The sequence below is a fragment of the Astatotilapia calliptera genome, chromosome 18 (genome assembly GCF_964374335.1).
Source record: "Astatotilapia calliptera chromosome 18, fAstCal68.1, whole genome shotgun sequence".
NCBI lineage: Eukaryota > Metazoa > Chordata > Actinopteri > Cichliformes > Cichlidae > Astatotilapia > Astatotilapia calliptera.
Genome location: NC_137439.1, coordinates 24,841,494 through 25,085,286, shown reverse-complemented (window position 1 = coordinate 25,085,286; position 243,793 = coordinate 24,841,494). Strand labels below are relative to the sequence as shown.

General features: G+C 41.3%; 15 protein-coding genes and 2 long non-coding RNA genes across 31 annotated transcripts in view; 11 read left to right on the top strand and 6 right to left on the bottom strand.

The window, feature by feature from the left end:
- The first annotated feature begins 356 nt into the window (after positions 1-356).
- On the top strand, positions 357-23,925 carry pkn2a (protein kinase N2a). Of its 2 annotated transcripts, none has more exons than XM_026148719.2 (23): positions 357-724; positions 8,164-8,328; positions 8,505-8,640; positions 12,419-12,573; positions 15,434-15,563; positions 15,692-15,837; positions 15,996-16,203; positions 16,643-16,828; positions 17,047-17,156; positions 17,251-17,394; positions 18,511-18,586; positions 18,821-18,977; positions 19,280-19,406; positions 19,835-19,971; positions 20,233-20,308; positions 20,486-20,577; positions 20,666-20,842; positions 20,935-20,997; positions 21,081-21,157; positions 21,344-21,486; positions 21,605-21,712; positions 21,793-21,873; positions 21,962-23,925. In XM_026148719.2, exons 1-23 carry the CDS (start codon positions 704-706, stop codon positions 22,163-22,165), a joined length of 2,919 nt encoding a protein of 972 aa, XP_026004504.1. In that variant the 5' UTR covers positions 357-703; the 3' UTR covers positions 22,166-23,925. The 2 variants fall into 2 exon arrangements, with proteins under 2 accessions (XP_026004504.1, XP_026004503.1); XM_026148718.2 differs by lacking the exon at positions 357-724 and adding an exon at positions 5,525-5,751.
- An 84-nt stretch (positions 23,926-24,009) lies between these two features.
- Positions 24,010-32,305, bottom strand: gtf2b (general transcription factor IIB). Its single transcript, XM_026148720.2, has 7 exons — positions 31,940-32,305; positions 28,664-28,776; positions 27,287-27,420; positions 26,306-26,452; positions 25,579-25,708; positions 24,999-25,280; positions 24,010-24,540 (listed from the first exon to the last, which is right to left on the bottom strand). Exons 1-7 carry the CDS (start codon positions 31,954-31,956, stop codon positions 24,407-24,409), a joined length of 957 nt encoding a protein of 318 aa, XP_026004505.1. The 5' UTR covers positions 31,957-32,305; the 3' UTR covers positions 24,010-24,406.
- A 6,667-nt stretch (positions 32,306-38,972) lies between these two features.
- lrrc8da (leucine rich repeat containing 8 VRAC subunit Da) lies at positions 38,973-57,295 on the top strand. Of its 2 annotated transcripts, XM_026148542.2 has the most exons (13): positions 38,973-39,375; positions 43,764-44,569; positions 50,412-50,467; positions 50,785-50,870; positions 51,590-51,677; positions 51,881-52,340; positions 52,438-52,501; positions 52,630-52,696; positions 53,901-54,048; positions 54,178-54,238; positions 54,331-54,461; positions 54,552-54,641; positions 56,908-57,295. In XM_026148542.2, the coding sequence occupies exons 2-13, from the start codon at positions 43,766-43,768 to the stop codon at positions 56,926-56,928; spliced, it is 2,076 nt and encodes a 691-aa protein (XP_026004327.2). In that variant the 5' UTR covers positions 38,973-39,375; positions 43,764-43,765; the 3' UTR covers positions 56,929-57,295. The 2 variants fall into 2 exon arrangements, with proteins under 2 accessions (XP_026004327.2, XP_026004324.1); XM_026148539.2 differs by lacking the exons at positions 50,412-50,467; positions 50,785-50,870; positions 51,590-51,677; ... (6 more) ...; positions 54,552-54,641; positions 56,908-57,295 and having other exon boundaries at positions 39,023-39,375; positions 43,764-47,163.
- A 2-nt stretch (positions 57,296-57,297) lies between these two features.
- On the bottom strand, positions 57,298-73,647 carry znf644a (zinc finger protein 644a). Its single transcript, XM_026148536.2, has 6 exons — positions 73,328-73,647; positions 67,888-70,330; positions 62,708-63,301; positions 60,491-60,616; positions 58,383-58,485; positions 57,298-58,271 (listed from the first exon to the last, which is right to left on the bottom strand). The coding sequence occupies exons 2-6, from the start codon at positions 70,325-70,327 to the stop codon at positions 58,076-58,078; spliced, it is 3,459 nt and encodes a 1,152-aa protein (XP_026004321.1). The 5' UTR covers positions 70,328-70,330; positions 73,328-73,647; the 3' UTR covers positions 57,298-58,075.
- Positions 73,648-77,392: 3,745 nt separating this feature from the next.
- hfm1 (helicase for meiosis 1) lies at positions 77,393-94,078 on the top strand. Of its 4 annotated transcripts, none has more exons than XM_026148534.2 (36): positions 77,393-77,767; positions 78,182-78,223; positions 78,313-78,383; positions 78,522-78,654; positions 78,878-79,029; positions 79,181-79,258; positions 79,621-79,776; positions 79,862-80,062; positions 80,178-80,266; positions 80,366-80,409; positions 81,895-81,996; positions 83,079-83,224; positions 83,321-83,415; positions 83,543-83,676; positions 83,780-83,827; positions 84,016-84,096; positions 84,189-84,280; positions 84,478-84,584; positions 84,715-84,762; positions 84,870-84,967; positions 85,054-85,188; positions 86,440-86,525; positions 87,434-87,517; positions 88,057-88,214; positions 88,302-88,405; positions 88,592-88,783; positions 88,930-88,995; positions 89,083-89,207; positions 91,142-91,224; positions 91,388-91,494; positions 91,638-91,724; positions 92,105-92,410; positions 92,586-92,667; positions 93,147-93,258; positions 93,528-93,673; positions 93,827-94,078. In XM_026148534.2, the coding sequence occupies exons 1-36, from the start codon at positions 77,539-77,541 to the stop codon at positions 93,873-93,875; spliced, it is 4,068 nt and encodes a 1,355-aa protein (XP_026004319.2). In that variant the 5' UTR covers positions 77,393-77,538; the 3' UTR covers positions 93,876-94,078. The 4 variants fall into 4 exon arrangements, with proteins under 4 accessions (XP_026004319.2, XP_080148936.1, XP_080148935.1 ...); XM_080292810.1 differs by having other exon boundaries at positions 88,302-88,498; positions 93,830-94,078; XM_080292809.1 differs by having other exon boundaries at positions 88,302-88,498.
- A 1,266-nt stretch (positions 94,079-95,344) lies between these two features.
- Positions 95,345-106,612, top strand: cdc7 (cell division cycle 7 homolog (S. cerevisiae)). Of its 2 annotated transcripts, none has more exons than XM_026148981.2 (12): positions 95,345-95,567; positions 95,802-95,889; positions 96,593-96,679; positions 96,785-96,920; positions 97,728-97,821; positions 97,996-98,138; positions 100,739-100,802; positions 101,256-101,363; positions 103,913-104,070; positions 104,335-104,417; positions 104,738-104,887; positions 105,688-106,612. In XM_026148981.2, exons 2-12 carry the CDS (start codon positions 95,802-95,804, stop codon positions 106,140-106,142), a joined length of 1,566 nt encoding a protein of 521 aa, XP_026004766.2. In that variant the 5' UTR covers positions 95,345-95,567; the 3' UTR covers positions 106,143-106,612. The 2 variants fall into 2 exon arrangements, with proteins under 2 accessions (XP_026004766.2, XP_026004765.2); XM_026148980.2 differs by having other exon boundaries at positions 100,739-101,072.
- Positions 106,613-107,418: 806 nt separating this feature from the next.
- glmna (glomulin, FKBP associated protein a) lies at positions 107,419-115,039 on the bottom strand. Of its 4 annotated transcripts, none has more exons than XM_026148982.2 (19): positions 114,909-115,039; positions 114,612-114,708; positions 114,057-114,182; positions 113,860-113,973; positions 113,656-113,764; positions 111,172-111,460; positions 110,940-111,039; positions 110,648-110,829; positions 110,432-110,485; positions 110,238-110,268; positions 109,710-109,799; positions 109,575-109,616; positions 109,345-109,418; positions 109,174-109,258; positions 108,971-109,080; positions 108,358-108,421; positions 108,101-108,236; positions 107,806-107,876; positions 107,419-107,707 (listed from the first exon to the last, which is right to left on the bottom strand). In XM_026148982.2, exons 2-19 carry the CDS (start codon positions 114,663-114,665, stop codon positions 107,618-107,620), a joined length of 1,821 nt encoding a protein of 606 aa, XP_026004767.2. In that variant the 5' UTR covers positions 114,666-114,708; positions 114,909-115,039; the 3' UTR covers positions 107,419-107,617. The 4 variants fall into 4 exon arrangements, with proteins under 4 accessions (XP_026004767.2, XP_080148941.1, XP_080148942.1 ...); XM_080292815.1 differs by having other exon boundaries at positions 114,057-114,179; XM_080292816.1 differs by lacking the exon at positions 114,909-115,039 and having other exon boundaries at positions 114,612-114,752.
- On the top strand, positions 114,122-124,678 carry rpap2 (RNA polymerase II associated protein 2). Of its 3 annotated transcripts, none has more exons than XM_026148979.2 (12): positions 114,122-114,205; positions 115,303-115,348; positions 115,475-115,589; positions 116,806-116,904; positions 116,999-117,064; positions 117,165-117,253; positions 117,360-117,395; positions 117,480-118,518; positions 118,613-118,716; positions 118,913-118,993; positions 120,858-120,926; positions 124,484-124,678. In XM_026148979.2, the coding sequence occupies exons 1-12, from the start codon at positions 114,187-114,189 to the stop codon at positions 124,626-124,628; spliced, it is 1,908 nt and encodes a 635-aa protein (XP_026004764.2). In that variant the 5' UTR covers positions 114,122-114,186; the 3' UTR covers positions 124,629-124,678. The 3 variants fall into 3 exon arrangements, with proteins under 3 accessions (XP_026004764.2, XP_026004763.2, XP_080148939.1); XM_026148978.2 differs by lacking the exon at positions 114,122-114,205 and adding an exon at positions 115,022-115,108; XM_080292813.1 differs by lacking the exon at positions 114,122-114,205 and adding an exon at positions 115,203-115,221.
- A 414-nt stretch (positions 124,679-125,092) lies between these two features.
- Positions 125,093-126,849, top strand: LOC145421880 (uncharacterized). Of its 2 annotated transcripts, XR_013903255.1 has the most exons (4): positions 125,093-125,258; positions 125,604-125,770; positions 125,891-125,931; positions 126,711-126,849. It is a non-coding gene; the product is annotated as an uncharacterized LOC145421880 (long non-coding RNA). The 2 variants fall into 2 exon arrangements; XR_013903256.1 differs by lacking the exon at positions 125,891-125,931 and having other exon boundaries at positions 126,711-126,846.
- On the bottom strand, positions 125,357-127,872 carry gfi1aa (growth factor independent 1A transcription repressor a). Its single transcript, XM_026148975.2, has 6 exons — positions 127,740-127,872; positions 127,408-127,608; positions 126,479-126,876; positions 126,197-126,334; positions 125,832-125,997; positions 125,357-125,743 (listed from the first exon to the last, which is right to left on the bottom strand). The coding sequence occupies exons 1-6, from the start codon at positions 127,849-127,851 to the stop codon at positions 125,565-125,567; spliced, it is 1,194 nt and encodes a 397-aa protein (XP_026004760.1). The 5' UTR covers positions 127,852-127,872; the 3' UTR covers positions 125,357-125,564.
- Positions 127,873-138,576: 10,704 nt separating this feature from the next.
- On the top strand, positions 138,577-142,219 carry rpl5a (ribosomal protein L5a). Its single transcript, XM_026148830.2, has 8 exons — positions 138,577-138,704; positions 139,021-139,090; positions 139,183-139,298; positions 139,380-139,514; positions 139,616-139,818; positions 141,088-141,265; positions 141,836-141,924; positions 142,059-142,219. Exons 1-8 carry the CDS (start codon positions 138,702-138,704, stop codon positions 142,159-142,161), a joined length of 897 nt encoding a protein of 298 aa, XP_026004615.1. The 5' UTR covers positions 138,577-138,701; the 3' UTR covers positions 142,162-142,219.
- A 142-nt stretch (positions 142,220-142,361) lies between these two features.
- dipk1aa (divergent protein kinase domain 1Aa) lies at positions 142,362-153,131 on the bottom strand. 2 transcript variants are annotated; one of them, XM_026148829.2, is made up of 8 exons: positions 153,017-153,131; positions 152,831-152,945; positions 152,419-152,506; positions 147,034-147,168; positions 146,794-146,901; positions 145,182-145,358; positions 144,964-145,095; positions 142,362-144,874 (listed from the first exon to the last, which is right to left on the bottom strand). In XM_026148829.2, exons 3-8 carry the CDS (start codon positions 152,470-152,472, stop codon positions 144,194-144,196), a joined length of 1,287 nt encoding a protein of 428 aa, XP_026004614.1. In that variant the 5' UTR covers positions 152,473-152,506; positions 152,831-152,945; positions 153,017-153,131; the 3' UTR covers positions 142,362-144,193. The 2 variants fall into 2 exon arrangements, with proteins under 2 accessions (XP_026004614.1, XP_026004613.1); XM_026148828.2 differs by lacking the exon at positions 153,017-153,131 and having other exon boundaries at positions 152,419-152,713; positions 152,831-152,927.
- A 197-nt stretch (positions 153,132-153,328) lies between these two features.
- mtf2 (metal response element binding transcription factor 2) lies at positions 153,329-165,802 on the top strand. The gene is made up of 15 exons (XM_026148826.2): positions 153,329-153,543; positions 154,413-154,629; positions 154,787-154,868; positions 155,990-156,100; positions 156,257-156,357; positions 156,773-156,951; positions 157,050-157,145; positions 157,483-157,551; positions 157,807-157,930; positions 158,283-158,350; positions 158,472-158,642; positions 164,446-164,572; positions 164,746-164,804; positions 164,995-165,096; positions 165,284-165,802. The coding sequence occupies exons 1-15, from the start codon at positions 153,539-153,541 to the stop codon at positions 165,657-165,659; spliced, it is 1,887 nt and encodes a 628-aa protein (XP_026004611.1). The 5' UTR covers positions 153,329-153,538; the 3' UTR covers positions 165,660-165,802.
- A 6,294-nt stretch (positions 165,803-172,096) lies between these two features.
- ccdc18 (coiled-coil domain containing 18) lies at positions 172,097-185,373 on the top strand (the record flags this gene model as incomplete). Its single annotated transcript, XM_080292742.1, has 25 exons — positions 172,097-172,146; positions 172,273-172,391; positions 172,766-172,902; positions 173,121-173,227; positions 174,347-174,475; positions 174,673-174,769; positions 174,866-174,987; positions 175,143-175,422; positions 175,588-175,675; positions 176,085-176,302; positions 176,575-176,685; positions 176,775-176,906; positions 177,062-177,196; positions 177,348-177,425; positions 177,539-177,655; positions 177,750-177,917; positions 178,303-178,445; positions 178,838-179,001; positions 179,110-179,323; positions 179,451-179,550; positions 179,663-179,800; positions 181,812-181,940; positions 182,476-182,613; positions 183,438-183,881; positions 183,976-185,373. Coding segments are annotated over 25 exons (4,311 nt in total), but the record flags the coding sequence as incomplete, so codon positions are not given.
- A 10,495-nt stretch (positions 185,374-195,868) lies between these two features.
- On the top strand, positions 195,869-208,779 carry scinlb (scinderin like b). The gene is made up of 17 exons (XM_026149636.2): positions 195,869-196,023; positions 198,067-198,253; positions 199,267-199,421; positions 201,584-201,745; positions 201,883-202,032; positions 202,431-202,520; positions 202,641-202,773; positions 203,105-203,193; positions 203,295-203,510; positions 203,601-203,734; positions 203,914-204,004; positions 205,028-205,198; positions 205,292-205,466; positions 205,928-206,043; positions 207,400-207,477; positions 207,576-207,636; positions 207,880-208,779. Exons 2-17 carry the CDS (start codon positions 198,073-198,075, stop codon positions 208,038-208,040), a joined length of 2,163 nt encoding a protein of 720 aa, XP_026005421.1. The 5' UTR covers positions 195,869-196,023; positions 198,067-198,072; the 3' UTR covers positions 208,041-208,779.
- Positions 196,149-202,515, bottom strand: LOC145421879 (uncharacterized). The gene is made up of 3 exons (XR_013903253.1): positions 202,398-202,515; positions 198,842-198,937; positions 196,149-196,281 (listed from the first exon to the last, which is right to left on the bottom strand). It is a non-coding gene; the product is annotated as an uncharacterized LOC145421879 (long non-coding RNA).
- A 15,192-nt stretch (positions 208,780-223,971) lies between the features above and the next one.
- The window catches only part of wls (Wnt ligand secretion mediator), a 29,710-nt gene continuing 9,888 nt past the window's right edge, over positions 223,972-243,793 (top strand). Inside the window, exons 1-7 of one of the 2 annotated variants that reach the window (XM_026149439.2) lie at positions 223,972-224,251; positions 228,049-228,321; positions 231,470-231,594; positions 233,697-233,858; positions 234,447-234,583; positions 237,203-237,371; positions 238,129-238,248. In XM_026149439.2, coding sequence (XP_026005224.1) covers positions 224,146-224,251; positions 228,049-228,321; positions 231,470-231,594; positions 233,697-233,858; positions 234,447-234,583; positions 237,203-237,371; positions 238,129-238,248 — 1,092 coding nt within the window. In that variant the 5' untranslated portion in view covers positions 223,972-224,145. The remainder of the gene's footprint in view (positions 224,252-228,048; positions 228,322-231,469; positions 231,595-233,696; positions 233,859-234,446; positions 234,584-237,202; positions 237,372-238,128; positions 238,249-243,793) is intronic. The other variant, XM_026149440.2, reaches the window with a different exon arrangement.

The window sequence follows — 243,793 nt, the reverse complement described above, 5'->3', positions numbered from 1 at the left end:
AGGCTGTGATGACTTCATCTACATGCCTAAATATGATTATCTGATTAGATTAAAAGCAGTTGAACAGTTGTACCTATAAGAGTGGCCAGTGAGGTTAGGGTTAAATTTTAAATGTTATCTTTTTTTAAATTGTACTTTCACTTACCTTCTCAACTTTGAATAAATATAAATAGTTGCAAGACTTTTACTTGTAAAAGCATTTTATTTAAATTGGCCGGTGTTACTCCTCCACCTTTAATGTCTAATACGGCTGCTTCACATATGTAAGCCTTGATTTAATTTCTTTATTTGTGTTTGGGGAAGATTTGGGGATGTTAGCCTGAGGTGAGGCCAGCCTTTACGAAGTTTCTGATCACATGTGTGTAGTAGCTGTCCCGGCAGTGTTGCAGCTCCTCTGGGCGGACTCTTCTATTATAACCACCGCCTCTTTCTCCAGCTGCACTGGGACAGATTTATGCTTCAGCTTTTTATTTATGAGCGCCAGTCCACCCTCCTGGACTCCGCTAGGACGGTGCGAGCGCGTCAGAGAAGTGTGAAGACGGCATGGGAAACTCCGTGTACCCGAGATGACCGATGGTTTGGTCAAAATAGTGAAGTTTTTTTGTCGCCAGAGAGGGAAACTTAAAACAAGGTTTGCTTTTGGAGTCCCACCACCCCTCCCTCCGCTCTCCCTGTAGGATTTGATTCAAAGGCGAAAACCAAGATGGCCGCCGACTCCGTGCAGGTAGGAAAAGTTGACAACTGTTGCGAAAAGTGCGCAAACTTGCTCCAGAGGTGCAGTTAGAAGTTAGCTAACAATTAAAACGCTTTAAAACGAGGCTTGCTGTGAGTTAGTCGTGTGTTAGAGGACTGCAGGGCCTCTGCTAGGTCCCAGAAGGCTGCCTGGGAATTATCCATGGATTGAGGCCTGGCACACAATTGTCCAAACTAACTTTCAAACCGGGAATTTTGTGCGAAAACCGCCGTGTTATTTAATGTAAAGGATCCTGTTGTAGTAAACGAGGTTTAGCGTTTGCGTAACCGTAAAAGCTCTTAAATAGTGGCTGTTTAAAGTAAACGTACAGGTCTTAGTTAACCTGCGTTACTTTTTTGGGAAAATAAAAGTTGCCGCCGTGTGTTTAGATACTGGCAGTGTGCAGAAAATGTGGTAAAACTAGACAAAAAAGAAAAAATGTCGTCTTTGTAAAGAAAATGCTTTGAGTTTTCTTTTCCAAGCTCGTTATAAACTGGTTGAACGTATAACCAGCGACACCACAGCAGCCAGCTTAGTGCCAACTGCAACAGTAATGCTAGTTTCTGTTTTTAAAAGAGAGGCTGGAAGTCAGTGTTACGCTCTCCTTTTTTTGTTCGGTGTGAACAGTTATGACTCACTGATTAATACAGTTTCACTCGAGTGACGTCACTCCCCCCTCCTCCTCCAAGTGCATCTTTATATCAGAAACACTGTTGAGTTGTGCGACAGCTCATCCATACAGCTCGTTGTCCGATGGCACTACTTTATGCGTGACCTCCAAAACTCGTGTTCAACTTGAAAGCTGCCTCACCTCCACGGGTGCGGGAACCTAATGCTGTATTTGTCATGTATGGATGACTCAGACCGATGAGGTGTTTAATTTGTGCATCTTAAATAATACATGCCACATGATCTAGGTAGATTATACAACACAGAATCTATACTTGTTTATACTTATTATATTTAAACATTATATTGCCTGGGAGCAGCCATGTTTGAATTAGAGATGGCACGATACCACTTTTTTATGTCCGATACCGATACCGATATCATAAATTTGGATATCTGCCGATACCGATATGAATCCGATATAGTGTTTTTTAATCAACAAAACTGTTTTTTAAAATATCTTGCTGCATTTTGCAAGTCTGCAAGTTCATACTCAAGTTTAAAACAACAACTACACTAAAGCTATTCTGTTATACCTGTATACAAAAAAAATATTTCATAGTTCAGCAATACTGATCAATCTAATAAACTTAGACCTACACCATCCTCCCTATTCTGGTATTTTAAAGAGTACTTAGCGTAAATATTAAGCAACCTAACTAATAGGGTTCCAACTCCCAGCAACAACAAAAATAAATAAATAAAAAATAGGGAACCACCCCTCACGCTCCACCTCATGATGCTTAATCGACGTAATCAACCTTAATTTGATGCAGTGTGAAAAAAAATGCACAGAAATCAATTATTTTTCAAGAAATATTAAATAGATTCAACATCTTTCTTCAACAGAATTGCAGACTGCACAGATGGTACCTTCCCAAAGGAAAAAGTACTATAGCTTACTAGGGTATATATATTAGACTTAATAGTCACTATATACAGTAATTGACTTCTATTCATTTTACATCAAATTAAAACTTTGTGTGTCAGATAATTATTTATTAAAAGCTCGACATTTTAAATGAGAATAAGAAAGAAAAGTATGTCTTTGTGCCCCCTTTTCCCTGTTCATGCCCTATCGGCCCCCCTGGCTAAACTTTGCTAGATCCGCCCCTGCACAGTTACCAGCCGTCAGCTACGTAGAAAAAGATCCTGGTGTAGAAAGTAATATTAAATAAATTCTAACAACAGCTGATCAAGCTTAAACGTGCTGCTGTTGTTCAGCTGCTGGTTTCCTCTTTCTGGTGCAAAGTGGGCCAAAAACAAAGATGGACTCAGGACAGAAAAGCCGATCAGCTGATCATTTAAGCAGTTTCACGATTGAAGTAGCAGCCGGAGAGCAAGAGGCAGTCGCTCGTTAAGCTTAACGCAGGAATGCTTTACAAACATTCAGAGATGGACTTACACACTTGCTTTACTTCTCTCGGGGATAACTTTGTCGGAGATGAAATGCCGGGTTGCTAGCGAAGCTCCACATGCTATCCAGATCACCGAGGTGAGTTACGGCGTGTTGCAAGTTTGTGAGGTGCTTTCGTGATATTTAATGGATCGGATTACATTTTTTATTTTTCTCCGATATCCGATCCAGTCATTTAGGTCAGTATCGGACCGATACCGATACGTAATATCGGATCGGTCCATCTCTAGTTTGAATGCTGTACATGTGTAAGGACAGACATGTATGTAAGTTAGATTAGGCTCACAGACTAATCTTACTTTGAGGACTGGTTGATTTGTGTAATTAAAAGAGTGTAACCGTAATTTGGTTTGTACCTTTTGTTTTTCTTTAGAGCTAACGAATAACAAAAAGCAAAACCTTCACCGTAATAACTAAAACTAGATGATGTATTAATACTTCAACCAGACTTTTAACAACTCCATCACAGTAAGAGAATCGTGGACATTTGGATAATAATTTCGGTCTCTGTTTCAGAACCGTTACACCGGTTAAATTATAAGAAGATTTACTTTTACTTTCTCAAAGGTTAGCAATATAATCTGGAGTGAAATCTGACACTGCACATTTATGGTCGTGTGTGGGTGATGATGAATGATAAAAACAACAGTCGGCATAATGTAACAGGAAGGCAGTGTCAAATTTGTGTGCATGAATAAATAACAGTAGGACATGTTGGTTTCTCCGGTGCTGGGGTCTTTATCCTGTTAAAAGCCACACGTAGCTTTTAATTTTATCTTTGGCATTCTGCTAAATTTAAACACCTGCTTCTGGAAATTGGAGTCGAACTCAGCAGGGTGACAGGTGCAGGAAAGTGGTTTACCTCTCATTCAGGTTTTTTGGACACCTACTGCCTGAGGAGCTCAGAAATGACCTTTAGCTGCTGTGACGTGACATGTGAGGCGTTCCCTGCTGTTTGACTTGCTGTGGGATATGTAGACTGCTTGCGAGAAGGTTGCACTTGTAAGAGCTATCTTTATTAGCTTGTGTTGCTATTTTTGGCGGCAGCACAGAGTACAGGGCTGTGGCCAGTGCTCTGCAGCCAGCTGTGGGGGTAAGATAGACCGGGTGTCGGGTTGTAGGCTGCGATTAGGCCTCGCACAGAAATGGCAAGGGCTTGGCTTTTTTAGCACAGACTTCGATAGCGGGCTCAAACTTTGCATTGTCCTTTTGTGTGAGTGGAGCTCTTGTTGTTAGACTTCTACTTCTACCTGAGGTTCAGACCAAATGTTTGCTTTTACCTCAGTTGCCTTTCATGTCCCGGAGCTCTAAAGGAGCTCATTAACAAAGGTCAACATTTGTAGGTAACCCTTGCCCTACTCATTTAAGAATATGGCACCTTTTTTGTGTGCTTTTCCTTAGACGCGCATTAAGTGGTTCCCAGCAGGACTGTTTTTGTAACATCAACTAAAATATGTATCCACAAGGTTTTCGGTACTGTTTACATTTGTTGTGAAGCCTTGGATGTTTCACAGTGCAGCCAGCAGAGCCACACTGGCAAGTTCCCTCCATTCATCATGAACTGTATGTATTGTAGCGTGAGTGGAGACATTTGCTTACAATTTCTGCTCTGCTCGTCTTTGAACTTAGTAAGTCTCGAGTTCCCGGTATGATGTCACTCCCCCTTACGGGGTGATACGTTCTAGCGTCAAAAGATGATAAGAGCAGTTAGAGGTAAAGGAGCAAGTCAGTGAGGTATTGCAGTGAGAGGAGAGCTTGGTCTTTTTCTTTTATTTGATCTCAAAATTAAAACACAGGCCCCGCGGGGTCTTCTAGCTGATTAATTTCTGCCTTATCTGATTGGCCTTTCATGGATTTCCTTGCATTGTTGAACAGTAAAATAGGCCTCTTCTGGTGTCCTCCTGCTATCGTCATTCCACTGGGCAGATGCAGCTACAGTGCAAACAAGTTTTGCAGAGCAGCCAACTTAAGAAGAGGACTCCCCCACCCCCCTCCCAGCTGTGACCTCCATTTTACCTACGAGTCGACCAGGATATGTGCAAACTATAGTTTCCTTTAAAGACTACTTATAGAAGAGAGGCCAGGATGGGGGAAGGGAAGGAATAAGCTGATGGAAAGCCCTCATCTTACCAAGCGTGATGCGTTTTCCTTAATATTAATCTGTCAGTCATATGCCATTGACTCGATTCAGGGTTTGGTCCAGGTACATGTGGTTAGCTCCTGATGTACCTTGTGTAATGATCAATTCAGGTACATGGTGATGGTCCTAGAAATAGCTTTTAATGTGAAACAGGGGTTCAATCCTTGGAAAGGAAGTAACTGTGAAGAGAGGTGGAAAACCAGAAATGCAGCTTGGATAAAGGACAATATACCACAGTCTTGTTTGAGAATTTCTTTCTCCACCATCACTGACACACACACACACACACACACACACACACACACACACACACACACACACTGGCTGTCTATGGCAGGCACACTGCTTTCTGGTCTGCCATAGACAGCCAGCGTTGTTTTTTAACATGGGTTAATTTTAGCCACAGCCCTCTGCATGGAGTCAGATTAAGTCCCATTCTGGGCTGCTCTGACCTCACAGAGTGAGAAGCTAAGAGGGATTTGGCCATCGCTGCTCAGACGGTTTATCTTCCCTGCTGATGTCAATAGTCTGTAGGAGAAAGAAAGTGTGAAGAAGGGAAGGAAAAAAGCTGGAGAAAATCGGATCATAGTGGAGTGAATGATTGTGGCTTTGGGCAGAGCCTAGGTTGGTTACGCTCGTCTCACCTCCGTGGGAGAGGATACTATTAGCTTTATTAGACAACAGAAATCCACTGGAGTTGATGGGATGATCGTGGCTGGTCAGCAGAACGTGCGTGGACCGGTTTGTTCAATGGATCTAGAGATGGAATTGGCTGAAACCGATGAAGTTGTGGTAAGACAGAATGATCCTTTCAGCATCCTCTCATTAGCAAGTTTAAAGAGTAGTAAACCTTGAAACTGAAGATTTCTGATTAAACCTAACTACAGTTATGAGGGTGCAAATTTCGTACTGATGGGTTGAAAGCAACAAAGATTTTAACAAATCATTCTTTGTTTTCTTGAATAGAGTAAGTTAATGTCCTTCTGCTTACAGCCCAGGGGCTTTCAGGACGAGGCAGTGAGTTTCTCTCATGTTGAATCTGTTGTTTATTATTATTATTATTATTATTATTTTTTTTTTTTTTTTCCCAAAAAATCATTCTTGGAATAATAAAGCAAAGGCCTGGCTAATATTTTGTTTATTACAATTTGGCTGCTTTAATTAATGGTTAAAATGAAATGCCGGTCGTTCATTGTTGCCATGGAGCACAATTAAAAGGTCATGCTGACAACTTCATATTTAAAATCAGGAGATATTTTTCAAGCCAAATAACTTTTGCTTGAATGACTTTATAATAAAATGTAATATGCTGATAATCAGACCTTAGATGCTCACATACTAGTGGATCATTATGCTGTACTAGGACCTTCTAGAGCAGAAGTGTTCAGGAAGCGACTTCTAATCCCTCTTTAGTTAAGGTGATGGTTTTAAGGATGCAGGTCATTGGTGACTGACAGCAGCAGGGAAAACAACACGCACAGCGGCTAGCTCAAGTTCAAAACACACCACTATGCTGGGGTGATGCCAGAACACCGTGAATGGGCTGCCTGCGCCGAATTTCTGAACCCCGTGTTTTGTTAATGGATATTTTCAGTGTAGTTGATGTGACACGTTCATTTCGCATAGTAATTTTATAATGTAGAGGTGAAGGGGGGGGGACCCTTTAGTGTTTGGGGGATCAGTATTGTGGTTTCTGTATTACACAAGCAAAAGATCCCCAGCTCCATCCTGGGAAAACACCCACATCCCTATGGAGTTGCTTCAGGAAAGGCATCTGGTATAAAAACTTGTCAAATCAAACATGCGGGGCTACTCGATGCGGCGGCCTCTTGTGAGTAAGAGAGCAGTTGAGAGTAGGTCTAATATAGAAAAGACTGGCAATCTCTTGGTGATGAGATCATATAAATTTATGTGTCCAGGAAAACGCCTCTTTGGGCTCCAGAGCTTTGATGGTAATCAATAAATATTAAAAGCTTCAGCAAACAGGAGGATTGCATAATTGTAATATTGTCTACGCCTGTGCTGTGATGTCTGACTGAAATAGTCAGTTAAAGAAAAAGAAACTGGCTCGTGTGCTTTCTCGCTGAACAGAGGTGAAGGGTGAAATATGCTTCACTCTGCAAGTGGACTTCTTCCAGTTCTTTTCAAGGATCTTTATTTGTTGACGTGTGCATTAAAGGCTATGAATGATTGCTATATCTAGCTACAAAATCATGAAGTTGACAAAAAAAATGAAAAATCGTAAAATTAAAAGAAGAAAACATTTGAAGTTGGGTATCAAGCATAAGATGTACTATCTTGCATCAAAAAGCCAAAAATAACAGGAAAAACACGCGGGACCTCTGACTGTACGTAGCTGTGTCATGTGACCTGCTGGCTTTACCTGGTGCATTTCCTACTGGACCTGATTTTCATTTATTATTAAAAAGAATTCCAAGAGCTTTTGAAAGATTCTCTCTGGCTGTGCGTGTTTCTCTTGTTTGTACAGTACCTTCTAATCTCAGCACGTCTCAAACATTTCATCACTCTGAGGGGGACAGTTCTTCTGCTTTTGCTGTTAAATGCTGTTTGATGACCAACATTAAGGTGCATTACCATGATCTTCCTATGCATTAAATCTACCAGGTGTTTGTTGGCTACTTCTTATTTAAAATAAAATACAAATCCCTTCTGTCTGCTCATCAGTCATGCTTACATGTGTAGTCACCACACAAAGACCAGGAACAATTTGGATTTGGTGAATATTTGCATTCAGGGCTTCAGATTTCACATGAACTTTGCTTGTGATTGTGAGAAACTCTAACTGCTGGGCCGAAATTGTTTTTAACTCCTCCTTTGTGTTTCCATCTCGTCATGAGCGCTCATGACGAGATGGAAATCCATGCATGTTATGAAGCAACAGCTTCAGCTGTTTTGCAATTCTGCACTTTAATGCAGTGCAGATTTGTTCTCTCCTTCATAGTTTAACGTTGATAAGACCTGTTGATTAAATGCTAGTTTAAAATGCCAGTGTGCACAGTACGTGACTGACCTCTGCTTGTCCTTTCCTCCTCTTTTTTTTTTTTTTTTTTTTTTTTTTTTTTCCCTACCATCCCTTTACTCTTCTTCTTCTCCTCCCTTGCTGAACTACTCTTAATTACATTCCACATCTTCACCCTATCTGCTCTTTTGTTCCTCCTCCTCTTCCTCCTTCTCCTCCTCCAGGGGGATGCCCGGGGCCAACAGGTGGCAGAGCGTCTCGGTCTGGGACACAACCTGGACCTGTCGGACACCATGGTCCAACAAAAGCTGGATGAGATCAAGGAGCAGATCCGCCGTGAGATCCGTAAGGAACTAAAGATCAAAGAGGGTGCAGAGAACCTGCGAAAGGTAATGTCACAGATATAGTATAGTATCCGCTGTTTCCCTCAAAATGTCTAAATCTAAATATATTATGCAGTTTTTTCTATCTCTCCCTTGTCTAATAACATCACATTTATGATTAAGTTAATGGAGATGCTTTTCAAGGCTTTAAGGTGGTCTCCTCTCATTTTTCCGCCTCTCAGGTCACCACAGATAAGAAGAGCCTGGCTTACGTTGACAACATGCTGAAAAAATCTAACAAGAAGGTCGAGGAGCTTCATCAGGAGCTACAAGAACTTAACGCCCACATTGTGGTAAAAGACCCCGAAGAAGTGCTAGGTAATTACACAAGCACTAAAGGAGGGCAGGGTCAGATTCAATAGATGGTACCAAAGTAGGAAGGGGTTAATATAAGTAGTCAAATAATTAATCATCAGAAAAATAATGTTCCCACCTAAGTTTTTGTACAGCCACTTAAGTAAATGTAATAATGCCATGCAAAGATTAGCCTTCATACAATGAATATTTTCCATGTTAAACGTCCAGGAAGTCTGTCATAACTTAATAATTACAAAAGCTGCCTACATCAGGTTTACAGGGCCGAAACTCTCATTTAAGCTTTGGTAAAAACTGTAACCAAATCAATACACCCATGTGTCACCGCCATCAGATGGACAGCGTCTTTTTAAAATCAAATACCTGACGTTAAGTTTACTTTAAGCTTCACATGCAGTTTTTCATATACACACAGTGTTTGTTTAATTGTCTTATATGACCGAAAACTCGCTGAATAATTAACAGATGAAGCACTGATGAAAATAAACTGTAGCTCCAGTCCTAATTGGCTTGTTGCAAATGACAGCACAGTCCAGGAGTCATGGTCTTGGACATTTTTTTTTTTTTTAAGTCTTATTATGAAGCTCTGTTTCTTTATATCTTAAAGTGTTCACATTTATTGTCGTCTTGTTTGCAGTCGTAATCGTACGCTGGCATTCTTGTTTGCAGCCAGTGTTTTTTAAAGCTAAATTCATTCTCAGCTATGAGTTTATCCAGGTCACATAAGGCAACAGGCCACTCTTCCAGTTAATGTATGTGTAGCAGTCTTATGGTTTAGCTGTAAATGCACAGCACCAAATAATTTTGTCTCTGTTGTGTCAGACGAGCACCTATGTAAACACACACAGAGCACATTCAGTGTTTGGAGGTGACTCACTCTCCAGAGGCTGACATTGTTGCATTCCACATTCCCGTGGCAGTTACAATGAGCTGTCGATTGTTCCTCTCCGAGGCTGTTGAAAGCCTGCTCCTTTGCATTTGTTGACAACAGTGGAATTTGGAGAGAGTGGACCACAGCAGCATCTGTGCATTCAGTGTGCTTTTTGTCACAGTAGCTGCCTTTTAGGGTAGCTGTTGGTGGCAAATGTCTGCGCAAATTCAGGAAGAGAAGGAATGGTATTTGTCTGCCTGTCGCCGTCACGTTGTCCCGGCTCATTTGACAATAGGAAGTTGATGAGGAGGGATTTGTGAGTGTGTGTGTGTGTGTATTTGTTTGCTGGAGGAGGGAAGGGAAGTTGTCTTAGTAAATGGTTATCTTAAGTGAAAATAAATTTAGCCTGACTCTGCGACCTATCTGGTGAATAAGGGCTTTCTTTTTAAGTGACGCGAGGCCAGTGGAATGTCGCTGGCCATCGCAAAAACGGCCAAGAGGGACTGAGCGCAGTTCAGCTCCTTAGACACAAGACAGCTTCTTGAAATATGTTCAGCTCTTGTTTCCTGAATTAGCAGGAAGGAGTTGCTCTGTCTCTCCGAGCAGCCCAGAATGTGTTTCTGTTCCAGGAGAAAGTTGAGGGGGCTCTGGTTATTCTCCGCCACTCAGCTGAGGAGGCCAGAAATGGACTGACTCGCACTCAGGCGCTTTGTGTGAGCAGCAGGGGACACCAGTCAGGTCCCTCTGTCACATATGATCTCATTCATAAAGAAAGCTAACCCCGACATCGTCTGTTATTAAGTCTCAATCTGTTTGCCTACCGCTCATCACACACAGGTTTAAGGTTCCCACTCACGATGTACTAGTTTAGACGGTGTAAGCATGTCTCATTGCCTTCTCATCAGATGCAGATGGGGTTAATCTGAGGGAGGGTTCCCCTTGTCGATTGTCCAGCAGTGACATCAGCCCTGCAGCTATCTTGTCCTACGGCCCAGCAGGGACTGGATCACTCTTGGAAGAGGCGGGGGTTGTAGTCCTTAAATTCTTGGCTCAATGCGACCTCAGCCAAACCGCACCCCCAGGCGAAGAGGAAAGCCCCAGACATGTACTAGATGACACAAGCAGCACTTCTGCATGTGTCTTTTTAAATAGATGTCCTGTGACAGTTTTGCCCCGAGCACCTCTAAAATTCTCACCTTGCTCCACAGGCTTTTCTGCAAATACTCTGCTTTTCTTGTCTAGCCCTACCTCTTCAAGTGTGTCACCATATCAAAGCGTTACCCTGGAAGGACTAGCATCCTCCCCTCCTCCACATTAACAGAAAACTCAGCAGTGAAGCGCTCTCTCAGCTTATTAAGTCTCATTAGATGAATCATTTAGACTTTTAGTTCAAAGAATAAGTTACTTCCTTTTTGCCCGTATCCCGCAGGTGCTCAAAGGAATCGTTAGAGGGTGTTTTGATGAAGCATTCGGACTGAATGAATCACAGACCTGCCTGCTGGTTATTGTTATCTGCATCTGGCTTTGTCTCAGAGTACAACGCCGTTTCTTTGCCAGTGTTATTTTGGGTCTTGACACCTTCAGTGAACTGTTGGTCTTTGGTTATGTCATGTGACATGTTTTGTGTCTTTGGATTTGGAAAACTCACTAAAAAACAGAGCTGAGCTTAAAGGCTAGAAGTTAAATACATAATGAAGAGTACCATGTTAAAGGACCTTGCAACAGATTGGAAGGGTTCATGCTTCAGATGTGGGCTCACTTAAAGAATGCTCTGACTCTTTTCTAAGACTACTAGCTTTATGAAAACATAGCTTCTGAAACTCAACTTGCAAGTCAAGTCAGGAGAAGTCGGGCAGGTTTTTTTGCCCACCTCACCCGTGTGTGTGTGAGTGTGAGAGTGAATGTTCTGCTCTGCTTTCAGCTGCAATGATCAGCTTGGAGAGGGTTTTTTATTTTTATTTTATTTATTTATTTTTTACCTGCACCTTTCAAGTTCAGACTTGACCAAAAAACACAACAAAACAGTGAACCTATCCACCAGGTCTGTGGTCCATCTCTGAGAGTAGACGACAGTGGGTTTAAGTATCTCTGTGTGTTTGCCTGTGTGCATTTATGTGTAAAAGGAAAAACAATTAAATGTCTACAGATCTATGGACAGATTATTGTTTAGTCTTTGCAGCCTGTGGGATCTGGACATGGATCATTTTTAAGAGTTGATATTCTGTTGCATGTATCTTTTTTGGGTTTACTTTGTCTTTGCATAAACAGTATAGGCACTAGTACTGGCAATCATCTGCATGTTCACACTTGTGTGTTGTTCCTTTTTTTTTTTTTTTTTAAATGCGTACAATAGAGACGGCCGCAGGGGTTTCCCTGTGCTGTTGGAACAGCGCAGACTTCAGGAGAGAGTCAATGAGCTGAGATCAGAAATGACAGCCTTTCATATTACAACTCCTGAATACCAAAGCATTAAAGCCAAACTCAGACTGAATAGTTGTGGCTTCACATTTGAAGGATTTCCGTTCTGAGCAAAAACTTGTTTGAAAAATCCACGAAGCTTAGCTGACAATAGATTTCTTAATCCTAATGTTGTTGACTTCTGTAGTAGTTTTTGTGCTGAGTCAAGCATTGTGCTAACAAACCTCATCAAGTCATAAACAGCACACCCTTCTGAGCATGTAAAGTGTCCACTGAAGTTGCAACAGGACACGCTTTATAAGCAGTTTATCAATCCTTTTGCAGAGCTGCAGGATTGTTTAGCTTAATAAAAAATGGCGCACACATGCTCCGTTAATATTTGTAGCCTCTGCATATTTGTGCCAAATGTAACATGCTTTATGTAATGTCTACAATTGTTTCCAGATGGCCATAAGATGCTAACTTTTTTTTCTTTCCTCTTCCTTTACCCAGAATGCCCTTTAACACCAGGTACCCCTAACAGCGAAGCAAGAATGTGCACCAGCAGCAACCGACTGGCGGCCTTAAAACGGCAGGTTGACATTGAGCTAAAAGTCAAACAGGGCGCCGAGAACATGATTCAGATGTACTCCAACGGGTCCTCCAAGGTAGGCGAAGGGTTACCCGGAGATTCAGGCTTGCTCTGGTTCACGTCGGACACATTCTGATGATACTTTATTTAATGAATAGATTCACTTCTACATAGCTGACTGCTTCTTCTGTTTTAGTCTTTGTTCAGTAAAAATAACAATGCTGAGATCTGGAAGCACAATATTAGCCACAGTTATGTACAAACGATGATGTTGCTGGGTGGTAACATTATTACCTCAAACTAAACATATTATGTGTTTATACAGTCAACAGACACACTTCAAACCAGTTGGCATAGTGCCGTTTTGAGCTGTGTGGGTTCAGCCTGAACCTCATTTAAATTCAACAACTTAAAAACAAAATGTTCTGCTCCTGGCACCTTAAAGAAAGCAAGTAAGCAAAAACACCACCTGTAACTGCAGTAGGAGTGTTTTTGTCATCTCAATCCGGGTGATTTGGATGGCAAATGATTGTGATTCTTTACGGTTTAAAAAAGATGACATATCTTTACTACTTTGGAAAACGAATAAAATGCAGCGGTACAGATTCAGCGTTATAGCCGTCTTCTTGTGAGCTGTCAGCATTTCAGTAGATTGCTTTCCCACCACCACCAAGTGGCTCACTGCCATGATAACAATAGGACCAATTTTCCTGTGAAATTTGTGATTATCACTGATCTGTTAGTTTTCACATATTTGCATGTAATTGTGTATTTACTCAGAAAATGACAGCGCGAAGTGTGTCTGCCTTACCTGGACTTGAGCATGCTTCATCACAGTGATGAATGAATTTACTTAAGGGGCTCACTACTATTAATTAAGCTAGATTTGTACTTGCAGAACCAAGGATTTTTTTTAAAAGTCATTATGAACAAATGATGAGGCTTGCTGGTTAATCTGAGTATCTGATTTGACCTTTTCCAAAACACTACTTAGTGTAATTTTTGTACCGCAGGTTGTCAGTTTCCAGACTCATAATCACAAGTGCTTAGACTACTTAAGGTAAAGTCTTTGCAGAGAGGTGCTGTGAGCATAATCGCATGTTAACTGGAGCCGGCTGGCCTGTTGCCATTATGAATACCAGGCTGCTGCATGGCAGGTTTGCTTTTATAGCTTCACTGTAGGGGAGGAGGAAACGGGAGAAGGCGCTGACACATACTGTGTGTCATATGCACTGCTGTTTGTTCACAAAGCTCTGTTGGTCCTTGTGTGTCCTCGAGTCCTCAGAGTCAGGGAGGACTATAATTTAGTTGGGAGGTGTGCGTTAAGTCACGAAGACCGGTAATAACAGCCGAGAGCCTCTCGTGTTAAGCTCGGCCCTTGTATCCGTCAGTAGTAATTCAAGCCGGTGTGTAGTAGATGGTTTGGTGTAGTCTGGGGTTTCTGGATTGAATTGGAATCATTGGCAAACCCCAAAGAGGTTTTAAGCCGAGTCGAAGGAACTGTAATAACATTATTTCTAACATTTATTTTTTGTTTTTTTTGGGTTTTATTTCCTTAACAAAAACAGACATGGAGCCTTTGGTTTCATGAAACATGCACACGACTCATTTTGTGTGTGTGTGTGTGTGTGTGTGTGTCTCTCAAAATCATCCTAACCTGACAGAGTGTGCGCTGCGCTAGCGTACTGCCACTCCCTGGTTTCTCTAAGGAGACACGTTTGCCTAGAGGTGTACCATGCAAAGAGTGGTGGAACTGCTGTCAGAGTGACGCTTAGACTCGAATTCACAGCTGAAGAAAGTGACACAAAAGTGTGAGTTTGAAGCTTGAAAGAGCCGAGTTCTCAGGAGTGACAGTGTGTTAGAAATATAAAGGTTGTAGTGTCCGGTAGCAGGTGGAGACCAAGGACCACCTGATCTGTCCATCCAAGATGAGTGGCCCACTGCAATCGTAACTGGGAATAACTGCAAAAATGCTGGAATGTAGTGTGATGATAGGTTATTGCCTTTTTAACCAGTGTGTGGCTCTATTAATGTAATTTAGGTAAACTATGTGACTACTTTTATTTATATTTTTTATTTGATGAGAGCTGCGTCTTTGTTCATAAACTCTGCTTGAGGCAGTTTTACATTTGTAATGAAGCAAACTGAGGTTAAGGATATTTTGAGGAATCTCAGATTTGTGTGTGAATCATGTGGTTTAACTTTGAGTTTGTGAGTACCAACTGTTTGTGAATGAGGCCCCTTGCTTTTACTGTACATAGACAATGTCATGTAATCACCACCCACCAAAAACCGAAAACTCTTCTGCTTTGAAATGATATAATTTAGCTTTTTATTGCAGGATATTGTTAATAAAACTGTTTTGGTGGAGGACACTTGAATTTCTGGTGAGTGTAGTTTGAAAACTGTAATGCAATAAGCATTAAGGGAGCTGTAAATTGATTTGCATTGTCTGGCTTGCTGGGGCGGGTGTAAGCGACCTTTCCCTGTCAGACCGACGGAGGCACCTTCCAGTTGGAACTATTCCTCTCCTGATGTCAGAGAGGAAGTGCCTGTTGAACGGAGGCCTTTCCTGCAAGCGCAGATATCAACAACCAGGATTTAAACTTAACAGGAATTTGGGGTGGAGTTTGCTTACTCCAATGTGTGTTTGCACGTAGGAAAGGTTCAGCAAACACAGCAGTGCACACATTTTTTTTTTTTTCTTTGGTGAATAAGATTTTCCATGTTGTCATTTAGACTTCAAGTCCAATTAACGGCACGAACGGGTGTCTGGGCTTTTTGTGTTACATGCAACAAAACAGAACACGTGCAGAGGGATTAGGTGCATTTAGACAAAATGTTATTGAATCCTCTGATTTGGTCATCAATGGTCTGTAGAGATAAAATACCTCCCTAATGAGCGGTGATGGTTTAGTTTCCAATTTTACTCACAGGATCGTAAGTTGCTAGCAGCCGCTCAGCAGATGCTTCAGGACAGCAAGACGAAGATTGAGTTCATCAGGATGCAGATCCTCAAGGCCAGCCAGGCCAGCGAGCTGAGCTTTGAGAACAATGATGTGATGGGTGAGCCTTCCCTTCCTTCAGAGCTTTTTTTTTTTTTTTCTGAGGAGATTAAAACAGAAAGACAGAAACAGTGGTTATAAATCCGATGTCATCAGAGTGAATGATTTAAGTGTGACCTTGTACTCCAGAAAAGCCCATCATCAGCCCTTTAGATCTGCGGGTGGAGGAGCTGTGTCACCATGCCAAGATAGAGGCTGCGGTAGCCGAGGGAGCCAAGAATGTCATGAAACTTCTGGGCTCTGGAAAAGTCACAGAAAAGAGGGCACATTCAGAGGTAGGCTGTGTAAAACTGGACAACAAGTCAAAATCTGTCACTTTTGAGATCATGCAATCTTAGACTTGAGATGAAATGGATCTCTGGACTGCTGTAGTAAAATAATTTCCTTTCAATCTGTCTTAATTCGCTGCCTTATCCTCTTCCTTTCCTTTCAGGCCCAGGCTCGTTTCAATGAGTCCAGTCAAAAGCTTGACCTTTTGCGATATTCTTTGGAGCAACGCCTCGCTGAGTTGCCTAAAAACCATCCTCGCAGCAACAGCATCATAGAAGAGCTGTCCCTGCTGTCGTCACCAGCCCTCAGTCCCAGATCCAGTATCATCTTCCCACAGTACAGCACCGTGACCAAGCCTGCAGCACTCACAGGTAACTGGACTATTGAGCTGTTCCTAATCACTAACAGTGCAAATATGACTCTGTTTCTAAAGGTGGTCTATTGGTTTTTTGTTTGTTTCTTTACCCTTTAATTTAAAGTTGTATCCACTTTTAAGTATACTGAGCTGATCTGTGTGGACTGGTTTTTATTTTTGGTTGTAATACAGTGTGTACTTTTTGCTGTTGAATCAAAAAAAGAAGATGGATTATTAGACAATCAGATCTGGTTGGTTGGTTGGTTGATTAGTTGTTTTTTTTCCCCCCTAGTTATTTGGAGGTGTACAAATTATAGTCCAGTTTAGGAGCAGACAGTAAACTGGGCTAGCTCATTATACCAGTACATGGTGTCACTTGAAGTAACCTGAAGTGGGAACAAATTTGTGCAGGAGCAATTGTATAACACGTGTGTCCTGTCCTCGCTCACCTCCAGGCACATTAGATGTCAGGCTAATGGGCTGTCAGGATCTACTGGAAAATGTCCCAGGTCGTTCCAAAGCTGCATCTGTCCCGCTGCCTGGCTGGAGCCCCAGCGAGACCCGCTCGTCCTTCATCAGCCGAGCAAACCGAAACCGCGGCGTGAGCTCAAGGAACTTAACCAAGAGCGAGGAACTCTCCAGTAAGTACATCTGATCTCGTACACAAAATAATTACCGAAAGATGAACTGTGATATTGTGCTGATTCACAAACAAATGATCTGTTTACTTAAAGTGTGGGCATGACCCAGAGCAAGTCACACCTGAAACTATAATATGGGTGAAGTGAAGCAACTGCCTGTTTAATACCAACGGGGATAGAATTGGGGTTTTGTTAATAGCTCAGTGCTTTTTCCTCAGATGAGATCAGTGCAGTGTTGAAGCTGGACAACACAGTGGTAGGACAGACGAGCTGGAAACCAGTCAGCAATCAGGCATGGGACCAGAAGTTTACATTGGAGCTGGACCGGGTAACACACACATTTCCACCCTTGAACTACACCTGCGCTGTTGACTCTGTGTTTATACAGCACGGACGCTGAGTTTCACATCTTTGCGTTGCAGTCCCGGGAGCTGGAGATCGCTGTGTACTGGCGGGACTGGCGTTCACTCTGTGCTGTCAAGTTTCTGCGGCTGGAGGACTTCCTGGACAACCAACGTCATGGAATGTGTCTGTACCTGGAGCCACAGGGAATGCTGTTTGCTGAGGTATACAAACACCATTTCAGTTTAATTCCATAAAAGGGGGATAAGTAGTTGTAACTGTCGGCATATTTTAGTAATCTAAAAATTGAAAAAAGTAATTTAAGTAGTAAATTAGCTTTGAATGGTCACAATTAAACATTATCTGGTAGGACATGTATGGATAGACATACTTACTTGTACTTATAGGAAATAAAATTGGAAACATGGTGAAGTGTGTCAGTTGGTGATCTTTTTGCTTATAAAAGCTCACTTTTAAACTTGAAAAAAAATTGTAAATTATAAGAAATAAATACTCTGAGAAGACCTAGACTGGAATCTTGGTAAAGTCTGTCCACAGAAGAATATTTCAAACGTATTGTGGAGATGTCCAACTCCATGTTTTTTTTGTTTTTGTTTTTTCATCGTCTTTATTAGAGCAGTTTCATCACTGGGTTCATCCACTGTCTGAAACAAGCTCCAAAACAACAAGTTTTTAGCTTCTCTGCCTTTAAGCCAGCTTTCTTCTGATTGGTTGCCCGTTGTAAAGAGAAGGTTTAAGCAGCAGGTGGGTGGGGCTTCTGCACTCGCACTCAGTCAGCTGTTATTGAGGGTATCTCCTCGATATCAAACAGATCCAGGAGTACAAAAAACTTGCCAATAAAATGATATCTGGAGCAGCCTGAAGGTTGAGTTCTGAAATAACAACGTGCCGTAAACTAAGTGTGATTGTTAAGCTTTTGTTGCAAGACGGGGTTTAAATAATCGCTCACAGATAAAAACAAACTAATGACAGTCACTTGCCTCAAACAGTGTCTGCATCAGAAGTGTAGTTTAATAGATGTTGTGTGTAAAATTACTCATGCATTAAACTTAAAATAAAATCAGAAGGTTTTACTGTTGGATGTAAGATTGTAAGATTAGATGTGGAGCTTTTTCAGTGTGATCTAATCCTGACAGAAATCTGTAAAGTGTTACGGGTGTGCATGATTTGGCACACGTTTGTGTTAGTTTCTAGTCTTGCGACAGCGTGTCCTATGCTTGTGCATAACTACAGACATGTGTATTTGCACAGGAGTAAAGAATGCACAGGAAACAGATGTTTTGTTTTGTGAAATTACTTTTTTATTTCTCTGTTTTCAGGTAACATTTTTCAACCCTGTCATAGAGAGACGACCAAAGTTGCAAAGACAAAAGAAGATTTTCTCCAAACAGCAAGGTGAGTCGCTGCTGTGAAGCCATCATGTTCTTATTTCTAAGGCAGCAGTGATGGATTCTTGGTTGACTTGCGTGTTTAAATATATTCAGTGATTCTCCAGTGTTCATACATTTACTAAGTACTGTATGTAATTTCCTCGGATCCCTTACTTATTTGGTTGCATATTCCTGATTCTCTTCTTCCATTATTCATTTTTTCCTTACAGTCTTTTTCCTGTCTTTTACTCTTTGTCAGGTAAAACTTTTCTGCGAGCCCCTCAGATGAACATCAACATCGCCACCTGGGGCCGTCTGGTTAGAAGAGCCATACCAACCGTCAGCACAAACTCCTTCAGCCCACAGGCGGCTGAGACTGGATCCAGCAGCCTGCCTGGTTCACCCACACCCAGCAGGTACACAGCCATACAGCAACCACAGACTGTATAGAAAAGATGTGTATAGCCACTGTGACATCTGCAATTTTAATTTTGATCTCTGCCTTCTTGTAGGGTGCTAAGTAATTAACTAATGCTAGAAAACTTGTTTAGCATCTGCATAGCTCCATAAAGTGTATGGCTGCATTGCAAAGATTTTTACTCGCATGTAAACATGCATTTTAATGCTGTAGTGTTTGCCATTTTACATGAGTGTCTATGGGCACAGCTGCTCGGTAAGAAGAACTTTCACCACTGCTGTACTTCTGTCCCTTACACAGCGACCCGCTGGTGACCAAGCTGGACTTCGACAAAGAGCCCACTCCAGGGCCCAAACGTTACTCCATACCCGATGACATCCGAGAACCACAAGTGCATCACAGCGTTTCTGACAAGGGGGAAGTACAGGTATGGTTTTGTTTAAGGAATTACAAGAAGTGGTGATAAGACGCATGCGAGCTGATACAATCACAGATGCAGTCATGCTGAGCTCTCTGAGAATCTCCTGTGCGTAAAAGTCCACCATGCTGGGCCTCATTCCTGTCAGCTGGAAGGAAGTGTGTTGTTGCCAAACAAGTGAAATTTAATTTAAAAAATTTAAAAAAAGGAAGGAAATATTAGATTGTTACGCACTGAGAGAAATGATTTTTGAATTATGTTTTGTTAGTTAGATTCTTTAATAGAAAACCTTTATTTCTCCAACGTTAGTTTTCATCTACAGAGAAACACTAAAGACTAAATTTAAAGTCACAACAAATAGGTGACCAGCACTGTTTTCATATTTACCCTGTGTGTCTCTTTCTGTCCTTCTGTTCTCCTGTGTTTCCTCTCCGCAGGATGCACTCGCCTCATTTGACTTCCTCAACAAGAGAATCAGCACGGTGATGAAGCCAGATATGGATGGAGTGGTGCACCATGAGTTCCAGCATCCAGACCTGGAGCTTACAGCCATTCAGAAAGACACAGAGATAAGGTAAGGAGGGTCACTGCTTGCCATGTATATGCTACTTTAAAGCTTTGAATTGGTTTCCTTCAAATAAAAACGACTTACTACTCAAAACAAATTACACTGGGTTAAACACTGCCCCCTGGCTTTGGCTCCAAGTCACTGAATTTTCATGGTGGTGTCTCTTTCCTTGTTTTGTTTTGTTTTGTTTTGCTGTAACTTTAAAGTTTAATGCAGGTTGGTTTGGAGTGAGTGAGTACACTGATGTATGCACTGGTCTCCTTCTAGGGAAGAAGAGCCGTTCCAATTCAGTCTCCAAGACTTTAAATGCGTGGCAGTCCTTGGACGGGGTCACTTTGGAAAGGTACTTTGAATAAAAAAGCTGCTGATGATTATCTTCTTGACATTTCTACTATATTAAGAATGTTTAGTCAATTTTAAAAAAAAAAAAAAAATGTTTGCCATAAATTTTCTGTGGACTGAATAACTTTTAGTAGACAAATCAAGCAGGAAAAAACTGAAGTGTTCATCTCCTCCACAGGTGCTTTTAGCAGAATACAAAAGCACTGGAGAGATGTTTGCCATCAAAGCTCTAAAGAAAGGAGACATTGTGGCTCGCGATGAGGTCGACAGGTACTCACTTAAAGCTCTTTCACAAACCCCCCACTGTCAGGTCACTTCGGTGTAATGTGGTGACTCAGCTTCCTCCTCTCTTTGCCAGTCTGATGTGCGAGAAGAGGATCTTTGAAACGGTCAACAGCGTCCGTCACCCGTTCCTGGTCAACCTGTTTGCGTGTTTCCAGACGCAGGAGCACGTTTGCTTTGTGATGGAGTACGCGGCTGGAGGCGACCTGATGATGCACATCCACGCTGATGTTTTCTCTGAGCCCAGGGCTGTGTGAGTGTCTTGTTAACGTGTGGGCAGGACCACAAACTCTCACAGCGGCACGTCGTCTAAATCTCCTGTGTTTTTTTTGTACCTTTTTGCAGGTTTTATGCAGCCTGCGTTGTTTTGGGATTACAGTTTTTACATGACCATAAGATTGTGTACAGGTAAGGCCTGAGAAATTTAAAGTAATACTTCAATTCAAAGTCAGGGTCCCGAAAGTTATTTTTGCTCTCATTGCAATTTTCAGAGATTTGAAGCTAGATAACCTGCTCCTGGATACAGAGGGCTATGTAAAGATTGCTGACTTTGGGCTTTGCAAAGAAGGTAAATGGATGATGATGTCAAATTGAAACTTTGAGAGTTATTGAAAGCATAACCCTGTGGTAGATTGTTCACTCCTGTGCTGTAAGATCTTCAGAGAAGCAGAGTTATGAACTTGCTCCATCAGTTGTTGGAGGTACACATGTAGATTTGTTTTGGAGTGATGGACGTGCTCTGTGCTGCCTTCAGGAATGGGTTTCAGGGATCGCACCAGCACGTTTTGTGGCACACCAGAGTTTTTAGCTCCGGAGGTGTTAACTGAAACGTCGTACACCCGCGCCGTGGACTGGTGGGGCCTGGGCGTCCTCATCTTTGAGATGCTGGTTGGAGAGGTGAGCATGTGTTTCGTCAAGATGTCAAGAATCCATCATTTATTTCTTGAATATGTTCCTTACATCAGGGGTTTTTTTTTTTGTTTTTTTTTTCCTCCTTGGCACGTCTCTCTTTCAGTCACCCTTCCCCGGTGATGATGAAGAGGAGGTATTTGACAGTATTGTCAACGATGAAGTCCGCTATCCACGGTTCCTCTCAACTGAGGCCATCTCCATCATGAGGAGGGTGTGTAGACAGACAAGAAACGGTCTCTTTGTGCTCCTGGGTGTAAACTTTAACATTATATTTTTTGTCTTTGTGCTCAGCTTTTGAGGAGGAGCCCAGAAAGACGGCTGGGAGCAGGAGAAAAGGATGCAGAGGAGGTTAAGAAACATCTCTTCTTCAGGGTAAGAGGCGCAAAGAGAAAGTTATCACTGTGGTAATCAAAGAAAAGAACGCTGTTGTTACCCACTTGCTCTCTGTCTTTATTGATAGACCATCGATTGGACCGGGCTTTTGGCCAAGAAGGTGAAGCCGCCGTTCGTCCCGACCATCCTGGGCTCCAGTGACGTCAGCAACTTCGACGATGAATTTACCTCAGAGGCTCCGATCTTAACCCCGCCCAGGGAACCCCGAGTGCTGAACTCCGAGGAGCAGAACCTGTTCTCTGACTTTGATTACATCGCTGACTGGTGTTAGCTCCGCCTGAATCACACACACACACACACATACACATACACATACACACACACACACACACACTGTGAACCAAGCACAGCAATGACTGTAGATCCCATTTTTTTGTTTGTTTGTTTTTTAAATCTTTAAACAAGAACAGACAAACTCTTCCCTGCCCCTCATGTTTGGGGAGGAGCTTTCGGGCAGAACTATGTGCCATTGAGAAGAAAGTCCAGATGCCTCCTGAGGACACACACTTACTACTTCTTTTTTTTTATATCCACATGAAGAACTTTTCTTTTCTTTTTTTTTTAAAGGAGAGGGGAAAAAGAATGAATTCTGTTGTTGGAGAGTGAAGCAGGCGGGATGTCCTCCTGTACAGACTGCCATCGTGTCCGTTGTCTGACCACTGAGAATGTTTTCCACATGAACTCTGAGAAAACGGCAACATCACAGTCATGCTATTTAGAGTCACTGTTTTCAATTTTTTTGATCTGTACAGATAATATTCAGTCGTATATTTTATTGTTTTGTTTTGTTTTGGTTTTTTCGTTAGTCTCGAAGCCCTCGCCGTACCTTATCTCACTGTAAAGTTCTGCAGCAATCGCATCTGAAAGTGGCGCTCATTGAATTTGAAGTGCTTAAAGCATCGTCACTGAATAGTCAACAACAACAAAACATCTTGACGACTACTACTACTACTGCTTCTTGACTTGAAAACAAGTAAGAGTATTCACTACATATTCTTTTGGGTCTAGCGGTCCAGTTTACCTCCTTTTCCTCCCAGCGTGTCCACCTGAAGCTTCCATGTCTTACACACCGCCCAAACTGGTAAATGAATTACTGTTTATTTTGAGCTGAGTTCATTAAAATGCCCTTTGGCTGGGGAAAAAAATGATGAAAAACACTAAAATTATCTTGTCTGGTGCCCTCTAGTGGCCTCGCTGCTTTTAGTGACCAGCTGTGGAGTTGATACAGTATCCAGTCGAGCATCACGATCAAACCATAACATTATATGACCGCTGGTTTTGCGCTTTGATTCCTTCATGTCCTTACAGAACAACCATGTGTTGGACTTGACTTCTTCTTTCTTTTACCTCAGTAAAGACACTAAAGCGTCTCGCCCAGTTACAGCTACCGAAACCAAACTCATCCTGTCCTCCTCGGGAGTAGCAGAGGAGCGGCTCTCTGTAGTTTAAACAATCTGACACACTGAAAGTTTACATAAAGGCAAATTTAATGAGGTGGTTTTGTGCAGAAGTCGGTGTCCTCAGCTGTTGCTTTGGAAATGAGGCTACAAAGCTCATAGTAACTTCAGGTCTCCATCCAGAAGCCATTTGAAAGCTTCCTGTTGTTCAGGTTACATGTTGTAGCTGACATAGGGGGCACGGCACTCTGTTAGTGTGGCTGTTCTGTATAAACTGACTCAAATGTTGCAGACCTGTTTATGAATCACTACAGGGGGAGGGCAGGGTATATTTTATATAAATATATATACATACTGTATGTATACAATTAAGCTGAAAGCACTAATTTTATCAATAGTTTTTAATTATCAATGTTTCTTAATGAAAATAGATTGTACAAAGTGTTTGTTTTTTTATTCTTTTGCTTGTGCATGTTGTTGCCAGAACAGATTAACTTTATGGATGGTACACCAAGTACTCACAGCAGTTGCTCTTCATCCTCCGGTGTAAAAAAACAAAGAAAATCAAAGGCATTGTTGCAGTCATTGTTTGTTGCCCATCACGAATGCACAAATTAAACATTTGTAACAGTGACTTTGTTTCTGGTTTTCCATCACCTCTGGAAGTTTGAGGTCATCTCCACATACACAGAAAGTTTAGTTTGATCCAAACACTGACCTGGTTTAAAGAGAAATTTTATTTTTAGTTAAATTACCCAGAACAATTCAAACACTAACAAAATAGAAACTGGTAATTTTCTACCAAAAAAAGTTTGTGTACAGTAGGAAATCAGCCTAAAATTGCAAGTATCAGTTACACTTCCCACTTGGACATATATACATTGTACAGTATATACACTCAAATGAAATACTGCAAGTACAGTCTGCAAGCTGTTTATTTAAGTACTGGAATGTGTGTCCGTTGCACCTGTCAGACTTTGGTGTCGTCTAAGGCAGGACGAGAGAAATCTTCCAAAACCAACACTCATCATTTAAAAAAGAAAAAACAGCAATAATAATGGTGATGATCTTGTAGGTACAGCAGAAATTGTTGTGCTGTACGAGAGGAGTGTTCTTCACAGTTGGGGCAGTTTATCAACAGGTGTATCAAATTTGAAGTCTGGGGGGAAAAGCTCTGCAGCCCGTGGGTAGATGAGTCGATACGACTGTCTGATCGTCACATCTGCAACACCAGCGATGTCTCCAATTTCTGTGGAAGAGCATGACAGACAATTCAGCCATTACTAGAAGTATATGCGGAATGACGCCAGTGCATTTTTCTTAACAGCTTTCTTGACAGTAAATAGAGCTTTAACACTCCTGACGTTTTTAAAGCGGTTAAAAGTTCTAACTTTGAACAGAAACGAGCATTGCATATATGATGAAAAAAAGAGGGGCTTTTGTGACAGACTGCTAGGAAAGAAACAACTTAAAACTATTTCTTTCTCCAAAATGGTACAAGGTCTGGACTGAAGAGAAGTAAAAAAGCAGCCAATGCCCAAAAAACCTTTGAAAGGCCTTCAGAAAGTCTGGAGACCTATTGCTCAAGACCTCACAAAAAAGTCTTTCTCCTTGGAAGCAAAATATAAGGAAACGAGGCGTGGATCAAGACTTAAAAATGGCGTGAAAAGTCTACCTGTTGTCTAACTCCAGTCCATAACCTCTTACCTTTCTGGGTCTTCTTCTCTGCTGAAGCTTGGGAAGCCATGTAGATGGCAGCTGCAGCTACAGAGATGGGGCTCCTGCCAGGCACCAAGTCGAGCTCCACGGCCTTCCTGGCGATGAAGGTGGCTGCCATTTGCACCTGTTTGGGTAAGCCGAGGTTGGAGCAGAAGCGGGACATGAAGTCCCCGGTGGTGATGAGGTCTACGCTGGTCTCCAGTGCCTTCAGGATCAGCTTGAAGCACCTACCGATCTCTTTCTTTGAGATCCGGGACACAGCGCAGATCTCTGCAGAGGAAAGGAGATTTTTAGGGGTGGTTGGATGGACTGCAATTACTTTTTTTTTTTAAGGTTTTATCCTTAAGCACATCCTACACTTCTGCCTCCTGACTACTCCTGTAAATAACATTTACTAATGGCACCACATGAATAACAAACAGTCCTATGTTGGCTTATTCCATGAAAATGTGAGTGAATAAGTTCTTTATGTGAATACATTTTGTCCTGAACACAACAGAGTTATATATAATCATTTAAACAACGATAGTAAATTACTCAAAATCACACAAGACAAATTTATTCTGACCTTTAAAGGTTCGCGGCACACCCTCCTGTCTGCAGGCGATGTAGAGACAGGCTGACGCGATGGCATCATTGGCTCGGCCCTTCAGGCTCTTCTGTTCATAAACCTGCTTAAATAAGTTGTTTGTTCTGTCCTGAGGGGAAAAAACATTATTTACACTTTAATTTCAGTGTCATGGATTTTATGCTTCTGTTGGAATTTAACTGCATGTTAACAGTGTGATGTTTGTCTTTACATGACCTTAAAACAGGGAAGTCATTTCGTTTCAGTTTAACAAAGTTGCTGAGCCCTATGTTTGTGGCTCTTTTATGACACCATTTTGCTTAATTTTGAATGAAAATGATATGATCGTGTCTGAATTAATGTTTAGGAACACGACCATAGCCCACGACCCTTTTGTTCCTCAAAATGAGAACATCCTCACAAGGAAAACTGCGTGACAGCTTCAGCTGAGACTTCAGTGTGAAAAACAACAAGAACTTTGATAAAAAGAACAAAGGAAACAAAAACAAAAGCAGTTTTTTGCACACAGCAGGATTTTTGTTTCTTGCTCCTCTCCATTAGCAGTCTGTTAACTTTTAACATCTCATTAGATTCACTTTCTATCTCACAGGCTGTCACCTGTTCACAACAATGACAAAAAGCAGATGGGCAACTTTCTCTGCTCTCAGTGAGACTGTTAGGCCACAGCAGAAAATATTTTTACAGGTCCTTATTTTTTGTTACTTACTACGATGTTCCTCGGCAGGTTGATGCGATCCGCCATGGTGCTGATCTCTTTGAAGGCGTTGAGCATGGCCCGGTCAGAGCTGCTCATGGTTCTCCTGTTCTGGTACTTCGAGTTCCCAAATTCATCAAAGCTGGCAGCTCCTGTTCCCTGTGGAGGTAAACGGTGCACGTTTACCAGTGAAATTATTTCATGTGAAACCACAGTAACGTCAAATAAATTACAGCTAAAAATTAAATTCACTCAATATTTTTGTACCCAAATTGAGCCAGTACACTTGACTTCTTCATTCAGCCACTAAAAGTAATTTTTCTGTTCAGCAATGTCAGTAAATAAGTAATTTGCAATCTAACAATAATGTGCTTTGCTATTTTTTTCTGCATTTGTTAAGTACTGTACATTCTGTTACAATGCTCTAATTCAATTTATGATGTCAAAATTAGGGGACATCCCCTAATATGGTCATTCAGGCTCACAGGACAGCTAATCAGAAGAGATTTTGTGTAAAGGGGAAGAGCTAATGACATCCCGTGACATCATTTGTATGCGACACAAACGCCACAATACAGGTGGACGTCGAGGTGATGGTGTACCTGCTGCTCGGTCTGTGGCTTTTCCTCAGACTCGGGGACCACGGTACAGTTTCTGTGTAGCCGGGTTTAGCAGGGTTTCAAAAATATTGGTTTTGATTTTCCTGATGGAGATTCTTTCATGTCTCATCGAGTAATGCCGCTGACTAGCTATTCGTTGCCATACAGTCTGCTGACATCACATTTTTGGATCGCCTTGGATTGTCCCAGTCAAATAGGAACTAAAAAAGTACCTCCTACCAGGTACAATTATTTAGTCTCAGGAAAACCTTAAAAACCGTGTCTAGCTGTGCCAAGGCAACCCGAGCACATACTAATAGAAGAGCTACTCTGGCAGCCATCTTTAATAGGGTGAAAACAAAAGGTTGGCTTTTTATTTCAAACAGTGTCTCACCTTGCTGATCATGGTGGTTAAGTCTCCTCCATTGAGTAATGGGTTCTGGGCGTCTCCCACTCTGGATGGGTCCTTGAGGGCTTTCTCATTAGAAAACGTTCTCCACTCTGAGCCCACGTCGATTACACGATCACCTGAACATATGATTTGGATAACTGAATAAAGATTCATTTAATACAACATTTACTATTCAAACTACCAATAGATCAAGATCAAGTTCTTGAGCTGCAACATTTCACTGTATTACAGCTTGGACTGAACGAGGCATTTCTGATGAAGCTCCAGCTTTTAAATTGTTGCTGATTATATAATTTTCTTTAAATGCTTAAGATTTAAAGTTTACTTTCAACTCGATTACCTAACACTCGCAACTTAATCTTCAGCTGCTTGTTTATCTGTTTTGAAGTCACATCCACTGCTCTGAAAAGGGTTACTCTCTGACAGATATAACTGACACTACAGAAGGTTTTCAGGGATTCACCAACACTCAAAAAGCTTTGATGGCTGCTGGTGTTCCTTGTGCCTGGTAATATTTCATCCCTCTGAAATAAGTCACCAGAAGATGGTGCAATAATATAAGCAAATTCACTCAAAGACATGCTCAGAATTTAAGTTTCAAACACGGCTGCTACTATGTCAGTCCTCCTCTATTGTCTTTCTTTGGCTCTTCCTCTACATGTTCTCCTACTACGCTCCATTACTACTACTGCGGTTTTGAATATGGCTCAATTATTTTACACCAAAAAGGAAAAGATAGGGGTGTGACATCAGCAATGAGGCAAACTGTCTGAACAAGGCCATTGCATTCTTCAAGTTATTATGACTGTCTCTTCCAGGAACTGTGTACTGGGGTTGAAGATTAGATTTGATATTTTAATCCTGTTTTTCTTGCCATCCATCAGTACTCCTAATATCTCGAGGCAAAGTGACATTCATCTCCTTAGAGGCTAACCAAAGCTATGGAAACGGGAACAGAGGGCACTTAAGCTTGCATTAAAGGGCGGCGGGCGTCTCTATTCTCTCGGCTAACCTGCTCTGTCCTGAAGGGGCTCATTAGAGGAGAGCTTGTTGCTCCCTAAAGCTTTGTCTAATAGCAAGCATCAAGCTTTTTGCCTCTTTAACTCTATCCACAAGACAAAACCTGTCATGTCACCTGACATCTATGGATAATTTTAAACAATATATTTAATTTACCTATACACTTTTGGAAAATGTGGCCTTGCATAGCTTGGAATTGAACTATGATGACAAAGCAAATGAGTTCAGGAAGATGTGTGCTGAAAAAAAAATTGTTCCGTTTAGTTGAGATAACAAGTACAGGAAACCAAATGCAGGATGTGTTCAGTGGAAGCTTGATCTAAAACCATGTATACTTGCCTACTACAAGGCCACATTCAGGGCAGATCATGTCCCCTGCTCTGTAGTCCTCCACCAGACAGGCATCAGGGTGGTTGGGACACTGAACTCTGGGAAGGGCCATAACACCTGGGCTGCAGAAACAAACAGATAAGAGGTCAAAAGCAAGAAAAGTTTAAAAACAAAGGCAAAGATGGGGAGGGGCAGAGAGAGAATTTGTGTTCAATTCATGACAGTAAACATAATTTTTACCCACAAAGTCAAATCTAAATGAAAAATAAAGATTCAAACGGCCAATTCACAAAAGACTACTCAGAGTAAAACATGGGAAAATAACACCAACTGTTCTGAGAGGGCAAATTTACATACATACAGACTATGTTACAGTCTAAATATACTTCACCTTTTCAGTTTCCTTTCCCTTTTTGTGTTTCAGAAGAAGTGCCTAACTGAATGTTCACCAACAACACATCTCCCAAGCAAGTAACAGCATCAAAAACACAAAGATAGTAGCTAGCAACAGTACTTTAAACACAAGGCTGTTTTGGTGACAGGTTCATCTCACTGTTCTGATAATCTTTAAGACACACTAGTGTTCAAAGGTTTGAATTCAGTCATAAACCTAGTGTTTTTTGTTTTTTTTAACTGTGTAACAAAACACAGGGCATGGAACAAGACATGGGAACAATACACACACAAAGTAATATACTGGTATAAACATTAATATGAGATTGTGTGTGCCGCATGGATGTTTACAGCTCTACTTGGTCTAAAAGCTGGGATTTACAAACATGATAAGAAATAGGGGGCCGGAGATGGCAGCGTAGAGGTCTGGCACGATCAAACTGACTTGTACACAAAATAACTTCAACCAGGACTCTGTGTGCTCCCCCAAAAAAGCTTGAACTGGTGATAAAGGACTATAAAAGAAAAAAACGAATGGCTCACAACAAGCATTAATCTGCTGGATGTTAGCAGAAATGCGGTGTAATGAAGAACAGGAAAAAAGATCTAGCAAAATTCAAACTACTCTTGACCAAAAGTTGAGCAATTTAGGTGATGCAGCAGAAATGCTGGTCAACAAGAACCACACAATGCGACAGAGTTAAAATAAACTGAAGATAAAAAGCCACCCACACTAAAATCCTCAACTTCCTACATCAAGAAATTAGTGACTGCTGTGGATGCTCACTCTTTGATCACTGAAGAAATAGTGTCCTGTTGAGTTCCACTGTGTCACTCTTCATCCCTTTATCACGTATGGATTACTACAACTGTCCACATACCTAAGCAAAGCCTCCCAGAAACATCTGCAGGTTGTTTAAAACGCCTGTTCTGACTGAGTCTTTCAGCTATTCACATTTCACACTATTGTTAATTCGGTTGCACCGACTCCCCATTAACATCCACGTTAAGATCCTGAGTTTGACTTTTAGGGTTATGCATGAACAGGCACAATTGTACATCAGTGAACTTTTACATCCCTAGCAGGTTCCCTGAAATCATGTGATCAGGGCCTGTCGGCTGTGCATCATACAAGGCTGAGAACTAAATGAGAAACAATTCAGACTCTGGAACTCTCTCTCCCACTGAGCCTGAGATTGTTGAACTCTTTTAAAAAAAAAAAAAAACAAAACAGCAGCTTAAAAGATTTTTAGGGCATTTCACACAATTATTTTACCCTGGTCTGACTCAGCTGATAAGTTTGCAAACTTGTAGCTCATCCCCGTGGTTTGGTTTGTTTTCACACAGAAAAATTCAAGTGAATGTCAAGCGAATAAAAAATGCGTCACAACAAATCATATGAGAATGTTCAGTCCGCTCACTGGCCAGATGTGTCTGGGGTGGATTCAACAAAAGTAAATACAGGAATAAGGTGCTGTGTGAGAAACCCGAGAATTTATGTTCATTTCAAGGTTAGTTGAAAGGAGATATCCTTGAGTTATATATATAGTTATACATTCTTACTTAGTTTGGGCAATCTGTGAGAGTAGTGGGTGTTGTTCCTCGCCGCAATGACGAAAAGTAACAGAACAGTCAAGGAGTGGGAGGTTTCTGATTAAGGGTGGATGAAACAAATAAGGTATCCTTTTTATCCGTTTAATCAAGAGAAATCCACATCTCTTTGACAGATGCTTGTCAATACATGACCGCTGGTGGGTCAGTAACCACACAAGGTGTTATACACAAATGTACATTTCTGTCATTGGCAAATTAAACTGCAAGCCACTTTTTTAGATCATGGATGGTAGTCTCGTCATTGTTGGTGGATTTCTGATTTATATCACATTAGGGGTGGGTTTTGATTATCGATTTTCTGTGTTTTAACCTAAGTTACTTTGATACAAAGGCATCTGCTGTGATGCTTACACCTTTGATAAAGTCTCACAAGTGTCAGCTTTCTTTTTATAGGTATAAAAATATGGCTATGTACTGATAAATGATAAGAATTATAATATTTCTGACTGTGAGGCAAAATTTCACTGATTCAAATCGAATCCATTCGGGACCTTGTGAATCGGAATCGAATCGATTCTAGAAATCTGTGATGACACCCAACCCTATAATACATACGTCCAATATTGAATTTGAAAAAAAAAAACATTCATCGGTTCTTTACATTTTGCTAGGAAAACAGGAAATACTAAACAATATCAATCATTAAAAGAGTGGATGTGAAACTGTCAGTCAAATTAGCTCAATCAACTGCATTTTACTCCTTCATACGCACACCCTTACTGTGCCACTGATAGGAAAATCAATAACGTAAGAAACTTTAAATGCAAAAATTATTTGCTAAACTACAGTAATTGATTATACGTGCTTAAAGGAGGGTACGTCAAACCACTGTTGTGTAAAGGTAGACGGACTCCACGGGAAACTGCGTGTGTTTACAAATGATTCACAACTGCTCACTGAGTGGTAACGTCAACAACACATTAGCTTCAGTTTCAGCTACACACCATTGTAATACACGAAAAAATTTGAAATGGTGGACAAACAAGTCTACAATGCAAAGACGATAACGTGGCAAAAAGCAGGAGCATCAGCACCACATCGCTGTGCAACAAAAACACCGACTTCTGGTGACATCTAATGATTAGCTGCTAGCCAGCTAACTAGCTGTGCTAACAATTAGCACAATGAAACGAACAGCAATCGGTAAGCACAGCGACGTATATTGTTTTAGCTTTAGTAACCACGACGCACACCAGTATTTGTTCTTATGAATTAACATTCTTAGAACCATATGCAAAGAAAGTATAGGTATTACATTTACTCGGCTCTACCACTTACTGGCTTGTAGACGCCATGTCACTCCTCGTCTCAAATTCAAAGAAACAAACGAGTGCGGCACCTCTATTTATAACTTCTTCTGATCACGTGTCCATATGAGTACGGGAAGAGAAAAAGACCAAATTAAATACAGGTAGCCTTCGGTTTCTTTTACGTTGGGCTGTAAAAATTCGTTACATAAATACGCAATATTTGTTTTGTTTTTAGGAGATTTTCATTTATTGTCAAGAATGACGTACCATTGTAACACCATTAAGGTGTTGTCATTACAACACCTTAATGGTTTAGCGAGCTAAGCGAGCCTAACGTTAGAGTTTTCTGTGACATGAACGTGTCTATTTATTTGGCTAATGACCAAACCGTACTAAAACCACTAAATGAAGTGCAAAGTGGCTTTCACAGGAATGTGGATGCATTATAAACACCTATAAAAACGTAAATAAATGTTGTTATGTTGATTCTAATCTGTTTCTGACTCCAGCTGTAAAAACAGAGAACACCACGAATTTCGTCAATAAAATTTATTTCAGTTTGAACTACTGACAAACTACAGTGACTTTCAAGCATCCTTCATTACACCGTGGGACGGTATCAATCAATCAATCAATCAATCAATCAATCAATCAATCAATCAATCAATCAATCAATCAATCAATCAATCAATCAATCAATCAATCAGTCTTTATTGACAGACTTTATGGCCATAGTTAAACAAAACAAAAACAAAAACACAACACAACACAACATATAATCCTTAATGAAAAAAATATTTTTAAAGATATAAAACCATGATATACATAAAATACACAATTACTTAAAAGATAAGATAAGACTTTTTTGATGAAATTTTTGTGTTACCTCAGCTCAGGTTCATATATCAGAAGGAAATACAAAAATACAAATAAGTACAATCAATGAAAAAAAGTAAGATAATACACTATACACAATGGTAGCATACACAGTATGTGATTATGGATATGGTTGGAAATATGCAAGACATAAACTATATAGCTTGACATAACTATTGTACCACTATTATTCCTAAAGAAATATTCCTAAAAGAAATCAATAAACACACAAACTCTTCACACTCAGACTGAATGAGTAACAGGAACCACTCACTGTCAGCTTTGTCACTGCTAAAATTATACTGTAATAGTATTTGCCTGAACAAAGAGTTTCCACATTGTCCATATATGTCATCATCATTCATTCATTCATTTGATCAGTAATAAAGTGACCAAGGTATTTCACCTTTTATGAACCTCAAGAGTATTGTCGGACAGTTTAAACACAAAGAAATTCAGCTGTTTATCTTGCTTGGTTCTACATGTCAAGATAGCACTTTTAACAGCATAGTACATTATATCATATAGCACACCATATTCAGTACGTGTATTAAGAAGCTACTCTAATCCAGCACTACTTGGACTAAAAACAACCAGTTCATCTGCATACGTATGATGATTCATCAATGTTTTACCTAATATACATACAGTGTTACAGGTTCTCAGCTGTATGGACAATCATTATCAACATATAAATTAAATAAAATTGGAGACAAAATCCCACCCTTTCTGACACCATTGCTAACACAAAAGGAGGCAGAAATCCTGCTTCCCCATTTAACCAGCATCTTCTTATGAGCGTACCAGTAAGACAGAATCCAATGTATCCAGGAACTCCCTGTCGCTTCAATTTATCAAAAAGTTTTTCAGGGTTCACTTGATCAAAAGCTTTAGAGGCATCAATGAAACCCATAAGGGCAGATGAAGTTTAGGCCCTATTCAAACTGAATGTTCCCTTGAGTGCATATATGCACATGTCCGTGCCATGCTTTCATTTGAAGGCAAACTGATTATCCAGGGAAGAGATGAACACACTAATGCTATCAAACATGATTTTTTCTAGCACCTTAGATAACATACTGGCTAGTGCTACTCAATTTAATAATAATAATAATAATAGATTGGATTTATATAGCGCTTTTCAAGGCACCCAAAGCACTTTACAATGCCACTATTCATTCACACACTGGTGGAGGCAAGCTACGATTGTACCTACAGCTGCCCTGGGGCAGACTGACAGAAGCGAGGCTGCCATATCGTGCCATCGGCCCCTCTGGCCAACACCAGTAGGCAGTAGGGTAAAGTGTCTTGCCCAAGGACACAACGACCAGGACAGAGAGCCCGGGGATCGAACCAGCAACCTTCCGGTTACAGATACGCTTCCCAACCCCCTGAGCCATGGTCGCTCCAATTTAACAGCTGTGTCCTTTGTAACTGCTACAAATAAAATACATAGCATTGAGTCTGGTAGTTTGCCATGAATCATAAACCTTTAATATCTAATTGTATGCAGGTTAAAGTTTCACTGTCATGTTTTTAATGTTTGTTTGTCTTTTATCTCTGACTGGAGGCACTCATATGGATCGTTTTGTGAGAAAGAAGAGTCATGGGCCCACCTTTCTTTACCAGACATGTTGGAGACAAGTGGTGATAATTGGCACTGTGCCTTTTCGTACTTGGAAGTGTTGGTGACTATGTGGTGATCTCCTTTGAATTTTTTCCTGTAAGAGAATACAGAGAGTAGGCCTACTCGAACCTTAGGGCTAATGGATCCACACGGCAGAAAAGCCCAGCAATATCAACAGTCTCCTCCTATCCCGTTATCTCTGGTTTGTGTTGAGCCAGCTAACACAAAGAAATCGTGGCTATGTTGAACTTCACTATACCCCTCACATTGTCAGATAGACCACTAAGGCAAACATTTAACTACCGGCCAAACCAGCCTATGCAACAGACACATGGTACTGCATAACCTAATAAATACAAACCTCACATTGCACCAGACTGTGACACAAATTGTGACTGTGGTTAGCCTGTGTTGTAACACAAACCCATCGGTGGCTCAATGTTTGAGAAAAGTTAACTGAATCTTTCACACTTCTTTATTTAAAACAAATCTTTAAACTGCACAGTTTTTTTTTCATAAGAGGCAACAAAGGTCTGCCAGATTGCTGTCAGTTTGTCTGTGTGACTCAGTACCAGTCTGTGTAATAATTCTTTGGCATATGCAGGAAACCACAGTCGCAAAGACTCAGGTTTTGTGGTAGCAAAATAAGATAGACATCAGGATCTGAAGCAACTAAACCTGAGTGAGATAAATACAAATATAATTGTGTTTGCAACTTATATTAATGTCTGTTGCTTAAAGAAAATGCTTTCAGATGCAGTCTGCAGCGACTGCATTTTCATTACATCAGCGCATAAGCCAGGACAGTCAGCGTGCATCAGGACAACACCAGATGGAGCTAAAAAATAAAAGCAGTGACTGAGGTGTGGAATATGCACGTGCTACGAGAGCTCGGCAATGCTTAGCATGATTACAGTTATTGATCATCATTCAGCATGATTTGGTTCAGATTTGCTTGAACAGTACCACGACTCTGAGACTGTAACTCTTTGATGAGTGTATACATCTTATATCTGCAAAGCATGGCTGATTCTGGCTCATTGAAAAAAAGCTTTTGCATGGTTATCCTACCAGTATGACTTAAAAAAGAAAAAAACAAAAGAACACTCCAATGTGTTTCAGCTGTTCAGGAAATGATACAGAGGACAGGTGTGCACTGCGAGATAATCTCATTTTTTGCTGCACAAATGATATTTGCCTGAAACATGGCCTCGTGTGATGCGTTTATAAATCTTTTAATATACAATAGCTTTATGAATATTCGAAAAATGTTATTAGTAATGATCAAAACAGAGGCAACGCAGAAACATAAAAGAAGACCAACAGGAAAATGTCTCTCTTAATGGTAATTTAGTAACAATGACAAATATAACATACATACATGTGCAGAATTCAGCAGTCTGTGAGGTTTGTGACTGTGCTGGGGTTACAAAATGCCTTTCTTACTCAAGATCCCTTTAACCTTTGAAAATATATTTCACTTTACACCTTCAAAACAGTCCAAATTGTCAGGCTTAATGTGTGGCTTTAAGTGCTCCTTCAGCCTTTTCTCCCTGTTTCACTTCCCTAAGAATGGCTTCTTGACAGCTACACTTCCACTGGGACCATTTCTGATGAGGCTTCAGAGAACATTAGATGGATCAACTGAAAACCCAGATGCAGCTCTCATGTCCTGTGTTAGATTTGTATTGTTGATTGTCATTTATGCTTAGAAATATCTACTCATATATGCTTAGAGTTTTATAATCAATGTCATGTTGGTAGAGGTTTGATCCTTAGTAGTCTGTGGAGACTCTGTGTGCCTCCCAGAGCACTCTGGCATGCACACACAACTTAAGGTCAGGAGAGAGGTTATATCTGCTCTTACTGATTTATGGTATAGAAGGACACCTACTCTGTATCTGGTTATAAGAGCCTTTTGTTTAGATGGACCGCTAGACTCCTGGCACCAGCTTTGGGGAGTCTTCACGGGGTCACATCTTGACCCCACACACTCACACTTACACGACACACACAGACAAGGTATTCTTTGTCCACATGTATACCTATATGAAACGTCATATGTTAATGAACCTATGCATATTCATGTGACCGCAATAAAAGGAGTGCTACAGGGAACCTGGCTGAGAGTCTGACGGAGGTCAAGTGGGTGGAATGACACTTGGCTCCAGGCAGGTCTCCCTCATGCACGAGTAACACAAAGAACTTTGCCTACTTGTGTCTTGCTTTTGCTGTGTAGTAAATTGTCTTGAACATTCCAGCGAATAGGTTTATGCTACAAACTTATCATACTTCACTGTGCAATACCTTTTGTGCAATACTTTTGTTAATAGTCAATGGTGCAATAGACCTCAATACTTGAAATGTGCAATTCACTTGTATTTTTATTTTTATTCCTATTTATTCTATTTATCCCCTTCGTATATTTTATTTATATATGTCTCTGTATTTATATATGTGTGTGTGTGTGTGTGTATATATATATATATAATATTCTGTAACTGTAACTTCTGTCGGTGCTGTGCTTTTGGAAACCGAATTTCCCAGAGGAACCCACCCGAGGGATTAATAAAGTTTTATCTTATCTTATCTTATCTCCTGTGTGTTTTGAAGATTCAGCTAAAGAAATTAGAACAGATTGTAGGATTCTTGTGATGTGCCGCTAGTAACAAAGTGCCGAGAAATTGAACTTAAAATTGACACTTTGCTAAGCTGTCTGTTGTGTGTGGACACAACTCATTTCATCTCTTGAGTCATTCAGGGTCATTCTGTATGCTTTAATGATTCATAACTAAAAAAAAAACAAGAAACGTCTGGCTCAATATTCAGTGTCTCAAGATAAAATACTGTTTCACCAAATTACTGGAATCACTGATCTTCTGTTATATTCAAATCTTTTACAATGGACCAAAAGTGCCCCCAAGCCTTTCAAGTATTTTTTGTTTGTCTTTCAGTATAATCTTTGTCTTTCTAGTGAAATGTTTGCCTGACTCATGCTTTTTAATATCACTGATAGCGAAAACCCTTGAATGGGCCAGCTGTTTCTGTGCAGATTCCACTTGGAGAAATTGTTACAAATCACAGCATAATGACATAAAAATGGTAATGTGCTCAGTCTGCTTCTTTGTCTCAAACACATGCAGATGCACACAGAGTAACAACTACCTCAGGGCCTCAGAGGTTGTTATCCATCATTTTCCCGCTGCATCACCACATTATCATTCTTTATGACTGTCATATTACTACATTTTCTTCTCTAAGTATACCCAACAAATCTTTATTGATTGCATTCATCCACCAATCCCAAGCCCTCCCCCAGCACATAGCAAGCATTAGATTAGTTAGTCTAACTAACCAAAGGCTGAATTTCCCTCTCCACTTTGTGCGTGTGTGTGTTTGTGTGTGGGTGAGAGCTGTGTGTTTACAGTGCATGTGGGGGAAATTAACTGCCATAGAAACAGGTCTGTTTGTTTGTCTTTGTTGGTGCTTTGTGGCTTGAAAAGAAGCTGAATGTATGTTTATTTTTCCTACTTCTACACAGGGACCTCACCTGTATACATGCGCAGTTATTTCATATTTATTATTAATGCAAAGGCTGATGCAAGAGTGTGATGTTGTGCAGCGCATTCTTTAGAAGGAGATCCATGCTGAATAATTTATGCCACTTGTAAGCCTCACCACAGTCACCTAAACGAAAAGAGGTTTGACATGAGGGCAGTGGCCAAATTTAAACCTTATGAATGGTTATAAAGGTGGTCATGGAGTGACTGGGAGTTGTGTAACAGCACTTTGTGAGATCAGAAGGTTAAGTGAGTCCACTTTCTTTTTTCATTCACTTCTCTTTGTGCAAACACAGCCATCACAAGATGGTGTTACTTACTCTGAGTAAACATTTGGCCCCACAGTAGAAATAATACATTTGATATACTCCACTGTATGGATTCTACCTGCTTTCTACAGAGACAAAAATATGCATCACTGTAATTCTTCTACACGTGTTTAAGTCAGGAACCACTTCCTCTTTTGCGCTTCTTCTTCTTCTTTTTTTTTCTTTTACACACATCATGTACTCTGAGTCGTCTTTCTTTCATGTCTTTCTTCTCCTGCCTCCTCCTGCCCCCCCCCTCTCAGAGTACAGAAGTAGCGTGAGCACAGCTGCCAGCAGCCTTCGACCGGTTGAAACCTGTATGCATTGCTACTGAAAAGACACTTCCTCCACCCATCACCAGCCAGATCCAGAAAGAGCTGGAAATCAGGAATGAATCTGATACACAGTCACAGTAACACAGTGTACCCCTGCCTTGTGTGTGTGTGTTTAAATTATCTTTTTACTGTAACTTAAGTGAAAGTGTACACTATTTGTAGAAAATACCACTTTTATGTTTCTCCTACCGAGTTGACGTTTAATTAAGACCAGCTATAAAAACATTCCACCCGACCCCTGTCGTGGTACTACTTGCACGGCCGTAACGCGGACTCGTACGGGCAGTGCTGCGGCCGGCCGTTGACCGTCTGTGACTTTTCCGGTTTTCCCCACCGCCACAGTGAACGCAGCACCAGGAGACGAACTGGTGGGTGGAGCATTCGGGAAGTTGCCGTGAACGCTATCCTCCAATCAGAAGCGCCCATCGCACGCGCAACAGCGGTTCGCGCAGCTCCATGTTGGATCAGTCGTTTTTTCTTAGAAATGTAGTGACCCGGAGGTGAGGCTGCGCTTACTGTCTAGTAACAAACGGACGGCCCCGGGCAGTCAGGCGGGTTCAGGTATGAGGGCTACCCGCCGACAGACCGCAGGGCTGCAAACGAATGTTTTCTGGAGGTTTGCGTGAGCGAGCAGCGTCATCCCTTTGCTTTGAAACGGGGCCGAGAAATTAGGTTAAAGACGCACCTGGAGAGGGGAGCGAAAAGTGGCATGCGGGGTGAAGAAGAAGTAATTGGATTGAGATAACGCCTCGCTGGCAGTAAGTATATTTTCTTCTCGTTATCTTTTCAACACATTACTAAAGGGATAAAAATAAATCGCTTTAATAACCCGCAACCTGTTGTTTATTGACTAACGGAGATAAGAGGCTGATGAATGTTTAACGCGGGGACACGTGCTGCTTCTCTTTTCTCACGCGTCTGGGTGAATCACCTGATCCCGCACAGCGGGCAAAAAAAGAAAGAAATGGAAAGAACCATCGCGTGCGCCAAAAAAAATCAGCAGTTTCGTCAGACTGTGGCAGAGATGACTGGTGTCCCATGTGGGTGCGCAGGTCTCCACGAGTTAAATACATCGTGGTGCCTGGAGCTGGTGTTGTAACTTCAGGTATGACCTAAAGTTCAGTCTGGCCATCTTTAAACTTCTGCTCAGTCCTCAATGAACTTGACTTGGAGCAAAGCGGCTGCTGTCACGTGGTGAAAGTCGTAATTCACCCTGAACCGAGTAGCGTTATTCCTCTACGAGTTTAATCAGGAAACTATCGCCAACGCTAGCCCGTCCTTGATGCCAGGGCCGCCTATAATAACCGAGGGCCCCACCCTTTCCTGGGGGCCCCACATTCTCTCACGCAACGCCTCCCCCCTCTCTAATCTGTTTGGATCTGTTACTTCGCCCATGTGTGAATGTGTGTGTGCATGGGTGGATGACTGGTTGTGTAAAGGGCTTTGGGATCCTTAGGGACTAGTAAAGCGCTATACAAATACAGGCCATTTATCATATGCAAAAGACTGGGGGAGGGCTGATAATGCAAGCTCCTTCTAGCTTTGCCACAGTTTGATAAAGATTACTCGCTCCGCTTTGCAAGGATATAGAATAGAATAGCCCTTTATTGCCACTGTACATGTACAATGAAATTATGGGTGCTCCATGCCAACTGTACAGGACTAAAACATAAATAGTAAAACAGCAGGAACAAATGACACACAGAAGAAATGTATACAATCAAGAGGAATGTATACAAAACAAAAGAGACATATAATAGAAATAAATATAACTATATATTATCTATAGGCTATCACAGTTGCCACTAACAACAATTAATGGTGATTCCTGATGACTTCACAGTGGTGTACTAAGAAGCAACATTTCGCATCATATGCTGAGTTTAAAGTCAGAGATTTCTGAATACCTGTTCAATCAATACAAGTAATTTCACGAATTCCACGTGTACTTTTTTAGGCTGATGTAAGTAACCTGTAATGGTCCAGTTAAAGTTTGAAAGCTCTAAAGTGCATCCGGCATGTTGGAATTAAACATCAGCCCTAAGGGTGTACTCAGTTAAAATAATAAGCTTCAATTAAAAGTTTTATTTTACGGCTCTGTGACACAAAGCTCAAGATTTTTCTGCAGTGTAAATGTCTTTGTTTGCAACAGCTTTGCATTTTACTGCTGTTTTTTATACTATTTGCAGATTTTTAATCACCATTTTTGCTCATTACACGTTAATGTCTCTGATTGGAGTAGGTTGCACTCACAGGGATCATTTTGTGCGGAAGAAGAGTCATATGATAAAAAAAATGCCCACTTTTTGTGAGTGTGCAAAGAGCCTGAAGCAGAAAGCCCGGCTCTCAGAAAAAACGGAGATAACCATCATCATGATACCCTTTCTTTCTGACTGGGATTTGCATTTTAGATTTTGTCCAGCAAACTAACACAAAGAAAGCCTAGTTGTGTTGAACTTCTTTTATAGTACACTGCTGTTTTATTTAAAGCCACAGATTTCCCAAACATATTTCTTAGGTAAAATATATGGTTAATAATGTGGCACTATGACACAACGCCATTCTAATAATGACTAGACAGCCAAGCTATTAGTGTGACCGCATCTAATAGTGCTAAGTCATAGTGGTAGCTGTAACAAAATGCGACCTCTCATTCAGTATTTCTTTCTATGTTCATTCATTTCTATGTTAAATCCATGCAGTATGTTAAAACAATTGGATATCATAGTTAAAAAAAAATTAAACAGCATTTTCTTTATGGGCACACAGTAAAACGTAGAACCAGCAATCCGGTGTGATCAATGGATGCATTAGGCCACACCAAAACTACATGCACAATCCTTCGTGCAAACATTTGACTGTCAATTTTGTGTTCTTACTGTGGAAACTGAGGGAAAAACACGTTAACAGTAATGACGTCTGAGATGGTCATTCATGTATGTGACTGTACCAAATGCTGTATATGCTGAATAGAACTAAAAGCTGAGTGAGTAATGGTCAAGGGATTACCTCGTGGCCGATACACAGACAAGCTGTTAGCCTTAGTTAAAACATCCTGTAACATGTAAGGCTGTCACGCTAAGTGAATTTTTAAATTGCAAATGACTATTCGTACCTCTAAGGAAAGACTTGTATATATCTGAAGGATGTTGAAACATTCAAAGCAGATTAACTGCTGATTTGAATGCAGATCATATTATGATGTTTTAGTGTGTTTTCCAAACTATGTAAAAAGTGCAACATTCACTAAGTAAGAGAACAATTTTCAATGCATCACCAAAGGAAATGCACATCTGCCAAAGGTCTTAGTGAGTAAGAACACTGGTGGAGTTGGGGCTTCATCAAAGGACTCTGTTCCAAAAACAGCATGTTGTAATATGTCTGGATTTAGCACAGTTTTGGCCTGGTGCTTAAACACTATGAAAAGGAAGTGAGAGTTCAATGTAGTTCACACCATGATAAAATGATAGGGCACTTTAATACTTGTAGTCACTGATTCATGGCTCATGTAGCGGGAGGATAAATGTGTTACTCCAGCAGACTTAGCTGAATGCATGAAATCAGTCTCCAGTTTGGTAACTTGCTATGGATTTAGATTTGTTTTATATGGAGGAGGCCATGATGGAAACAAATTAAATGCTGGGACTTTATCTCCCTTCCGGTCTTTTTTTTTTTTTTTTTAATATATACCTGTTGTTTATTTTTCTCCTTATAGGGGCAAACATATGTTGCTCAAGCTTTTCTACAACTTTGTGCATTCCCTCAGGAATTTTCTGACATTTGAGAATCCTTATATTTATGCTAATATTATTATTTCTTATATTGAGACAGTGATTGTTATCATCTCACTGATAAATTCAAAAACTGGAGTGAAAAAGTAGCTGAGCATGTATAGGAGGAATCAACAGTATTGAACAGGCCAATCACAATAGTTACGGCGTAGGTTTTAGATTTCCTGTTGAAGCATAAATCCACATCAACTTTGTCCTCTAAACAAAATGTGTCAAGTTATTTTGGAAGGGTTTTTTTTTTTGTTTTGTTTTCTTACTCGGGCTGCTCATGACAAGAACTGAAAGAGGACTTAAAATATCTCCAAGATGTCCAGCTGGCCCTGTGCAGTTGTTATGTCCATGAGTTCCCAGCAAAATGTCAGATTTTACAAGCATGGGATATCATACCAACATACCGTTTGAAATACTAATATTAAAGTAGTTGGACAGAGTCATCTGTTCTTGCAAAAGGACACAGGGCATAAGTACCACAATATCCTGCACTCGTGTCATAATTTCCTGTTGCATGTTTAACCCTTTTTCTATTAGTATCTGATCGCCACGGTTCGCTAGTTTTCAGGGTTTTCTAGTTGGCCATAGTACCTGGTACCAAGTGCTAAAATAGTACCTACTTGGCCACCGGTTCTAAGCGATCCAAGTAGGTACTAAAATGTGACATCGTCAGACTGCATGTTAGCGACTGGCTGGTCAGTGGTGTCACTCAATGAGTCATGAGAGTTTCTTTCTCATGAAAATCAAAACTGCCACACGAAAAGCCACAAACTGAGCAGTAGCTATATCATCGCTTCGACGGTCATCTTTGTTGTAGCCTTCGTGTCACATGCTTATGTCAAGGGATGCACGGATGGGTTGCTGTAACAATGACCACGCACATTATGTGGTACTCGATTGTAATAGAAAACCAGTTGAGTTTTGGCGAGCTGATCTGAGTAGGTTTTAATGGAAAAGGTCCTTTTGTTGGACCACAGTGTTTACAAAGGCTATAGTTAAATGCATCTCATAGCACTGCTGCACCTCAGTGATCATATCAAAATGTGTCTTTGTGGTGGTATAAACTTTGTGTTGGTTTAAGCTAAAAGTCCCGAGACATGTCTGGTTTAAATAGGGTTACAGGTCTGTAGGTTTTATAAATATTCAAATATCATGTATTATGCGACAGGCATGGTGCACACCCCAAATACAATCAGCTTTCATTAACGATCATGATCATGATGAGGATGAACTAGAAAAGTAACTGACCAATTTATAAATAATCAGAATTAATCAGTTAATTGTTTTGTTCAAGTTTAGTGCCAAAAAAACCATAAAATAAATAGTATAAGTAAAATTAATTGAGTTTTGTCTCTTTGTTCCAGCGATGTTCACTCTCACTGAGATTGCATCCCTGAACGACATCCAGCCAACATACCGCATCTTAAAGCCATGGTGGGACGTCTTCATGGACTACCTGGGTCTGATCATGCTCATGCTGGCCGTATTTGCAATGACCATGCAGATCACCAAGGACCAAGTAGCTTGCCTTCCATGTATAGATAATGCAGAGGAAGCCTCAGGAACAAGCTCGTTGCCCCAGCAGAGACCTGAGGATGTAACCTCATCCACCAGAGCCCCTGTAGGAACAACCATCCCACCGGTCACTAAGGACCTAACGGATGAAGCGGTCAGTAAGATTACTGCATTACAAGCCCCTCCAACAGGGGTCAAAACAAACCTGGACTTTCAACAGTATGTCTTTATCAACCAAAAGTGTTACCATGATGCCTTGCCCTGGTATTCCAAATACTTTCCATACCTCACCCTCATCCACACCCTCATTCTCATGGTCAGTAGCAACTTCTGGTTCAAGTACCCCAAAACAAGTTCGAAGATTGAGCATTTTGTTTCTATTCTGGGACGGTGTTTTGAATCTCCTTGGACAACAAAGGCTTTGTCTGAAACTGCTTGCGAGGACTCGGAGGAAAACAAACAGAGGCTGACCGGCACCTCTTCTGCACCAAAGCAGGTGTCTATAGAGGGGAACGATGACAGCACAAATGTGAGCCCATCCACACCCATGCTTGGGGTGAAATTTTCTGCAGATAAGCCTATTGCGGAGGTCCCAAGTAGCATGACGATCTTGGATAAAAAAGATGGGGAGCAGGCCAAAGCTCTTTTTGAGAAGGTGAGAAAATTCAGAGCCCATGTGGAGGACAGCGATTTTATCTACAAGCTTTATGTAGCACAGACCATTGTCAAATCTGTGAAGTTTATTTTGATATTGTGCTACACTTCAACCTTTTTAGCCGAAATAAAATTCACACATGAATGTAAGCCTGATATAAAACATTTAACAGGATATACAAAGTTCTTTTGTACACACAACATGGCTTTCATGCTGAGCAAACTGCTCGTCACCTATGTGGCATTGATAATGATCTATGGGATGACATGCTTGTACTCTCTCTTCTGGGTGTTCCGGCGACCCCTGAAAGAGTATTCGTTTGAGAAGGTCAGGGAAGAGAGCAGCTTTAGTGACATTCCTGATGTCAAAAATGACTTTGCATTCCTTTTACACATGATTGACCAGTATGACCAACTTTACTCCAAGCGCTTTGGCGTTTTTCTGTCTGAGGTCAGTGAAAATAAGCTAAGGGAGATCAGCCTCAACCACGAGTGGACTTTTGAAAAATTAAAGCAGCTTGTCACACGTAATGCACAGGACAAGCAGGAGCTGCACCTCTTCATGCTCTCTGGACTCCCAAATGCAGTGTTTGACCTCACAGATTTGGAAGTGCTCAGACTGGAGCTGATTCCTGACGTGAGGTTCACTGCAAAGGTCTCCCAGATGACCAGCTTGCAAGAGCTGCATCTTTGCAACTCTCCGGCCAAAGTTGAGCAGACGGGCTTTGCTTTCCTCCGTGACCATCTCCGCTGCCTTCATGTCAAGTTCACCGACGTTGCCGAGATCCCGGCTTGGGTTTATTTGCTTAGGAACTTGAGGGAGCTTAACCTAATTGGCAACCTGAGCTCAGAGAACAACAAAATGATTTGCCTGGAGTCCATGCGAGATTTGAGGCATTTAAAGACGCTATGCCTGAAGAGCAACCTCACAAAAATCCCCACAAACATAACAGAACTTTCTCCGCATCTGATTCGGTTAATGGTTCACAATGATGGTACAAAATTGCTGGTCCTAAACAGTTTGAAAAAGATGACAAATCTGATTGAAGTGGAGCTGCACAACTGTGAACTTGATAGGATTCCCCATGCCATTTTCAGCTTAACCAATTTACAAGAACTTGACCTGAAATCCAACAATATTCGAACCATAGAGGAGATCATCAGCTTCCAGCACCTCAAGAGGCTGACGTGCCTTAAACTGTGGCACAACAAAATAATCACCATTCCAGCCACCATCGGCCACATCAAGTCTCTGGAGGCTCTCTACCTCTCTCACAATAAACTGGAGACCCTCCCTGCTGCCCTGTTCACTCTGCCCAAACTGCGACACTTGGAGGTGGGCCACAACTCCATCTCGGTGCTTCCTCCAGATGTGGGTCTCCTCCACAACCTCCAGCACTTGGCCATCAACTCCAACAAGCTGGAGGGGCTGCCCAAGCCTCTGTTCAGATGCACCAAGCTTAAGGTGCTGTGTCTGGGGCACAATGCGCTCACGATGCTGCCAGAGGCTGTGGGTCAGCTAGTCCAGCTCACTCAGCTGGAGCTCAAAGGAAACTGTCTGGACAGACTGCCTGCCCAGTTAGGAAATTGCCGCCTGCTGCGCAGAAACTGCCTAATCGTGGAGGACCATCTTTTTGACACACTGCCCGTGGACGCTAAAGAAAGTATCAGCCGAGAAACCTTTTAGCACAAAAGCCACCTAAAAAGACGGATGGCTTCAACCATTATTTTTGTATTGTATTATCCATGCATTTCTTGATTAGTATTTTTAGGCTGTCTTAGTTGCTTCTGTTTAAATACAGCATAAGAAAACAGAGCTTTTGTTATTGCGAAGTATGTATCTAATGCAACATTGTTATTATGCTTTTTTGATAGCTTTGAGATATTAAAAATCCAGCTTCTTTGTATATTATTCTATAGACCAAAACCATTTCAGTGGCACATTATATACATTTGTCATTATTGTTTTAGGTACTCAGGTATAAATGTAACCATTGGGAACAATCTTTTTGCCTTAACTGCTGCTATTTGTTTGTTTTGTTTTTTTACAGTGAGGGCTTTCACAAACAACAGGACAAAAATTAATAATTTATGATTTCTTGTCAGATTTCTTTCTTTTTGTGTTGAAACTATCAAGGTACTTTTTAACTTGTTGAAATCAAGTAACCAGTGTATTTTTTTTTTCTTCATACCTATGTAGCCGAAAGAATTTGAGTTGTAAACTCAGGTGGAGACCAGAAATGAACTTTTACCCCACTGTAGTAAAGATTGTATATGGAAGCCTCCAGTAATTCATTTGCACATTGAAACCCTAATGATGTAAAGATTGGTGAATGTCCTGCTGAGAGAACTAATAAAAGGGAAATCGGTTGACTAGCTTTTGAAACCATGTTTTGAAGTGTGATTTGAATCTGTTGTGTTGAGCTACTGGTCCCACATGTCACAATCATGTAAAGATGATGACATCTGCCTTCATTCTTGTCAATGTACTTCTGTGTAGGCCTGATATACGTGTTCTTCAGAGCTGCTGTACCACCTTGATGAGCCTCTGCTCAAAGTTCACATTTTTATTGTACAATAAAACAACAGTCCAGATTAACGTCTAATGATTATCGATCGCCTTCAGGTTCATGACACTTGCTGCTGTCCTGCAGTGAAATCTGTAAGTTTGGAGATTATTCTTTTAAATATGTAAGGTGGATTAACAACATTTTAAAACTGTATCATTGGAAAATGAACAGATTTTCTTTCAAAATTGACTTTTTTCCCCCCCACTTGTTTCCACTTTCATTGTTCTATTCTTGGACTTGAGTCACAGTTCAAAATGATCCTTACACTGGGCCTTGGTACAACCCCCTGACTTCAGCCTATAAAACCATCGTCAAACTTTGTTCTAACTGGTTTTAAATAGAAGCTTCAATCAGCAGTCAGTCTGGGAGTGTTTTCTTAGCCGACCATGAATTGTGTAGCAGAAATCAAGACTCGTCAGAACAGGAAATGTTTTTCCAATTTTCTTTTGTGTGTAAATTGTGTGTAGACTCTGTTTTCTGTTCTTAGGTAAAAGGAGTGGCACTTAGTGTTAAGTTCTGCTGGTGTAACCCATCTCTTTCACAGATGTGCCTTGAAGGTTGCTCTACTGCATGCCTCGGTTGTAACGCTTGACTTCATGTCAGCTCATTCTCCTCCATCCTCTGGCACCAATAACCGTGCCACGATCAAAGTCCCCTATCTTCCCCATTCGGTTTGCTTAACCATGTCTACATGAATATACCACAGATGTACCTATTTAAAAACAGTATATACTTATAATTTTAAAAATAAATAGAATTTTAATACACTTCAAGTTTGTCACTGGCTTAAGTGTTATATTGACACTAAACATGCTTCTTATTGAATATGGTGTTGTTTGATCATCCCTGTTTTTTTTTTTAACCCCCTGGCATAAGTTTTTCACACTAACAAAGCTCCAAAAAAAACTTCCCAAAAAATACAAGCTAATGGCAAACTCAAGTGTTTGTGTTTAATCCAACAAACCAGTAGGGAGATAAACCTTTTAAGAACAGTCTATGATTTATTTGAAGTTAATTTGGATTTTCTTTCTGACCTGGCTCACACTTGTTTCTGTTTCTCGTTGGATTCGCAGCAAAAAAGATCATGGCTGCAAACCTCCTGATTCTAATGGAGCTGTCCTGTATGAAGTACATCAGTTTCCTCTCACAGTTATTTCAGGTTAATTAGTGATTCTAAAATGGTACTCGTAGATGTGAGTGGTTGTCTGCCTCTCTGTGTTAGCCTTGTGAAGATGGACAGTCTGCCCACTGTTTACCCATCTCTCACCCTGTGACAGTCCCCACAGCCCTGAAAGCAGTTAAGAAAATGAGCACAGGGACAGCAGAAAATATACAGGAAGAACCAAAAATATTAAGGGTGGCTCGTTCTCAGTAAGTACTTCATTCCAGCATTTTATTATACCCTTGTTTGTTTCACTCTACATTTTTCCTCCTGGAAAAACAGTTTTTTCCCCCTCCACCCTTTTCTGCTTCCTGTCTGCAGCAGAAACTCAAGAAAGATTTAAAACGTCCCTTAAGGGCTTGAGTACAAAGGTCCCAGAGTCACAGCTCTTTTGTTAATGTTGCCAAGAGACAACTGACAATGTTACATTGACCTCAGCAGTTCCCAAGTAATGGTATGATCCCAGTGTACTCTCCAGTGAAGTTAACTGAGTTCAAATAATGTGTTTTTAGTCATCCGATGTCTAAAAGTTAATGACTGATAAAGTAAATGTCTTGAGTTCCTCCATATCGTCATGCACGAGATATTTTCTGAAATGTGAATCCTATCAGACCGTTGAGAAGCAGGGGCTAGATTTGGTGCTGCACTGCAGACAAGTAACAATGTGTTTGATTCCTCCAAAGGAAGAACAATAACAGCACTGTTTCTAGGTAGGTCTTGACCAGATTTTTCTGAGAATTATGAGAACACACCTGTCCTTGAGATATCCTCCTCTGGAACTAAACATGCCCGCATGTAGTGTCATGTTTCTGTCTGCCTGTGCTGACACACATTCATTCTTAAACAAATTCTTTCAGATTTCACACTGCTGTCTGTTTAATCCCCTGTTCTTATCTGTAAGTTTTTCTTAACTTATAAACACTCAAAGAATTCAACATTGTGCATTCATCTATATATAATTAGATGAGCAAGCAGTCTACAAGACCCTACTGAGGTCCTGTTGGTTTTAATAGACTTAAACACAGTTAATACTGGAACATTTTTAAACTAATCAAAAAAGGAGATTTTTTTTTAAAGCTGTGTTTGACAAATGACAAAAAATTAATATGCACAGAGAACGTGTTATCTTCAGTAGGCTATCTGTTCAGTATAAGATGTGCGACACTGAAACATCTGAATGTAGTTGTACTTCTTTATAGAGTTAAAAATAAATTGAATTCAAATTGATATCTTCTTTGGGGAGCATTTTGAATTTCTGGTGACTGTAAAGACAATTTCAGTACAGTAAAATCATTGTCTCGCTGGAAGCAGTTGTCAGACAATGGGTACACTGTGTTCATAAAGGGACAGAGATGAATTAGCAACAATACCCAGGTGGATTGTAGCATTTAAATAGTCCTTAGTTGGTAATACGGGGTCCAAAGTGTGCCAAGAAGATTTCCCCACATTTTCTTTTTACATTTGTTAGCCGCTTGGCTGTGATAGTAAACAGTAGACACTGATGTAGCTTACTGAATCTTTTGGACTGTGTTCAGCACAATATTAATTAGTCATTGTCAGTTGCTGATTTGTCCTATTTGCATACTATGCATACTCTCGCTCTCTCTTCATATATATATTTGTGTGTGTGTGTGTGTGTTTATCTTGTTAAATTCAGTATGGTTCCAATAACATTTTTTACAGTAAAATATGTTAATGTACAATCCTTAATATAAGGAGGCGGGGTGGGGGGGTGCCAGAGGGGGTGTTCGCCCAGGGCACCAAACAGGCTAGGACCGCCACTGATGGCTACATTGACTTTCTGGTATGTGATTGACTGATTACACATTTTTGCCCATGAGCAGTTGATTAGAAATGCTTATTCGGGTATCAGGTGAATGTAAGTTATTATGAAAAGGTTTTTACCTCTCGAACCCACCTAAGGTCGGATCAGAATGAATGTGATCCATGAATCGATCCATTCTCTGCTGCACTTTGCTACCATCTGTCGGCTGCTCTAAGTATCATCTAAACAACCTTTTAATAGGCGAACCAGCTTTAGCTTTACCAACAAAGCATATCCTCTATTTTAAAAAAAAATAATGAACCGTCACAATGTGGAAACGTTTCAGGCCCAGGCAAGAAGCAAAGGAGCTACTTCAGGATTTAATAAAATGCCGACTACACGGTATGTGGAGGCTGCACTCTTTAAACGGGGCTAAAATTGTTATTTGGGAAAGTTTCTGATTTACAACCTACATTAAGGTGCCTGTTAATTCAATTTCTGACTCAGTTTTTCTTTTGTCGAGTGGGTGTTAACGGTGCAAGCATTTAATTCTACCAGCTAACGGTGCATAAAGCTTTGTTGTCAACAAATTGTTGTGAGTCTAGCTGTGCAGCTAAAGCTAATAGCAGGAATGGCTAGCCGGTGATACATTCAGTGTTAAATGTTGCGTTTACGTGCGTTGACATTTTATGCTTATTTTTGTTTCATTCGATGAACAGAGTACCCCAAGACTTTATAGATGCTATGAAACGCATATCGGGAGGACAACCAGACATGGCTGCTAACACTCAAGCAGCACAGAAAGGTACAGGTAACCTCTATGCATGCAAGAACGAACACGCACACGCGTCCTCACAGAGGTGCTTTATTACTCTTTAGCTCAACGCTTCCTTTGTCTTTGCGTCGCAGATAACCACTCTGCAAATACAACTGCTGTTTTTGTTTACCTTTTGCCTGATTTGATTAATTTCTGAGTCTAATACGTGTCTTTGAATTATAATGAAAAAGATTTCAGGAACTAGGGCAGTGCAGACGTCACCTCGTGTCTTTTTTTTAAAATAAGTTACACACAGCAGAATCACAAGTTCATTAGTAATCAATTACACCTAGAAAACCCGAAATGTAATGTCCCCATATGAGAACGCAGAGGCTCTGAAAGTTACCGCTCACTGGACATTTTATCAGGTACACCTTAAAAGCACTTTTGCCTTCAGAGCTGCGTCAATCCTTCATTGCACAGTTTCAATTAGGAGTTGGAAACATTTCTCCAAGATTTTTCTCCGCATTGACAATGTAGTGTCAAATAGTTGCTTCGTACTTGTCGGCTGCACATCTATGATGTGAATCTCCCGTTCTGCCACATTGCAAGGCTGCTCTGCTGGATAGAGATCTGGTGACTCCGGAGGCTATTTGAGTACAACGAACTCATTGACTTCATCAGTAATCAGACTAACTAGATTACATATCTGGAGGCGTGTATTCTCTGAACATACGTTGCCTTCATTTTTCATTTTTATACTGCAGCTTCATCCTCAGTTGACAAATGGAAGTCTTCATTCAAACCAATCGGTGGTGAAGATGAAGACTCTCAGGACAAAAGCAGCACAGAAAAGTGAGTTGTGTCTCCTGTAGCCTCGGTCAAGGCTGGCCCACATTTGAGGCTTCATATTTTCATGTAGTGAATTAAATTGTAGAAATAGTGTCTGTCTGCCCAATGAAAGCCAAAACATTTTGTTTAATGTGTGAACGTTCAGTCATTGTTCCAAAAAAAAAAAAGAAGAAAAAATTAATTAATCCTTCTTACCCTCATCTTAGGACTGGGCTTTATGACCCTTACAACCCTTTGTCGTCAGACTCTGAACCTGAGATGCCACCGGACCAAGACCACAAACTCTCCCCACCCACTGAGGATAACAGTGTGGAGCGTCAGTGTTTAACTTCAGCGAGAGACTGTCCCGAAGGCCGACACTGGGGCTCAACCTACTCCAAACCAGGAAGCGGACCCCTAGACAGAGGAGAATTTGGCACTGGAACCAGACCTATAGAAATCCCAGGTCTCAGTGCAGGAATTAGAAAGCATGAACAACAGATTTATAGCCCAGAAGCTGAATCACTTAATTGTTCAAGCTTTGGCTCCTTGAGTGAAGTATTGGGCCAGAGAGGTGGCACCCCTGACAGGTGTATTCACAGCTCCTCCACCCAACAGTTTCCTGTGCCTTATGGACAGAGAACCAATGGGGAGGAGACGATAACAGTACCAGGATATAAGATGGAGGTATAGATTTTGAGAATAAAGAATCATTTTTATGCAGTTTGGCTACTGTGGTTCAACTGAATCCAGTGTGATAACCGATCCTTTCTGTTCTCTTTAGACTATTAGATTATCCCCACCGAGGTCACAGGACTATCAGCATCAGGTGGGCTATATGAAAAAAGGTAATGGTAGCTGGGTTACCTTGTTTGTCTCACTATTTCAAATTAACAGCAAGAAATGGCTGAAAGGACTAGATGCTTTAATCACGTCACATTGTCTGAGTAATTCTCTGTATTATATTGTTCTACAGGACGGGACCAAGACCTACCTTCTACAAAGGTGACAAGGAACATGCGCCAAACTGTGACTTTGGAAAAGTAAGCACTGTTCCTTCTGATGTCAAGTTGACAAAGTGAAATCACATGTCCTCTCACCATGTACTCTAATACAGTTTAGTTAAGATGTTGCAGGTCAGTCTGTAACTTTGCCAGTGTTAATAATCTGTCAGACGCACTGAGTCCAGCTGAGTTTGCAGAATTAGTTTTTGCTGCAGCTGAAGTTTGTAATGCTGGAAGTATTCATAGTGATGTCAGCATTTTGGCCGCTTCCATGTTGGTTTTATAGAACCAGAAGTAACCATATTTGTACAAGTGCACAGAAGCAAATTCAGTTAGTAAGCTGACGAAACGTTTCTCCCACTGAACACGCTAATTATACTTTGTACCTCATCCAGCTGAAGGACCAATAAGCTCAAGTCACGTCATCGCGAGGGATCCATCCCTTCACAAACAAAAGCTTCTCTACTCCCTGAGTGTTCAGAATTTATTCAATTTTTCATATAAAGCTCATCAAATAGGTCCTCGCCCGAAATGTGCTCAAGGTCTAACCACATTCGGCGTTGACCTTTTAATTCGCATTATCTTGTGTAATACAGCCAACTAATAATAGACCTTTCTCTCTTTTTCTGTACTTTACACACATCACAATAACCTGTGACTTGTGAGTCACGGGTTTTTGCAGTAAGCTCGATGAGCTGCGTCATTGAAATTCTGGTTTCGGTACCACGCTGTAAACATGTTCATTTTCTTGCTAAAGCTGGAACTACAGTTTGGCACTTCCACCTTGGCTTCCTCTTTCACCCCTGAAAGTTACCACAAGACGTTAATACGTTAAACCTGATTGACTAAACTCTACAGCTCTACTGACTAAAGCCCTGCTAAGTCCTGATGAATATGAGCTGTAACGTAAAAACAAATTAACTTTCCTTATTACACAGACCTGTTCCTATTTTGTTATGTACATTTCCATCACAGCAGTTTTGTCGCTCTTTTGTATATGTTAGGAGGCAAGAGACTCTGAGTTACCTCAGGCAGTGCATGTGTTGTAAAGACATATTTAAAATAAGCAATATGTAGCAGATCAGTTGAAGAGTGGGACTGAAGCACTACGCTGATATGGTTGTTTCAGATGCTGCTTTATATCATAATATTTTCCAGGTTTGACCTTTTACCTCCTACTGGGGCAGTCTGGATTAGTTAATGCCCAAATATTTTTAAATTGCCCAAATCATTTTTCTTCTAGAACGCCCATCACTTGTGACCTTTGTGAGGTTGAGCTTGCCAATGGGCAGGAGCTGCAGGATCATTTGGACAGCAAATGTCACTGGGACACCCTGGAGCACATTCAGCAGAATAATAAATACGATGACGTAATGATAGCGTTCCTTCAGGTACGATCACTGACAGAAACGGTAAAACGAATTTCCCAGTCATGTATTCTGGCTTCTGTATCATAAGTTTGCACTCTGCATGTACTATAGATCCATAGATAGATGTCCAACAGATCTTTTCTTTTTTAGGAAGTGATGCTGTATAAGAGCCATTATTGTAGCCAAGCGGTAGAGGACAACGCTCTTCAAAGTAAATACATGTTTTGAAATGAAAAGTCATGATGTTCATGACAGACTAAAAAAGAAATACTTTCATCCTACTCACCCCTATCGTGTTGTCAGCTCTACAGGAAAATAACCACATGACAAAGGTGGAAATGTTTCATTGTGCTGCTTGCAAAGTTTACATATCCACATCTGTTGCTGAAGTGCAGGCTCACATCACCTCTGAGGAACACCTCTCTCGCACAAAGGTAATGCTGCTGTCCTACAAGTGCAACAACACAGATGTGTTTTCATTAAATATCCTTTTTGTTTACTGTGATTGTTTGACTTTCCCGAAGGAGTTTGAAGTGCATAGAAGACATGCTTGCCTCAGCAAAGCAGAAGCCATGATGAAGGAGCTCAAACCACAGTTTGAACACTTCCTGAAGGTATTTTGCAAGAGATTTCCAAACTATCTAGAGTGTACACAGTGTGCTGGCAGAGCTGCTTAACATTAATCTACCAAGCCAAAAAAAGCAGCTGGGGCCTTAGACTTTTTTAATATTTAAACAGTCGTTTTTACAAAGTGGTTATTTTGACCTAATATTTTCTTAAGTTGTCCAATTGTGGACTAAGTGTACTCAAAATTCAATCTTCTACATGATGCTTCTAAAACGAGTACCTGAAGCTATCCAGTGTTTGGACAATAATAGGATTTTGGTAATTTTGCCTCTGTTTAAGATGGCAGTGGAGTTTGAGTGAAACTATGAAGATCTGCGGTTTCAAAGGTTTTAACGAAAGTATTGTGTCCGCTTTTTAGAAATTGCAGACATTTTCAAGAGGCTCAAAAGTAACTCGACAATTGATTGACTAGGAGTTTCATGGCCAGTTTTGAGGCCTGTTTACTCCATGACAAATTAACCAGGTAAAAGATCTGGAGTTGGTTTCAATTGTTGCCTTTTGTAGGCTGGAATTCTAAATATGAGGTCCAAAGAGTTATCAGTGTTAGAGACGGAGGGCATCTCTTAGGGTGCCAAACAGAAATAAACCTTTCAGAGAGATAACATAACAAAAGGAAAAAAGAGAGAGTGGCTAAATCAACAGTCTCTTTCCTTGGTTTAAAAAAAACAAAAACCCTCTCATGTAGTCAAAGCTAGTCAGGCAATGAAGTGAAGAAAGTCTGATATCAAAATTCATCTTGTAAATACAGAGGATTTGCAACAAGGTGCACACCACTGGTTACGGTTAAGAACAGACAGGTTAGAATAAACTTTGCCAGAAGGAGTCTGCACAGTACTGTAGAAGGTTAAATTTGCGGGTTTGTTAATACTTATTTGTAGCTTCCACACCAAAATTTGATACATAAAAACCCCCCGACTTGAATACAGAAGTAATTTGAAAAACATTAGCTTGCTTCTTTGTCTTTTATTTAGTACAACTGGAAATAAATCTTTTGACAGATTAAACCAACATGAACTTAAAGAACAATAATGGGAAGAGAAATATACGGGCAAGGAGAGAAACAGCTCATCCAAATCAAATGTGGTTGTTGTAGTGTTAAGATATGGGGATGTATGGCTGCCTGTAGTTTTTATTGATGAAATACCTACTGATAGAAGTATCAGGATGAACTGTGAAGTGCACACGGCTATACTCTCTGCTCTAATTTAGACAAATGCTGCCAAACTGCTTAGACAGCATTAGACAAAAGCAACCCAAGAGTATTAGTCACCTGATCTCAAAACAACAAAGCATGTTTTACAGGTAAAACTGACAACAAACAGGTAAAGACCCACAAATAAGCAGGATCTGAAGGCAGCTGCTGTAAAGGCCTTGTACAGGATCTCAAGGGAGGAAACAAAGTATTTGAGGACGTCCATGGGTTTCTAGACTTCAGGCAGTCATTGAGTACAAAGGATTTTTATCCATGTATTGAAAACAATCCTTATATTTAGAGTTTGTCCAGTTACCTTTGAGGCTCTGTAGATGGAAGTCTGTGTATGAAACTGGTTCTATTTCCTAAACACTTGAGGCATAATTTTTGTTAAACCTAAGCTGAAAGTCTTCACTTTATATTTGGGCCTGGTATTATCACTTTCCTTATGTTTCTATACATTTATCCAGGATCTCTGGGCTACTTGGATCTTAATCAGTTATACAGATGTCATCTACTGCATGATGTATTTTGATATTTTTAAGTAATATGAGACTATTGGGTAGATGCGAATGATTTTTTTTTTTACTTACCAAATTTAATGAGTTCAAACTTAATACTAAAATGAATTGGCTATTTTTTAAATAAAGATAAAAATCAGTTCTTAATGGGGGACAGTTCATATGCAGAAGATATTCATGATTGATATGAGTTCAAATAAGGAAAATATGTCTTATTAGTGTGTAGGTAAGTGCAGGGAATGTAATCTTCTGTCTTGCAGAGTTAACTTTAATGCACTTTTGTGTGAAGTGAGACATCAAAGCCAAATTGAAACGCAACATTGTACATAAAAGCATAACTTTATCTTTATGTATCAAGTGAAACGTAACTGAAGCCATAAATCTTATTAATGCATTTGTTTTCACTCTCCGTACACTAGCTCGATTAGTAGAAGCAAATGATAGCCTGCAGAGCTAGGAGTAATTACTAGTAATTAAAGTGTGTGCACTCAGCATGTCTGGAGCTCTACAGATGTAACTAAACTAATTCTTTTCTTTCAGGGTGGCAGCCCATTCGAATGACAGAACTTACGTGATGTTGTCATGAGACTGTTTACACTGAGATGCTGCGGATGAAGAGCAGTCGACTTTACTCTTCATTACCACACAAAACTGCTGTCCCAGTACTCGTGTCTAATGCTGACAGACATGCTGTTGTGGGCCTGTGAACACAATGCAGCTTTTCTTTGTTTATATACGGATTCCCATTTCTCATCTGCCTTGCGTTGCACTGACTACAGCTGCTCCCAGACGATCTCCATCTGGGTGCTTGTAGAAGGTTAAACTTGCAGTTTTGTTAACACTAATTCTTTGTACCGTCCACATCAAAATATGCTACGTTAAAAAACAAAAACAAAACATGAATGCATAAATAATTTGAAAAATGTCAGATTGTTTCTTTGTCTTTTATTTAGAACAACACAAATGTTTTAAGCATTGTATCTGTGTGATATAGTACATTTAAAATTAAATTATTTCAAAACAGTATATTTAAACATTAAATATAGGTGACATGTATGAAGGGCTTGGTCAGCACGGGTTGTGCGTGTTAGGTCTCTCTCTCTTTTTTACCTCTTTTCTTCCTCAACCACCTTCAGTTTAAATCTTGTGTTAGAAACAATGCAGTTACTGAAATACTATAAAACACTCTTTCTATGCATGACAAGTTTTCAGACATTTTTTTTCTTTTTCATTTTTTCCTCTTTTTTTTTTTTTTTGTTGTTTTGCACTTTCATTCAAAATATTTCTCTCAGTAACTCTGGCCTGAAAAGAGACTGTGGGTTTTGATTTGACCATGTTGCAATACAAAGGAAACATGACTTGATGTGAATATTGATACAGAAGAGAAGTGCTCCCAGAAACTGACTCAAACCATGAGAAATCTGAGGTAAAGGTTGTCTTCATTAGAAATGGATTCCACACTACATTACTGCATAAAACAAAACAGTCTGTCCACTTGGAATTGTATTCCAAAAAAATGGACCATGTAAAAACAGACAGGGTAACAATATCCAAAATAATTGATTTTTTCATCTGTCCAAATGTGTACAATATCTCAGGCAATATTGTACTTTTGGCCGGTAATTTGTTGACTAAAAAAACCCAAAAGTGAACATCGAATATACATACACATACAGTCTAGTGAAATCTAAAAAGGTCCCCACTGGCCTCATGAGACAGCATGTGTGACTGTCAAGGAGCCATCTTGGTCAGTCTTGAAGGTTGGGGTGTCTGTGGGCAACGAGGTGACCTCTACCATGCCTAGCCCAGTGTGAGGGACGCTAGTGTTCATTATGTGTCTTTGTAAATGTTTTATCCAGTCCTCCTGAACTGACAAGGGACCTTGGAAGACCAGGTCACAGAACCTGGAAACACAAAGAAATGCAAAACCAGGCAACCAGGTTATCTGGCAGCTTGAGACTGGGGAAAAATGAATTGGGGATTAAAAAAACAACAAAAAAAAGCAAACACATTACCTGCAGGTGAGCCTGTACATTTCCTCTGGTGTTTGAGTTAAGGGCAGTGTCTTCTTTTTTGAGCCAGGCCTTGAGCGTGTCCTAACTGCTTTACAGTCAATCGCTGAAAGACAGAATTTCATTTACAGCCCAACATTAACACTACAGTATATTTAACATTATAATGGATGAAAATATTTGATGAACACTGGAAAATTGTCTAATGACATTTCAGCAAGAGTTCTTTGAATGGGCTTTGAATGTGTGGACGTTTTTGACTTTTGCTGTATTATGCATGGTCGAGTGTGGCTAAGAAAGGGCCCAAGATCAAAGTGTGATGATGTGCGCCTGCAGGAAAACTGGGTCCTGACAACTTGAAGCCACCAAGAGGTCGCTCTGCAATTAAAATCTCTGCTAAAGCTCCAAAAAGCTGATGCCCTCCTACATTCTTACCTTGGGGAGCACACAAATAACCACTGGTGGACTAAATATAACTAAGATTTGGACATCGCAGCTCCTTTTGGTTTCCAGCTACACAGTTTTATCAGGCTGAGATTTCTGCTGCTGTTGGTGCCTGAAAGTTTGTGAACCCTTTGCATAAATATGACCTGCTGCCAGAATAAGAGATCCCAGTTAAACAAGATAAAAAATATTACATCATTCCTTTTATTCAATAATCCAACGTTACATAAGAGAGGTAAAACTATGTGCTTTTTGCTTTTGCTCTAACATTCTTGCTAGGTTAGGGGTTAGGATTCTGACTTGGCCGCATAGTCTTTATTCTTCTTTAACCTTTAAGTACAAATATTAGCGATGAAGGTCATTGTATTGCTGCACGACCTACTTTCTCTCTCGAGATTTACATCGCAGACAGATGTCCTGGTTTTCCTTTAGAATTTGCTGGAATAATTCAGAAGTCATTGTTCCATCAGTGATGAAGAGGCATCTTGGCCTAGATGCAGCAAGCAAGGCCCAAACCATGATACAACCATCTGCTCCTCTCCCTGCCACGCACAGCTTTGCTGTTTGGTGTTCTCCTTTTAACAATTTAATGAACCTGAACATTTGCCAGCATGGAAGTGGTGTTACCCTGGGGTCCTTTATGATCATATGAACTACACACCTTGCTCTTGGGTGATCTTTGTGGGTCGACCACTCCTGGGGAGTGTAACAGTGGTCTTGAATATCCTCCATTTGTACACAATTTGTCTGACTGTGGAACGGTGGAGTCCAAACTCTTTTGAGATGATTTTGTAACCCTTTCCAGCTTCATGAGCATCAACAATCCTCTTCCTGAGTTCCTCAGAGAGCTCCTTTGTTCTTGGCATGATGCCGTTCCACAAACACAGTTAGGTTCTTTTTTTTTTCTTTTTCTTTTTTAAACAGAACAGGCGGTGCACTCACACCTGATTGTAATCTGGCTGATTGAAAACATCTGACTCCAATTTCAGATTAACTGATAATCCACGAGGTTCACATACTTAATGCTAAAATAATACATTTTAGGACTTGAAAATCTGAAGTTGTTTTTGGTCACATTTATGCAGAAATCTATTAAATTCTAAAAGGTACTTTTCTTTGGAGGTTTTAACCAACAGTAGAGCATTTTTTATAAGTAGATGCTCACTTTCTTTGCATTGGCTACACTTGAAAACAAATATTTTGAAGGTAATGCGATCTGATGTGATGCTAGTGTAAAAAGAAAGCAGAAGGAGACTTCTTTGTGGTAAATGCTCCAAGACCAAAGATTTTTTTTACATTTTTTTAATTTGAAGTGGAACTGCTACTAAAACTGTGGTCAACACTGCAGAAAACAGATTGGCTTTTGCAACTATTCCCAATCTTCCAAAAAGGGTAAAAGGAGATTATTCAGTACCAGGAGAAGCCAAAGAGTATGCACAGAGGAAGAATAAAATCACTTGTTTTGTGAGCCCAGCTGTTTTGAGTTTTGATGTTTTTGTTACTGATAAGACCTAGTCAGGAAGAAGGCTAAGACAAAATTCTGGCGTGAAACTGGATTAACAGTTTATGGGGACCTAGTAGTGTGAATGGTAAGTGTAATTGTAAAGGTTTTAAGAAGAAAGCATACAGGGCGTAGTCTGACTAAAGATTTTACTAGTTGCACTTACTGGTTCCCTCGAGTAAGGCGATCCTTTTTCTTTTTGCATATGCCCGGAGGTGATTTGACAATGCAACACCACTGTGGAACGTTGCGTTGCAATGGATGCACACCTTCCTGTTGAATTCACCCTTCTCTGCGAAAAGACAAAATCAATAAGAAGAAAGTAAATACAGAGGTTTAGTGAGGTTTACTTATTCGTCAGAGGTGTTGATGAATTGTAGAAACAGACACTGGTAAGTTTATCATGTCTAAAATCAAGCTTTCAACAGTTTTCATCACATTTCAGCAAATAAGCTGTCTGTGACAAAAAAGAAATGTACTTGGAAATGCCTAAGTGTCAATACTTTATTTAATATTATACTATTAACTGCAAGGCAATAAAACAAGAATAAAGCTAATCTGTATTTCGTGTAACAGGCACTTCCGTTTCATCCACAATACAAGGTACAGTGGGGCAAAAAAGTATTTAGTCAGCCACCGATTGTGCAAGTTCTCCCACCTAAAATGATGACAGAGGTCAGTAATTTGCACCAGAGGTACACTTCAACTGTGAGAGACAGAATGTGAAAAAAAAATCCATGAATCCACATGGTAGGATTTGTAAAGAATTTATTCGTAAATCAGGGTGGAAAATAAGTATTTGGTCAATAACAAAAATACAACTCAATACTTTGTAACATAACCTTTGTTGGCAAAAACAGAGGTCAAACGTTTACTATAGGTCTTTACCAGGTTTGCACACACAGTAGCTGGTATTTTGGCCCATTCCTCCATGCAGATCTTCTCGAGAGCAGTGATGTTTTGGGGCTGTCGCCGAGCAACACGGACTTTCAACTCCCGCCACAGATTTTCTATGGGGTTGAGGTCTGGAGACTGGCTAGGCCACTCCAGGACTTTCAAATGCTTCTTACGGAGCCACTCCTTTGTTGCCCGGGCGGTGTGTTTTGGATCATTGTCATGTTGGAAGACCCAGCCTCATTTCATCTTCAAAGTTCTCACTGATGGAAGGAGGTTTTGGCTCAAAATCTCACGATACATGGCCCCATTCATTCTGTCCTTAACACGGATCAGTCGTCCTGTCCCCTTGGCAGAAAAACAGCCCCATAGCATGATGTTTCCACCCCCATGCTTCACAGTAGGTATGGTGTTCTTGGGATGCAACTCAGTATTCTTCTTCCTCCAAACACGACGAGTTGAGTTTATACCAAAAAGTTCTACTTTGGTTTCATCTGACCACATGACATTCTCCCAATCCTCTGCTGTATCATCCATGTGCTCTCTGGCAAACTTCAGACGGGCCTGGACATGCACTGGCTTCAGCAGCGGAACACGTCTGGCACTGCGGGATTTGATTCCCTGCCGTTGTAGTGTGTTACTGATGGTGACCTTTGTTACTTTGGTCCCAGCTCTCTGCAGGTCATTCACCAGGTCCCCCCGTGTGGTTCTGGGATCTTTGCTCACCGTTCTCATGATCATTTTGACCCCACGGGATGAGATCTTGCGTGGAGCCCCAGATCGAGGGAGATTATCAGTGGTCTTGTATGTCTTCCATTTTCTGATGATTGCTCCCACAGTTGATTTTTTCACACCAAGCTGCTTGCCTATTGTAGATTCACTCTTCCCAGTCTGGTGCAGGTCTACAATACTTTTCCTGGTGTCCTTCGAAAGCTCTTTGGTCTTGGCCATGGCGGAGTTTGGAGTCTGACTGTTTGAGGCTGTGGACAGGTGTCTTTTATACAGATGATGAGTTCAAACAGGTGCCATTCATACAGGTAACGAGTGGGGGACAGAAAAGCTTCTTACAGAAGACGTTACAGGTCTGTGAGAGCCAGAGATTTTCCATGTTTGAGGTGACCAAATACTTATTTTCCACCCTGATTTACGAATAAATTCTTTACAAATCCTACCATGTGAATTCATGGATTTTCTTTTCACATTCTGTCTCTCACAGTTGAAGTGTACCTCTGGTGCAAATTACTGACCTCTGTCATCATTTTAGGTGGGGGAACTTACACAATCGGTGGCTGACTAAATACTTTTTTGCCCCACTGTATACTCTTATTCTCTACATTTATGCTGATGAAACCTTAATTTCAACACACATGCACACTCACAAACACACAAAAAAATCCTGACAAAAAACAGCTGCTGCAAATCTGAGTTTTAGAACATGCACAAGCTTAGACAATTAAATTTAATGGTAGTCCAAAGCATTGTTACTTACCAGATATTTGGTTTGGCAGTGAAGATACAACTTTTGCTCCTGAATTGTGTTCACTGTTTGAAGAAACTGTTATCATGTTTCTGGATATCTGAGAGGATCCCTTTAGTCTGGCATCTTCCTGACACTTCCTTTTCTTTAGAATTCCTATCAAGGCAGTTGTGCCTGAGAACGAATTTTTAACATCCAAATTCGTCTCCTGTTGCCTTTGTTCAGATTCAATTTCTGCTAAAGAAAAGGTGGGTATCAGTGGTTTGGCTTCAGTGCAAACGCTTGAATCGGAATTACTTTTTATGATTCCAGTATGGGGCGATGTGAAACGATCAGCACTGGACAGCTTAGAAGAAGCACCATAGTGGAAATGGTTCCGTCTCTTTCCCACAATCTGAAGGGCCCTCTGGAACTCCTTCTTGTCCCTCATCAGCTCTCGTAGTAAAAGTAATGGGGATTTGTTTTTTGATGCAAAGCTTTTACCAAGCTTTTTGAGGTGGCCTCGTATGTGGTTTGACTGCCCAGTCCTGTTGTCAAACGAGTCCCCACATAAGGGACAAGAATGAATGCTCTTCACGGTCTCAGAGTTTGACTCTAGCTGTAATGCTGAGAGAAATAAAATAAAATTAGGCACAAAAACATTGCACCGTATAATATCAGACATTTGAACTTTGTAACACTGAACGACTTTTAATCTATAATTTAAATCCAGTTTGCAAGTTGGGTTTTATGTTTTATGCTCACAGTTCCTTCCACTGGTTTTATACAGGTATCTCAAAAGAATGACTGTCAAGATTTCGGATGCAGCTAGCTACTGTTGGCTAGCGCTTTGTCACATGGAATTACACAGCGGGTAGCTCTGCATGCTTTATTTGGCAGAGTTTTTACCCCAGAAGGCCTTCCAACTATTCCCATCAGGAAAGGCCAGATAACCAAAGGGGATTTGTGTATCTGGCTGGAATCAACACAGTAATCTTCCACTTGCCCAGCAGATGTGTTAACCACTACACTATGGAGATGGACGCAGCCAGGCGGCTAACCACCCCCCACCAAAACAAGATGGAGAATTTGGAAGAAGGTAGCCCCACTAATTTTCACAAAGCAGTTCTTGAGAGTTTGTCAGTGTTGATTGTTACAGATACAACCTACTGACCTTTGACACTATAATGTTTACATATAAATTACCGTATTTCAAAATGCTTAAATTCTGCTGCACTGTTGGCTGCAGAAATCACCAAGACCAGAAAGAGAATCTTTAATTTTCTCTTGTTGCTGCTGATGTGGACAGAAGATGACACTGGATTGCAGTGACAGATCACAAACAATGGAAGCCTACAGTAGATTGTGGAGCGAACATTTCATTTGATCTAACCATCTTGCAGAAAACCCTATTTATAGATAGTGTACATTAGTGCTGGGCGATATGACCATATATATCGTGTGGACGATAGAAAAATGTCTATCGTGCCATTTGTCTTCTATTGTTTCTATCGTTTCTAACCTAGTTTTATAAATTATTATATAAAATATATCATTAAATAGCCTGTGGCAAATATATTAGTGTTGTCTTGTCACTATACATACTCTAACTTTATGCAAGAGAAAATAAAGTATAAAAAATCTGATATTTTTCGTAGGGGTGCAACAATACTTGTATCGGTATTGAACCGTTTGATATAGTGCTTTCAGTTTGGTACGCATATGTATCGAACGATACAAAATTTTAAATTTATTTTATCAACTTTTCTTCTGACGATGCTGTCTGTGTTGAGAGCTCAGTGGATCTGCGTTTGACTACTCCGCCTAGGCTGCACTGTCGAGCGCAGATCCACTGAGCGCAGCGCAAGCTAGCAAGACAGAAGCTAAGCTCGTTGCAACATGGCAACTGCCTCAACGCTACCCGAAACTGAACCTCCACCACCCTCATTCAGATCTGGAGTTTGGAACTGTCTTTGTTTTCATGTGAAGCATGACCCTGATGGTAAGCGCGTCATGGACGAAAGTAAACCAGTATGTCGGATGTGCCACGCAATGCTCAATTACATTGGTGGGAACTACTGCGTTAGCGCAGTTAGCTCGTTAGCGTGTTGACGCCGTCCAGAGATTTGCCGCGTTGTGGCGTTAATGTCATTTTAACTAGATTAACGCTGACAGCACTAGTGGGAACACAACGAATATGACTGCACACTTACGCCGACATCATCCTAGTGCAAAGACAAGTGGAAGCAGACAAAAACAAGAAGCACGCATGCTACAAACTTTACCCGAGTCATTTAGACAGCCGTTAGCACATGATTCTCCTTATGGGGACCTGATATGTTTAATATGCTGCCGAGAATATAGCCCAGAAGAAGCGTATAGTATAGCTTTTATTTTGGAAAGAGCCATTTCTCTGTAATAAACTCTCTTTTCCAAAGATGAGTGATTTCTCGATCAGATAGATTTATTTATATTTTATTATTTTGTTGTTTCAGCAACATTAAATTTAAAAACTGTACTTTTGAGTTAAAATATATATTTATAATTTTAATAAATGACAAATTAAAAAGGCATGAACATTTTTTTGTATCGAAAATATATCGAACTGTGACACCCAAGTATCGAACCGAACCGAACCGTGAATTTTGTGTATTGTTGCACCCCTAATTTTTCGCAAAGAAACTCCGTCTTGTGGTTTTGCGACATGCTTTATGGTAACTCAAAACGATGGACGCGCGACAGGTTGCAGTTTCATGCCCGGACATGCAACAGGCAGAGACAGCTACAAAGGCAGCCCAAGAAGAAGCACTTTCACCGAAAAGAGGGGATACGTCTGTGATTTGGTTACATTTTGGGTTCAACAGCACCGACACAGAGCAGAAGACGCCCATTTGCAAGCTATGCTATAAAACTAATCCCGCACCCGAAGGCAACACAACAAATCTCTTCTATCACCTACAGAAGGTACACAAAGGAAAACTCAAGAACCCAGAAAATCCAACCTAAACCAAGTTATGGAACAACGGAAGCAAGTTTGGAAAAGAAAAACTATAGCCAGCCGAAGATAAAGCAGTCTTTCGCACAAGGTACGCCGTTTGAGAAAACATCCCAGTGCCATAAACAAATCACAGGAGCCATCTCGCGTTACATTTGTAAAGGCATGGCCCCTGTTCATGTAATTGAGAAGGACAGCTTTCGTGACCTTGTCACCCTCTGCGCTCGCTGTTTACAGACTGCGTACTTTCCACATGACCACACTGGAGTCATGTTAGCCCAAGGTATGAGTCTGCCATTGATACATATTTAATGTGCATAAAGTACATTATGTACATATATACATGCATGTAGTACTCATGTATATATATATATATATATATATATATATATATATATATATATATATATATATATATATATATATATATATATATATATATATATATATATACACATATTAGTTTTACCAACATATAGAGATTGACAGACCACGTGACTTTCGCGCATTGCATGCCGGGAACTCGTGGCAAAACAATCCAAGTACTGCATCAAATGCAAGCATTTGCAGCACCGCAAAACGTTCATTCTCCGGTTCCAATACCTTCTTGCTTTTCCTTTGTCCCCCAAAAAAGTTATGTACAAAACGAAGGCGAACAATGCCGGTCCGTACAAAGACAGACTTGATGAAAAGTCAAAGAAAAGATATGAGGAAAAAAATCAAACGACTGAAAGGGTCAGACCCTTACGAGCACACAGAGTGGACAAAATACATTAGCGTGCTGCCCAACTTTCACCACGCTCATATTTATAATTATACGGTTCTTGGAGTGAGTGCATACACTCATGAAGTTTAGTAACTTCAGGTCACTGCAACAAGCCCAGGTACAGTTTACCGATGGATGGGTACAGGACCTTGAAATGCACCATGTAGAACGAAAGACCATCGTATGAACAAACGTAAGTTTACCAGTCTCACAAATCGTCTTCATAAATACACATTCGTTAACCGTTTATTAATAGGACCTTTGAGCTCAACGGTAATTAATTAGTAATGGAAATAATTTCTGGTACGCATTACAGAAATGTAGCAGTGACAATAATATTGTATGCTGTAATCGTACTGGGCAATTAGTGATACAAAAAAACCTGTTTTACCCTGTGAATAAAAGTATATGTTTTTGCCAATGTACCATGGTAATAACAGAAGTGAAACGCAATATTGTGTCAGGACAATTCACTATTTATGCACAATAAACAAAGGAGCATAGCACGACAATTTCTGTTCAGCGCCAGACTTGCTTGTAACCTATATCACCAATTATGTTATGAAAAGTATTAACTACTACAAAACACTGACCTTTTTGGAAATGCTTTGGAGCAGACTAACATGTGAGCTGGAGTGCTCTGGGATGTTATATTTGGTCTTTGAATGGCTGCAATCCAGGCCATCCGTCGGCTCTTTGTTACTTCGGAAACATGGCTCGAACAATTTCTCTTCAACAACGTAATCCAATAACAACTGATCTCTTTACCCGTCGGCTTCCCGTGGCTGTCATGCGACCGGCTATTGCAGTTAATAATACAACAGCTTCTTGCCATTTTTTGTGTTTCTTTTTAATCGCTGTGTAATGTAATTTCAATTGAAAGCCTGCGTCCGCTAGTACCTCTTGCCACGAGTTCCCAGAATCCTTTGCGGTTTTACCCCTGAATGACGTCACATTTTCAATCTCTATATGATATGCATGTTAGTAAAACAAATATTTTCATCTACTGTTCTGGCTGTAGTAATTCCGAGTGACCCCTAATTAAGAATTAATGTGTCTAGGTCTTTGTCAAACTTTTCAGAGAATAACTGGAAACATTGTGGTAATATTGCGGTATATTGTGATATATATCGTCATTGTGATATAAAATAATTCATATCGTGATAAATATTTTTTACATATCGCCCCGCACTAGTGTACATAACTAATTATTGCAGTTAATAACTGGTCAGTAACAACCAGTCACTAGAGAAAAACTCCAACCAATTGGCGAGTGGTACCTTCAAATTAATTTGATTAATCTGTTGATGGTTTCGTTTTTGGAACCACATTTTGAGATCTCCTGCAGTATCTGTTACAACTCGGCAAGAGCACATTTTAACAGTAGTAATAAGGAAAGCTGTAATGTACAAGAGTTTTTCTTTTAAAGAAGAACATGCAATAAGCAAGTACCTTTTTTCAATCGGCGTAATGCTGACATCTTCCGTCGAATTCGCGGCCTTCTGTCTTGACAAGCCACCTGCTCAGGAGGCACAACATGGCGCGCATTGTAGCTGAGCCCTACCCTATGAAGATGCCCTCGGACGTGATTTGACAATCCAACACCTGACTCAAATACTGCAGGACAATAAGGACAGTTCTTGCGGTCCGATTCCAACTCTGACAAATCATCTCCGAAGGACTCTCCCAATGGTATTTGGTGGGCTTCAAAGGTTTCTTGAAACACTTCTGTTTCTATGCATTCTTCTTTGATTTCAGGGTCAGTCTGCTCTTGCTCTTCAGTCTTTATCTTCTCAAAAAGCCTTTTAGATGCTTGAAGGGCACCCCTCATAGACATTCTTCTGCTATATGTGTAAATGATGTTTTGTTTTTCTTTTTTGATGCCATTGTCAGAAAGGTTACTGTTTGCATCTGTATCTTTAAACTGGAAAATATCCCTTTCATCATAGTTGGCCACTTCTTCAGGATTGACTTTTTTCGGACTTGGCAAAGGTTTTGGTAAGATAAAGCATGAGTCTTGGTCGGAGGTGTTGCGATATGGGGTGGACATCTTTCTTTTAGATGGTGTCTTTTTGACTGTCGAGGGATCTATAGTCACACTGGAGCCATTTGGGGATAAAGTTGATTCTTCATCCTTGACTGTCAATGTTTCAAGCAACTCATCACAACCATCTTTGTCACTGTGCTGAACAGGTTTACTACAATTATTGCGTTCCTTCTTCTGCTCTAAACTCTTTTTTCCATGTCTTTGTCGAGACAGGAGAACATTAATAGATTTGTCCAGTTTTGACTCTGTTACTTGAGACCTGGGGCCTCTCTTAAGCTTGCTATTTCTGAATAAGTCTGAAATGTCACTGGACCCATTAGGTGAACAAGCTCTTTTAGAGGCAATCTGATTTTTGATAGAGATTTTAGATGTAAACTCTGCATCTTCGACAGGAGTTTTACAAGTAGGCACTTGCTGCTCCTTACCTAGTTGTGCGTTTTTCTCTCTATGCTGTGCGGCTTCATATTCTTCAAAACTTTGTTGATGGCGTCTGAGAAGGTGATTCTTAAAAACAGTTTTGCTAAAAGCTCTATAAGAACAAATATCACATGAGAATATTCCATGATCATCCTCCTGCACTTGCTTTCTAACCGTAATAACAGTGTGCTGCATAATGTCATGTCTCCTAAGGTCATTTTCACTAAGAGTCCTGAAGCTACATTTGTCACATCTAAACTTTCTCTTGTCCTTCTCATGTGTCTTTGCATGTTGAACAAATGTGTTTGGGCAATTTGTTCCAAATGGACACTGAGGACAGAAAAACTTAGCGTTTTTATCATCTTTTTTCCGATCATTCACACCTTTGATCTCTTCAGTAAGTCTTGTTCTCTTGTCCTTATGGATGGACATGTGGTCAATAAGCAAACCACTTTGTCTGAAAGACTGGCCACACTCTCGGCATATGAAGGGCTTTGGTGAAATATTGGGAGGTTCAACATGAGACTTCATATGACGATGCAAATGATGTTCTTTCTTAAATATAAGTTTACATTTTGAGCATGGGTAACAGGACGGCTTCCCCTCTGAATGAGAATTTATTGTGAGTCTTCCCTTCAATGGAGAAAGTCCGTGTTTCATGTTGTTCTCATGTGAATTCCTTGAAGGTCCATTGTAAAGAATTTCCTTGATGGCCTTTACTGTTCCATTTGGATACTTTGAAACTTTTCCTGTTGGTGATGACTGTGACTTAGAGAATTTCCTTGACTTTCTGACTTTTCTGACAGGAATGGAATCTTCTTGGCCTTCAGCCTCAGACAGTTCCTCAGATGACTTGGGGCTCAATTCAGGGTAAAGGTCTTCTGAAGGATCTACCATCACAACCATGTCCATTTTCCGTTTCCTTCTCCTTTGGCTATTAGCAGGAGAGACTTCCTCTTTAGTCTCCTCACCAGGGGAATCACTATGGTTTTCCCAAAGAAACTGCATAAACTCTTTGTGTGGGTCCCAATTTAGGTCACTGGTGCTACTGAAATTATCCAATGAGTTCTCAGGTGACTCATCAAATCCCCAAATTCCTGCAGTGTCGATTTCATGTACAGTTTTTAGAGGCGTGATACTCTTTTCCTCCTCTTTTTCAGAGGAAATGCTATTTAGTTCATGGGCTTGTGTAGCCTGATGGGAAGAAGGTCCATTTCCCAAGCCAACCGGAGACAACATATCTTCATTCGACAGAACATCAAGGACATTGTTTTGTTTTGGGGAAGGCTTGCCAAAGGAATCAGTGCAAGCAGCGGATTCTTGCGCCATTCTCACTGGTTCCTGTAGGAGTGTGAGGGCATTGATCTCAGGATCTGCATCTTTGTCATCTTCATCAACACCTGTCAGACATGACATTTCTGCTGCCATGACCTAAAAAAGAAAAGACATTCTTAAATATACTCACTAACAAACAACTAAATAGTATAGTATTATTCAGTTCAAACCTCTGCCCTGAAAATAGACCATTGGTCTGGAAATTATGTAGCTTTTTTGACTTCCTCTTCATAGTACACACATATTTGTAAATAAAAGAAAACTTCTGTGTTAAAAAATTGTATGGTAATTTTTTTAACATCATACGTGAGCTATTGAGGTCACATGAGGCAAGGTGTGCATGGGGGATTAAATCAAGGATCACGTTAGAATAGTAAACTATAAGTTAATGCTCTCATACAGGTATTTTCTAACCAACTATTTTCTAACCATTCATTCATCGATCCATTTGCTACCACTTATCCAGCCAACAAAGAAACCTAGATCTCCCTCTCCTCAGCCACTTCCTTAAAGTGTTCCTATGACAGTCAAGACATATAAACTCTCCAAGGACATGTCGTTCTTCCAGGACATGTCCTTTTTCCAGGACATGCCCTTCTTCCAGGGTATGTCCTGGAAAAAGGACATGTCCTGGAAGAACGACATGTCCTTGGAGAGGTTATATGTCTTCTTCCAGGACATGCCTGGAACACCCAGGAGACACTATAATCAGATGCCCAAACAAGCCCCTTAGTGGTTCTACTCTGAGTCAGTGAATGACCCAGCTTGTCCCTGACCTGGAGTGGGTATTCTATCCTTTTCTGACTGAGAACCATGGCCTCAGACTTGTGTTAAGTGTTAATTCTCATTTCTTCCAATTAACACTGGGCTGCAAACTGCTTCAATGTGAGCTGGAGGCAACCACTTGATGAAGCCAATAGAACCACACTGTTTACAAAAAGCAGAAGCCACCAAGGTGAAAGCCTTCCGGCACCTGTTGTTTCCACCTGAAGATTCTGTCCGTAAAAATTAGAATAGAAACTGTGACAAGCCCCGGTGAAGTCCAACACCCACTGGAAACGAGTCCGGCTTATTCCCAGCAATGCAAACCAAGCATTTTGTTTTTCTTTTGGTACGATAACAAGGAGCAAAATGACTATGTTTTTCCATCACATTCATGGGTGAAGGGAGCAATGCTGTCATCCATAGGCCCTTTCCACTGGGCATATGGAGAGCCAATGGAAAGGGGTTTTCCATTGGCTCTCCATAGGCAAATACCTCAGCAAATGGACACAACTACAAAACCATGTTAAGCATAAATCTATTAACAGTTGCTTACTACAGTACTAGTCACAAACATGCCAGGGATGGTTACTAGCTAGCTATAACTTAGATATTCATCATGTAACTTATTATACTAATAGTCAAGTATAAAATATATATATATACACCGGTTAAAACCGGATGTTTTTATCAGCATGTCAATATTATTGGCCAAAATTTGCCATTTGGAAACCTATCAGTATCAGTATTCATAATGGTCGATAATTTAAAAACTCGAGAGATGGGAGAAACACCCTTCTTGCTATGAATATTGACATCACATAATTTTTCTGCCTCTCCAACCTCTCTAAACACAAAGTAGGGCAGGGCATAAACAATTAAGTAAATACCCTAACAGTTGTTGTCTGTGGTTAACTGTTTAAGGAAAAAACAATATGGCAACATATTGGAACATCGATTTTTTAACTCACCAAACAAAACATTTTTGCAATCTTGAAGTAACACTTAAATTGCACATTACCGTTAGCTAATATTTTTGAACTTTTTCATACCTCGCTGCACAGGAATAAATGTTTATTTTGAACCTCAAGGGCGTAGGTAGGAAAAATGGTGCAGTAAGCATAGAATCCGCAAGAAGCTGCTGCCAAACAGCAAACAGAGCTGGGGTCATCAATCAACCGGAAGAACATTATTCATTTAATTCAAAAGCTTCTTTCAGATTGGAAACCATTCCTGACACAACCCTGTGTCTCCACCCATTTTTTTGCATGTTAGGCAAATGTGTTAACCACTACACTGCTGAGCCACTAATTGTTGTTTTACTGAGTATTTTGACTATTCATGTCATTTTTCAAAGTAAAACACAATTACATTCTTATAAATAGTACTTCTTTATCTTACACATTAGGTGAATGAATGGGTTAGGTTTTGGACTAAAGCCAAAATTCATCTTAAATTTGCCAAAAAAATTGTTTTTTGACACTAGCCAAGAGAACCAAGAGAACAAACATTTAATGGTAAAAATCATTAACAGGAGCCCAGAAATGCAAATATAGATCAGTGGTAGTTAGCATTGTCTGTACATGCAGCTTGTAGCATGCTTTAGCAGATAGTATAAACTTGACAAAACAGGAAACTGTTCAAAATAACATTGAATATTTATATTTTTAAATGTGCAATTTGTAGTTCTTGGTTATTTAGATGTATAAAGTAAAGCGTTTGGCTATGCTACCAGAGTTGACTTCATGGCTCAATCAGCATTTACTGTCTACAAAATAAATAAAACTAAATACAAAATACACTCGATCCTTAGCTTAGATAATTAATTCTGGTCATTGTTAACACCACAAGGTCGAAGGAGCGAGAGGTGTTGTTTTTGAAGGGCAATAAAAGTGTCATACCAAGTGAATGCTTCTGTGGCACACAAAGGTGATCCTAACATGTACGTAGCAGCACCAAATCTGCACAGGGATGGACCTTATAAATGGCTTTTGGTGAGCGGTGTTGGATTTTGTATAGAGCTGAAACTTTCAGCACAGTTGTTCAGGTACATGCCAGCCCACGACAGTTGGTGTCAGTTTCAAATATGCCTTTTTTTCAGAGCAAATATGATCATCTAGACAAATGTTCCGTTGAAGGATCATTACATTTCTTTGACGTTTATATCACGATGTGTTGCTGGATGCTGCTTGCAGGAGCTGCAGACCATTCCATTAAGGCTGTTCCACACCAAAACCTATTCCTCAGGCTAAAATCCAGCTAATGACAATCGTTACTCGCTACTCATAATACAAACACCATTCCAAATGATGAAAAACAAACAAACGTTACCTCTGAGCGGTGTGGATGAAAACAGGGCGCAATTTATACGCTGCATTGAATAATTTCTTACTTTCGTCTTCCATCTATTTCACAGTCGCCATTTTCCTGTGGTGGTCTGGTGTGGGACAGATCATTTCTTTCGTACGGGTAATCGTACACGTAATTTACTCTAGTGTAAGAGGACAAACTTTTATCCAAATAATTACGTTTAATCCTGTGACTGTTTTATATTACAGCTATAGCAATAGCTCATGTTTTCGTCAAGTATTATTTCGTCGCGTATTGTTTCGAGTCGGCCTCATGCTCCCCCGAGAGATTTGTAATGGTTCAGTCCAGATAGGAGGCATAAAAGCAGAGTTAATGACCATCTCTTTTGGGTAGCAGATTTTTGGGGGGGCTTGATGTCGTATAATCACAGTTTTAATTGATAAGATAAATTGATAGGTTTGGTTTGGATTATTTTAAGCACACATCTGGTTTTGCTTTTTAAAGTTGCTACTGACGCACAGACAGGAATTGTATGCCAACACAGGAGAAATGTTAGCACTACCCCCCCCCCCCATGGTTGTCTTCTCTTGGGTCTTTGTTGCGTTTGTAGCCGGTTATTAGCTTAGTTCTGTAACTCTCTACCTCGTAGTTTAAAGACTTGAGACACATTTTTTAAACATACGCGACAAAATATAAAAATTAATCCTGTAACCACTCTTATACCTGCCCCTGATTGTTTATAAGGGCATTTTTCTACAGCTGAGTTCAGCACTGTCAAAAGGAAAACGTATTAATAAAACTATTGTCAGTCACTGTGGAGTGAGGTCAGGGGGTTAAACTCAGGCCTGACTAAACAATGTCTTCGTATCTGCAGAGTAATGTCTGTTATCACAGGTGGGTATACAGTCATCATTTTAAGAAAGACATTGTTTTTAACTTACCTAAGCGGTGAACCGTCAAAATGTCTGCATAATTTATTGTGATTAGCTGGTTCTTACATGTTAGCTAAACTAAAGCTGCCGACACTTCTTTTGTCCTTAACATAACAGCCTAGAAAAGTAATAATGTAAGCATTTTGCTCTTAAACACCTTCATTTAAATGCAAATGAAATGCAAACAGATTGTATGTTGCTTTGTTCAGGAGGTGAGCTGTCATGCTGTAAACATTTTCAAGAAATCTGTTAATAACTTGTATTAGCTTAAATGCTAAAGCGATATCAACTGGATTATGACTAACACGAGGGCTGTGCAAAAGGCCTTTGCTAGGAAAGTGGGCAGTAGGTGCAGTGATTTATTGAAACATGTTCAAACGTACATGGAAATGCAGTATATAAGGCAAAAACAAAAAAACAGAGTTCATATAATTCTAACGTGCTTGAAAGTTGATATTTGACCACCTTTATTCTTCATCACAGCCTGAACTCACTTAATCAGAATCAGAATACTTTATTAATCCCTGGGGAAATTACGTAGCATTAGGCAGGTAGAATTAGGCACCTTTCCTGTAATTTCTCTAAGTAGTCTTGCTAGTGCTCCAAGCTTCTCGAAGGACATTCAGAGGTCGTCTTTGGATGTTAGCTGCCTTCTGTTCTCTGTCAAGATGATCCCACACTGCTTCAAAAATGTTGAGGTCCAGGCTCTGGGGAGGAGAATCCATAGTGTGATAGTGTGCCATTGTGTGTGTGTGTGTGTGTGTGTGTGTGTGTGTTTATATACAGGTATGCTTTTACTTCATCTGCAGTGTGTTTGGGATCATTGTCATGTTCAAAAAATGAAGGTGTTGTCAATCAGACGCTTTCCAGATGATATTGCTTGGCGAATCGAAATTAGGTCATGACTTTCAGATACTGTTCATGTGCTATAGATAGTTTTGTTGGCCTTATACTTCTTCTTTTGTCCTCTGCTTGCCCAGTTTACTATTTTCCTTAGGAAAATACTGCACACAGTACTGAGATCTGATGCATTTTCAGCTAACAGCTCGTTGGGAAGCACCTTGTTGATGCAATAATTTTATTTTAATGCCTGCCAAACTTTGTGATCTTTGGTATTTTTTGTACTACAGAAATGTAAAGAAATTATTTGCTGACCAGCTGCTAGTAACAAAGTGCCTAAAGATAGAATTTAAAATAGGTTCTTTTGTAAATTGTCTGTTATTTGTAGACACAACACTGGTACCCTTTCATGCTTCAGTGAGTCATAGGTTATTTTTAACTGGCTTAACAAACAACAACAAAAAATTCGTAAAATGGTCAGGTACAAGGACTGGACTGAAAAAGCACCCAATGTCCAAAGGAAAACTTTGAAACACCTTCAGATGTTTGTTTTTTTTAATACCAAGAAAATCTGGAATCAAAATATTTTTAATAATGAGGGATGGCTCAAGATTATAGCACAGAACTGTATATTAAAGCTAAATCATTCCCATGTTATCTGCCCAATGCTATGATACTGTGGGGATTGAAAACTTTAAGGCCATAAGGGCATAAACATGGTATAACTACATCATTAAGAGGCTTGATTGAGTCATGAAACAAAAATGAAGATAAACCTGTTAGCTCTGTGTTAATCTTTACCACAAACCAAAGTCCTTTGGTTGGCAGCAACAATGGCAGTTTCCCCACATTCTCTAATCTAGGTTTTATAGCGAACAGGTCAGTTGTGCATATGCATTTGTCAAATCTCTATTTTCTTTCCTCTTAATCATTTACCCCTAAACCGGTTTGTATTCAAATTCAGTGAGTACATAGCTGTATTATCTGATGAGATGTTGGACTCTGATGACTGCACCTTGGCCTTGGATGGTCTGTTTTTTGACAAACCCGCTGTCCATGAAGTGTAAGTACAAAAAGGTGTCCCACTTATTCCCTTTTGTCTTTACTCCTGTAATCTGAATTATTCTTTTTGACAGAAAACCACTGCACCAGGAGGTCAGTCAATGGCAGCTGGAAGAGCCTCCATCTCTTACTCATATTCCAGCCACTCAGGATATACAAGAGGAAGCTGAATCGCTCTCTACACGATACAGTATGTTGTGCTCAGGATTAGGTTGAATTCCTTTTCACTTGACTTGAGTAAACTGCTCAGTATCAGGCCAATTGAAGCCCTACTAAATTTAACTCTGTGACTCACTGACTCAGTGGCTTGAATAGGCTTGAAAGCATTCCCAGTTTTCTTTGACTTTGCATAAACAAATCTGAATCTGGGTCTTATGATATATTCAGGTATAGATGGAAAGGTTAATTCCCCGATGTTAACTTTGTTTAATCTAATCAAAGCACTGAAGGCGGCTTTATTAAATTTTTTAGAGGGAAACGCATCACAGCTACCAGCAACTTGGATTCAACTCTTTCTCATTCTTCAATGTGACTTGCAGGTTTCTCAGAGGCAACCCATAAGTTTCAGCCTCTTTTTAAAGGATCTGCTGGCCTTAAGGTGCTACCTTCAGCAATCAGCAGTTCCTGCAGTTTTAACAGTGATAAGAAAGAGACTGAGAAGACTAACGGAGGTAGCAGCAGCAGCACCAGCCAATGCGATGGCCTCCAGGGAGGTGAAGGGTTCAGGGATTACTCTCAGGGTGGTTGTCAGAGTGGCAGAGGTGGCGATGAAACCCTGCAGGACTCTGGTCATGTGGGCCTCAGCAGATGGTTGTCTCAGGACTGCAGCAAAAGCCTGCCTCTACGGACAAGGAAAGTCTTAGTTATGTGCACATTGTTTTCAGATATTTACTGTGTTGCATGTGTTTAATGATGAGTAGAAACGTAACAGTTCCTTGTTTTCAAGGCGTTTTAACTGCAGACCCATCACTGTGACCCATGTGATGCCATAAAAAGCAAGTCAACTCTTTGCTGATCTGCGTTATATGGCCCGTGGGATGTTTAAACTAACAGGATTACTATCATTCACTCTATAAAACACACATTTCCATTTTTTTATACATGTGTACCGTAGTGCTGATTTACTCTTTAATCTCTGGACTCATAATAACACAAGAAGATGCTAAGCTATCCTCCATGTTAGCCTTGTTACCTGATTGTGCAGCCCCCTAACAGTCTAATCTGCTTCCACCTCTCTTCTCTTTCATTTCTTTATTTCCTCCTCCTTCCCACAACAGCTTGTTCAATATTCAGGTGTATACCAGTGGAGGTGACTCTTTAAACACAGGTGACCTCAGTAGCAGTGGCGGCAGCAATCAGACAACATCCAGACCTCAAACTTTTCTCAGTCAGGTTACCATGGCGACAGCGCCTCCTCCTCCTCCTCTTCCTCTTCAGCCGCCACGGGCGACAGTTGGCTGCGCAGCTCCTCCTTTCCCCTCCAAGCCCACCCTCTCACCCCCTCCCATGGGTTCATCTGCAGCGAGCGGCCGACCCCCGCAGCAGGCGGCACATGCAGAGACGCAGGACAAGGGCACAAAGAAAGGTTTCGTTCCGCCCATGACGCCTCGGCCGCTCCTAATCCAAGGTGTTACACTGCACTGATATACTGGCAGGTTGACGCTGCGCTCACTGTGTAGGAGCTCTTTAAATACAGCTCATATAGCTTCTGTAAAGTGTTGCAGCTCATCAACATGCCAATGTCTGGCCATGGTAGCAGCTGCCATGGTGTATTTGGGTGTGATGAGGTGAGCTCTGCCCATTGATTGCTCCAGTGTAATGAAACATACTGGTCACTAGGTGGTGAATAGTAGACGCAGTGGACAGGAACAATAGAGGCCATTTTAACCCATTGTAGTCTGCAAAGAATCAGCAGATTCTCTTTCGTCACAAATGTACAACACTACCAAATGCTGCATATTCAATTCAATGTGTAATTGTTTCAATGAAAATCTTGCATTAATGAAAATTTATAATGTCTTAAATAATATTGTCATTTCAGGATCTTCTGGATCTGGAGTTTTGCGCCCAGTTTCAGAAATACGTATCCTTTTTCTTGTTCAAATTGACACAATTTGAAGCTGTTAGGTAGTGTCTGAATCAAAGTGATGTTTCCTAAAACCTGTTACACAGCATTTAAGTTCAGATCTGTCTTCAGTGAGTTTCCCTTTTTCAATTACGTTCAGTCCAAAGCTCTGGATGATGTAAGCATTTGTTTGTAAATCTGCATACACAGAAATCATGAAAAACACATCTGGTTAAATGTAAATTTACACCTGTGTAAATGTAAACTACCCCTGGCACTGTGTCCTCCAGTGTATGTGTGTTTGGTCTGTCTGCAGGTTCTTTATACAAATAAAAACTTTGTGGCCTGTGCTCCGACTGGATCTGGTAAAACAGTGCTGTTTGAGCTGGCAATCATTCGCCTGCTAATGGAGACACCAGAGCCCTGGAGAGATGTCAAAGCTGTATATAGTGAGCATGCAGTATTATTGGCTATAAGCTGCTAAATCCCACTGCTCATTCACATTTATTCAGTGCTTTGAAATGGCACACCTAGCTATAATCACACACAGGGGCTTTGAATATGTGTGTTACTTTCACCATGTTCTGATTTTTTTACTCCAATAATTTTTGGGGGGAGGATTTTTGACTTATGAAGCTCTCGTATAAAGAATCCATTGTTTGTTTTCACCAGTGGCCCCTATCAAAGCTCTCTGCAGTCAGTGCTTTGAGAGCTGGAAAAAGAAGTTTAGTCCTCTGGGGCTGACCTGCAAGGAGCTGACTGGTGACACAGAGATCGATGACTTCTTTGAGATTCAGGACTCCCACATCATCCTGACCACACCTGTATGTGACAATATGAAGCAGCATAATTATGCAAATGCAAAATAAAGGGTAGAAAAGGAGGGGAAATGTAAAATAAGATGTTATGTCTTAGTTAAATATTGTTATATTTCTATGCATCATAGATTGATACATGATCATTTATATTTTTAAGGAAAAGTGGGACAGCATGACCCGAAAGTGGAAGGATAACTGTTTGCTGCAGCTAGTTAGGCTCTTCCTTATCGACGAGGTCAGTGTGTTTGTCACATATTTTGCTCACAGAACCGTTTTTGGATGTTACTTCTTGCCTCTTTATTTTCCTGCACAGTGGGGGATGCACTGGCTACTTTGTGTCTTAGGATGGAACATTGCACGATAGCACATAATTAGCCTCTGCCCTCAGCACTTTATTTTACTTGAGGTTATCCATTAAAAATGATGGAACATCTTGTTCCTGGAGTCTCTATTATGGGAGTACACAGACACTGGCCTAGTTCCTTTAGACTTGCACTCATTTATGTTAATAATAAAACATAAAGATTGATTTTGTATTTTACGTGCATACAAATATCCCTGAGCCGTTTCCACACATGAAAAATATTTTTGTACCAGGTGCATGTCGTGAAGGATGCAACCCGTGGTGCCACGTTGGAAGTGGTGGTGAGCAGGATGAAGGCAGTACACACCTTCAGGACTTCACAGTATCCAGAGGCCAGCCTCTCTATGAGAGTTGTGGCTGTGTCTGCTACCATACCCAATGTATCTGATGTAAGCACCCGCTGTACCTGTTTGCATTGTCTCTCATTTGTAGATCAGTAACTTGTGGATTCTCAAACTTCCTGCTTGTTTTTAGATAGCAGACTGGCTGTCAAATGAGAACGGCCCGGCCATATATCTGGATATGGATGAGAGCCACCGTCCGGTGAAGCTAAGGAAGGTGGTGCTGGGATTCCCCTGTGGTCCAAATCAAACTGAGTTCAAGTTTGATTTGGCACTTAACTACAAGATAGCCAACATCATACAGACGTACGCTGAGCAGAAGCCTGCACTTGTGGTGGGTTGTAAAATGTATCCAAACTGCATGTTGTTTATGCTTTCTTTCTGAACATGACAGAAGATGCAGGTTTTTGGGGTTTTTTGCCTCATTATCTGAAAATTGTGTCTTGTAGTTTTGCTCTACAAGGAAAGGAACTCAGCAGTCAGCCGCAGTTCTGGCTAAGGATGCTCGATTCATCATGAGCATCGAGCACAAGCAAAGGTTTGATGTTCAATCATCCGCAGTGAAACATCCGCGCACGTGCAAGTTTACAGAGCAGGCTGTTCTGATTGAACTTGTGTGATCTGCTTGACTCTGCAGGTTGATGAAATATGCAAACTCCATTCTCGATTCTAAACTGAGAGGTAAGGTATCTGAAACATGTTATCAGTGGTACTTTTTAAAAGAAAAATGACCTTGGGGCCTCCTTTAGTGGTTTGCAATGTGCTCAGTGATGCTTTGTAGTTTCAGTTTCAACATCCTCTCGACACAAAATAAAGTCTAAAGAAATGAGCTTGAAGAACTTGAATGGCCTGCACAGAACTCACAGATCTCGTTTGTATCTAACTTATGTACGATGAATTGGAGAAAACACATTCAATAATGCATTTGGTCATATTTATGTGAGTTTTGACATTGTCGACTGATGATTATGTGACACATTGGTGTATGGCCGAAAAGTAACAAGATGACAAAGACACTTGTAGTGCAGACACAGTGTATATAGAGTGTAATCAAAGGAGCTTGAAAAGAAAAGCGTCTGGACTTCTTTAAGTTGCTTGAAGACGTTTCACCTCTCATCCGAGAAGCTTCTTCAGTTCTAAGGTCAAATGGTGGAGAGTCCCAGATATAAACCTAGTGGGAGTGACCCCCCACAGAGGGACAAAAGGACCCCCTGATGATCCTCTAATCGCCTGAGCCAAGGTGTGAAACTGGGTGTGGGTCCCAATCAGCCAGAGTTTCGGGTGTGTTCATTGTGAAACCTGGCCCCACCTTATCATGCGAATTCCTGAGGTCAGCTGGCCCAGGATGTGAGTGGGTGTTAAGGCGTCTGGGAAGGGATCTCAAAACTGGATTATAGATGGCAGAGAGTTGGTGTTGTAAACCCCGCCTCTGTTCAAAGATGGTCGCTCACAGTGGACATAGATGGCTTCTTTCACTCCTCTTTCAAACCATCTGTCCTCTCTGTCCAAAATGTGAACATTGGCATCCTCGAAAGAGTGTCCTTTATCCTTAAGATGCAGATGGACTGCTGAGTCTTGTCCTGTGGAGGTGGCTCTTCTGTGTTGTGCCATGCGCTTGTGAAGTGGCTGTTTGGTCTCTCCAATATAGAGGTCTGAGCATTCCTCGCTGCACTGTACAGCATACACCACATTGTTAAGTCTGTGTTTTGGCGTTTTGTCTTTCGGGTGAACCAGTTTCTGTCTGAGCGTGTTGCTGGGTCTGAAATACACTGGGATGTCATGCTTGGAGAAAACTCTCCTGAGTTTCTCTGATACACCGGCTACATAGGGGATGACAATGTTGTTGCGTCTGTCCTTCTTATCCTCCCTCGCTGGTGTCTGGTCTTCTTTTCTGTGCCTCTTTGCTGACTTTAAGAACCCCCATTTAGGATAGCCGCACGTTTTGAGTGCTTCCTTTACATGTGTAAAGGAAGCACTCAAAACGTGCCCCCCCGAAGAAAATACAGTTTCAGCTAAATAAGCTGACACAACACACTCACTTTCACTGCACACAGACAAATCGTGCTTAACTTGTGTGTAACCCCGTTTATTGAAAACTTTGTGTTTTTAATATGCAATATGTCAAATGTCTAACATAACTTTGTGGTAACTTTGTTTGCGGCCCAGATTTGGTGGCATTAGGAGTCGGCTACCATCACGCAGGAGTTGACTTGTCTGATCGGAAGTTGATAGAAGAAGCCTTCACTATGGGAGACCTGCCTGTCCTCTGTGAGGCACAGTTTTATCCTGCGCTGTGAAGTAATATGTTACCACACAAGTGTGCAACATGATACTTTTTTTTCCCTGTCACACTGCTGACACAAACAGGAAGGACAAGTACCACAGTAATTGTTTTTGCACATCAGCTCCTTGTACCAATCACAGGGTTGTGTCAAAAATAACTTAGGTTTCTGTACAACAATAAGAAATATTGTTATTTTGATGGTAATAGTATATATATTTAAGATGATATACTTCATTTGTCTTAAAAGTGCTGAAATTGTGTGACAACAGCCAAAATATGAAACGTATCCTGTACAAATAGCAGCTAATTAATTTGAACAAAATGCAACAAAACAAAAATGAAATAATTAAAAAAAAACTAGAAACAGAAGCAACAGTGAGAGCTCAGTGAATAAACATTTAAGCAAAAGATAAAATATATTTTTTGGGCAGCACGGTGGCATGGTGGTTAGCACTGTTGCGGCACAGCAAGAAGGTCCTGAGTTCAATTCCAACAATAGGGGGGTGAGATAGACGCAAACTTTCTGTGTGGAGTTTGCATGTTCTCCCCGTGTTTGCGTGGGTTCCCCCCGGATACTCTGGCTTCCTCCCACCGTCCAAAGACATGCAGCTTGTGGGGATAGGTTGATTGGAAAATCCAAATTGCCATTAGGTGTGAATGTGCGAGTGAATGTGAGTGCGAATGGTTGTCTGCATAGGTGAAGACAATAAGGGAGTCACACAGGAAATAACAAGAAGACTAAACACAAAGAGCAGAAAACTCACCGAACGTGAGACGAAAGCAAGACTAGCGGAATAAACCAGAAATACAGGAAATAAACACAACAACAAAGATAACAAAAACTCCATGAATGAATACAAAACTAGACAAATACAAACATTAAGAAAAATATGGAAAACTCAACCCAACGATGCTAGTAATGATAACTCTGGAATAACAGTGAAAAACCAAAAACTCCAACGTCAGGCAGATCCTTAGATCATAACAAACTGAGCACTAGTAGAATAACTTAACCAGTCTTCTGTTTTATTTTATGGTGTCTCAATTTGTGTTTGCTCTCTCCTAGTTACCACCAGGACTTTATCCATGGGGGTAAACCTACCAGCTCACCTGGTGGTGATCAAATCCACCATGCAGTATGTTGCAGGCTCCTGTCAGGAGTACAGCGAGGCAGATCTGCTCCAGATGATAGGCCGTGCTGGAAGACCACAGGCAATGACATGTTTATGACAGAATATAACAGCAATGAATGCATTATTATATTTAGGTTTTATGATGTACTTTCATTTTCATCCTTTCTGCCTCCAGTTTGACACATCTGCTACTGCTGTGATCATGACCAAGATTCAAACCAGAGAGAAGTACCTGAAGCTTATGAATGGGATAGAAGTCATTGAGAGCAGGTAGGACCAGTAGTAATGCTCTCTTTAAAATCCCTTCTGTCTTTTTCTTCTTTTTCTTCATATCGCTCTCTCAAGAGGACACACAGGTGGAGCGATCATGGGGTAACACTAGACTCTGTTTCCACAGCTTACACAGCCACCTGGTGGAACACTTGAATGCTGAGATTGTTCTGCAGACTATCAGTGATGTCAAAATGGCTTTGGACTGGATTCGCTCCACCTTCCTTTACATCAGAGCCCTCAAGAACCCCACACACTATGGTTAGAGCCTTCTCCTGTCTTCTGCTTGTTGTTAATCAGCTGTGAGGTCCGTTAATTTTTAAAAAAACCAGTGAGTGTCAGTTTGTCCGCATTTTCATTTCAGGATTCTCTGCCGACCTAGACAGATGTGGAATTGAAGCAAAATTGCAAGGTGGGCCATAGCTGTACTTTTATGAAACTGAAGGTTACTTTTAGAAAAATACAAAAAAATTCAAGCCACAGTAACCCGGCTGCTTAAAGAGGTTTTGTGTTTGCTTGTTTTTTTTGCTCAAATGTAAGTGTCGGATCTGTTCCCTTATTGAAATTTAAGCTATGTACCGTTTCTGTCATCTTCATTAGAACTGTGTCTGAAGAATCTCAACTCTCTGTCCTCTGTTGGGCTGATCTCTATGGATGAGGATATCACCATCAAACCGACAGGTAGATGTTCAGGCTGTTTTCATGTCTTTTTTTGCAGCCAAGTCTAATACTAAAAACTTGAAACTGTTAAGCAATTTATTTCTCTCTTACAGAGGCTGGCAGGTTGATGGCTAGGTACTGCATTGCCTTTGACACCATGAAACAGTTCAGTAAAGTGTCTGGGACTGAAAACCTGTCTGATCTGGTAGGTTTTCTGTACTACGTATTTGATGTAAATGCATTTATTCAAGATTGACTCTATACAGTGTTATCCTTGACATTTTGCAGGAACAGCATGCCTGACCTTGTTCTTTCTCTTGCTGCCTCTCACAACTAAACTAAACTCAGCTAGAGAAAAAATAACCATTATGAGTATTCACCGTCCTTGTATTGTGTGTACAGATTGAGCTGCTGTCAAAGAGCAGAGAGTTCAGTGACATCCAGCTGAGAGTGAATGAGAAAAGGTCCTTGAATGCTTTGAACAGGGACAAAAACAGAGTCACCATCAGGTCAGACACATTTATAGGATGCACAAATGTATGCACAGCATCAAAAACTTTGTTTTATATGGGAAATGCATAATAGGGGGGTGAGATAGACACAAGCCAGTGAAAACTAAATCTTTATGCGTTTTTCCAGGTATCCCATTAACGGAAAGATCAAAACCAGTGAGATGAAAGTAAACTGGTAGGTTTAAAAGAAAGTGTAGTTTTTGATTTTATATTTTTCAGAATTTGCAGTGTTAAAGAATTGTATTACTGATTGTCCATGTACATAAATATTGTGCTTTGTAGTTTGATTCAGGCTCAGTTAAGCTCCATCCCAGTTCAAGATTTTGGACTTACACAGGACACAGCAAAGATCTTCAGGATTGGCATGCGCATCAGCAGATGTACGTTCAGGGAATAAGAAACGTACAAAAGACGAGTTGCCTGTATTCATGTTTTTAAGTTTTGATTTTATTATGATCCCATTCAGGTCTGTCTGAGTTTCTGAGTCAGAGGGTCAAGGCTGTTTTTTCTGCTGTGGTCAACTCCCTGATCCTGGCTAAGTGCTTCAGAGCAAAGCTTTGGGAAAACTCACCCTATGTTTCCAAACAGCTGGAAAAGATAGGTGGATGCCTCTCTATGTTCTTTTTACATTATAAATTGATACAGCATACTGCATTGTAGGTCAACTGCTCATGCAGTAATACTAGAAGAAATATTATTATGCCACAACTGCTGCATAATGGAAATATTAATAAACCAAATATTCTTTCTGTTAGACGTACACTCACTGGACACTTCATTAGGTACACTTTGCTAGTACTGGGTTGAACCACCTTTTGCCTTCATTTCTGTCTTTTATTCTTTATGGCACAGATTCAACAGGGTGCCGTAAACTTTCCTCAGAGATTTTGGTCCATATTGACATAATCACATCACACAGTTGCTGCAGATTTGTCAGCTGACTCTTCTTTTGCGTCACATCCCTAAGGTGCTCTATTGGATTAAGATCTGGTGACCCCCGGGGCCATTTGAGTCCAACAAACTCATGTCATGTTCAAAAAAACAGTTTTAGATGATCTGAGCTTTGTGACATGGTGTGTTATCCAGCTGGAAGCAGCCATCAGAGGATGGGTACACTGTGGTCATAAAGGGATTGACATGATCAGCAACAATACTCAGGGAGGCTGTCGTGTTTTAAAGAACTTCAGCCGGTACTGAGGAGCACAAAGAGTGCCAATAAAATGCCACCTCATTACAACCCCCCACCCCCACCCTACCGTTGATGTCATGTTGCTAATGCCAAATTCTGACCCTGCTTTTTTGAATGTTGCAGTAGAAATTGAGACTCATCAGACCAGATAAAATGTTTCCAGTGCTCTGCATTTTTGTGAGTCCCTCCAGTTTCCTGTTATTCGCTAACAGGAGTGACACCCAGTGTGGTTTTTCAAGGTTCCAGAGATACTCTTCTGCATTCCTTGTTTGTAAAAAGTAGTTATTTGAGTTACAGTTGCCTTCTTATCAGCTCAAAGCAGTCTGCTTATTATTCTTATTCTCCCACTTGCAGCGTCGACCATTTTCTCCCAGAGAACTGGCACTCACTCGCTGGCTCGCTAACTCACGCCCTCTTTTCAGGTCATTCTTTGTAAATCCTAGAGATGGTTATGTGGGAAAATCACAGTACATCAGCAGTTTCTAAAATACTCAGACCAGCCCATCTGCAATCAGCAACCACAGCATGTTCAAAGTCATCATGTTAAATAATGTTGCGGCTAACAAGCAGTTGAACAGGTGTACCTAATAAAGTGACACAATAGGTTATTGTATATTGTCGTTACCGTTTATAGTAATTAAGTAATAACATGGGTTGTTTCAGGCCAAACTCTGTCAACTGCCATGGTGCATGCTGGACTCACCACATTCAGCAAAATAGAGCAAACCAACGCCAGAGAGCTTGAGCTGGTAAGTCTGTGTAATACTTAAAAGTAAAATGCTTTATAATCTGAAGATAATCTAATAATTAATCTAATCTAAATTATCTAAAGCTTTTAATTTGTGTGCTCAGTTTGTTGTTCAGTGGGTGTGTGGTTGACGTGGTACGTTTTGGTTCACATGCGTGTGACTACAAACTTTGGCCAGGTCATGAGGAAGTTGCACCACCCTACACCCACCTACTTTTACCTTCACATGATGCCACTATTTCTTTCACACTTTAGGTTAATGTGAAAAAAAACAACTAAAAAAACAAGAGTAGACAACAATACCTAGTTTCTTAACCAAGTATCCTCACAAAACGTGTCCATTTCACGTTTGCCTCTCCAAACCTGAAATGGACACTTGTTCATGCCTGTCCATTTCACGTGGAGAGGCAAAGCGTGAAATGGACACACATGAAGAAGTTGCATTAGTGCATGCTGACATTGCATTATTAGCAGGAGGTAATATATTTAAAGCCAGAAAGTTGGTATTGAGCTAAAAACATAAGTGCATTCCAGTGTCCTTAATCATCTGACTCTATTAAACTAATATGTACGTACACTTAAATGTGTCTGTTTAAACGCTTTCCCATGATTATTTTCATGTTGGCTTTAAAAAAAAAAATCTCCCTCCACTGTTACTGCAGATTACTGCAACTTCTGCATGCTCGTACGTTTCACATTTTGGAGCGACAAAATGTGAAATGGACACGGTGAACTGGTGTGTCTGTTACACACTTGTAGTGATATCAGGTTGATGTTAAATACCAACAACTAAAGGTGAAAGTGTAATTCTGTTTTTTCAAAATCACTCAGTTAATGTTAAGCATCTCCTCAAGCACTTAATGTCTGCTGAAAGTGTTTGGGTGTAACTTTTGCAAACTTTATGTTCAGATTCTCAATAGGCATCCGCCATTTGGAAACCAAATCAGAGAGTCTGTCATACACCTCCCAAAGTATGACGTAATGGTGGAGCAGGTAAATGGCATTGCAAACTATTGTTATCACGGCACAAGCACTTCATATTTGTTGATCTTAAAAAATCTGAAATCATAAATATTTGATCATAAATGTAGTGAAAAATAGAAAAATACACTAAAATTTGATATATTTTTTTTTGTGCTGGATGTTTAAACCACATTTACATATTTAATTCTTCATTCTTCATTCTTGGCCTTTGCTCACACGAGAGCTTCAAGAGGGCAGTTAATGTGAATGTGATTTCTTCTGGGCATGGCTACAAAAAATCAAAGGAGATTATTTTGAGCTTTCAGTTAGCCACAGTTCCCTCTTTAATGCGTTTTAGCCAACATAATCTCTTACTTGTTAATATGTAAAATGGCACAGTATACTGTTAGCTTGCTGAAGGTCCAGCATTTAAATTATTTATATTTTCTTGGCTTTTATTTGAAAGCTATTTCAAAATTGTACCTGTTTTCACCCATATCAACACATTTAAGTGTTTATTTCCATGTCTGTTCTGTATCATGTTCCTCTAAAGCTGTTGTGATTTATAGCTTCCAAGGTACAGCAGCACCACAGCAGAGATTGTGCTTAAAGTGAGCCTCAAAAACCAAGCACAGCTGCTGACCAGGAGAGCAGCTCAAGACCACCATTATGCCTCCGTCGTCATCGGAGACGCTGATAACAATGTCGTCTTTCTGCAGAAACTCACGTGAGGATAAAACACCATGTCTTGACTTTCACCTTTTGTAAAAGAAGCCAAAATATGGAACGCCAACATATGCTGTTTGTTTTCCAGGGACGTAATGCTGCTGAAGGGTGGTAGCTGGTCAAAGAAGATTGAGGTGGCGAAGGCTATGAAAGGAGATGAGATCAGTGTGCATCTTATCAGTTCAGAATATGGTAAACCATGGAAGCACATTTACATTGTAACCAAAAAGAGGAAAACAGCAACATCTCATTTGGTTCCAATTTTTTGTATTTTTTTAAATGAAGGTAACAGCTCACTGTGTCCTTTGGTGTATAGACTCTTATACTGGACTGAATATATGTAAGGAGAGGATTTACCATGCGTTTCTTCTGCTGTAGTGGGTCTGGACATCCAGCAGAAGTTCACAGTGTACTACTCTGCAGCTCGAAGATTTGGGACTGAAAATCCACACAACATAACGCAGGATGCCAGGAGACCGCAATCGGTGCTGAAACCACTATCAACAAATCAGGCTGCAACTCACAGGGAGAACGGCACATCTGTGGGAGAAGAGAGCAGTTGTAGCTTTGGTACAGATTACTTTTTCATGCTTTATCATGATATGGTTTATAAATATTGTATTTCTTCTGAGGCAAATGCATATTTTGTTTGTTGATACATTTTTTTCAGACTTCAAATGTTATATTTTTTAAACTTTTTAAATGTTCTTTTGCAGATATGGGCAATAAAAGACATTGCAACCACTTCTGCAAAAACAAGGCTTTCTGTGCCCATGACTGTTGTGAGTATGATGCATTTTATGAATCTGTCTGTGCAGAGGTCCTTCCTGCCACAGCGTGCCAACAGTGTTCATGCATGTCCTCCCAAGGTAAAGTAGGTGTTACTGTGACAAGAAAGAGGTCAGCAAACCAAGAAACCAGTTTCACTTCATATTTGAAAGACCTGAGGAGCCGATGTGACACATTTGCGCCGACCCCTGTTAAGCGACTCAAAGTGAGCAAAATACCATATCTGAACCCACATCTCATACTTTCAGTAGCTTTATCTAGACTTTTAAATGTGTTGTGTGTCTGAGGGTGTGCTATATCCAAGCAATCTCAATAGGTCATAAACAGTACAGCAGAATAACATTGTATTATGTTCTTACTCCTAAAAAACTGCAGAAGCTGACCAGTCACCAGTAGTTACAATAAAACAATTAAAAGAAATTTCAGTCAAGTATGGAAGTTGCAAATAAAAAAAGATATGCACTATCCACATGGCAGACTTACATATATGTCCTATTATAAGAATAGGACGTATATGCAATGTAAACAATCCTTATTGTGGATTTATAAGTGGAAATTGTTTAGTAGCAATAAGGGACACTGAAACATATATAATGCACATAGTATGTGCATTAAAGTTGTATTTGGCATACAGAAAATACAATTATACAAAAAAGAAAGTCTTTACAGCTATTTACAAAACTGAGGTACTAACGCCAGACACACACACAAGGTTATACTTGCAAATTACTGGGCACAGACACTCTATCAAAATAACGAATCAAAAACACATGCTCTTTGTTGGATGGCGGAGGCTAGTAGAGAGGGGGGCCAGGTGGCTGTCATCTGGTAGTTAAGTACTGGAGGTGATCAACCAATTATCCAATCCCAAGACAGGAAGAGACTCCACCCAGCTACTCAGCAGGCACGCCCAGGTGTCCACCTCCTAAGAGAGAAAGGGGAAAAAACCCACAGCCATCCTCTGGTGGGAGGAGTCGCACATAACACAAACACTGACAACCTTGGATCATAACACTAGTGTATTTAGAAAAAATCAGAATGTTAGATTTTTAAATCACCAAATATCAGTATCGATCTTAAAAATCCAATAAGTCGAGCTCTAAAACTTCTACTTTACAGCGTTGTTTCATTTCTCCTGCCACAGTCTTTCGATCAGCTTGAGGCCTGGACTTTGACTGGGCCATTACTACGCCTTGGCATAGATTTGCTGCTGTGGTTCTGTTTTGTTTTGATCGCGCATGACCCAATTTCAGCCAGGCTTCAGCTGGAGACAGATGGCTTCACATATGAGTTTAGAACAAGTTTGGTATACAGAGGAGTTCATGGTGGACTCAATGACTGCAAGGTGCCCAAGTCTTGTGGCTATAAGACAAACCCAAATCATCACTTCTCCACCAACATGCTTGACAGTTGGTTTACAGTGTTTATGCTGATATGCTTGATGATTGTGTTGCTGTGCACTATGGAAAACTTTGATCTTGTCTGTCCAGAGGACATTGTTCTAGAAGTCTTGTAGTTTGTTCAGGGACAATTTTGCATACCTAAGCTGTGCTGCCATGTTCTTTTTATAGAGAAGAGGCTTCCTCCTGGAAATCCTTCCAAGCACACTGCACTTGTTCAGTCTTTTTTTGTAATTGTACTCCCATGATCTTCAATGTTTAACATGCTAACTGAGGCCTGTTTTTGTTCTTTCTCTGAACACTGCATGATCTAATCTTGGGGTGAATTTGAGAATATTGTGGCATTGTGTTAACACACACATAAATGCTCCATGCCAGTAAACTGCCAAAAAGTTTGCTTTTATAGAGGCGCTCACACTTGCTGATGATCAGTTAATTAACTGTATTGGATTAGCAGCTGCTAATTACCCTTTATGATGGTTTTATTAAGTATAAAATATAAAATATTTCGAAGCTCATTCAGTCCAAAGTTCCCTAGGCAGATATACTCTGTGTATAACTATGAGGGCATAAGCATTGTTTTGGGTTTCTGTAATATTTTGCACCAAAATAACTAATTATAGAAAATGGCATATATATATTTTTTGTAAAGAAAACCGTCTTCTGCACACGGCGGGCACGTTGTCTGTATTCCTGAGCTAATTAATAATATGGGTGATGTTCTGTTTTATTTCTTTAGATGAAAATGGCTGAGGAGCCTGTGTCGCTCAGCATGCAAAGGTTTGCTTACAAACCCAAAGAGATGCTTCCACCCCCTTCATGGTACACACAGCCACACTGAAATTACAGATTTATCTTGATTCTTATGTGCAAACATGTTAATAGTTTCCTTAAAAGAAAAGCTGAACATTAGATTCTCAACAATCATGAGCAAAGACGCACTTGGCTCACATTACTTTCAAGCTTGGTTTTTTTCCATCTGAAGGAATAAAGAAAATCTCTGTAAAGCTTCAGTGAGACCTCAGTCTGGGACTGACTTGGCAAGTGAAGCTCAACTACCTGACGTAGAAAGCCTGAATGACCTTGACGGAGGTAAACGAGTGACATGACTAAGCTCCACATATTCCTTAACATTTGAATGTCACTTCTATCATATCTTCTTTGTGTCACGTGTTATATCATATATCATTGATATGTTATATCATCAGCTGTTTTCTTTCTTTTTATTTTTTGAGATTATGATGACTATTATGTGGAGGACATGTACACAACGATGGGAGGGCCTTCCCAAAACGCTGCTGCAGCTCATCCTCACCATCAAAGTATTGTTAAATAACTTCAAACTCAGTAGCAGACGGACCATCCTGTTGGTTCACATGTTTTTGTTCTGCTCAGCTTTAAGTTCTGCTCAGAGGAGGTCCAAGTGCAGACAATTGTTATATGGACTGTAGTAACAAAATAAAACATATTAATTAAGTCAGACATACTCAGGAACAGGTTTATTCAGCATACACAAGATTAAATGGTAGACTTAACGAGTATCACCCAACCACGGTCAGCTTTGAAATCAATAGCTGCGTGGGAGATGGAAGAATCTAAAAAGATATTAGATAGATATTATTTTTCAAGTTGAATTTATAAATGCACACAGTTGAGAAGGATTTGATGATGTGACCATGCTTTTATCTTCCTCTGTGTTGAGGTTCCTCGTTGTGGATGACCACAGATATGAGTGTTGGGAGTCAGGACTCTCAACAGGATCTAAACCAGGTCAATATAACCAGCACGGGTCACTCAAAGAGCTCCACCGCACTGCCAGAACAGGCTGCTCTCTGCAAAAATACTTCATCCCTCCAGATACCGACTGTCAACTTTGACCTTGGAAACGAGTGGGATGACTGGGGCGATTTTGATGATGATAATCTGATCCATGCCAGCGAGCCAGCACTGACTTCATACACAACTGCACAACCTCAAATTCAGCAGTGTGGTGAAAACCGCACACCAGGTAGAGTGAACTGAAAATCAGCTTTTCACACATTTCAGTCATTAGGACTTCACTGTGACATGAACACAGTGATGTTTTAATATCACTGGATACCCTTAAGCACACATGCCCATGTGGGATTATACGTCAGATGTTCTTATGGTTTAATTAACACTATACATATGTCTTTATGTAGGCTATGTTACAGCTTCAGCACCAGTATTACTCAGCCACTCACACATCAAACCTTCCATAACCGCTGTGACTACACCACTGAGGTAAGACCACAACCTTATGCACCATTAACCAACAAGTAAGGTATAACCAGGAAGCCAGGAACCAGAAACTGTGTGACATACTGTATGTGTAGTGAGATAGTACCAGTAACCGTTAGAAAATTTGTCATATTTGCAGACTCCAGTTGTTGATCCTGGATTTTCTAAAAGTAAAAGCTTTCATGTTCCCTTCCGTTGGAAACAGCTCCCAGTTTGGATTCAGGAGACAGCCGCCCTCTCTTTTCTATTCTTTTAGTTTTAGTCGATTAAAAATCGTAATAGTGTAGATTAAATCTAAAGTAAAATACAAGTGTCAAAGTTTATAGTTTTTACACAATTTACAATGACAACTTGATATCACATGCAAAAAGTGTCTATTCTTCTCTTTTGTCGCATTGTCATGAGAAACAAGGAGCATGGAAGATGGTTGGACTGTTTAATAACAATACATGTGTAATAAATGTTTTTCATGATTATTTCAGGTTGACTTCAACAAATGTCAGTCCTGAAATCAAAAAAGCGGGACCCTCACCAGTCAGCCGGACATTCACACCACAGAAGAGAATCACACCCAAGTGGAATCCAAAAGTGCATGTATGTGCACACGCGGGAATGTGCACATGTCTATTTGTGCAGTTAGTTGTTATATGTAAAAACACTGAGAACACCATTTTCTGTCTGTTGACATCTTTTAGTTATCTATTATCTATTTAACTGTCTATTTATTCAGTTAGTACAGTAAAGCTCATACTTGTGCTATTTTTCAGTTAATGGTTCTAACCTCACCTTTCTCAAATGTAACAGCCAGCAGTCAAGCTAATGTGCAGACATGAATCATGGCTCTGTTTCTTTTTGTTGTGCAGAGGCCAAATATTTTCAGTGAGGAAACCACTATAAAAACATCATTAGAACTTCTAAAACAGCCCGAGGAGGCAAAAGTGACTAGGAGATTGGATTTCTTTTCAGCATTGAGTGCCCCACCCAACGCCAGCTCATCTCTCAATAGAAGGTAAAAAAGTGGCCTTGATTCACACCTATTGCATGTTTTCTCAGCAAATAAAAAAAGTGATCCTATATGCAGGGGATATGGGATAAGCATACTTCCTTACAGGATTAATAAATACCCTTTTTCCTTTTTTCCCCCTTTTGCATATAACACCAGCAGCAAAGAGGAAGATGCTTTTGTTGGCATTTTTGATGGAATATTTTAGAAGTACTGGTGGACACACTCTGATATAAACATGTCCCTAATGTAAGGTTCTTTCTGTTTCTTGTGAGATTTTCACCTGGAGTTATATATTGTTGCATTGTTCATTCTTATTTTGTATTGTAAATGAAACAAGTTCAAAAGGGTTTTTTGATGTGATTGTATTTATGTGCGCTGTTTACTTAATAAAGCCTGCGTTCACCGGAGGATTCAGTGGAGTCTTTGGGTAATTTCTCAATGTGTGAACTCACTTGTAGACTAATTACAAGTAGTTTTGTGACAACTGTCTAGTATCATAGGTGTGTATTCAAAGACTGCCATTCAAGTTGTTGCGTACTCCAGTGAAAGTATTAATTTCAACTTAATGCAAAGGAATACGTTCACATGTCTCTACATATAAATCTTGTTGCATGGTGGTGCAAAAATAGTATTTTACTGTTAATTTTAGATTTTTTTTTTTTTTGTAGATTCAACTAGCTGTTGTGAAAGTAATGAGCATACTAGTAACAAAGTACCTAAAGATACAATTCAAAACTGGTTCTTCGCTAAGTTGGCTGTTTATACCTTGTGTTAGATGATGATGACTTTTTTATGCTTAGTTATAGTTCTGTTTTTGGTGGCTTAACAAACAAAATAATTAATTTCACTAAACATGGTCAGGTACATTGAAAAGACTGAAAATTATTTTAAAAAAGCAGCCTCCTAAGAAAAATGTCCAATGAGGTTTTGAAAACCTGGAGAGAAAAAGTATAAGGAATTCTGTCTCCTTGAAAACAAAGTAAAAGCAAGAAATGAGGACTCAAGACTTTTGCACAGTACTATATATCCAAGGTTATTAAAAATATAACCACAGCTATATGATAAACCTATAGGAGGTGTTAAAAACACGTTTGCTAACCGAAGTGAAAATAACCGGACATGAACAAGAAAAACAAGAACTGAAATTATGCATTAGATTTATCTGTGGGACGATATTATTGTAAAATATGAACTATTTCACAACCTGTTGATTTCTGCATTTATAACTGCTGATAAATGGAAAAAAGTAAAGTGATGTGAGAAACATCCTTCAACCATGTTAACCAAGTTTTGATGAGGCACAATTTGTCCACCAGAGGGCGCTCTACATCTGTTTTTTGTGTTTGAAAGGGAAAAAGAATATTCGACTATTTCAATTGAATATTATATTTTTAATCAAAAATCAGTGTTGAATGGGCTCCTAAAATATACAGGAAATGTTATTAGTTTTAGTCTTTTTAAATTTGGTCAAAATTGTCAACAGCCATTCTTATGAGCCAACAACTCATAACGGAGTAACAAGGAAAATAAACAGAAAACACTAAACTGTTATTTGGCTGTGTAACGTGTAATTCACAGGCAGCAGTTTTAGTTTTAAATAAGTCATGCAGCGATACATCACAACTGTAATTAAATCGTTCTCGTCCGTGTGCTTGGAGCGTCACGTGATTTCTGCTGCTGTACCGCGAGATTTCGTTGACGTCACTTTTAGCGCGGAGTTTGTTGTTGGCGGAGACGCTTCAATCCGAAAGTCTGTACAAAGTTCTTCAGCCACCGCCAGAGCGGAATATAAACCTATAATTGATGCTTTACCGGTAGAGATGTTGGTCGGGGCTGTATGGTGACTTTATGAGGCGTTAATTTGAGACACTTTTGGACTTTACAACCAACTGAAGCGGTAAGTTTCTTTGTGTTTTTGCTCTAGCAGCTGCAGTTAGCGAGCTAACTAGTGCTAGTGGTATCTAGGAAGTCGGACCGCGCTCTTCAAAAAACTATAACTGCAGACGTTTACAGTAACGAGCACTTGTACAGCTACAGAATATTTTAAATAAAGTGTTTACCAAACTTAAATCACGAGTGTTTGCTCCATCTGTAAGTGTCTCTAACGATGTTCCTGTTTTCTGGTTTTCAGATGGAGTTTTCTCCTGCCTGCGTTGAGCCCAGCACAGACGGATGCCTTATGAAAGCTGACAGAGGTCAAAAGAAACGGAAAATCTCCCGTGAGTTGGACAACTGTGATATGACAGAAATATTTCAGTAGAAATGCATCCTTATATTGGAACTACATTATTATAGCTGATATACAATTAAAATCTGTGTGCTCAGCTATAGTTTGTCACTGTAGCTTAGGGTTTGCACACAGTATTAATAACCTCACTCTGGGCAGAATTCATTTTTAAGACAATCATATCATATTTTTTATATTTATTTTGCTTTCTTTATTCTTTTTAAACTTACTTTAAGATTGTAGGATTTTTTTTAAATAATACCATAAGTGCATCTACTAGAAGGCTGAGGGGTAGCAGTGTGGCCGCCAGTATTTTTCTTTAACTCCAAATTGTGTCACAGTTACTGATCTCCGTCTGCATTTAACACATTCACTCAGTGAAGCAGTGGGCGCCCGGGGAGCAGCGTAGGGACGGTATCTTGCTCAGGGGTACCTCAGGGTAGCCGTTCAGTGGATTTGAACCCTCGACCTTCCGATCATGGGGCCTCTACCTACTGAGCTATCCCTGCCCTCAATGCGAACGCCCAACGCAGCGCTCAAACCCACCACCCTGCGATTAAGCCGGGCTTATACAGCTGTATCGATACTCTATCTCTCTCCCTTCCCGTTCCTATTACTTTCTATGTGTTAACCATATACACCACACTAGTAATGGTGTTCTGACAGTTGATTTTTTTTGTCTTGTTTGTTTCCAGCGGACGTGGAGATGGACATTGAGTTTCTTTACAAAGCTGTTCCTCAGCTAGCCAAAGTTTTCCGCATTATAGACAAAATTGGAGCAGGTACGTAGTCAGTTTTGGAGTTTTTATACAGCTGGGAGAAGGATTGTTAGCCGTTCACTAACCTCATAAGGAGAAGTGCTGATGACATTTGTGCGTCTTCATTAGGTACGTTCAGCTCAGTATACTTGGGTGAGACGCAGATGCGAGATGGGAGAAGAGAGATGTTTGCACTGAAGCATCTCATCCCAACAAGCCATCCCACACGGATTGCTGCTGAGCTTCAGTGTCTCACTGTTGCAGGGTGAGACCAATGAAGTAACTTAGAATTTTATTGACATTACACTGATGTTTTTTCTATCAACATCTATTTATTTATTTAGTTTGTGTTACTGTAACACTATACACTGTCACTAATCCTTCTTAAAGACCTGGACCTGGTTAAATTATAGAGTTCCTTTGAGTTGCACTTTCATATTTGGCATTTCTTACATGCCTAATGCATTGAGTTGCTGATATGATATTGGCTGATTAGATATTTTCAATAAAGAGCAGAGTAAGTAGGTGTGCCTAATAAAGTGGCTGGTGAGTGTATGTTTTTATTCTTTGACAGATAATGCGGGGATTCAATTTGATTATTATTTAATTTTCCTATAATTCCATGTGGAATTGGTAGCACACCTCCAAATTAAGTCTGTGAAGGTTCTCAGTCCAAATTAACCTCCACACTAACTTTTCTTTTAGTATTACCGGTACTGTGTTTGTGAAAGAGCCGAGTATCCCAAAAATGTAAAATCAGAAAAGACCAAATTTTATTTGATTTCTTGCTTTTAAGTTTATTTTTATGCTGTGGTAAATCGATGTGTGGGTTTCTCATTTGTGACATCTTATGATTCAGTTTAACCTACGCAGTTTGGTACACTGCTGGCTGGGGTTGACAAGACGTGCAGCATAAAACACACCAATTTATAAATGAGTGTGCATTTGTGGTTGAGTGCTTCTGTAATGATTCTTGGAAGTGAACGTCCGAGATTGACATTTCTTGCAGACATAACACATTATAATGAAATGACGCCTGTCTTCTGAGCTGTGCCCTTAATCCACTTTGCAGAGGCAGAGAGAATGTGATGGGAGTGACATACTGCTTCAGGAAGGAGGACCATGTGGTGATTGTAATGCCCTACATGGAGCATCAAGCCATTGTGGTAGGTACTTTGTCGTATGTTACTGCAGTGACATGCAGTGTTTATACTGAAGTGATTTATTTATTTTTAATGGACACAATCTGAGCTTCTAAATCAGTCTCTTCTCCTGATTATGTTGACGTTGCTTAAAAATGTCTTTTAAAACTTCTGATTGAAACTAAACATATTCACCAGGACATCATTGGGTCGCTAACTTTTGAAGAGGTCCGCCTGTACATCTACCACCTGTTAAAGGCTCTGAAACACATCCACCAGTTTGGCATAATTCATCGAGACATCAAACCAAACAATTTCCTCTACAACAGAAAGAGCAAAATGTAAGTAGCTGCAGAACATTTGTAATGTTTTATCTGTTGTCAATTCTTTTTTTTTTTTGAAAATATTTTTATTGAAAAAAGAAAACAGTACTTGCAGTTACCGAAATACAATCAACCTTTCTTAATTTTCCTAAGTAAATTAACATATATATATATATATATATATATATATATATGAAAAAAACAACAAAAAAAAACAAAACACAACGCGCCCCCCCCCCCCCCCCCCCCCCAGTCCCACACAGATCAACACAACCATCAAACATATTAGAGGAATATAACAGTAACAAAAGTAGATTTAAACAGGCAATACCTCTAGACTAGCAAAATAAGAGATAAAGGGTTGCCACTTGTGAAAAAATTTGGCTGTGCAACCTCTCAACGTATATTTAATTTTTTCAAGTTTTAAAAAAAACATGACATCTTTAAGCCACCGGGAAATAGTAGGATACTTAGCAGACTTCCAATGCAACAATATTAGACGTCTCGCTAATAGGGATGTGAAGGCTATAATATCCCTTTGTGTGGAATCAAGTGTAAGTGAGCGAGCAGGAATCCCAAACACAGCAATCAGAGGACAAGGATGAAGAGTTACCCCAAGAACAGTTGACATAATAGCAAAATACCTTTTCCAGAAACCTTGTAGCTCAGGGCACAGAAAAAACATGTGGCTAAGGTGACAAGGAGAACCATGGCATTTATCACATTTATTTTCCACTTCTGGATACAATTCAGAAAGTCTAGACTTAGAGAAATGCACCCTGTGTATGACCTTAAATTGAATAAGTCCAAGACGAGCACAGGAGGTGGAAGATCGTATCCTCGTTATAGCCCGTTCCCAAGACTCCTCATGTATTCGAAATCCCAGTTCTTCTTCCCATGTACGCTTAAGCTTAACATTAGAGTGGTTACTAAAAGACAGAATAGCATCATAGAGTTTCGAAATGGTTCCTCTGTGATGAGGAACAAATGATAACGTAGTTTCCCACTGCTGTTCTGGAGGTAAAGAGGGGAAATTTGGGAAACACTTGGCAACAAAATTTCGAATTTGAAAATAGCGAAACAAATGGGTAACAGGGAGATTGTAACGAGAAGACAAGTTGGGAAAACTATCGAAAACACCATCCACATATAAATGTTTGAACTGTTTTATACCCTTGTCACACCACACTGAAAATGTCGAGTCCAAAAGTGAAGGGGGAAACAAATGGTTTTCGCTTAGAGGACCCGAGGAAGACGGCATTACAAAATTAAAGTGACGTCTAAACTGAAACCAGATTTTGAGTGTGTTAAGAACCACCTGATTATCAGTGTACAGAGAGGGTCTCACGGGTAAAGAGGAATAGAGCAAAGCCGGTAAAGAAGAGCCCTTACATGATGATAGCTCCAATTTACACCACGAGGAACCAGAAGATTTTAGCCAGTAGCAAAGTTGGATGTGTGTATGGATGTGAGCGGCCCAGTAATAGACTAAAAAATTAGGTAATGCAAGTCCTCCACTAAATCTGCATCGCTGCAGCAAAGTTTTAGAGACCCTAGGTGGCTTCCCTCCCCAAATGAAAGAACCAATAATCTTGTCCAGTGAAACAAAAAAATGTTTTGGCAAAAATAAGGGAATTGACTGAAATAAAAATAAAAATTTTGGTAAGATGTTCATTTTAACAACGTTAATCTTACCGATTAAAGAAAGGGGGAGATTACCCCATCTTTGAATATCAGATGTGACCCTAGATATAAGAGGAGACAAATTTGCTGATTTAAGGCCAGCTAGAGAGCGAGTCACGTTAATCCCTAAGTACTTAAACCCAGACGGACTGAGACGAAAGGGTAGATCGGACTGTTGAAGTTGACGTGCTGCCGTATTAACAGGAAAACACTCACTTTTCCCCAAATTCAATTTATAACCTGAAAACGAACTGAAGTTCTCCAGAATACTTAAAACAGCAGGGATGGAGCATGCGGGGTCAGTCATATATAATAACAAATCATCCGCATACAATGATACTTTATGTGTAATTCCATTACGGATGATTCCCCTGAATACAGAAGAAGATCGCAATGTAATAGACAGAGGCTTGATGGCAATGGCAAAGAGTAAGGGAGACAAAGGGCAACCTTGACGACAACCACGACCCAGCGCAAAATAATCAGAGTAAACATCATTAGTATGAACACTGGCTTTAGGGGACGAATAAAGAAGCCGAATCCAGGAAATAAATTTATCACCAAAACCAAATTTCTCTAAAACTGCAAACAAGTACTCCCACTCCACCCTATCGAAAGCCTTTTCAGCATCTAAAGAAATCACAAGTTCAGGAAGTTCAGATAGACGCTTTGAGTAAATAACATTAAAGAGTGTACGGGTATTAAAAAACAATTGCCGTCCCTTTATAAATCTGTTGTCAATTCTAATGCTAATATTCTGATGTAGTGCTCATGATCTGATGCTATGTGTTGTCTATATTGATACAGTGCTGGAGCATCACTCAGCTATAAGATTAGAATGTATGTTAAAAAGTAAATTACACTAATAAATTCCACATACACTTTATTACATTTTGGCTTTTGTGGTTTGTTTTTTTGTGTAACTGTATGCACAGGTACGCACTGGTGGATTTCGGCCTGGCACAGGGTACAGCTGACACCCAGATTGAGCTATTGAAGGTGGTGAGAAAGAGACCATCACAGAAAGGTGGAGGGTCCACAGGGAAACAAGTGGCTGCACAGCGGAGCAAAGCACCACCTAAACTCTCTTCAAAAACCACAACAGTCTCCACCTCTCTTCCACTGCCTGCACGGCAGCAAATACACCCAACAAATTCCTCCGCATCTTCCTCCACCACCACAGCTTCTTCAACCTCTCGAAAAGCACTGATTAAAAAAGCACATTCTGCTACCACCACTGTGACCACCTCTCGCACAAAGCACACAAAGGTGTCTGCACTTATTTTATTTACCATCATTTTTATCTTCATTAGGTGTTTCTGTCCAGTGATAAAATTTACTCTAATTACACTTCACTGTGTTGCACAAGACTGAAGTATGGTTATGGTTGGATGTTTATAACATCATTGTTTATGTTTTGCTTATGTCATCGTCCATGTTGGTTTTCTTTAGGATTTGATAGAGCTACGCAAAGCACCACGGACTGTGTTTGGAGAGAGGGACCTGAACAGCTGCACACCAGCTCTCTCCAACACCAAACACGCTGCCATTAGGACAGAGGTAAGCAATGGGGGAAAACTACAGTACTGTGCAAAAGTCTTGAGCTGCTGCTCATATCTTTAGATTTTCTTGCAAGAAAAGTTTTTCTTTGGACATTGGCCGGACCCAAGCATTTTAAGAGGAACATTTTTTTGTTTGTTAATCCACTCAACACTGACCTTTGATCCAAGCATAGAAAAGGGACTAAACTAAAGGGATGAGCCAGTGTTTTGTCTACACATAAAAGACAATTTAGCCAAGAAAAACATTTAAATTGTAGCCTGTTACAAAAATAAATTGTTTTACTATGAAGTGATGGAAGAAAACGATAACGACAATAGCGCATTATGAGAGACATAAATGGTATATTTGCACCACCAGGGTGATTCCGAAAGAGCTATTGGCTGAAAGCTTTCCGTAGCTCAGCATGGTGTGCATCACCAAAAAACATATTCAGCTCATCTACAGTTATGCAGTTCACACTGAACATGACACAGCCATCCTAATCCTAAACCTTGCTATTTTTCCTCCCTGTACTGCAACTAATTACCTTTAAAATATTAACACTGAAAGCTTTTTGTAGTCTTTGCGCTGCATATGTCGCTGACCTCCAGACTTTCATTCCCTCCCACTCCCTGTGGCTCATCAACAGATTTACTGTCATTAGCTTTCATCAGCATGGACAAGATGGGTTTTTAGAGGCTTCTCTTATGCTGTGACGAAGCTCTGCAACTCTTGTCTCTCAGGTTCACATGTAGGACTGCTTAACAGAAATAAAATTACTTTTTTATATAAGCTTATTCAGTTTGATAGCATTAGGTGCTATCAAACCCCATACTGAGCTACACTGTGTTCCCTGCTGCAACTTTTCCTGCTGGGTCTTATTATATACAGTGGGGCAAAAAAGTATTTAGTCAGCCACCGATTGTGCAAGTTCCCCCACTTAAAATGATGACAGAGGTCAGTAATTTGCACCAGAGGTACACTTCAACTGTGAGAGACAGAATGTGAAAAAAAAATCCATGAATCCACATGGTAGGATTTGTAAAGAATTTATTGGTAAATTAGGGTGGAAAATAAGTATTTGGTCACCTCAAACAAGGAAAATCTCTGGCTCTCACAGACCTGTAACGTCTTCTGTAAGAAGCTTTTCTGTCCCCCACTCGTTACCTGTATGAATGGCACCTGTTTGAACTCATCATCTGTATCAAAGACACCTGTCCACAGCCTCAAACAGTCAGACGCCAAACTCCGCCATGGCCAAGACCAAAGAGCTTTCGAAGGACACCAGGAAAAGTATTGTAGACCTGCACCAGACTGGGAAGAGTGAATCTACAATAGGCAAGCAGCTTGGTGTGAAAAAATCACCTGTGGGAGCAATCATCAGAAAATGGAAGACATACAAGACCACTGATAATCTCCCTCGATCTGGGGCTCCACGCAAGATCTCATCCCGTGGGGTCAAAATGATCATGAGAACGGTGAGCAAAGATCCCAGAACCACACGGGGGGACCTGGTGAATGACCTGCAGAGAGCTGGGACCAAAGTAACAAAGGTCACCATCAGTAACACACTACAACGGCAGGGAATCAAATCCCGCAGTGCCAGACGTGTTCCGCTGCTGAAGCCAGTGCATGTCCAGGCCCGTCTGAAGTTTGCCAGAGAGCACATGGATGATACAGCAGAGGATTGGGAGAATGTCATGTGGTCAGATGAAACCAAAGTAGAACTTTTTGGTATAAACTCAACTCGTCGTGTTTGGAGGAAGAAGAATACTGAGTTGCATCCCAAGAACACCATACCTACTGTGAAGCATGGGGGTGGAAACATCATGCTATGGAGCTGTTTTTCTGCCAAGGGGACAGGACGACTGATCCGTGTTAAGGACAGAATGAATGGGGCCATGTATCGTGAGATTTTGAGCCAAAACCTCCTTCCATCAGTGAGAACTTTGAAGATGAAACGAGGCTGGGTCTTCCAACATGACAATGATCCAAAACACACCGCCCGGGCAACAAAGGAGTGGCTCCGTAAGAAGCATTTGAAAGTCCTGGAGTGGCCTAGCCAGTCTCCAGACCTCAACCCCATAGAAAATCTGTGGCGGGAGTTGAAAGTCCGTGTTGCTCGGCGACAGCCCCAAAACATCACTGCTCTCGAGAAGATCTGCATGGAGGAATGGGCCAAAATACCAGCTACTGTGTGTGCAAACCTGGTAAAGACCTATAGTAAACGTTTGACCTCTGTTATTGCCAACAAAGGTTATGTTGCAAAGTATTGAGTTGTATTTTTGTTATTGACCAAATACTTATTTTCCACCCTGATTTACCAATAAATTCTTTACAAATCCTACCATGTGGATTCATGGATTTTTTTTTCACATTCTGTCTCTCACAGTTGAAGTGTACCTCTGGTGCAAATTACTGACCTCTGTCATCGTTTTAGGTGGGGGAACTTGCACAATCGGTGGCTGACTAAATACTTTTTTGCCCCACTGTATTATTAAGTGATATAAGGTGACCTTGAGTGATTTGGAGGTGACATTAAAAATTTAATCATCATTACTCTTTAGCTGGTAAAACCAAGTAAAACAGAGGACGCAACCAGCCGTAAGTACTCTTCAGCCACCCTGCCTGTCAGGACCCAGAGCAGCAGTCAGAGACCCGTACAGCGAGGTCTAACCTGTAACTGCTACTTCACTGATCGGGTCTGCAACGTCTGCTTGTCCAGGTAACTAACAAAACATCCTCCTGCACCTCCTGTTTACCTTGCACATGTTTTGGGCATTATTCTAGACAGTGAAACATTTATATGATTTCTTTCATTTATATGAAATATGATTTAATGGTGCTTGTGTCAGCTGTACAAGAACAAAAATGATTTATTATTAAAACTAAATTCTCGTTCCAATCCACTTCCACTAAACGAAGAATTGTTAGTTTCTGTTTTGTGTCACTTCTAATACCTCATTCCTGTCCTTGTTTGTGACTGCAGAAAGTCGCAGGTGGCGCCCCGGGCAGGAACTCCAGGGTTTAGAGCACCAGAAGTCCTCACAAAGTGTCCCAACCAAGGCACGGGTGGGTGTCTCAAGTCATTATTTATAATACATGTTTAAAAGCAAAGAAAATAAATATATGTATCTACCACACTGCTGCTTTAGCCCATCTGCTTTGATGTGGTTTGTTGAACGTGATTTAAGGTGCTGCATGCTCAGAGATGCTCTCTAGTATTAAAAAAACAAAATCTGTTTTCTCATGCTTGGTAACATTTCCTGTCATATGAGCCAGGCAGGTTTTCCAAAAATTGCCTAAAAATAGCAAATTTGGGATGTTCTCTTTTTTATTCTTACTAATCTGCACTCTTGCACCCTCCCCTGTCCTGTCACCCTGCACTGCAGCCATAGACGTGTGGTCAGCTGGTGTGATCCTGCTCTCACTGCTCAGTGGCCGTTACCCGTTCTTTAAGGCCACCGATGACATGATTGCGCTCGTTCAGATCATGACCCTACGAGGCTCCAGAGAGACCATCAAGGCTGCCAAGTCGTTCGGTGCGTATAAATGTCTTCTTTTGGGTCTTCTGCAGAACGCAGATCCTCACTGCACCTGCAAGACTGCAGTGATTAATCCTGCAGGCAGTTCATCACCAATAGAGTCACTATAATTCTGCAGTGGAACAATATTCTGCAGCACAGTTTTCAGAGTTAATGCACTGCATAAATATAAATATGAAAAAAAAGTATAGTGAACTGAAAATGGTGCAGAACAACACATGAAACTTTTTGTGTTGTTTTAAATTTGATGCCAGCTCCATGTTTCTGCAAAGGTCTTGTAGCAAACTCTGTAACCTGATCAGACCAGGGGGTGCAGTGAAATGCTTTCCTTCTCTCACGTGATTTAGGATTTAAGAATTCATGGCTTCCTTTGTTGTATTTTTGATTTCATGATGCTCCAAATGCATTCAGGGGGTGACAGCTCTGGCCTGCATACATCTTAGTTTAACATCTGGAGCCGTGCTGCTGAAATGAATCCTAAAAGAGGTTCAGCAGGACCTTCCCTGAAAAAGACGTATGCAGATGTTCCAAAACATTTCAGAGATGTTCTGGATAATCTCCATACCGCAGAAAGACTGAGAATCTAGGATGACCTTTTTAGCTCGACTATTTTTAAAAATATATTTCACACAGTATAGAATTATTGTTTTTATTAGGTCCTGAGATGGGAAGAAAAAGATTCACAAATCACTGTGTTCCGTTTTCATTTACATTTTAGTGTCACATTTTCAGAAACAGGGTTGTAAAAAACCTCTGTACAGAGTGATCTTATTTTTATGGGCTTGAATCTGATTCAGGTAAAGCGGTGGTGTGCAGTCGGGAGCTCCCTCGACAGGACCTCAGGACCCTGTGTGAGACACTCAGAGGATTGAGGCCATCGCCAGATAACAAAGTCACACCACTTCCTGAGGCTACTGCAGATTCCACTGACACTCATCATCACAAGATCCAAGATGATACGCCCACACACCGTCCCACTGAAAGAACACTCAAACCACACAAAAAGGAAGCAGATGAAACTCCTGCAGAACTCTTGTGTAGTCACACGAACAAGCACAAATATTCAGGTGGTAATGACACCGCAACTCGCCTTCCAAAACAGGAAAAGATGGGAGAGGAGGAGGATGAGCGTGGCTGGGACAGAGTTCCCGATGAGGCTTACGACCTGCTGGATAAGCTGCTGGATCTGAACCCTTCCACCAGGATCACAGCTGCTCAGGCTCTTCAACACCCGCTGTTCAAAGACCTGTGAGACTGTGCTGTGAGAGCACCAGGAACCAGTAAAACTATGATGTCCTAGGCTGTGGTTCAGGTGCAGAAAAGGCACGTCAGCATGAGAGAGAACGTTCACTCCTTGTAAGGTGCTGCAGTTTTCCCCCCTTCGGCTTCGTGGTTGACACGGTGCACCTCAAAGTAAAGATTTCTTATATTCACAGCAGCTATGATGTAGTCTAAAGAACTGTGAAGAAGGGCATTTTAAAATGGTGGAAACATTGCAGATATTGCTATAACTCTTGACCTTTTAAAGAGGGAATAATCCATATTTTGTTTACAGTTATCACTGCCATAAAGGCTTTTAATTTGAAGGTGCATATCTGTATCCTGTGAATGTGTGAAATTCTGCTTCATTAGTGTGTGCATGTCTGAGTTTGGTTTATTTATGGAAAACACTGAAGTGTCAGTTTTTCCCAGTTCAGGTTAATAATAAAGGCAAAAACAAAATGACGTCTCTCATTCAGGTTACATGGTTATATTCATTTAGAAGGAATTTATTTTCCACTTTTTGTTACCTGGACCCAAGAAAACAGTTCAGCATTTATTTATTTTTTGTAGTAACCTGGGGTAAAAATATGGGTTGTAGTGAAATAACTTATGAATTGCTAATATCACCAAATTTTGCAAAGTTTTTTAAAAATGGTTGAATGAATGAAAGGAAGTATTTTCTCAAGATTGGACTATTGCTGCTCTCTTCTCTGGCATTAATGAAAAGTTGCTCTCTCTCTTGTCAAAACGCGCCTGTGGCCTCGATGTACGTAGCAGAACCTCTGACCCCACGTGTGCCTGCTCACAGCCTCGGGTTGGACCCTTCAGGCTGTGCTAAAGGCAAGAATTTAAATCTGTAGGTGATTTTGCTTTTTCAGGCCCCCTCACATCTGGAATGACCTACCTGAGAAGATCGAGCACACAGAGCCAGACTTCCTTTGAATCACTGCTTAAATCTAAATTCTATAGACTTAATTTTAAACAATTCTGTTACATGGGATACATTTTATTACTTTAAGTGTGTTTACCCTTTTGCACTTTGTAAACTTATGTATCGTTTTGTGAGCTACTTTTCTGAGTCTTTTTTTGTTTTTACCTTTATAACCTATAGCATCTCTTTGTGCTAGAGTGTTCTGGGCAACACAGGCTGCATGAACTTGAGATATTTTTGTGACGGCAGGAGAAACTGAAGCTTCCAAAGGTTACAAATTATTTTTACCAAACCACAACTTTTTTACACTTTCACCAAAAATGAAAACACTTGATTTAACCTGCAAGTACAAAAGTTTGAAAGTTTATTACAGAGCTGATACAAACTTGCCTTTTCTTTTTCTTTTTTTAAACTTCTAATTGACAATGTATGCAACATTTTATAATTACACTGTAAAACAAAGAGACCAGCAGTGCACTAGCACTTTGTTTTGAAACAAGTAACAGTTTTCTGTTTGAGATGAGCTTGTGTGGTTACAGGTTGTCCTTCACCTCGATGAGTTCCTCTATCCGTGCCAACACGCTCTCAATCATGTCAAACGTGTGCAGGGCAGAGTGCAGAGCCTGGCAGGACCAATGAAAATGTAGTCAGGAACATCACAGTGCTTTCTTAATCCCCACACGCATAAATACGTAGTATGATATCTGACTGTGTTACTCACCTGAATCTGTGACTCTGGTGTCATGCTGGGCAGCTCCTCACCACCAACAGACACAGAAAGTACAGACTCTTCTGTGAAGAAACAAATGCTGTCAGAAAGCCTCCTCTGAACACTTTTGATGATGCTACATGTTGAAAAGTGCCATTAAGAAGTCGTTTGAGTTGGGACGAGTACAAAAGAAGCCTGAGAAAAATGAAGCCAAGCTACCTACAAAATAGAACCCCTCCTGTGCATGCATAGAGTCTCTATGTTGTACTAAAAAACTGGAAATTAAAGTAAGTGTTGCTGATCTGACCTTTAGCCTTGCTCTTCTTGGCCTCCATTGTGTTCTGCAGCTCTCTTTCATAGTGGGCCCTGGACATGTTCACACCAACACGAAGAGGCTTCATGAACATATCTTCTACTTTATACAGTTCTGTCCAGATGCCGGTCTTCAGCAGCATCAGAAAGCACAGATAGAGAAAGCTTATATACCCTTATAGGCCATCATGAAGGTGAACAGCTTGTTTTAAAATGTAATTTTTGGTGTTTTCAGCTCAACAGTGCACTCACCTGGTTCTCTGTCACTTTGTCTCTGATGACCAGGTAACGCAGCAGATTTAGAGACTCCATGACTCTGTAGAGATCAACACACACATGCGCTATTTCTTAATCTACCTTCCAGACATTTCCAAAACTTTCAACTACTCTCGTCCATAAAGTCCGAGATTTTGTTGTTAAATAATGACTTCTGATCAGGGCGACACGTACACTCAACCAGCCACACCGATTCAACTGCTCATTAATTCAAATATCTAATCAGTCAATCACATGGCAGCAACTTAAGTGCATTTAATAAGTGACCAGTGAGTATATTTTACTGGCCTTTTTTAAAAACTATAAAATCAACAGCAATACTACTTTGTTTATACTTATTGCACAATTTAATATAAAAAGCACCAAAGGATGTTTGTTTTTTAAAATCTTATCGAGAAAAAGACTTATAAAATTCCTCTTGATTACACAGAAGTGTCCAATTAAATTTAAACATCTCATATTTTCTCAGGAAGAAACAAAATTAAACAATGTAATACTTTCTTTTAAACTGTGTATGATCCTTTTTAACAGTGCGTGTTGGGGCTGGCTGTCACACTCCTGTGACCCGCATTAGTGTGTGTGCACAGACCTGTCCAGGTACTGCAGGAGGTCAGTCTCTGGGCCATCTGGAAGAATAAGAACCTTACGCAGCAGAGGCATGAGCTGAATGCCTTCAAACCAGACGTTACTGTTACCTGGCTGGAGACAGAGCGATAAAGATTCTTTTAGGTCCCCCAAGAAATTTTAAACATGGCCCACACTGCCATTTTTTCCTTTAATGTACATCTTCACCTGCAGGGCAATGTCTATCTGATTCTTGATATTTTTAATGATGTAGCCTTCAACTCCTGAGTGGTTACTCGTCTTCAACATGTACCTGAAACAAGGACACAGGTCGCTTGCAGTGGGAAGTGGAAAAGACACATTTCTGATTAATTTTCAGGGAAGAAAGGTGGAGCTCACTGGAAGAATCTGTACTTGGCTTCAGTGTTGAACTTATCAATGCTCAGCTGGAAAACCTTCAGTCCTTTAGTTCTCTGAAGACAAAAAGAAGTATCGCCAAAATTGAGTCCCAAGATAAGTTTCATTCTAGGTACCAAAAACGAGATGAAGGTGACACAAATGAAAGCCGATTTCAAACCAAATGATCTGACATTAGATTTTAAACACATCAAAATTGATTAAAAACTTACCAGTTCATGCTTTGGACATATCGTCATGACCTTTATTAAGTTCTGAAATTAAACACCGACATTAATAACATTATATGACGCACACAAAACACAACAGTAGACCCAACAGGTCTATAATGAAGCGACTGCATTCACCTGAGGGACTGTGAGGAAGGTTTTAATCTCCAGCAGGTCGGCACGCAGACTGCCGTCCTCGACTCGCACCAGACTTTTCTCATACAGCTCCTGTGTGATGCACATCCATCATACACTGATGACTGCTTTTAATGTGCAGAAGAAGATTTAAGTAACACAGTGACCATTTACACTGGCAGGTAACGACCCTTACAGCCTCATTCTTTTTCTTCTTTGGCTTCTTCTGATTGGCTATTATAAGAAAAAATGTGGGGAACCTCAAGTTTTAGAGTCTAAAGCCTCTCCAAATGCTAACCTCATTATTTGAAAACTTGGCCATGTTGAATATGAGCATCCAAGATGATGACCGTACATATCAAACCATAAGAAAAACTTTTCATAAGCTTTTAAACATGTTGTGTTTAATTAAAATAGCACCATGGAAATATATAGGATTAAATCCAGGAGTCACGTATTGACTCCTGGATGATTAAGGTCATTATAATTTATGTAATAAATAACTAATAAATAAGTAAAAATGTCACCTACCAGTCCTTTCTGAAGCTTGGACTCCTCAGTTCTATAAAAGATAGATATCACTGATTACAGGTTGATCATTAAAGTGGACACTTATGGTATATGTGTGTGTTATATATGTGTGTATAATGTGCATATTCATATTTTACAGCTTTTGTAAAACGCTAACAAAGATTATAACACGACACATTATTATGTCATGTTACCTGGACAGGAGGACAGAGACGTGCTCGATGTTACATCGAAGACTGAACACGGGACTGCAGAGAGAATACGGAGTGTTGGGAGCATTAACATTATTTAAATGTTTCAGTATTTGTTAATGTAGAACTACTGAAACACCCAAGTACAGATTCATTTCAAGCCAAGTGTGAATAATCCCACATTGTGCATCCCAGGAGAAAAATATGTTTTCAAAATACCTGAAAACAGTGGGGAAGGTGTCTGCAGCCAGGTGATGGACAAACACCAGATGAGCCAAGCTGGCCAAAGACTCTTTAGGATAACGCACCACCTCCTCGAGAAAGCCGGGAACCTGCTTTCTCTTCAAAAGAGGCTGGTGCACGAGACTGCTGAGGGACTCCCCGATAGAACCGAGGATGTTCTGCAGGACACAGAAAACCACGATTACCACGATATGCAAGTACGTGACGAACCGATGACATATTAGAAACCAGCAATGACACCATTTACACGTTTGAAAAATGGGTTTACCAAAATCTCGGTGGCAAAAGTCCTGAGGGGGGACAGAGCCAGCGTGTCAGGATCCTTGAGGTGTACTTCCAACAGAGGATGACTCAGACTCTTCATACAGCTCAAGAGGAGACAAACAAAAAGGAAGCCTCAGCATCATCAGTTTTCAAGAGCCCTGCAGCGCTTTTCTATGACATTACGTCGGACTATCAAACGTGAGTCTGAGCTGGAAAACGCATTTTTTTTCACTCACAACTTCAGAAGTTCTGTCCGCAGCTCATCCTCTTTATCCTTCCCCTGTCTGCCCACGGTCCTGTTTGCAGTCTCGCTCTGCATCACATTATTCAGCAGGTTATGCCTGACTTCTTGAACAAAAGGTCTGACGAAATCTATCATGTCAGTGCAGCACCGGCAAAACGAAAAGACGTCATCCTCCTCTTGCTCCTTGGTGTGAGGGAGAGGCAGTTTGGCCACCTGGTCCAGCACGGACGACAGCGCCATGCCCAAGGATGACGCCTTACGGCCGCCCAGGCGCACGAGCACTGTTCGAAGCGAGAAAAAGAGAATACATCACAATAATAATAGCAAGAAAAAGCACCCAAACAGCAATATGCAACATATACAGTCAGCTCCATAAATATTGGGACATCGACACAATTCTAACATTTTTGGCTCTATACACCACCATAATGGATTCCAAATGAAACAAACAAGATGTGCTTTAACTGCAGACTGTCAGCTTTTATTTGAGGGTATTTACATCCAAATCAGGTGAACGGTGTAGAAATTACAACAGTTTTCATAAGTGCCTCCCACTTGTTAACGGACTAAAAGTAAGGGGACAGGATAAGAACCATAAATCAAACTTTCACTTTTTAATACTTGGTTGCAAATCCTTTGCAGTCAATCACAGCCTGAAGTCTGGAACACATAGACATCACCAGACGCTGGGTTTCATCCCTGGTGATGCTCTGCCAGGCCTCTAATGCAACAGTCTTCAGTTCCTGCTTGTTCTTGGGGCATTTTCCCTTCAGTTTTGTCTTCGGCAAGTGAAATGCATGCTCAGTCGGATTCAGGTCAGGTGATTGACTTGGCCATTGCAAAACAGTCCACTTCTTTCCCTTCAAAAAACTCTGCCTTTGCAGTATGCTTTCCATCTGCACTGTGAAGCGCCGTCTAATGAGTTCTGAATCACTTGGGTGAATATATGAGCAGATAATACTGCCCGAAACACTTCAGAATTCATTGTACTGCTTTTGTCAGCAGTCACATCATCAATAAATACAAGAGAACCAGCTCCACTGGCAGCCATACATGCCCATGCCATGACACTTGCAGCACCATGCTTCACAGATGAGGTGGTATGCTTAGGATCATGAGCACTTCCTTTCCTTCTCCATACTCCTCTCTTCCCATAACTCTGGTACAAATTGATCTCGGTCTCATCTATCCATAGGATGTTGTTCCAGAAGTGTGAAGGCTTTTTTTTAGATGTCGTTTGGCAAACTCTAATCTGGCCTTCCCGTTTTTGGGGCTCACCAATGGTTTACATCTTGCGGTGAACCCTCTGTATTCACACTGGTGGAGTCTTCTATTGATTTTTGACTTTGAGAGTGTTCTTGATCTGGCCAACTGTTGTGAAGGGTGTTTTCTTCACCAGGGAAAGGATCCTTCGGTCATCCACTATAGTTGTTTTCCGTCTTCCGGTGTTCTGACAAAGCATCCTACTTTGGCAAAACGTCCTACCGTAAGTAGTTTATCCACATTTCTGCTGTCACAGAGTAATTCCAGCACAAATTTAAGTGGGTATGACGGTTTGCCACTTACCTTTGCCCATCAGAGTATGTTTCTAGCTCATAATTATAAAGCTAGGACGGCTTGCCACTTCATTTTACCTGTCAGAGTATGCCTCTAGCTCTTATTAACAAAGGAAAAATGATTTGCCACTTCATTTTAGCTGTTAAAGTATGCTTCTAGCTCAGATTAACAAAGGTAGGACAATTTGCCACTAAATTTTAGCTGTTAAAGTATGCTTGTAGGTCACATTCAAAAAGGTAGGATGGTTTGGCACTTCATTTCGTGTTGTGCGCATGCGCAAAAACAACGGGTAGGATGGTTTGTAGGTAGGATGGATTCCCAGAACACCGGGTCTTTTGGTGTTGCTGAGCTCACCGGTGCATTCCTTCTTTTTGAGAATGTTCCAAACAGTTGTTTTGGCCACGCCTAATGTTTTTGCTATCTCTCCGATGGGTTTGTTTTGTTTTTTCCAGCCTAATGATGGCTTGCTTCACTGATAGCGACAGCTCTTTGGATCTCTTCTTGGCAGTTGACAGCAACAGGTTGCAAAGGCAAATAGCACACTTGAAATGAACTCTGGAGCTTTTATCTGCTCATTGTAATTGGGATAATGAGGGAATAACACACACCTGGCCATGGAACAGCTGAGAAGCCAATTGTCCCATTACTTTTGGTCCCTTAACAAGTGGGAGGCACTTATGCAAACTGTCGTAATTCCTACACTGTTCACCTGATTTGGATGTAAATACCCTCAAATGAGAGCTGACAGTCTGCAGTTAAAGCACATCTTATTCGTTTCATTTGGAATCCATAGTGGTGGTGTATAGAGCCAAAAATGTTAGAATTGTGTCGATGTCCCAATATTTATGGAGCTGACTGTATGTAAGACAAGAAGAAAACCAGTAAGAAGAGTAGCATGATGACTAAAAAGATTCTTTACCTTTCTGTAAAGGCTTCAAGAGCAGATGGAGGCTCTCTGCTATTGTATCAGGATCATCCTGCTCCAGCTGCTCCAACAGGCCGATCAGCAGCTCTTTCGGTCTGCACGTCTGCAAAAACAACCACAAAGATCACCCTTACAATGCCACATTCATCCAGTTTTCATCAGTGATGTTTTATCTTAAGTCCACTCCTGACCACTGACCTCCAGCAGGTGGTTAAAAATGGCCAGACACTGAGGAAGATTCTTGTCTTCTTTCTTCAGCAGGACCTGGATCAGCGGAGGCAGCAGGTTCCAACCCATGCATCTCACAATCTCCTGCACAGATGAAGACAGTTACACAGATGAGTGTGTGACAAACCTGAGAAGCAGCGATTGGTGTCAACTTTGAGAAACGTTACCTGATTCTTTTCATCCAGCACAATACTGAGGACCTGCACGCTGTTTCCCTCCTTGATACAAGTCTGCCCAGCAACCGTGAAGATGTTGTGATCCTCGGTGGTGTAGCTGTCGTCTGGAAGAGCCTGCTGCATGAAAAAGAGACAAACAAGTGGGTAAAAATAGAGAAAACAGACATTTTAAACAGTTACTTATTAAATATTATATTCTATCAAATATCTCAAAGACACAATCCTGGCATATTACACTCTGGTTTGGGTTCAGAACACAGTCGCCCCCTCTGCTTTTAAGATTAGGCTTTTTGATCAAGTTTACAGTTAGATCAGGTGACCCTGAACCATCCCTTAGTTTTGCTGCTACCTCAGGCTGCTGAGGGACTTCCCATGATCCACTGAAGATTTCTCCTCTATTCCCGTCTTCACTAACTGAGCATTTATACACTGCTGCTGTATACCAGCATCCAGGTTGGTGCCAGTGGCTGTGCCGACATGCTTTTTAGGGAATTGATATCAGAATGAAGGAGTGGATGTGGGTTACAAGTACCACTGAATACTTACACATCTTTGGACCACCTCACTGAGCTGCTCCAGAGCCATCCCTGCTGTCTTCATACGGGTGTTGTCCTCATGCAGAAGTCCTCAAAAACAGGGGAAACTTCAAGTATATAAAAAAAAACAGGTCCAAAGGTGTCAGAGGTTAAGTTCTGTGCCTGTGTGACTGTAAACACAGCAGAGCAGCAGGGATGCTAACCCCGCTCCGAATTAGCCGAACAGTGGCTAGCCAAACAAATTCACCGCCACGAAAAGAGCCGTTGGTGTGGACGCAAACGGGACCGAGGTGAAGGGGACACGTACCTCAGCTCAACTTCCACAAACAGCCCGGTGAAAAAAAAAAGCACACACACACTACACGCTACGGACGCACCGCGCGAACGTGAAGTTGTCCCCCTGGCTTGCCGTAGATGGAGATACGTCACAGGTCAAAGTTGAAAGTGTAGAAAACAGAAACAGCATGGAGATGGATGAGAGAAGAAGGAGCGGGAGCTCCAAAAAGGGTTCGTTAAAAGCCTGTTTTTTGTTTCTCGGGTTTTAGAGAGGTGTTTACAGCGTTGTGGAGGGTTACACGGATCTCAGAGCGCTCACAGCTGGCTTGTGTAGCCGTTGGTTGGTTGGTAGAGTAACGACATCTCTTCCTTCAGAGATTCGTTTAACTCGTATATTCAATTTTTTTTTGTTGTTTGTGAGGCAGGTGGGAAACGTGTCAAAGCACTCGCCGCGGAGGAAGAAGCGAGAAGGTGAGAAACCCCTACTCCACCAGGACATCTCTACTGGACGCTTCAGCTGCACCAGTAATCATTACCAAACATTTGTTGGTTGTGGAGTAAACACAGACACTTCTTCACGTGTGTGCTTTGTGTCAGGAGAGAGGAGCTGAAGGAGAAGCTGAGGGAGAAGTTGGAGCTGGAGAAGAGAGCTTTGAAGGTGGTGGAGCGGCTCCTGGACGACAGTGTGGCTGAGGACTTCCTAGTGGACTGTGTATGTGTCACCGGTGACTTTAGACAGGGCACAAGCTTTAGGCAAACCAGGAGACGAAGTCTTTCCTCACTGCTCTCACGCACAGGTCCTGTTACCCTTACATCACTGCCAAGCCTCTGTCATACTAAACCCGTCTCTTTTATTCACACACCATGTCTGCCACGATTAATTAGAATCTCACAGTCTCAGAACATGGCCCAATCTGCAGTTTCCAGGGTTTATAATTGCCATGACATCCCTATGATTGAGGTTTTGCTATTGGCCCAGTATAACGCAGCCTGGCTCTAGCATGCTATTTAGACTTGTTAGGAATTTGAATACACCGCCTCACTGGTAGCAGTGCCATTGCCTCACAGCAACAAGGACCTGAGGAGTATGCTAAGTTCACTACAGCCAGGCTTTGTTTGCGTTAGCTGTTGACAAAGCTTAAAACCCCAGTCGGAGATAATGGACATCATTATGATGGTTATCACCTTTCTTTAACTAGGCTTGTTGTTACGGGATGTCATATTCTACTCTTCTTCCACACAGAATGATCCCTGTGAATGCTGTCTAATCAGACTCTATAAGGTTATAAGGATAAAATGCTGTCAAAAGTCTCTAACGAACAGCAAAAATATTACAATAAAATGCAAAACTGTTACAGACAACGCAAGATATTAATGCTGTGGAAAAATGTCAATCATGGCATCTAGTGGTTAGAAGGATAAAATAAACAACGTAATGTATCCGGCATTAGTTACCATGGTGATGTAGCCAGGTGAAAAGAGAGACACTTTTGTGGCACAGAAAATTCTGACTTCAAGTTCGACATAACTCGCTAACCCATAATCTCATTCTGTAGTGCCTTTCTGTGTGGAGTTTGTTCCCCCTGTGTCTGTGTGGATTCCCTCCAGATACTCAGGCTTCCTGTCACAGACCAAATGCATCCATAATTGGTTAGCTGGTCGGAGCTGTGAATGGTTGCCTGTATCTGTGTGTTAGCTTTGTGATGGACTGGCAACCAGTCTAGGGTGGACTCTGCCTCTCACCCTATGGCAGCTGAGATACGCTGTGTAAACACACACTTTTTTTTCCATTTCTGATGACAGACTTTAGATTACATGCAGGTTTTCTGTCAATATTCAGATAATTTAAAATGTCAAGCAATATTAATTTTACACAAATTTAAACCAGAGAAAAGCTGCAAAGTAACCGAGTTCTCTTTACTTCACAGGCCAAAATGATCACCCCAGCTAATTACAGAGATACTGTAGAGGAGAGGTCTATTGCTAAGCTGTGCGGTTATCCCATCTGTCCTAATAAACTGGGCAAGGTAAGGCCACTGATATTGCATTTTGTTTGCAAATAATAAACATCTCCATGTCTCATATGTGATGACTGAGTCTGTGGTGCTGTTCACTTTCTAGATCCCATCTCAACAATACAAAATTTCTACTAAGACCAATAAAGTGTATGACATCACAGAGCGCAAGGTGAGTGTTTCTACATGAAATAGTTTTTTTTTGTTTGTTTCTTACACTTGCCAGAATGCGCTTAAAGACACATTTTGGTCTTTGCTTCTTTTGTCTTTAGTGTTTTTGCAGTAATTTCTGCTACAAAGCCTCCAAAGCGTTTGAGCTACAAATACCAAAGACGCCTCTTTGGGTTGGGCAACATGAGAGGTGTGTGTGTGCTGCTTCTCATCTCTGTCCTAAATCACCTGATTGATCTAATCGTTGAATGCAGTGATGTTCTGTATAATGTCTTTGCTCCCTTTCTCTCTCTCAGTCCTCCTGAAATTAAGTTGTTGAAGCAAGGAGAACGGTACGTAATAAGTTTCGTGTTTAGTTTTCCATATTTAGCCTTATAAATAGAAAGACTGATCCAGGGTTACATGTGTGCATTCAGTGGGAGCTCTGGTGAGGAGGTGATGCTGTCTGAGAGGTGTCTAAAAGAGGAGGACGTCGAGAACCCTGTGGCTGCTCAGCACAAGGAGCTTCACGGCTCTCGGGATCATCCTGCTGGAGGCAGCCACAGTGATGTCAGTGACGACGAACATGAGCAGGACTTTGTCTCCAGCGTGGTCTCTCAGCAGCAGAGACCCCGGGTCCACTGGGGTGACCTGCCTAAATGCTCAGATGAGAATGAGAAAGGACAACAAAGGAATTCTGAAACAAGAAAGATAAACACCAAAGAGGGGAATGAAGAAAAGATCGAACCTCCTCAGAGTCAGAATACAGAGGAACAGAGAAGTATGATAGAAGATGAGGAAAGAAAAGAGGCAGACGTGCGTAAAACTGAAGTTACCGATGCTGAAAAACCCAAAGAGCGGCAGGTGACACATACGGACCAGGCGGCATCACAAGAGAGAGAGTTGTCTGAGCTTTCTGGTGTGGAAGAGACTACAGCTGAGATGAGCGTGTGCAGTTTATCGGAGACGGTAACTCACAGCGTTCCTCGCTCAAACCCTCCAACAGAAAGTAAACAAATTCCTGCCACTAATCAGAACAGCCACGGCCAGCAAGAGCTCAACATCACGCAGGTGGGTATGAGCAAGAGGGGGGCAGCTGGGCTGCGAGGTCTACTGAAGAACCACGCCGAAGTCAAACCTGACTCTGTACGGATGAATCTGCTCGATTGCCTAAAAAACACATTGAAGGAGTGGTGTACCGATGAGACGTTAACGTTCCTGTACGGCTCCGATCACTCCCTTGGTTCTCCCTATGCCGAGGTAAGAGAAGAAGAAGGCAAAGAGGAGTTGGATGAAGATGACCTTGAGGATGAGGTGACAGCCGACAACAGCGAGGACAAGAAGAGGCCGTCAGCTGCAGCTCCAAACTATGACACGCTGCGGAGGGAGACCCAGGATCTAGAGCTCCGGGTCAGGGAATTTTATAAGGGCACGTGGATTCTGCCTGACGAGAAAGAGGAGCCCAATAGAAAGCAGGTAAGTGCATATTAAAAGACTTGCTTTAAGAGTTTGAGTTTAAATTAGGTGAGCTCACAGAGTGAGTTTTGTTCTTAAACCGTCCCCACACCAGGTGACAGTCCAGGAAAGCATCAAGGATCCGGTCCTGCCGCTCGTTGACTCTCATGCTCAGAACCTCATCCAGAAACGAATCACAGTGGAGAAACTCTCCAGCTGGTGCGTGTTTGTCCTTTATTTCTTGGATGTGGCACACGGAGCTTTATTAATTTCTTTTCCTGGTTTTTCTTCAACAGCTGTGAAGGTCCCGTGAACCTCACTGCTGCACAGTTTAACATGGCTGCACATAATCATGATTTTCATGATCAGTTCATCTTAATTCTTTGCTCTCTTGTCTTGTGGTTGTGCTGTGCAGCCTCAGAAACATTGTAGGTCCACTGCATCTCACCATGATTGACATCACTACCGACCTGAACAACCTGGTGCGGACGTTCAGGTCAGTACACTACACACTCAGTCTCATATGTGCTGTCTGCTAGTCTGCCACCAGAAAGGGGACACACACACACACACACACACACACACACACACACACACACACACACACACACACACACAGGAGAGGGGAGGCGAGGCAGGTGTGAGTTTATAGTGGATGAGCTCTAGAAATGTGTCAAAAATTGCTGTTAAATTTAATTCATGTTAAGGAAAGGAAACCTAGCATTGAAACTGTGCCTTGTTCTGTGGGTTCATATTAAGCTCAGAAACATAATAGTGAAACTTGATTGTTTGTATGTAACTGAATGGCAGTTTACTTTTGAACAGCTGCAGGATATAGACGTGTCCCGTTACCCTCTTTGTCATAAACCTAAATCTTTCACTTTTGCAAATTGGTGAGCTTTTGCACAACTATGAGCATTTATTATAGCCATGCCATACAACCCCAGCTGCAAAAAATGTTGGGATGCTGCGTAAAATGTAAATAAAAACAGAATGCAACCATTTCCAAATCTCACAAACACTGATTATACAAAGAATAGAAAACATATCAGATGTCTAAACTGAGACATTTCACGATTATGTGAAAAATATTAGGATCAAGACTAAGCAGCTAGGGTATCATGTCAGACAAGAATGAGACACATGCCTCTTCCAAAAAGATGCTACACAGCAGTAAAAACGACTCTGTATTTGGACTCTATTCATAATTAACTGTTATCACACCACATTGGATCTACTGAGAAACACTGAAAATCAAGCTACATAGAACAGGAAACTAACTGATTAGTTATCTGTTGTGATTTCGATCTCCTCTTTTATCTCCTTGCATGAGCAAAACATGCCATGAATGTTCTTGGAATCGCTCTTATTCTTCAGAAGAACTCAAAGAAATGAGTCTAACGTGTATTTAATGAGTTGATTTCATCTAAATTCCACAACACACAGTTGTTTAGCTCTGCTTCCCCCTACAGGCACACATGAAGTATGACGAACAGTAGTTTTATTGACTCTTTAAAACTTGTACTTTTTTCATGTGATGGGGCTAAATGTCTGCTTCAAAGAGAATTATGTCTATTTTCTGAGAAAGTGTTTTAATCTCCTGCACATCAAAATAAGTATTACGAAATGTCATATATCTCACAGTGTGCCACACATGCCAGCATGCATGACACCAGGACTGGGTAGAATGAATTATTATATACGCTTGCTGTTTTTACTCAGTCAGCATAGCAGTATGGCTTCTGTTTCTCTATAAGAATGACAGAGCTCTGTTTTAAGAAAAAAATAGGGGGAGGGGGGGGGGGGGGTTTAAACTTGTGCCAGAATTGAGCATTTCCTGCCTTAGACACACCCTGGATTGCCATTGGCTGCTTAGGATGTTTTCAACAGCCCTGCTGTTAAATCACTGTGTCTGTGATTTAAACGCACATCAGGCTATGGAGCAACACCGCCACGGCCCTGCTTCCGGGAATTGTCTTTGTGCTGTCAAGAGGCCCCAATAACAAGAGGCTCAAACCAAAGAAAATACACAGCGCTGGCAGAAAGACATAAATCATTGCTGCATGCAGTGTTTTTGGTTGTTGCTCTTGGTCTGTGCACAATTTATATTTCTATTATTTATATCTAGAATGAAGCATTTCTGCAGACTATCTGCAGAGGGACACAGATGTATGGTGACTGTGGCCCAGAACATATAGCGGGTTATGATTTGATGTCCAGCTGCTCCAGTCGGAATTCTGAAATGTCGATGGGCGAGATACTGGAACTGCTGTGCATCCTCCATAAAATGTGCACGCACGCACGCGCGCGCACACACACACACACACACTGTACTTAACAGTGGTGCTTTATGTTCACAGGTTCACCAACAAAAACATCATCCATAAAACTCCAGAGTGGACCCTCATAGCTGTGGTGCTTCTGCATCTGTAAGTTTTCTCTGTGTGTGTGTGTGTGTGTGTGTGTGTGTGTGTGTGTGTGTGTGTGTGTGTGTGTGTGTGTGTGTGTGTGTGTGTGTGTGTGTGTGTGTGTGTGTGTGTGTGTGTGTGTACGTACACACGTGTTTAAGTTTAATGTCAGCTGTCGAGCTGCTCCTCAGCAAGCCCGGTTGAACATTGGAGAGAAAAAAACATTGCAAGGAAATGAAGAACCATAGTTTCTCGGGAAATAGACCACGTCGGCCGTCTTTACCCGTGTGTGCAAATGTTTGCGTGCCTTGACAATGAGAAAAGTGTGTATTTAAAGTTTACTGTGCTGGTGTATGATAAGATTTATTCTTTTATTTTTTTATTTTTTTGTAAAACAAGCAAGAACCAGATTTCTAAGCAATAAATGAGCATTATAACGTATGACTGGGTGAAGATGACCCATATAGACACATACTGGATTTAACATTATGTTATTTCCAGTCTGGTGCATGAAGAGGTGCTTAAATCAGAGATGCAACAGCAATCTGCATTTTTAACACTGTTTGAAATTGAAAGAAAAGAATAAGAAGTCATCATGGTGCATTTGATAGACTGCTGTGTGCTTTGGCATAGTTTGGCACCTACCATATGGTCTGTGTGTGTTCGTGTGTATGTGTGTCTGTGTTGCTGGCAGTTCACGGACAGTTCCGTGCTGCTCCCGTCTAAGTACACAGAGACGCCTCATGGCCTTATCTGCACCTGATTACCTCTGTCCAGATCCGTGATGGAGGACAGAAGGCACACAGTTCCTGCGTATCCTTTATATTGCCCCGGGCTGGGAAACCTTTCACCTGACGCTGACGGCTGATTCTGATTTATTACTCCCTCAATGGTTCCTGGTCAGTTTGCTTTAATATCACGGCACACTGTGTGTCGTCTTGAACTTTAAAAGAAGTGTTGCACAGCTTTAGGTACTGTAGGGGATCTGCCACCAAGAGGCCTCTGAAACCTGCCCGACAGAAACTGTTGTGTAATTTTCAGGGAAATAAAGGGAATGAAATTCAACTTGTAAAACAGAACCAAGATTTCTCATCTGGGGTCTGAAGTGATTTTACTGTTGCAAAAAAAGAAAGATAAAAGGGTAAAAAGGTTAGTGAATGCTTTGGAATTACCAGGATTTCAGCACTGATTACTCACAAAGTGTGTTTGTCACATTGTGAATTATATGAAGCTCAGGCCGCCTTTTATGAGTAATCACTGCAGAAATCCTGGTAATTCCAAAGGGTTCACAGAGGGGTTTTGGGAACGGTGTCCATCTCTAATTCTGACAGTTGTTGTAATACATTTCCAGATTTGATTTTAAGAACGTACTGACTCCACTTCTGAACAGTCAACATTCATTTGTAAATATTACCCTTTCATTGGTCAGATGTGACACTGGTGCTCTATGATTTCATCGGTTTCCATCCTTCCATTCCTCCATCATGAATAATTTGGTGCGCTGTCTTATCTGTCTGCTGCACGGCAGCTGTGGAGCTAGTCTGGCTGCTATTGTTCAGCCCAGCTGAATAATGGATGCCCCCCCTGCAACACTAGACCCTGGGCTGAACCGGAGATTGACCAGGAGTGTACCTCCTTTCTGGTAAGGGCAGGTAGAGAGGCGTGGGTGGGGGAGGATGATGGAGGTTGGAGACAGATGACAGAGGGCTACAGACAGTGAGTTTAGTGTTGGAGGGAAATATTCTTGCACTAACTTGACAAATACTCTGTTTTTTGTACTGATACTGTGAATCTGGCTTCATGTCACTCATGACTTGTCTGAGCTGCGGTCTTAAGATTGAGCAAGTGGTTGAACAGATAAAGTCCATCTCGTTTAAATTGGTGGAAACTTTGACCGTCTAACCTGATAAAAGATGAATCTCACTGTGTAATTTTCCATGTTACTGAAGGCATTTCCCAAATAGAAACACATTTATTTACTTTTTTTTTTTTTTTTTTTTAAATTCAATAATTATTTACTTTTGATTTATTTCAAAAACAGTGGACAGTAAAACACTGGAGCCTCTCCAGCTGTCGTAGGGTGAGAGACCCACGATGGGCCGGTTGCCGGTCCATCACAGAGGCAACAAGCATCCGCGCTCACATTAGTACCTGCAGTAAAATGTTGAGTCACCACTTAGCCGATCATGAATTTTGTTGGATTGTGGGAGGAAACCCGGAGCGCTCGTGGAAACAACCCACACGAGCACAGGAAGCACCCACGTGATCGGTGGATTTGAACCCAGGACTTTCTTGCTGTGAGGCACAGCGGTTGTTTTTTGTTTGTTTTTAAACAAATATATGCTCATTTTGATGACGCAACACTGAAAGTCAAATTTGTTAGGCGTTCAGCTACTCAACAATTCAGAGCCTCTTTTGTCCTTATTTGGTTTCATAATGGGCCAAATGAGCCAGTTTAGGCTCTTTTGTTAGCGATGCTGTTATAGTGCATGCATATGTGGCTTTGCTGACACAAGCGAGGCCTTGCTGGGAAAAACAGCACCTTGATGGCAGCATACCTGTTTATGTCTCTCAGCATTAATGGGCCTTCAGACATGCACACGTTCCCCCTGCATGTGCGTCCTTTTGAGCAGCCTGGAAGCTTCCACTTCTCTTTAGCCGACGTCTAGTTTTGTTTTTTTGCTGTATTTTGTTTTCTGTGTGATTAATAATAATATGCACAGACGCCACTTATCAGTATGCCTCTCAGCAACCCCCACACTACAGCAAAGCTGAACATACACTCCTTTTACAGTGACTCAGCAGAGACTGAGCATTATTATGTTCACGAAAGTAGGATTGACCACACGGCAGTATCAGCTTGTGTCATATGAATATACACGACAGTGTTGGCCCAAGGCGCTGTGTGATTTTCTTTTTTCTTTTTGTAGACATACGCTGTGAAGTGTTTAAAATCTATTCTCTCATGTCGGTCTCTTTCTGCTTGACATTCAGAGCTCGTCTTTACAGCTCTAAAAATGTAGTCGATGGCCAGATTTTAAAGTGTGTGTGTGTGTGTGTGTGTGTGTGTGTGTGTGTGTGTGTGTGTGTGTGTGTGTGTGTGTGTGTGTGTGTGTGTGTGTGTGTGTGTGTGTGTGTGTGTGTGTGTGTGTGTGTGTGTGTGTGAGAGAACACTTTCATGAATAAAAAAAAGCAGGATATTTTTCTGCCTCAGGTCTGCAATAATTCTATTTGACCCGATCACTTTGCTGAGGAAAAACTCTATAAATAAAACTTTCGAGTTCGTTTTATTCAACAAATTTTATCTGTATGAGTCAGCAACCGCTGCTTTCTCATAGCACCGGCACCTTGGCGAAGAGAGGCCTGTGTGAGAACATGGCTTAAATAAGAACTGACTGCTAACTTTACACATCACGCTATTGAAGGCTGAACATGTCGTCTTTTACTTTTAGGGTAGTCATTATAATGCTTACAGATCCCTTTTGTAATTTCGAAGAACTGGGTTGCGTTTGTGTTGGAAGATAAGTCGCCCATTTAGTGTTGAGTTGGTTTGAATTTGTTGGTTTTTCACATTTCAGGTTGTCAGAGGTGTCTCCGTTGGTGCGAGAAGCCCTGAAGACTTCGGCATCTGTGGAGTATTTGAACACGCTGATGGTGGAGCTGGGTCTGCAGGAGCAGGACCTTCTGAATTTGGTCCAGCTGTTTAAATCCCCTGCGCACTGACACGGATACGGATAAAGCAATAAAACTGCACTCTTTGACTGTGTGACAAATGTTTGTTTGTTTGTTCTATTGTTTTCTGGATTGTCTGTTTCCACAAAATAAATGTATCAATAATAATAATAATAATAATAGTAGTAGTAGTAGTAGTAGCAGGAAGTTGTGTGTTTTATCCTGCATGTTGTTGGAGACTGTTGGTGTTGCGCACACAATCTGTGGTGAGATATGCCCAAATCAGATCCTTGAAGTTTTAAAGCTGTGGATGTTTAACGTAGGCGGGGCCAAATAAATCACACCCAGCTTCTTTTTTTTCTCTCCCCTGAGTGAAAACGCCATGTGGGCACGCTGCTTATTGCTGCTGCTAGAGGAGCTCCTCCTGCAATAAAACCAGCGCTATTTCTCCCGACTTCCTTTACGTGGAGGTTTTATGGCGCCATAATATCATTTATTATACGGGTATGCCAGCAATGCGCTTGTCTGAAAATATTTGGTTTTGACCAGGTGGCGCATGCAGCGAAACGTTTCTGCTATTTAATATCTGAGATATAACTCCGAGACGTGATTGATGGGTCTGCACGGCTGAGCGCACAGCTTCTCGTTTGTTCACGGGTCAAACGAGTGGACCGGTGAACGGTGGGTTTAGCCGGTAGAGTAGATGTTTGTGGATAAAAACTACATGTGTTTAACCGGTAATTAAATGTAGAAATATGGGGGGAAAATGACAACTGCGCTCCTTAAGTTAATATTTAATCCGTTAAAAAGGCTGACTAAAACAGCACGGTAAGCTTATAAAAGCTTGTGAAATTATTTAGTAGTTTTTTTTCATAATAATAAAAACACAACAGATAAATAAACAATCAGCGTATCTTAGGCTAAGTAGGGGGGAAATAAACCAATTACAGCAAACTTAAAGCGCCACAAGTTTCGATTAACTCCTGCTTATTTCAGTCCGTGCTGCGTCTCTTTGTGCCTCCTCAGATCCACTTTCCTCTGGAAACCTTTCCCGCAGAGGTCACAGCCGAAGGGCTTGAAGCCCGTGTGTTTCCTGCTGTGCGTGATGAGGTTGGAGCTCTGACTGAAGGCCTTCCCGCACACCTGGCACTTGTGCGGCTTCTCACCTGCAAGCAGGGACAAAATGGGAAACTGTTAGGTCTTATTTTTCTTTTTTGCACGTCTTGATTACTTTGACTTGCTAAAGCGTCTCACCTGTGTGAATGAAAGTGTGTTTTTTCATGTCTGACTTTTGGTGGAACCTTTTCCCGCAGTACTGGCACGGATAAGGCCGCGTGTCGGAATGGATGAGCAGGTGCGTAGAGAGGGTTGAAGAGCGCTTGAAGCTTTTGCCGCAGATCTTACAGCTGAAGCTCCTCTCCTGTAAAATACAGCATTCTGTCAGTGTCGAGAAACCTGGAAGTATCAGATTTAAATGTAGAAATGCAGTTTAAGCCAAGTCAGAGAGGTTGGTAGTGGGAAAAGAAAATGTCATCTGTGGCCTTTATGTCGAGGATGTGGATCTAAAGCGGGTTTAGGGGACGTGTGCACTGGTTTATTTCCGGCTTGGAGGCCCATACCTGCGAGTGAACCGCTCTGTGCTGATCCAAGCTCACTGCGTGTCCGAAGGTTTTTCCGCATATCCCACACTCAAACGGCCGCGTGCCGCTGTGCGACCGCCGCACGTGAACTTCCAGCCCGTGAGGCGTGGAGAACACCTTTGGAAAACACATGGATGATTCCAAATCAAACCCAAAATGAAGGGAAAACAATAGAGAAAATGTTAAAGAAGCGAAAAGGAAAACTGAACAAAATAAAAAACTGAAAATGATTACTTTAAGTGAAATTAGGGAAACGCCTACCTTGCAACATTTAATGCACTTGTATGATCCACTCGACTCGAGGTTTGCGCGGATGAAATCGTTCTCAGACTTGATTTCCGCCACGCGGGCCTGTTGCTTCGCATCCAGATACAGCTCGTCTCTGTCCCGCATCCTGCAGATTTGGGCCGTTGAAGAATAACCCTGGTAACATCCGGCCGCGAGGCCCCGCTGTACATAAAGGGACTCACTGCCGCTGTCCTCTCCCCTGTAGATGCTTATAGGTGACTGGGACTCCCTGTGGCTCTGGAGGTGGTGGTGATAAGACCCCTGAACCAGATGTCTCAGCTCGGTTCCTGAGTATGCCGACCAGGAGTACGGGAAGATTGGCATGTTCGAGTGACCGTCCTCCGCTGCAGGAGTGGAGCATTTCTCAGAATCTGAAAGTTAATTTGGATATCTTTAAAAACTTCAAATAATGTCCTGCATTAAAAAAAAAAATGGACACCTGGAAAATGCACTGCACTTTATTGGACATGACTCCATACCGTGCGTAAAAGTCAAAGCAGAACAAAACAAAAGTTTTAAGTCGTTATTGGGTCGTGTGTCCGGTCACTAATCACAAGTGTCCTTTTGATTCTTTCACCAAATATTTTATATGTGAAATAGAAGATATGAAATATAATTATTCGTATCTTCATCACTTCATCAAAAACCTTAAAGTTTTTATGTTTAATTTATAGCCCAAATAATTTCTGCTTTAATAAACAACAACAATAATAATAATAACAACAATAATAATAATTAATCATACACAAATATAGTTGGACAAGTCGGGTTGAAAATGCGTAAAGGTTTTGACATCTCATGAACCCAACACCAAATGAAACGAAGGATTAAAAAGAGAAAGAGAAAAATTCTTTAAATTTTAGACACAAACTGATGATATTTTTGTCTTGATAAGAACAGACCTGGTGAGGACGAGGGGGACGGGGGACGCCAGAAATCACAGTCGGAGGACCGGTCACAGGCGCTGCCTCCGCAGCTCAGCGGGGAGCTGGAGGACAGAGACCTCGGGGACCTCAGCCGCGACCCAGGGGACAGTCTGTCAGCACCGGTCCTCACGTCTTCCTGCTCCAGATTGGAATCGAACTCGGCTTGAGATTTTGTTTCTATATTGGCACAAGAGGATAATCAATGAAAGGAGTTATGAATTTGTGCACTTGAATTTTCAGAATTCCCACTAAGACGACTCCTTTTTCTTCCCCAAGTTTCGTGCGTAATTACGCACAAATGCACCCACCTGCGCACACATCAGCCATAATAGTGTCCAGTCTACTGTAGTCATCGTCGAAGTAGCGGTGCTGGTGATAGCTGTGGGCCCTTTTGCTTTTCACCAGGAAAGATCTCGGCATGTTGTTGAAGTTTTCTTCAGTCTTAAAGCTCGGCGCTGCTCGGGTCCGAAATCCTTCACGTCTGTCCCCTCAGCGTTGCTCTGACTTTATCTCTGGACAGATTGGAACACTATTGGTTGTCAGGCGATACGGTGTTAGGATTTTTGGCAGTCTATTACGCATGCGCAGAGAAGCCGTATCGTTTACCAGGTGACGCCGGGCAGGTGACCAAAAGTGGAGCCACCTTCCCCTCAAAGAGTAGATATGCGTCTGAAGACCACATACTGCGCTTCAATTCAGTTTACTGTAACGGACGTCAGCTGAATCACAGAAGAGGAAGTCTATGTATGTTTACGTAGCTCGTGGAGTAACGTCGACTTAAACTACATACGGCCTAAATTAAAAGCATATGGTGTAATAATATTCACTGATATTTTTATGAAGTAAACATGTTTAAAGTAATTTTGAAAATTTTACGTATAATGACATCTTTTTTGTTTGTTTTTTTCCCATTTACAATATTCTAAAGGCATTAAAATACATTTGGAGCCGAAATTTGATTTGTGTCCTGAGAAGTTGATGTTTGTATATTCAAAGCATAAACTAACTGAAATTATCATAAGTAAATAAATTAAAATCAGTTGATTATACATAATTTGGATAAAGTGAGACATGAGAGTTGCGGGTTTGAGGCTGGTGAATACAGGCAGAGCAGGCAGTGATGGATAATGACCTATTTGTTTGACTGGTTGTAAAGTGATCTCGTTAATGAGACGGCGCACGGCCGCTATGCGCAACAGCCTGTTGGTGGGGAGCCGAAGTATCCCTTTACAGTCGCTCTGCTTCAGCTTACCCGCACTGACTTCAGCCTTATTGTTTTACATTATTAAAACCTCCTCCAGGCTAATAGACAGACCCAATTAAGCAGTCCACTGAACAAAAGTACAAGAAGAGTCACATGCCAGTGCCAGCTGGAGAGGATAAAAATGTGTAAATACTGATGATGATAATAAAATCACAAAAGCGAATTTTTCCCCCTTTAAGCAGAAATCTGTCAGGCTCAAAATGCAAATCATTGCGAAGATTTGGGTTCAAGGTCATACTAAAGCAAAGCGGTATCGATTTTATCCGTTTGTGGGAACAGACTTTGTTTGATGCAGCTGCAGCAAGTTAGAGACCTGCAAGCAAAACTCAGATAGCCGAGGCACGAAGCCGAGCGCACATGTCCCATACTCACACGGCACTGACACCGCAGGCACTAATATCCCGGCTTCGAGAGCACACACTCTCCAGATCTCTGTCCGCACTGGGTCTGACTGTCAGAGAGCCGCTTCTCATACTGTCTCAACGCATTCACGCGTGCACACACACACAGGCGTGCGCGAGCTCCTTGTCCCTCCTGATCTCGTCCCCTCCCTCAAAAATTAATTTTAATGTCAGTCAAGCATGACGGTCAAACAAAAACACTGATTCATCTTTTGATAAAAGAGTCCCCCAGTGCCAAAATCGTTCTGCATTTGCGTCGCACAAAAAATAAATCCCGCTGCCTTTTTAGATTTCCTTCTCACGACTGTCACTCACAGCCCGCACTCCGAGCCAGATTTCTGTCCATTTCTCTGTGATATTAAAAACAAATTTACATCGGTTTCATATCTGTGATTGCCGTTATTTTTTCCTGATAAGTTACCAACGTTTACTTTCATTATTGCACTCACTGAAAAAAAGAATGAAACAAAAGACAAAGAAAAACAAAAGAAAAATACTTCAGCTATAAAATCAACAAGTCCTAGCCTCAAACTCACCATTTGTTTCTGCTTCATGGTTGCTTAATTACACCTAGCAAAGATAAAAATAAAAAAAACCCCAGCTCAATCGCACATTTAAATCGCCCTGTTTGAATATCAGCCGCTCTGATTATTCTTAAAGCTGTGAGAAGTGAGAGAGAGAGACACACACACGCAGAGGGACAGACAAGTGACAACAGTCAAACTCAGGGTTACACACTGACTCAGAACAGGAAACCATGCAGAGTGAGAAGACGCTATCAGGGCTGCCACAGGCTCCTCTCGTGTGTCTCCCCCTCCCTCCCCCCAACACAGACAGGCCTTGATTCTTGCTCTTTTAACTCTTACAGCAAGTATGTGATTGAAATAGAAGCTCAATCGCAGCGATCAGAGGGGGTGGAGGAGGAGGGTCTCTTTTTTTTTTTTTTTGCTTTGCTTCATTCGCCACTCATCAGCCTTGTCTACCTGCGAGTCACAGTCCCACGGGGTTAAATAAAGACTTGTGCTGCCGAGCCATGAGGTTATTTTCTCAAGCTGAACCTCGAACCCCCTTTTTGGCTCTATAGCGAGGAAAGACAGAGGCTGTGGGGGGACTCCTCATGGTTTTAAATATACTTGAGGCTACAGCTTTTGCACCACATGCATGTGAATGTTGACAAGAAGAGGTGCAGCATGCACTGTGACTTGTCACATGTCTTGATTTTGCCTCTTGCACGTCAGGTGAAGTCAGGCCTGTATAACTCCAGTCAAACCTGGTAACTATCGATAACAACCATGGGCTCTTCAAAGATTTTAAAGAAAGCCATCAAGTCTTTTGGTCTAACTAGCTTAACTGTTTAAACGTTGGCCTTACTTGGTAGCTGAAGCTCACATTTTTCATCTGTACCCAGCCATCAGCATTGAAGGGCTGACAACTGAAACCACCAAGAAGTACTAAAAACGGCAGTTCCTGAATGCCGCTTAAGGCTCCAAAAATGAATCAAGTCTATAAGTTTGCTGTGAAGATATCCTCTTTTTTAAAGGCCCTTAAGATTTTTCAAGGGAGACCTGGCCAAGAAGGGAATCTATTACAAGGTTACAAAAAATATAAACTACACTGTAAAGATGAAACGAACAGAGAAATAATAAGCAAATGAGCAACATCAGGCCAGCTTAGGCTTGGAAGCTGCAGTCTTCAGGTACAGAATTTGTGATAGAAGCTCTGAACTTTCCCTGATAGACAAAAATATTTATCTTTTGCATTTTCTAAAAGTCTTTCCCCGGCCAAGGGACAAAATAAGAAAATGTTGATCTATCATATTCAGAAAAAATCTAAAGGAGCCTTCAGCTGTCTGCTTTTGATTGTCTGAAGTGGACCTTGACAATATTTGTGGTGCCGATGCCTTTTGGAGCATTTGCACTGCAAGTATGTGCCAAATAATACCGTTTGATCTCTGCTTAATGTGCTTGCAGCCTATCCAACAAGTCTGTTGTCAAGTGTTTCTGAGTGAATTTCTAGTATGTTATTTGTACGTTACTTATCACTAATTAGCAGATATCTGCAGGAGGCCTGGTTATAGCTGAGCTAGCTAGCATTAGCTAACATTCCACTCTCTTGTCCAAATATGGAGACTTCTAGCTCCAGAAAATCAAAGTGGTGATCCCCAGAATGCTAGAATCCAGGCTTGGGAGTATGAGTCCACAGATTATATATATAGAACAAAATCTTTGTAGCTAGTGAAACGAAACAAATTCAGGAGTGCCTTACACCTGCTTCCCCCCCCTATAATGACAAGTGTGAGTTTGCAAAAACAAAACATGTAGTTCATTATGAGTCTTCTGGAAAGTGGCTCTTTGGTGCCCTCGCTCTGTGACCTCAGTGAACACTTTCATGATGAGCTGATAGTTTCAGTCGCTAATTTAAAGTTTGCAATATGACGTTGAGTTTCATAATTTTTGACTTTATTGGTGTCAAAAGGAGGATTAAACAGGGTATGCATTACCATATGACTGTCACATTTTCACAATTAGATTGGCTTGGAACATTAGGATGGTGACAGCTAATGGGATTTTGGTAACCAGGGGATGGCTAAGTCCATCTTTGGTATACAGTCTATGCTACAAACTAATGCACAGTACCAGACCGCCCCCCCCCCCCCCCCCCCCTTTATTTTTAATGGACTGTGGGCATATCAGACTGTTTACTTTGCCATTGATTGCGTGTTTGTTTCCTGGAGATTCATCAAAAAACTGCAGTCTCACATTAAGTCAAAATGAAACTGAATGAGGAAAAAAAAGTTTGTTCTTAGAAAAGTCATTCAGTCCTCTTTTCTTTGGTTTTGTTGTCGGACCAGAAAACAGAATCATTTCAAGCAGTGCTCTCTCCTTTTGCAGAACATAACCACATGAGGCTGATTTTACTAACTGCCCCAGTCTGCAGTGGATTCATGGCATAATAACCTGTTGTGGTTAAACTGACTTTCCTTGGTTTATGTCCTTCTTCAGTCCCATGTGTTCAGCAAGGAGCGTTCACCTCTGTACCTCCGGACTCTTGTGGCATCTCAATGAAAACCACATCACGCTATCTCATCCCCTCACAGGTTCCTTTGGCTCCATAGCTCTAACCACCATTTAACCTCCCCACCCCACCCCAACCCCCACCGGCTTTCTTTTAAACTCCTTCATTCTTTTTCCTTCAGTTAGACAATAAGATTTTAGTCCTTGTTTTGGGTTTAACTGTATGCCCCCCCCCCCCCCCCCCACCACCCCACTGGGAATTACCAGCCAAATCTCATCAAGCTCTCAGCTGGGTCCACCTGCAGCTACCAGATACCAGACAGAGTACTAAAACAATGCAAGATTTACTGGATGCAGCTGAACACGAGACAGTTCTTCTTTTTCACAGGCGATCAACAAATGTGTTGCCTTTACTTGCACACTCTCAATCAAGTCTGCAGCTGTGAGCGGCGTTTGAGCTGCTCTAACTGATTCGTCTCTGTCAAAGTTTTACTTATTGGGTTAATATCCTGATATGACACTAGAGGATCACAGAGGGCACCCGGGGATCTGCAGTGGTGCCAAATCCCAAGGACACAAAAGCCTCGGAAGCCTGCAAAAACAGTGAAAAGAAACTGCTCAGCAAATCCTCTGAGTTGTGCAGTAAACACCCCACAAATCACCTCCCTCATTCATCACTTTGGATTCAGCAGCTCCCCTTGTTTTAACTGTTTCTGGTTGTAAATTTCTCTCCCCCTCCACACACCTCACCCCAACCCCGAGATACCGAGAAACTCAGTGAGGACATTGGTGTCTGGACGTGAAGAAAGCTGCTGGGTGTTTCCTGGTCATTGTATCTGTTTGCATGTCTGTGGAGGTGAGGCAACCATTCGAAAGGTCAGAGTTCAACAGGCACAGTTGAGTCTTAATGACCCTTCACTTCAGGTCACAGCTTCCAAACGGCAGGATTCAAACCAAAGAAGTAATTTTATACAGAATTTATACAGGAAGCTCATGTGTTTTAAGTCAAGGGTAAAGACTGCAAAAAGTGATGTTAGGAGGCGTTTTCTTTGCATGCTGCAAGTATTAAGTTGTTTGAACTTATGGTTTATCACACTGATGCATTTTCACAGAGAAAACACCAGTATGACTGTTTTTTTCCTTCTTTTTTCACAGGTTGTAAAACACTGGTCACAGCTGGGTAGACGAGACCAAAGGTGGCGTTTTTCACACAAAAACTTCATCTCTGCACCATCTCTGCTCTTCCTTGTGTTAAAGCTAGCAGGCTCAGTTTAGTTTCAGCAGAACTGATTTGGCTTTGCTTAGCATTTGTGCGTCCTTGCATTATTTGCCTGTTTGCTTCAGCATGCCATCCTGGGCAAAGAGCTTTCCTTGCACTGTAGAATCTCTCAATCTCACCCAGAAAAATCTCAAAATGCACGGGCAAGAACGTCACAGGGTTAATGATGTGTGTGAACACTGCAGATTTCACTCCACCCGTTCTTCTTCATGGGCTTTAGACGGGAAGGGAGACATTAAACTGTGTCTGTATGCAAATGAAAATACATGCAATCAGCAGTGAGAAAACGAGCAGGAAAGAGTGTGCTGTGTTTCAACAAAGTGCAGTCTTCTTATCTGTGGTGTGCCTGCGAACACATTTGTTGATGTGTGACTTTCTGCAAGTCATTTCTAGTCCACTGCAACCACAAAAGTCTTCTTTTAAATCTATGTCCTGGCTTTTGGGGATGAAAGCATGATTTACATGTAATGAATGGTTTCCTGTTGATATTACTTCAGTGCAGAAGCCCTCAAAAAATAAAAGTGAAATCCTAAACATTCCACACTTGGAAAACTAGTTCATGGAGCATCTTCTGAGAGAGGATAAACGCACTGCAAACGTAACCCTTTGTTCCGCCCACCACACCCTCAGCCCATGTGTGAACCTTTAGTAACTGCTGACCACTACTACTGCTGAGGCATGACTGGACAAGTGCTTCTCTTAATTGCGAAATCAGTTCTGCAGAAACAGAGCTTGAACGGCCATGAGCAAGCTGTCCACAAGAGTGACTGTGACTTTTCTTATCTAACACTGAGACATCTGCACCAAGAGTGACAGTGAGGGATATTATCTATTTCACTCGAGCAGAAAAGCAGAAGATCACTGCTTCCCCTTTTCAAAGTAGCTGTTCATAGAGCTAAAGAGTTAACAGGTTTTTTTCTCCCCCCTTGACACAAAAGCAGTCTGTTGACTATGTGTTTGGTACCACAGAAGACACTGCAGTCTAATACTGCGCTGATAAAAGAAAAGCCGCGTATAACTAACAACTACCCACATAAAATAAAGATTTTACCCACATTGAATCAGCGCTGGCATGTAAAATGGATTATTTTCTCTACACTTCTTTGCTTGTTCTTTTTTTCCCTGCCCAAATGTGTTTCTTGCATGTCTAAGCTGAATATAAAGGAAGATCAAGCAAACAGTCAGTTTGTGGGTGCCTTTTAACACGTCTTGTGGCACAGGTGACAAAATTCACTTACGAGCTCATTGCACTTTACTTAACTCTTAAAAAATCGAATCACAACTGCAACGTTTTGCAAGTCCACGGGCATCTGTGCACACTGAGAATTGCTACATTTTGATGGATAAACATGACGACTGTAGAGAGAGGTCAGCTGAGCAGCGCGACACCAAGAAACAAGTGCTCTGAAAAAGTCTGATCAGTCACTGCCACAGGAAGGTGAAGCATGCGACCCTATGAAGGCATTTTTCTATGTGATTGTTTGTCTTCATGAGTGTTTGTGAATATCTAATTGTTCATCATGACTCAGTGAGTTGTAGAGGTGTGAAAGCCTTAGAGCATACGCCCGTTTTGACAAACTGTGCAGTCTGTGAAAGTTATCTCTGATTGCTTTGCTGCTCACACCAGCCCTGATGTATCTTTGAGATTGAAAAAAAAAGCTTTGTTTACAGAGTACTCTTCTGCACAAATTTACAAGGTGCTCTGCCAAGATACTGAAACAATAAACCAAACACAAGAGATCAACTCCTATTGCATCAACGATGAACTGAAATTCATAGATGTGCAAGAGCAGGATTGTCTTCCTGCCCTTGTTGGAGGATGGGATGGCAGAAATTTTGTTGGGCTCCTATAATACCTGGAAGCCAATTAATGACCCTGGAGCTCATATAAAAGGCATGTTTAAGCCATTTTAAAGCAAAAATTCACTTAATGCAACTTCTCAAATGTGCATGTGTGTGCGCTTTGTAGTAAACTCAAAATCATTGGGGTTTGACAGTTTATCAGGCAAAAAAAAAAATGCGCAGAGGAGGGATACTGGATGCACTGGACAAAAGCTGTTGAATATGGAGCTGCCAGGCAGGTGGAGACCATAGAAAAAATACATGGATGTAATAAAGGAGACATGGAGAGGGTTGGTGTAACAGAGGAAAATGCTAGAGATAGGGTGAGATGGAGACAGACGATCTGCTGTGGCGACCCTTGACAGGGGGAGGAGCAAGAAGACGAAGAAGAAGCTTTTCTAGTTTTACTGCACCTGCAGCCATCAGGTACACGAATGACGTAAAAGCGCATCCTTTACTCTGCTATCTCAGAGCAAAGGTCCTGGATGCAAAGGCAAACCCTTCTCTGTCTCCCCATCAATGCTGCCTTCTGCACCCAGCACACCCTCTGAAGAGGTCCTTAATGTCAAATAATAATAATAATAATAATAAAAAGCACAGTGGAGTCATAGTTTGCATTGTTGCCTCACAGCAAGAAGGTCATGATTTCGACTGCACCATCTGGGATTTCTGTGTGGTTTCTCATGTCCAAAGACATGCAGTTAGTGGGGTTAGGTTAATTGCTGACCCTGATAAGGATAACAGGAAGAGAATGGATGAATAATAATAATAATAATAATAATAATAATAATAATAATAATAATAATAATAATAATAATAATAATTGATGTAAAAAACAAACAAAAAAGACCGTTTTGAACATACCTTCATGGGAAATGAACTCACAACAAACCAAATAAATAAATAAGTAAAATAATTTAAGTATTTAAAACATACTCATACTGTGGCCACAAGAAGAAGGAACCATAAAGTTAATATTTTAAAGCATGTAGGAAAAATGCTCTGATTAATCAAACGGTCTCAGCTGACGTTGATAACTTTCCTGCTCCAGCCTAAAATCAATTTCTTTCCACACACGCAAAGAAGGGAGGCTGCTTCGCTTTGCTTTGATGCGCACTGAGTTTTGCAACTGGTGTCAGGTGCTGATTTTCTCTGCGTTGCTCCTGATATTCTGACTCTTATCTGCGTTACTTGCCGTGTCCGAATGCGTTCCACGTCCATGAACTCTGCGGATGACATCAGATTAATCACAGCAGAGTAACACCATAGGCGGGGCACTGCTTTGCTCTTTGGAAATAGGTGGTTTCACATGGTGGGATGGAATCTTTTGCTGCTCTGGCTGCTCACGTCCCCCTCAGTAACAGCTGATGACTGTCTGCTCACTCATCATATGGCGTCACTGATACTCCACCTCACTTTTACAATGTGACTGAATTATAAATAGAGATCTTGGAGTGAATATGAAATAATAGCTGCTGTTTTGCATTTACACGTCAATAATGACACTATTATAAATATTGAGGGTATTACCTAACTTGCCTCACAGCAAGTGGGATTTTCTCAGCATTGTAGCATTCTTTAAGCTCTTGATCACTTTTATTTGACATTTGTTTTACAACATAATGTTAAGTTGACTTCATTAGCCACATTCCTTCTCATAAAGAAAGGAAGAGCTTTTTATTCACCGGAAACAAAGATGGAAATACGCAAATAAAAAAGAGAAAAACCATTTTGGTCACAAATTCCATTTAGAGTTTTCCGCTGGACGGAACGTTGCCCTCGTTGTGATAGATAAAAATGTTCAAATTTCCATTTTTCTGAGCTCTTTGAGCATTTATCAGCCATGTTTGCCTTCACTGAGTCTGAGAGTTCAATGCTGACCCTGGAAACAGCTGTTGAGGTGAAGAAAATCCCACTAGTGGGTCCATATAGTCAGGAGGAGCTTTTGAATGTATTGTGCTTGTTTTGGGAAAGGAAATGTAAAGTTAGGGCAGTGAGGGTCAAACCAGCATCTGGAGCGGTGATAATACAAGAAAAGAAAAAAGCAGAGAAGCAACATTATTCTGGCATCTCTTTACTTGTCATTTTTACAAGGAAAATTTACAAGTTCCAGTAACAGCCCACAGACCTTCCAGGTACAGAAGTGCTTATTTCCGGACAATAGCTCCACGACTGCCAAGGAAAAGTGAAAGATTTCTCTTACAACATACTACAAGTGAAGGACTCAACGCCCACAGCAGTGAAAACTGAAGTCAGAGGAGCCTAAAAAGCAGACTGTGAGGCCTGAACACTAATGTCAGAGAGGTTAAATGAGGCCACACAAACTGCATGTGCACACTGGGCTGCCAGCTCATCTACCTTAGATTCTGATTCAGCTTTCAGACATTGTGACCTCTCTGGGGACTGAGAGTCCACCCTCCCGGCAGACTCGTTTCCAGCTCGATGCATCAACATTGTATTGCGTGTCTTGATTTCACCATCGTGGAGGATGTGTCACCAAAAATGTGCTATCACATCAGACGCTTGGCGTCACAGAGTGTATGTGGACAGCACATGCGCAGGGCTGCTGTGGCCCTGCGCATGTCACCTCAAAGCTTTTCCTATTTTCTTCTTTTCTCTGTGTAAATTTAAAATCCTGACACACTGCAAATGTCATCCTGCTTTCTACGGCGTTGGTTTAAAATGTAAAAATCTCTTATAGATCTAATGAAAGATTTTTCTCAGGTATATTTAACTTAAATGTGCCGCTTTTATTCAAATTGAGAAGCACTTTAACTATGCTTTTTAAAAATGCAATCAAAATGAAGTTATTATTATTATCCATCCATTTTCTACCACCTATCTGGGATCAGTTTGTGGGGACAGCACCTCAACAGAGAAGGCTAGACTTCTCTCACCCCAGCCACCTCCTTCCAGCTCATCCAGGGAGGATGCTGAGACCTTCCCAAGCCAGACAAGTCCTAAGTCTGCCCACAGCAGGACATGTCCGGACTGCCTCACTTAGAGGCATGCAGGAGGCATCCTGGTCAGATGCCTGACTCAACTTAACTGACTCGTTTTAATGTGGGGGGAAAAGCACTTCTACTCCCTCTGATCCCTCTGGAATGACCAAGGTACTCACCCTCCTTATTCTAAGTGGATTATTAATTACAAAAATGATTAATTGAATATTAATTTATATAATTAAAACATTTAATAAAAAATAATATATTTGCCATTTTAATTCATTAATGACACAACAGTTATTTAATGATCTATGTGATGTATTTGTGGCCCTCCACAGACCTGTGCTCTCCGTGTAGCTGCTGCCCTCTGTTGGCCTGTGCTGTTTGTCTCCGGTGCAGCAGGGGGCGCTGCCAACCCGCGACGCTCCGTGGAAAACCCCCCCAAAGATAGCGACATCAGACTTCCGTGTCCCGGAGTCCGCTAGTTAGTGCAGGAGGGGAAAGAAGAAGAAAAAATACCCCAAAATGGTGAGTGGATAAAGCTCATATACACCGGGTGGAGACGGTTTGAGTTTGTGGAGGTGTGTTTGTAGTTAGATGAGTGTCTAAAGCGGTTTGAGGGACAGATGGAGCTGGATATTTGCGGCTTGTCGGGCTGTTCCGGCCGGGTGAGCCGCTCGGCTCCAGCGTGGCGATTCATGGCTGCTGAAACCTCAGCTGACCTCCTCGTGGAGACTTACTCCGAGCGGTTAAACAGCTTTTGTGCCCATAGGGACAACTGGAGGCTTGATACTTATGGTATTTTCTGCTTCTGCTGACATGTTGCTTCTTCGTCTCTTCTCAGGGTTTCGTCAAAGTGGTGAAGAACAAGGCCTACTTCAAGCGCTACGAAGTCAAATTCAGGAGGAGGAGAGGTAAAAGTCAAGATGAATTGCACATAGGCTCAGATCCCCTTTCTATGGAGCATACGCCATTAAACCACATGCTGTTACTTATTATTTGACAGAGGGGAAAACCGACTATTTTGCCCGCAAACGCTTGGTTGTGCAGGACAAGAACAAGTACAACACCCCCAAGTACCGGATGATTGTCAGGTTCTCCAACAGGGACATCTGCTGCCAGGTCAGTGACAGAAAGACTCAAACTTGAGAGGTCACGTGTTTTTAAGCAGCTGTCTTATCTTGCTATGTCTGCGTTGTCCAGATTGCCTACGCGAAGATTGAGGGAGACCATATCGTTTGTGCTGCTTACTCTCATGAGCTGGCCAAGTATGGTATCACAGTGGGCCTTACAAACTATGCTGCTGCTTACTGCACCGGGCTGCTGCTGGCTCGCAGGGTAAGCGTGCGCACAAACACACACACATATGTTGCCATACATTGGAGCAGATTTATGTTTTTGCACATCCTCTCATACGCCTTCATCCTCCTCCTCCCTAGCTACTGCAAAAGTTCGGCATGGACCAGGTGTACGAGGGCCAGGTGGAGGTGACGGGAGATGAGTTCAACGTAGAGAGCGTGGATGGACAACCAGGCGCCTTCACGTGTTATCTGGACGCAGGTCTGGCCAGAACCACTACAGGGAACAAGGTGTTTGGAGCATTAAAGGGGGCGGTGGACGGTGGACTTGCCATTCCTCACAGGTCAGTATGATGTCAGAGTTGCACTCGGGTGGACTTTTTTTGCAGCTTCACTCCTGCAGTAAACATGCGCAGAAACAGGAATGTGTGCATGTTTTTCTTTGAGACATTTTTACAATCGCATATTTCCAGTTAGAGTTTACGTGGTTATTCGCTGGTCTCCGTCCAGCTAAAGTTTGTCCGTTTAGTTTGCTGGTGCATCTCTGCTTCTCGATGATGATAAAAAGCACGCTGAGCAAAATGTAGTTGGTCCTTCATTTGCATTAGCTGATGTTTACTGTCCTTTTCAAGACGGGGCTGAGAGAAGCAGGATGGGACCGTTTTTAGGATTTGCCATTAGGTGGTAGTTCCAGGTTCTGGGTACTTTTTAGTACCTGCTTGGGCGTGGTTTCAAGTGATCTGAGGCGTGTGACGCAAACAGATTGCATGCCACTGATTGGCTAGTCAGTAGTGTCATACCATGAGTCATGAGAGTTACTCCCTCACGAAAATCAAAGCCACTATTGTTGAAACCCGGCAATGAGGAAAATGGCTGCACAAAAACCCCCCACTGTAGTCCCTAAGACTGACAAAATGCCATATACCGAGCATCAGGTGTACGTACCATCACCACAACATCCTCTGTTGTTGTTGTTGTGTCGCATACAAATGAGGTCACAGACTTTTGGACGTGCTGCTCTGACGACCCAACACACAATACACACGATTTATACTTCTGCATCACATCTACTTTGTAACTTGCACCATAGCCAGTGACCATTTATAACCTTAATTGGGGCGTAACACGACATGCACCACCTGAGAAATGTAACTACACGTCGGGGGAGATGCATGGCATGGAAAGTTCCCATGTAGGGAGAAAAGGGATTTCTGGTTACTAGGCAAAGTCAAAATCAAACTTGAGGTGGTTTTGTAATGGGAAAAGAGCAGAACTGAGTCAAGCCCAGTAGGTAATAGTGGGAAATGGCTAAAAGATCACTGGCAAAAGTCTACATCAGGCCTTGCGGTCGCTGCCTGTGAGAAGGCAAAGTTGGAGCAGCAGCAACCATCTCAGCACTCACTGGTAAAACGCTGCCCCCTGATGGCGACAGTTCAACTTCAGAGGTTGATTACAAAAAGCAGCTGTAACACGTTGTTCCACAACAAAGAACAGAACTACCTTGAACCTTGTGTTTTTGTTTTGTCTGGTTTTTGTTTAGTTTTTTAAACTTGATTCTTCAGAGGCGTCTTTTAATAGCCCAACTCAGTTTCTTCACACTTTCTGTTTTTTAGTCTGAAACGTTTCCCCGGCTACGACACAGAGAGTAAAGAGTTCAACGCAGAGGTGCATCGGAAACACATCATGGGCATGAACGTGGCCGACTACATGTCCTACCTGATGGAGGAGGACGAGGACGCCTACAAGAAACAGTTCTCGCGCTTCATCAAGAACGGAGTCACTCCAGACATGGTAACATAACACTTGCTGCGTGATTTTTACGAACACGGCCTGAACAGATTCTGTTAGCTAGTTTCGTGTCTGCTTAAATCATGTAATGTTGAGGTGACACTCTCAGATGCATTTAAGATTTGGTTTCCTGTTTCCAGTACTCGAAGTGGTGTTCAACTCAGTGATGCAGAAAAAGCTTGACCGCAATTATTTTTGGCACTATATAAAAATAAAGAAAAGTCTGACCTGTTATGTATCATGTAGATGAACATTTCCTCTGCAATTTGATCATTTGGTGATGTTTACATCAACATAATTTAAATATTGCTTGCATGTCAAATATCTAATTTGAATGCATCAAATGCAAACAGGAAACTTGAACTCATAGCAGTGATGATCTCACAAAGATCCAGTATGGGCTTCTCTACATGTAGACTGTATTGAATTAGTATATCAATTCAATACCCCCTCCCCTCTTTCCGGTGACAATGTCGTCTGATGTTTCCTGTTATTTTTTTCAAGAGAAACGACAATCTATTAGGTACACAATGAACAGCTTTGTCATTAATTAAATTCCTGTTTTGTTTTCAGGTCGAAGAAATGTACAAAAAAGCACACGCCGCCATCAGAGCGAACCCCATACACCAAAAGAAACCCAAAAAAGACGTCAAGAAGAAGAGGTGAGTTGACAGTCACCATCGTGGAACAATAACTGCTCTTATTTCATGCCAAATCGAGGCCAAAGTAGTTACTTTTTCTCTCGTGTGGTGAATGTTAATGGAGTTGTTTTTTGTCGTCGTCTCTTTCCGGGCAGGTGGAATCGCGCCAAGTTATCTCTGGCACAGAGGAAGGACCGCGTCGCCCAGAAAAAGGCCAGCTTCTTACGAGCGCAAGAGCAAGAAGAAGGGGACGGTTAGGGCCTCTGCAGAGAAAATGCAGCTCACATTGCAGACAAATAAATTTATTTGAAACTCACGCCGTCTCTGTCCTGTGTCACGAGTATTATGAGTCGCTCCTTTCCCTCAAGTTAGACTCGTAATTACTCATCTGTTATCATGTTTGAACCACAATGGTGTCTGTTAACTGACAGGACTGAAATACTCAAAAGGAAACAGTGCAGTGGTATGCATTTTAATTGTGCAAAATCATGCTGTTTTGTTTTGTTTTTCTTCATTTCTAAGTAAACTTTTTTTTTTTAAAGTTTCCAAACTCAGCAGCAGTCTGATCTGCGTTGTAGTGGCTTAACACATCCAGCTGTAGTAAGTTCATTTCAGTAACATGTGACAAGTCATGGAAAACCTTTTGCACAGCATGACACGTGAGCACAAGATTTTATATTTTGCACAAACTGTAAACATTCATAAAAAGGACCAGCATGAACTCTATGGCACTGTGATGTGAAAATCCATAAATAATGTCGTACGTTACCACAAATGCTCTTTTCAATGGAAAATACAAACGGCAAACATTCACAAATTAAATACATTAGTTTTTTGGGTGGGTCAGTGATGCAGCAGTGACTTCACAAGTGGGAGATGCACATTGATAAGATAAGCCAGACTTCTGTGGATACCTTCACATCGGCCATACAGGATACTGTCTCAGTCTATCATGCAGATGAGTGACATTTTTTAAAAATCCAGCACTAAGACAAGACTTGGAATGTATCGCTAAACCTTTAGATTGTGTTTGGAGGACCAAAATCAACAACCTGCATTTAAAAAAAACAACCTGTTGAATCAATTGTGCTGCCCCACTGTGGTGAGCCCCGGTGAATAAGGGAAAATCCAAAAGTAGCTTCTTTAAGACAAACAATAAAGGTTGGAGGGAATCTAGAGAAATCTCTGTTCAACAGCTTGCTGAGGTAGTACTGAATCGTACAGTACTACTTATTATCAGTATACTATTAAAAAAGTAAAATCAGCATGATCGTATGTGGGTATAAATCCAAATGGCATGGGTAACCTGCACATCTGTGAAGGCACCATTAATGCTGAACATTATTCCCAGGTTTTCCCTACAAAGGCCTTGCTTATCTCAGATGACGCCAAACTCCATTCTATGTGCATCTAAACAGCTGGCTACATAGAACTAACCTGCACGGATTCAAGACCTGTCACCCATTTAAAACATCTGGTATATAAAATTACAGCATCTGCGCTGGTCTCCTCTACTGCAATTAGTAGCTCCACAGTATAATGCTTTGCACATTTGGCTAACGAGTGAAAGATCGACACAAATCCCTGTAGGATTGCGTCAGGAAGGACATCCGGTGTATAGTCCCGACTTTTTGACAATTGTATGAAACGCATGCACTGTTGCACTTGGTGACACATTCTTTCGTGATAACACACATAAGAACTATGATTTATTTTTGCTTCTGTGTAGATTTAGTTATGTTTCTAGAAGTGCTGATCGTCCACCGAATGAGTAGTAATATGTGAAAACTCTTGTTTAGACACTACAGCACAGTTTGGGTTTTTAGGTCGGTTTAAGTCCTTTGTTAAAAGTCCACCCTTATCCTAAACTCCCTCAAGTTCTAGGTTTTAATATGAAATTGTGGTATTGATGTTCATTGATTTTACAATCATTATTTTACCAGCGTAGTGCGCACTCATCAGCATGATTTTTTGTGGCAAAAACAGCAATTCAGTCTCTCGGCTTTTGAGACTTTCAGTAAAAACTACAAGTATTTTCTTTTCCAGCAGTGCTATCATGACATTCCACTGTAGTGAACAATACAATACACAATGTGTGTTTCTATGAGCGTGACTGACGGTAACATGCAGTCATTTAATCATTTAAAATAAGTTTTTCCGGCCTCCAGCTTCATCCATATGTGTGACCGTTCCTAAGTGTTAGTTAAAAATGACTTTAATAAGTTTGCTACTCTTACATCACAGCCTATTTTATACCCATTTCCTCCTTCAGAGTGACTTCCCCTCCTTGTCACGAGTCCTTGGTGTGTGAGATCTGTTTCCACAGCAGGGCTTTCAGGTTGTTGAGGATAAGTGAGTGCTCCATGTTCATCTGTCCAGCATTACCTTTGAGAGCCATGCAGGCATACAGCTGCCTCTCGAGCTCCTCTCTCATCTCTGATGGCGCCCCCCGCAGGAGGTAGTCCTTCAGCGCTTCGCAAGACTTCGCCAAGTTTGGCCTGAATGGCTCCTCCCTGCATCGCCTCTCTGACAAATCGCAGGATGTGTGGCAGTCTGCCCCGTAAATGCAGTCGGCATCTGTTTCGCACTTCAGTGCTCGCATGGTGCGCCTGAACTCCTCCTCAGAAACCACTGCTTGGGTGTTAGTCAGACGGAGCTCATGGCGGTCAGTGTAACCAAAGTGTGCCGCAGTGAGGTCGCAGATCAGAAAGCTCCCGTAGGTGCCGTGAAAGATGTCCTCCACGAGCTCCAGCAGGCCCATGGAGATCTTAGCTTTGCGAGGCCAGGAGGGGGTGAACCACTGGTCCATGGAGCGCTGCAAACCACTAGGAACCCAAGAAACAAGAGGCCAAGGCAGAGATAAACCGTACAGGGGTCCATAGGGAACACGCTCCGTCATGTAGAGATCCCCGCAGTAGCCGATGAGACGAGGAGTGTGTCCTCTGTCCTGGAGCAGCAGACCCAGCAGCACCTCAGAGAACAGAGCACGAAAGTGCCTTAACATCAAGCCTCAGAAAACTGTTCTCCACTGTTAATTATATTATTATGAACTTATGATACCTCATCCATTTGCAGGAGGGCCCATGTAGAGCGGGCTTCTGGCAGTGACACCCGTCCATCCCTGTTGCCATCGGCGACAGAGAGGATTTGGCTGACGAGGCTAGCAAGGTTCGCGTGTTCTCCAAGCTTGGACTGGTGGATAGAGAATGAGAGAAGCTGTTTCAGGCTAAATCACAGATTTAGTTTCATCGCAACTTTTATGACTTGACCTCTTTTACCTTGAGGTGATTAAAGACCATCTCTTTAAACTTCTCCACTGAGGTGCCTCTCGTAGGCTTGTCAAACACTGGGGTTTCCCTCCGTGGCTCTGGTTCCTCACCCAGCTCATAGTGCACAACCTCCCCCAGCTTACAGTGGATGATCCCATCGTGGTCTCCCCAGCTTCCTGTGTATACCTAATGAAAAGCAGAATGGGATAATTGACCGATCACTCATCTTTATCCTTTGCTAATGAGAACTCATATAAGAATAAACTTTTCATGTCACTCTCAGAAAAAAGAAATTCTTTAATATTCTACAGAGGTCTCAAAAGTTGATTCTGTTCATCTGGACGTAGCGTTTTCAGTGGGAGAAACGTTTCATCACTCATCCAAGTGACTTCTTCAGTCTCAGCTGACTGCAGGTTTCCCCAATCTTATCATTGTAAGATGGCGAAAGATGTACCCTTAGGTCCCCTCCTTGATTCAGAGATGGTCTTTCCCTTTTCACATAAGGGTAAGGTTACATCCTTCGCCATATTATAGTGCTGTGATTGCAGCCATTCCCCAACTCTCTGTGAATGGAACTCATGGCCATTGATCAGTGGTTGTTGATCAATGGTCATGAAAATTTGCATAATTATGATGAAGGCACTGACCTCCCAGCCCATTGTTCCTTCAGTGGTACTAGTTTCAGTCATTATGCAAATGCACTGTTTATAAGATTGGGGAAACCTGCAGTCAGCTGAGACTGAAGAAGTCACTTGGATGAGTGATGAAATGTTTCTCCCACTGAAAACGCTACGTCCAGATGAACAGAATCAACTTTTGGAGATCTACATACCTGGATGATTGAGCATGCATCAAGAAGATTCTACAGAGCTAATAAATCTAAAAAATAGCTACAATTGCAAATTCTTTAAATGTTTCTATGTATAAAATATGGCTGTAGAGAAATGTTCCACAACAGAAAAAAAATGTAAAAAATACCCTGCAAGAAAAATAGTTACTAGGTGAGCTAACAGAGGCTAATAGAAGCTGACAGAGGCTAACAGTGGCAATAAAATCTGTGCTTACTGACAAAAAGTCCAGGATATCTTCAACAAGTTGACTCAGTATCACTGTCATCGGTCAAAAGTGAACTCCACTGTATCGACTGTATTGGACTCTTGTCACAACGTTTTATAGCCTCCTCCAAAGTAAATACAGGTGGGCCGCTAGCCTATTGACTGCTTGCTGTGGTAAACAGCCTACACTCATTACAAATGAACGTCCTGAGTTTTTGAGGTGACATTGAGGGTAAAAACATAAAAATACTGCACATTTTTTTAATTAATTTTTTATTAATAATTCATTATTATGTGTTGGTTTTCTAACAGTGTTTAGAAAAATGTTTATATACAGAAACAGTGGAAGAAACATGTCGGCCCATGGCAGCAGTTATGGAGTAGAGTCTAAATTTGACGTATTTGTTTGTCTTGGCTGACTAAAACCTGTTTGTCCTACAGCAACCAGCTAGGTTTGTTCATTTCAACTGGGTGTGTTAAGAAAACAGAAGTCATGTATTGACATCTACCAGTGAGATTTTACACACAGTAATCTACTGTAAATGGAAAGTACAGTGGTCGCCTACCTGGTTGTTTGGCAGTGTTGACAGACACCTGCCCATGTACAGTGTTTCCTTGTCACACAGACTACTGCAAGCAGACCCATCGATGATCCCCCTCCTGTATTTATCACACTTTAACAAAAAAGAAGAACACAATTATTATTCTAACACGGGTGACATTTTCTTAATAGCCACAAAGATTTCTGAGACAAGTTCTTGCAATTTTCAAACCACGGTCTCTTCTAAACTACTGCAGTCACTCACAATGGCATTCTTGCACTCGTGTCCTCTGCACAGCTCTGTGTAGGCGGAGTATTGCACATAGAACACCCAGCTCCCCACCAGCACAGTCAGCCATGTCAGGAACAGGTAGTTCACCCGCACAAAGGAGATCCGAGCCTGTGAGTGGAGAGTTGAAACAAAACTGCGTTGATGGATCCAGATCTGGAAACTCTACAGTACCAAGGTCCCGGCAGTTCATTTTGTTATGAACCTGCATTTCTTTGTATTGGGATTACCTGGATTAACGTGTTAGACAACCATGGATTTGATCTAATCACACAGCTTTGATCACATAAAAGGTTATTATAGTGAGAGTTGGGGACTCTCACCAGTACCAACCAGTACCTTGTCCAGTAACAAGGTACTGGTTGTGTGGTTTATTGCTAGGTGCAACAATAGCTCATTAAGCCAGAAAATGTTTTTTAGAGTTGGGAGTCCCATTCTTTCAGCGCGACATACCATTTTAGTTGTGGCTGGTAACAGCTTACTGCTTGAGTCACAGGATGCACACATCACATGTCTTACAATGCCCCTTTGAGCAGACGTCCTGTTATTTCTGTGACACGGTGAAAGTTAATGCAGTTATTTGCCATCGTGATAAAAATCAGGCAGAGTGAAACTTCTGAAGAAAACTACACTACAAAAAAACAGTAGTGTTGTCCATGCCAGTATTATACCATGGACACCAGATATCAATATTTTACTAAATAAATTAAAATACTCAGGGAGTACTCCAAAGAAGAAGGCTAATCTCATGCACGACCATCCTGAGATTAGCCAAACAAACTTACATTAAATCAGCTCAAGTGAAAGTACAACATTGGACACACTTAGCTACACAGAGCTACCTCCTAATTCAGAGCTAGCTAATGGCTCAAGGACTAAAAATATAACACCTTCCTTAGATCCATAAAAAAAAATTTTCTTATTCTGTGACCGATTGGAACTTGTGGTGATGATATGGTTGCTCAGAGCTCGTGGGGGTTGCACATTCACAACCACTTTTAATCGCAGAGCGATTGCACAGATTGCCAGATAGGAAGCAACTTTTCTGCAAACAGCTGCAGCCTGACTTGGACTGACTGCAAAATATTGCTGTCTGATTTATAAATGCAGACAGATTGGCAACATGCTGCCATCAGTCTGAATGAGTCTTTGTCAGTAAACACAATTCGAGAGGACTTGAGTCAGCTGGCTGCTTGTGAGCCGGTTATATTTCTATAGAACAGGAAGGCTGCTGAATGCAAATGTAATGTGAATTTCTTTTAAAAATGAATTTGAGTCTATGCAGACTTCAACAGATACGTGATTTTAAAGGATTTATCACAGTTAATTGATGTATTATTAGTAATAGATTGCACTTAATTGCCAACTTGGTCCCGTTCAATCATAGACTATCTCACAATAATTATGGCTGGTTTTAGTGAGTATTGGTATTCTTGCCAATCTTATTGTGATAAAACAGACACTGACAAAGTTCAACTTTGAGGGCACAGTTTGCAAAACTAGATAAATATAATAATAATATTGTATTGTGTGAAGCATGGTGATGATATTCTATCATGTGGTATCTGGTGATTTTCACCTCTAATGGAATAAAAAACTGAACTGAAATTAACCAAATCAGAAACAAAAACAGCTGCAGTTGTTGAAAACAGGAAGAAAGATCAAGTTAAATGCCAAGTTAGTCATACAGTCCAGCTGTACATACAGAAAGTAACTATTTGCTTCATTACCAACCTATAGCAGTGTTATATTTGCATCTCTGCGAGGCTACACTTATAAAGAGTGGTGCTTTGAGTTAAAGTGTAACTTTAGCAGGCAACAATAAAAACGATAACATGGCAATGATTTGCAGCTATAACTTTTACCTTGTTTGAAACCCTAGTTTAGTATGCAAACATACTCCAACATACTAAATACTGATTTTGTGGTGCTGAAGTCAGAGGATCGCAAAAGTCCCTGGGAGGGGTAACATGAAGTTTTTGTGTCAATAATTCGTTAATTTGTTCTTTGGTCACTGTGGCCAAAGGTTGCTAAGCCAACTATCATGGCAATCCACACAACACAGCTACACATTTCACCATCTCTTCTATGGCAGAAAAGTCTGCGGCCTTATCAAAGAGTCTCGAAGTAGAATTGTGAAAACTGTTGCGCTGAAGTCAGTTAATGAAATGATCCTCTCGGCAGCACACAGACTAAGAGAATAATTAAATAAAAGCAAGCAAAAAGATAAAGCAAAGAGGACTGTTGGAGGGCAGAGTGGAGCAGTGAAAAGAATTTAGGTCAGACTGCCTTCGTCGGCCACACTCCTCGACTTTTACCCAAACAAAACTGCAGTTAGTTTTCCCTCCGAGGACTGTAACTGCACTTGGGAGGATAAAGTAATTTTGCTTCTCTCTTTGATTGCATGGCAGGAACTGGTTATGTCGTGTGGGTTTTGGCAGCTTGGCGTGCCTCTCATTCAGCTTTAGCACTGTTTCCAAATTCCAGCAAAATACCCTGGCAGTGTGGCAGGCACCAAGTCAAAAGCCTTTTTATCTTTCATGTGCTATGATTACTGTAGTATGTAAACAGAGCAGAAGAACTCTCTGTTATGGGTTTATACACTCTGTGGGAGACATTAAAGCGTCTGATCCGCACTGACACACAGAAAGAGGGTCAAATTACTCTTAATTTGTATTCTTTTGAGATTTGAGGCATCTCGCGAAATATTTTTGCAAGGAGGTTAGGGTACGGGAAAATAACAAATTACCTGTCTCTCTAATTGGTGCATTTCATCAATCTGTTACTGACAACAGCAGGAGTTTATTTGAGCTTTAGCAGCTGCTTTTTAACAGAGCAGGACAGATGTCTCCTCTGCACGACTGCTTTGCTTTTAAACACCGTGTGCCCTGAAGAGATGACTAAATAGACAGTTGGCCTCCACGAAAGAGATAGAGATAAGGATAAAGAGTGAACATTGCTATCACATCTGAATGCCTTGGCATGTGTAGAGGCTCTTTGCAAAGGGAATTAACATTTCCTAAGTGCACACATGGAAATTAAAGGTTGGATACAGCCCAGCCCTCCATGGTCATGACAAGCAAGTGACTTTGAGTCATGCGTGCCTGTGAACTGTCTGTGGGGTGTGTGAAAGCTGAGCAGGACAGAGCTTAATCCTTCATCAAACCCTTTGGTCCCTTACAGTGTATCCTTTGCAATGACACCTGATATGTACTAAATGTCTTAACTAGGAAAACAATGCATAAACCTAACTGATGCCACGTATGAGGGTTAAAATGAGTCAAAAAGATGTTTATTACTATATTACTAATCACAAAGACAGGGACAGAGACTCCACATGTTTTGCAGTTGTATAGCAGCCTCAAGGTATAAATCAATAAAATAAACAAAACAAGATAAGTCAAATAAAATGACTAAGTGCTGAGAGCTGAATGACCTGTGCACGACTGAGCTAAGTGACAAAGCACAAAATCCATAGTGCAAGCTTTAGTGTCACTGTCTGTCAACAGATGGTCTCAGTTACCCAGACAAAAGGCCCATATCATGTAGAGGGGTTTGCGGTGATGGCCACTGTCATTTCATCCCACCTGAAATCCACAGAGCGTCTCAGGACGGAGCTGGCTCTCCTTGTCAGTTTTTGCCTCTAATCCCGCGTGACGCACTGAAGGTGGCTAATACTCCCTGATTGAAAACGTGTCTTTACGTGCTCAGTGAAGTCTTACTAAACTGGTTTTTAAATGTAGCAGGCTTTGACATCTGAGCTATTTGATTTCTGACAGCACAGTTCGGTCCAGGAGACATATATATGTCAGCTCTGCAGTAAACTGTGATGGCTTTGCTGAAACTTGCCCTGTAAGCTTGCTACCTGGAAGATAATAAGGAACACATTTTGCCGTGGTGGCTTTATGAGCATACAAATTCAAATTCAAATTCAAATTTTATTTGTCACGTACACAGTCATACACAGTACGATATGTAGTGAAATGCTTGGACAACTGCTCGTGACCTAAAGAAAACAAAAAAGGAAAAGGCTATGAATAAGATAGGAAATAAATATGAAAAATTAAAAAGGGTAAATTTAACTAGGAAGGAATAAAATATAAATTAAGGTTAAAAATGAAATAACTGTACAACACAAATTAGAATGAAGGGTAAATTTAACTGGGAAGAATAAGATAAAGATAAATATATAAATTAAAGTTGAAAATAAAATAACTGTACAACAAAATACACAATACACAATATAGAACTATATAAGAATGTATGAAGAAATCTAAATATAAATAAATATATACACAATAACAGCAGCTGTACAAGTATTAACCGGAAATGAAGAATATAGTGACCAGTGTTGTGCAAAACCAAAGTCCAGAAAGTCCAGTGTGTGTGTAAGAACTGTATGTGTGGGTCAGTACTGTGTGGTGGTGTGATTGAGAGACCGTATCGCCTGCGGGTAGAAAGTTTCCTAGAAGTTCTTCTTGCTTTTTCTTAAAATTTGTGAGCCCGTTTGCATTTTTCACTGACCTTTTGTTTGAGATACATGGACATGGGGAGAAACTGATTTGAGTAGACCACAAATAGAACACATTTGCCTAATTGTTGTGCAAAATGTGCACACTGCATGCACAATATACAGTGAAAACACATGCAAAATCCTTTTTTTCTTCTAGGATCGATATCCTCTCAGGCCTCAAAAAAACAACGCCAGGTACAGGATGACATGTTGCTTAGTAGCAACTGATCTCACTGAATTAAACCACGGGCCTACAGGAGACACTTGTTTACTGTAATTGGTTACTGGTTATAGCCAGATGAAATGAGCTGAGCTTGCCAACATGTTTCACACTTTGAGCTCAACATGTTTCAGCTTTCAGTAGACTGCATTAAACTGACGGTTGTGCATGTTGTAATGCAACAGCATTCTACCCTTTTTAAGAGCAAATGCAGCCCTCTTGCATAAGCTCCTTACGGTATTGAGAGAAGTTGCTGGCAGCTGCTCCTCAAATCAGAAGGTTCAACCCTTATTACCCAGCCCAAAGGAATTACTGCTGCCCTGGCACTGCTGAAGGCAAGGAAAAGACTGAGTGGAAGCCCTGGCATCTTTACAGTCAAAAACAAAGCAGTGCCAGGGCAACAATCCTATTGTTTCTAGAGCAGGCCCGCATTCATCAGGTATTTTGCATTTTGCATTCATCAGGTATTTTGATGTCCACACCGAGCAGCAAGAGGAGGTACCCGTTTACTGCCAGCTGTCAGTGTGATGTGGCACCACGGCGAGCTCAAACAATCCCACAGCATCACCTCATTTTTTTTTAAAACTGCAATCCGCTTCACACAACAGATCCTGGGTAGCAATCTTACCTGAAAGTAGAAAGACTTCTTCACCCAGGCCCGTGGAAAAAGACCCTTCGCCATCACAAAAATAGATCATCTCAAGACGTGGACCTGGCTGTGGGGGATCATCCAAAAACCCATGGGACAAAGCGTGTTCAGCATCAAACGACGAACACAGAAAAATTATTACAGGTTATCCGATTTTAAGCTCAGATTGTCGGTTTGAGTTGACGGCGTGAGTCGCTCTGACGGCACACTTTGCCTGCGCCTGGGCTCTCTTTGCAGCAGCTGCTGAATTCCAACCAAAGCAACATAGTTGAAGCTGGGGAAAAACGCAGGTTCAGAGCGCAGGCGCAAACTCTACCAATAAGATGTGTTTTTTTTTAAGTTTACACGTGATCCACTAATTTGACCAAAACTGCTGTCCAAGCCCACTCACCGAAGCCAGATCCCCTCTGCAGATAACGGCGAGTCAATATTGCGTGTTTGCGAAACTCCGGTGGTACAAGCGGATCAAGCCAGCAAGGAGGGGGAAGACAAACATCCGCTTCCTCCTTCAAAATAAAGGTTTTATTGTGGAGACGCTACACACAACTTCCGGCCAGGAGGTCTGATTAAAAATTACCTGTTAGCGTCATGTTATGTTGTAGCGCCATGAAGTGGTCGTACTTTGCACAAGTTTATCAAACATCGCGTCGTTAAACTTCTGATGTTTTTGAGTAAACATATTTTATATATAGAACGTCTCTCTTAGGCAGGCATTAACGCATAACACCTCCAGAAAAACGTCGACTAAAATAATTTAAAAAATATGCTTCTTTAAGGGGCGGATATGTTTTGCTTACTAAATGCCCTGCCTACAATTTCAAATGTTTGAAAAAATGTGAGCGTCGCGGCACAGACAGCCAGCCGCAGTCGTTTAAGCTCTTCCCATAATGCACTCCCCGATCATCAGCGGGAAACCAAAATGGCGAACTTGCTTGGGGAAAATGAACCGTTTGTTATTTTCTGAGGAAGCCACAAACCCCGCATGTTTTCCCGACACGCTTTAGAAGTGAATTCAGTTGCTCGAAGAGCGGGATAAGAGCGGCTCTTCTGTCCGGTTATTTTTGTCGTACGAGTCGTTTGTGGAAACGGAGGTGACCGAATGAGGTATTGTTGTCATGTTTTCCTCCCGTTAGGGGGGGTATGGGTCCGACGGTCAGCGACCTGGCTGGGGTTACGGCTTTGCATGTGGATTATTCCCGCTGCTGAGCTCGCCCAGCTGCCTACTATTTAATATACAAGACATTATATCAGCCTGCAGCTGCATCCCAAGCTGTCTTTTTTTCATCTTTGCTAAGTGGCTGGCACTGAACATGTCCACTCATTATCCGAACAAAGGAAAGCCTGCATTGGAGGACAGGGTTTAAAGGCGAAGGAAAAAAATCAATACTTTCTTAACATCTGAAATGAATAACATTTACAATAGAAGCTAGAAATATGACATGTTTTATTAGTATGATCAAAGTATCAGCTGTCACTGAGACCTGTAGTTGAATGGAAGTGTTCAGTAGTAAGTACATTGGTCTTTATTTTTGAAAGGGTGGTTAGGTTTTTGTTTTTTGTCTTTCATTGCATTGAAGCCATGTTACTGACTATGTGGTTAATTAACAATTAGCACTAATTATGAGTATAATCACCTGTTGTTCAAAGCCAGTGGAGAGGAAATGCCATGTTTCACTCTTTCTTTTGTAAGCCCTTCTGCAAGCACACAATGCATCCTTGTGTTTGAGGGCTACACATACAGGACTGTTACTCTGCTGGTTGTTATCAGTTAAAAAAAATGCCAATAACATACATTAAATTGTACTAGTATTCTTTTGAGGATCAGAATACACCACATATAAATAATTACAATCTGTTTACAGTAAGCAGGAAAAAAAATCGCATAAATTAACTTTGCACTTATTCCATATCCGCTTACTCCATAGTCTAAATTCATGTCTGCCTCTGTTCTCTTGCCTTGCACTGTTTTTCAGAGACTCAGGGGTTGTGGATCACCTGTCTGTGCATCACAGAGCTCATCCCCTGCAGCAGCAGCAGCAGCGGCAGCAGCAGGCTGTGTCCTTGTCCCCCACAAGCCTTTCTGCCAGGGGAGAGTATGGAGAAGACAGCATGTCTGACAGATTTTCAGAAGGACAGGATGTCCTGGCCCGGTGGTCAGATGGCCTTTTCTACTTGGGAACAATTGCAAAGGTTAGTGTGAGGATGATGCATATGATGCATGCAGGTAAACGGACTGTGTGGAGAGCGTTGGCGGAAAAACTCTTGAAATCAGTATAGGTCATCTACAGCAAAATCTGCCCCTGTCGCATCTGGAAACAAGTAAATCTTTCTTTGTTTTGTTTTTCAGATAGATCGGGACAAGCACCGATGTTTTGTGGTTTTTGAGGATCGGTCAAAGTCTTGGGTTCTTTGGAAGGATATTCAAACAGGTGAATGAAATTTAAAATGTGCAATATATTTTAGTTTAATTGCTAGATAATATGCAGTAAAGATACTGTAAGCCATTGCAAAGAGGGTAGGGAGTCAGTTATCCACAGTTTGTGCTGTGCAAACCTGTCTGCCTCTTCCTGGACTTGCTTATCTCTTGCTCTTCACACTGACAGTTAACTGTAGAGTGTATCAGTACAGTCGCAGCGCATTGCTAACATGCAGACGGGCCGCTATCGCTCCACTTAAGCCCCTTTAGCTATTATGGTGTTAAGAAAAACGTATTCTTCATTTTTATTCTTAAATGGGATGGGTCATGAATAAAGCATTAATGAAAGACACAAAGACGCTATGATCAGACACATTCGTCACATTTGACTGTAAACGATTTGTGAGAAGTATCTGGTTAAGATTTTTCTTGGCATTGTGACATTTATCAGATAACTTTTTATTTATTTATTTTTAACCTCAACCTGATCGCGATAGTTGAATTGTGATATATTAAAAAGTATGACAAAGATTCACCACATGAGATGCAATCAAAATCTTATTATAAATTCTATTCCAGTGTGAGTGTGATAAAGCGATATGAGGCAACTGTTGCTGCGATTTGGCGCTACAGGGGGAAAAAAATTGGTTTGAATAGAAATCCACTTTCCAGGTCCACAAGTAGTTATTACAAACATCCCACACCCTCGAATATCCTCAGGAGGATGAAGGCAGCAAACTGTCCGCAATCAGGATGAAAACTGCTTTGTTCCTGCTGAATCAAAAGTTAAGTCAGTAGACGGAATCTTCTCTCTAGTATCCTGGTGTAGACCTTCAGGGACATGGAAGTGCAATTTCGCCCACACCCCCCATAACCAGACAGTTTGGATTTTATTTATCCAGGTTGTAAAATATTTTCCCTGCCACCTTTCTCTAGTTTCAGCTGGGTGAATTTGAGTCGTCCTTCTCACAGCAGCAAAAGTTGCTGTGAGAGGGATGTCTTTTGTTCTTGTGATGACTCTGTGTACTCCTCTGATCTCGTTTGACTGAAAGCTGCTCTAAATTATACCCCTAGTCATACCACCATTAATCTGAAACTTTAGTCGCTTACCTTCATGACTTTGCTGCTGTTTAGGGGAAGAAGATGATGAGGATGACGACGACGAAGACATTGTGTGCTCCATATGCCAAGACGAAACTTCAGAGGAACCCAACGAGATTGTCATTTGTGACAAGTGTGGACAAGGTATCATTTATCGTCTTTGATGTTCCAACATAAGCCAGAAACAGTTATTTTATATGATATTTGTAACACATTTAAACAGCCAGTCTCAGTAGTTTATTTATTCATCTGTTGTGCTCTAATCTCTGGCCATTACGGATGTGTTCATTTGTGTTTTAGGCTACCACCAGCGGTGTCACTCCCCTGTCATCGATGCTGCTGTCATCGACTCTGATGACAAGTGGCTTTGCTCAGAGTGTGAGCTCACTTCTCTCGCTAAGGTACAGATTTTTCTTTAAGAGGAAATACGTCAAACATTTACCTTGAACAAGTGGTTTAGACGAGTTTGTTAACATGACACATGTCTGTTTTGAAGAGTGCATTACTTGCTTTGTTTGTAAATCAAAGTGGATATAAAAGACTTCATAGATTCCAATGGAGTGAATAAAAGTGATTGAGGCTTTAATCCCACAATAAAATGTCCCAAGATTAAGAAACCCAATTAAGTGAATGAGGCTAAACTATTCTGAGGTCATTTATTTATTGAAAAATCCCCAAATATTTATGGAGAAATTAAAAATTTTCCAAAGAGCTTACCAGTTTTAAAAAGCACCTCTTTATATGTGTTTACCAAATTTTCTTTTTATGTATTTATTTTGGTGGGAAAAACACGTTTTTTGTTTGTTTGGTTTGCAGACGGGTGGTCCACACAGAAGAGGGGCGTCTGCTAAAGACTTTCTGCAGCAGGAACAGCAGGAGCCGCAGCACATGGAGCTACACCTGTCCTTCCCATACGTGCTGGAGGAGCTGGTGTGGGACCACGGCCACAAAACCAACATCCAGCAGTGCTACTGCTACTGCGGCGGTCCAGGAGAGTGAGTGACGTTGCATATTCTGGCAAGAGTGAAAAGCTTGGATGGAAATGTTCCCATGTCCACAAAAGTTATAATGTTCATATTCTGTTTGCTTGCAGCTGGTACCTGAAGATGCTGCAGTGCAACATGTGTCAGCAATGGTTCCACGAAGCCTGTCTCCATTGCTTACAGATGCCAATGCTCTACGGAGATAGGTGACCATATTTACTGCTTCTAATGTAAATGTTTACCCTCGACAGTGGATCTTGACTGTATTGTTGTACGTATTCAAGTCTGCTCCCCAATGGCCTGCAAAAGTGTGGCTTTGGAGAACAAGGACAGCCTATTAAAACTGGTCTTGAAATGATGGTGAATATACTTCTGGGTAATATTCAGTTTTTAAGTCAAGTTTTGGAAAAAGTGCGTGCACACAAACAGAATGGTAAAAAGAAACGTGTCTCAGTGGACAGTCAGCTAGAGCATAGCTAGGTTTTTATGTTAAACTTTATATTGTGTTCTTGTTTCCTGAGGCCTTTTTATTTTTGCCTTCAGGTTTTATGTGTTTGTTTGTTCGGTTTGCAATGGTGGACCGGAGTACCTCAGCCGTCTGCCTCTCAGCTGGTAAGAGGAACTTGTACTTTGACACACACAGCTGGCTTTTTATTCTATTAAATTACACAAGCATGCATTTACTCTTCGTCTTAAAAGCTCTGCTACCTTTGACGCCCAGGGCTAGAGAGCTGTGATAAACTTTTACTCCACCTCTGTAATTAAATCTTGTGGCTCCAGCAAACATATTTGGTGTCTTTATATTAGTATTATTATTATTATTTTTTTAAGACAGACTGAAAAACAGTATTTACTGAAATATTTCAGGAAGGATGTCGCACACCTGAGCCTCTACAACCTGAGTGTGATCCACAAGAAGAAGTACTTTGACTCAGAAATGGACCTGATGGTGTACATCAATGATAACTGGGAGCTGCTGCAGCTGGGTGAGGTAAGGATAAGTTATGTAATGCACCAGTGACCAATTGTAGACCAACAGATTTTTTTTCTTCTATTATTCATATTTCATTTCATGTCCCATCCATGTTTACTTGTTAGATTTGGAACAGGATGTCAGGAATTGGCAGCCACACAAGTCAGTGTTTTTTGTTTTGTTTTTTTGTTTGTTTTTTTGTTTGTTTTTTTGTAGCTGCTTAATGCATCAGGTTGATTGGTGGTCTGAAAGCCACACTGTTAGGTAATCCTAGTAGAGGGTTATTTCCCAAATAGAAATAACCTGGCCCCCATTTGGATTTTTAAATATTTAAGTTTTTTCTTGTACAATATCTTTCCTGTGTCTACAGCTCGCCAACACTCCACGATCAGAACGATATGAAAATGTTCTGGAGGCGCTTAACAATAATAGCTGCATGTAAGTTTATCTGCTGCTCTTGAAATCTTTATGCTGATGACAACATCAAAGTGCTTCAAATATCTCCCAGTATTTGCACAGACTCTGTTTTTTACATGGCCACCCTTTCACCGTGTCCCAGGTTCATGTCAGGAAAGGAGGTGAAGAAAAAGAAGCACTTGTTTGGCCTTAGGATCCGTTTTCCTCCTGTTCCCCCCAACTGTGACGAGCCAACCAGCAGAGTGATGGAGAAGGCTTCACATGAGATAACCATCAAGGGATGCAAGTCCACTAAAGCACTGTCCGCCATCAGGTTAGACATGAAACGTGTCGATGCCCTAAAGTTAAAGGTGCCCACTGGATACTGTGTTAACCTGATCCTGTATAGAACTCATTAATGCTAGGTCCATGTAGGGAGATCTAAAGAGAGATTCAGAATAAAAAACAAAAAGTTGGCATCTGCTTATTGTTAGTACTTATAACGATTATGCTTGTCTGGTGGGAGGAGCTTAGCGCACGTAATGTAGAGTAGTGGTGGGGGACTAAGCCTGAAAGTTGTATCACTATTTTTCAAGGAAGTTTGGGATAAAGATATTTATGACGCTATGTGGCCCAAAAAATACTGAACTGTGATTGCACCTTGCCGGGTGCAGCTTCGATGATCTTTTTCCTGTGAAGTGCTGACATTGATGACATGCTAAGCTAATTTTGAAGTGTGAATCTGTTGCCCTAAGGTGGTAGCAGCAGCAGCAGCATTATAGTGCAATAGAAGTGACACATAAGTCAAATGCAGGCACTAAAGTTACCTAGGTAGTTTTTTTTCCCTTTTTTTCTCAGTGAAAATGTTTATTTAACACTTTATTTACTGTTAAAGTGTTAACTACACCTTGTAACAGGAGCTATACAGTACCTGTTTCATAAAGCCCTACTTTCCCATCATGTCACCATGAAGCCCGTAGACTGTCTATAAAAGATGGACCTAGCCGTTGTGACATCCCCCCCCTCATTGGTTTCTGAAATAGCATTTTGAAGCCTTGTGTTTGGTGCTCCTTGCCACGTTGTGTTTTTTGAAACAAGACTCAGAGAAGCTGACCGAAAAGTTGAGAACACTCATACTGTACTTACTTTTAATTTACTTGGTCGCTGAGCGCTGCTTTATGTTTGATTTGACTCAAAATGGGATCATTGTTCATGTCATATCTCATGTTGCATTCTTGACTAGTAGACTTGAAACTGGTGACTGAAATATAAACCTGTTGGGAAATCGTTAGTCAAGTCATAAATAAAATGAGATGTAGAGCCACAAGGTCATGGACTTTTCATATAGTGTGACTTCTTTTGCAGTGACAGGAGTCTCCCCCTGCTGGCCAGAAAGAATGGCCACTTTACCTTGAAGCCTCTCCATCTTTTATATACAACCTAAAAAAGAGAAATGATTATTTGCTAATAAAACTCCTGTTATTTGTTTTTCTATAGTTCATCATTACATGCACAATTTAGAAATTGCTGGTGTTAGACTGGCGAAGTTAAGGACCAAAAAAACATTTTTTTAGCTGTGCCCCTTTACCTTGTTAATTTAATTTAAGAGTGTGATTTTTTTTTTTTTTTTTTTTTTTTTTTTATGTATTATAAGAGCATTTTGTTTGTTTGTTTTACTCTAAAACAAAAACAATGCCCCTTGTGATCTACAGATGAGGACAGAATTTTAGCCCCCCTATAAAAAGCCATTTTTGTGAACTATTTTCCAACTACTGTTAAACAGAGTGAGGAAGTTATAATATAGATTTTCCAAATTATGAAATGATTCTTCTTTGCACATGAAACAAGACTATTTCACCAAAATTAGCAGGATTGATATTAGCCTCCCTGTTGCTAATATTCAGTTATCCTTCTTTTGCTTGGTAACAGCATGCAGAATCAGAATCAGAATCAGAATACTTTATTGATCCCTGGGGGAAATTATTTTTTGTTACAGTGCTCCATTTTAAACCAACATTAAGACAAGACAGACAATACGCTAACTAAGAATAGTACAATATATACATACATACATACATAAGTCACTTATAAATAAATATTTGGAAAAGAAACATGTGTAGTTGTAGCAGTAAACAGTGTGTTAAGTGGATGCGTTGTACAGGGAGATGGCCACAGGCAGGAATGATTTCCTGTGTCGTTCAGTGGTGCTTTTCGGTAATCTCAGTCTCTCACTGAACGTGCTCCTGTGACTGACCAACATGTCATGGAGTGGGTGGGAGGTGTTATCCAACATTGTCTTTATCTTGGACAGCATCCGCCTCTCCGACACCACCTTGAGGGAGTCCAGCTCCATCCCCACAACATTGCTGGCCTTACGGATCAGTTTATTAAGTCTGTTGGCATCTGCGACCCTCAGCCTGCTCCCCCAGCATGCAACAGCATAGAGGATCGCACTGGCCACCACAGACTCATAGAAAATCCTCAGCATTTTCTGGCAGATGTTGAAGGACCTCAGTCGCCTCAAAAAATAGAGACGACTCTGGCCCTTCCTGTAAAGTGCTGTGGTGTTTTTAGCCCAGTCCAGTTTATTGTCAATGTGTACTCCAAGGTATTTATAGTCCTCCACAATGTCAACACTGACCCCCTGGATTGAAACAGGGGTCAAGTGTTTCCTGGTCTTCCTGAAGTCCACGATCAGTTCCTTGGTCTTTGCCACGTTGAGCTGCAGATGATTCTGCTCACACCACGTGACAAAGGAGTCGACCACAGCCCGGTACTCTGTCTCATCATCCCTGCTGATGCATCCAACCACCGCAGAGTCATCAGAAAACTTCTGAAGATGGCAGGTCTCTGTGCAGTGGCTGAAGTCTGTGGTGTAGAGGGTGAAGAGGAAGGGGGAGAGGACAGTCCCCTGTGGTGCCCCTGTGTTGCTAATCACCTTGTCAGACACACACTGTGGGAGACGTACATATTGTGGTCTTCCTGTCAGGTAATCAACAATCCAGGACACCAGAGAAGCATCCACCTGCATCGCTGCTAACTTATCACCCAGGAGGGTCGGCCTGATGGTGTTGAAAGCACTGGAAAAGTCAAAAAACATGACCCTCACAGTGCTCGCCGGCTGGTCCAGATGAGTGTAGACACGATTGAGCAGGTAGATGATGGCGTCCTCTGTTCCGAGACGAGGCTGATAAGCGAACTGAAGGGGATCCAGATGTGGTCTTACTATGGGTCGCAGCTGGTCCAGGATGAGCCTTTCCAGGGTCTTCATGATGTGGGAGGTCAGTGCCACGGGCCTGTAATCCTGGGGGCCACTGGGACGAGGCGTCTTTGGTACAGGGACGAGGCATGATGTCTTCCACATCACCGGGACCCTCTGCAGACTCAGACTCAGCATAAACAGTTTATGAAAGACTCCACACAGCTGGGGGGCACAGGCCTTGAGGACAAGGGGACTCACTCCGTCTGGTCCAGCAGACTTGCCTGAGTGAAGTCTCCTCATTTGCATCTCAACCTGGTATTGAGTGAAGGTGATGGGTGGGGGAGGGGTGTCAGGAATCTCACAGGGGGCAACATGTGAAGAGAGAGGCTGGCACAGTGGTGTGGTTCTGGATTCCAGGCTGACTGCAGGTGAGGTTGTGGGGGTGGGAGCAGACACTGTGGTGTCGAATCTATTGAAAAACAGATTCAACTCGTCGGCTCTATTCTCACCTCCCTCAGCTCCCCTGCTGTTGGTTGGCCTGAATCCAGTGATGGTCTTCATGCCCCTCCACACCTCTCTCATGCTGTTCTGCTGGAGTTTCCACTCCAGCTTCCTCCTGTAATTGTCCTTAGCCTCTCTGATCTTGTCCTTTAGTAACACCTGGACCTTCCTCACCTCCTCTTTGTTGCCCCCTCTGAAAGCCCTCTTCTTGTTGTTGAGGAGGGCTTTGATGTCCTTAGTCACCCACGGCTTGTTATTTGGGTAACAATGAACAGTCTGAGCTGGAACAATGGAGTCGGTGCAGAAAGTTATGTAGTCTGTGATACACTCAGTAAGCCCATTGATGTCCTCGGCGTGAGGCTCACAGAGTGTTTCCCAGTCGGTCACCTCGAAACAGCCCTGTAGTTCCGCTATTGCCTCCTCTGACCACCTCCTAACAGTCCTGGTGGTCACAGGTTCCCTCCTCACAATTGGCACATAGCGGGGGGTGAGGTGAATCAGGTTATGATCTGACCTACCAAGTGGGGGGAGGGAGGAGGAGCTGTATGCATCCTTGACGTTAGCATACAGTAAGTCTAAAGTTTTCTCTCCCCTGGTGGGACAGTCCACATATTGTTTGAATGTTGGTAGTGTGTTGTCCAGTGATACATGGTTGAAGTCACCCGAGATCACAATAAAGGCACTCGGGTGCTGAGTCTGTAGCCGAGCTATGGCAGAGTGGATAGTGTCACATGCAGCTGTGGGGTTAGCAGAGGGGGGAACATAAACAGCCACCAAGATGACGTGAGAGAATTCCCTGGGTAAATAATACGGCCTGAGTCCAACAGCACACAGTTCAGTGTCCGGGCAACAAATCCTTTCTTTGATTGTTATGTTGGCAGGGTTACACCACCGGTTGTTAACTAAAACAGCAAGCCCACCTCCTTTACGCTTACCGCTAGCGATGCTGTCCCTGTCCGCCCGAACAGTGTGGAAGCCTTCCACGGAAGCATTCTCATCGGGAATGACCTGGTGCAGCCATGATTCGGTGAAACACATCAGGCTACACTCTCGGTATTCCCTCTGACTCCGTACCAGTGCTGAGAGCTCGTCGATTTTACTTGCCAACGATCGCACATTTCCCATCACGATAGACGGCAGACACGGTTTAAACCTCCTCCTCGCTTCGAGCCTCCGCTGTCTCACCGTCACCTTTTTTCTTCTCTTCTGTCCTTGACCTCTGCATCCCCGATGTGTTTTCCTCCAAATTTCAGCTGGTACTTCTGCGGGCACTTCTGCGGGCCTGGCCAGCGAGCCGGCTGGCATCAGGGCGATCAGCTGATCTCTGGAGTAAACAGTCCGTGCGTGTAGGAGATGTGCCGCGGTCCCGTTCCATGATAAAAGTAACAGTTCCACGGCCACCAGAAGAACAAAAACTCTCTCAATCCACATGATTGAGTAAGAGATAGAAAACGGAGGAAAATACAAGTCAGAAAAAAAAGAATACGTAAGAAAAAAGAGCTAAACTAAGAGAAAAGCAGGAGCGACTGTAACAGGCTGCACGCTGGTTGGCGCATGCGCACTAGTTGTTGTTGTTGTAGTTGTTGTTGTTGTAGTTTTCAACAAGTCTCGCACACAACTCCTGAGCAATCCCAGCCCAATCTTAAATCTCTTAAGCGCCTCCAGATTTGATTGTCTTCTCAAATGGATGTTGGTCTTTAGTTCACCCCGCAGATTTTCAGTGGGATTCAAGTCGGAGCTTTGTACAGGCCAGTCAGTAAAGCTCATTTTGGTCTTGTGGAGGTCGTTCTTTACCAAGAGCAACATATGTCGTGGGTCGTTGTCATGTTGGAAGACGAAGCAAAGAGCCAGTTTTTGCTGCTGACTGCTTGAGGATTTCTTTCAAAATCTTCACATCTTCCTTCCTTCCTTATTCCTTTGACCTTGATGTGAAACCCAGATCCAGACACTGAAAAATCCCCACGACATAAAACTTCCACCTCCACGTTTCACTGTGGGGACAGTGTTCTTAGGGTTCTGTGCCTCTCCCTTCTCTCCAAAAGCAGCATCTCTGTAGTCAAAGAGCTCTAGTTTAATCTAATCTGACCAAAGGATGCAACTTTCTCCAACTTGTCCCTAATTTCTTTTTTTTTTTTTTCTTTTACCTGAAATCATTTGCTTATTAATTTCTAAAGAAAATATGTTTAGAAATATGTTTGAAAAGTTCTTGCTCTGTTTAAAAAATAAATAAATAAATAAAGACAAAGTTTTCCAAATTTCATAGGGTGGCTAAGAATTTTCTCCTATCTATAGATGAATTTCCCTTTTTTAAGATGATTTTCAAGGGTGTCCTAACAGTTTACATAACACATGAACTGCCTAACAGTTTCACTGTTATTTCAGGCACAACTGCCTTTATATGTAAAACTGTTCTGAATATTTGTTGTTGCTCTAGAAGTCCCAGTGCTCTTACCAATGGCACAGAGAAGAAGAAGAAAAAGAAGAAAAGAAAGCGGAAGCAAGGAGCACGCTCTCTGGAGACTCTGGCTAAACCACAACGCTCCAGTGAGCCCTCGTCCCAGGTCTGTCTGTATGTTTGCATGTGTGTTTCCTAGTGGGCGTGAGCTTGGGTGTGTGCATGGAGGGATGGGTATTTTTGCATTGTTATTTTGTATAGGTGTTAGACATTTACTGTTGGTGTTATATGAGAAGAAACCATCTTTTTGTTGTTGTTTTTTTTCCTTTGCTTTGACAGGAAATCAGGAAACCGCCACCGTTAGAGCCCCATGCTTTGGATCACTTTACATCTGTCAAGTAAGTAGGCAATTATAAACTGTAGTTCTAAAGCAATCAGAACTGTTCAGCTTTGTTAGGGTGAAGATTCGGGCAAAAGCAAATTGAATTATCAATCACAAACACAATGTGTTTATTTGATTTGCTTGATTCACTGTAACATAACAAGAACCATAATGTTTTAATCTTTTACCTTCCCCCAAACCACCAGGAGTGACAGGTCTCTGCTGTCTTTAAAAACTTCAGATGTGGAATCCATCGGCGCCCTGAGCACTTCAGAAACTACCTCAACTAGCATTTCAAGACAGTCCAGGTATGCCTGCCTGATGTTTGCACTGCACTGAAAGTAGAATTGTGCTGGGTACAAACTCAGACTTGCATGGCTGTAGACCTTAAAGCCTTGTTTTCCTAATTTCCTGTAGTCGGTTTTTTATTGTTGCTCTTTGAATTAACAGCATTTTTTTTTTTACTTCCTCTTTTTCCTATCAAACACCCTCCAGCCTCTGCAGCTCCAGCAAGACGCGTACAGCAGCCCCCATCATGCCTGTTTCCCCTCCACCTTTAAAACGGAAACGTGGACGGCCACGGAGGGTCCCCCAGCCCCCCACCCCAGACATCCCCCCTCCCAGCTACGCAGACCCACACCCCTCAGCCACAGAGTTGTTGAGCTCCCTCCCAGGGCTTCACTCTGCAGACATAATTCACGGCATGGACCCCAACAGCCAGCTCACCCACCTAAAGAGCTCCATCAGCAACTATTTTGGAGCAGCGGGACGTCTGGCCTGCGGGGAGAAGTACAAAGTCCTGGCCCGACGGGTCACCCTTGATGGCAAGGTGCAGTACTTGGTGGAGTGGGAAGGAGTCACTGCCTCGTAGGTTTTTTCACATGTCGCTCGTCACTTCTAACTTTTCACCAGCACCCGTGGGACGTTTATGTCTGTGCTGAGGACGTGTGTATTCAGAGCATTAACTGATTATATGCCTTTATTTAGTTTGGACAGGAGCAAGTTCTGCTTACTGTAAAGCCTACTAGTTCAGTCCAGTCCAGGGTGACTTTTACAGTTATACACACCGTATATGTGTTTAAACAGTTTCATGCACAGCACAAAGTTGTCACAATAGCACAGCATTTTTGTGCTGCTGTGGTTCCAACTTCAACTAACAGGTTTGAGTGTTTACAGAGAACAGCCCCTTTTATTCAGATGCAATTCATTCATCTGTATACTGCACCTGTAGGCTTTCAGTGACCTGTTATTGTGCTTAATCCAGTGATATGCTTTCATTTCAAGACACGTTAATAATAACTGTAACGTTGTGTTTGTTTTTTTTTCAAATAATATCTTTAAGTGTTATCTTGGAGGATAAGAGAAAGATGGGGAAGTTTTATTAACTAATGCTTTTTTTTTTTTTCCTTCCCCCCCCCCACCCTACCACCACCACCAAATGAGGTAAATAATAATCTGCACCCACAGTCGTGCCCCGTCTCTCTCTAGTCCCAGCTACGAGTACCTCTCAGTGCCTTTGGCAGGCATGTTGTTCAGCTCTGTTGGAAAGTGTGCTCGTTTGTGAGCGGTTAAGGAGAAACTCGAAGCAAAAGAGATGTGCTGCTGCAAATGTTTATTGTTTTATATAGAAGTATACTACATTGATTATTACCCTTTCTACTTGTTCTGTCTCTTGACTTTTCTGTTCAGCGGGGCAGTTTTTTGTTATTTTAATCATGGATTCACTTCACACATCAAGTTGATGGAATATCCGTTAGGTCGCCAGCTCATTTTCAGTAACAGTTAGATCATTTCAGCTTATACAAGGCAGTATTTGTCATGGATGGTAACGTTCTCAATTTTTAAAAATGTATTTGTCTACTCCTAATAGTTTAAATTCAAGCGTGGGATTCTTATAATTAATCTCTAAAATTCACAAGCCCATATATAAGGGCATTCTTGGTAAATTGTGTCACTTTGTTTTTGTCTACATAAATCTCCTTTTTAAAGTGTTTTGATTTGAATTAAAGAACCTAACTTGTTTTTTGTTTTTTCATTTTGTCTGATAGTAAAATAAAATCCTGCATAAAATGAATGTTATATACCCACCAGGAGTTCAGAATTGTTCCCTATGCATGTTAGTCCTTGTTAAAGCTGTTTGCGTATTTAACTGGACCGCATGACTCAACAGAAGGAAAGTTCATCGTTATGATCATTTGACTCAGGCTCTCAGTTTTGTGTGCGTGTGCGTCCGTGTGTGTGCATGCGTGTGCGCGTGTGTACAACAAAAAACATTGCACTTGGGTTTTTTTGTTTTTGCTTTCATGTCAAGTTCACCTTGTGGTCTACACACTCAGGATATGCCCCAAAAATGTCACTGCAATGCATATGTCTCTTCGCTGTGTGGCAGGAGGATTTAGTGTAAGTTGTTCTCATAGTGTTGCTCATCAGTATTTTATTTTATTTTATATATATATATATAAAAAAAAAATTTTTTTTTAAGACGACCCTCCATGTGTCATTACTTTTGACCATATTTCCATACGTAAGTTTTTGATAAGTCATTTGTGGTCTGTTGCAAAACCTACTTGTTTTAAACTGGGTCATAACACAATCACTGGAATATAAAATGCTGTATATCATTGCAATAGGTGAGTATTCAGTTGGTATCTCTTTTTGGAGATGTTTCTGCTTTTGTTAAAACACACAGACACTGACATGTCTTCTTTGTAGGGGTATAGTCAGTGTATTTCAAGCTACTCTCTACTCAGTCAGTGTCTCAGCCGACATGTTGCTACCACTGGCTTCCAGCAGGCTTCTGTAGCCAAAGAACATACATGTAATGTCTGCTTTGTCTTTTGAGATTTTTCTTATTACATTTTTATACATCATTATATAGGTTGATGTGATTTTTGAAAACCTGTTTTGTTAAAGGATTAATAAAGTCAGATATTTTCAACTGTCCTGTTTCTCATGTCTAACTGCCACGTGTGCACTCACGGCAGGACCACGAGTGTCTAAAAAGGTATTTATAAAATATACAGCGAGAGGGAGATCACGTGCAGTGTCCTCTTGTCTGCTTTATTTCTGGGAGCTAGCTCCACGTTGAGGTTCGCCTGTGGTAACTAGGGCTGAGTATCGCCACTGATTTCTATAATCGATTCAAATTTGACTCAGAAAGATTTTGAATCTGATAATTTAACAGTACAACACTTGTGAGACTTCATCAGAGGTGTAAGCATCACAGCAGACGCATTTGTGTCAAAGTGAGGATAAAACAGAAAAACAAGATTGTTTCAGCTGTTTGGTGGTTGTTGAAATATCTTTGTGAGCTGTAACCTGAGATTCTGGTGCTTCTGGGAAAATACATTTATATTTAAAAGTCAATTCAGGATTTAATTAATCATCGTGTTATTCAAGCTAAAATAGATTTGAATCACATTTTTTTAACCCACCCCTACATTTAATACAGCTTTTAATAGGCACATTTGAGAACACCACATTTGAATACAAAATCAAAAGTACAAAATACAGGCAAAAAGCAAGAGGAAAACGATCCACAGGTCAACAGGCAGGGACATACCAGTATGAGACAACAGCTGAGGTCTGATTCTCATACCTGCATTAATTTACTCATAATGTTGAAATTATGGGGGGCAGATCAGCAAACGTTTATTTTTCCCTTTATAACAACTGTGCACAAGAAGATTTCTTTAGGTGACTCATCATTTAAAATTCTTCAGTGCTTACAGTTATGCAGAGTCAGGCATGGAAAGGCTGCTCTTTGTGACAGGTGGGTACTGACATTCATGGGTGCAGCTGCTTGCTGTCCTCCAGGCTTTACCTCAGCTAAACCTGTCTCTCTGAACTGGACCTGTCAGTGTTTGTGGTCTCATAAGATCTCCTGTGATATTTAGTTTGCATACTTGGATTATTCAGGCTGCACCCACCTGTAAAAGGTGGAAGCTCACCAGGACATTCAGAAGTAACAAATTCCTGGCTCGACTGTTTTGTAGAAGGGTTTCTCCTTCACCAATTCTTTTTGTGTTAGCAATAGACTCTCTAGGCATAGCTGTGAGAGCAAATACAGAAATATCAGGTACCAGAATTAGAGGAAGAGACCATCTAATTTCTTTATTTGCAGATGATATTATATATTTTGACTAATCTGAAAGATAGTATCCCTATTTTAGTAGCATTAATAAAAAAAAATTGGAGAATTTTCAGGATACAAAATTAACAATTCTAAATCAGAATTAATGTTTCTTAATGAGAAAGAAAGAAGGTGGTCTGTTATTGCCACCCCATTTAAAACAACTACAACAGGCTTTAAATAGACTGGACTGGACTCATAACTCAGACGCCCTCTACAGGAAAGGGCAGAGCAGGCTGTACCTGCTGCGGAGACTCAGGTCGTTTGGAGTGGAGGGCCCACTCCTGAAGACCTTCTATGACTCTGTTGTGGCTTCTGCTATCTTTTATGGTGTGGTCTGCTGGGGCGGCAGCATCTCTGCTGGGGACAGGAAGAGACTGAACAGGGTGATCCGAAGGGCCAGCTCTGTTCTAGGATGCCCTCTGGACCCAGTGGAGGTGGTGAGTGACAGGAGAACGGCGGCTAAGCTGTCATCCCTGTTGGACAACATCTCCCACCCCATGCAGCAGACTGTGACAGCACTGAGCAGCTCCTTCAGTGGGAGACTGCGGCACCCACGGTGTGGGACGGAGAGATTTCGCAGGTCTTTCCTCCCCACTGCTGTCAGACTCCATAATAAAGACTTTAACTGATCAAGCACACACATCCATACATATGCATTAATACCAAGTCCAATAATCCTTTCTGTCATCGTTGTATTTTTACTCAGTTGTATATAGTATTTGTATTTGTATTCTATTTTTATCTTATTGTATATTTATTTTATTTTATTCTACTGTATATAGTATTTTATTTTATTCTATTCTGTACAGTTGTGTACTGTATTTATTCTTATTGTATTCTAATTTTTGCCTCATAACTTTTGCACTGTCCACTTCCTGCTGTGACAAAACAAATTTCCCACGTGTTGGACTAATAAAGGTTATCTTATCTTATCTTATCTTATCTTAAATATGTAGGCATTATGATTACCCCAAGCCTCAAGGACATAACCTCAATCATTTATGATCCCCTTGTAAGAAGAAACGCTAAACTGTTGGATAAACCTGCCTGTATCTATGATAGGCCAGATAAATATCCTAAAAATGACAATTTTACCAACATTTTTATATTATTTCCAAACACTTCCGTTGCCTCTACCAACTTCATTTTTTTTTTACATTTTAAACAAACTATTTAACCAATTTATTTGGAATAATAGGAAGGCAAGGCTCTGCTTAAAACTACTTTACTTGCCCTATGAAAGAGGGGGTCTCCAAGTCCCCAACCTCAGATGGTATTATATGGCCGGCCAACTAACATCAGCCACCCATTATTTCTGCCCAACAACACCTCCAGCCTGGGTTGACATTGAGCAAAAATCTGTTCCAGATCTTCCGTTAAACACTTTTCTATATTCTTCAGACACTAAGACATTAAAAAAGAGTACAAAGAACCCTTTCTTGAATAATACAACTATAATTTGGCATGCAGCACATAAACATGTGGGCGATCCTCCATCACTTTTGCAATTCACCCCTATTTGGGGAAATGAAAAGTTTACGCCTCGTGAAAATTATGGAGGATTTAAAATATGGAAAAATAAAGGTATTCAAAAAAGTTAAAGACCTATATGCAGACAGCATGCTTAGTTATGTGAAACACATTTAACACCCCCAAAGCACTTTTTTAAATATTTACAACTGAAAAATAATTTGTCATCAAAACTGCAAAAGATTGCTGAATTCCACCATTAACAAAAATAGAGGAGGTATGTGTTAAGAATACAAAGGGAAAAGGTTTTCTCTCTATATATTATAATTTATTGATGCTTCCCTCCAAAGACTCTGGATGCTTGGAGAAGGGAGATCCAAGAGGACATGGATGAAAATGACTGCAACCAATAATAACCTATATAACACCTGCCAAGCTTTATCATATGTCCAATGATATTCCAGACATCTGTACTAAATGTTTATGGGAATGTCCTAAAATCCAGGAATTTTGGAAAGATGTTATCAAATGTCTGTCTGAAGTGTTTAAGGTAAAAATCCCTTTAAAGGGTAAACTCTGTGTACTTGGAATATACCCAAGGGAATTTACGCAACCGGAAAAACAAACTAAATTACTGGACTATGGACCACTTCAAGCCAGAAGAGCCATTGCACTATGTTGGAAGAGTATGGATGCTCCCGCTGCACAGGAGCCGTGAGAGCCAGGAACTTGTGAGTTGTGTATGTCCCATCAGGCAACATTCATACCTGCTCTGTTGGCAGTTCCTGTGAGAAGGAGAGGCCACAGTGGAGCTGCCAAGGGGCAAGTCGCAATCAGTTTTTGGCAGTGACTTTTATATAACCTTTATTTATGCAGTTTAAAAAATCTCATTAACATTAAAAATGTATTTTGTAAGAGTAAGCTCGCCAAGAGGACAGCACAAATGGCAACAAATATTACAATGGTTCTGTAAAAATATTTTAAGTGGGGATAAAGGATTGGTTATAATGTAAGTACAATACACAGAATTGTAAAGATACAACTATATTCAACTAATTCTATATATAACCCCTTTGTAAACCCTGTTCACCGAAGTCTATTTACGAACATACGTAAAGATATTACACAGAAAAAATACACAGAAACATTGGAAATCAGTTTTTGGCAGGCAATCACTTTTTGGCACACCACACGCGCCGTTGTTCGCGGCTATCCCTCTTCACCAATCAATTCACAGGCAACTCAGTATTACCCAATAGCAAGGTTGGTTGTTAGTTGTAGGCGGAGACTAGGAATTACAAACTGTTTTGGATACCTTCTCCTTCATTGCAACTGCATAGGGTAACGTGTAAAGATTTGTCACAGTAGAAACGATAAATGCGTATGATATGCTTTTATAGCGTAAGAACAATAAAAAGTAAATTTTTAGTTGAAAAGTTAATGCTGCCTGTGGGTCGTTTGGTGGCTTTTTGCTGTGAAAACAGTGATAAGGTTGAGGAGTTAGCCACCTGTTGATCCATCGAGCAACACTGTTTACATTTAGCGAGCGTAGTTGTTCTGGTGTAGCCTCGGATACTTAAAACATAGCCACATGCTGATGAAGTTAAAGGTCTTCTGGAGCTTTTCAACCGTTCACACAAGCGGTAAATGTTGCTTCAGCGCCGGAAAGCTAAATATGCACCCGGTAATAGTCTGATGTTTGACATCAAAGAGCTAATCGGTTTGAGGGAGCTCAGCCTACACAGAAGCTGAGGTGAGTAATCACAGAGACCCAACCTGTAGCTGGTGTTTTTTGTAACAGAAACCTGCAAATATGTAGTATGATTCTGTTTTCGAGCCGTCCACCCTCTTCTCTTGGTTTCCTCTCGCTGGTCTGCAGTCAGTCAGATGGCCGTGGTGATGAACAGGTTCAGTCCTGGCTGCCTGATGTTATAATATCTTGTGGGACGGCTGAGAGACGGATTTTTGCTGGTAGGTCCCACCTCCTCCAAGTCAAAGGTAAAGGGCAATGGAGTTATTTCTGAGTGAAAGACTAAGAAAAAAAGTGTTTGAATATCATTTACACATTATCTGTCACATCGGACTATGTTACATGCTGTATAAAGGTATGCACGTCCATGAATTCGGTAATTGTTCCCTCAAATGAGAGAAACTATTTTGGTGGGCTAGTTTTGTTTGCATAAAGGGTGACTACCCAGGTGTGGGCTGGTTAGTGGTCTATATTTTCTATACACATAAAACTGAGTAAGTTGTTCAAAAAATGAGCAGATCTAGTGTTACATAGCAGCTCTAGGGTAAAAAAAATAAACGTTTCTCATCCACTCCTGTGTCATGCCTTTGTTTGTCATCATCATTCAACACTTATTCTGTAGAGATGGAGTCCATTTCTGCTTCGAGGAAGAAGGTTGGCTGTGTGCGGCAGGAAAACGCCTGTCTGACTCTGCAGGATGAGCAGCTCATCAGTGACCTGGATGCAATGCAGTATGAAATGGCTACCTCCAAATCTCAGGTATGATATTACACATGTGATTTTTAATTTTATTATTATTTTTAAGTGGAGCTTGTTAAATCTTTAAAGACTGTGGGTTAGTCTGCTGCAGATGAATGCAGTGTTAAATTAGTGTTAGATTTCAGTGTTTTTTTCTTGAAATGTCAAATATGATATGACAAGTCTCCCGTAATAACTAGCAGAAAGTGTACACATGGGTTATCTGTGTTCTTTTGCAGGTCTACCTCAGGGGCCCTAGGGCTGGGGTTCACAACAATGTGGTGGTCATGAGTGAACAGATTCGTCAGCTTGAAGCGGAGCTGGAGGCTCAGGCCAAAGAACTTAAGTATGTCATTGACTGAAATATCCACAAGGTTTTTATTCTTAACAGAACATAAAAAAACATAGCTCAAGCATTTAAAGTGATTTTTATGAAAAATATTAGCTCATTTTGAATTTGATGGCAGCAGCACATCTGAAAAAATTTGGAATGCGTGCAACAAATGGGTGGAGAAGTAAGTGGTACTGAAAAGAAACATCTGGAGGAACAGTTTACAATCAGTTTAGTTGGGAGCAGGTGTGTAACATGATTGGGCATAAAAAGAGAGGCTGAGGTTCACCAGTCTGAAAAAAACAAAACAAAACAAAAACATAATCTACAAATTGTGGAGGAATTTCAGAATAATGTTCCTTAATGTAAAGTTGCGAGACTGCGAATATTTCATCAAATGGACTAACGAAAAGTGGAAAACTGTTTGTGGTCAGGTAAAGCCATCAAAAGGCATCTTTGAATGCCTGGAGGTGGATCAGAGGCTGTGAAATTAACAGCTTGCACATCTGCAAAGGCACCGTCAGTGCTGAAAGGTGTATATACAGGTTGTAGAGCAACATATGCTCCCATCTAGAAGGGAAGGCCTTGCATATTTCAGGAGACATTTGGAGCATCATGAAATGAAAACTATAACAAATTGGAACAGGCAAAGATGGGAACAAACAGGACAACATTCCTCTCCCAAAAGTCCAGCTGGTCTCCTTAGTTTCCAGATGTTTCCAGACTGTTGTTAAAGAAGGGGGTTGCTACACAGTGGTACACATGACCATGTCCCAAGTTTTTATTTAGACATACTGCTGCCATCAAATTCAAAATGAGTTAATATTTTTCTCAAATATGTAGATTTTCTCAGTTTAAAGATTTAATTTGTTTTTTATTGTTAATAAAATAGAATATGGGTTTATAAGTATGCAAATCATTGCATTCTGTTTCTATTTACTTTTGAGTAAGTCAAGCTGGAACCTTTCAGTTTCTTTAAAAAGGTCCCCAAAAGATCAAGTTCACTCTGGGTGGAAATGTGGCTCTTTATTCGAGCTTTTCAAGATGTACTTATTACGTTTGCCTTTTGTTTCTTGAAACTGTGCCTTTAATTTTGGCATTAATAGCATAACCTGTATTGTCTGTGTTTCCCAGGGCAGCAGAGCTGAGGGCAGAGTGTTGTCAGGAAGCTGCAGCTCACAGCGACATTGTGGTAGCGACTCTTACTGAAGAGCTGAGCACACTCAGGGAGGAGCTGGAAAAGAAGACGGCGTTAGGAAAACGGTGGGCTTATATCCAGGCTCAGCTCTGCTCATGATTTCAATCAGTACAGTTTAAAATATGAGTGAAAATAAAAGAAAACAATCTGGTACAGTGTGTTTTGTCTGTATGACTGTCTGTATTGGGCATCACATTTTCTTATGTTTAGTTGAATTATTTACTGTATTTTACTAACGCATGTGCAACACCATGGCTTGCAGGGCAGAGCAACAGAGGAATCAAGCACTTGAAAATGCAGAGAAGCTCAAAGAAGCCTTCAAAGATTATAAGGCTACAATTTCCATTAAGCTTAAAAGGGTGTGTTTATTGAAATATTGATTGATTTAAACTAAAAAACACAGTTTTACTTGCATGTTAACATCAGAAATATATGTTTTGGTTTGTGGTTTTCAGGTGATGGAGAGTGAAAACAAACTAAAAGGAAGTCTCATAGAGTGTGACCGAGAGAAAGAGGAGCTGGAGATGAAGTGCACTGAGCTGGAGAGACAGAAGGCAGAACACAGACAGACAATTAGGTACTTTTAATTTAACTGCATCGTTATGTAGTTCTTTGATTGCTCGCAGGATTTCTAATAATCATAAAAGGGATGATTTTGTCTTTTATAAGGAAATTTCTGTGTGCTTGCATAGCATGTTTAATCTGCATAGTTTCTCCTCGTCTATCTCGCAGTCAGCTGACGGAGGAGGTGAAACAGTTTAAGGCTGCGGCCGCTCGCCTCCAAGCCCAAATTGAAGAGGCTGGACATAAAGCTTCGCACCTGGAGCGGCAGCTTATGGAGCGAGGTGCAGAGTGCAGGGATGTGGCCTCTTTGCGGAGGGAACTGGAAGACCTGCGGGCTGTGACCCACAGCCAGGAGCAGAAGGTCGCCCAGAGCCAGAAAGAGGCTCAGCTGAGCCAGACAGAGCTGGCCGGCTTGGAGGCCATACTGTCCCTGCTGCATCTGCGGGAGGTGGGGAGACGTCTGTGTGTCGTTTGTGTTCTTACCCAGTTTTTGAATCAAGGTTGTGCTACGTGATTATTTTATTTGCTTCCTCAAAACAAGCCGCCCTTTATGGCTGATCGTGCAAAGCAAAGACATGGTTACTGTTGTCACACTTTTTTTTTCTTCTTAAAGGGTACTTTGGGTCAAATCTGTGCCAGTCCTTGCATGTTGCCCCCAGTGGACTATACGGGAGCTGCACACCTGATGAAGCTAAAGCCAGGTAGGCTCAATCAGATTAATCAGTTCATACTTGCAACATACTCTTCATCTTCTTTTTTTCAAACTGAAAGGGAAATTATTTGTTGATTACTAACAGTTTATTTCTTTGCACTTTGTGTATGTAGTTTAAAATGCAAGAGTTTAAAACCAGCCTCTGAAATTATTTAATCTAAAAAATAAAAAGAGTAAAGCTTGTGGGTGTAGTGAAGGAGGACATGCAGAGAGGAGAGGATGCTAGGGTTTAGGATGAGATGGTATAATGAATAAATTATGAACTAGTTAATGATTTGATGTTTTAAAAGGAATGTAAAGTTAAAAATAAATTCCAATATCTATCCATAAAAATGCCTAAAAAAAAACAGAAAAAAGAAAAATGCATCAACTGCAGTCCTCTCTGTTAATCCCGGCAGGTGAGGGCTACCAGCAGCTCACGCGAGTGCTGCAGTCAAAGGAAGCTGAGCGGCTGAAACAGAGCAACCTGATCGAGCGGCTTCAGGATCGTCTGAGCAGGGCCCAGGAGGAAATCTCCTCCCTGCAGAGCTCCATGGCCCAGAGAGCCTCCCACTACCAGAGCCTCCACACAGAGCTGCTGGACAAACTCAAACAAGCCACAGACACAGAGAAAGAGGTAACACACTTTTTCTTATTTTTCCACACACACCAGTGCTAACAGCAGTGTAGCACATACAGTATTATTTCTACTTACAGATTTTTTTTATTGGAACAACTCAAGCCAAATGTACCAAAGGGTACAGTATAGTATTTTATAGTATAGTATTTTAGGTAATAAATCACTAGATTGTAAAGTGTACAGCGAGTTTTATAGCTCAGTAAGCTTTTGTTCCAAGTTTCAAAAGTCATGACTGTTACTTACAGATTAACTGTCTCTGTTGAACTCAGTTAAAGAAGAAGAAGGCACGAGTTGCCGCACTGGAAAAGCAGTTACAGGAGAAGACTTCAGCCTACAGTCTGGCTGCACTGAAAAACACTGAGCTGGAGACTCAATTACAGGTACGCGGTTATGATTCAAATGTAGTTTTTCTACTTTTAGAAAGTCAACGGCAAATCACACTTTGGTTCTTTTTTCATTTTGATTAAAGGAGAAGACCAGCAGCGTCCAGCATTACCAGTCACTGCTGACCAAAAAGCAACGAGAGTATCAGCAGTCTCTGGAAAAGTGTCAGCAGTCTCATTCTCACCAATTCACAGAGCAGCAACAAAGAATACAAATGGTGATCTACAGCTTTGTCTTTTACCTCTGTATTATGAATTTAATCATACTGCGTAATATTAAATGTGCTGCAACCAAAGGGTAAAGAAGAGGAAAGATGGAGATAATCTGCACTGTAATATTCCTTGTAGTAAGATTATTTTCTGTCTCCTGCAGCTGCAGTTGTCTCTGGAAGAGGTTCAGCCTCGGGTGGCAGAGATGGAGCAGGAGTTGAGTTCCCTCCAGAGGGAGCGAGACGAGGCTCAGAGAACAGCTCTGTTGCTGCAGAACTCTCTAGATCAGCTCACACAGGTCAGAACACTTGTAGCATAAGACCACAAATGCATCCTCTGTTTCAGAAGAAGACATGTAGACGGTAGAAGTCGGAGAACCATTTAATAGACATGCATCACAGTACATATGCTGTTTATGAATGAAAAACCTGAAATGATATTGTTTTCAGGAGAAGCAGGTGGAAGTCAGACAGAACGAGGAGTTTCTCCAGAGTTTCAAAGAGCAGGCAGCTCGCTCTGCAGCCAAGGTGTGTACAAATAACACTGCTAACAGATTTGGTTTACTGGACATGAACTTCTAGAACAAGCCAGGAATCAAACCACATCAACAACTGCAGTTACCAATTTGTTTCTACACCAGGTGTGTGAGCTGCAGTCGTCTCTGTCAGCATGCAGAAAAGAGATGAACTCATACCTGCAGCAGATAGAAGAGATGAAGAAGAACTACGAGACCGAGCTGGAGAGGAACAAGGAGAAGGTACAGTGTTGGTAACAATGCAGGAAAACTCATGCAAATTCATCCAAAACCCACTTCTGAGGCACATGTTCTCCACTCCTTCCCTACTTTTTAGGTGTCCTCTCTGCAGGAGAAGCTTCACAGCACCACTCTGGTTTGTCAGCGCTCCAGTGAGGAGAACCTGCAGCTGCAGCTTTCTCTCCAGCAGCAGCAGACCATGCTCACAGAGAGCAGCGCTCGAGTTTCTGAGCTGGAGGAGAGCCAAAGCCAGCTGCACAGGCAGGTGAGCTAAGACGGAGCAAAAACCTTCTCACTTAGAAGGTAAACTTGGGGAAAAATGCATTTTGCATACATGTTTTATTGTAATTTATGCTTTGTATTTATAGGTGGTACGTTTAGAGTTGTTGTCATATTTTTAGTTGAATGTATGGAAAATGCTAAAGATTACACAGCTTCAGAACACACAGAAAAGTGACTGTACCCGAATATTCAGACCTTTTCTTAGACACGTTTCATCGATAACTTTTATTTTTAAGTATCTTTTCTGATGCGTCTCCTGATTTATACGGCTTGTAAAACTGTAACAGTTTGCTGTTTATTTTTATTCATAGGGAATAACAATAATTCAAATCAAAGTGTATGTTGTTGTTGGTACTCTCTGCCTGCAGGTGTCGGGTCTGGAGCAGCAGCTGGAACGAGCCCGAGTGTCTCTGCAGGAAGAATTAAGCAAGAGACAGGAAGATAATCAGGTGAAGGAGAAGAAGCTGCGGGAGATAAACCAGCAGAATGAACGGCTCTCAGAGTCTGTGAGGTGAGCACAGCTAAAATAAGAGAAACTATAGCTCTAGTTTTAGTTATAAGAACCATGTTTGCTTTTTAAAATGCAAAGCTTGGTATTATGGGCGTAACAGTCATTCGCTTTTGTAGCTGTTTAATGCAGTTTGTATGGAGGTTTGTTAAAGTTTCATTACAGTTCTCACTTTAAAAGGAGCAAGAAAATAAAAGCACTTTAAGAGTTTGAATCGAAAGAAATATTTGCTGAGCCAGTTTAGTTTCTAAAAATTCTGGAGGGTCTCCTACTCCCAAGACATGGACATCTTTCCAGCTGTGCTGAATTAAATCTTATAAAACTGCAAGTGTGCCTAATTTCTTGCAAGATAATGGTTTGTTTTTTTTTATTTGTGGGGTTTTTTTTGTCTGCAGACATCTCACATTAGAGGTGAAAAAGTGCAGGGAGGAGCTAGTGTCCAAGGAGTCAGAGCTGGAGCGTCTGAGGAAGGATGTCGGTGTTAAGACTTCTCAGATCAGCTGTATGGAGGAGAGCCTGCAGCACATAAAGAGCCAACTCATCAGCAAGAATGACATTGGTAAGATGTGTTTGTTTTTCTCCATAGGTTTTGTGGAATTCTTTTATCTTGTTTAAATACTAGGAGCATTAACACAAACACAACTTAACAAACCTCTCACCCTCCTAGTTATGGATCTGGAGAAGGCGCTTAATCGTAGTGAGGCAGATCGGCGCAGCTGTTCTCAGAAAGTCGAAATCTTAGAGGGGCAGCTGCAGATGGTGCAGAACGAGTTGGCTGACACTCTGAAGCAACTACAGGAACTCAAGGATGTTTTACAGAAAACCCAAAAGGTTTCAGATGAGCGGCAAGCCTCAGTGGAAAAACTGACTGTCCAGCTGAGGTGAGAGCATGGCGTCATGTGCTCAGATGAGATCTGTTTTGTGTATTTATCCAGAGAAAATAATTTGCTGTTTAACATTTAATAATGTCTTTTTATGCTGTAAGTATTTGTGTGTATGACTTTACAGGGAGACCCAAAGGGAGCTGGAGGAGAGAACTCACGAGGTTTTAGACATGGACAACTCCCTGAGGGAAAGACAGGGGGAGCTCCAACAGAGAGCAAAGCTGGTACATCCCAGACGCACACAAGCATAGCTGATGTACAGTTCATTTAATCCGTACCATAGTTTGCTGCCATGACTCATCATTTTCCTCTTTCTCGACATCCTGTTGTGTTCAGCTTGGCCAACTGGACGTAGCCATCAAAGAGCACAAGCAGGAGCTGGAGAGGAAGGTGGAGTCTCTGCAGCAGAGCCTGGAAGCCAGAGAGAGAGAGCTGAGGGACGCACAGAGGGAGCTCACTGACAGAAACATGAAGGTCAGAGCTCAGAGCAAGTGTGTCACTGGGTTTGCCTTGAGGGATATTTTTCAGTTGGACCGGCATTAGAAGAATGGGAAAATAGAATGAATGAACTGACAATGTTTTGTGTGCTTCTTCTCACTAAGAAAACAAAAAACAGAACGATGTTTACGTCCCTTTTTGCATCTTTCAGTCTTTTTGTGCTGCATATTTCATCAAGTTGTTTGCAGCTAGATTAAACTGTAGGATATTTGGATATGGAGCAGCTTTAATATGAGATGTTAATCAAACACAGTCAGTTCCACGAATGTTTGCGTACCTTATGTTTGCATTTATCTTGTGTTGTTACTTCATAAATCTAATTTCCATGCTGTAGTCTGGGTAAACAGAAGCAGCTGCTCTGAAGAGATGTACAGATCTAGTTTAGAGTCAGTTATAGAGTTAGAAAATGAACTCATGATTGGTATGATTTAGATAACACACTGTGCTGATGTACAGTTTACATACACTAGTCATGGTAATTTGGGGATTTTAATGATTTTCTTGAACTGCTCTGGTTCCAGGATGGAGTGATCATACAACATACATCTTTAATGACTTCAAAGAACAAAATCGGGTGCACAGGTTTCAGTTTATTTTTCATTTTCTCTAATCCACACAAGGTCAAAAGTATACACACAGGCTCAAATAAATACATAGACTCACTAAAACATTTAATAAGTGGTTCCTGTCTTTGAACTTAACAAAGGCTTACCTTCTCATTAGTGATCATGATTGACCTCTGCTAGTTTCTCTTGTCCAGCATAAAATGGATTTGTGTGACAGGACTCATTGGATTGTAAATCAGAGAAGATCTAAGAAGGAGTATTGTAGATTTGCACAAGTTAAGAAGGTCTACACAACTGCTAATTCAGTTCAAACAATTGGAGGTAAATATAAGTTATTCAAACTTGTCAAGGTCTGGAAGAAGACCGAAACCATCACTCTCAGATGAGAGGAATTTGGTTTGGATGTTCAGGAACAACCCAGGAACCACCAAGGCTGATGCCTACTATGAACTGGAAACTGCTGGAACTTCAGGATAACACCTTCAAGCCCGACTGAAATTTGCAGCTGCCCACATAGACGAGTCAAATACCTTCTAGTCAGAAGAAACAGAGATTGAGACCACAATGATAAGAAGTATGTTTGGAGGAGTAAACTTGGAGCTAAGAACACTGTACCATCTCTCAAGCATGGTGGTGGTAGTATCATGCTGTGGAGCTGTTTTCCACCTGTGGTACTGGTTCATTGCTCAAAGTGAATGAAATAATGAAGAAGGAGGACTACCTCTAAGTTCTTCAACTTAACCTCAAATCAGCAGCTAGACAGATGAAACTTGGACAAAACAGGATGTCTCAACAGGACAATTACACCAAACTGAGATCAAAACTGGTTTTGAAATGGATAAAGTGGGCTAGCATTAAGCTTGCCTTCCCCATCCCCCAAACTAAAACCTGTTAGAAAAAGTTGTGGACAATATTTAAAGGCTGGATCAGTGCCAAGAAACCAACCTCAATTTCAATGAACTCTACCAATTTTGCCCAAAAGCGTTGTTAAATATTCACCCAGTATTATGCCAGAAGCTTGCTGGTTACTGCCAAGAGTGTCTGGTCAAAGTGCAACATGGGGGCATTTAACCAAATAATAATGGGGATGAAAGTATATATTTGAGTCTGTATTTATACTTTTGACCTAATTTGGATCAAAGAAAATCCACATAAAATTCAAACTTGTGTGCTCACTTTTTATTTTTAAAGTTATTAAAGAATGTCTGCTGTACAGCTGTTAAGCAATGTGGTTGAAAAATTTGGGTGCACTTAAGTTTTGTGCTGGTGCGCCTAAGAAAAAAAGGCGCACCAGTGCAACCGTGGCAAAAAGTTAGTCCAGAGCCCTGTACAGTCATTCGACATTCATGCCAATGATGAGTGCATGTAAACTTTTGACCACAACTTTGTCTTTTTGCATATGTGTGTGTTTGTGTTGTCAGGAGTCTCAGGAGCTGTTTGCATGTCAGCAGAAACTTCAGAAAGTTCTCAAAGAGCTTGAAGAAACTCAGGGTCACTGTGAGGGTCTGAGCAGAGAGCTGGATGCCTCCAAGCTGCAGACCAAAGAGACGGTATCGTCAAAACACTGTTTGTTTCTTGATCATATTAGATCCATTAGCTTTGCCTGCATGTCCCTGTGTAAGGTAATAGTTGGTGGGGGTGTTCAAACTGTCACTTAGTGAGACCTGAGAGCAGCTCGCTGGTCTGCCACTGAGCAATCTTGATGCTCATGCTCAGTGTGTTCACTGCTATCAGCAGGAAGCATCAGTGACATTCATTAAGTAATTAATGACATTACAGGATTTCTCCTGGTGCAGAATCGGCCTTTAGGGAATGAAGCATGATTGGTTTGGATTAAACAACAGGGGTCTTAAGGCCTCCTGCCTTAACTTCTGTTAAAATCAATATACCATACTTAACAGAGGTCTACTTGTTTTCCTCTTCTTTCTTGCTATTTATAAAGTATGCTGGAGTTCATGAGTGACTGAATTAAAGGCCACTGATTTTCCTTTGGTGGCAGAACAAATTATATCTATGCAGGAAAAACCCTCTTCTTCATGTTGTACATCGGTTTCTATCATTAATTTGGCTGTGGTGTGTGTGCAGGAGGCCCAGCTGTGTGCCGTAGAGGAGGAGCTGACTCTGAAGGAGGCGCGCTGGCTGCAGTCGGAGGCCAGGCTTCAGGGCATGGTCACCGGCTTAGAGCAGGAGCTGGAGCTGGAGAGGGAGCAGCATAGCAAAGAGGTACTGTTGTCTCAAGACTGGTGACAGACTGCTCTGTTAACAGTAAACTAACTGTAGACTGTTCTAATGGGAAACCTCAACGTTGTGTGCCGTGTAGAGTTTGCCTTAGATCTGCTGATTTTAATTTAACTCAGGGTCCACAACACTTGATGGTGCACCTGATGTGTTTGCACCAAAGATAAAAAACTAATAACTTAAATAATAAATCTTGAATTCCATGAAATGTACTTAATTTAATTTATGTGACACAAAGCCCAATCTATTATTTTGGCCTCTAAAATAATCTGTGTGACATTTGGATTTTATCTACCTCTTCAGTTTTCCAGAGAGTTGAGAAGTAAATTTCAGACACTTATTGTGGATTTATCCTAATAGAGCCCAAACTTCTTGGTCAGCACTATTTCTGTCAGCTTCCTGTCCGTGAGTCAGTATGTGTTTAAGCCTTTGTGGTTTTTCATGTTCTGTAGTCCTAAATATTGTTCCTGTTTCAGTCTGATTTGTTTTCCTCTTTTTTATTTATATTTGACTTTTACACGTCAGTGACGCCATATGATTTCCTTATTTTATAGTATCTTTTCTCATGTTACTTCATCTCTGTTACGCATAGCTGAGAACATGTTGGTTTTGCTTCTTTGTCTTTTTGCAACGTTTAGTGTGAGTTTATTAGAACACATCAAAACCACATCATGAAGCAGTCAAACAATAATGCTCATATTTATATTTCATATATCAGGTTCCATTTAACTAATTTATTTTAAACTTTCTGTCATTGGGGGGAAAAAAGCAGCACTTTTCTCACGCGTCTGTTTTCACTCTGTTCCCAGCTGGAGTCTCTTCAGGAGACTCGAGGCCAGCTCCTCAAAGTCTCGGAGCAGATCTCCTCCACAATGCGCTCCTCTCAGGAACAGCTCACTGTTAAACTTCAGCAGAGCCAGACCCAGCTCGAAGAAGTCAGCGTCCGCTTTGATCAGACCAAAGCCCAGCTGGACCAAACTAAGACGGAGCTTGAGCACGCCTGGAAGCGAGCTACTCACCTCCAATCACAGTTAGACCAGAGCCAGACACAGCACCTTCAGAGCCAGACTCAGCTGGAACAGAGCAGGACTCTTTACGAGCAAACTAGAGCCCAGAACAGTCGTCTGCAGGCACAGCTGGAGCATCTCACTGCTGTGCTAAATCAAACCCGAGTCGAGGCTGCCCAGCTCCAGAGTCAGCTCCATGCCTCCGAGAAGTCCGTGGAGACCTCCAGTGATTCCCTCCTCATCAAGGTAGAGCTTTCTTTAGTCAGCATAATGAAAGTTGCATGTTGTAAGTTCTTTATGATAGTTTGTTTTTTAAGCTAATGTTCCCCTGTTCTGGCAGGAGTCTGAGGTGGCTCGTCTCCAGGCCAGGATCTCCAGTTTGGGACGAGCTGCAGACCGACAACATCTGTACAATCACAGCACCTCTCTCTCTTCTCTGCACAAAGTCACAGACTCTCCCCAGCTCTGCCTCTCTGCTCCTTCCCCTGCATCCTCCCCCAAAAAGCTTCAGACGACTATCAGCTCTCCTCCTCATGCCCATTCCACACACCTAAGCTCCCCAACACATGCGCAGATGTGTTTATCACCCTCTGCTCGCTCAAACCTTAAACCCACTTCGGCTCTTCATCTCTCGGAGAGCCGACAAACGTGTGACTGGCTGCAGAGCAGCAGTATTGACTCCTCCTTGGACCTCCCTGAGAGCGTAAAAGCCACACTGAGAGAGGCTTTGAGTAAGCAACCATGGGAGTCTTTGTCACACTCAATTTCCTCTTTACCAGACACAGTGGACCACAGCTGGCAGGGCCTCAGTGCCTCAGATGCCACAGTAATCTCTGATAACTCCTTCAACCCGCTTACTTACATGGTGGACAGAGAAAGTGACAGAAATCCAGACGTGGAAGGCATCGTGATGGAGAGGGATGAAGGCAAGCTGCTCAGTGATTCGAGGAGGGAGTCTGTGAGCACTCTGGTGGGTCAGGAGGAACAGGCTGATATGAGTTCACTGACAGGCATGCTGAAGTTTGTCAATCAGACACTGGCCATGCAGGAAGATCCTTCTTTATGGAGATCCATAAATCTACCACATACATGACACCGCCTCAGGTTAAAACACTCATTTAACGGTGAGTTAGTTGGTCATTTACACTCACCAACATGCACAGTTCCTGCAAAATTTCACTTCTTTTTTTGCATCATTTGCTCTGTTCTGCTCGATGGGTTCGAGGGGTGGTGCGGGCAGCAAAAACAAACGGCCTCCCAGCTGTCGTCACATTTAAATTTAAATGTCACTGAGTCCTGATTGGTTCACATCACACTTTTTACCAAGCGACCAAAGACCACTGAAAAGCCGTGATGAAATGAAACCTGTGTCCCTGAATTATCTGCTCTGTTACAGGAAATTAAATTTTATTCAGGACAACATCACTATTACTAACAGGTCATCAAAGGTCATGAAACATAGACACTGAAGGAGGCTTTATAGAGAGAAGGTGCTAATGATGGATGTTAATTTTTGTTTTTAGAGGGACGTCAGAGAGGAGGAGAGTCGTTTTGCATTTCTGTTGTTTAAATAGGTTTCTGCATTCATCAACATTATTATTAAGATGACCACTACTATAGCAGACTGTGATGTTTTATTCCAAATTGTAGCATTCTTGTTTCGTGTACTTTTTTATTATAACCAATATTTATGTGTTCTTAAATAAGCTAATTTAATTAAAGAGTTTTATATAAAACACTTTGTGATTCTCAGTTATTCTTCTGAGAGCTGGTTTTGTTTGCTTATTCCCATGTAGTTGGTGACTGTGGGGTCATGTTACCAGAGCAACTGCTTGTTTTGTGTCCAGAAGAGAACAATTTCTGGCTCAGACTGATTTGAGCGGGGGTGGGGCTCAAGCTGGTTAAACTGCCTTTTGCACTTCTGTGGTTACGTAACACAAACTGGAGCAACGATCAGCCTTCATTGAGTTTTGGGATCAGCTTTTACCAATTTACAATCAAAATCGCTGAATTCAGGTATATAAAATTCAGCCCCCATGCATGCTGACTCCTACAAACATTTGTGGGACACTCTCAGGAGCTCAGTTAATTACAGCGTGGTACCATGATAGGATGCCACCTGTGCAACAAGTGCAGTCATGAAATTTCCCCATACTAGATATTCCACAGTCAGCTGTTAATGATATTATAACAAAGTGAAAGTCACTGGGAATGACAGCTACCCAGCCTCAAATTGGTAGTCCAAGTGAAATCACAGAACAGGGCCAGCACAGAGGTCACCATCTTTCACTAATTAATCGCTACAGACCTCGAAAGCACAAGAACAGAGTGTCGTGAGCTTCGTGGAATGAGTTTCGATGGTCGAGAAGCTTCATCTACGCCTTACATCGCCGAGCACAATGCAAAGTGTTGCAGAGGTGTAAAGCACGCTGTCACTGGACTCCAGAGCAGTGGAGACGTGCTCTGTGAAGTGATGAATTAACTCATCTGATGGATGAGTCCGGGTTTGTCGGTTACCAGGGAAACGGTCCTTGTCAGGCTGCATTGTGCCAAGTGTAAAGTTTGGTGGAGGGGGGATTATAGTGTAGGGATGTTTTTCAGGAGTTGGGGTCAGGCCCTTAGTTCCAGTTGAAGGAACTGGTTCAGCATACCAAGACATTTTGGACATTTTCATGTTCCCAACGCTTCCCAGGGGAGTTCAAACTATTATAGTTGCAAAGATTGAGCTGACGTCATGTTAAACCCTATGGATTATGGCATGTCAAATTCATACACATGTGAAAGCAGACAAGTGAATATTTTTGGTAATAATTTGTGTATGATATTTTGAACATTTGTTAGAAAATGTGTATAGATGTGAGAAAATAACAGTTTTGTTTGAAAGCTTTAAAGAACACCACGCTGTATGAAGAACACTTTCTTGGGGCCAACTGCAGATTTTGTGCAATTTTGCATCAACGCAATACAACTCCAAAGAAAATTGTATTTAAAAAACAAAACAAAACTGAATGTAATGATTTACAAATCTTGTTAACCCATATTTTATTCATAACAAAACTATATCAATAGCACTGAGACATGTTAATGTTTCATGAAAAATACTCGCTCATTTTGAATTTGGTTGCAGCACCACATCTTTAAAGCAAGTTGATACAGCTCAACAAAAGACTGGAAAAGTAAGTAGTAGGAGACAACGTTCAGATCAGGCATGCCGTTCCTCCCAACCACGCCCCTCCACGACCAGTGTTTAAGACTGCCAGGTGGAGCACCCTCCAGCACCCCATGCTGTGACTCCAAGAAGGCTGGGCACTCTGAACTGTCGTTTATGTGAATGTGATTTGCATTGAAAACATAAATAAAAGCATAAACTCAAAATGGGTGCTACAGAAAGCATGAAGAATAATAAGTATGATAAGTAACCATAAGCATGAGAAATTCAGAATCTAAATCAGTGGAGCACACACCTAGTGTTCATTAAACATAACACACAGCAACAAACACTCCCAGAAAATAATTGACAACCCAGTTTCTAAGAATCACTTGTGAATGCAGATTTCCATGAATGCAACCGTCAAACAATGCGACAGTGCAGGCAGAAAATTAAACCGTAATGCAGAAACAGTGTGTGGAAAAAGTAAGCACGCGCTTACTGCTTCTACAGGAATTAAGAGGACAAGTAGCAGCTAGGTGCTGCTAATCCAATGCACTTGATTAACGTTATACAGCAACGTTATATGTTAAAGTACAGTTAGAAAAAGACTGAACAAAAATGGCTTGTTTGGAAGATTTGCCAGAAGAAAGTCTCTTTTCTCTAAAAGTAACCTCTCAGCACAGCTCAGGTTTGCAGAGTTGCATCTGAACAAACTACAAGACTTGTGGAACGAGGCCCTCTAGAGAGTAGACCAAACCGGAGACATCCATAATGCACAGCTCCATTTTTGGAGTAAACCGAACACAGCATATCAGCACAAACACCCCATACCAACTGTGATGCACGGCGGTGGAGGGGTGATGATTCAGGCTTTGTTTTGCAGCCACGGGACCTGAGCAACTTACAGTTATTGAGTCGACCATTAGCTCCTCTGTATATCAAAGTATACTAACAGTCTGACAGCTAAAGCTTGACTAAAAGTGTTTCATGCAACAGAAGGTTTGTGGGAGTACCTTAAAAAACCTTTGCATAAATAGATGGCCACAAACCTCAATGAGCTTTAGCAACGCTATAAAGAAGTGCGGAAGTTCCTGAACAATGATGTGAGAGACAAATGAAGTCATACAGAAAACAAGCACTTAGTTGCTTAACTTTGCAGACGCTGTTTCCTCATTTCGGCTCAATTTGTATTAAGAAAAATAATTCTGCTATGTCCCAATACATAAAAAACTGAAACTGAATGAAGGTGCACTTTTGTTTTGCACTTATCTAGTAAGTCACTGCACTCTACACAGAATTAGTTCCACATACAGCCTCTCTTAACCCTCCTGCCATCCTTTAAAAAACTCACACCCATCACCCTAGGGACCATTCTCAGCCACGCCATAAAAAGACCATATATCCATATTTTATTCCACTTTAAATTAGCCAACCTTGTAAAACTACTTCTCCCTGAAATATTCATGTAAAGTTTTAATTATATTTTTGTTGTTTTAACCCTTCAAATCCCAGTGTTATTACATGAGCGCCCTGTGTTATAAGCCCCAAAAACCAAAAAACGAAACTAAATATTTCCACAAAAAACCAGTTGAAGTAATATGTGATTGTCATTATAAGTAGGCCTTTAGATGGACCAAAGATTGGCACCAACATACATTTTGACCTGCCATTATTTTTTTTGCATTTTTTTTGCAATTTAAAAATTAAAACTTCAAGGCCCTGAGTCTTCATTGACATCCAAGAAAAGAAGAAAAAATAAAATCATATGATGATAATTTGGGGTTGAAAAATAGCATTTATAATGGAAGTCAATGGGCAGAAAATGGTCCCCAGGGTGATGGGTGTGGGGATTTCTGCTGCTCAGCCATTTTAGGCTGATTTAAGGAATTCACACTGGAATATTAACATTGACAGGTAAAAACTACCCTGTGGCAAGTTTGGTTATATTCCACTGAACACAGTGGAAATGGCAGCCATTTAACACATAGCAGTGGCACAAAAAGGTCCCAAGAAGGGAGGAGGGTTAAGACCATGTCCCATATTTTCTTTGTATAAATTAATGTTTATTTATAAATTTGAGAGATGCTGGTAGCAGAGCAACCCTAATGGTTTCTTCACTCAATGCGTTTGTGTTGATGGGAAAGCAAATATTTCCAGCATGTCAAACAATCACTTTGTGTTAAACACGACATTTCTTAGACAGATACCAGGAAAGCAAAATAATAGTCATATATTTCAGCCCAGTCTCGATGAGGTGTGCTCACTTGTTTCAGGTCATAAAAAAGTGTTTGCTATGTGGCAGGAGGACAGTCTGGTTTAATGACCACGGATGATTTCCGCCCTACATATGAGGCGTCGATGGACGCTGTGTATGTTTACTCTTCCTCACCACTGGCCAAGCTGTTTATCAGAGGCTTTCTCTTTGTGAGGGTATTGTGTGAGGTGTGTGAGGTGTGTGTGTGTGTTTCTACTAGAGACAAAGACTACAACCATCTGATCAAACCAAGTTGCCTGTTCTCATGTAACAACAGGACTCAGAGATTCTGAATATAAGCTGGTGGATAATTTGAAGCTCAGCCTTTCTCAGCTGTATATATTTCAGAAGCTCCAGCCTTTCTGTTCTCTTTTTTTTTGTTGAGCTCTTCTTAAGAACTCTGTTAGTCTAGAGGATGTGGTTCAGACTGGGGTCTGTTGCGTGCTATAAAGTCGAGCACTAGTTCCCTTGTGGAACTTTCTAAAACTGCTAAGTAGAAGTACATGCCAATTATGTCTTGCTCACATTACATAGATGAATATGTATGATTAATAAGAAAAGAAATCACACTTTTGTATGGAAATAGCTGGTGAGATTTCAAATGAATGACAACTACTTAAAGCACATTCTTGCTGACCTGATCTCTAATATTAAGGAACACAAGAAGCTGGGAAAATACCAAGGGTTGAGAGAGGAGATGGAGAATTTAATGAGCATGAATACAGAACCCAAATTAGTTTGCTGCTGTTGGTACACACCCAGTGCCCACAGCTACAAACACTCCCACAAAATAACTGACAGCCCAATTTCTAAGAATCAGAGCTCGAACTCTGCAAACCAAACTTGTTACTGCAGATTTCCACAAAGGCAACCATCCGATGACAATGCAAACAGATTTCCCACGGGTGTACACAGGCTTACCATTTTCTCTCCTGACTATACTGTGTTCTATCAGTGAAGGCTGCCCTACACTTACAGCCATAATATTTTCAGTGTTTTACCTCCTGGCTTCATGTATAATGCATTTACATGATATGGTGCTCAGTAAGCGTGAGCAGAAATGGGGAGATTGCTGATGCCTCCATCTTCAAAGTTATAGAGTAGTTTCTTGTTAGCAATTGAATGTTTTTACATTACTTTTACTAGTGTACTAACAGTATTGTGCATTTCTTGACAAGTGGAAGGCCAAGAAGAAGATGGAGCATTAAAAAAGTCTACCAAAGAACTGACACAGGACCTGAGAAAGGCATCTGGCGCTTCAATTAATCCGTCTACTGTTCACTGAAGCCTCGTCAGAAATAGTCTCAGTGGAAGGGTGGCTATCAAGAAGCCATTCTTAAGGAAGAAAAATGGGGAAAAGGATGAGGTTTGACAAATAACACAAGAACTGGACTAAACCTGTGGCATCAGGTTTAGTCCAAATCGGACATTTTTGGTTTAAATCATTGTCAATATGTTTGCATGTAGGGGAGAGCTACATCAGTGTCTGCAGCCATCTGTAAAACATGGCGGAGGCTGTTTAATGGATAGGCGCTGCATTTCAAACTGTGGTGTTGGAGATCTTGTCAAAATTGATGCAATTCTGAACACAGAAATGTGCAGATTTTGACCCACCATCTGGAAAACCTCAAACACTCTTCCAATCAAGTAAAAGCAAATCTGGATAAATAACACATATTGGAACAGCATCAGTCATGGATTGACCTCCCTAGAGCCCGGACCTCAACATTATTGAAGCAGTGTGGGATCATCTTGACAGAGAACAGAACAAAAGGCAGCCAACATCCAAAGAAGAGCTTCAAGAAGCCTGGAGAACTCTTCCTGAAGACTTCTTAAAGAAATTAAGCTGACTAAGAGAGTTCAGGCTGTGCTGAAGAATAAAGATGGTCTTTCAAGCTTGTTAGAATTGTACAAACTCTTTTTTTCTTTTATAAACTGTGTTTCCATGAATGTTTGCACATGTTTTAATAGATTTATGCATCTATTTTTCTAGGAAAATATAAAAACAACAACTATACTTTTGCACAGTATAGTGCCTGACTGAGTTTGCACAAACAGTCATAAGAAAACCTTTGCAACGCTAGAGACCTGTATGCCAGGGTTAACCACAGAGATTTGCACGAACACAGGCTGTCTGTTTGGCACACGAGTTTAACCACAGAAGGCAAGACACTGGTTAACAGCGTTTATCAGGTAGAACACACTGAACTGTGCACTGCAGACTACAATAAAGTAATAATCCTGTTGTTTAGAAATACTAGATCCTTGTTTGCTCGTTGTCACATCAGGATGTTGGCTCTGTGGGTTGTTCTGCTTTTATCGGGCACTGAAGGTGAAGCAGAGCTGCAGGCTAACAAGATTAATAAGAAAATAAGGTTTGAGTTCCTGTTTCTGTTCTATCTGCTCAGACCACATTTCAGCTGTGTTCTCATGGACCTCACGTGTAGCAGTGCTTTGTCACCAGGTGGGGGATTGTCATGTGACTACATATGGAGGAAAAACAACTATTTGTGGTTGACGCTGCTGAAAGGTTATTGTCATCTCCTTTGACAGCCCTCCACAGTCACCGAGCTGCAATTTACTGGCTTCTCCCTCATTCAGCTAAACCTTTACACAGAAGGAGTGGTACTAGAGAGGTTTCCTAGTTACTTATTTATGACAATTCAGGTTTTCAGACATTTGGCTCTGTGCCTGTAGCAGCTTTGGTTTGGCCGACGCACACTGTTGACTATTTAGTTCCTGCTATGTCAGAAGCAACTCAAATGTGTTGGCAGAGGGAAAACTAAGAACCAGTAAGAAGAAGGTGGGGCATTGAAAGTTATAAATAAATACAGTGTGGAAACTGGTTTTGAAAAACATTAGGCATGATTTTCCAGGTTTTGCACAGTCTCTGAGGCTGTTTACACATGAACCTTCCTGTGTCCAACGAGTGTCAGGATAACAATCTGTCATGGTTCTGGGTTTTTGTAGAGTATTAGGTTTTTTATGATTTCATTACTTTTGGTTCTTTTTGATTTCATTTTTTTTTATTACTTGTTGTGTTTCTAGTTTCCCTCTGTCTTTCACATTTTGTTCAAGAGTTTTTACAAAAATTTTATTAACTTTATTAATACCTCGCCATTTTTAGAGACTCAAAATGCATTAGACAAAGTAAAAAAGTCTTAAATGTGAGGATTGTTTTTAAGTACTTAATGAAAAATCCTTCATAGTCAGTGACTGCCTGAAATCTAGCCATGGACATCACCAAATGCTGTGTTTCCTCCTCTTGAGATGTTCTGTTAGGCCTTTACTTCAGGCATCTTTAGCTGCTGCAGGCTCTGCTGGGTTCAAGAACAGCCTGATTCTTTGCACTGAGAGACTTGGGTTACTTTGCAGCATGATTTGGGTCCTTATCCATTTGCACTATGATGTGATATCTGATCAGTTTTGCAGCATTTTGTCTAAATCTGAGCAGAAAGTATAGCCCCGTACATTTCACACACCGTCCTGCTACTTGTACCAGCAGTCGCATAATCAATAGTCACTGATGATCGTATTTCACCGGTGGCCATACATACATGTGCCAAGACTCTGCTGCCACCATGTCTGACAGATAATGTGACAGACTTCAGATTATAAGATGTTTGTCCTTCTTCATACCTTTCTCTTCCCATCATTCCCATCGTTTACCTTGGTTTCGTCTAAATTCAAATTGATTTTAAACTTAGATGTTAGCTGTTGTGAAGGTGTTTTTCTTAGTCCACATTTCAATCACATCTTGATTGTCTGATGTGCCTCTGTTCAGAGACAAAATTGCAAAACAAGCAAGCAAGCAAGCAAACAAACAAACAAACAAACAAACAGTGCTTTTGTCAAACAAATTATGGAGCTAACTGTATTTCAACTGTATTTCCAGATTTGTGTCACCTTTTGCATTTTGAAGTTTTTGCATCAGTCAGTTCTTGGTCTTTTGGTCTGCCTCTGTGTCTTGCATTTGGGTCGAATAAAATCCACCTACTACCATGTTATCTTTTATTTGATTAATAGATACATACATAAAAGCCCATAAATGATTTTACAGCCATGTCACTGTATTTCTTGACTGGATGCACAGACTAAACCGATTGGTTCTTACAATCTGCTTACAGTGTTTACACTAAGCCTGGGTTACTTAGCAGCTCCGCAGCTGCAAAGTGATGGCTGCCAAATGTTTGCAAGTATTGCTGCACACATGAAAGATGTGCTCAGTCTGATAATGATCTCATGTGAGTCACCATTGGTTGGGTCTGAAGACTGACACAAATCAGCAACTGCTATTTCCTACTGTTGTTACTAGTTCTTGTGCATCAGTTCTGACTCTGTTAAAGTGCCCATTAAGAGTCTGACAGTGCTGTAAGAATCAATCCATATTGCTTAAGTAGGCTACTCTTTTCACATGTTGACTCAGTAAATGCTAGGGTGTTGTTTCATCCTATCTAATCTCAAAAAATGAATGTGTATCTCTTAAAACAGAACCATTCTTTGGGTTAAATGTTTTTTTTTTGTACATGTAGTCTTTTCAGGCACTAGACTGTAACAGACGAACAAGCCTCCGATGATGAGAGTATAATCCGTTTTGCGGTGGTTGCATTGTCACCGAGGATGTGCATCAGCCAGCTCTCGGTGTGTGGCACAATGAGCCACAGGCAGCATTTCAGCTGACACTTCACGCCCTGCTTAATGATAAGACCACCGAGTCTGGCACCAGTGAGGTCCCCCTGTCTGATCAGATAAACGTGTGGTGAAGTGGTGAAGCAGATTTCTCACTTATAAACAAATTAATCTAAAAAAATAAAAAAGGAAACAACTAAACCCACAGGAAAGAAAGTTACAAATTCACTGGCACAGATGTTTCCTCTTTTCACCTCTTCATTCAGCTGCATCAGTTAAATCGAGTTATTGTAGGTTTGCACAGACACTTAGAGAAACGTCAGCTGAGGAACAGCTACACCACGAACTGTGCACACAATTTTAGACAGTTTTGCATACTTGATAAAATATCCAGTTAGCCATGTTTACCACTCCAACCCGCTTCCTTCTGTCTTTGGCTTGTAAAACAAACCGAAGCTTTAATCAGCTGTTACCAGGTTGTTTTCTCATGTAGTTGCTGCAACAATCTGATCAAGCATTAGTCAGCTGCTGTAAGTTTGATACAGAGAGGAAGCACGATCTTTCATCTGTCCAGAGTTCTCAAGAAGCCTTTGTAATTTCACACGGCATTCTCAACTTGTGAGCCTTGTGTAAAGAAGAACAAAAAGCAAAACGTGATTACACTGAAATATTCTGCATGATATTATGTGAAACTTTCTAATGTATACACATTTGCAAGATGCACTTTTTAAAAGCTTTTTATCTGTGTATAACATTCTTGAAGAATCTCAAAGCAAATTCACCCAAAGGTCAGACTGTAAAATGTTCAGAGAAACTGGGACAAACCCGAGACTCTACAGGCCTCAATTAGCATTTAAAATGTTTATGACAGTTCAGTTAGAATAAAACTGAACAAGTATGGCTTGGTTGGAAGGGTTGGCAGGAGAAGGACTGCTCTCTTTAAAAGAATATGCCAGCACTGCTCAGGTTTGCAAAGCTGCATCTGAACAAACCACAAAGCTTTGCACCAACGTCCACTGATGGAGAAGACCATGCACCATGTTTGGAGAAAACCAATCACAGCATATCAGCACAAACACCTCATACCAACTGTCAAGCACGGTGGTGGGGGAGTAATAATTTTGGCTTGTTATCCAGCAACATGACCTGGGCACCCAGCAGTTATTGAGTTGATGATGAACTCTGTATACCAAAGAGTCAAATGTGAGGCCATCTGTCTGATAGCTAAAGCTTGCCCCAAATTGTGTCATGAAAGAGTGCAATGATCCCAAGCACAGCAGCAAATCTACAACAGGATGGCAGAAAAAGAAAGGAATCAAAGTGTTGCAATGGTCCAGTCAAAGTCCAGACATCAACCTGATTGAAACACTGTGGTGGGACCTTAAGACCTTTTTGTTAAACAAATAACAACAAATATGCAACACATTGTTGTTCATCTGACATTATCTTTAAAGAATTTCAGAAGGTGTGGACCAGGTGAGTTTTTAATTGGTGTCATTAGAACTCAAAGGGGTACTTTCTGTTTCGCTGTATCTGTTGTAAAAGAAGAAGTACAGCAGGTAGATGCTGGGTGTGACTTGTGCAAGCATGCCTTCAAACGTGAGTGGTATTTTCATGTGTGCAAATGGTGAGATGCCCTGTGGGTTTTGTGCACCATGGTAACAAAGCCAAAAGTTGTTTTACATAATGTGTTTATCTTGAAGCTAATGAGACCGAATGAATGTTCTGGATGCTCTCGTTTAGAGGTATGTGTGGTGTCCTGTATCTGCAAGGGCTGGCTGGTTTATTCAAGCAAGGGGGAAGTTGAAGTGTCACTAACATCTGTATTTCAAATCAACACACAGTTGTCTTTTGAATATAGCCGTTGACGCTGTTTCCCAACTCACAGTATCTGATTTCCTATGATACCTCTGCATTATAGGATTTTAAAGGCAGACACATTTCCCTGCTCTTGTTTTTCCTAGTCACACCGATCTCAAGCCAAACCTAAAGTCACGCATTCTGGTGCTACTTCTAAGAAGCCACTGCATGCTGAACTTTGTCCCTCCCTACATGAAAGCTTTATAATCTGCGCTGTGCAGTCCACGGTCGTGTTGGCACAGCACTGTAAAGGCAGACTTTCTTCCTGAATCAAGCCTCTCTTCTCAGAAAGCTTCTCTCCGCCTGAGAAGTATTCATGCTGGACACTCCCCCAGCACCACTCCTCCTCCCCTTTCTCCTCCTCCGTCTCGTCACCTACAGCACATCAAAACCAGAGAGTGTCCATAATCGCCTCACTGCCGCATCTACGACCTCCATCGACTCGTCTGCGCATCTCTCTCTCTTTCCTGTGTGATTCATCCTTCAAACAAACTGTGAGTTTCCCCCTTTTTTTCCTCTCCCCCCCCACCCCAGTCTACGTGGGTGCACACGCTGTGGCATTTCTGCACTTTTAATTCTTGCATAATTTCTTTAGATCAAAGGTGAACAGCTCGCGATCTTAGCTGATAATCGCTGACTTTTCGCTCTCATGTAGCCAGGCAGGATTGGGACGTTTAAAGCGAGTGAAATTCCAGATGTGGAAAGTTTCCAGCTGTTGTTGTTTTTTCCCCCTCTTCTTTTTCTTCCTCTTCCTGAGTCACAGCAGCCAGCGAAAGGGGCGAAAAGGAAGGAGAGAACGCGTTAGAGTTCGTGATATTCGATATTCTTTCATATTGCTGCTGATCGTTATCGTTCGATTGAAATATAATTGAAATGGAAGCTTTAATTGGAACATAGACAGTGGTTGTTAAGAAGTTATGCAATAGACAAAAAAGAGGAAGAAGCAGTACAGACTTCATTCTTAACACAAATGCACTTTTTAAAAAATGTAAATATATCAGAGGTCTGCAGCAGACAAGCACAGCTGGTGGAAGATGCTCTTCCCAGCATATGACCCCCACCCCACCACACAGAGATGCAACATTGTGCTCATTACTGTGTTACATTAGCGTTAATATCAGTGCATCTGTTTTCAATTCATGCACTTTATGGGGTCTGGAGGTTTTGTCCGTGATGCAGCACTTATTGATCAGCCTCTTACAGGAAGTCCACTCAATTTCTTTCCTTCTTCACTGAAAGCTGAGCTGCAGGCTGCTCGTTTAAGACACAGCACTGCAAACATCGCAGTAACAATAAGTGGTGATCATGATGCTGATTCCTTGGATTGTGTTTGTTTGGTATGATTTAAACTCTCAGTAACATTAAATATTTCAGCCTGCGTGATGAGCACTGTGGTTATCAGATGAAGGGGATGTAAATTAAATGCAGGTTTATGGTTTTACAGCAGTGGAAGTGGACGTGGTCAGAGCTGCGTAGTTAGAGAAGTCTTAGTCTGAGAGTACAGCTATAATCCTGCAGCCACACTTGTAATCAGGCTCTTCTGTAATCTGGACAAACTAGCAATCTGTACCGTATAATCTCTCAATTTCTTTGGAGCAAACGTTCAACCTTATCACAATATTCATTTATTTAAGAAGAACCTCCTGTGAGTTCCTGGACTCAGTGCTTCAGCTTTCTCACTGTGTTTTGTAGCAGTCCAGACGTTATGTGATGTTATAGAGTCACTCCAGTATCAGCCATAAAAAATATGATAGGAGTTTATGAAGTAAGCAATACAGGTCACGCAGCACTGTCAGCCTGGAATGTGGTATTGTTTATTTTAGTGGAGATATGATTTTCTGATTAAATGTGTGCTGATAATGGTACAAAGTTCCTGCATCAGTCATTTCTGAAAAAACGTAACTTTTTCTCAGACTCTGGTGTCACAATATGCTGCATATATTATGACTTTTTAGAAACAACAAAGGGTTTCTCAGATCATTTAGGGTTTTTTTCAATGAGTTTGTGCAAAATAAATAAATAAAATATGATACTAAGCAGAGAGTCATTGATGTACGGTTCATGGCTAATATGATTATTGAAAGTTGGTTGACAGACGTCGAGCAGCAGTGCGTGATATAGTTAAAGAACCTGTCTTTCTAGTTCAGTGTTTACAGTGAGTGTCCAAATATGGAAGTGGCTTAGAGGAGAGATAGAATGTACATTTATAAACTGCCGTGGTTAGCCTCCCTACCACCACCCCCTTCCTCCATTGGTGTTAAGACACAATCTAGCGTTTGTTGTTCAGGAAGCACATCATAAATTTGGTTGCACAAAATAACTTTTGCATTGTGTTCGTGAGCGCTCTCAGCAGCGTCTGCTGTTTCTGTCATTCTCAGAATGCTTTCTGTGGCTTTCCAGGAGTTCAACTGCAGCCACATTTTGCATGGCAAAAACATTAAAATTATTTTCTGTGTCTCTACCTGGCTTCCTTTAACTTCAAGACTATTTACTTCCTCTTTTTCTTTTTTTCTTTTTTAATCTTCATCGTGTCTCAGAGCATCATGGTTAGCCATAAGGAGTTTGAAACTGCAGGGAAGAAGCCAGGGCTGCAGGTGTGGCGTATCGAGAGCATGGACCTCAAGCCGGTTCCCAAAGCCCTGCACGGCTCCTTTTACACCGGAGATGCCTACCTGCTGCTCTTCACCACCTCAGCCCCATCATACAACATTCACATGTGGTTGGGTAAGACATGGATGCTGCAAACTGCAGTATTGCACTTTACTGAGGCTTCTGCTTAGTTTTGTTTGATTGCACCAAAGCAAATCTGTTTTCATTCCAGTTTCATGATAAAGTATGATGTTTGGCATTTTCCTCGGCTACAAACTTAAGTGATATATTCAGAGTTTTAAAAAGTCACTTCCTCTAGAGCTGCTGCGTTTCCCTGCAATTTGTAGTACTTAAACTCACAAACAGACAGGTGTAGCTTTGGGTTTAATGAGAGCAGATACCCTTGCTTCATCGTGAGCTTGCACCACAATAGCCTGGTTTTGGAAACTGCTTTGGGTTTTTAGATCTTAGACCTGAAACATCCTCCCTTGTGTGAGGAGCTTAAAGTAACAGGAGTTTGTGAAATTCCTCTTGCCTGCACAGTTCCCTTTTTGTGGCTTAGAATTAAATTATGAGTGAACAGAACGCTCAGTGATGTGCAACTTTAACCACCCTGAACAATGCAGCGAAGGAAAAGCCTATACTCCACCCCAAACGTTTTCTTTTTTCCTTTTGGTTGCATAACAAAAACAGACACATAAAACAAACTGCTGGATGACTCACATCTGGAATGCCCCTGCAGATCATTAGAGACGAGTACTAGTTTTTTGCAGGTTTGCGTAGTTCCCTGCCAGTCTGCATCCAATGCCATCCAACCATCTGCAACACATTACAGTCTTTATAACACTGGGACACAATTAATCCTTCCGTCTGGGATCAATGTTAGTCAGATAAAACTTGTGGAATAGTTTTATCCATGTTGTGTGCCATCTGACAGTAATAACAGGATACAGAGAGGCTCTGCTGCTCATGTGGTTTATGCAATTATAACCATGACTCCAGTCCTGACTCAGAGGGCGCATAAGGTTACTGCTTGCACTAAAGCGCTGCAGATTTCTCTGTAAGAAGCTTGAGTTTTGAGCGTGAATACGAAGCAGTTGCAGGACTGTTTCTAGAACTAGCCGGTTACAAACGTCTATTTTCTGCAGGGGATGAGTGTTCACAGGATGAGAGTGGAGCGACAGCGATCTTTGCCTCACAGCTGGATGACTTCCTGGGTGGTGGCCCGGTGCAGTACAGGGAGGTGCAGAACTACGAGTCCAACACTTTCCTGGGTTACTTCAAGTCAGGCATCAAGTACCAGGTGAGCTTTATGGAAGTTGGGATCTTCATGCAAACTACAGGCGACTCTGACAATCTGTGACTGAACAAAGCAATAAAAAAGATTTTTGCCAACCAGTCATAAGATACACATTTTGCTCTAACAACTGACAAATGACGAAAACTGGGGTGAGGTGGGTTGCCAAGGGGGGTCACTGACTGGTCACCGCCAGCCACCGCCAGAAAAATTGAGCAACCACTCGTCAGCTCGGTGGGGAATACACATTTTTCCCCCAAGACCGGTGGTTTTAAGGGGCTGTGACTGGAGCATTATTTGGCTTCCCCTGTATTATTTATTATTATGTCGCACGTGCAAAATGGCAGACAAGTTAACGTCACACCAGGTTTCATTTTGACATGTCTCTGAAGAAACTTTGATAAGAAAAACAAGCATTATTTTGACCTGAAAATCATGCAAAGCTACACTAGCAGAGTCCAAAAAGTGAAGCTGGTAATGAGCAAGTAAATGACAGGTTCCAGTCAGCTATTAAAAGGCTATTGATAGGAGAAGAGGAACCGCTGGTTTAAATTAGTAACTAAATAAGGGACATTTCTGTAAGGATTTCTTTTTTTCTGCTCCCAGTCCGCTATTAAATAACAGAACCATAAAAATATATAAATCCTGTAAACAGTGAGAGGTGTGATGACTAATGTTTTAAACATCGAACAGTGATCTGCTGCAGAACTCTGTTTGACTGAAACATGTCTGCAGTGTTAATGATTACCAGCATCCTGTGAACTTTGCTGTTGAGATGAGCTGATGATTCTGAAGTTCAAAGAAATCATAGCATTCCCCCTTTTTTCTATATCTCTCTGATGGTGTGTCTGATGGACTGATTGATTATAACCTAGGCAACCAGCCTCTGCAAATAAGGATACTGAGAAACACAAGCTAAACCACTTTTAACAGCCATCTGTTTCTCATAACCCCAACCCCCCTTTGTGGCTTTAGTTAAATGTAATTAGCCCGAATGCTTGCTTACTACTCTTTGGAGAGTTCTGCTCTGCATATGTTGCAGAGTCCAAGCACACTGGCTGTGTTTGGGACACAGCGAAGCTGAAACAGAACCAAACCTCACATTCTCGACAGAGCTTTGGTAACTTCACTTTCAGTAAACTATTCTGACAATAAACAGAGCATGCGTTGTTGCCACGGAAAAAATTGCTACCATTTGACCAATAACAGGATGAATGTGGTTTTCATTTGGTGGTCAAAGTAGCCACGCCCCCCGAGAGTCTAACAACACTCTAGTCATCTGACCTCAGCAGCAGAGGATGAGTCACTGACTCTTCTGGGTGGTTTTTTTTCAAAGTCTAATTTAAGCAAGTTTCCTTTGTTGTTGTTTTCACCCATATTTCAGTAAAAACCACTTTAGTCAAATTCCATTGGCGGTAAAGCTCTGGATACACAACAAACACAGCAGAGGAGGCATCAGTGGTGGCAGGCATTACACCGAGTAAGGTCAGAAAGAGCATACAAATGAGAAACTGGGGTGAGGAAGGTTGTAAAGTAGCTTGCAGAAGGATCATGTTGAGGAAAATCACATTATGAGATTTTTAAAAGTCTACAAAACACAAACATTTAATTCAACTTCTATTTCAGTTCATTTTTTGTGAGGTTATAAACTGACAAGGATCATCATGTTGTTCTTCTCCAGCAGAGGGTATTTCTGTTCATTTGCATGTTTTCTAAATACTTGCTTTGTTTATTGGCTCTACCAAGGACGGCACATTACGTGATAATCCCACCCGCCAGGTACAACGGCGTGTTGCACACAACAATCTTCATTTTATCCTCAGTCATCATGTTAGTTTCTTTTCCGCCCATTGTCTTTGTTAACTCTGAGTGATGGGATGTGGTTATGCCATTAACTGACAGCATGTCTTAAGGAACCAGTTGTTCCTTAAGATTTTACAGTCCTGTGTTAAACTCATTTCACCGTCAGCTGACTCCACACGTCCTCCCCTTGAACATTTGTGACTTACCTGGTCATTTGGCCCGTGTGTAGTAGTTGTAACTAAAACTGCAGCTCAGGTGTAAAGATAGCTCATCTTCTCTTAAATCAGCTCATCCCCCGCATTGCTTAGATTTGAAAGAATATTCACAGGATAAAACTTAATGCGAATCATCATTGGATTTCACAGAAAGGAGGTGTGGCCTCAGGTTTCAAACATGTAGTGACCAACGGCGTGGATGTAAAACGCCTGCTGCACGTTAAGGGTCGCAGGGTCATCAGAGCAACCGAGGTGAATATGTCCTGGGACAGCTTCAACAAAGGAGACTGCTTCATCATTGACCTGGGAAAGGTGAGCTGTTCTTTTTTTATTTGTGTGTGTGTTTGCTACTGTATGTACAGAGTGCAGTTTAACCTCTACAGTTTCTGTGAAATAGTTAAGGCTTTCACATCTTTAAACCTCCTTTCCCGGGTTCTCCCCTCCTGCAGGACATCTATCAGTGGTGCGGCAGTGAGTGTAACCGTTTTGAGCGGCTGAAGGCCTCCGAGGTCACCATCGACATCAGAGATAATGAGAGGAACGGCAGAGCCAAAGTGCATATGGTGGAGGAGGGGGACGAGCCGGCTCCCATCATAGAGGTCAGACACGCACATTCCTCACTCGTCTCCCTCTTCTAGCAAATGTCACCACACTTTAACCTCAGAGGTGATCACTTGAGAGCAGGAGCTTTAAGTGCAATTAATGCATTCGACAGACTTAGTCAGTGTGGGAACGACGGGGCACAATGCTGCCCTTTGTAAGTGCTGCTCATACGCCAGCTCTGTGCCAGGGCAGCTTAGTAAACACTTCCTTTACAACAAGATGCCTAATGAGATAGAGAGAGTTAGGGGAGGGCTGGTTTAACGAGCATACTTTCAATTTATAGAGATTTTTTTTTTATCTGAATAAAGCTGTGTTTATATTTGCACTAAAAAGCATTTAATCAGTGCTAATGATGATAAACCTTTAGTGATTAATGCCCTTGATTGTTGTTTAGGTTCTAGGACCAAAAACCTCCATCGCCCCCAGTACTCCGGATGACGACAAGGTGGAGACTTCCAACAGGAAGAAGGCTGCCCTCTACATGGTGAGAAGCACAAGTGACAGTCAAATAAATGTGAACACCCTGGCTTTGATACAAGGGTGGAAAGATTTCATAGCAAAAAAGAAATCAGTACCTGATGGGGCCTCTTTCCTTTTCTTTTAGATCTCAGATGCATCTGGCTCTATGAAGGTGTCGTCTGTGGCTGCATCCAGTCCCTTCAAACAGGCCATGCTGTCTCCGGAGGAGTGCTACATCCTGGACAACGGGGTGGACAAGACCATCTTTGTGTGGAAAGGTGCAGCAAAACATTTTTGTGATAACACTTCTAACATTGTGCTTTTTTCTTCTTCTTTTTGCACAAATTCTAACAAAGAAATGATTGGAAAGCGTGTGTTTACACCTTTTTGGTCTCTCTGATTAAGGCTACACATGTGAAAGAGGTATATTTAAATGCTGCTGGTTTTATTTTTGGCACTGCTGAACAATAACAGGAAATCTACAGCAGTAATTTTGTGTTTTATGACTGCACTGCAATTAGCGTCTTTACGTAAATATCCGCAGATATTTCTCACTCTGAATAACATAAAGGTGAATTACACCGCCTTTGTTTTATCTGATTCCAACAGGCCCTAAGGCCACTGTGTCGGAGCGTAAAGCAGCCATGGCTGCAGGTCAGAAGTTCATCACTGATAAGGGATACAACAAAAATACAACGGTAAAGCCAACATGTACTTAGTAACTTAGACAAAAAAAAACAACAATTGTAAATCCCACAGTGCAGCTAACCGTAAAGCCAAATCTCTGTTTGACTTGCAGATCCAAGTACTTCCTGCAGGTGGCGAAACGTCTCTCTTTAAGCAGTTCTTTTCCGACTGGAGGGATAAGGATGAGACCACAGGTCCCAGTAAGGCCTACACTATTGGCCGCATAGCCAAAGTGGAGCAGGTTCCCTTTGATGCCTCCACCCTACACACAAACAAAGCCATGGCAGCGCAGCACGGCATGGTGGACGATGGCAAGGGCAAAGTCCAGGTAGGAGGGTGTTAAAAAGTGAAACAATAGCACAGGTAAACACAGCTGTAAAGTTTTGGGTTTTTTTAAAGATTGGGTCTGGTGTTCTAGATCTGGCGTGTCGAGAATGGTGCAAATGTGCCCGTGGATCCCTCCTCTTATGGTCACTTCTATGGGGGCGACTGTTACCTCATCCTCTACAGCTACAGACAGGGATCACGGGAGCAGCACATCATATACACATGGTGGGTAAAACAGTAAAACATGTATAAAGCGTATAATCTCTTTAAATTAGTATGAAGTAAAAGCTGTGGCAGAGTGTGCCACACCCTGTCTAAGATCTCTCTCTCTATCTCACACACTCACACACACAAACGCACGAGTTAATGACGTGTTTCAGACTGTGTTGGTGCTACTGTGTCAGGCAGGGGCTGAAGTGCACACAAGACGAACTGGCCGCTTCGGCGTTCCTCACAGTGAAGCTGGATGACTCAATGGGAGGAGCCCCAGTTCAGGTTAGAACCTGACCCACTACACACCTCAACATCACATGCACTAAAGAAGTGTGTGTAATCACAGAAAGACCCTGTAATGTAATGTATGACTTAGAAATGTTAAAGAAACAATCTAAATAATGTGAGCAGTTATTGTATTAGCGTAATTTTTCTCCCTAAATGACTGACATGAACAGATAAAGGTGATATGAGATCCTTCATTGAGTAAGAGCTTATGGCTCTCAAACTAACCTTAATACATATAACGTTTACCTTTCTTTGAATCTACTCATCACACTTCCCACATAACTAGTACGCACCATTTTTAACTTATGGGCTGTGTAACAACGACTAAAACAAAAATTTTCTGCCTCTCTTCCGATACTTCAAATTTATTAACTATTACAGAGGATTTAGTGTAGCTGATGAAAACTAATTGCCTCATAACGATCCCATAAGAAAGAAAAAAACACCCCCCAGGATAACCAGCAGAGGGCAGTGTTTCTATAATTTTTATTTTGATCCGATCCAACCTGCAGCACGTTTTAATAGATAAGTTGCCATAACTACAAGAATTGCATTAAAACGTGGCAAAACCTTGACCCTCAGTTAGTGCTGGTTATACATCAAACTCTCAGCCATACTGGAGACATTAAGACATTTCTGAGATGTTTTCAGCTGATTTTCTCACACAACCATGCCAACACAGCTGATATCATTGAGTATTTTCTTTAAAAATAAACTAAAGTATTTAAAATATTAGATAATAATCACGCTATATTGCTATTTAGTTAATAATTTTCAAAATTTTCCAGTTGTGTTGCATTTATATAAAAATCACTTAGCTGAAACTCAATTTAATTACAGTGAATATCAAGTGAGCATTGATCTATTTCAGTCTTGTTATTCCTGCACATAGTGATACGGAACCTTAGATTACCACTTCACTTTGGTGTTGGTAACCCTAAGAACACAATCTGTAGCTAAACTGGAATAACTGGATTAGTCATTGCCTTTGCTGGTGAATTTTGTTAATACCCACAGGTGAGAGTGTCACAGGGTCAGGAGCCTCCCCACCTGATGAGCATCTTCAAGGACAAGCCAATGATCATCCACAGTGGAGGAACGTCACGCAAAGGTGGACAGACACAAGCCGCCAGCAGTCGCCTCTTCCACATCCGGCAGAGCTCCTCCAATGCTACCCGTGCGGTGGAGGTAAGCTGGTTTGCAACACACTGTATGTGTGTGTGTGTGTGTGTGTGTACAAGAGAGTTCTTATTTGCTCCTCTCACTTGTGTGGTTCCTCAGGTCCAAGCTACTGCCTCCAATCTGAACACCAACGATGTTTTTGTGTTGAAAACGCCAAGTGGCTTGTTTGTGTGGCGTGGCGTGGGCGCCAGCGATAAAGAGATGGAAGCAGCCAAGCATGTGGTGGCTTTCCTGGGTGGTAGTCCCAGCAATGTGTCAGAGGGCAAGGAGCCAGGTGAGTCCCCAACATAAAAGTCAGAACTTTCCTTGTTTATTGCTCAAAGAAACTAACTCTGCGCCTTTTCTTTTATTTATCTGAAGATAAAAAAGGAGGTATTTTATGGGAAATATTTAATCTCATTCTAATTCTTTTGATTTTGATTCACAATTGAGTGATAAAAGACTGTTTGGCTGTTTTTAAGTTACTTACAAAATGTAAAAGTGTATATAAGCTAAGAAATTACTTATGTAAAGCCATCAAATTCTACCTTTATTTGCCATTCGCATTGATGCCTGATGGCGTCAGTGATAGTGAACACTAACATTTCAGGTCTGATTATGATTACACTTAAAGAGCTGATGCATTTTATTAGTCAGGGGCCCAAAGAGGCTGTGATTCACTTCCTGTCCAAACAAATTAAGCATCAATTAAATGTTACGTGTAGCTAAAGTCGGTTGTGTATTCTTCTCTCACAGCTGACTTCTGGTCTGCTCTGGGAGGCAAAACGGATTACCAGACGTCAAAGAGTCTGCAGCGCGGGATCAGACCCCCACGTCTCTTTGGCTGCTCCAACAAAACAGGAAGACTCAGTGTAAGTCAGGGAGAAGAATGCAGCTCAAACTTCTTTTTTTTTTTAAGAGTCACATCTGGCTAAAGATCAGGCATTGTGACCATGTCCTAATATTGTGTTGGTCTCCCTTTTGCTCCCAAAAAAGCCCTGATCGGTCTAGGCTTGGATGTCAGTAGACCCCTGTGGTATCTGGCACCAAGATGTTAGCAACAGATACTTTAAGTTGTCTAAGTTGGGAAGTGGCACATCCATGAATCAGACTTGTTTGTCCAGCATATCCTACAGGATTAATATCTGGATAATTCGGAGTCAGCATCTCAAACTCGCTGTTGTGCTCCTCAAACCATTCCTGCTTTGTGGCAGGGTGCATTATCCTGCTGAAAGAGGCCACTGCCATCAGGGAGTACCGTTCACATGAAAGGATGCACATGGTCTGCAACAATGCTTAAGGATGTAATACGTGTCAAAGTAACATCCACATGGATGGCAGGACCCAAGATTTCCCAGTAGAGCATTGCCCAAACGTCACACTGCCTCCACAAGCTCGCCTTCTTCCCATAGTGTATCATGGTGCCAGGTGTTCCTGGTAAGTGATGCACACGCACGTGGCCATCCACATGAGGTAAAAGAAAACATGATTCATCAGACCAGATCACCTTCTCGCATTGCTCTGTGGTCGATTTCTGATGCTCACGAGTCCATTGTTGGTGCTTTAGGCAGTGGACAGTATTCAGCATGGACACCCTGATTAGTCTGTGGTTATGCAGCCCTGTGCACAACAAACTGTGATGCTCCTTGTATTCTGACACCTTTCTATCAGAACCAGCATGAACTTTTTGGGTAATTTGAGCTACATTAGCTTATCTGTTGGATTAGACCACTAGTGCATCAGTGAGCCTTGGCCACCAGTAACCCTGTCGATGGTTCACCACTGGTCCATCCTTGGATCACTTTTGATAGATACTGACCACTACAGACCAAGAACACCCCACAAGGGCCTCGTCACTCAGATCCTCACACCTGCCGATTTTTCCAGCTTCTAACTCTTCAGACAAAATGTTCAATTGCTCCCTAATATATGTGAAAAGCACGTAGACATCAGGACAACACAAAAAAGAACAAATAACAAACAGCAGACAGAAGTCGAAGAGACGGCCCGCCATGAACACTGGTGCCATCTTGGATGAGTGCCATATATCCCACCCACTAACAGCTGCCACAATGAAGAGATAATCAGTGTTACTCACTTCACCTGTCATTACTCTTAATGTTATGCCTGATCAGCGTATAGTGCTAATTTGGGAAGGACTGTGACATTTGAACGCACCTAAACCCTGCAGGCAGTCAGTCTGAGCTTCCTTTTGTCCCATCTCTCAGGTGGAAGAAGTTCCTGGAGACTTCACTCAATCAGATCTGGCCACTGATGATGTAATGCTCCTTGACACCTGGGATCAGGTGAGGTGATCTTTCTGGCATGTGTGAAATGTCACTTTCACAACTTTTGTAGGACATACTTTTAAAATTATGACTTTTTAAATCTCTCCTGTCTCTAGGTCTACATTTGGATTGGCAAAGATGCCAATGACGTGGAAAAGGAAGGCGCTCCCAAGATAGGTTTGTTACATTGCAACTGAAAAAAAGTTTAAGAAAAAGATGATTTCCAAAGCACACGCAAGATACTGTTTGACAGCATCTTGCATGTGAAACAGAATCAGAAAACTTATTGTGCTTAAGTATTTTAAGTTTCAAATCAAAAACCAAAAACTTTAAGATCAGAGGTAAACACCACCTCTCTTCACATTCTCATCCTCCATCTCTCCACCTGTCTCTTCCCCTCTCTTCCTTCTTGTTGTGCAGCAAAAGAATATGTGGACTCGGATCCCTCCGGTCGCAAAGGAATTCCCATCACCACCATCAAACAGGGAGCAGAGCCTCCAACTTTCACTGGCTGGTTCCAGGCTTGGGATCCCAAGATGTGGGACACAGATCCATTGGACCGAATCCGTGCCCGCTTCTGAACACAGAACTCCAGGCTCTCCGTCTATGTCTGACTCCTTACCTATCCTGCAGTCCCTAATGCTGTTTTTATTCATTTTAATTTCAATCCCCAAGTGCCAAAAACCAATGCTATCGTCGTTATCACCCTTAATAGCTGCCTCAGCAACAGTGCAGTGTACTGGGCTTCATAAACAGGAATGAATCACATCTGCATGCAAACGATGGCTTCTGCTAGCAGTTATGTTTAATTGATCAAAATGGTTGATTGATCATATCCAAAAGCCTTTACATGTTTAGCAAATACCCACTGAGGGCTCTAATAGGAATAAGAAAATACGAAAGCCATTTAGGCAGCTGGACAAATCCTCTGTTTCTGTTTTTTTTTACTGTTCTACTTGTGTGTTCAGAAGGAGCCATTCTCTCATGCTTTCCTTACAGTTTCTATATCAAAACAGCTTCCTTCTTTAGTACACATAAATGCATGGTGTTTTATGATTGATAATGGAAAGTTGTATACTTGCTATGAGTTGCACGGAGCTTTTTTTGGGGGGGGATCTGTGCTCATGAATTTAAGAGTCACACAATGGTAAATGGCCTGTATTTGTATAGTGCTATTCTAGTCCCTAAGGACCCCAAAGGGCTTTACACAATCAGTCACCCACCCATTCACACAATGGTATGTGTATGTCACATGTTAAAAATCTATTAAATGGGATTTTCACATAGATGACTTTTAAATAAAGCTCACAGTGTTTCAAACTTGTGGTTATTGAGCATTCTTGAGCCTTGAAAGCCAGTGCACTGCACCACCAGCGTATTTATTATTCTGCCTACAGAAATCGCAAGGTCTAACAGCCACATATCACTAAATGTCTCTGTTGGATGGGGAATAAAGAAAAATGGGATCTTGTTGCAACAGCAGTAGAAGTAGGAAGAAGAAATGAAAACACTGCTCACAGCTGCACTGTTCTTCAGGATGGCAACACACTTTAATAGAGGAAGTGGCCTTAGCACAATTTTTATTTTTTGCACTGCTGTGTATACTCACATTTGGGTACAGTCAATGTTATCTCCTCAAGGAGAGGACACAAACCCCGCTTCAGGGGGATCCAAAGCTAGTGTACTCCAAGTGCCAGCCCTTTGAAGCTTGGATAAATGGGAGGGTTGTATCAGAAAGTGCATATGGCATAAACTCTGCACCAAATCAAACAAACAGATCCAACCACTGTGGTGGATTCTTGGAAAATAAGGGAGCATGTGAAAGGGCCTTCTTTAGTAAAATACAACCTAAAATCTTTGGTTTACTGGAAAACCAATTTAAGATAAGATAGGATAAGGTAAAATAAGATAAAATACTGTGATTATGAGCACTGGTTACAAAAACACAAACATTTAAATAATTTCATATTAAAGACTGTGTGCGTGTGCCTAATAAGACTGAGGGCACAGGCCACCAAAGGTCCTGAGTACTTTATAGTACTTTATATATATTTGATAGAAATGTACCAAGGTCTTTATTAGCTATGTGTATAAGTCAGTGATTCTAGCTCCATGACAAAAAATGTGAGAGTCACTGCTTTAACCAAAATGTACAAGGTTATTAAACAAAAATAAACAAAAAACATAATTACTTTCATGAGGTGTGTTAGTCAATGGTGTCAGCAGTTGGTTGAGTGCTTGAATGTTTGGTGTAAAACCTGAATAATTATGGACAGGGCCAACCAAACAAATAGCATTGTTCTGGATGGACCAATAAATAGATGGAACGATAGACAGCTCTTGAGTGCCCCAGGGGGACTGCACGGGTGCCCAAGCTGCACCAATTTACACCTCCTACCAGGAACACACAAGGCAACATAGAGGACAAAAGGGGAAAACATAGAGCAGGCTTAGCGAAAGCAGCAAGGCAGAGTGCTCTCACACTAAGCCGTCAGAATATGAAGTATTTATTCTTTTCCTTACCACTATATTCAACACACCTAACAGCTTATTGGCCCTGGGCATGTATGCTGAGCAGTTTGACTGGCCAGTTGCTGTTTCCACCAGCGGATTCAGCGGTGCAACAAACTAGTTGAGACAAACCTTCACTGATAGGGTTTTATTTCTAAAAGTCAGTAATTTCACAATAAAAGTCTTTCAAACCACCTGTTTAACCTATGTACTATTTTCATCGGTTAATTTTGGAGTTGCTACAAAGAGTGAAGAAAAAGGATGAGTTTCCTGTTGTCACTGAGTGGTGCTGAGGTCTGAATCTGATAGTGATGGGTTGTTCGCGAACGAAATGGCTCTTAGAGCCGGCTCTTTGACGTGAACGACGCGAGCCGACTTCTTATCGCGAGCCATCACGTGGGTTTTTTTTTTTCTCTTTCTCTCACCCTCTCTCTCTCTCTCACACACTTTTTTCCCGCTTCACTTCGCACCAAAGCCTTGTGCTTTATGCTGGGCAGAGGGGGGAGGGGCGGTAGTTACACTGAGTAGCACAGGAACAGAGCCAGAGGGAGAGAGAGAGAAAGAGAGCCAGGGACAACAACGTCACATTAGAAAGGTATAGTAATCATCCACAACTATTTTCGGTTGCAGATGATAAAGGATTCAGAAAGTTTATTCATGCAGGTCCATATAACAGAGAATATGCATCTTCTTTTTGTTTTCATATTATAATTTATATTTAATTGTGTTGTGGTTTGCAGTGTTTTGTGTTGTTTTCACTTTAAATTTGTAAAAGGAAAAAGCTGAAAATTTAAATAGTTAAAAGTTGAAATGTGAATAGTTGATTTTTGTATTATATGATTTATTTATTACATTTTATGTGGAATGAAAAAATAAAAGTATATTTACAGTGGCCCCTACAGACAAAGCACATACAAACTTCAAATCACGTACGAACTCTGAAGCACGTACAAACTCCAAAACACGTAAAAACACGTACAAAAAACTCCAAAACACGTAAAAACTCCAAAACACGTACAAAAAACTCAGAAGCACATAAAAACTCAAAACACGTACAAAAGACAACAGAAGTGCTCCAGGATGCTGGGCGCAGTGTTGAGCTTTTGTTACCTCGTGGCTACACAAGCCAGCAAGTACCAACGTCCGGATTTGGTGTGTGGTAGTAACAGGTAAATGAACTTTTTTTTAAATTATTTGAATATATATGAGTGCCTGTGTATAAATACACAAACAATACACACATGCTTTCAATTGTGTAATTTAAGTGATCTAGTAGCTCTGCTTTGGAAGTTCAGTTCATGCTAGAAATGTGTTTTGGAGTTTGTACGTGTTTTGTCTCTAGGGGCCACCGCATATATTTATATATAAACATATACAAATAAAACCACTTTTTTTTACGTTAGTAATTCCTTTTGTGCATAATTTTATATTATTGTTAATAATAAATTAATTAAAGCAACAAATCAAATCAAATCAAATCACTTTTTATTGTCACATCACATGTGCAGGCACACTGGCACAGCACATGCGAGTGAAATTCTTGTGTGCGAGCCCCACAAGCAACAGAGATGTGCAAACACAACAACACAAACGAGCAAAATACAAGAATGGCCAACCTGAAACTAATAAATATATGTACAATATATAATAGTGTATGCATTTCTGGATGTGTATACTAAATATTTTCCTACGTGTGTGTGTGTGTGTGTGTGTGTGTGTGTATACACATTTTTACAAATTAAATAGTAAAAAACAAAACAAAACAACCTGAAGAGCCGGTTCGGAGCCGAAAGAGCCGGATCTTTTTAGTGAGGCGAACCGAAAGAGCCGGATCTCTAAAAAGAGCCGGAAATACCATCACTAGAATCTGAGGGCAGCTCCTGAGTATTGGACAACAAATATTAATACTTGAAATTATTTCTTTCAAAGGATGTAAGCTGTATAGAGCACTGCACGGGTAACTTTGTGAACAATACCTCATTAAGAAATATTCAGACGATATCAGACATTTGTTCAACTTTGGCATAGCACAGTGACTGGACAGCCTTCATTTTATTCAGCCTTACTCAGTGCTTGTAAGTACAAGCAGGTAACTGCGCTCAGTGTTGGTTCAGTATGAGCTTCTGCAGGGTTTATTTGTCAAGAGCACGTTAACTTATTAAAAACGGCTGCTAGCTAGTACTGCTGGAACGTATTTAGGCTAACACGAGCTTAAATAAGCGGAGCTACGTGCAGTGATTCTGGCGTTAGTCATGTTAGCATATTAACAGGTGATGATCCAGAGGTTGTACACTCGGAGATTAGAGCTCCGTTTCGCTGCAGTGTCCGTCCGTTTACTTTATATATTGGTGTTGTGCATTTTAAGAGAGTAAATAACGAGGCTAAATGTCCTTTCGCTTCCAGATACTGTATTTTACACCAACATGATGTGTATGTAAGAATTTATTAGCGGTTTAAGTCCGGAAGCCTGTGCGTGGGAGTTCAAAACACAGACAGTGCGCATGCGTGCGATGTGACGAAGCGAACGCTTTGATCGCCTGACTGTGACGTAGCAAACGCTTTGACGTGCCCGTGACGTAAAAGTCAACTGAGCCCTTATATAGACCCAGGACTCACAATCTACTACTAAGCGTTAAGTAAATGAGATGTACAGACCGCGATCTTCGCACTCTACAAACTTAGATTTTCAAAGTCCTTCAAATAATTTTATTGAAACAGAAACGTCCACAATGGCTGAATTGCAGACTACAGGCTCTATCCCCATTATTCCCGAGCATATTTTACCTGCTATAACCAAGTGTTTCGATCAGTTTTCCCAGGTACAATGGGGACTGATTGAACAGGGAATCTGGGACTCTGATCTCCAAGCATTACTGGCTGATATGATAATCGAAATCATTCAGATAGTTTCTACCGGCATCCTGAAATCTGCACTTCCCACACTTCAGGAGTTAATGACAGACGAATTGTCCCAAACAGATATCAGCATACCTGTGGCAAAAATAGCTCCGTCGCTGGGAGACGCTCTTTCAACCAGCATTAGCATCGCTCTTAACATCCCCCATGAAAACTGTCCAGTAAGAAGCTGACAAAACTGATTGAATCGGAGATCTCAGAAAAGGTCAACTCAGCTGTGACTCTACTCTTAGACAACCTGGATTTACGGTCAGATCCGGCCGTTTATGTCAGTGGAAAAATGACAACCACAAAAAACCTTCGACGCATAGTCTCTCACGCTGCCTCGTGTTTGGAAAAATGTGCAGGTAAGCTAAGCAGCCAGTGCATGTCAAAGGGCAGCGCAGCTAGTTCCCTTAGCCCGTCTGATTCAAGAGCAGAGAGTACTGAATCAAAGATCTCTAAGAAGGCAATGGTTGTTGAGGAGGTGAGCAGCGCTCTCACCAAATGGAGCACAGACACAGGAATCACAGAGGACAATAAGGATGAAAATGACATGACGCCTGTAGAGAAAAAAGAAAGTGAAACTGGAGAGATGGCGGAAAGTCGTTCCAGCACCCCAGGTGCTGATGTTGTCAATGCAATACTTGACACTCTGAAGTATTCGAATGCCGAAGATGACACAGAAATAGAGAAGTGCACAGATGCTGAGACAGCTGAAAGTCTCCAGCGTCCCAGCGTCCCAGCAGAAATAGCTGCAGCTGACATTGTAAACACAATAATTGATAATCTGCAGTCTTTTGATGGTGAAGATGTCACATCTAGTGAGAAATGTGACTCACGCCAACCTGCTTTTAATGTGCAGTTAATTATCCAAAAGGTGAAAAACTTTTTCGCGTCATGCATCCCATCCAGAAAAAGCAATGACCAAAAGCTGCACAAAGAGCACTTCTGCGCTTTTGCCAAAAAGCAGTTTTACAAAATGATTAGAGAGATAAAACACCTGGTGAAGAAAAACAAAAGGTTCTTCATCTGTCTCCACGAACCGGTCAAGTCTCTTGATGATCAGAGAGCAGATTGCATGGACAACTACAGTTCTTTTTGTAGCTATGTAAACACACCAGTGATGGATAGCTGGTTTAAAAGTTCTTCCCCAGTTGATTATAACACCATCAAACCCATTCTTGAACAAATGTTTAATAAATTAAACGGGCCAGAACATTTTAACCTTATCTGGAACCCCCTGGAAAAGATAAAGGAAACTGAGATGTTTTCCAGGGAGTTGACAGATAAAGTGTATGACCATCTCCAGTCAACTGAAAGATATGTACTCCCTGTGATACTATCAGGAAAATGTCTTTCAGACTCTGTGATCTCCAGGTCTGCAGAGCCAACAGATGAGTTACCCTTTTCGCCCGAGTTCCTCTATGTGACTGTAGAAGACTCAGTGCAAAGGTTTTTGCAAAACACTCTTCTGTGGTTGGAGAATGATGCTTTGGATCAAACTGTCCAAAGTGACAAGATTTCTGGTGCCGTGGGAGACATCCAGGATGTGATTTTAAGAGCACTGACTCCAACAGAGCAAAAAGAAAATGACAGACTGTCTAAACCAGAGTCACGTCCAGATTGTCCTCCCAAAAATGAAACAGTCTCCTGCGTGAGTGTACTAGAGCAGGGCCCACCCCCAGAAAACAGCCCTGAGCCTGAACCAATCACTCAAGCTGGTCTTACAGAAGCTCAAAGTCAGCCATCAACCTCTAAAAACTTACAGGAGGAGTCTGAGAAAATTGTCAGAGACTTCAGTAACTGTCTGTTAGATAAGCTCCTGGAGAAATGTAGTTTCGACACAAAAACTCTGAATATAGAAAACTACGAAGTGATCACCAGGCGTCTTACAGATCTGCTTCTAGATAAGGTCAGAATCCCAGGATATCTGAGTGCTCTTAAAAATAACAAACGGCGGATGCTAAAGAAAATGAGTAAGGCCCTTATAAAGGAGCTTGACTCTGCAGATCAGTTTGTACATTCGGCTCTTACACCAGATGATTACACTTTTGATGAACTTTTTCTGGATCTCCTGGACATGACTATTGAGGTTGTACTCAATCCCCCACTGAAGTCTAAAATTACAAGGTTCTTTCGAGCAGTGGGATAAGCTTTAACGTAGCTGTTTAGGAGCTGCTTTAAGGGCAGCAGCGATGACTAAAAGACCAGCCTGACCCCCCCCCCCCCCCACACACACACACACACACTACAATGCTTCATTAAAGATCTCGAAGCAAGCGTTTAATAATTTATTCAAAAACAATGTAATTGGCCAACAGAAGTATATTTCATCTTGCCTCCCTATATTGTCTCTCCATCACCCCCAACCGGTCGCAGCAGATGGCTGCCCCTTATTGAGCCTGGTTCTGCTGGAGATTTCTCCTTATAAAAGGGAGTTTTTTCTCCCCACTGTCGCCTAGTGCTTGCTCAAAGGGCATCTTTTGATTGTTGGATATTTTCCTGCTAATACTGTAGGGTTTTCACCTTACATTATAAAGCACCTTGAGGAGACTCTTGTTTTGCTGCGATGCTATATAATCTTAGATTTAACTGAATTTTAAAATCATCCATTATAGCATCAAAGTAAAACAAAATCAAATAAAAAAAAAACCTGACATAAAAAAATAGATTTGCCATCAAATAAAAATCCTAATCTCAAACATATTCTGATTTTTCTTGTGTTTTATTGTGTTGTCAAGTATGAGGATTTTTAGTAGATCAGACACACTCTACTGTATTAGAGAAAAGAGAAGCTGGTAGAACTGGGTTAATTTACTGTCATTGTCTTTGGCAAACGTATTTCAAAGTTAATTACAAAACTCTCACTGCCTATATTCTACTAAATAAAGTTTCTTATCTTATTCTGTTTTCATTGCGCCATTCTCTCTATACAGTTTTTGAATTTACATACTATAACGTACACGGCAGTTTGTTTCTGTGCTTCTGCATCCTTTTCTTAGGTTTTCCTTTAAGGTATTTGTAATTAATTAAAAAAATATATATTATTTTTTGGCTTTAGTGGATTCCCGCTCAGGTAACTCAGCCATTTTGCACTACCCAGTAAACAAAATGGCTGAACAGTATCTTAAATGTTTGAACATGAGCTAGTCATACCATATCACGTAATATTCATGTGCACTGTAAAAAGCTCACCTTATAGGCGTGTAAAACATGAGGCGAATGAGGTGATTGTTTAAATTACAGCAGTAGATGCCTGCAGCTGAAACGGTTTTCTCATCTGAACGTGAACCTATGCATTGTACTATAGGAAAACGGTGGTGGATCAGTGTGCAAAAAGCCCCCAAAAGAAACACACAGCTTCTTTAGCTCAAACACTGTCTGATCTCTCTCTTAGATACTGTGCTGTTCCATCTAGTTATTGGTTACTGAGAAATGTTTGGTTATTAATTTATTAAGAGAGTGCAGCTGTTCAGATCAGATAGTGAAGCAGGAAAATGCAGAACATGTTACTATAGCTGAATGCTGTGTAAAATACTAGTAATAAATCTAACTCTCATTTATGGATTTTACTACTGTGGGGCTAAATAAAAAATTACACACATAATGAAATCTGCTACAATTACAAAGCTTAAGTTTAAAACAATTATTATTTATTAAGCATTTTTTTGCTCTTTTTTAAAATTCTTTTTGCTAATAATGGCCTCAATTTTATTATGAAGTTCAAAGACCTATTAAACTTTGAAACCATGAAATCCAGGACATTTGATGCTCGTAAATGTACGAGACCCTCTTTATGGCTAGTTTCCCCAAATATCTAATAATCCTTTCTAAAAGATGGCAACCACATACAGGTAAGTGTTTAACTGCCTAAACGGTGCATATATATGCAGTATTTAATAGTGAGAATATCTGTCTCATTTGTAACTGGCTCTGTGACTGGCCCTCAGATGCCAGACGGACAGATAATCCAGTACGAACATGATAGAACCATTGTTCAGGAGCAACAGGTGAGACAGGTTTAAGATCTAAAACATGCTGAAAGGACCTCTGTGTAGGATGGAGTGGGAGCTGTTTGGAGAAATCCAATAAAGTATTCACAATATTGTTCTCAGTGTGTAATCATCTGTACATCCAAATTTAGAAGCTTTTGTATTTTTGAATAGGGCTTTGGAGTTGACGTCATGCCGCAATGCATTGTGGGAGCGCAGCTCCATTTTCGGGGTCTACGAATCAAAACAAACACACTTTGTTGGAACGACGACGACAAGAAACATGCTTAAAAGCAGCTCAAAAGAAAAGACGGTATAGAGACTGATTGCGTCCAGAGGCGAAGCAGCTGTACTTGAAAAAAAATAGAGTGCATCGCAAATCTGGACCCATTTGAAATACGGCAGTGGAGTAAAGACCCAGACGACTTACCGCCACTGTCCTACCCCGATATCTTCACGTATCTTGTTTGTGGAGTAAGCGCTTACACAGCGAACCAGTTTCGTAATTACAAGTCACTGGAGGCGCACATCCAATTTACAAATGGCTGGGTGCAAGATTTGGCTATTTTCAAGCCACCAAACTCTGAGTACGTCGTCAAAGTAAGTCAGCTGGAGTGCATCGAGTGAAATAGCCATTTTTCACCCCCCACCATAATTAATGTTACACATTTATCATTTAACTGCTAAAATATCGTTATCATATTATATGCCCATAATTGTAAAGTACATGCAAGTTAACACATTGATAATCGGGTAAATTATTAACGCCAATTTGTGTCCTTCCTGTCTCATTTCATTTATTGTCTTTACATCAACCAATCAAGTCACTCCATTCTATGTTTGATCGCAATTTCTATAACTTCCGAGACCACCAACGATGATATTATTCAGCTATAAAGTGTGATGTGAACATATTTAGAACTTACCGGAATGAAAATGTCTGGAGCACCAACAGATATTTGGAGATGGAAGAGAACTGCACGTCAGCTCGTCTCACAGCTGCTATCCAGGCTAGACGCCTTCGTTTGGTAACATCAATACACGAGCTGCCTCATGTTGCTTCCAGGTTGGGAAAGAATGAAAAGATAAACCATTTTCAACCTTATTCTCTTGCCGGTCGTGTGATCGAACATTGCAGCCGACCACACAGCAAATACGAACCATGGCTGTTGTGTGTGACTTCGCTCCCTTTTCACTTGCGCTAGACCCCCAAAATGGCGGATCGGGCCAAAATCCTTTCCACGCCCACCCCCCGTGACATCACGCTCCAAAGCCCTATTGAAGTGATGGGAACCAGTATCTAACTGGTTACATTGAGCAACTTCACAACTAGTGCAACTGAATCATACACAATCATATACATGGAATTGTCTATAAAGTTAAGTCATACTTTATAGACAATTTTCTATAAAGTTTAAAGACAATTTTCACGCCTCAGAAGCTTTGCAATTTTGAGACTGCTGCATCCCTCTGCAAGATATCTCACTATTTTTGACTTTTCTGAGCCTGTCAAGTCCTTCTTTTGACCCATTTTGCCAAAGGAAAGGACGTTGCCTAATAATTATGCACACCTGATATAGGGTGTTGATGTCATTAGACCACACCCCTTCTCATTACAGAGATGCACATCACCTAATATGCTTAATTAGTAGTAGGCTTTCGAGCCCATACAGCTTGGAGTAAGACAACATGCATGAAGAGGATGATGTGGACAAAATACTCATTTGCCTAATAATTCTGCACTCCTTGTATGTTGTATAACAATGCTAACTTATCACATTGGACATATTGAAAACACCTCCTGTAGCTTAATGCTGGCCCCATCCTTGAACTGCATGAAAATCATATGTTTACACATTGATTTAAATTTCTGGATATTTGGACATTGTTCGTCCTTAGCCGCTAATCCACTCCACAATTTAACCCCGCACACAGGCACACAAACTTTTCCTAGTAGTTCTCATCACATGCATCTCTCTAGTTGAAAAGCATTATCTGTGCTGTATTGTAATTAAACAAGTCATGAAGTTTTAGTCATTTTGACTGTAAAAATTAGAAATTTGTATGATGAAGGAAAGCGGGGAGGATCATCAAGGACTCCAGTCACCCCAGCCATAAACTGTTCAGACTACTTCCATCAGGAAGGAGGTTCTGCAGCATCCGGTCCCGTACCAGCAGACTGAGAGACAGCTTTTTCCACCAGGCCATCAGACTGCTGAACACGTCATAGACACCTCACCTTCACTACTGGAATTTCAACACTATGCACTCCATACTGTATATAAATGCCACTTGTTTTGCACAATATCCAACTACCAACCTCTGTATATTTCATATATTAATTTTATTTTTACGCTATTTAATTTGTAAAATATGTATACACACACACACACACACACACATATACACACACGTAGACATACATATTTAGTATACACATTCAGTAATATGCATACACTCTTATATTGTACATATATTTATTCATATAATTCTCAGATTTAGCCATTCTTATATTTGCTTGTTCTTATGTTATTGTACTTTGCACACCTCTGTTGCTTGTGAAGCTCGCACACAAGAATTTCACTCACAAAAAAAAAAAGAAAAAAAGATGGCGCCGGTGAGGTCGGCTGCCGTCACGACTGCTCCGACCACTTTTTCTTTGTCTTTGTTTTTTAAGTTAGTTTTCAGCGTTTCTAAATCGGCAAAATCATCACCATTGGGTACATTAGGTATGACAGTGACACTCTTGTTTCTATTGGTATACAATGTACTCACAATTCGAAGTTTTTAACTCCGGATCCGAGCTGGCCGAGTGAGATCTCGAGGGAGAACAAAGGGAAGCCGCGGCGGCCTAGAGGGAAGCGAGCCGGCGTCAGGAACAGGCTGAGAGCTCGTGCACACCGCACACCTCTGCCTAGCATCCTGCTCGCCAACGTCCAGTCACTGGAGAACAAGCTTGACGACCTCAGGGCCAGGATAAAGTTCCAGAGAGACATTCGGGACTGCAATCTCCTCTGCTTCACCGAGACATGGCTGAACCCAGCGGTGCCGGACCACGCCATCCAGCCGGCCGACTTCTTCTCGGTTCACCGCATGGACAGGACACGGGACTCGGGGAAGTCAAGGGGAGGCGGCGTGTGTTTAATGGTGAACAACAACTGGTGCAACAGTGCGAACGTTGTTCCTCTCACACGCTCCTGCACACCAAATCTGGAACTACTGTCCATCATGTGTCGTCCTTTTTATCTACCTCAGGAATTTACATCGGCCATTGTAAGTGCCGTTTATATTCCACCACAAGCGGACACGGTCACCGCCTTATGCGAGCTGCATGAGGCACTCACACAGCACCAGACACAACACCGGGACGCTGCGCTTATTGTGACGGGGGACTTTAATAGCGCCAACCTCAAACGCGCAGCGCCGAACTTTTATCAACACATCACCTGCCCCACCAGGGGTGAAAGGACACTGGACCACTGCTACACTACGGTCAAGGACGGCTACAAGGCACAATCCCGCCCTCCGTTTGGCAAATCTGATCACGCCGCCATCTTCCTCATGCCAAAATACAAACAAAGGCTGAAACAGGAAGTTCCGGTTCAGAGGAAGGTCGCGCGCTGGACGGATCAATCGGTGGCCGCGTTACAGGACGCACTCGATGACGCAGACTGGGGCATGTTCAGAAACAGCTCCGACGATGACGTCAACGTGTTTACGGAAGCGGTTGTGGGATTCATCGGGAAACGAGCGGATGATACCGTGGAGACAAAGACTATCACAACGTTTCCCAACCAGAAGCCGTGGGTGGATAAAACCATCCGCAACGCTCTGAGATCCCGCACCGCTGCCTACAACACGGGACTCACAACGGGGGACATGGACCCGTACAAAGCCGCGTCATATAACGTGCGGAGGGCGGTGAAAGAGGCGAAGCAGCGCTACGGGAGGAAACTAGAGTCACAACTCCAACAGAGTGACTCTAGGAGCCTGTGGCGGGGACTAAGGACAATAACGGACTATAAAGCACCAACAACCGGTATGACGAACGCGGCCGTGACTCTGGCAGACGAGCTGAACACTTTCTATGCTCGCTTCGAGGCTGCAGCTAAGGACTCCAACAATGCTAGTGCTAGCGGCGCTAACGGCTGCAGACAGGAAGATACTGCCAGCACCGGAAACGTGCTCGTCATCTCCGAGCATGAAGTAAGGAGAGCCTTCAAAAGAGTGAACACCAGGAAAGCAGCAGGACCAGACGGCATCCCAGGTCGTATCCTAAGAGACTGCGCATACCAGCTAGCTCCTGTGTTCACTGAGATATTCAACATCTCTTTATCTCAGTCGGTGATCCCCACATGCTTCAAAGAGTCCATCATTGTTCCTGTCCCGAAGAAACCCCACCCTGCTTCTCTCAATGACTATCGCCCTGTAGCCCTCACCTCAGTAGTGATGAAGTGCTTTGAATGCCTGGTCAGAGACTTCATCATTTCTTCACTACCAGACACACTGGACCCACTACAGTTCGCTTACCGTCCAAATCGTTCCACAGACGATGCCATCTCTCATCTCCTCCACACATCACTCACTCACTTGGACACTAGAAGGGGGAATTATGTTAAAATGCTCTTCATAGACTACAGCTCTGCATTTAACACCATAATTCCCTCCACACTCACCACCAAGCTGGAGCATCTGGGACTCAGCTCATCTATGTGTCTGTGGATCTCCAACTTCCTAACTGGCAGACCACAGGCAGTAAGGATGGGCGGACATGTCTCAGCCTCCACCACTCTCAGCACTGGAGCCCCCCAGGGGTGTGTTCTGAGCCCCCTGCTGTACTCTTTGTACACATATGACTGTGTGGCCACTACCAGCTCCACCACCATCATCAAGTTTGCTGACGACACCGTCGTGGTGGGCCTGATCTCTGATAACAACGAGACGGCCTACCTGAAGGAGATTAGGAATCTGGAGAACTGGTGCCAGAGGAACAACCTCCTTCTAAACGTCAGTAAGACAAAGGAGCTGATAGTGGACTTCAGCACTAAGCAGGAGAGGAACTACCAGACCCCCGTCATCAACGAGTGCCCAGTGGAGAGAGTGGACAGCTTCAAATACCTCGGAGTTCACATCACGCAGGACCTGTCATGGTCCTGTCACATCAACACCGTGGTGAAAAAGGCCCGACAGCGTCTCTACCACCTCAGACGCTTGAGAGACTTCCAACTGCCCTCCAAGGTGCTCAGGAACTTTTACTCGTGCACCATAGAGAGCATCCTGGCGGGAAACATCTTAACCTGGTTCGGGAACAGCACCATGCAGGACAGACGAGCTCTACAGAGGGTTGTGCGGTCAGCTGAGCGCACCATCCGCTCCGAGCTCCCTGACCTGCACTCAATCTACAGCAGGCGGTGCTGGACCAAGGCCAGGAAGATCGTGAAGGACCTCAGCCATCCCAACAACAGACTGTTCTCTCTGCTGAGGTCAGGAAAGCGATTCCGCTCCCTGAAGACCAACACAGAGAGACTGAGGAGGAGCTTCTTCCCGCAGGCGATACGGTCTCTCAATCACACCACCACACAGTACTGACCCACACATATGGTTCTTACACACACACTGGACATTCTGGACATTGTTTTTGCACAACACTGGTCACTATATTCTTCATTTCCGGTTAATACTTGTACAGCTGCTGTTATTGTGTATATATTTATTTATATTTAGATTTCTTCATACATTCTTATATAGTTCTATATTGTGTATTGTGTATTTTGTTGTACAGTTATTTTATTTTCAACTTTAATTTATATATTTTATCTTATTCTTTCCCAGTTAAATTTACCCTTCATTCTAATTTGTGTTGTACAGTTATTTCATTTTTAACCTTAATTTATATTTTATTCCTTCCTAGTTAAATTTACCCTTTTTAATTTTTCATATTTATTTCCTATCTTATTCATAGCCTTTTCCTTTTTCGTTTTCTTTAGGTCACGAGCAGTTGTCCAAGCATTTCACTACATATCGTACTGTGTATGACTGTGTACGTGACAAATAAAATTTGAATTTGATTTGAATGTACTGTACCAGTGTACCTGCACATGTGATGTGACAATAAAAGTGATTTGATTTGAAGATACTCATGTTTGTGTATTATGCAAATTGTCCTTTTCTGTAATTTCTGAAAAGAGAATTTAGTGTATTTTTTTAATTATTTCCCTATACCTCTATACAATAAGTTAAACGTGAACAAAAGGGCTCTTTCAGCAGCTCCCATTCAATTAGTTTCACACTCACACCATTACTGAATTAAGAAGCCAAAATGAAAGCAGTCTGTATGCAGAGAAGCAGCTTGTTTAGCTTGAAGCATTTTCCTCCTTACAACTGCAGGAGGAATTTCTATAGAAAGAAATGTTGGGAAAAATATTTTTTTCCTGCTATTTAATTGTTTAAAGGATAGTTAATTACTTTGTTGTAATATAAATGGGCATTGGAGAAGTCTTCATCAATAGGAAAAGCAGTAAAACTGAAATACATTTAAGAGGTTAAAATATATAAATGTCTTCCCATTTTCCAAGCTATACAGTGGGGAATCTTTGGCGGCCCTTACGTATGACACCTCTGCTCTACTACATGTAATGTGAAGACTTAATTACAAATTATAAGCAATTAAATTGGCTCTTTTTTTTGGAGGGACAGCGAAAGTCTGATCTACTGGCTCTAGGAACCAGGAAGATTTAGTGACATTTTTTATTTTATTTTTAACTGTCGAACATTAGTTGGCTTAAACCTTTGAGTATGTCACGTGCCCAGAAAAATCTGAACTTACAGAACACAGTTAAGTATTGTGCAGCCGCCTATTTATATCTCTTCCTACCTTGGACTAAGAATAGGTTAGGGGGACAATGTGTCGACGGCTCCAAACATGAGATGGGACCTCACAAACCTTCCTTTAAATAGCCCTGTCCCACACAACAGGGACGCTATTACAGGCATTCAATGACACAGTAACCTGCATTACCAGCCTCTAATGCAATGCGGTGGCGCTCCACAGATCTTCCCCCTGATCTTAGCTGGCTGTTGAGGGATAAAGCTGAGCGCTATTCGGTCATGTGATTCCTGTTTTTTCCCTCCTCCTCCTAAGTTGAAAGGCAGGAGCAGAGCGGTGGGGGCCCAGCTTGCCTTCCTACTTGCAGTGGATGCATCGCTTTCTTCTCCCCCTCTTGTCCTTCCAACATTACTGTTTCTCGCTCGGTGGTGATATTTTCAATCCAACATTTCCTTCGCCATGGCGGGGGCTATTATTGAGAATATGAGCACCAAAAAGTTGGTGATAGTGGGAGTTATTCTGCTTTTGTTCCAGGCGTTTGCCTTCATGGTCGGCGGTTTAATTGGTAAGTTGTTTTTTTTCCCGTTTTCCTTGCCTCAATTTTATCTGTACTTTTATTACGTGCTTTTTCAAGCTAACGTCTGTGTTTGTACGCGCGTGCTCGCGGGTATTTAAAGGTTAACGTGTATAAAAGGCTAAAACGGAAAACTTTTAAGTTGAGTTCGTCGCTATTTACCTTGATAGGAGCGGTAATAAACGCTCCCGGTGAAACAAAAGACGAAGGGCGCTAACTTTTAGCCGTATTTTTTACCTTTCGAGACGAAATGGCACCTCCGCTCTAAATCACTGCTTTTGTTTCAAGGTGTTCGCTGCCTGCGTGCCCACAACCAGTTGGCTTCGTTTCTGTGCTTAAAAATAACGCAGAACATCACACTTTTAATGGGCTGTTTCAACACATAAAAGCTCTGGGATACCTTTTTTTTTCCTTTTCCTTCCCTCGACTACTTTGATCCCAACTCGAATGTTCTCCTCTCCCTCTTCTCCCCCCTCCTCCCCGTATATAATATCCGCTGTGTGGGGGCCCCCAGGCAGCATCTCTACCTTCCTTTCATTCCTTCCTTCGCCCTGCGTTTGTCTCCCCCTTTTTTCCTCCCCAAATCCCCACGGCCTCGCAGGCAGAGCATTAATGTTTCTCCCGTCTTCCACGAGTTTCATTTGCATCGAGGCAGACATGCACAGACCTGCACAGAAACACACATACACGCGCAGCTGTCAACGTTGCATTTTTTTGCCTTCAGGTCTGTATTGGAGTTGCTGTCAAGTTTCTTCAAATCCACCCACTCAAATACGCGCGCACAAGCCCCACCAGCAGTGCAACAGCACGGTCGATAGAAGTTGGGTCCATGTGAAAGATGCCTGTGTTGCTTTTAGAGTCTGGAAACCACCCACCAGCCAGTCCCCCTCTCCCTCTCTCTACATGGCTGATAAATTAGCCTGTTTGGTTCATTCCTGGCTGAGATGGTTTTAATGAAGCCAGATTCCTTTGTGTTTGCTCGGTGGCCGGGTGCGGCGAGGGTAATTGAGTAGAAAGGGGGTTTTCTCCCCTTGTTTCCCGACAAACCCGGGAACACGGCATGGGGTCAGCGGGCTGAGGGGATGGCCATTATTCTGGACACACTGGGATAGAGACTGGAGGAGCTGGTGTGCCTCTGGACTCACGGGGTCACTTGATAATTGAACTCCGAGGGGATCCAGATAACTGGGTTTAATTCACTCCAGTGGGTCGTCCTTGTTGCTCTGTGTGCATTTTAATGTTTAATTTCAAACAGCCTTTAGCACAGATAAAGATCCTCGTGGTGGAGTTTTATGACTGTGCGAGAGCCTATAGGTGTGTAAACCGTGGCATCCGCCCTTTAGCTTTTGATTTGGAGTGAGCAGATATGTTTAGATGTTCAGATAAGTAACAGGATCTTTCTGGACAGGTGCACACGGTTTTCTTCCCTCTGTGGCTACTGCACCTTTGGACACGATAAAAGGTTGAAAAATACATCGGTCTAACAGCGTTACCACTTATGAGTTGGTGCTTTCTAACAGTAGAGATGGAGAAGAGAGCTTTGCATCGTCTTTGAAACACCACTAATCTCTTTTACAACCTGGATGTGAAAACTCAAAGCTCTGAATGCTCATCCTCACGAGTCAGTACTTCCTACAAGTACCCTAGACGGTGATTACAGCTTATGTCACGATACTAGGAATTTTACTAAGAGCTTAATAACTTCCCAGTAGTTCTTTCAGATTTGCTCAGCATTTTGCATATTTATCTTAGAGTGTGAGATTTTGTTTGCGTACCTTTTGATTGAAGCCATTTCAAAGTTTTATCTGCATGATTTGAGTCCACATCCTGCTTGTTATAAGCCAGTATTCAAATCAAAACATTTTTGAGGCATAAATGTGTTTTTATGTCCTTTGTCCTAGTTTTGACTTTCATAACTCCCAGGTACCCATTTGTTCTTTTATTCAGTCTGTCGGTGGGAAGTGTATAAAGAATAAAAAAAAAAAAAAATTAAATCTGCTTACTTCACTGCTTGTTTCAGTTCAAGTTTAGTGTCTGACTTATGGCTCTGATTTTAAGTTTGCATCACTGCAGTGTAGTGCAGACCTCCTGGCTTAGGTTTTCAGAGTTTTTATTGTATGAATGAAATTATTTGAAAAGTTGAGGCCATATTGTATTAATGAAGAACAACATCCACTTTCAGAACTACTTTCTGTTCTGATGGCATCTTAATATGGTTTGTGAAAGGCATACTGGTAATCTTACTGGGTCAGACCGCATAACATTTACTTATCACAGTAAACAACAGCACAAGGGTGTTTATACTTGTTTTATGTCCGCTTTTCTGATGCATCTCTGTGAGTTGCTCAGAAAAAAGACAGTTTTAGAGAATTCCCCAAAGACAAAGGTCATGTATGTTGAGTTTTTACTAATTCACGTTACTTTTAATACCCTTTTTCATATCAACCTAAGTCAGTACACATGAGACCAAATTGTTTAAAAAAAACAAAACAAAACACACACAACAACAACAAGGTTGGGGGAGCATGAACAAAACTGGAGCATTTCTGTCCAGAAACTAATATCACTAGATTAAGTGTGTATGTGACCCTATTGTGAGACTGCTGGTCTTAATGGGACTGCTTCTAACAAATCGTTAACAGGAAGTTGTGTAGTTTGATGCATTCAGTTGATTCTAGTATGTGAAATGCGTGCTCCGTGACCAAGCATCAAGATGCATCTATTAGCGTCACCATATAAAGGGAGAGAGTTAACACTTGTAAACATTTAACGCAAGAGTGGTAACTTCTGTAACTACTTGACTTCACAGATAGGCTGATTAGATTCCAACAGCAAACGACTTTCAGTACTCTTCTGTTGGTTTATACGCTGCAGGTGAATGATTTCCTACAAAGTGGTCATTTACAGCTGTTTGGATGCATTTTTTAAATCAATTTACTAAAGACTGTATAGAATGATTTATTAAAATGCTGCCAAATTATAATCATCAGAAAAGTTTGACCTCACATGTCACTACTGCTGTGGCAAGTACTGTGTATTTACATTGGCTCTTTGTGCTACTTCTGTGTGTATGTCTGCGCTATGAGGAGTATAAATACAAAAGTGACCTTTGTCTGAGCCGGTAATGTATAAGGGCTTGCAGGTAAATGCTAAACCACTATAAATCTAACAGATTCACTTATTTGCTGATTGTCCCGCATCATTTCCTGAATTAATGTTGGGGTTTTTGGGGGCTTTTTGTTTTGTGTGTCTACACCTTCACTCAGACCTTTCAGGTGTCGTTCACATCAGGCCTCTAGGTTCTACAACAGGGTGCCAGAGTTTCTTTGCTGTCATGATAATGGCCGTTTTTGTTCTCTTACAATAGTTCCTGTGAGTAGAGACTGCAAACAGCAGTCTTGTCGAGCTCATGAATCTCAATGCGTAAACACTGTAATTGGTGCCTGAGAGCTTTCGGGAATTTTCCCTCCCTCTCACTTCACAGACAGAGCCTTGCTTGTAGGCATTTCCTAAACAGTGTAAAAAAGTAATTACCAAAGTGTTTGTACTGATTTGGCTGAAAGTCAAACTGGCAACTGTTCCTAAGATCTTAACATTGTCCTTGAACAGTTTAATCTGCAGCACTGAAGACTGATGTATTATATTTGGGCTAAAATAATTTCATGCGATTTGTTAGTTTGAGGGCAAATCTGGCATGGTAGGACCATTTAAAAACAAAAGCAAAAACAAAACTCCTGCAGTATTTCAGTTTGACACTTAGTCTAACCTCTACCACTTTGTCTTTCCAGCTCCCAGCCCCACCACAGCAGTCCACTACTTGGCCACAAAATGCGTGGATAAACCGAACAAACCGCAGCAAACAAAATGGTTCATGCCTTGGGGCCGAAAGGAGTGTGATAAGATCCGGTCGTTTGATGAAGCCATGGCCAAGAGGATCGAGGCTAACAACATTGTGTTTGCTGTCCACATTCCTCTTCCCAACAAGGAGATGAGCCCGTGGTTCCAGTTCATGCTGGTCATTCTGCAGTTTGACATCGCTTTCAAGATGTACAACCAGATAGGTGAGAACTAAAGGTGTCTTATGGGTTTTAAAGGAAAATAAGGGATGGGGCAACATAGCCCATGTTTTGTCTCAAGGACATGGCTTTTTTTTTTTTTTGCATGCCACAAACTTTGTCAATATTTTGTCTCTGTGGTATTTCTTGCTTTCACAATCTGAAGAGAAACTATTTACAGAGGCTCTGGACAAAGCTAACCTCTGAAATATTCACAACTATTGTAATCTCAAGTCACCAGCGTTGTAAAAGTCAGCTACAGCTAATCTTTTTCAGTACAATTCTTCTTGTTTTCCTCCCTCTTTCACCTTCCCTGAACACTCAGAATTCCTCAGAACGTCTACCTTAAATGTATGGCACAGAAAGGCAGCAAACAGGCAGCAAACAAAGATGAATGTCTTGCTGTTTCGTCTCAAAAGCCTCGCAGATCTCAGGGTCTTTGTCAGTCACTGTTGAGGCAGGTATTGGTGTTGGTTGCTTTAGGCCAATTACATTTCCTTGTTTTCCATACATCTTGGATATTTCATTATCCCAATTCAAACTCTCTTTTTTAAACATAAGCTTAGATTGATAGGGATATTGCCCATGTGTAAGCTGTTTGAGATGTAATTGTAATGGGTTAGGGAGGAAAAAATGGTTGAAATTTGTCATTGGTTTTGTTTATGCAGCTGATCCAGGCTGCCTTTTGATGTCTTCAGTCTCCCACTGGAAACATTTTTTGCATCTTCTCCTAATTTAAAACAACATTGTTGTGAAGTGTACTAGTTCACAGCTCGATCTGCAGCATTCTAATAATGCGTCGAAGTACTTCAGAGGAGGGGGAGAAGGGAAATAACTAGCACCTCAGAGAAGACAGGGTTTGGTGTCATGGCAGGGTGCTTAGAATCCTCAAAGAAGGGATTAGAGAGGATGATGAGAAAGTCTAATGAGAGTCTGGATCACCAGCAGAGTCTGGGGAAGTCGATTTGAATCTCAATGAAAAATTTTCTTCAAATGGATTGCAATGCATAGCAAAGTATTTGAATGTCAGGTTGAGTACGATGGGAACGTTTGATGTAAAGAGGCTTATCTAGACTGACACATGCTTGTCAGCCTTAATACAATCCATTGTAGGCCAGCACACTCAAAGGTGATGAGAAGTATTTGTAGCAACAAAGAGGGCAAAATACCTCAGAATCTTTGCCTTTCTGGTCTGGCTTGTCTAAACAGTCATGGTACAGTGGCGTCCTACTCATTAGCATCCCTTACTTGCTCACATTCTTGGCCTCGGTTGTGTCAGGGGGCTGTGGGTTGTTTACTGCCTGGCTGTCTGACAGATGAGTCAGTGATTCAGCCTGGACCACAGACAAGCCTTTTTGCCAGATGTCATCGACTCATTTTGATCTTTCTAAGCTATGCGAGGTGCTGTGAGAACAAATGGATGCAGAAGAAGCAGAGTGCCACATTTAGTAGAAATCGGGTAGTGCTGGAAAAAGCAGGAATCTCACCTTGAAATGTAAAATAGTTGACAATTTTAAACCCTATAATTTACATCCCTTTTCTAGTGTACAACATTATTGCCTGTTCCGTTTTTATCCTGAGGAGGTAAGCTTGAAACTGAAAAAAAATAAGAGGCGGGTAACGAACAGACTGCCTAAATTGGCATAAGCATTGCGTAATGTGAGGCATTTTTGTGTCTCACATTACAGAAAGCTCTTTAATCTTATAAAAGAGGAACAATCAGGTAGTCAAATCACCGTTTTATGTTGTCTGACGCAACTTCTAATATTAGGCCATGTCTACATTTTTATTCAATAAACCTTACTGCATAAAACAATTCATTGATTCTGATTTCATAAAATGCCAGTGAGCTCCCAATTGAAACGCTGGAGCCACTTTGTGAATCTGCCGGTAACAAAATACCATGAGGGTTAAATCCCGAGTAGAGCAAGCTCACAAAGGTGGGTGGATTCTGTTCTGCTGGTGTATGACGAAGTAACACAAGGCCATCTCTTCCTTGACTACCTTATCTGTGTAACAATGTTCATCCCAGAGAAGAGCGTCACCCTTATTAACCACTCCACCCACCTGCCCCACTCCACCCAGCACCAAGCACCCCCTTTCTGGCCCAGGTCCAGCAATAACACAGCTGTTGAGGAGGCTTAGTTTCCGTGGCAATGGCTGCTGGAGTGGACTGGAATGTTTGCATGAAGCGAGCTGACATTTGAGGGCGGCCGGCTCAACCAATGGCAGAGGGGAGGGCATTACAGAGACAGTCGGCTGCCAGTTTTCATCTGGCTCCCTCTTCTTCTCTCTCCCCTTTTTTTTTCTTTTCCTTTTTTCCCCCCTGTCTTACAGCAGAGGCCACCGGGTTTCTTTCTCTTCATTCCAGCTTGTTTCATAACGGCACAAGAGGCTCTCTGGAGGGCTGGAGGAGAAAACACTTGGCTTTGTAATGTGATCTAAAGATGGAGCTTTAATAGCTTGGCTTTGGATCTTTTTGTTGGATTCACTGGGCTGGGTTTTTTAAGGTCTTGTTGAAGTTTGGGTGTATTGGGAAGTAACCTTGCTATGGTTACTTTGGAAGGAACCATATCGAACACGTGGATATTGAGAAATAATCTTATTAATACGAGTGTTTCAGAACTTTTCCAGATTTGCAGGACCACTGTTTAACACGCCAGTGATCTGCACTTTACATGAATGTATGCCAGTTTGAACTGTACCCTTGAGTTTTTGATGCAAATGCCGATTGCCAGTGATTAAACTCACTGATTGCTTCTTAAACGTTCTACAGATTTTGACACATACAAGGAAAAAAGCTAGGCGTCCACTGCTAAGAGCATTTGGTGGGTGTATACTGAAAAGGCTGTGGCTGTCTGTCACCACATTTTAATTTGATCTCATTGCGAGGATGATAAGAGGCAGCAGGTTTGTGCAGTGACGAGGCACAACACACGTCAAAATGCAGACATGTGTGTATATGTATTATTCAGAGCCTTCTTTGTTCTTTCCATCGGGAAAAATGTTTCTCTCTGTCTTCTTTATTATTGTCAGGATTGTCCTTAGAATATGTATATCAAGTGTTATATTAATGCAAAAGCAACTTCTTGTTGTTGTGGTGGTGGTGATGATGATGATGATGATGATGATGATGATTATTATTATTCCCCAGAGGATGGATCATTGGTGTACATTGACGTTGGCCTGGCCTACAGAGATGATATGGACAGTGAATGGACAGAGATGGCTCACTCCTTCGAGCAGAGGAAACTCAGCTGCAACTTCACCGCTACCAAGGTAGTTAAGACTGTAGCTCGACTTTTAAATTACAAAAGCTTGCTCATTTTATTGACTTGGCACACAGAGCCAAAGTTGTGTCATGTCTGGGCTTGCCTCTGTCCTGTAGCTTCAATAACTCAGTGCAAACTTAATTTCTTTGCTGTACTTAAAAAAAAAAAAAATTGTAGTATAAGTAGGGCTGGGCGATATATCGAGTTTTTTAAAAATATCGATATATTTTCATACGAGATATAAGATGTGACAATATCGTTTATATCGATATAGTCTATGTTACGTTATAATTATACTCGTGGAGCCGCAGGTTTGCCTCTCTTTCGTCCACTTTTGTCTCTACGCAACGTTACTCGGCCTCGCCTCTCCTTCACTGAACACAACTCCGCCTCCCCCATAGCTTCACCTGCAGGCAATGACAAGATGAAAGCGGAAAATCTCCGTTAGCGAGTTACCGTGCGTGGGGCTGGACGGCGTCAACGTGTTAGCGAGCTAACCGCGCTAACGAGCTAACCGCGCTAACGACATGCAGCCCGGAGGGGCTGCACGGCCTAAAATCCTTTCATTTTCTCAAAACTCGACAGTGCGCCTTATGTATGAATTCTGGTTGTGCTTACTGACCGCGAACCGATTTTATGTGGTACACAGCGCTCGGCAATCTGTCAAAAAATGTTTTAATATGACTTTGCTAAGCTACGGAGCTGCACCGCTTGATGGATTGTCTTGGAGGATTACGGCTACCGGGGAGGAGCCTCGCGGAGTGATAGTACTGTGCTTCAACGTAATATTACCGTACTGTGTGTGTATAAGGACCACAAATGGCACCTGTTCAGAGACGTGGTGCAGCTGTGAAATCTGTCTCTTTGTTATTATGCTCAGCGTCTATTAGTTTACATTTTGACTGCACAATTGTGAGCTTTTTGTTATGCACAAAAACAACATTGTTTTCTTTTATTTATGGACCATGATTATTTAATAAATGCTGATAATTTATTTTTGAGTAATTTCTTCATGTACATCTACGCTGTATGTAAATAAAAGCGCCCACATCTGGGACACAGTGTGACTAGAACTCTCTTTTTGTTCTTAACTTATGGCTTAAAAAAAAAAAAATCGAGATATATATCTTATATCGGCATCCAGCTAAAAAATATCGAGATATGAATTTTGGGTCATATCGCCCAGCCCTAAGTATAAGTATAAAGTATTTTAGAGGTTTAAAGTACAGCTCTGTCTGCCCTGCTGTTTTTACAGACATGTCTGAACTAGATGCAACACCCTTAATTTACCCAAGAACTCGGTTCTCCTCTCTGAATCATATTTAGTCGGTTATTGTCTAGCAATAAGGGGTAATGGGGTTTGTTAAAAGGTGAGAGCATAACTCTTGAAAAAGGAGAGGTATTATAGTATTTTTCCACAACTGCTGTTAAATAGAAATATGAAACAATATGGTACAAAGCTTTTATGGAAAAGATACTCGGTTTAGGTATTAATTGCAAAACTAGATGGATAAATTGCTGTACTAATAATGTAACCTTTTTATCAGCGTATACAAGAATGATCTGTAAAGTTAAGTTATTATATATATATATTAGTTTATATTATGAATCGCATGGTTTCTGACTCCAAAGTCTCTTCATATTATGAAAAAGGTCTGTATCATTAGCCTTAGTGAGAATACCCAAATTTATGATCTAGTGACAAAGCAGGCAATTGAACCCTTGGTAAAAAAAAAAAAATTGGCCCAAGGTACAGCATCCCAGGTAGAAATGTTTATATTATTTTATATTATTTTAATATATTTTATATTGTAAAGGCTTCTGACAAGTTACATGGGTAAATTAGTTAAACTGAAGTATTAAGGAGATATTTTATACTCAAAATTTTCAATGAAAACACTGCCTAGGCTATTTTTGTGCTTACATTTTTGTGGGAAAGAAGAATGGAAAATGCTCTGTATTTACTTACACTGCTGCCTCAAAGCTACATTCAGCTAATCTTGTGGATATAGTCAGTTTCAGAACTGTTGATGCTGATGCTTACCTAAAATAAATTCAAGTAGCTTGTCTCTTTAGGTAAACGTGTTTTCAAATGCTTGTTTACTCCAGACTCACGAGAATGAGGGCCGTTACTACGAGTGCGACTTGCTACCTTTCATGGAAGTGGGGAGCGTGGCCCATAAGTACTACCTCCTCAACATTCGCCTGCCTGTCAACGAGAGGAAGAAGATCAATGTGGGAATTGGAGAGATCAGAGACATCCGACTTGTTGTAAGATTTCACAATGACATGTCATTACCCCATTAAACTCTCACAAAAACACATGCATCAAATACAGTATGCTGGGCTTTAAAGGGTTAAGGGATGTACTGTTATAGCCCTTTTCCACTAGTACCTACTCTGCTCTGCTCAACACGCCTAAGTTTTTAGGGTTTTCCATTAGATAGTAGTACCTATTATCAGGCCTTTTTTAAGCACCTGCACAGCAGGGGCTGAGGCTATCCAAAAATGTACGTCAACAGACTGCATGCCACGACTGGTTAATCAGCAGCATCACTTGATGAGTCATGAGAGCGTCGCCTACACAAAATCAAAAATGCAATTTTTGAAACCCAACAACAAAGGAAATGACTGCACAAAAAAACAATACATTGAGCAGCAGGTATACCAACGCCTTGACATCCTTCATTATTATGCTGTACGTTTTGACCCCCACACATTATGTTGTACTTAATTGTAATGGGAAAAAAACTGAAATGGAGTGAGGTCGAATCACATTGAGCCAAGTAGGTTTTAGTGGAAAACTTCTATTAGTGTTACCGTGCACTGACACTGATAGCGTTTCTTATTGCTCATCAGGGAATTCATCAGAACGGTGGCTTCACCAAAGTTTGGTTTGCCATGAAGACCTTCCTCACACCCAGCATCCTCATCATCATGATCTGGTACTGGAGACGCATCACCCTCATGAGCAGACCTCCTGTCCTGCTAGAGAAGTAAGGCCCCCTCATTATCAGTATCATAGTGATGATCTGTAAAAAGTGCAACTTTTCTTTTTACGTTTCCAAATAACACAAAATTTTGCTGCTGCCATCCACCTTTCTCTTCACTTCATCCATCTACCCTCAGGTGACCAGTGATGAAGATTCAAATAATTGAATTAACTGTGGCTCAGTGATTACAGATAAATGATATGTTGAGGACCTGCATGTAATTGTTAGATGATAACACAGTAGCTCAGCTTCAGCGCATGTACTAGATGAAAGTACATATTAACTATGGATGAAAAGAACAAGTAGGTCATACTAGCTGTGTACAGTATAGGTCACTGAGATCAGAGGGTGTTATTCATCAAGCGTCTGAGGAGGAATGGTATCTAGGAATGTTGGCATTTCGCACTTGGCTTTTTAACTACTGAAAATTCAATGAGGTGGTGTAAGCAAAACAATGTGGGAAACATGAGAAATCTTCATGGCTGTTTTTGTATATTCCAAAAACCTCCTCAAATATTTGTATTAATTCTATAACCAAGCCAAGTCGATGAAGGTTCAAGCAACACATGGAGGCAGTTGTGCTGCCCTGTGAACAAGTTGAAGTCATGCTCCGAGCCCAGTGTTTGTCTAACCCCCTGCCATGGAGAGAAGACAGATCAGTAAGAGGCAGCGTTCTGCGCCACAGGAAAAACCAGGCGAAGCGTGAAACACGTTACAAAATCTGCAAGCTAGCACTCAGCTGACACATGCTGCACACACGCATTTAGGAATGGGAACACACCCGCTACCGGGACACACACACAGTGTATCTCTCCTTCCCTCTGTGTTTTCCAGCTCAAGGCTCTTATTCCCAGATGACCAGCAGGCTCTCAGGAAGTGCGAATTGTACCCTATTTGTGGACAGTGGATGATTTTTTCATGCTTTAAAAGCTTTACTAGAGTCTCCTGCCATACTAGCCCACATAGGTGTCAGAATGGTAAACCTCAGGCTTTCTCTAAAGTTGTGAGGAGGATGGATGTGAGGGGGAACACAGGATAATATGAAACATCTTTATTTTGTCATTGGAAACGTGCTGAAAATGTCAACTCCTCAGGAACGCAGCAGACATTTTGAGTTGCTACGGCAGAAAACAAATGATAATGTTGATGGTTGCTCACATCTATTGCCTGACATACTCAAATGCACTTAAGAAATAATTCATATTATTAGTTACACCTGTACTTTTCATGCTGTCCCATGTTAAGTAGGGGAAAAAAAGTCTGCCACTTCAGTTTTACAAACTTGACCCTAACCCTTTGACTTTTTTCACACATGCGGGCGTATGCAGGTCCCAGTTCTCCTGCCTGTGTCGATGGTGCCCTGGACACATTCCATACATACCGGTCTAATGTGGTTTCACTTTGTTCACTTTGCAGAACTTTCTGGCGTCAAATTGCTTAGAATGTGTATCAGATTACTTCTCTTGCCCACAGTGTTATCATAAAGTGTTTGTACCCATCTATCTTCTGTAGCTCTGTTTTGCCCTCTTATCTGTCTAGTTACAGTATTTGTTTTATCAGCTGGTCACATGCAGGGACCTGTTGCAATTTGCTAAAAAGATGAGCCTAATTTTTCTCTGTGGCGATTGTTCTCAGTTCACTGGACTCTAGATTTCATGAAACAGATATTCAAGGTCTAGCAGTAATGAGGCTGTTTAGGTAAAATACATGATTTAGAAACGCATAAGTCAAGCTTCTGTGGGAACATGCTGTGGTTGTAGCTGAATGGGTAAGTTAATCAATGTCCTGAAGTCTAGTAAGCCTGGTTAAGTAAATGCTCAGCCTAAAACAAAAAATGTATGTGTGTGTAACAGTTTTAGTCCAGATACAGAAGTTTATACTTTTTCTTTTTTTAAAGTTTTTTTTTAAAAGTAACAAATAATACTTGTTGGGATGTAACTTTATAAAAATAAAAACACACTTCAGGATGAGAATGTCTCACTATGATAAAGATGATCCAGATCACTTGGAACAGCCAACCTCAGAAGGCAGTAAATCCCACTGGGAGTCCTACTTCCCCAGTCTTTAATTCAAATTCAATGAAATGTTCAATGAAACTTCATTTATATGCCACCATATTCGATGCGTCAAATGAAAACCAGGCTAGTTCAAACTGTTTTTTTCCCCTTCTTTCCTAAAAAATTCAAAATTTTTCAATAAACATGCAAAAAATAGATTAATTCAATCTTCTATTATATTAATTTTAACATGAAGATGTCAAACTGTGTCCATTCAAAAAAATCAACACAACAGGCTAAAGATGGAAACGACTCCAGCATGACTGCGGTGGAGAGGGGTGGGAGGTGTGGGAGGTGCAGCGGTTGATTGCTGACTGGGAAGGTCAGCCCCCCCCCCCCCCCCCCACACACACACACACACACACACACACATAGTTTTGAGAGAAATCTATAGACCGCGGAGTTTAGATAATAAACACTGGAAATATCGGAAAGTCCAGTTCTTAGCTGAAATAACCGGTTTACATCTTTTGGTGGCTTTTCCTACGCTGAGTCACATATTATTACATAAGTCATCAAAGTAGGTAATGTTGAATTTATGGTTGTTGTTTTTTTGCTTTCCTAGGGTAATCTTGGCTCTAGGAATCTCCATGACATTCATCAACATCCCAGTGGAGTGGTTTTCTGTTGGCTTCAACTGGACATGGATGCTGCTTTTTGGAGACATCAGGCAGGGCATCTTCTACTCGATGCTGCTCTCCTTCTGGATCATCTTCTGCGGGGAGCACCTCATGGTACTGTACAAAGCTCCATTTACTTTGGTCTTGTGCATGGTTTTTCTGACTCGCTATTGATCTTACTTACAGTTTCTTAATCTCACTTTTATTTAAGTATCCTGAATTATGGTGTTTGAATGAAAGGATGATCAGGCTCGGATAAAAGCAAGGACTGCATGCATGCTCAGGAGAATGCCTCAGCTACTGCACACTGTCTTCTCTTTCTCACTCCAGCCCCCATATTGATATAGGAAAATGCAGAGCACCATGCACTTGCATGTGTAATCACAGAGGACTTGTGCAGATTATTGTTTCTTGATCCTACTCTATGCTTTCTCAGTGTAAAGGTGTATTTATTTTGAAGTACATCTTGCATCTCCATATTCATCACTTGCAAGACTTGACTCTTAATTTATATAATTTCCTTATTTCTCAGTTTAATTAAATAATAATATATTTTTTTGAGTGAGTGTTCATCTTAAAGAAGACCCTTAACAGCTAAACAGAGAACTGTTAACTGAAAGCTAGAGAACAAGCAAATATGACAGATGTGAAGAGTTCAATTCAGTGTTTCATTATATGCATATTTGTTTGGGTTTGTTTTCAGTAATGTCAAAAAAACCCACATGGTTCTCATGACTTAAAGCTTTGTTCTTTGAATAAGGACAATAAAACTTGAGTCTTGTCATGGGTTCATGTTAAAAACCTACACGTCACACTATAAAGTTTGGAAAAGTGGTTTTGCCCATTTTATCTTGTTGTCATTTTTGTCCAGGAAACACAGTTCTTTGAAACATTGGTTCTGGGCAGAGAAGAACTGAAGATGTGTGATCTCTGTGTACCAGCCATCAAAATCTTCCCTGAATTTTGCTGTCATCCCACAAAAGAATCGCAGGTCATTTTTATCTGACGTCTGTAATCTGGCCTGGATTGAGGCAGTCACGGAGATGATCAGACATCAGCTTTTTTTTGGTCACCTGAACACAGTGACCATTGTCTTGATGAGCTCCATGTCTGCCTCAGACAGGTTCATCGTCTCTTTGTCCCGCCTCAACTCTCTGGACTGTAGCACAGCAGGCTTTTCTCCTGTTGGCTGGCTGGCTCTGCTCCACTTGTTTTCGTTGGCATGCTAAAGCCTCTGCAGCAATGTCACATCTCTACCTGACACACCTGAGCTTGTACGTGGTGTGGTTCCATGGCCTGTTCTTAAACCTGGTTGCTTGTTCTCAAGGTTTTGCTCTGTACAACCTGTTTATTCTGTTCATTATCTAATTTTGCTTTATGTTAATGTGTAAAAGTTCAAGACAGTTTTGCATGACAGCCGTGATCTGTGCTTGAGCTGATATGATTAACAATGTATGCACAATCACTGTATTTTTCAAATGGGTTTTATCAGATGTTAATAGAAGGGAACATCATATTTTAAAAGTCCCCTGTTGGATCAGAGACTGGTACATTTTACATGTGTGATGCAGATGTTCAGTTGCTCTTGTGAGATCAAAAGCTGACATTTATGGCACTTCATACATTTGAGGCTGTGTTTGTGTAGGGCTCATGTACTTCCCACCTTGTCATACAACAGTATTGTTCCTCCCATTGACAGGACTTTGGTGAGACTACTAGAGAAGTTTTATCCCAGTACCCGCCCACTTTGCATAAACAAAGTGTGTGTGTGTGTGTGTGTGTGTGTGTGTGTGTGTGTGTGTGTGTGTGTGTGTGTGTGTGTGTGTGTGTGTGTGTGTGTGTGTGTGTGTGTGTGTGTGTGTGTGTGTGTGTGTGTGTGTGTGTGTGTGTGTGTGTGTGTGTGTGTGTGTGTGTGTGTGTGTGTTAATTGCACTGTAACACGTAGAGACGCCAGCAAATCACTATACAATGCTAAAGTGTTTGATCATGTTGTTACAAATTTGAACGACAGATTCAGACTGTGTACATGAAGACTTTTCACACCAGGCATTTTGACTAATCAAAACAGAAAAAGATGGTCAGGTGACTACTAAATAATTGATGACTCTGCTGTCTTAAAAAATTCCATACATTAGACAGGTGTGCTTATTATGTTGCCAAACAACTTCCAAATCCTTGGTGTTGGTCTCTGCAGATATCACAGACTTTATTAATTACACTTGTCCTTTTCGTGCTATTACTCATCCAAGTATCTGCTGCACAAAAGTTTATTAGATCTCTCCCTGTCAACATCTAATAGACACACCTTTTGGCATCATTTATAACCTCTGGTGTGTATTAACTCTGAACTCTTTCAGCTTGGTCAACTTGTGCTGAATATTAAACTTCAGTCCTTTCCCAATGCTTTCTTTCTGGATTCAAGTAGCTTACTACCGTAACTACTTGAAGACATTCACGTCGTCTCCTTAAAGCTCTTCTTGTGGCATGATACAGCAGGATCTCTTCATGTAAAGCAGCATGATGAGCCTTTTGGGTCCTTCTGCAGAGAAGTCTCAATATTATGATGGTGCCTGTTGATATTTTCGTCTTAATCCTGGGTACAGTGTCTGGACAGAAGTATTGAGGAACACCTCTTAATCTTTGAATTCAGGTGTTTTCAGCTCAGTTGCCACAGTTGTATAAAATTAAGCACCTAGCCAGTCAGTCTGCCTTTACAAACATTTGTCAAAAATGGGTCATTCTAAAGTGCTCACTGAATTTGGGTGTGGTTATGTAATAGGATGCCAGTGTTGTAGCCCAATCTGTTTTTAATTTTTCCCTCCTTGACATTCAGTGATCAACTGTCAGTGGTATTATTGCACTTTAAGTGTTTAGGAACCATAAAGGTGCTAGAGTGGTTACAGTGTGAGGTTATGGAGTGCTGAGGCACAAGTTGTGTCGCCAAGTCACAAAACTATGCTGGATAACTGCACAGGTCCAAATATCCTCTAGAATTAATCTTTAATCTGAGTAATTTATCACAGTGCTATTTCAGTAGTTACGTCTAAAATTGTTTTACTGTTATGGCATGCATAGGTTCTTTCTCTTCAGCACCCTCTGCTGGTCATAGTGGAAATACTCACCAGCTTTTATTTTGGTGGGGTTTTTCTGTGTTCCTGTGGGTAGAGGAAACAGGAAGCTGGTCGCTTGTTAGCCTGCAGAATATGTTGTTGCTCTTTAAAACGTTTCTGCCTTGGAGAGTTATTGCTTGTGAGTATTAATGTACAACATGTTTACAAGTTTATTTGGTGCATTTCTATTACATAGATTTGTTTAGAAACCAGTTATTTCATGTGCTATGTTTATCTTTGAGGAAGCTAAACTCGCTAAGTTGTATTGTGATCAATACTGAGTCGCTGTTGATTACACATACTATATAACAGTATAGTTCATATCTTAGAAGTGTGTGTAAAGAGGAAAAGACATCTTGTGACATTTACTTTGTGTTTGTTTTTAGTTTTACGGGAAGAAAAGGATGTCAATCATTGAACTACTGACGAAGTAAAAAGCCTTAAACTTACTTCCGCCTCCAATGTTCATTGGAACCGTTAGCTGTCTGTCAAGTTGGGCAAAGGGACGCACAATAAGGACAGAACAGTAAAAAAGCAGCTTCTCAGCAGGCAGAGATAATCAAAGACAGCAACTTCGTCTGCCAGCACGTCTCATCTCTACTACTGCTTACGCTTGCCACACAGCAGCATTGTGGGATGGAGGACACACAAGTCACAAAAGAAATAACGCAGCTGTCGGCTCTAGAGACCAGGTCAGTGGCCTCTATACCATCGAGTGGATCATCAGCCAGTCGAGCCGCTGCTGCAGCTCGTGCTAAACTGGAGGCAGCTCGCGCACGAGCTGATTATGCCAAAATAGAGTCAGAAATGATGATTTAAAAGGCTCGCATAGAAGCCAAATTGAACACTTTACAGTATGAAAAGGAGGTAGCAGCAGCTATGGCTGAAGCCAGCATCCTTGAGGTTGCAGCAGAGGAGTCTGTCAAAACTGAAAGGAAACCAGCCTTTGAAGAGACTGCTGAAAGGACACGGCAGTATGTGGAGCAGCATCTACAGCCAACCGAGAGTGCTAAACCAGAGGAAGAGCATAGAGAGTCAACTGTTCATGAGCTGAAGCCCACGATTCAACCCAGGCAAAGCTTTGGTACTCCATATGTTGAATCTCACTTGTTCAAAATGAGAAACAAAGCCATTCCAACATCAGGGCTATCTCAGGAACCAAAGTCTGGTATTTATCCCCACTCAACACCGCACCCACCAGAGAGCACAAGGGAAAGGTCGCCTGATCGAGTCATACCTCAACTCCTACCAGATGGCGGTGCTCAGGTGGGTGATATAGCAAGGTACTTGGCACGGAGGGATCTTATTAATGCTGGTCTCACAAAGTTTGATGACTGCCCTGAAAATTACTGGGCGTGGAAATCCTCCTTTCTGAATGCAATCAGTGGACTAAAACTCAGCCCCAGTGAGGAGTTGGACCTCCTTATTAAATGGCTAGGGCACGACTCAGCACGGCATGTGAAAAGAATAAAGACAGTGCATGTCTGTCGTCCTGAAGTTGGACTGGACAAAGCCTGGGAGCGTTTGGAGGAATGTTTTGGCTCTCCAGAGATAATTGAAAAAACACTGTTCGACAGGCTTACAAACTTCCCAAAGGTCAGTAGCAAAGATCCTGTTAAGCTGAGAGAGCTTAGTGACCTGCTGCAAGAGGTTGAGGCAGCAAAATCAGAGGGTTATCTCCCAGGGCTAAGCTATCTTGACACTGCACGTGGTGTCGCTCCAATTGTGGACAAGTTACCACACAATATCCAGGAAAAGTGGCTCTCTCAGGGTTTTAGGTATAAAGTTGACCATAGTGTCATTTTTCCGCCATTTTCCTTTCTCTGTGACTTTGTCTGCAGAGAGGCACAAGCCCGCAATGATCCAGGCTTCAGGCTCTTAGCATCTACAACAGACCACTTTAGATCAGATACTACAGTGAGGAAGACCTATAAGGGTTTGGTCTCTGCTCACAAGACGGAAATATCACAGGGGAAAGCTGGCCAAGACAGCGTGAGAGAGCAAACCTGTGATGTGGAAAGGCAGTGCCCTATTCATAAAAAGCCACATCCCCTCAAGCGCTGCAGAGGGTTTCGCAATAAACCCATTGAGGAGCGTAAGACCTTCCTCAAGGACAATGGTATCTGTTTTAGATGCTGTTCTTCCACTAGTCACATGGCCAAGAACTGTAGCACAACAATCAAGTGTACAGAATGTGAAAGCAGGAATCATATCTCTGCCCTTCATCCAGGACCACCTCCTGCAACTCTCTTTGGTCATGGCGGGGAGGGCACAGAAGAGACAACTCAGCCTGCTATAACATCGACTTGTACTGAAGTATGTGGAGAAGCTCAGAGAGGAAGATCCTGTTCTAAGATCTGCTTGGTAAAGGTTTTCCCAAAAGCGCAGCCAGAGCGAGTGACAAAGGCTTATGTCGTGCTCGATGATCAGAGTAATCGGTCACTTGCCAGGTCAGAGTTTTTTGATGTTTATGGCATAGAGGGGTCAGAGTCTCCATTCACACTTCGTACATGTGCGGGAACAACAGAAATGATGGGTAGAAGAGCTACAGGCTTTGTAGTGGAGTCACTAGACGGAGCCACATCAGTCACGCTGCCGACAATAATTGAATGTAATAACATTCCGAGTAACAGAGCTGAGATACCTACCCCTGAGGTGGCAGCAGAACATGCTCATCTAAGGCCAATAGCCCATCTCATCCCACCACTCGATCACAAAGCTGAGATCCTCCTTTTACTTGGACGTGACCTACTTAGTGTCCACAAAGCGAGGCAGCATAGAAACGGTCCTCACAATGCCCCATATGCACAGAAACTGGACCTGGGATGGGTCATCATTGGTGACGTCTGTTTAGGTGATGCTCATAAGCCTGCAGCTGTGGATGCCTATCACACTAATGTGCTTGAGAACAATCGCCCATCCTATTTCAGACCATGTCCAAATATGGTTCATATCAAAGAGAATTATGGGTCCAAGTCTGAGCGTAAAGCCTTCCCTACCACCGAAACACCTATAGTTAAGGCATGCACTCTTGGAAGCACCATCTTTGATACATCCGAGGACGATAACAAAATCGGCCTTTCTATTGAAGACAAACTGTTCCTAGAGGTCATGAAGAGAGAGATGTTCATAGATGACAGCAACAGCTGGGTGGTGCCACTTCCATTTAAGGGACCTCGCCAGTGGCTGCCCAACAATCGCGACCAGGCCGTCAAACGCTTATCCTCTCTTCAGCGCACCCTTGAAAAAAGGCCTGAAATGAAGAGGCATTTCTTTGCTTTCATGCAGAACATATTTGATCGTGACCATGCTGAACTGGCTCCTCCACTTGAGGTGGACAAGGAGTGCTGGTACTTACCTACGTTTGGGGTGTACCATCCTCAGAAGCCGGATCAGATCAGGGTTGTGTTTGACTCAAGTGCAAAG

Coding starts and splice junctions, on each gene's coding strand:
- mtf2 (XM_026148826.2), top strand. Junction 154,630..154,786: donor ACTTGGGAACAATTGCAAAG/GTTAGTGTGAGG, acceptor TTTGTTTTTCAG/ATAGATCGGGACAAGCACCG. Junction 154,869..155,989: donor TTGGAAGGATATTCAAACAG/GTGAATGAAATT, acceptor GCTGCTGTTTAG/GGGAAGAAGATGATGAGGAT.
- dipk1aa (XM_026148829.2), bottom strand. CDS start 152,472: ATGGCGAAGGGTCTTTTTCCACGGGCCTGGGTGAAGAAGTCTTTCTAC. Junction 146,902..147,033: donor ACGAGTGCAAGAATGCCATT/GTGAGTGACTGC, acceptor TTTTTGTTAAAG/TGTGATAAATACAGGAGGGG. Junction 145,096..145,181: donor TGGTCTTTAATCACCTCAAG/GTAAAAGAGGTC, acceptor TCTATCCACCAG/TCCAAGCTTGGAGAACACGC.
- cdc7 (XM_026148980.2), top strand. CDS start 95,802: ATGGAGTTTTCTCCTGCCTGCGTTGAGCCCAGCACAGACGGATGCCTT. Junction 96,680..96,784: donor TATAGACAAAATTGGAGCAG/GTACGTAGTCAG, acceptor CGTCTTCATTAG/GTACGTTCAGCTCAGTATAC. Junction 98,139..100,738: donor TACAACAGAAAGAGCAAAAT/GTAAGTAGCTGC, acceptor CTGTATGCACAG/GTACGCACTGGTGGATTTCG.
- pkn2a (XM_026148718.2), top strand. CDS start 5,665: ATGATCGTGGCTGGTCAGCAGAACGTGCGTGGACCGGTTTGTTCAATG. Junction 18,587..18,820: donor GATTTTCTCCAAACAGCAAG/GTGAGTCGCTGC, acceptor ACTCTTTGTCAG/GTAAAACTTTTCTGCGAGCC. Junction 20,998..21,080: donor GACCATAAGATTGTGTACAG/GTAAGGCCTGAG, acceptor TGCAATTTTCAG/AGATTTGAAGCTAGATAACC.
- scinlb (XM_026149636.2), top strand. CDS start 198,073: ATGGTTAGCCATAAGGAGTTTGAAACTGCAGGGAAGAAGCCAGGGCTG. Junction 203,511..203,600: donor ATGGCAAGGGCAAAGTCCAG/GTAGGAGGGTGT, acceptor CTGGTGTTCTAG/ATCTGGCGTGTCGAGAATGG. Junction 205,199..205,291: donor ATGCTACCCGTGCGGTGGAG/GTAAGCTGGTTT, acceptor GTGGTTCCTCAG/GTCCAAGCTACTGCCTCCAA.
- hfm1 (XM_080292809.1), top strand. CDS start 77,539: ATGGCGACAGCGCCTCCTCCTCCTCCTCTTCCTCTTCAGCCGCCACGG. Junction 78,224..78,312: donor GCGCCCAGTTTCAGAAATAC/GTATCCTTTTTC, acceptor CCTGTTACACAG/CATTTAAGTTCAGATCTGTC. Junction 80,410..81,894: donor TCTCGATTCTAAACTGAGAG/GTAAGGTATCTG, acceptor TTTGCGGCCCAG/ATTTGGTGGCATTAGGAGTC.
- znf644a (XM_026148536.2), bottom strand. CDS start 70,327: ATGGCAGCAGAAATGTCATGTCTGACAGGTGTTGATGAAGATGACAAA. Junction 63,302..67,887: donor ATTACGCCGATTGAAAAAAG/GTACTTGCTTAT, acceptor TATTTCTCTCAG/CATTACAGCTAGAGTCAAAC. Junction 60,617..62,707: donor ACTGCCAAACCAAATATCTG/GTAAGTAACAAT, acceptor GTCTTTTCGCAG/AGAAGGGTGAATTCAACAGG.
- glmna (XM_026148982.2), bottom strand. CDS start 114,665: ATGAAGACAGCAGGGATGGCTCTGGAGCAGCTCAGTGAGGTGGTCCAA. Junction 110,830..110,939: donor CTTTTGCCACCGAGATTTTG/GTAAACCCATTT, acceptor TGTGTCCTGCAG/AACATCCTCGGTTCTATCGG. Junction 107,877..108,100: donor CAAGAAGAGCAAGGCTAAAG/GTCAGATCAGCA, acceptor GTTTCTTCACAG/AAGAGTCTGTACTTTCTGTG.
- rpap2 (XM_026148978.2), top strand. CDS start 115,066: ATGGAGATGGATGAGAGAAGAAGGAGCGGGAGCTCCAAAAAGG. Junction 115,590..116,805: donor AGGACTTCCTAGTGGACTGT/GTATGTGTCACC, acceptor TTTACTTCACAG/GCCAAAATGATCACCCCAGC. Junction 118,717..118,912: donor GTGGAGAAACTCTCCAGCTG/GTGCGTGTTTGT, acceptor TGTGCTGTGCAG/CCTCAGAAACATTGTAGGTC.
- lrrc8da (XM_026148539.2), top strand. CDS start 43,766: ATGTTCACTCTCACTGAGATTGCATCCCTGAACGACATCCAGCCAACA.
- gfi1aa (XM_026148975.2), bottom strand. CDS start 127,851: ATGCCGAGATCTTTCCTGGTGAAAAGCAAAAGGGCCCACAGCTATCAC. Junction 127,609..127,739: donor TATGGCTGATGTGTGCGCAG/GTGGGTGCATTT, acceptor GTGCCAATATAG/AAACAAAATCTCAAGCCGAG. Junction 125,744..125,831: donor ACACACTTTCATTCACACAG/GTGAGACGCTTT, acceptor CCCTGCTTGCAG/GTGAGAAGCCGCACAAGTGC.
- rpl5a (XM_026148830.2), top strand. Junction 139,091..139,182: donor CAAATTCAGGAGGAGGAGAG/GTAAAAGTCAAG, acceptor ATTATTTGACAG/AGGGGAAAACCGACTATTTT. Junction 139,515..139,615: donor GGCTGCTGCTGGCTCGCAGG/GTAAGCGTGCGC, acceptor CCTCCTCCCTAG/CTACTGCAAAAGTTCGGCAT.
- gtf2b (XM_026148720.2), bottom strand. Junction 27,421..28,663: donor TGAATGTGGCCTTGTAGTAG/GCAAGTATACAT, acceptor TCATATGTTCAG/GTGATCGTGTAATCGACGTG. Junction 24,541..24,998: donor AGAGAAGAAGACCCAGAAAG/GTAAGAGGTTAT, acceptor GCTCTTCCACAG/AAATTGGAGACATCGCTGGT.